Source organism: Pan troglodytes, chromosome 20, assembly GCF_028858775.2.
Source record: "Pan troglodytes isolate AG18354 chromosome 20, NHGRI_mPanTro3-v2.0_pri, whole genome shotgun sequence".
NCBI classification, from domain to species: domain Eukaryota; kingdom Metazoa; phylum Chordata; class Mammalia; order Primates; family Hominidae; genus Pan; species Pan troglodytes.
In genome coordinates this window covers 48,462,271-48,739,699 of record NC_072418.2, presented here as the reverse complement: position 1 = coordinate 48,739,699, position 277,429 = coordinate 48,462,271, and the positions used below count along the sequence as shown (strand labels likewise).

Genomic DNA, 277,429 nt, shown 5'->3' with positions numbered 1-277,429 from the left:
CTACGGGCCCGAGTGTGACTGGTGGGCGCTGGGTGTATTCGCCTATGAAATGTTCTATGGGCAGACGCCCTTCTACGCGGATTCCACGGCGGAGACCTATGGCAAGATCGTCCACTACAAGGTGAGCACGGCCCCAGGGAGACCTGGCCTCTCCCGGTAGGCGCTCCCAGGCTATCGCCTCCTCTCCCTCTGAGCAGGAGCACCTCTCTCTGCCGCTGGTGGACGAAGGGGTCCCTGAGGAGGCTCGAGACTTCATTCAGCGGTTGCTGTGTCCCCCGGAGACACGGCTGGGCCGGGGTGGAGCAGGCGACTTCCGGACACATCCCTTCTTCTTTGGCCTCGACTGGGATGGTCTCCGGGACAGCGTGCCCCCCTTTACACCGGATTTCGAAGGTGCCACCGACACATGCAACTTCGACTTGGTGGAGGACGGGCTCACTGCCATGGTGAGCGGGGGCGGGGTAGGTACCTGTGGCCCCTGCTCGGCTGCGGGAACCTCCCCATGCTCCCTCCATAAAGTTGGAGTAAGGACAGTGCCTACCTTCTGGGGTCCTGAATCACTCATTCCCCCAGAGCACCTGCTCTGTGCCCATCTAGTACTGAGGACCCAGCAGTGACCTAGACTTACAGTCCAGGGGGGGAACACAGAGCAGTCTTCAGACAGTAAGGCCCCAGAGTGATCAGGGCTGAAACAATGGAGTGCAGGGGGTGGGGGACTCCTGACTCAGCAAGGAAGGTCCTGGAGGGCTTTCTGGAGTGGGGAGCTATCTGAGCTGAGACTTGGAGGGATGAGAAGCAGGAGAGGACTCCTCCTCCCTTAGGCCGTCTCTCTTCACCGTGTAACAAGCTGTCATGGCATGCTTGCTCGGCTCTGGGTGCCCTTTTGCTGAACAATGCTGGGGATCCAGCACTGACCAGATGAGCTCTGGTCCCTGCCCTCATCCACTTGCAGTCTAGAGAATTAGAGAATTATGGAGAGTGTGGCAGGTGCCCTGAAGGGAAGCAACAGGATACAAGAAAAAATGATGGGGCCAGGCACGGTGGCTCATGCCTGTAACCCCAGCAATTTGGGAGGCCGAAGTGGGTGGATTGCTTGAGCCCAGGAGTTCGAGACCAGCCTGGGCAATGTGGTGAGACCCCCGTCTCTACAAAAATGTTTTAAAAATTGGTTGGGCGTGGTGGCCCATGCCTGTATACTCAGCTACTAGGGAGGCCGACGTGGGCTTGAGCCCAGGAGGTCAAGGCTGCAGTGAGCTGTGATTGTGCCACTGCACTCCAGCCTGGGCAACGGAGAGAGACTCTGTCTCAAAAATAAGATAAATTGAAATTAAAAAATAGGCTGGGCTGGCCGGGCGTGGTGGCTCACGCTTGTAATCTCAGCACTTTGGGAGGCCGAGGCGGGTGGATCACGAGGTCAGGAGATCGAGACCATCCTGGCTAACACGGTGAAACCCCATCTCTCCTAAAAATACAAAAAATTAGCCAGGCATGGTGGCAGGAGCCTGTAGTCCCAGCTACTCAGGAGGCTGAGGCAGGAGAATGGCGTGAACCCGGGAGGCGGAGTTTGCAGTGAGCCGAGATCGTGCCACTGCACTCCAGCCTGGGCGACAGAGCGAGACTCTGTCTCAAAAAAAAAAAAAAAAAAAATATATATATATATATATATATATAGGCTGGACCGTGGCCGGGCGCTGTGGCTCATGCCTGTAATCCCAGCACTTTGGGAGTCCAAGGCCGGTGGGTCATGAGATCAGGAGTTTTGAGACTAGCCTGGCCAACACGGTGAAACCCCGTCTCTACTAAAAATACAAGAAAATTAGCTGGGTGTGGTCGTGGGTGCCTGTAATCCCAGCTACTGGGGAAGCTGAGGCAGGAGAATTGCTTGAACCTGGGAGGCAGAGTTTGCAGTGAGCCAAGATCATGCCACTGCACTCCAGTCTGGGTGACAGAGTGAGACGCTGTCTCAAAAAAAAAAAAAAAAAAGGGTTGGGCAAGGTGGTTCACGCCTGTAATCCCAGAACTTTGGGAGGCTGAGGCAGGCAGATCACTGGAAGTCAGGAGTTCAAGACCAGCCTGGCCAACATGGTGAAACCCTGTGTCTACTAAAAATACAAAATTTAGCCAGGCTTGGTGGTGTATGCCTGTAATGCCAGCAACTCAGGAGGCTGAGGCAGGAGAATCGCTTGATTGAACCTGGGAGGCAGAGTTTGCAGTGGGCCGGGGTCGTGCCACTGCACTCTAGGCTGGGAGACAGCAAGACTCCATCTAAAAAAAAAAACAGAACTGGGCTGGGCACAGTGGCTTATATTTGTAATCCCAGCACTTTGGGAGGCTGAGGTTGGAGGACTGCTTGAGCCCAGAGTTTGGGACTATAACAGCTGAGGTAGGCGGATCACTTGAGGTCAGGAGATGGAGACCAGCCTGGCCAGCGTGGCGAAACCCCGTCTCTACCAAAAATATAAAAAATTAGCCAGGCTTGGTAGAGGGCGCCTGTAATCTCAGCTACTCAGGAGGCTGAGGCAGGAGAATCGCCTGAACCTGGGAGGCGGAGGTTGCAGTGAGCTGAGATTGCACCACTGCACTCCAGCCTGGGTAACAGAGCGAGACTCCGTATCAAAGAAAAAGAAAAAAGAAAAAATGCTGGAGGGGCCACTTTAGATAAGCCCTGAGTTGGGGCTGGTTTGGGGGGAACATGTAAGCCAAGATCAAAAAGCAGTGAGGGGCCCGCCCTGACGACTGCTGCTCACATCTGTGTGTCTTGCGCAGGAGACACTGTCGGACATTCGGGAAGGTGCGCCGCTAGGGGTCCACCTGCCTTTCGTGGGCTACTCCTACTCCTGCATGGCCCTCAGGTAAGCACTGCCCTGGACGGCCTCCAGGGGCCACGAGGCTGCTTGAGCTTCCTGGGTCCTGCTCCTTGGCAGCCAATGGAGTTGCAGGATCAGTCTTGGAACCTTACTGTTTTGGGACCAAAGACTCCTAAAAGGCCAGAGTTGGAGGACCTTAAATTTTCAGATCTATGTACTTCAAAATGTTAGATTGAATTTTAAAACCTCAGAGTCACAGACTGGGCTTCCCAGAATCTTGTAACCATTAACTTTTACTTCTGTAGTACACAGAGCCACAGGACTTCAGAACTTGGAAAATATAAAGTTTAGACTTTTACAGTCAGTTGTAAAAGAATGCAAATTCTTTGAATCAGCCATATAACAATAAGGCCATTTAAAAGTATTAATTTAGGCGGGCCGCGGTGGCTCACTCCTGTAATCCTAGCACTTTGGGAGGCCAAGGCAGGTGGATCACGAGGTCAGGAGATCGAGACCATCCTGGCTAACACGGTGAAACCCCGTCTCTACTAAAAATACAAAAAAATTAGCCGGGCGTGGTGGCGGGCGCCTGCGGTCCCAGCTACTCAGGAGGCGAGGCAGGAGAATGGCATGAACCCGGGAGGCGGAGCTTGCAGTGAGCTGAGATCATGCCACTGCACTCCAGCCTGGGCGACAGAGCAAGACTCCATCTCAAAAAAAAAAAAGTATTTATTTAGGCCGGGTGTGGTGGCTCACGCCTGTAATTCCAGTGCTTTGGGAGGATGAGGTGGGTGGATCACCTGAGGTCAGGAGTTCGAGACCAGCCTGACCAACATGGAGAAACCTCATCTCTACTAAAAAACAAAATTAGCCAGGCATGGTGGCATATACCTGTAATCCCAGCTACTCAGGAGGCTGAGGCAGGAGAATCAGAACCCAGGAGGGGGAGGTTGTGGTGAGCTGAGATCGTGCCATTGCATTCCAGCCTGGGCAACAAGAGTGAAACTTCATCTCAAAAAAAAAAAAAAAGTACTAATTTACAGGCTGGGCATGGTGGCTCACGCTTGGAATCCCAGCACTTTGGGAGGCTGAAGTGGACGGATTGCTTCAGCCCAGGAGTTCAAGACCAGCCTGGGCAACATAATGAGACCCTGTCTCTACAAAAAATTGAAAAAATTGTGCCAGGCATGGTGGTCTGTGCCTGCAGTCCTAGCTACTCAGGAGTCTGAAGTAGGAGAATCACTTGAGCCTGGAGTTTGAGGCTTCAGTGAGCCATGATAGATTCCAGCCTAGGCAACAAAGTGAGACCTGGTCTCAACAAAAGTATTAATTACACAAATAATGCATTGCTTATCACAAGTAAATTAGAAAATACAGATAAGGAAAAGGAAGTTGATATCTCGTGAGCTTACCAGATGGCAGTGGTCCCTGGCTCACACGTGTACTGACACATGTTTAAATACTGGAGAACAGGTGTTTTTTTGGTTTGTTTTTTTCCCCTTCCTCATGCTACTTTGTCTAAGAGAACAGTTGGTTTTCTAATCAGCTTTTATTACTGGACAACATTACACATACTATACCTTATCATTAATGAACTCCAGCTTGATTCTGAACTGCTGCGGGGCCTGAACGGTGGGTCAGGATTGAACCCATCCTCTATTAGAACCCAGGCGCATGTCCAGGATAGCTAGGTCCTGAGCCGTGTTCCCACAGGAGGGACTGCTGGGTTGGAGGGGACAGCCACTTCATACCCCAGGGAGGAGCTGTCCCCTTCCCACAGCTGAGTGGGGTGTGCTGACCTCAAGTTGCCATCTTGGGGTCCCATGCCCAGTCTTAGGACCACATCTGTGGAGGTGGCCAGAGCCAAGCAGTCTCCCCATCAGGTCGGCCTCCCTGTCCTGAGGCCCTGAGAAGAGGGGTCTGCAGAGGTCACATGTCAAGGGAGGAGATGAGCTGACCCTAGAACATGGGGGTCTGGACCCCAAGTCCCTGCAGAAGGTTTAGAAAGAGCAGCTCCCAGGGGCCCAAGGCCAGGAGAGGGGCAGGGCTTTTCCTAAGCAGAGGAGGGGCTATTGGCCTACCTGGGACTCTGTTGCAGAGGAGGGGCTATTGGCCTACCTGGGACTCTGTTCTCTTCGCTCTGCTGCTCCCCTTCCTCAAATCAGGAGGTCTTGGAAGCAGCTGCCCCTACCCACAGGCCAGAAGTTCTGGTTCTCCACCAGAGAATCAGCATTCTGTCTCCCTCCCCACTCCCTCCTCCTCTCCCCAGGGACAGTGAGGTCCCAGGCCCCACACCCATGGAACTGGAGGCCGAGCAGCTGCTTGAGCCACACGTGCAAGCGCCCAGCCTGGAGCCCTCGGTGTCCCCACAGGATGAAACAGTAAGTTGGTGGAGGGGAGGGGGTCCGTCAGGGACAATTGGGAGAGAAAAGGTGAGGGCTTCCCGGGTGGCGTGCACTGTAGAGCCCTCTAGGGACTTCCTGAACAGAAGCAGACAGAAACCACGGAGAGACGAGGTTACTTCAGACATGGGATGGTCTCTGTAGTTACAGTGGGGCATTAAGTAAGGGTGTGTGTGTTGCTGGGGATCTGAGAAGTTGATCTTTGAGCTGAGCGCTCGTGAAGGAGAAACCAGCCATGGAAGGAAAGGTGCCAGGTGGTCAGGCGAGAGCCTCAAGGGCAAAGGCCTTGGGCAGGTGGGAATCCTGATTTGTTCCTGAAAGGTAGTTTGGCTGAATCATTCCTGAGAAGGCTGGAGAGGCCAGCAGGAAACAAAACCCAGCAAGGCCTTTTGTCGTGAGGGCATTAGGGAGCTGGAGGGATTTTGAGCAGCAGAGGGACATAGGTTGTGTTAGTGTTTGAGCACCAGCCCTCTGGTCCCTGTGTAGATTTAGAGGACCAGACTCAGGGATGGGGCTGAGGGAGGTAGGGAAGGGAGGGGGCTTGGATCATTGCAGGAGCTATGGGGATTCCAGAAATTTTGAGGGGACGGAGGAGTAGGGGATAAACAAGGATTCCTAGCCTGGAACCAGTGCCCAAGTCCTGAGTCTTCCAGGAGCCACAGGCAGCCTTAAGCCTGGTCCCCATACACAGGCTGAAGTGGCAGTTCCAGCGGCTGTCCCTGCGGCAGAGGCTGAGGCCGAGGTGACGCTGCGGGAGCTCCAGGAAGCCCTGGAGGAGGAGGTGCTCACCCGGCAGAGCCTGAGCCGGGAGATGGAGGCCATCCGCACGGACAACCAGAACTTCGCCAGGTCGGGATCGGGGCCGGGGCCGGGGTGCGGGCCGGTGGCAACCCTTGGCAGCCCCTCTCGTCCGGCCCGGACGGACTCACCGTCCTTACCTCCCCACAGTCAACTACGCGAGGCAGAGGCTCGGAACCGGGACCTAGAGGCACACGTCCGGCAGCTGCAGGAGCGGATGGAGTTGCTGCAGGCAGAGGGAGCCACAGGTGAGTACCTCATGTGTCCCCTTCCCCGGAGGACCGGGAGGAGGTGGGCCGTCTGCTCCGCGGGGCGTGTATAGACACCTGGAGGAGGGAAGGGACCCACGCTGGGGCACGCCGCGCCACCGCCCTCCTTCGCCCCTCCACGCGCCCTATGCCTCTTTCTTCTCCTTCCAGCTGTCACGGGGGTCCCCAGTCCCCGGGCCACGGATCCACCTTCCCATGTAAGACCCCTCTCTTTCCCCTGCCTCAGACCTGCTGCCCATTCTGCAGATCCCCTCCCTGGCTCCTGGTCTCCCCGTCCAGATATAGGGCTCACCCTACGTCTTTGCGACTTTAGAGGGCAGAAGCCCTTTATTCAGCCCCAGATCTCCCTCCGTTCAGGCCTCACCAGATTCCCTCCGGGATCTCCCTAGATAACCTCCCCAACCTCGATTCCCCTCGCTGTCTCTCGCCCCACCGCTGAGGGCTGGGCTGGGCTCCGATCGGGTCACCTGTCCCTTCTCTCTCCAGCTAGATGGCCCCCCGGCCGTGGCTGTGGGCCAGTGCCCGCTGGTGGGGCCAGGCCCCATGCACCGCCGCCACCTGCTGCTCCCTGCCAGGGTACGTCCGGCTGCCCACGCCCCCCTCCGCCGTCGCGCCCCGCGCTCCACCCGCCCCGTGCCACCCGCTTAGCTGCGCATTTGCGGGGCTGGGCCCACGGCAGGAGGGCGGATCCTCGGGCAGCCAATCAACACAGGCCGCTAGGAAGCAGCCAATGACGAGTTCGGACGGGATTCGAGGCGTGCGAGTGGACTAACAACAGCTGTAGGCTGTTGGGGCGGGGGCGGGGCGCAGGGAAGAGTGCGGGCCCACCTATGGGCGTAGGCGGGGCGAGTCCCAGGAGCCAATCAGAGGCCCATGCCGGGTGTTGACCTCGCCCTCTCCCCGCAGGTCCCTAGGCCTGGCCTATCGGAGGCGCTTTCCCTGCTCCTGTTCGCCGTTGTTCTGTCTCGTGCCGCCGCCCTGGGCTGCATTGGGTTGGTGGCCCACGCCGGCCAACTCACCGCAGTCTGGCGCCGCCCAGGAGCCGCCCGCGCTCCCTGAACCCTAGAACTGTCTTCGACTCCGGGGCCCCGTTGGAAGACTGAGCGCCTGGGGCACGGCACAGAAGCCGCGCCCACCGCCTGCCAGTTCACACCGCTCCGAGCGTGGGTCTCCGCCCAGCTCCAGTCCTGTGATCCGGGCTCGCCCCCTAGCGGCCGGGGAGGGAGGGGCCGGGTCCGCGGCCGGCGAACGGGGTTCGAAGGGTCCTTGTAGCCAGGAATGCTGCTGCTGCTGCTGCTGCTGCTGCTGCTGCTGCTGGTGGGGGGATCACAGACCATTTCTTTCTTTCGGCCAGGCTGAGGCCCTGACGTGGATGGGCAAACTGCAGGCCTGAGAAGGCAGCAAGCCAGGCCGTCCGTGTTCCATCCTCCACGCACCCCCACCTATCGTTGGTTCGCAAAGTGCAAAGCTTTCTTGTGCATGACGCCCTGCTCTGGGGAGCGTCTGGCGCGATCTCTGCCTGCTTACTCGGGAAATTTGCTTTTGCCAAACCCGCTTTTTCGGGGATCCCGCGCCCCGCTCCTCACTTGCGCTGCTCTCGGAGCCCCAGCCGGCTCCGCCCGCTTCGGCGGTTTGGATATTTATTGACCTCGTCCTCCGACTCGCTGACAGGCTACAGGACCCCCAACACCCCAATCCACGTTTTGGATGCACTGAGACCCCGACATTCCTCGGTATTTATTGTCTGTCCCCACCTAGGACCCCCACCCCCGACCCTCGCGAATAAAAGGCCCTCCATCTGCCCAAAGCTCTGGACTCCACAGTGTCCGCGGTTTGCGTTGTGGGCAGGAGGCTACGCAGCGGGCCAATCCGAAGGCGAGTGGAGGCGGCCGAAGGTCTGGGAGGAGCTAGCGGGATGCGAAGCGGCCGAATCAGGGTTGGGGGAGGAAAAGCCACGGGGCGGGGCTTTGGCGTCCGGCCAATAGGAGGGCGAGCGGGCCACCCGGAGGCACCGCCCCCGCCCAGCTGTGGCCCAGCTGTGCCACCGAGCGTCGAGAAGAGGGGGGCTGGGCTGGCAGCGCGCGCGGCCATCCTCCTTCCACTGCGCCTGCGCACGCCACGCGCATCCGCTCCTGGGACGCAAGCTCGAGAAAAGTTGCTGCAAACTTTCTAGCCCGTTCCCCGCCCCTCCTCCCGGCAAGACCCGCCCCCCCTGCGGAGCCGGGAATTCCGAGGGGCGGAGCGCAGGACGAGATGGGGAATGTGGGGGCCTGCAGAGGACCCTGGAGACGGAGGCGTGCAGGAGCTCAGTCTCGGGGCGGAGGCTTCGCGCCCTTAGCCCTCCTGGACGGCCCGTTACCTTCTGCGTTGTCCCGATGGGGAAACTGAGGCCCTGAGCCAGAAGCACACGCTGGGGGGAGGCAGAAAGGGCGGCCAGAGGCGGAGGGAAAACAAAGGGAGAATCACAGACAGACGGGAGGGGGACGGACACACACAAGGGGACAGAGACCCGAGTGGAGAGCTGGATCTCGCCTTCCCGGCGTGGGGCGCAGAGTCGGCCAGAAAGAAGATCGAGAAGAGCGGGGAGTGGGGGCGAAAAGGGGGGACAGGTGGGGGAGGGGGCTGGGGAAAGCCCGAGGGAGGAAGAGAAGGAGGGAGGAACTTCCCAAAGTTGCAAAACATGGCTACCTTGCCTGCGGAGCCGAGCGCGGGGCCGGCGGCTGGGGGGGAGGCGGTGGCGGCGGCGGCGACCGAAGAGGAGGAGGAGGAAGCGCGCCAGCTCTTACAGACTTTGCAGGCGGCCGAGGGTGAGGCGGCGGCGGCGGCCGGGGCCGGGGCGGGCGCAGCGGCTGCGGGAGCTGAGGGCCCGGGATCCCCGGGCGTCCCCGGGTCGCCCCCCGAGGCCGCTTCCGAACCGCCCACGGGCCTCCGCTTCTCGCCCGAGCAGGTGGCGTGCGTCTGCGAGGCGCTGCTCCAGGCGGGCCACGCCGGCCGCTTGAGCCGCTTCCTGGGCGCACTGCCCCCGGCCGAGCGCCTACGTGGCAGCGACCCGGTGTTGCGCGCGCGGGCCCTGGTGGCCTTCCAGCGGGGCGAGTACGCCGAGCTCTACCGGCTACTCGAGAGCCGCCCCTTCCCCGCCGCCCACCACGCCTTCCTGCAGGACCTGTACCTGCGCGCGCGCTACCATGAGGCCGAGCGGGCCCGCGGCCGTGCGCTGGGCGCAGTGGACAAGTATCGACTCCGCAAGAAGTTCCCGCTGCCCAAGACCATCTGGGACGGCGAGGAGACAGTCTACTGCTTCAAGGAGCGCTCCCGCGCAGCGCTCAAGGCCTGCTACCGCGGCAACCGCTACCCCACGCCGGACGAGAAGCGCCGCCTGGCCACACTCACCGGCCTGTCGCTCACGCAGGTCAGCAACTGGTTCAAGAACCGGCGACAGCGCGACCGGACCGGGGCCGGAGGCGGCGCGCCCTGCAAGAGGTGAGGGGCCTCGGGCGGCGCAAGTCCAGCTCTCCCGGGGACATCCCGTCCACCAGCCCTCTTCCCCCGTGCCCACTGCTGGGGCCGGCGCGCCGAGGTCCTCGGACATCTCCCGGGACCAGCTCACAATCTCAGGCGCCCGCGGGGCGCGGGGACTAAGTGTGGACGGGACAGGCACCCGCCCGGGCCCTCTCCCCGCACGCGTCTCCTCTTCCAGCGGCTCCATTCCGAGCTCCTTCCCAAATCCCATCGGTGTTGGGGAATCACACTGCGGGGGGCACTAGAGGGACTGAGGAAAAAGGACAGGGCCTGTGGCCACTCCACTCCGCGTAGGGGCTGCCTCCCAGCCCCCTTTCTTCACTGACCGTTACTCTTACCCACCCGCCCCCACACTCCCTCCGGGCCCGGACGGCGTGGTCCGTCTTCTGCCTTTGTTGTGAAACGTGAACCTTTCCCAGCTCCGGTTTCCCTGTAACCCAAACCCTTCTCCTCCCACCCTGAGCGCCGGCCTCTCCCTTCTCTGACGCCCTGCGGGGAGGGCACCGGGAACTGGGCTGGCGGCTGCTGCTCCCTCTCTCCAGGCCACTCGCCCGCTTTCCGCCCAACCAAGGAATTTTTAGGGCAACCTGGGAGCTCAGCCTCTGGGGACCCGAGGCCGAGGTGGGGGAGAGCAAGGGCCTCTTCCCTCCCCAGCGCTTCTCTGCAGTGGTGTCCACGCAGGGCTTGCAAAAGGCCCTGGAGTTTGGAGTGGTCTCAGAGAGGCGTCATAACCCCTGGAATGATCCACCGAAACTTGGGCCAGGGAAAGCTGGGGGAGCAGCCGGCTGGCTATGCGGGAGGCCCCACAGGCTAAGGGACCCCAGCTGACAGCCATTTCTCCGGCCAGCGAGTCTGATGGGAATCCCACGACTGAGGACGAGTCCAGCCGAAGTCCTGAGGACCTGGAGAGAGGGGCGGCCCCAGTGTCCGCCGAGGCCGCTGCCCAGGGCTCCATGTTCCTGGCAGGGACCGGCCCTCCCGCGCCTTGCCCGGCTTCCTCCTCCATCCTGGTGAATGGGAGCTTCCTGGCAGCCAGCGGCTCCCCAGCAGTGCTCCTCAACGGGGGCCCCGTCATCATCAACGGCCTGGCCCTGGGCGAGGCCTCCAGCCTGGGCCCGCTGCTGCTCACTGGGGGCGGGGGTGCCCCTCCACCGCAGCCCAGCCCTCAGGGGGCCAGCGAGGCCAAGACCTCTCTGGTCCTGGACCCTCAGACAGGGGAGGTGCGGCTGGAGGAGGCTCAGTCGGAGGCCCCTGAGACCAAAGGGGCCCAGGTGGCTGCTCCGGGACCAGCCCTTGGAGAGGAGGTCCTGGGGCCCCTGGCCCAAGTGGTGCCTGGCCCCCCGACGGCTGCCACCTTTCCTCTGCCCCCGGGGCCAGTGCCTGCTGTGGCTGCCCCACAAGTGGTACCGCTCTCCCCACCCCCGGGGTATCCCACGGGCCTGAGCCCCACCTCCCCACTATTGAACCTGCCCCAGGTAGTACCCACCTCACAGGTGGTGACCCTGCCCCAGGCTGTGGGGCCCCTGCAGCTGTTGGCAGCCGGGCCAGGCAGCCCTGTGAAGGTGGCAGCTGCAGCAGGCCCTGCCAACGTGCACCTCATCAACTCCGGGGTGGGCGTGACTGCCCTGCAGCTGCCTTCGGCCACTGCCCCAGGTACCCCCATCTCCCTCCCTCAGGCCTAGGTGAGAGCCGGGGAGGGGTGCAGTCATCTCGGAGAGGGAGGGGGCTGTCCCTGGGCTCCTGGAGGGCATCTCATCCCTGGCAAGTCCCAGTGCCCCAAGGCCCACCGGAAGGCTCCCTCCGCCCGCCCTCCAGCTGCGCAGTCTCCACTTCTCTCTGGCTTGGCCTGCTCTCCTGGCTCTCACCTGCACTCGGTCCCTCTCTCCCCACAGGAAACTTCCTCCTGGCCAACCCTGTGTCTGGCAGCCCCATCGTGACGGGTGTGGCCGTGCAGCAGGGCAAGATCATCCTCACCGCCACCTTCCCCACCAGCATGCTCGTCTCCCAGGTCCTGCCGCCAGCCCCCGGCCTGGCCCTGCCACTGAAGCCAGAGACGGCCATCTCCGTGCCTGAGGGAGGCCTCCCGGTGGCCCCCAGCCCTGCTCTCCCAGAGGCTCACGCCCTAGGCACCCTTTCTGCGCAGCAGCCACCCCCCGCCGCTGCCACCACCTCCAGCACCAGCCTGCCCTTCTCCCCTGACTCCCCTGGCCTCCTGCCCAACTTCCCGGCGCCCCCACCAGAGGGGCTGATGTTGTCACCCGCGGCCGTGCCTGTCTGGTCAGCAGGGCTGGAACTAAGCGCAGGAACAGAGGGGCTGCTGGAAGCGGAAAAGGGGCTGGGGACACAGGCCCCCCACACCGTGCTGAGGCTGCCAGACCCCGACCCTGAGGGGCTGCTCCTGGGGGCCACCGCAGGGGGTGAGGTTGACGAGGGGTTGGAAGCTGAGGCCAAGGTTCTGACCCAGCTCCAGTCGGTGCCTGTGGAGGAGCCCTTGGAACTGTGACCCAGTGTGGCCCTGTGGCCTCTCCCGACATTGGTGCTGAAGACGCAGGGACAGCAATGGGAGGGGGGAGCCCCAGAAATGCGGTTGCTGAAGACCCCAGTCGCCACATCCTTCTGCCTGGGTGGCCTCTCCAAGCCCTGGTGGTGCTGGGGGTTGTATCCCCGGCCACCTCCTGTCCAGGTCTCCATCCCCCTCTGGATGGGAGGCCTCTCTGTTACAGCCCTCCCCATGCTGTGCCCTGCCATATACGTGGGGGACTCAGGGTCCTGACTCAGGGGCCCTGCCCCCTCCACTTGGTACTAGCTGTAAGCGGAACACCCTGCCCCAGGGCCGGACTTCCAGCCCCCAGAGCCCTCTCCCTGTCACTCCCTGAAACACTATTAATAGCTCTGCCGATAGCTGGTGTTGTCACAACTGCCTGGAATCCGAAGGTGGAGGACAGGCAGCCCCGCGCCCCTGAGACTGGAGACCCTCCCCAGTGTGGCATTTCCTGCCAGGGGCGGGGGGTGGGGCAGCTGTGGGGAGGCGGGGGTCTTCCTTCACCAGCTCCCCTGGACTCAAGCCCTTGTCCTCATATCCGGCCCAGACCAAAGATTCCCTCATCCCTGGGGGCAGCCCTGCCGCTGTGTCTCCTTTGTATCCTAAATCTTTATTTTTCTAGGACATGTTATGCCTCCATTTTCAATTAAAATAAAGTTATCGGATTACACCACCACCAGGGGTCTGGGGTGCCTTCCAGTGTCTGTCCAAAGCAGCGCTGAACACAGAGCCCACCTCGAGACCTGGCCTTCCCATTGCTGCCTCCCGAGGGGAAGAGGGGTTTGCATTCAGATGCACAGAGTGGCTGGGGAGGGGGTGGCACTGAGGCCTCTTGCAAGCCACAGGCCTCCAGATGAGGGTGGACGGAGCACCCCAGCGGGGCAGCAGGGGGACGCAGGAGGGCCTGCCCTTGTCTCTCTTGCTGGTAACAAAGGTTCCACTTGCTTTATTTTATTTAAAACAATAAATAGTCTAAAAATAGAACAGGAGAGGGAGGAGTAGGGTGAGGTGAGCATAAACAGGGTTGCAACCGAGTGGCTCTGGGGTGGGGAAGGGAAGGGGAGAAGGGTGGGTAAACTTCACCTTCCGACACCCCGCATTTCATTTTGGGTTTCCTTCCTAAGCCTGGGGGAGAATCAAGGCAGCTGTGGGTGACTCTGGTGCTCCAGGCAAATGTGCCCAGCAGTTGGGGCTAATCAGTGCCCCCCTCCCCAGTCCCATGGGACCTGCATTCTCAGGGGCTGGAGGCCCAGGAGGGATAAGTTCATCGATGGGTCCTGGCTTCCAGCAAGAGCCGCGGTTGCCATGAGGGGTGAGGGGAGCGAGGCGAGGGGCCGCCCTCTCACTGGAGGTGCGGGGGCAGCAGCAAGGCCTTCTCGGCCAGCAGCTGGTAGAAGGGCTTTGGCGTCTCCCAGTCCTCAGCCTCGCTGCTGGAGCCGTCCTGCTTCACGATGCGGTTGTGCTGGCGGCTGAACCTGCGAGCCTTGGTGCTGGGGAGACGGTGGCAGGATGGCCTGGCTTCCTCACTCGCCTCCCGGGCATCCCTGTACCACCCCCAATCCTGTGGCCCCGCAGGGGCCTGGGCCACCGTTTTAGCCTCTATTGGGCGAGCCTTGGGTCCACCACGTCCCAGTCTGTAAGATGGGACTCGGCCAAGGGCTCTGGGATGTGTTCAAAGTCAGGAGCCAGGGCAGGTGGCAGCTCCTTGAAGGTGGAGGGAACAGGATTCGGGGGAGTCGAGGTGGCCAAGCGACAGGAAAATCAGACCACGCCCCGAGAAAGTCGTGTGGCAGAGACAGCAAAAGAATTGAGGCAGGGGTCCATGTCTGGGCTCAGCTGTTCCCCAGCTTAGCTGTGGTGGGGTACCCCTACACCTGTGTCACCCCGAAGGGTTTCATAAGAAGGGGCAACACGCAAATTCCTCGGCCCAGTCTCCCATGCCATGACACCCAAGGCTCCAGAGACAGAGCAGGGTTCCGGGGTAGGGAGGCTCTTCCACCCCCCACCCACACCTCGGGGCCGGGGCCTCTCACCAGTATGGCCTCCGCTCCTGCTGGGTCATCACCCGCCACAGCTGGGCCAGCTCCTTGGTGGCAGCTGTGGAAGCGGTTCCAGGGCAGGATCTGGGACAGGAAGGAGGAGGAGGTAAGGAGAGGTCTGCAGGACACCCTGACTGAGAACTCAGACCCTTCCTAGCCTTGTGGGTCTACAAGGCCTCCAAGACCACCCTCTGGAGCTGAGGAGGCAGAGGGAGCTGGACTCAGCGGCTGTTCACAAGGGGGCACCTGGTGTCCCAGGAGAGTGCAGGGGACCTGTGGGCACCGCTCCTGGCCCCCACATCTGGATCTTCCTGTAAAGGAACTAGCTCTTTTCCACTGTGGCTTGGGGGGGGCCTCCCCATCCCCTGGCTCCAGGCCTGGCAGTGACTGGTTCAGGGTTGGCACCGGATCTACCAAAGTCAGTCCCAAGGACTTTGCTTAAAACCTTAGAGACCTCTCCTCCTCCCGGGGTCGCTTGGGTGGGGGACAGGACCCGAGCCTGTGCCTCCTGGGGTGACCCCACCTGCCAGAGAATGAAGCCAGCCCGGAAGACAGAGGAACTGAGCGAAAAGGACAAAGATTCCAGACAGCCTGTGTGAGCCCTAAAACCAGCTATGTCTCAAGTCAGTCTATACCCACCCTTGTTTTCTAGGTTATATAAGCCAATTCATTTTCTTTTTTTGCTGGGCCTGATGGCTCACACCTGTAATCCCAGCAATTTGAGAGGCCGAGGCAGGCAGATCACTTGAGGTGAGGCATTCGAGACCAGCCTGGCCAACATGGTGAAATGCTGTCTCTACTAAAAATACAAAAATTAGCTGGTGGCGCGCCTGTTATCCCAGCTACTCAGGAGGCTGAGGCAGGAGAATCTGAGAGGCAGAGGTTGCAGTGATTTGAGCCTGGGAGGCAGACGTTGCAGTGAGCTGTGATTGTGCCACTGCACTACAGCCTGGGCAATAGAGTGAGACTCTGTCTCAAAAAACAAAACAAACAAAAAAAAAAACTCCTTTTTTTCTGAAGTCTAAAGCCTGAATTGGGTTTCAGCGCTGACAATGGATGGACCCTGTCCAATACAATGGGGCCGGGTTCAGTTCTGGGGAAGAACTGTGGTCCACGAAGGGTTTGTGGGGTCTTGGAGGGGGAAAAAGTGTCAGACAGTTGTGAGGAGCGGCATGGCCAGGCTGCAGGCAGAGAACGAAGCCAGGGCCTTCCCCAGGGCCAAAGACGACCCCCTACCCACCGGATGTACTGCTTCCGGTTCATCCTGCAGAACATGATGAAGCCGTTGACACACTTCTTCTTCATCTGGGGTGGGCAGGGGCCTTTCTTCTTCTCCTTGGGCTTCACGGGGGCCCTGGCTACTTGGCCCTTCGTGGCCTTTTTCTCAGCTGCCGGCAGGGGTGAGGCCAGCCGGGTGGGGGTCCATGTGGTGTCTTCGTCCTCTTCGCTGGAGCCCGGCGTGCCCACAGGGTTGGCCTGCATATCCTGGGGGAGGGAGAGGGTGGTGAGAGAGGAAGGAGGCCCTGCTGGCCCTGGCATGTGGCCGTGTCTCTCACCTCTCGCTGCTTCCACAGGGGCTCCGAGTCGCTGTCCTCCGAGCTGGAGCTGGAGCTGGAGCTGGAGCTGGAGCTGGAGCTGGAGCTGGATGGCGCCTTGCTGTTCCCGCTCAGCGAGAGGTAGCAGTGGTCCAGCGAGACTGAGGACCGGTGCAGGCTGTGGGACTCAGGAGGGTCTTTGGAGGCCTTGGAGGCTGTGTCCTGGGGCATGATGAGGGAGAAAGATGGGAGGGGAGACAAGTGGTGCCCCTTCATCCCCCCAGTACTGCTTTTCTAGGACATAACATGAGCATTAGCAGCAGCTCAGATTGGCAGGGTGTGGTGGCTTACGCCTGTAACCCCAACACTCTGGGAGGCTGAGACAGGAGGACTGCTTGAGGCCAGGAGTTACAGACCAGCCTGGGCAACATAGAGAGACCTTGTTCTGCAAAAAAAAAAAAAAAAAAAAAAATAGGCCAGGCGCAGTGGCTCATGCCTGTAATCTCAGCACTTTCGGAGGCTGAGGCAGGAGGATCACCTGAGGTCAGGAGTTCAAAACCAGCCTGGCCAACATGGCGAAACTCTGTCTAAAAATACTAAAAAATTAGCCAGGTATGTTGGTGGGCGCCTGTAGTCCCAGCTACTCTGGAGGCTGAGGCACAAGAATCGCTTAAATCCAGGAGGCGGAGGTTGCAGTGAGCCGAGATCGTACCACTGCACTGCAGCCTGGGTGACAGAGTGAGACTCTGTCTCAAAAAAAAAAAAGAAATTGAATTAAGTTAAATTTAAAAATAATTTAAAAAACCAGCTGGGCATGGTGGTGTGGGAGGGTCATTTGAGCCCAGGAGTTCAAGGCACTGATCTATGATGGTGACACTGCACTCCAGCCTGGGCAACAAAGCAAGACCCTGTCTTTCTTTCTTTCTTCCTTTCTTTCCTTTTTTTTCTTTTCTTTCTTTTTTTTTTTTTGAGACGGAGTCTTACTCTTGTCCCTCAGGCTGGAGTGCAATGGCACCATCTCGGCTCCATTCTCCACCTCTTGGGTTCGAGTGATTCTCCTGCCTCAGACTCCTGAGTAGCTGGGGTAACAAGTGCCCACCACCACGCCCAGCTAATTTTGTATTTTTAGTAGAGAGGGGGTTTCATCATATTGGTCAAGCTAGTTTCAAACTCCTGACCTCAGGTGATCTGCCCGCCTCAGCCTCCAAAAGTGCTAGAAGTATAGGCATGAGCCACCACGCCCGGCCACACCCTGATAATTTCTTTTTCTTTTTCTTTTTTGAGACTGGGTTTCGCTCTTGTTGCCCAGGCTGCAGTCCAACGGTGCCATCTTGGCTTACTGCAACCTCCGCCTCCCAGGTTTAAGCGATTCTTCTGCCTCATCCTCCTGAGTAGCTGGGATTACAAGCATGTACCACCACACCCGGCTAATTTTGTATTTTTAGTAGAGATAGTATTTCGCCATGATGGCCAGACTGGTTGGTCTCCAACTCCTGACCTCAGGTGATCTGCCCTCCTCGGCCTCCCAAAATAGTGGGATTACAGGCGTGAGCCACCACGCCCGGACACTTTTTGTATTTTTAGTAGAAATGGGGTTTCCCCATGTTGGCCAGGCTGGTCTTGAACTCCTGATCTCAGGTGATCCGCCTACGTCAGCCTCTCAAACTGCTGAGATTACAGGTGTGAGCCACCGCGCCCAGCTTAGTCTTTTGATTTCGATTTCCTTATCTGTAAAATGGGGCCACAGGAGACCCTGCTTCGTAGAGTAGTTGTAAAATGATGTGGGAAGCTGGGCACGGTGGCTCACACCTGTAATCTCAGCACTCTAGGAGGCCAAGGTGGGCGGATCACTCGAGGTCAGGAGTTCGAGACCAGCCTGGCCAACACGGTGAACCCCCGTCTCTACTAAAAATACACAATTAGCCGGGTGTGTTGACAGGCACCTGTAATCCCAGCTACTAGGGGGGCTGAGGCAGGAGAATTGTTTGAACCCGGGAGGCGGAGGTTACAGTGAGCCGAGATCGCACCACTGCACCCCAGCCTGGGCGACAACAGGGAAACTCAGTCTAAATAAAATAAAATAAAATAAATGAATAAAATGATGTGAGTTTTCTATGGGCACCTGGCAGCTTTTATCCTTTTTTATCCATTTTGTGCAATTCGTTCCACGTGCCCAGCACAGAGCCGGCATCTGGTGGCCACCAGTGAGCGCAGAGAGGGTCGGGGGGCGGTTTTAAGGATGAGGAGACGCATGAGTGGAAGGACAGATGGGTAGATGGTGGCTGAAAGGGTGAGGGAGTGGATGAGTGAATGAAGCCATGAGTGATGTGTGTGGAAAGACGGATGGATGTGTCTGTGGACAGAGGGGCAGAGGATGTCTACCTTTTCCTGTGGAGCCTCCTGCGTGTAGGCTGAAGGTGAAGACTCCAGATCTAAGCACACTTCTTCAAAGAAAGCCTCTAGGGAGGGAGACCAGAGGGGCAGCCAGAGTAGAAATGCTTCTCCCACACCGCCCAGCTTCAGCCACACCGTCCCTGCTAGCCGGAGTCCCCGTCTCTGGCGTTCTCCTTCAGGATCTCCCACTCTAGGTCCAAATCCCGCTCACAGCCCACTCCCCTGGGTCACCTCCAACACACAGAGTGAGCTCAAGTCCTGCTATGGGCTTCTAAAGCCACCCATGCACCACACCAGCCTGTGGCTGCTCCCCCACTAGGCCGTGGGCTCCTTGAGGCAGGGCCAGGGCAGGATTCACCCCGGGCACCCAGGAAGGCCCAGCGCAGGCCTGGGCACCATATGTTTCCCGAATGAACTAAGCATCAGGGCCAGGCCTGGGCCTCACCTTGGGTCAGGTACTCCATGTCATCCTCCAAGATCTCGTCTGGCAGCAGTTTCCCTGGGGAGCTGAAAAGGCTAGGGCTGAGCCCGAGGATCTCACTTGGGTGGCCTGTTCCACTCCAGACATCAATCTGGGGAGGCCCCAGGAACAGTGGGCTCCCTGGAAAGGAAACAGCAGACTCAGGGGTGTGGCCAGAGATCACCCTCTGCCCTAGCACAGCAGCTGGCATTGAGGAGATAGTGCCTGATGCTACGGAAAGCGAATCTCAGTTTCTCATTTTGAATTCTTGATCAGAGAAATGAAGAGGCAGCCGGCTGCGATGGCTCACGCCTGTAACCCAGCACTTTGGGAGGCCAAGGTGGGCGGATCATTTGAGATCAGGAGTTCAAGACCAGCCTGGCTAACATGGTGAAACCCTGTCTCTACTAAAAAATACAAAACTTAGCTGGGGGTAGTGGCACGTGCCTGTAATCTCAGTTACTCAGGAGGCTGAGGAAGGAGAATCGCCTGAACCCAGGAGCAGAGGTTGCAGTGAGCCGAGATCGTGCCACTGCACTCCAGCCTGGGTGACAGAGTGAGACCCTGTCTCAAAATTAAAAAAAAAGAAGAAGAAGAAGAAGAAATGAAGCAAAATGATGTTTGGCATTATGTCAGGGATGGCCAAAAAAAAAAGAAAAATCAATATCATAATGTGCAAAATCCCATAGGCTGATTATAACTACCTGCAGCTCTGCAACAAGAAAGATTCTGAGGTCAGATGCAGGGGCTCACGCCTATAATCCCAGCGCTTTGGGAGGCCGAGGCAGGTGGATCACCTGAGGTCAGGAGTTCGAGACCAGCCTGGCCAACACGGTGAAACCGTGTCTCTACTAAAAATATAAAAATTTGCTAGGCGTGGTGGTGCACACCTGTAATCCCAGCTACTCAGAGGCTGACACAGAATCACCTGATCCCGGGAGGCAGAAGTTGCAGTGAACTGAGATAGTGCCACTGCACTCTAGCCTGGGAGACAAGAGTGAAACTCCGTCTCAAAAAAAAAAAAAAAAAGGATTCTGAGGTTGGGAGCAGGGGCACGTGCCTGTAATCCCAGCACTTTGAGAAGCTGAGGCAGGATGATCCCTTGAGTCCAGGAATTGGAGGCCTCAGTGAGCTGTGATTGCGCCACTGCACTCCAGCCTCAGGGCGAGAACTTGTCTCAAAAGAAAAAACAAAACAAAAACACAAAAAGAGTTCGGAGGGGTGGCTCACGCCTGTAATCCCAACACTTTGGGAGGCTGAGGCGGGCAGATCACCGTAGGTCAGAAGTTTGAGACCAGCCTGGCCAACATGGTAAAACCCCATCTCTACTAAAAATACAGAAATTAGCTGGGCATGGTGGTGGGCACCTGTAATCCCAGCTACTCAGGAGGCTGAGGCAGGAGAATCACTTGAACCCAGCAGACAGAGGTTGAAGTGAGCTGAGACTGCGCCACTGTACTCCAGCTTGGATGACAGAGTGAAACCCTATCTCAAAAAAGAAAACAAACAAACCAAAAAGACCCAGAATGATTCTGAGGCAGTGTCTGGGCTCAAGGAAAGAGTGGTGATTGATTATCAAGTCTCCATGGCAGCGGTGGTAGAGAGCTGGCAGGTGCACTGTGTGTTTGCCTTCCCTGTGCTTAGGGGATCTCCATTCCCTTTCCCGCCTCCTCTCTTCCATAGACATCCTCACACTGAAAGTATGGGAAGGCCCACACCAGCCTACAAGGAGGAGAGACAGAGTTGCAGTCACCTTGGGGGCTGTTCTCTGGGGTCCAGGCAGGGAGCCAAGGGTCAGCGTCTAGGGACCCTTTGTCCACATCCTCGCTGGAATCATAGAACACCAGCTTCTGCCTGCAAGAGGTGGAGTTTCAGAGTCAGACTCACAGACTCTGGGCTAGAAACTGCTATGGGGCCCCTTTGGCACTCTGCACTGGCCCCTGGGGGAGTGCTGGGGGTGTAAAGCTCAGTCAGTCGAGGCTCCCATCCTCAGGGAGCTTACAGTCTCATGAGGATAGCCCAGCCCGTAAGCAGTGCTGTGACCGAGGGCACTGGAGGATGATGAGCCAGTGGAGAGCAGTGGGCTCAGCCTGAGGGATGGGCAGTTTTCCAGGGGCACAGGGAAGCAGGCTATCCAGGAGGAAGTACTGGAATGTGAGAAGCTCAGAGGGGCTGGTGCAGGGCTTCTGGGGAATGGCGAATGTGTGGCGGTGTGAAGTATAAGAGTCATGGGTGAAGGGCAGGAGAGAGGGCTGACGAGGTGAGTTGGGGGCCACTGAAGGTCTCAAAGGCCAGGTGAAATATCCGGGCCGGGTGCAGTGGCCCATACCTATAATCCCAGCAACATAGGGGGACCTCATTTCTACAAAAAATAAACATAAAAAAAATTAGCTGGGTGTGGTGGTGTGCACCTGTGGTCCCAGCTACTCAGGAAGCTGAGGCAGGAGGACTGCTTGAGCCCTGAAGGTTGAGGCGGCAGTGACCTATGATTGTGCCACTGCTCTCTGGCCTGGGCGACAGAGTGAGACCCTGTCTCAAACAAACAAACAAACAAACAAAAAAATTGGACTCTATGCTGCAGGCACTGAGGAAGGGCTTTAAGCCACAAACTCCGTGGTCAAGGTCTCTGTGTTGGAAAAGCCATGTGGTCACATGAGGATGGGATGGAGGGGCAACAGGTGAGGCAAAGAGACTGGTGAGGAAGCTGTGACCACGTCTGGGAAATGGGAAGTCAGGCTTTCCTGCGAGCTCACAATGGCAGACACAAAGCTGGGCCTCCATTGGTGCTCAAGGGGCACCCGCAGAGGATGTGACTTGGCCTGTCTTCCCACTACCCCTCACCCACGCCAGACCAAACCCCTCAGCACCACTCACTCAGTGCCCTGGGGACGCCCTTACCTGGGATGGGGCTGGGTCTTGTTGAGAAAATGGATCCTCGCCACATCTTCCTGAGCCAGGAGCGCAGGGAAAGGCGCGTCATCCTGGACACTGCCCTGGCACCAGCAGCCTAAGGGGCAGATCAGGATGACCATGCCTGGGGACTGGACCAAATTCCAGGAAGCCCAGAAGCAGGGGACAAAGGGGTGCCAGCTTCTGCCACACACCCTCTCACTCCCCAATCCTAGCCCAAACCTCAGGATGCAGGGTGTCACGTCGGTGTGAGGCTGAGGGGTGCCCCAAATCACCCCTGGGTTTTTTGAATCCCACATCCCTATCAGAAGCTGTAATGGGGGCTGGGCACAGTGGCTCATACCTGTAACCCCTGCACTTTGGGAGGCTGAGGCGGTGGATCACGAGGTCAGGAGTTCAAGACCAGCCTGGCCAACACGGTGAAACCCCGTCTCTACTAAAAATACAAAAATTAGCCGGGCATGGGTGCGGGCACCTGTCCCAGCTACTCAGGAGGCTGAGGCAGAGAATTGCTTGAACCTGGGAGGTAGAGGTTGCAGTAGCCGAGATTGCACCACTGCACTCCAGCATGGGCGACAGAGCAAGACTTTGTCTCAAAACAAACAAAAAACTCTAATGGGCCCGGCACAGTGCCTCACACCTGTAATCCCAGCACTTTGGGAGGCCAAGGTGGGCGATCACCTGAGATCAGGAGTTCAAGACCAGCCTGGTCAATATGGCAAAACCCTGTTTGTACTAAAAATACAAAAATTAGCTGGGCGTGGTGGTGCGCGCCTGTAATCCCAGCTACTCGTGAGACTGAGGCAGGAGAGTCGCTTGAATCCAGGAGGCAGAGGTTGCAGTGAGCCGAGATTGTACCACTGCACTCCAGCCTGGGCGACAGAGCAAGACTCCATCTCAAAAAAAAAAAAAAAAAAGAAAAGGCTGAATGAACAAATAGAGGAACGAGATGACTTGAGGCCTCAAAGCCTCGAGCTCCGACCTCCCTCCCTCTGGCCTAGCTCTCTGCTTGAAAGCATCACCACACGTTTTCCAAACCAGTGCAGTGACTGGGGCATGGGAGAGCCAAGTGAGGCCTGAGGCGGAGGCCCTGCCCTCCTCCCTGGTTCTGTGATGGGAAGCCCACACAAGACAATGACGCTGATCTCGTCCCCCCATTACAGTCACGACACAGCCTGAGATGAAGACCACCAGAGCAAGGCCACAAGCTTGAGAAGTGAGAGGCGGTGTTTCCTATTCACTGCTGCAGCCCCCACTACGGGTACTGTGTCTGGGACACAGCAGGTGCCCCCAAAGTGGCATCTTACTGAAAGACTAAGTTCAGAGTGAGGAAAGAGACCCACTTGAGATGTCACAGTGGATGGTGTCCTCGGCCAGATCCAACAGCGTCAGCTGGGACTGTCCTCCTTTTCTGTCACCTGGAGGTGAGGATGATGCAGGCCTCGGGTGACCGCAGGAGTCAGGGCACCTTGGAGGGGTAGTGGTCCCCCCTGTGCCACTTCCTTTCTGGTCTGGGGACGGGGTCACCAGCTTCTCAGGCTTGTTCAGGGCCAGAGAGCGGCGAGGCTTCGGGGTCCGAGTCTGGCTTTCTGGGGGAGCAGAGGTTCAGGTGTCAGAGGGGCCTGGGAGTCACCTGCCTGTCACCAGAATAGGGTTCAGGTGGGAAACATCCTTGTCAGTGTCAAAGCTATGCCTGGCCTGGTATGGGAATGCCCAGATCCTCAATCACAGGCCTCTTTGTTCAACCCCTGTCCCCCTGTCAGAATCATCTTGCGACCTTTAAAAAACACTGGCCAGGCGCAGTGGCTCATGCTTGTAATCCCAGCGCTTTGAGAGGCCGAGGCAGGCAGATTACTTGAGGTCAGGAGTTCAAGACCAGCCTGGCCAACATGGCAAAACCCTGTCTCTACTAAAAATACAAAAATTAGCTGAGCATGGTGGCACATGCCTGTAATCCCAGCTACTCAGGAGGCTGAGGCAGGAGAATCGTTTCAACCTGGGAGGCAGAGCTGGCAGTGAGCTGAGATGCGTCACTGTACTCCAGCCTGGTGGACAGAGTGAGAGTCTCTCTCAAAAAAAAAAAAATACTGATGCCCAGGTTCTGCCATAGACCAGTGAACCCCAAGTTTCCGGGTGTGAGGCCTCAGTGCTAATACAAGGAGGAGCTGGGAGTTGAACCCCGGCACAGGGTGCTGAGAAGGCCCCCAGAGTAAGGACATCCCTGGAGAAGGAGCCCTGCTCCTGGGTGACCTGGGCTTCTAGTTCTGCCTCCAGTGACAGCTTGTACCTGATGCCTGGGTCAGCTTCTTCTTCCGAGGCTTCTGGCACGCCCCCTGGAGACGGGACTTCTGAGAGCTTGGGGAGCTGGAGGGGGTAGAGTGTCTCCTCCGCCTGGCTGGGCCCCAGGCTGGTTTCTGACCCAGCCCTGCAGGGATGGAGAGGGAAACAGCTCAGATCCCCCACCCCATCTGCACCCAACTGCAGTTCCTGCCTTCCAGACAATGCTCCTCAGTCCTGGGTCAGGGTGGGCCCCCAGGCTGACTTTACAGTGTGGAAACTGAGGGCTTATCCAAGGCCGCTCAGTCAGGACTGTGAAAGTAGAGGGCGAGAACTCAGGTTTCTTCAGGGCTGTTTTGGGCCTTGGCTCAGTGGGAGAACGGAATCAACACTTCCCCAGACTGGGCACCTTGAGGATGCTTCACCCTCTCCCCGCCCACACCAGTACCTCCTCCTGCCTTCCTCAACACAGTGAGGGTCTCCTAGCCGACCCCCTCAAGGTCACTGGGGCCTTTCCCTCTGGCCTCTCGATTCTTCCTCATTAACATCTTCTAGGTTTACTCACTTCTATCCACATTCTCATCTACAGCGCTAGCTTGGGCCTAATTGTCCCGTCTAGATCACTCCGAACAGTGTCTTTCCTCATCTCCCTGACTCCAGTCTCTCACTTCATGACCAGTCCTCAACACTACATGTCAGGGACAAAAATTAGCTGGGTGTGGTGGCGGGTGCCTGTAATCCCAGTTACTTGGGAGGCTGAGGCAGGAGAATCGCTTGAACCCAGGGGGTGGAGCTTGCAGTGATCCGAAATTTCGCCACTTCACTCCAGCCTGGGTGAAAAGAGCAAGACTCCGCCTCAAAAAAAAAAAAAAAGAAGAAGAAGAAACTATCTGAGTAAGAGCTTGCAGGCATGAGAAGACACACGCGGGGTGTCTGGGGACAGGCAAGTCACTGGGTGTGATTGGAGGTCTGCGTGGCATGGAGATGATGTGTGTGGGCTCTGAGCCAGGCCCTGACTCAGGCTCATCTCTGTGACCTTAACCTCTCTGGGCTTCAGTTCCATCACCTGCAAAACAGGACCACATTAGCTTTTCCCTTCGGTATTTGTCCTGACGATTAAATGTGAGTTAATACATAGAAACAAGTCAGGCTTGGTGGCCCACTCCTATAATCCCAGCACTTTGGGAGGCCAAGGCGAGAGAATTGCTTGAGCCCAGGGGTTTAAGACCAGCTTGGGCAACACAGTGAGACTCTGTCTCTACAAAAAAACAAACAAAAATATTAGCCAGAGCCAGGCACGATGGCTCACATCTGTCATCCCAGCACTTTAGGAGGCTGAGATGGGTGGATCACTTGAGGTGATACCAGCTTGGCGACCACGGCAAAATCCTGTCTCTACTAAAAATATAAAAATTAGCTGGGTGTGGTGGCGGGCGCCTGTAGTCCCAGCTACTTGGGAGGCTGAGGCAGGAGAATGGCTTGAACCTGGGAGGCAGAGCTTGCAGTGAGCTGAGATCACGCCACTGCACTCTAGTCTGGGCGACAGAGAGAAACTCCATCTCAAAAAAAAGAAAATTATCTGGATATTGGTGGCACGTGCCTGTAGTGCAAGCTGCTTAGAAGTCTGCGGCAGGAGGATTGCTTGACCCCTGGAGTTTTGAGTCCTGGGATTTTGAGGTTACAGTGAGCCATGATCATGCCACTGCATTCCAGCCTGGGTGACAGAGTGAGACCTTGTCTCAAAAAAAAAAAAAAAAAAAAAAAAAAAGGCTAGGAGCGGGGGTTCACAGCTGTAATCCCAGCACTTTGGGAGGCCAAGGTGGGTGGATCACCTGAGGTCAGGAGTTTGAGACCAGCCTGGCCAATATGGTGAAACACCGTCTCTACTAAAAATACAAAAAAATTAGCTGGGTGTGGTGGTGGGTGCCTGTAATCCTACCTACTTGGGAGGCTGAGGCAGGAGAATCACTTGAACTTGGAAGGCAGAGGTTGCGGTGAGCCAAGATCACGCCACTGCACTCCAGCCTGCGCAACAAGAGCTAAACTCTGCCTCAAAAAAAAAAAAAAGAAAGAAAGAAAGAAACATACCACAGCACCTGGAACATAGCAGTCCCCTAAGGCTAGATGTGCTGGGTGCTGTCGCTGTTACTGTAGTGTAAAATATACTGGCAGAGGCCCGGGAGGCAGAGGTCGCAGTGAGCAGAGACCTGGGTGGACTGCACTCCAGCCTGGGTGACAGAGTGATACTCCGTCTCAAAAAAAACACAAAAAACAAAAAACAAAACAAAACAAAAAGCACAAATAAATAAATAAAATACGCTGGCAGAATGGTAGGAGATGAGGCTGGGGAGGTTTGGCAGGGACTAGGAAGGCAGGGATGAGATCCCAAATGGCTTCCAGCACCTGGCTATGGAGGGAAGTGAAGAAGATGAAAATTACTGAGGGATTTTATGCCAGGGAAGGTCATGATCAGATTTATTTTATTTTATGTATATATTATTATTATTATTATTATTATTTGAGACACAGTCTTGCTCTGTTGCCCAGGCTAGGGTGCAGTGGCGTGATCTCGGCTCACAGCAACCTCCGCCTCCCAGGTTCAAGTGATTCTCCTGCCTCAACCTCCCAAGTAGCTGGGATTACAGGCGCCCGCCACCACACCAGCTAATTTTTGTATTTTTAGTAGAGACGGGGTTTTGCCATGTTGGCCAGGCTGGTCTCGAACTCCTGACCTCAAGCGATCCGCCCGCCTCGGCCTCCCAAAGTGCCGGGAGTATAGGCATCAGCCACTGTGCCCGGCCTGTTTCTTCTGCCTGGCTGGGCTTCCCTGCATCTCCTACAGTCCTGAAGGCCCAGCTCCAAGGCCCCTCTTCCCTGAGGCATCTTGCATATCTCTCTTTGTCCCCTGTACCAGGCCTTGACGGAAGGGTCACTCAGTATCCCTGATGGCTGGAACAACACTTGGAACATCACAGGCACCAGGAAACACTGGCTGAACTACTTACCCGCAAGTCCACCTTCCCCAGTGGTGATGTGGCATTTGAACAAGGCCTTGGCGGCATCGATGTTTCTCTGGAGGTACTGAATGTACTGCAGGACATGCACCAGAATCTCCTTCTGCCTCAAAAGAAAGACAGGGTTGGCCAGGCTCACGCCTGTAATCACAGCACTTTGAGAAGCCGAGGTGGGCGGATCACGAGGTCAGGAGTTCGAGACCAGCCTGGCCAGCATGGTGAAACCCCGTCTCTACTAAAAATACAAAAAATTAGCTGGGTGTGGTGGCACATGCCTGTAATGCCAGCTACTTGGGAGGCTGAGGCAGGAGAATTGCTTGAACCCGTGAGGCAGAGGTTGCAGTGAGCCAAGATCATGCCGTTGCACTCCAGCCTGGGCAACATAGCGAGACTCTGTCTCAAAAAAAAAAAAAAAAAAAGAAAAAGAAAAAGAAAGAAAGGGTTGAGCACAACAGCCAGGGCTCAAGACAATGTGGGGCTGCTGGGGACCAGAGACACAGCCAGGACCCCATTCCCCACCCACCCCAACAATTCTTCAGTTGGCAGAGACCTTCCTGTTCTGCTGTCTAGCCTTCACTGCAGCCTAGTGAGACAGGGGCTACAGCTACAGAAACGGAGGCTCAAAGTGCTAAGGGGCTTGCTACGGCTACAGAGATTGGCCGGGCACAGTGGTTCACACCCGTAATCCCGGCACTTTGGGAGGCCGAAGCAGATGGATCACTTGAAGTTAAGAGTTCAAGACCAGCCTGGCCAACATGGCAAAACCCCGTCTCTAATAAAAATACAAAAATAAGCCAGGCATGATGGTACATGCCGGTAGTCCCAGCTACTCAGGAGGCTGAAGCAGGAGAATCGCTTGAACCCAAGAGGTGGAGGTTGTAGTGAGCTGAGATCGTGCCATGGCACTCCAGCCTGGGCAACAGAGCAAGACTGTCTCAAATAAAGGCTGCAGAGATGGAGCAGCAGAGCTGGAATCTCAATCCGGGTCCGCCTGCCTCCTGGTGCAGTTTTTGGCGCACGCTTACTGGCGTCTTGCCTGGCCCCTGGCTCATGCTGTATTCTCTATCTGCAAAGCCCTCCTCTTCTCCCCATGAACTCCCTCACAGGCTTCTCCTCCTCTGAGCCTCTGCACAGTGGTCTCCTCTTCCAGAAGTGCTGCCTCTCACCCAGGCTGGGTCAGCTGTTCCCTCCTGCACTCTTTTTTTTTTTTTTTTTTTTTTGAGACAGAGGTTTGCCCTTGTCACCCAGGCTGGAGGGCAATGTGCACTCTCAGCTCACTGCAACCTCCACTTCCCGGGTTCAAGCGATTTGATTCTCCTGCCTTAGCCTCCCAAGAAGCTAGGATTACAGGCATGCACTACCATGCCCGAGTAATTTTGTATTTTTAGTAGAGATGGGGTTTCACCATGTTGGTCAGGCTGGTCTTGAACTCTTGACCTCAGAAGATCTGCCGGCCTCAGCCTCCCAAAATGCTGGGATCAGGCATGAGCCACCTCACCTGCCCCCTTCCTGCAGTCTTGTGACACCCTGGGCCTACCTCCACCAAGGCACTTGCCGCACTGTTTTATAATCATTGTTCATTCTCTGCCACTGACCATGAACTAGTTAAGGGTGAGACTGTAGCAAATTGGTTTCTCATCCCAAGCACACAGAATTGAGAGGTCACTAAGCCAGGGATTGTCAAAGGAATGAGTCTCCCCAAAGTACCAAGAAGGATGCCTCCTGCCCTGCAGGAATCATCCATGCAGCCACCAAATACCTCCTGAGTTGGTACTGGAGTCACAAAGCTGAAAGAGACTACGACTGACTAGGGGCTAGGTGTGTCAGAGTAAACAGGAGATGCTTTTGTTCAACTTCATGGAGCTTACAATCTAGTGAGAGCAACACATCTTAACTCACAAATCATCGAAAATGATCGACTGTGTGATAAGCATTATAAATAAAAGAGTATAACAAGGGGTTCCAAAATTAGCGTGTCTGAAAAGGCCTCTCTGAATAAGTAGCATTTAAACTGAGATCTGGGCCGGGTGTGGTGGCTAATGCCTGTAATCCCAGCACTTTGGGAGGCCGAGGTAGGTGGATCACTTGAGGTCAGGAGTTCAAGACCATCCCGGCCAAGATAGCAAAACCCAGTCTCTCCTAAAAATACAAAAATTAGCCAGGTGTAGTGGTGCACGCCTGTAGTCTCAGCTACCTGGGAAGCTGAGGCAAGAGAATCACCTGAACCCAGGCAGTGGAGGTTGCAGTGAGCCGAGATCATGCCACTGCACTCTAGCCTGGGTGACAGAGAGAGACTCTGTCTCAAATAAATAAATAAACTGAGATCTGAAGAGTAGAAGGAGTTATCCTGGGGAAATGGTGAGGGAAGAACACCAGGAAGTACTTTTTGAATCAAATTGGATCCCTAGAAAAATAAGACAACAGCAATAATCTTCCAAACTCCAAATCAGGAAACATGGTCTGATGAAGGGACTCATGTGAAGGTGTTGTATAAAACACAGACAGTCACTGAAATGATTCATTGTGGTCCACAGAAGGAAGCAATAGGCCGGGCGCAGTAGCTCACTCCTGTAATCCCAGCACTTTGAGAAGCCGAGGCTGGAGGATCATGAGGTCAGGAGATCAAGACCATCCTGGCTAACACGGTGAAAACCTGTCTCTACTAAAAATATAAAAAATTAGCCAGGTGTGGTGGCGGGCGCCTGTAGTCCCAGCTACTTGGGAGGCTGAGGCAGGAGAATGGTGTGAACCCAGGAGGTGGAAGTTGCAGTGAGCCGAGATCACGCCACTGCAGTCCAGCCTGGGCAACAGAGCGAGACTCTGTCTCAAAAAAAAAAAAAAGAAAGAAAAGAAGGAAGCTATAATCTAACCCTGTGATCTAAGAGACAGAGGTGACCCAGCCGAGAGGACACTGGTTTTGGAGAACCTGGGGCCAATCTGCCACTTCCTGGCTGTGTATTGGCAACGGGGCATTTTTATTTCTTTGAGCCTCGTTCTTCTCACCTGTGTGATGGGAATGAGGATATTAATTCTAGCTCAGATGATTATCATTAGAACTAAATAAATTAGGGTATGTGAAATCACCCAGCAGAGTCTGTGTGATAAGCATTATAAATAAAAGAGTATAACAAGGGATTCAAAAACGGCCTATATTGGCCAGGCACAGTGGCTCATGCCTGTAACCCCAGCACTTTGGGAGGCCAAGGCGGCCGGATCACCTGACCTGAGGTCAGGAGTTCGAGACCAGCCTGGCCAACATGGTGAAACCCCGTCTTTACTAAAATACAAAAATTAGCCGGGCGTGGTAGGGCGCACCTGTAATCCCAGCTACTCAGGAGGCTGAGGCAGGAGAATCACTAGAACCCCGGAAGCAAAGGTTGCAGTGAGCTGAGATCATGCCACTGCACTCCAGCCTGTAGCCGTAGCCCCTGTCTCACTGGTCTGCAGTGAGGGCTAGATAGCAGAACAAGAAGGTCTCTGCCGACTGAAGAATTGTTGGGGTGGGTGGGGAATGGGGTCCTTCCTGCAGCCTCTGTGTCTCTGGTCCCCAGCAGCCCCACGTTGTCTTGAGCCCTGGCTGTTGTGCTCAACCCTGTCTTTCTTTCTTTTTCTTTTTCTTTTTTTTTTTTTTTGAGACAGAGTCTCACTATGTTGCCCAGGCTGGAGTGCAATGGCACGATCTCAGCTCACTGCAACTTCTGCCTGCCAGGTTCAAGCAATTCTCCTGCCTCAGCCTCCTGAGTAGCTGGGACTAGAGGTGCGTGCCACCAGGCCCAGCTAATGTTTTGTATTTTTAGTAGAGACGGGGTTTCACCATGCTGGCTAGGCTGGTCACGAACTCCTGACCTTGTGATCTGCCTGCCTTGGTCTCCCAAAGTGCTGGGATTCCAGGTGTGAGCCACCACGCCCGGCCAATAGTCTTTTTTCGTTTTTTTTTTTTTTTGCGCTTTTTTTTTTTTTTTTTTTTTGAGACAGAATCTTGTTCTGTCGCCCAGGATGGAGTGCAGTGGCACGATCTCGGCTCACTGCAAGCTCCGCCTCCTGGGTTCATGCCATTCTCCTGCTTCAGCGAGTAGCTGGGACTGCAGGCGCCCGCCACCACGCCTCGCTAATTTTTTTGTATTTTTTAGTAGAGACGGGGTTTCACCATGTTAGCCAGAATGGTCTCAATCTCCTGACTTCATGATCCGCCCACCTCAGCCTCCCAAAATGCTGGGATTACAGGCGTGAGCCACTGCGCTCGGTCTTTTTTTTTTTTTTTTTTTTTGAGACAGGGTCTCTTGCTCTGTTGGCCAGGCTGGAGTTTAGTGGTACCATCTCAGCTCACTTCAACCTCCACCTCCTAGGCTCGAGCAATCCTCCTGTCTCAGCCCCACAAGTAGCTGGGACTACAGGCGCATGCTACCATGCCCAGCTAATTTTTTGTATTTTTTATCGAGATGAGGTTTCGCCATGTTGTTCAGGCTGGTCTCAAACTCCTGGGCTCAAGTGATCCACCCGCCTTGGCCTCCCAAAGTGCTGGGATTACAGGCATGAGCCACCACACCTGGCCTCAGTCTTTTTTTTTTTTTTTTTGAGAGGGAGTCTCGGTCTGTTGCCCAGTCTGAAGTGCAGTGGTACGATCTCAGCTCACTGCAGCCTCTGACTCCCAGGTTCAAGCGATTCTCCCACCTCAACCTCCTGAGTAGCTGGGGCTACAGGAATGTGCCACCACGCTTGGCTAATTTTTGTATTTTTAGTAGAGACAAGGTTTCACCATGTTGGCCAGGTTGGTCTCGAACTACCGACCTCAAGTGATCCACCCACCTCGGCCTCCCAAAGTGCTGGGATTACATGTGTGAGCCACTGCACCCGGCCAGCCTCAGTCTTTTTAAGCTTATTATCTCTAATACCAGGCTTGGAGCATATGGTTGGCACTCGCTAAGAAAAAGTCCTTATAAACCATGAAGTAATATATAAATGTTACTTATTATTACTAGTATAAAGGTTGTATGTAGAAAGCAATTGGGCATCATCCCAGATTTCAAGACAGATGCCTCAGTAATTGAAACTTCAGGAAGGTTAGCTTGGGGGCTACACCAGAGTCTGGACTCTCAAAGACCTTCTGAAGGTAAGATCAACAGGTCCTGTAACTGTCCCAACAAAGGGAGCTCATTCAGTCATTCAACAAACATCTATTGAACCTTGAGTGACAGAATGGTTGAAGGCAAGAGCCTTTGGAGTGAGATACATCTGACTCTATTTCTTTTAAGATGGGGTCTCATGGCCAGGCGCGGTGGCTCACGCCTGTAATCCCAGCACTTTCAGAGCCCGAGGCGGGCGGATCACGAAGTCAGGAGATCGAGGTCATCCTGGCTAACATGGTGAAACCCCGTCTCTACTAAAAATACAAAAACTAATTGGCCGGGCATGGTGGCGGGCACCTGTAGTCCCAGCCACTCGGGAGGCTGAGGCAGGAGAATGGCGTGAACCCAGGAGGCAGAGCTTGCAGTGAGCCGAGATGGTGCCACTGCACTCCAGCCTGGGGTACAGAGTGAGACTCCGTCTCAAAAAAAAAACAGAGGGTCTCACTCTGTTGCTCAGGCTGGAGTGCAGTGGTGCGATCTCGACTCATCGCAACCTCCACTTCCCAGGCTCAAGCTATCCTCCTGCTTCAGCCTCCTGGGTAGCGGGGACCATGGCTGGCTAATTTTTGTATTTTTTGTAGAGATGGACTTTCGTCACATTGCCCAGGCTGGTCTCGAACTCCTAATCTCAAGCAATCTGCCTGCTTCAGCCTCCCAAAGTGCTGGTATTACAGGTGTGAGCCACTGTGCCTGGCCACATCTGAATCCCTCCCTCTCTCTTTCTCTCTGTCTCTCTTTCTATCTCAACTCTGTGCCTGTGGGCGATGTGACCATTCTCTGCACTTCAGTTTCCTCAGACCAAAGAATGAGCATAGCCATACATCTCTCACAAGCCTTGCGGGAGAGTTAAATGAGAAAAATGTATCTAAGACACTTAGCACTCAAGGTCTGACACCTGGAACGCTCAGTAAGTTGGGAACGGTTGTTACTGCTGTCTGCTGTCTGCTCTCTGCTCTTGCTAGGCCCTGTGGGCAAGGGGGACAGAGATGTCTCCTTTATGGCTCTCGCAGAACTCCACCTGAAGGAGGTCGGAAACAAGGAAGTAATTGCAGTGATACGCTGGGGGTGTTCATGGTCAGAGGGAGAACCTACATGATCAGACGGGGCAGGGGGCAATTCACCAGCCAGAGTGGTGAGGAAGGACACTCTGAATCAAAGCTGCACCCCAAGTCTCTAACACAGGAGAGGCAATTCTCACAGCTCCCGCTATGGCGCGGAGCACTGGACTGAGCATGTCCCACGGCCCCGGGATGCGGGTTGTCTGTGGAGCAGGACCCCGTGATGCAGCTGAGGGAAGGATGAAGAGGTGGGAGAAGAGGGGTTCTGAAGACAGCAGAGGACACATGGTAAATAAGTAGGCTGAGGCCTGGGGAGAATTCCAAGAGATGTGGCCATCCGGTCATTTATGAAACATCGCCAGTCCCCTGACAAGACTGCCATTCCTCAAGGGGAGGGACTGTGTCATAGTCATCTCTGGCTCCCCAAGGGCTATTCCAGCACCTATGCATGCCAAAAACTCACATTCCTCAAATATTTTAGCACCATCGTGGACTGTATAATGCATCCCCCCAAAGTTCCAAAGATGTCCATGTCCTAGTCCCCAGAACCTATGAATATGTTGCCTTGTATGGCAGAAAGAAAGGACTTTGCAGATATGATTGAGTTAAGGATCTTTTTTTTTTTTTTCTTTTGAGACAGAGTCTTGCTCTGTTGCCTAGGCTGGGGTGCAATGGCGCGATCTCGGATCACTGCAACCTCTGCCTCCCAGGTTCAAGCAAATCTCCCGCCTCAGCCTCCTGAGTAGCTGGGATTATAGGCACGCGCCACCACTCCTGGCTAATTTGTTGTATTTTTAGTAGAGACGGGGTTTCACCATGTTGGCCAGGCTGGTCTCAAACTCCTGACCTCAGGTGATCCACCCACCTCGGCCTCCCAAACTACTGAGCCCGCTGTGTTAAGGATCTTGAGATGGCCTGATTATTCCTGTTTATCTGGGTGGGCCCAGTGTAATCACATATAATCTTACAGAGGTAGGAATGTCAAAGGCAGGGAAGGCAATGTGACAACAGAAGCGGTAGGACAGGAAAGACATTTGAAGATGCTTCCATGCTGGCTTTGAGGGACCATGATGGGTCAAGGAATGCAGGCAGCCCCCAGAAGTTGGCAAAAAGAAAGGAAACAAACTCTCTAGAGCTTCTAAGAGGAACCAACCCTGCTGACAACTTGACTTTAAACCAGTGAGACTGGCTGGGTGCAGTGGCTTATGCCTGTAATCCCCGAACTTTGGGAGGCCAAGGTGGGCGGATCACTTGAGGTCAGGAGTTTGAGACTAGCCTGGGCAACATGGTAAAACCTCGTCTCTACCAAAACTATAAAAAATTAGCCGAGTGTGGCATGAGCCTGTAGTCTCAGCTACTCGGGAGGCTGAGGTGGGAGGATTGCTTGAGCCTGGGAAGCAGAGGCTGCAGTGAGCTGAGGTCCAGCCACTACACTGTAGCCTGGGTGAGACAGCGAGATCCTGTCTCAAAAACAAAACAAAACAAAACAAAACCTAAAAACCCCAAAACAAAACCTAAAAACCCCAAAACAACCAAACAAGTGAAAAAGCCACTGAGACTGATATTGGACTTCTGAACTCCAGAACCATAAGAGAATAAATTTGGCTGGCCACAGTGGCTAACGCCTGTAATCCCAGCACTTTCGGAGGCCAAGGCGGATGGATCACCTGAGGTCAGGAATTTGAGACCGGCCTGACCAATATGGTGAAACCCTGTCTCTACTAAAAATACAAAAAAACTATTAGCTGGGTGTGGTGGCCTGTGCCTGTAGTCCCAGCTACTCAGGACTCTCAAAAACAAAAAAGAACAAAGAAAAAAAGAAAGTCTGGGTAGCCTGAGAAACTGCCCAGAGTTCTGTAGCTGTGAAGCTAGAGGGCTCAAACCCATGGCTATTTGATTCCTGGAAAAATGATCTTCGTGCTATCTCTATTTCCCCAGCCCGGTTTCTCCTCTCTCCTTTGCAAAAAAGGATCCTCCAGGCACCTAGTTATGGGATCACAGACTCCCGGAAATTCCCGTTCAGAGTAGCACCATTCCCATTTGAATGCTGCCACTGAAAGGATCTGTCCAGGTTTCCCAGGAGAGGGTGACCCATTTGCTGCTATTTAAAGACCTGCGTCCCAAATCTGGCCCCTCTCCTCTAGTCCCTGTACCTTTGTGAGCTTCTGGGTCCCCGTCTTCAGGGCTATGGGCAGCAGCAGTGCCAACTCTTGCAGCTTGCTAGTGTGGTTTTTCCTCTGCTTCTTGTTTGGGGACAGGAGCTTGTTTTGGTTCCTCTGATTCCTGTTTGGGGACAGGAGCTGGTTTTGGTTAGGACATCCAAAACTGAATTCCATATCCAACCCGCAAACCTCCTGTCTGTGTTACTCATTTTAGGGCTGCCCGCACCCCACCCTGGACACCGAGGACAGAATCCCAGGCATCACCCGTACTTGTTACTTTCCCTTAGCCCTTAATCAGTCAGTCACCAAATCTTACCCACTCCTCTTCCATGACCTTCTCTTCAACCCCACAGCCCTGCCCTAGTCCATGTGTTAACATCCTGATAGTTCACTCAACCCTGCCATTTGGCCTCTTCCATCCCTACTGTCTGCTAGAGTCAGGGTGACCTTTCTGAAACACAAATCTGACCACGTCACTCTCTTGCTTCAAACCTCTCCATGCCATCCCATTGTTAAGGATCAAGTTTAAGGTCCTAATGTGGGGTGGGTGCAGTGGCTGATGCCTGTCATCCCAGCACTTTGGGAGGCTGAGGCAGGAGAATCCCTTGAACCCGGGAGGTGGAAGTTGCAGTGAGCCAAGATTGCATCACTGCACTCCAGCCTGGGAGACAAAGTAAGACTCCGTCTCAAAATAAATAAATAAATAAATAATAAAAATACAAAAATTAGCCAGGCGTGGTGGCAGACGCCTGTAATCCCAGCTACTGGGGAGGCTGAGGCAGGAGAATCTCTTGAACCTGGGAGGTGGAGGTTGCAGTGAGCTGAGATCATGCCACTGCACTCCAGCCTGGGCGACAGAGTGAGACCCTATCTCAAAAAAGAAAAGTTCCTAATATGGCTTATCATTTGCATCCTGCCCCAGCTGACCATTCTGGTGTCCTCCCTTGCTTCTTTGTCTCTCTCCCATCAACTGATTGTCATTCCACAGGATGTGTGAAGTAGCTCTGCTAAGGCCCCCTCACCCTGGTGCTCACACACCTCTGATCACTTCACCAGGCTGTCACCTGTGTCGGGGGTACCACTGTACCCCTAGCACCTAGAACAGGGTCTGGCATATTGTGATGACTCACTGTGTATTTGCTAAGTGAATTAATAAATAAGGACATGAAATAAGTTGTCTCGGCTGGGCGCGGTGGCTCATGACTGTAATCCTAGCATTTTGGGCAGCTGAGGCGGGTGGATCACTTGAGCTCAGGAGCTCGAGACCATCCTGGCCAACATGGTAAAACCCTGTCTCTACTAAAAATACAAAAAATTACCCAGGAATGGTGGTGGGCGCCTGTAATCCCAGCAACTTGGGAGGCTGAGACAGGAGAATTGCTGGCTGGCTAATTTTTTTATTTTTTGTGGAAGTGCGCTCCACCGGCCAGGTGCGGTGACTCATGCCTGTAATCCCAGCACTTTGAGAGGCCGAGGCAGGCAGATCACAAGGTTAGGAGTTCGAGACCAGCCTGGCCAATACGGTGAAACCCCATTTCCACTAAAAATAGAAAAATTAGCCAGGCGTGGTGGCGGGCGCCTGTAGTCCCAGCTACTCGGGAGGCTGAGGCAGGAGAATAGCTTGAACCCAGGAGACGGAGATTGCAGTGAGCTGAGATCACGCCACTGCACTCCAGCCTGGGCAACAGAGCGAGACTCCGTCTCAAAAAAAAAAAGAAAAAAAAAAAAGAAGCGCACTCCACCATGCCGGTGGCGCGTGCCTATAGTCCCAGCTACTTGGGGGGCTGAGGCAGGAGGATCACTTGAGCCACGGAGGTCGAGGTTGCAGTGAGCCGTGATCACTCCATTATACTCTAGTCTGGGTGAAAGAATGAGACCCTGTCTTGAAAAATAAAACAAAAAACACCAAGAACAAATACAGCCCCTTCTTCTGGAGATTACAGTATAGTTGTGGCTAAAGTAATTAATCAAATTGTCACACAAACAAAATTGCAAGTAAGATCAGAAAAAGCTACATAATTTACTGGGTTCAGAGGCCATTGTAAATGGAAATGTGGAGCCTCTTGTTCAAAAATTGAGAATTTCAAGGTGGTGAGAGCAGGCCAGGCGTGGTGACTCATGTCTGCAATCTCAGCACTTTGGGAGGCCAAGGCAGGCAGATCACCTGGGGTCGGAAGTTCGAGACCAGCCTGACCAACATGGAAAAACCCTGTCTCTACTAAAGGTCAGGAGTTCAAGACCAGCCTGACCAACATGGAGAAACCCTGTCTCTACTAAAAATACAAAATTAGCCAGGTGTGGTGGCACATGCCTGTAATCCCAGCTACTAGGGAGGCTGAGGCAGAAGAATAGCTTGAACCTGGGAGGCAGAGGTTGCGGTGAGCCGAAATCGCGCCATTGCACTCCAGCCTGGGCAACATGAGCAAAACTCCGTCTCAAAAACAAAACAAAACAAAAAAAAGATGCTGAGAGCAGAGCATCAAACCAAGCATTGGACCATCCTAAGCACAGGGCCCTATGTGACTGCCCAGGTCATATGTCTATGAAGCTAGCCGTGATAAAGAAAAAAGTGTTGCTTGGTGTTATGGAAACTTGTAAAAGGAGGCCGGGCATGGTGACTCACACCTGTCATCCCAGCACTTTGGGAGGCTGAGGTGGGCTGATCACTTGAGGTCAGGAGTTCAAGACCAGCCTGGCCAACATGGCAAAAACCCATCTCTACTAAAAATACAAAAATTAGCTGGACATGATGCCTATAATCCCAGCTACTCAGGAGGCTGAGGCACGAGAATTGCTTGAACCTGAGAGGCGGAAGCTGCAGTGAGCTGAGATTGTGGGTGACAGAGCCAGACTGTCTCAAAAAAAAAAAAAAAAAAAGTAAAAATAAGAAGCTTGTAAAAGGAAATTGATCTAAATGCTAAGTGGCAAGTGTGGTGTCACCAATACATGAAGAGGCCATGCTTTGCTTTTGACTGAGTGTGGTGGCTCACATCTGTAATCCCAGCACTTTGGGAGGTCAGGGTGGGAGGATCACTTGAGCTCAGGAGTTCAAGACCAGCCTGAGCAAAAAAGTGAGACCTCGCCTTTATGAAAAAATAAAAAGTTGGCCGGGCATGGTGGCTCACACCTGTAATCCCAGCACTTTGGGAAGCTGAAGTGGGCAGATGACTTGGGCCCAGGAGTTCAAGGCCAGCCTGGCCAACATGGCGAAACCCTGTTCCTACTAAAAATACAAAAATCAGCCAGGTGTGGTGGCACGTGCCTGTAATCCCAGCTACTCGGGAGGCTGAGGCAGGAGAATTGCTTGAGCCTAGGAGGCACAGGTTGCAGTGAGCCAAGATCGCACCACTGCACTCCAACCTGGGCAACAGAACAAAACTCTGTCTCAAAAAAAGAAAAAAAATCACTGATGAGTCCCCAAGTTACCTCCTGGTAGAAACCATAACTTTGAGCCAAGGGGGTGCTGGGGTTCTATCCTTCGAGATAAATTGAGTAGGCTGAGCGTAAACTCCTGTCTAGCCCTGATAAATAAATAAATATATATATATCACATTATTTCCCATGTGTTCTAGAGGGGCCCTTGGCAGACCCGACAAGAAACAACTCAGGAAGCAAGGAAGAAAAAGTGTCCAGGTCTACTTATAAAGTTCAAGGTGTTATTTGACCTTGTCTCAGAGGGTTTCGTATAAACCATAGTCCCTGGGTGTTTATTCTGGGTTTTACAAAGCACCAGGTGAACCTTCTGGGTAAACACAGAGGTTAGAAAGGGAGCAACTGAGTGGATGGGAATCCCAATGTCTTGGCATCCCCAGTGTCTGGGCAGTAGTCCTGAAGAAGTACAACCTGGGCTCCGCTCTCAGGGGCCTCCAGGAGCCAGGTACCACCTCCCAGAGCTGCCTCTTTTCTTTGCTGGATGGTTCGGGTTTTAGCCAATTTCTTCCCTCACAATCTGTATATTTGCATCCACTAATCCCAGCTGTGCCCTCTGGGTTTTCAGGGAACAGGTCAGCTCCAGTCACATAGGTTTTCTTTCTGTTTCTCTAAACTGCCAATTTTATTTCTGCCTTCTCTGTTTGGAATGTTCTGTTGCCCTGGTTGTTGTTGTTGTTGTTTTGTTTTGTTTGTTTGTTTTGAGACAGAGTCTTGCTCTGTCACCCAGGCTGGAGTGCAGTGGCGCGATCTCAGCTTCTGCAAACTCCGCCTCCCGGGATTACACCTCCTCAGCCTCACCCTCACGTTCTCCTGCCTCAGTCTCCCAAGTAGCTGGGACTACAGGTGCCTGCCACCACGCCTGGCTAATTTTTTGTATTTTTAGTAGAGACGGGGTTTCACCGTGTTAGCCAGGATGGTCTCAATCTCCTGACCTCATGATCTGTCCGCCTCGGCCTCCCAAAGTGCTAGGATTACAGGCGTGAGCCACCGCGCCTGGCCTGCTTGTTTGTTTTTAAAGAGACAACGAGTTGCTCTGTCACCCAGGCTCACATGTAATAGCACAATCATAGCTCACTGTAACCTCAAACTCCTGGGCTCCAGCAATCCTTCTGCTTCAGTCTCCCGAGTAGCTGGGACTTTAGGCATGCACCACCATGCCAGGCTATTTTTAAAATTTTTTTGTAGAGACAAGGCTGGGTGCAGTGGCTCACACCTGTAATCCCAGCACTTCAGAGGCCAAGGCAGGATGGTCCCTTGACCCCAGGAGTTTAAGTCCAGCCTGGGCAACATAGTGAGACCCTGCATCTACAAAAAACTTTTAAAAATATATTTTAAGCTGGGCGTGGTGGCTCACGCCTGTAATCCCAGCACTTTGGGAGGCCAAGGCAGGTGGATCACCTGAGGTCAGGAGTTCAAGACCAGTCTGATCAACATGGTGAAATCTTGTCTCTACTAAAAATACAAAAATTAGCCAGGTGTGGTGGCAGGTGCCTGTAATCTCAGCTACTTGGGAGGCTGAGGCAGGAGAATCACTTGAACCCAGGAGGTGGAGGTTGCAGTGAGCAACCGAGATCATGCCATTGCACTCCAGCCTGGGCAACAAGAGCAAAAGCTCCGTCTCAAAAAATAAATAAATAAATAATAAATAAAATAAAATAAATTTTAAAATAAATTCTTTTTTGGAGACGGGGTCTCTCTATATTGTACAGGCTGTGAAATCTTATTTCTTTCATTAATTTATTAATTATAAATATGAACTCCATGAGGGCAAGAATTGGTTGGTTGGTTGGTTGGTTTTTGAGGCAGAGTTTTGCTCTGTTGCCCAGGCTGGAGTGCAGTGGCAGGCTCTTGGCTCACCGCAACCTCCACCTCCTGGGCTAGAGTGATTCTCCTACCTCAGCCTCTCAAGTAGCTGGGATTACAGGCACACGCCACAGGGCAAGAATTTTTGTCTTATTTATTGCTATATCCCAGGCTGATTTATCCATAAAATGCAGAAAGCACAGTGCTTGGAACCCATGATACTTTTAGGGGCTCATGAAAATATTCTAATTCCTTTTAAATTAGAACAAAAAATAAATATCACCCCATCTGTAGTATACTTGTCTTCATATCAATACTATCATAAACCACAATTGTTAATATTTTTCTTTTTTTTTTCCCCCGAGACAGAGTCTCGCTCTTGTCCAGGCTGGAGTACAGTGGTGCGATCTCGGCTCACTGAAACCTCCTCCTCCCAGATTCAAGCGATTCTTCTGCATCAGCAACCCAAGTAGCTGGGATTGCAGGTGCCCGCCACCATGCCTCCCAATTTTTGTATTTTTAGTAGAGACGGGGTTTCACCATGTTGGCCAGACTGGTCTCGAACTCCTGACCTCGTGATCTGCCCGCCTTGGCCTCCTAAAGTGCTGGGATTACAGGCGTGAGCCACCGCATCCAGCGTTAATATTTTTCTATGGAAGAAGGGGATCAAGAAGGTAAAATTGTATAGGGCCCACAGAAGCCATAATGCTGCGCTGGTTATATCCCTTAAGTCCTGGAATAATGCCTAACACTTAGTGGGTGCTCAATAAAGAATTATTGAATTAATGAATACTGAGAGGTCTTGGGATAGCTGCTCAGACTTCTAAAGTGGCATATGAACCTAATTCTCAAGTTTCCTTTTCCCTGAGCTAATCAACCTGAACATACCCTAGTTACTTTATTATCATTGTTATTATTATTATTATTATTATTATTATTATTGAGATGGAGTCCCGCCTTGTTGCCCAGGCTGGAGTACAGTGGCACGATCTCGGCTCACTGCAACCTCCGTCTCCTGGGTTCAAGCGATTCTCCTGCCTCAGCCTCCCCAGTAGCTGGGACTACAGGCACGCAACACCATGCCCAGCTAATTTTTGTATTTTTAGTAGAGACGGGGTTTCACCATGTTGGCCAGGATGGTCTCAATCTCCTGACCTCGGATCTATCCGCCTTGGCCTCCCAAAGTTTTGGGATTACAGGCGTGAGCCTCCGTGCCCGGCCTTCATTTGTTTTAATAGTGTGTAGGGATGTAAGAGTAAGAGCTGCCCCAAAGTGGGACAAAGCAGGGGACAGTCCCAGGAGGTGGCATAAAGGTTGATATATAAGCTCCAGTTTTTGAAGCAGAAAGACTGGGATTCAAATCCTAGTTCCTCCACTTGCTGTGTGACTTTGGGCAACTGCTTTCACTTCTCTGTGCCTGTTTCTTCCTCCTTTACAAAATGGAGGTGGCTAGGAAAACCTTGATCTTATCTGGAAGGTGTTTCGTATAGTGCCTGGTACATAGGGAGTGTTCATGAAATGTTAGTTCAAGAAAGCGTGTGGGGCCGGGTGCAGTGGCTCACGCCTGTATCCCAGCACCTTGGGAGGCCAAGGCAGGCAGATCACCTGCGGTCAGGAGTTCAAGACCAGCCTGACTAACATGGTGAAACCCTGTTTCTACTAAAAATACAAAAAATTAGCTGGCCGTGGTGGCACGTGCCTGTAATCCCAGCTACTCGGGAGGTTGAGGCAGGAGAATCACTTAAACCCTAGAGGCAGAGGTTACAGTGAGCCGAGATTGTGCCACTGCACTCCAGCTTGGGCAACAAGAGCAAAGCTCTGTCTCAAAAAAAAAAAAGGAAGAAAGAAAGCATGTGTGTACAGTCATTTGTCAGAATGATTTTAGGGGTAAGAGGTGTTGAACAATGGGCTATGTTTTTGCTTGGCCAACATCCAATCCCCCCTTTTCTGTTAACAGTACCTCAGTTTTCCTTTGAGCAACCATTTCTCCTCCATTCTCAGTCCATGTGGTTCGGAGGGGTTGACCTTATCTTCCCCTTCCACTAGGGAGCACAAAACCAAGGTCCTGCCAAGAATAGTCACAGTGATTGGTTCAGGGTTGGAGTGGTAATCCTAGGTTTGGCCAATCAGAGTCAATCAATCTTAGAAAGATGTTTTCTCTTCTGGGTATATGGAGTTGGCAAGATATAGACCTGGAACTGCTGGGAACCATCTTGCCCTTCCAAAGGGACAACCCGCAGCTGGGCACAATGACTCATGCCTGTAATCCCAGCACTTTGGGAGGTTGAGGCAGGCAGATCATTTGAGGTCAGGAGTTCGAGACCAGCCTGACCAACATGGTGAAACCCCGTTTTCACTAAAACTATGAGAAAATTAGCCAGGCCTGGTAGCACATGTCTGTAATCTCAGCTACTCGGGAGGCTGAGGCAGGAGAATCCCTTGAACCCAGGAGGCAGAGGTTGCGCTGAGCTATCACGCCACTGCACTCCAGTCTGGGCGACAGAGCAAGACTCCATCTCAAACAAACAAACAATAAGATAAAATATATAAATAAAGCAAAGGGAGAACCTGCTTGAGACAGAAGCCAACACAGACAATACCAGAGCCAAGAGACGCAGATTCCCGGCAACATCATTTAACCTCCATCCTGGAACCAGCCAAGGCCGACATCCCTGAATTTTTTGTTTAAATGATCCAATAAATCCCTTTTTATGCTTAAGCCAGTTTTTGCTAGGTTTCTGTTCTTCGCAACTAACAGTCTTTATCAATACAAGGACCCCCATATCTAGAAAGGGGGATGAAAGTATGAATTGTGGGCAACTCTAAAATTCCAGGAGGAATGGGCAGCAGGATAGGCATTCTTCATTTTCTTCATGGTGCTTCTTCTGAGCATAGTATCTAGGTAGAGAACCTAAACAAAGCACACAGTCCTCGTGTTACAACAGTCGGACTTAACATTTTTCGACTTTACGATGGTGTGAAAGCCATACAAATTCAGTAGAAGCCATACTTCTCTTACTGTGCTGGGCAGCAACACTGGGCCACAGCTCCCAATCAGCTATGCTTTTTTTTCTTTTTTTAGACTGAGTCTTGCTCTGTTGCTGGAGCGCAGCGGCGCGATCTTGGCTCACTGCAACCTTCGCCTCCCAGGTTCAAGTGATTCTCCTGCTTCAGCCACCTGAGTAGCTGGGATTACCGGCACACACCACCATGCCTGGCTAAATTTTGTATCTTTAGTAGAGATGGGGTTTTGCCCTGTTGGCCAGGCTGGTCTCAAACTCCTGACTTCAAGTGATCAGCCCACCTTGGCTTCGCCAAGTGTTGGGATTACAGGCCTGAGCCATCAACCATGCATTTTTGACATACAATATTTTCAGTTTATGATGGGTTTATCAGGACATAACCCCGTAGATGCTTAATTTTGGAGTTAATGAAGAGATAGTTGGATGGAAAGTCACTGGGGGAGATGGTAGGGGTTAATATGAACTTGGCCTTATTTTTTCTTTATCCAGACTTTGGAGGGAGGGAGAAATCTGATCCAACCTCCAATCTGCTGTGAAAATTCCCTCTATAAGATTCATTACACTTGGTAAGTGCTTGATGGATGAATGAATGCGTGAATAAAAGAAAGGAAGTAAAGACATGGTGGCTCACGCCTGTAATCCCAGCACTTTTGGAGGCTGAGGCAGGAAGATCACTTGAGCCTAGGAGTTTCAGACCAGTGTAGGCAGCATAGTGAGACCCTGTCCACAATTTTTTTTTTTTTTTTTTTTGAGACAGAGTTTCACTCGTTGCCCAGGCTGGAGTGCAATGGCGCGATCTCGGCTCACTGCAACCTCTGCCTCCTGGGTTCAAGCGATTCTCCTGTCTCAGCCTCCCAAGTAGCTGGGATTATATCATGCCCAGCTAATTTTTGTATTTTTAGTAGAGATGGAGTTTCACCATGTTGGCCAGGCTGGACTCAAACTCCTGACCTCAAGTGATCAACCCACCTTGGCCTCCCAAAGTGCTGAGATTATAGGTGTGAGCCACCACACCTGGCCAATTTTTTGTTTTTTAATTAGTTGGGCATAGTGGCGTGTGCCTGTGGTCCTGCATACTTGGGAGGCTGATGTGGGAGGACTGCTTCAGTTTGGGAGGTCAAAGCTGCAGTAAACTGTGATCGTGTCACTGCACTCCAGCCTGGGGAACAGAGCAAGACCCTGTCTAAAAAGAAAGAGCCAGGCCTGTAACCCCAGCACTTTGGGAGGCTCGGTGGATCACTGGATCCCAGGAGTTTGAGACCAGCCTCGGCAACATGGCAAAAACCCATTTCTACGAAAAATACAAAAATTAGCCAGGCGTGGTGGTGCACGCCTATGGTCCCAGCTACTCAGGGGGCTGAGATGGGAAGATTGTTTGAGCCCAGAAGGTCGAGGCTGCAGTCAGCTGGGATTGCACCACTGCATTCCACATTCCAGCCTAGGTGACAGAGCAAGACCTTGTTTCAAAAAAAAAAAAAAGGAAAGAGGCCAGGCTTGCTGACTCACACCTGTAATCCTAGCACTTTGGGAGGCCGAGGCGGGTGAATCACCTGAGATCAGGAGTTCGAGACCAGCCTGAACAACAGGGTGAAACCCTATCTCTACTAAAAATACAAAAATTCGCTGGGCGTGGTGGCATGCGCCTGTAGTCTCAGCTACTCGGGAGGCTGAGGCAGGAGAATCGCTTGAACCCGGGAGGCGGAGGTTGCAGAGAGCCGAGTTCATGCCATTGCACTCCAGCCTGGGCAGCAAGAGTGAAACTCCATCTCAAAAAAAAAAAAAAAAAGGCTGGGCGCAGTGGCTCACGCCTGTAATCCCAGCACTTTGGGAGGCTGAGGCGGGCGGATCACGAGGTCAGGAGATCGAGACCATCCTGGCTAACATGGTGAAACCCCATCTCTACTAAAAAATATATAAAAAATTAGCCAGGCATGGTGGCGGGCGCCTGTAGTCCCAGCTACTCAGGAGGCTGAGGCAGGAGAATTGCGTGAATCCAGGAGGTTGAGCTTGCAGTGAGCCCAGATGACGCCACTGCACTCCAGCGGGCGGATCACGAGGTCAGGAGTCCAAGACCAGCCTGGCCAACACAGTGAGACCCTGTCTCTACTAAAAATACACACAAAAAAATTAGCTGAGCATAGTGGCGGGCACCTGTAATCCCAGCTACTTGGGAGGCTGAGGCAGGAGAATCGCTTGAGCCTGGGAGGCAGAGGTTGCAGTGAACCAAGATCACGCCACTGCACTCTACAGCCTGGGCATCAGAGTTAGACTCTGTCTTAAAAAAAAGGAAAGAAAGAAAGACACTCAGAATGTCAGTTGGGCGTGGTGGCTTAGTAATTCCAGCACTTTGGGAAGATAAGACAGGAGGATCACTTGAGGCCAGAAGTTCAAGACAGGCCTATGCAACATAGCAAGACCCTGTCACTACAACAAATAGAAAAACTGGCTGGGTGTGGTGGCATGTGCCTGTAATCTTAGCTGTTCGGAAGGCTGAAACAGGAGGATCAAGCCCAGGCTCAAACCCAGGAGTCCGAGGCTATAGTGAGCTATGATGCCACCACTGCACTCTAGCGTGGGCAACAGAGTGATACCCTAACTCTGAAAACAAACAAACTCAGAATGTCACAGGCTGCAAGGACCTTAGAAGTTATCTTTGCCCTAAAAATAAAAAAAGAAATGGGCTGGGCATGGTGGCTTACACCTGTAATCCCAGCACTTTGGGAGGCTGAGACAGGTAGATCACTTGAAGCCAGGAGTTGAAGACTAGCCTGGGGAAAATGGCAAAACCCTATCTTTACAAAAAATACAAAAATTAGCCAGGCATGGAGGCATGCGCCTGTAGTCCCAGCTACTGGGGAGGCTGAGGCAGGAGAATCACTTGAGTTCAGGAGGCGGAGGTTGCAGTGAGCTGGGATCGCAACACTGCACTCCAGCCTGGGCAACAGGAGTGAAACCCTGTCTCAAAAATAAGTAAATAAATAAATAAATAAGAAATGATCTTTGCCGATCACCGCAGAGTACTCTCATCTGGAAAATGGTAGGCATCTTTGTACACAACTTCCTCATGAGATTGTTGTATGGATTAACAGTTATCATACAAACAAAAGGTTTGGCAAAGAGTCTAGCAAACGGTAAATGCTCAGCAAATGTTTTTGTTATTATTATTCAATGAGAGTGGCTGGGGCTATAAGGGAGATGGGGCAAGCCCTTACCTGTCACTGGGACCCAGTGAATTAGCTCTGGGCTGTTCAGAGGAACCCAAGTATCTGCTGGAACCAAACATCTGCAAAGAGGGAAAAAGAATGATTAGTGACCTCTGGGATTGCAGGAAGGATGGGCAGGAACCCTGATGGGCACCCTTCATCTTCCCTATCATGCTTCTTTGAGCACCCAGAGATCCCAAAATAAGAGTCCCTAGCCCCAACAAATTATGGGCCCAAAGACCCAAATTAAACAGCTAAACCTTGGCCAGAAGTGGTAGCTCACACCTGTAATCCCAGCATTCTGGGAGGCCGAGGCAGGCAAATCACTCGAGGTCAGGAGTTTGAGACCAGCCTGGCCAACATGGTGAAACCCCATCTCTACTAAAAATACAAAAATTAGCCGGGCGTGGTGGTGCACGACTGTAATCCCAGCTACTTGGGAGGCTGAGGCAGGAGAATCACTTGAACCTGGGAGGCGGAGGTTGCACTGAGCCAGGATTAAGCCACTGCACTCCAGCCTGGACAACAGAGTGAGACTGTGTCTCAAAAAACAAAAACAAAAACAAAAACAAACCCCTAAACCTCTAAAAAGGCACTAAAACTAATACTTTAGAGTCCCAAAATGAGGACCTAAATCCTCACTTTGGAGCCCTTCCAAAGCCAGGTACAGTGGCTCACGCCTGTAATCCTAGCACTTTGGGAGGCCAAGGCAGGAGGATTGCTTGATCTCAGGAGTTTGAGACCAGCCTGGCAATATGACAAAACTCCACCTCTACAAAAAAAAAAAAAAAATTACCTGGGCATAGTGGCACATGCTTGTAGTCCCAGCTACTTGGGAGGCTGAGGTGGGGGGATGGTTTGAGCCCAGGAGGTCAAGGCTGCAGTGAGCTAAAATCGCACTACTACACTCCAGCCTGGGTGACAAAGTGAGACCTTGTCTCAAAAACAAAAAAAAAGGAGCCCTCACAAACCTACAAACCCTAAATTCTAATACTGAGCTACCCCAGACCCTCAAACTGTCAACTTCTGATCTTCAAATATGATCCTAATACTAAGATTACAGACTGCAAGCTGTAACACTATGAACCTATATCCTAAGATAAGAAATCCAGGCCCCTATGAAACAAATCTCACTCCTCCAGATTGACCTCTTAGACGTCCAAACTGTCCCTCAAATTGTGGCCCCAACCCTAAAACTGAGATCTCGAATGTGGGTCCTACTCTGAAACCCCAGACCCTAAAACTGGAGCTCCCATACTCAATGTGGGCACTCCAGGCCCTAAAACGTGCTTCTAAAGACTCAAACTGCGACTCCAGATCCTAAAGCTTCATACTCTACATTGGGATTTAGGCCCTAAATCTATACTGAGGCTTCAGTTGCCCCAAATCAGGCTCCAGACTCTCAAAATGTTACATCATAACTCAGAACTAAGACTTCCAGATCCCCAAATTGGGATCTCTGGATTCCAAGGAGAAAGCTTCCAGTCACAAAACTCAAGCTCTTCAGATTCCAGAACTAGTCACCCCTAGACACAAATCCCGAGATCCCAGATCAGAACTCGAGAGCCCGGATTTCCAACACAAACAGAGTCTTCCGTTCCTCAAACTCGAACCTGGACCCCCGGCTTCAAACCCAAACTCCGTCGCCCGTGGCCCTGCACCCAGAGCATGTTCTATTCCCCTGAGCCCCCCCGAGGGAGGTTCCTGTGGGGATCCCGGGTTCCCCTAAGCCCAGCTAGTGCTGGGGGAGGCCCCCTGCCCCGCGCCCCATTCCCCTTGGCCTCCAGCACCCGCCTCAGGGCGTGCAAAATGGCGTGAGGCTGCCCCCGCCGTTCTGGTTTCTCCGGGCCCCACTCTAGGGAGCCCGATCAGACAGCGTCTCGCGCGGGTCCCGGGAAGCCGGCCGTGCGCGCGGGGATCCCAGACGGTCTCGGACACCACGTTCCCAACCAGGCTTGGGGTTGGGTGCGAATCCTCCCGGCGCGAGGATCCTGCGCGAGGCGTGAGGAGCAGAGCAAGAGTGCGTTCCTGAGGCCAGGCCACGCCCCTACCAGTTCCAGCCAAGGTGTGCTGGGCACGAGACGACGGGGTTGAAAGGGCAGGGTGCAAGTGGCCGTGCGCACGCGCGCCTTGGGAAGGGCCCTGTCGTCTTGCACAGCGTGAGCTCGGCCTCAAGCCTTCTGACAAGGCCTTGGTCGGCGTGAGCCGCTAGGTGACCAATCAGCGCCCGCTCAGCCACCCGCCTTTTTAAGCGGTCACGCCCCTGCACGACCCGCGTGGTCCAGGGCCGTTGCATCCCAAGTAGGCTGGGTTTCCTCAACTGCCAACTCTCAGGAAGAGAGAGAGAGCGAGCTCGCCTGTGTCCCTTCTGGCCCTATGATGTCCCATTTCCACCTTTTCCCTTCAGTTCGTGATTCATGAGGGCCTCCTGTGTGCCAAGCACCAGGCTAGATGGTGGGAACTTAGCCACTGTCTTCCCAGTGCAATCGAGAAGACCGTGAGAACCTCCGAGACCATGAGAATCCGGTGAGACGGGAACTCGGTTAATGCAGAGAACAATATGTTGGGAAAGGATTCAAAGAGGAGGGCCATTTGAATTGGGCCTTCTTGGGAGGACGAGGCGGGCGGATCACTTGAGGTCAGGAGTTCCAGACCAGCCTGGCCAACAATGGTGAAACCCCGTCTCGGCTAAAAATACAAAAATTAGCCGGGCATGGTGGGGCGCGCCTGTAGTCCCAACTACTCCAGAGGCTGAGGCAGGAGAATCACTTGAACCCGGGAGGTGGAGGTTGAATGAGCTGGTATCGCCACTGCACTCCAGCCTGGGCGACAGAGCAAGACTCTGTCTCAAAAAAAAAAAAAGAAAGAAAGAAAGAAAGAAAAAGAATAAAAGATTTGGGCTTTTTTTTTTTTTTTTTTTTTTTTTTTTGGTAGAGACGAGGGTCTCACTTTGCTGCCTAGTTTGGTCTTAAACTCCTGGACTAAAGCCAGTCTCCCGGCTGAGATTATAAGCATGAGCCACCGCACCCAGCCTGGAAAATACGTCTTAAGGGGAGATGATCTAACGACCTAGTCAAGAGTAGAAACCCTGAAATCCAATACATTTCAGTTCAAATCGTTTTCTTGGCTGTGTTGCCAGCGACAAGAGGCTTAATCTCTTTCTGCCTTATAAATTTGGGATTGTAATTCCTACCAGGGTTGTCTGTAGGGTGTCTGGCATATAGTTCCGATGCAATAAATATTTACTGAACACATGTTTACGCTGTTCTAGGTGCTTGAACAAGGTACACAAAGATCTCTGCCCTCGTGGAGCTTCTTCTTCTTCTTCTTCTTTTTTTTTTTTTTTGAGACGGAATCTCGCTCTGTCCCCCAGGCTGGAGTGCAGTGGCGCGATCTCGGCTCACTGCAAGCTCCGCTTCCTGGGTTCACGCCATTCTCTTGCCTTAGCCTCCCGAGTAGCTGGGACTACAGGCACCCGCCACCCAGCCCGGCTAATTTTTTGTATTTTTAGTAGAGATGGGGTTTCAGTGTGTTAACCAGGATGGTCTTGATCTCCTGACCTTGTGATCAGCCCGCCTCGGCCTCCCAAAGTGCTGTGACTACAGGCGTGAGCCACCGCGCCTGGCCTTCTTTTATTTTAAGAGGCAGCAGGGTCTCATTCTGTTGCCCAGGCTGAACTGCATGGAGGGCGGTGGTGTAACACTAGCTCACTGCCTCGAACTCCTGGGCTCGAGCGATGTGGAGCTGCTATTCTATGATGTGGACTAACTCCTAATGTATGGGACTTTCCTTCCTCCTAAGGCTTAATTTTCTCATTTGTAAATCAGGAGGTAAGAAAGGAGGGGACGGGCCGGGCGCGGTGGCTCACGCCTGTAATCCCAGCACTTTGGGAGGCCGAGGCGGGTGGATCATGAGGTCAGGAGTTCAAGACCAACCTGACCAACATGGTGAAACTCCGTTTTTACTAAAAATACAAAAATTGGCCGGGCGTGGTGGCGGACTCCTGTAATCCCAGCTACTCGGGAGGCTCAGGCAGGAGAATCGCTTGAACCCAGGAGGCGGAGGTTGCAGTGAGCCGAAATTGCGCCACTGCACTCCAGCCTGGGTGACAGAGCAAGACTCCGTCTCAAAAAAAAAAAAAAAAAGGAAGGGGATGGATGGGAAGGAGTTTGGAAAAGCACAAGGAGCTGTTAGCTATTGTGTTGATCGGCACAAATGAATCAATAAATTTGCTCTTCCCCAACTCTCCACCCCTCACCAACACCCTATTGCAATATTCTCAATTCCCTTCCCAAGGGCCTCGGGCAAAAATGGAACCCTCCTGGCTAGACTCCATCTCCCAGCGCGCCCAGCGGGGAAGCACCCTGCGCTTGCGCTGCCAAGTCCTCCCCGGCTTTGTCTCCCGGGAGTTCGAGTCGTTCTTTTCCTCCGCCCGCCTAATTTGCTTCCTACCCCACCTCCAAGCTTGACCGTGCTGCCTTCTGGGGGATGTAGTCCGTGGCTGCCCGGACTTCAATTCCCAGCGGGCTTCGGGACGAGAACCCGGAAGGGGAGGCTGGAGAGGAGCGAGTTGGGGAAACCCGCGTAGCCGAGGGAGATGCAGCGCGCGGCGATGGTGAGAGCCCAGGCGCGGGCCGGGGGCGCTGGAGAGTCGGGACGGGGGTTCGGGACCGGGTGACGAGGGGGAAGAGGCAGGGGCGAAAGAAGGGGCTGGGTGAGGGGAGATTGCCTGGGGGAGAGGACTGGGAGGAATGGGAGCCGGAGGTAGTAGTAGAAGAATGGTGGCTTGGGGAGGGGTCTTGGAGGTGGGGTGGGAGTGGAGCTTTGGAATTGATTGTAAAGGGGCTCAGAGCTGGGGAAGTGGGCCCCGAGTTGGAGACGGGGCTGGACATCCAGGTAGAGGCCCTGAAGGGGTCGATTTCGATGGGGGGTTAACCTGCGGCGAGGGTATGAGGATCAGGGTTAGGATGAGTGAGGGGGTCTGGAAGCTCCAAGGGACAGGCGAACGGTGGACGCAATGGGTTGGGGCCTCTGGATCGGATTGGGGGCAGGAAGGCAAGTTGAGGAGGTAGGAGGGAGAAATCAGTGGTAGGATAGAGTGTGGGTTTAGGCTCCAGGACCGAGGGTGGGGTAAGGAGCGTGAAATTAGGGGCCTGGATGTAGTGATAATTTCCCTAGTCCCGCCAGAGACTCCCGGTAAGCTGGACAGGCACAGAACTGTAGGATAATACGGCCAGAAAGGGCCATCGAGACAGGCTTTCGCACCCTCACTTCCCCGGTGGAATTTAGAAGAGTGTAATGGTTTATCCCTATGAGAAGTACAGCATTCACATCCCCTATTCTTCCACCCCTTTGTGCCATGGACAAATCTGTGAGCCTCAGTGCCCTTATCTGTAGTATGGGAACAGCAAGCATGCCTCTGAGAACAGGGTTAAAGGGAGTCATTAAAATCGTTACTATTAGTGGGAGAGCTGGGCTGTGAAGTTTCAGTCTCAGAGCTGTTGGTGGGAAGTTCTCCGTCCCCGGAATGTGACTGGGTTACAGGTGCTAATGGATTTCCTCCTTTCCAGTCCAGTCCCAGAGGCGTTTTCTCAAAAGCTGGCACTGATCTGGGCACACACCCCAGCTCAGAAGCATGTAGGGGCTCCCCACTGTGGATTACAGCTAACGCTTATTGTTTTACAAAATGCCTGGCCCTGTCCTTAGCTGTTTGTACACATTAACTCATTTAATTCTGATAACACCCCTGAGGGGTAGGTGCTGTTATTTTCTCCATTTTACAGAAAGGAAGCAGAAGTACAGAGAAATTAAGCAACTTTCCCAAGGCTATCCAGCATTAATTGCTAGACTCAGGATTCCGATCTTGGCAGCCTGGCTCAGAATCTGTGCTTTCAGCACTATAATTTAGTCCCCTCTCCATACTGAAATATACAATGTGATGAGTAGAGACAGCGAACAAAGCAGTCTAGAATATTAGTTCTGCCATTTACTTGCTATATGACCTTAGGCAAGTCTTTTATTTATTTTTATTTATTTATTTAGAGACAGTCTCCCTCTGTCACCCAGGCTGGAGTGCAGTGGTATGGCTAACTGTAGCCTCTGCCTCCTGGGTTCAAGCGATTCTCCTGCCTCATCCTCCTGAGTAGTTGGGATTACAAGCATGTGCCACCACGCCCTGGCTAATTTTTGTAGTTTTAGTAGAGACAGGGTTTCTGCATGTTGGTCAGGCTGGTCTTGAACTCCTGGCCTCAGGTGATCCACCCGCCTCGGCCTCCCAAAGTGTTGGGATTAACAGGCGTGAGCCATTGCGCCTGGCCCTATATTTATTTTTATGGTTTTTTGTTTTGTTTTGTTTTGTTTTTGAGGCGGAGTTTCGCTCTTGTTGCCCAGGCGGAGTGCAATGGTGCAATCTCGGCTCACCGCAACCTCCACCTCCCGGGTTCAAGCAATTCTCCGCCTCAGCCTCCCGAGTAGCTGAGATTGCAGGCATGCGCCACCACGTCTGGTTAATTTTGTATTTTTAGTAGAGACAGGTCTTGAACTCCCGACCTCAGGTGATCTGCCCGCCCCAGTGTCCCAAAGTGCTGGGATGACAGGCGTGAGCCACTGCGCGCGGCCTTTTTATTTTTTTAAAGACAGGGTCTCGCTCTGTTGCCCAGACAGGCTGGAATGCAGTGGCGCAATCATGACTCACTGCAGCCTCAACCTCCTGGGCTCAGGCGATCCTCCCACCTCAGCCTCCCAAGTAGCTGGGACTAATTTTTTATTACACACGGCTAATTTTTTATTTTTATTTTTGTAGAGACACGGGTCTTACTTTGTTGCCCAGGCTGGTCTCAAATTCCTAGGCTTAAGGGGTCTTCCTGCTTCAACCTCCAAAAGTGTTGGGATTGCAGGCATGAGCCACCACGCCTGGCCCTGGGCAAGGGTTCTTCTTTTGGGTTCTTCTCACCTATAAAATGGGATCAGTAACCCTAGGAAGGTGAGAAGTTTCGGGAAGATAATGCAGTATAGTGGAACTTACTTTATGAGCCCTTACTCCAATACTTATGGAAGGGCTCAGTACGTGTGAGTTGTTGTTTTTGAATGTCAGTGGGAAAGAGAAGGCAGTAGAGAGGAACCAAGAGGGAAGATGTCAGGCTGTCTCCTTTCTCTCTCATGTTGTCACCATGTCCCTGCCCTCCACCTCTGAGCTCCTAAATCCAATTACGACTTCTGGAGAGTGTGCTTACAAACTCAATCTGTGGGCTGGGCATGGTGGCTCATGCCTGTAATCCCAACACTTTGGGAGGCCATTGCGGGCAGATTGCCCGAGGCCAAGAGTTTGATCAAGACCAGCCTGGCCAACATGGCAAAACCCCATCTCTATTAGCTGGGCATGGTGGCGGGCGCCTGTAGTCCCAGCTACTCAGGAGGCTGAGGCAGGAGAATCTCTTGAACCCAGGAGGTGGAGGTTGCAGTGAGCCAAGATTGTGCCACTACACTCCAGCCTGGGCGACAGAGTGAGACTGTCTCAAAAAAAAAGAACAAGGAAACTCAGTGTGTCCCCATTCCCATTCCTGTCCCTGCCAAATACCCACTCTGGCCTTACTCCAGGTGTTTCAGTGAAGAGAAAATATTTCTAACTAGGTTTTTCTTGTTGTTGTTGTTAGTTTGCTTTTGTTCGTTTAACTTTTGGGTCATTAAGGCCTCATTGGGCAGTTTGACAACTTTGTAAATTCACCTTGAAACAGTTTGGTTTATTGTGAGCTTTCTGGGCTTAATTCATTGGCTGTGATAGTAAGCTTATGGTTGAAAACACTGGCTTCAGAGAGGCCCAGGGTCAAAACCCTGCTTCTGTTGCTGTGTAACCTTGGCCAAGCTGCATTCCCACTCTGGGCCTCAGTTTTCTTTTCCCTTTTTTTTTTTTTTTTTGAGACAGAGTCTCACTCTTGTCCAGGCTGGAGGCCAGTGGTGTGATCTTGGCTCACTGCAATCTCCGCCTCCCAGGTTCAAATGATGTCTTCTGCCTCAGCCTCCTGCGTAGCTGAGATTACAGGCTTGTGTCACCACGCCCAGCTAATTTTTGTATTTTTAGTAGAGATGAGGTTTCACCATCTTGGCCAGGCTGGTCTCGAACTCCTGACCTCAGGTGATGCACCCTCCTTGACTTCCCTAAGTGTTGGGATTACAGGCGTGAGCCACTTCTCCGACCTCTTTTTTTTTTTCCTTTTTTTTGTTTTGAACCAGGGTCTCACTTTGTTGCCCTGGCTGGCATGCAGGGGCATCATCTTGGCTCACTGCAACTTCCACCTCCCAGGATCAAGGGATCCTCCCACGTCAGCCTCCTGAGTAGCTGGGACTACAAGCGTGTGTCACCACACCTGCCTAATTTTTGTAGAGTCAGTGTTTCACCACGTTGCCCAGGCTGATCTTGAACTCCTGACCTCAAGTGATCCACCCGCCTAGGCCTCCCAAAGTGCTGGAGTTACAGGCATGAGCCCCAGTGCCCAGCCAGCCTCAGTATTCTCATGTAAAAATGGGACCACATTTAAACTCTAAGCTTCTCGTAAGGAGTTGACGTGGTAACTGATGAGGTGGCATATATAAAATGCCTGGGGTGTATTATGTTCTCAATAAGTGTGAGGTCTTTCTATGATTTTTATTCTTTCAAGAAAAGGTACTGAGGCTGGGCAAGGTGGCTCATGCTTATAATCTTAGCACTTTGGGAGGCCAAGGTGGGAGGCTGGGATTAACAGGGTGGCAGGATCAGTGGAACTCAGGAGTTTGAAATCAGCCTGGGCAACACACGGAAAATTCATCTCTACAAACAATTTTTTTTTTTTTAGACAGTCTCGTTTTGTTGCCCAGGCTGGAGTGCAGTGGCATGATCTTGGCTCACTGCAACCTCCGCCTCTTGGGTTCAAGCAATTCTCCTGCCTCAGCCTCCCAAGTAGCTGGGATTACAGGTGTACACCTCTATGCCCTGCTAATTTTTATATTTTTAGTAGAGACGAGATTTCGTTGTGTTGGCCAGGCTGGTGCCAAACTCCTGGCCTCAAGTGATCCACCCGCCTCAACCTTCCAAAGTGCCAGAATTACAGGTGTGAGCCACCGTGCCCAGCCATTTTTTTTGTTGTTGTTGTTAGATGGAGTCTTGCTCTGTCTCCTAGGCTGGAGTGCAGTGGTGCGATCTCAGCTCACTGCAGCCTCAACTTCCCGGGCTCAAGTGATCCTCTCACCTCAGCCTCCTGAGTATAGCTGGGACTACAGTTGCATGCCACTACACACAGCTAATTTTTGTATCTTTTTTGTAGAGATGGGTTCTCACTATGTTGCCCAGGCTGGTCTTGAACTCCTATGCTCAAATGATCCGCCCGTCTTGGCCTTCCAAAGTGTTGAAATTACAGGCATGAGCCACTGCACCCAGCCTCAAATAAATTTTTTAAAAAATTAGTCAGGCTTGGTGGCATGAGCCTATAGTCCCAGCACCTCTGGAGGTAGAGGCGGGAGGATCACTTGGGCCCAGGAGGTGGAAGCTGCAGTGAGCTCTGATTGCCCCATTGCACTATAGCCTGGGTGATAGAGCGAGACCATCTCAAACAAACAAACAAAAAAATCAAAGCAACAACAAAACAAAAAGAAAACAGAGAGAAAAATGCACTCTGGAGTCAGAGTGCCCAACTTTGAATCTGGAAAATGGGGTTCATTCCTTAAGTAGTCCATGTGTTTGTTTATTTATTCATTTTTATTTAAATTTTTGAGACAAAGTCTGGCTCTATTGCCCAGGTTGGAGTGCAGTGGTACAGTCTCGGCTCCCTTCAACCTCTACCTCCCGGGCTCAAGCCATCCTCCCACCTCAGCCTTCCAAGTAGCTGGGACTGCAGGCACACACCACCATGCCCGGCTAATTTTTAAAAAAATTTTTGTAGAGACAGGGTTTTGCCATGTTGCCTAGGCTAGTCCTGAACAATGAGACTCAAGCTGTCGACCTGCCCAAACTGCTGGGATTACAGGCGTGAGCCACCGCACCTGGCCCACAAGTGTTTTAGTTATTTATTTATTTGTTCATTTATTTTTTGAGACAGGGTCTGGCTCTGTTGCCCGGGCTGGAATGCAGTGGCACTGTCTTGGCTCACTGTGACTTCCACCTCCTGATCTTACGCCATCCTCTCACCTCAGCCTCCAAAATAGCTGGGACTACAGGGGCATGCCACCACACCTGGCTAATTTTTGTAATTTTTGTAGAGATGAATAATACATGCTGCCAAGGCTGGTCTCGATCTCCTGAGCTCAAGTGATCTACCCACTTCAGCCTTCCAAAGTGCTAGAATTACAGGGTTGAGCCACCACAGCCTATTTATTTATTTAGAGACAGGGCCTGTCTCTGTTGCCCAGGCTGGAGTACAGTGGTGCAGTCACAGCTTACTGCAGCCTCAACCTCCTGGCCTCAAGTGATCCTCCTGCTTCAGCCTCCAGAGTATCTGGGACTGCAGGTGCTTGCCACCATGCCCAGCTAATTAAAAAAAAATTTTTGTTGTTGATGGGGCACAGTGGCCTCATGCCTGTAATCCCAGCACTTTGGGAGGCCTACATGGGCAGATCTCTTGAGGTCAGGAGCTTGTGACCAGCCTGGCCAACACGGTGAAACCCCATCTCTACTAAAAATACAAATTAGCCAGGCGTGGTGGCGTGTGCTTGTAGTCCCAGCTACTCGGGAGGCTGAGGCACAAGAATCACTTGAACCCCAGGAGGCGGAGGTTGCAGTGAGCTGAGATTGCACCACTGCACTCCAGCCTGGGTAACGAGCAAGCCTCCGTCTCGAACAGAAAAAATAAGAAATTTTTTTTTGTAGAGACAGGGTCTTGATATATTGCCCAGGCTGCTCTCAAACTGCTGGACTCAAGTGATCCTCCCACTTCGGCCTCCCAAAGTGCTGGGATTACAGGCATGAGCCACAGAGCCCAGCCCACAAGTGTTAATAGAGCACTTACCACGTGCCAGCGCCTGTATTGGGTGCAGACTCGACCCTGCCATTGGGGAACTTGCTGTTGTCATAATGGTAGGGCAGTTCTGCAAGTATGCGAGCATTTGTGCTCATTTTCAAGTTTGGGTTTCTCTATTCCCAATTCATTTTCAGCCCCTTATGCCAGCTTGGCCTGCTTGTCACTGCTTTCATGGATTTTTTAACATTCTGTCTCCAGCCCTCATTGAATTATCTGAAAACCTATTGGTTTGGGGAAAAGTTGCCAGTCTCTCACTTGTCCCTGATCCTATGTGTCACATCTGGCCACCCTGGGGTGATCTGACACTTTTTTGTTTTCCGTTGCCTTCATTTATTTGTCTTAGAGCATTTGTCTGCTTTCCAAGTTATTTTGCCTTTTCTTGAAATCTTAAATTTGTTTTCAGCCTGTGCTTGTCTGAAGCTTACTCATACAAAGTGGTATTTTTACCATCTTTATTTCAAAACCTGTGACATGTACTAGGAAACGAAGAAAAAAATTGTATTTTTTACCACGTTTAATGATGTATTTCTAACTGCTATGGTAAAGCTGTCTTACTCCTAAAAGCACAAGTTTTCTTTTTTTTTCTTGAACTCCTGAGATCAGAAGTTCAAGACCAGCCTGGCCAACATGGTGAAACCCTGTCTCTACTAAAAATACAAAAATTAGCTGGGCGTGGTGGCGCACGCCTGTAGTCCCAGCTACTCGGGAGGCTGAAGCAGAAGAATTGCTTGAACCTGGGAGGCAGAGGTTGCAGTGAGCTGAGATCATGCCACTGCACTCTAGCCTGGGTGACAGAGTGAGACTGCGTCTAAGAAAAAAAAAGAAGAATTAGTTGGGCTTGGCGGCCAAGGAGGTTGAAGCTACATTGAGCTGTGACAGAACCACTGCACTCCAGCCTGGGTGACAGCGTGAGATCATCTCAAACAAAAAGCAAAACAAAACAAAAATAAAATGAAAAAGCCAGAGTGCCCAGCTTTGAGTCCTGGCTTCATCTCTCATCAGCTGTGTGACCTAGGGTAAGTCATTTGATCCCGTTGGACGTCAGTTTCCTCCTCTGGAAAATTAGCGTTCATTCCCTAAGTAATCCACAAGTGTTTCATTCATTTATTTACTTAGAGACAGGGCCCACCTCTGTTGCCCAGGCTGGAGTGCAGTGGCATGATCATAGCTCACTGCAGCCTCACACTCCTGGGCCCAGCGGATTCTCCTGTCTCAGCCTCCCCGAGTAGCTGGAACTACAGGCTCATGCCACCATGCTCAGCCAATTTAAAAAATTATTTTAGAGATGTGGTCTCACTTTGTTTCCCAGGCTGGTCTTGATCTCCAAGGCTCAAGCGATCCTTCTGCCCTGGCCCCACAAAGTGCTGGGATTAAGGCATGAGTCACCACCCACAGCCTTCACTTTCAATTTTTATGTTTAATTATTTATTTTTTTGAGATGGAGTCTCCCTCTGTAGCCCAGTCTAGAGTGCAGTGGCACAATCTCAGCTCACTGCAACCTCCACCTCCCAGGTTCAAGCGATTCTCCTGCCTTTGCCTCCCGAGTAGCAGGGATTATAGGCGCCTGTCACTATGCCCAACTAATTTTTTGTATTTTTAGTAGAGACAAGGTGTCACTATGTTGGCCAGGCTGGTCTCATCCTGACCTCAAGTGCCCGCTTCAGCCTCCCAAGGTGCTGGGATTACAAGCATGAGTCATCACACCCAGCCCACTTTTTTTTTTTTTTTGACACGGAGTCTGGCTCTGTCGCCCAGGCTGGAGTGCAGTGGCGCAATCTCGGCCCACTGCAAGCTCCGCCTCCCGGGTTCACGCCATTCTCCTGCCTCAGCCTCCTGAGTAGCTGGGACTACAGGCACCCGCCACCACACCCAGCTAATTTTTTGTATTTTTAGTAGAAACAGGGTTTCACCGTGTTAGCCAGGATGGTCTCGATCTCCTGACCTTGTGATCCGTCTGCCTGGGCCTCCCAAAGTGCTGGGATTACAGGTGTGAGCTACGCCTCAGTGCCAAACTGGTACCAGGTGCTCTGCTGGGTTTGTTTCAGCGGATGGTCAGCCAGCCCATGGGTGGATGCTGTCATTATTGCCATTTTACAGTGGGGGAAACTGAGGCATATGGGGCTGAAAAACCTGCCTGAGGTCATACTGCCAGAGGTGGGAAAGCTGGGATCCAGCAGGCCCTGTCTGGTTCCTGTCTGCTTCCAGGATCTCAGGGCTTGGATGATTCCTGCCTTCAGGGAGCATTAGTCAGAAAGGAAAACTTAAAAGGGAGGGGACCCAGTGGACTCTAAGGCCAAAAAGCCATGGGTGAGGTATGGATGAGTCAGGATTCTGGAAAAAGGAGCAGCAGGGTAGGGCATAGAAGGAACAGGGACCGGGCGCGGTGCATCATGCCTGTAATCCCAGCACTACGGGAAGTGGGTGGATCATCTGAGATCAGGAGTTCAAGACCAGCCTGGCCAACATGGTGAAACCCTGTCTCTACTAAAAATACGAAAATTAGCCGGGCATGGTGGCAGGTGCCTATAATCCCAGCTACTCAGGAGGCTGAGGCAGGGGAGGTGGAGGTTACAGTGAGACGAGATCGTGTTACTGCACTCCAGCTTGGGCAACAGCATGACTCCATCTCAAAAAAAGAAAAAAAAAGGGTGGGGTGGTGCCGGGCGTGGTGGCTCACGCCTATAATCCCAGCACTTTGGGTGGATCACGAGGTCAGGAGACCGAGACCATCCTGGCTAACATGGTGAAACTCTACTAAAAATATAAATAATTAGCCAGGTGTGGTGGCGGGCACCTGTAGTCCCAGCTACTTGGGAGGCTGAGGCAGGAGAATTGCTTGAACCCACGAGGCAGAGGTTCGAGTGAGCCGAGATCGTGCCACTGCACTCCAGCCTGGGTGACAGAACAAGACCCTGTCAAAAAAAAAAAAAAGGAACAGGACCAGGAATGAAACCCTGGTGTCCTGCCACCAATTCCCATGTAACTGGGCAAGTGCCTTGTGCTGGGTGTGACCCTGGCCCTGTGATGGGGAGCGGGGTCATCTGACTAGGGGTGGGGATGGGGAAGTGGGGTGGGGTCAGACATCTACGCTTTACCATTTATCATTATTTTTCCATTCTTTCTTTCTGTTTTGGTGTTTTTGAGCCAGGGTCTCGCTTTGTCACCCAGGCTGGAGTGCAGTGGCACAATCTCAGCTCACTGCACCCTCCACTTCCGGGCTCAAGCGATCCTCCCACTTCAGCCTCCCGAGTAGCTGTGACTGCAGGCATATGCTGGCTAATTTTTGTATTTTTAGTAGAGACAGGGTTTTGCCATGTTGCCCAGGCTGGTCTCAAATTCATTGGCTTAAGCGATCTGTCTGCCTCGGCTTCCCAAAGTGCTGGGATTACAGGCGCGAGCCACCACACCTGGCCTATTTTTCCTTATTTGTTTGGTTTATTCTGTTGTTTTTTTCCCCCCTTCACTTCTTTTTTTTTTTTTTTTTGGCTGAGAGTCTTGCTCAGTCACCCAGGCTGGAGTGCAGTGGTGCAATCTCGGCTCATTGCAGCCACGCCTCCTGGGTTCAAGCAATTCTCCGGTTCTCCTGCCTCAAGCTCCTGAGCAGCTGGCATTACAGGAGCCTGCCACCACATTACAGGTGTGAGCCACTGCGCCCAGCCAGGATGATGTTTATATTGTAGTTTAGACCTTGAGCTCTGGAGTCAGCTGATCTTTGATTCTAAGTTCTGACTTGGTGTGGTTGCTCCTGCCTGTAGTCTGAGCACTTGGGGAGGCCAAGGTGGAGGATTGCTTGAGTTCAAGAGTTCAAGACTGGCCTAGGCAACATAGTGAGACCTCATCAGTACAAAAAAATGTAAAAATTAGCTGGGCGTGGTGGTATACACCTGTGGTTTCAGCTCCTCAAAAGGCTGGGATAGGCTGGGCGCAATGGCTCACACCTGTAATCCTAGCACTTTGGGAGGCTGAGGCGGGTGGATCACTTGAGGTAAGGAGTTCAAGACCAGCCTGATCAACATGGTGAAACCCTGTCTCTACTAAAAATACAAATATTAGGCCAGGTGCAGTGGCTCACCCCTGTAATCTCAACACTTTGGGAGGCCAAGGTGGGGTGGATCACCTGAGGTCAGGAGTTCGAGATCAGTCTGGCCAACATGGTGAAACTCCATCTCTACTAAAAATGAAAAAATTATCTGGACATGGTGGCGCACACCTGTAGTCCCAGCTACTTGGGAGGCTTAGGCAAGCAAATCGCTTGAACTGGGAGGCAGAGGTTGCAGTGATTGCAGTGAGCCGAGATCCCACCATTACACTCCAGCCTGGGCAACAGAGCAAGACTCCGTCTTAAAAAAAAAAAAAAAAAAAGGCAGCTGAGATGGGAGGATCACTTGAGCCCAGGAGATTGAGGCTGCGTTGAGGCAAGATTGCACTCCAGCCTGGGTGACAGTGAGACCATCTCAGAAAACAACAAAAAACAAAACACACACTCACAAAAACAGAGTTCTGCCACAAAGCTATAAATGAGGGCAATTACTTAGCCATTCTCTGCCTCAGTTTCCTTATCTTCAACACGAAATTAAAAATAGGAGATAGAAGAATCAAACAAGTTCATATTTGTAGAGTGCTCGAGTATTGACTGCTGTTGTGATTATCATTTTCTAATATATTCATGTTGGTTCTGACTGTTTGTTTGGATGTCTGACCCATTTCCCATGAGCCATTCCTGGGGAGCTCAGTGTCACCCGTGTGTTCCAGCACCCAACAATGGCCAGCATGCAGGACCACAGTGAATGTCAGAGACAAGTTTTTGCAAATGCACCATGTATGTATGCTAGGGATGTAAATATGTGGATTATTTAATTGTTGGGGGCATTCAACCAAGGGTGTAGATTGCGTGGTTCAGGTCCTTACTAATTTTCCCAAGCAGTCTTTTCTTAGAAATATGTTAAGTTTTCCCATATCAATTGTGGATTTAACAAACTTTCCCTTGTCATTTGTAAGTTTATGGCTGTCATGTGTAGAGATGGTCGTTTTTTGCTTTATCTATTTGGAAGTCATAGTATTTGGATCATGTATGTTGAGAACTTTTGTGTATAATGGGTCACTTCCACCTCCCTCCCCCAGCCCTAGGGACTCATGTAGAGAAGTAAATAATTGGTCATTTTGTTTTGTCATCATCCATTGCTTTTGTCAGTTTATTTATTTTTTATTTATTTAATTAATTTATTTTTAATTTAATTTAAGACAGTCTCGTGCTGTCACCCAGAGTGGAGTGCAGTGGCCCGATCTGAGCTCACTGCAGCCTCTGCCTCCTGGGCTCAAGCAATCCTCCCACCTCAGCCTCCTGAGTACTTGGGACTATAGGCACGTGCCACCACACCCTGCTAATTTGTGTATTTTTTGTAGCGATGGGGTTTCACCATGTTGCCCAGGCTGGTCGCAGACTCCTGAGCTCAAGGGATCTTCCCCCCTCTGCCTCCCAAAGTGCTGGGATTACAGGTGTGAGCCACCGTGCCTGGCCAAGTTGTTGTTGTTTTTTTTTTTTTAAGGGGTAATGTTACTTCTCTACTTGTCTCTTGGTTCGTGTTTTCCCAGCCAGTTTTTTGCCATCTTTTGATTTTCCATATTTTTGGTTCCCAATGTTTTACAATGAATAGATTTTCATGGAGTAGTTGCTGAAGGCTGACCTAGTGTAGGGCCTTATGCTGGGCTCAGTGTGGGGGAGTTAGAAGATCCTGTCTCAGGCCTGGAGAGAGACCCACCCCAGACAATGATGACCCAGAGTAGGCAGGGAAGAGGGAACCCAGAGGTCCCCTCTGGGCAGGTGGGTGATTTCCAGGAAGGGAGTTGGAGAAGGCCTCTCTAATAAAACTGCATTTGAACACAGACCTGAATGAAGTAAGGAATTGAGCCTTGCAGAGGGGGAATGTATTGCAGTTGGTGGGAACAGCAAATGCAGAGACCAGGGAAGGCAAGAGCCCGGTAACTTTGAGGAATAGATAGCAATGAGCCCACCGCATGGACGCCCTGGGTGAAGCCTGACCTGGCCTAGGGGGATTGGGGGTGTCAGCTTCTTAGAGGAGGGGTGGTCGAGCTGAAACCCCAGGGAATATATAGTGAAACAGTAGGGCACAGTGACTAGGAAATCAGATTCCCTGGCTTCATATCCCTGCTCCAGCTCACACTCCAGCTCTGTGTGACCTTGTGGTCAGGAGACCTGCCCTGCGTCAGTTTCTTCATCCATACCGTGGAGACGATCACTCCTACCGGGGATCAGATGGGTCCTGAGTATTCTATGTATGCCAGATCAGGTGCCCACCAGGGTGCACTGGGGTATTGCCTGCGGGGCGGAGGAGTGGGGAGGGATGCGACTGGACAGGTGGGGTACCTGGGTGTTTTCCAGAGGGCACTGGGGAGCCATGGCAGGTTCTCACCAGGATAGGGACGGGTTCAGGTTTATAGGACTGTGCTTTAACAGGACTTTTCTGGCTGCTCTTTTGTACAGAGGCAGGTATGGGGCGCCTGTTTGGAAAGGCTGAACTGGCAGCTCCGAATGGCTACACGGCTTGAGCCTTGAACGCCAGGCCTAGAGGCTTGTTTTCAGTTGCCGTGGGAACCTTCGTAGGGTTCTGTCCATTTGTTTTTCAGGGTGGGGTTATCCCGATGCCCAATTCCCCCCGCGGGAATCCTCAGCGCGCCCCCCGCCCCCATAGTTCCCAACCAAAGCTGGATACTCTGATCTCTCCGCCTGCTTCCTTCCGCCTTGGTGTTCTTAATCCCCGGGCTGCCTGGCCCTTTAAGTCTCAAGCGTCAATCAGGGCTTCTGTTCGAGGGAACGTGGTGTAATAAGCCTCCCCTGGAGTGTCGTGGCCTTTGCCCTGACCTTGTTCCGTTTAGCTGGACGTTGGGAGTTGTTCCACGCTCCCTTGCATCCGGCTGTGTCTACCCCACCACCCACTCCCGTCACCTATCGCCTACTCCTCCCTATTTCGAAGTTGGGCCCCTTCGCCAAGGCCTGCCTTATATGGGCACGGCCCCGAATGGCGGCCGCTCATTGGCTGAGAGCGTCACGCGCGCGTCTGTCAACAAAGGGGCGGAGGGAAGCTAGTTGCTAGTCTGCCCGCGCGGTGGCCGGAGGGAAGGAGCGAGGGGGCGGGCCCTTTTACCTTTCGTGCGCATGCGTGTGGGCTGCAGCCTCCTCCCGCCGCCTGGGGGGGCTGCGGGTGAGGGCTCTTTGGGGGCGTGTGTAGGTTTCGAGGGTCACCTAAGGGGTTTGGAAGGTTTCTTTGGGGGGCGGTTACAAGTTTTGGGGGTTCCTTTTCCATTTGCAAAATGTTCTGGGGCTTGGGGAAGTTTTAACGTGGGTTTAGGGGATACTTTTGGGGTTCTCTTGCGCTTAAGGGGCACCTTGGAGTTTGGGTTCGTTTGTAATGCGGAAGGTTCGGTTGTGTTTTCGGGATCCGGTTCCCTTTGTGTTTTGGAGTGTTTGTTGGGCATAGGATTTGGGGAGCTCCCGGAGAGACAGAAGCAAAGAGCCCGAGAGTACCAGTCCTGGAGCTGGAATGTCTGGGCTCGCGTCTTGACTTCCTACCTGTCTTAACCCGGACAGGAGATTTCACCTGTGTCTCATCGGGAACTAGGCATTAATAACACTACCTGCTTCCTAGGGACCGAGGAGGATTAGGAATTGTTAGCGCAGTACCTAGTAAGCTCGCAGCGAGCGTGCAGTAAGCACATGTCTGCTATTGTAACATTTGTGAGGTTTCTTTGGTTTTTTTTTTTTTTTTTTTTTTTTTTTTTTGGCTTTGTGAAACATTTTTATGGTTTAAGATTCATCTTAAAGTGTTAGGGAGCTTTTGTGTTTTCAAAGAGTTCGTCTGCTGTTGGAGGCTTCTAGTGGAATTGGGAGATAATGGAGGAGGGTTGGGGGGAGTATAGGATTCCGGGAGAGTGGTTGTTTATGACATAGTTTGGGGAATTGCGTGTTGGGATCTGTGAGAGATTGACTGAGATTCGGCCCTTCAGTGCTGGAGAGGATATTTTTAGGTTCGGTGGTTTAAAGTAGTATTTGAAAGCTTTTCGATATTTGGGGGAGGACATTGAGATGCTGGGGGTAAGGTTGGAACTGATTAGGGGACTTGAGGGGGTGGCCAGATTGTAGCAGGATGGCATCTGTAGAGACTGGCTTTTGCTGTGTTAGTCTGCCTCCCTGGGCAGTTGGTTATACAGGTCAAGTATCCCTTACCCGAAAATTTTGGGACCAAAAGTGTTTCGGATTTTGGATTTCTTCGGATTTTGAGTATTTGCATTATACTTATCAGTTGAGTATGCCAAGTCTGAAAAATCTGAAATGCTCTAATGAGCATATCCTATCAGTGTCATCTTGGCACTCAAAAAGTTCTGAATTTGGGAGCATTTTGGATTTTCAGATTTGAGATACTCAACATGTATGTGAATTGGTGGTTGGTAAACAGCCATCTATAGGTTTTGGAGGCTGTGGAGTGATATTTTTAACGCTGAGCTGAGATTACAGCAGGGACTGTAAGTATTTGAGGGGTAGGTGGGATTGGGGATTATGGAGTGGAGATAAAGATTTCTTGACATGGGGATTCTCTGTGTTTACTGGTACCTGTGAGTGCTTGGAGGCTGTCTGGATTTTGTTTTGTTTTCCTTTTTTTTTTTTTTTTTTTGAGATGGAGTTTAGCTCTTGTCGCCCAGGCTGGAGTGCAATGGCAAGATCTCAGTTCACTGCAACCTCCACCTCCCGGTTCAAGCTATTCTCCTGCCTCAGCCTCCTGAGTAGATGGGACTACAGGCGCGCACCACCACGCCTGGCTAATTTTTGTATTTTTAGTAGAGACAGGGTTTTGCCATGTTAGCCAGGCTGATCTCGAATTCCTGACATCAGATGATCCGCCTGCCTCGGCCTCCCAAAGTGCTGGGATTACAGGTGTGAGCCACTGCGCCAGGCCTGGAATTGCTTGAATTTAGAGGGATGGTCTGTACTGCAGGAGTTGGCAAACTTTTTCCATAAAGAGCCAGATAATGGGTATTTTAAGCTTTGCAGGCCATGTGGTCTTTGTTCTGCTATTCAAGATGTTGAATCTGCTGTTGAAGATGAAAGCATCCATAAAACAAATGAGCATGTTTCAATAAAACTTTATTTACAAAGACAGCGAGCTGGATTAGGCTTCTGGGCCATAGTTTGCTGACCTCTCTGGCCTGTAGGCATTTGGAAGTTTCAAGGTTTAAAGGGTCATTTTGGTTTTGAGCTGTCTGGAGGGAGATGAGCCAGAGAAAGATTGAGGCATATATTACTTAGTAGGTTCAAACTGCAGTGAAAGTGATCATATCGGACTCATGTGCAAGATTGCCTCCAGATTAGGTCATTCACATCAAGTCATTCCAAAATAAAATAGTCATTAACAGAGCCCTAAATTGAAGAGTCCAGAAATCAAGTTGAGAGCCTCTTTTTGCTCCGGACCCGCTGTAATCTTAGCTATGTCACCCTTCCCCACTCTGAGCCTCTGTTTATCTGTGTGCAGCTTGAGGAGAAAGCTAGGCTAGAACAAGCCCCCTCGTGTTTTCTTTCTTTTTTTTTTCCCAACATGGGTTCTCTCTCAGTTACCCAGGCTGGAGTGCAGTGGTATGATCACAGCATCACAGCTCACTGCAGCCTCCACCTCCTGGGCTCAAGCGATACTCCCACCTCAGCCTCCCAAGTAGCTGGGACTACAGGTGCGCCCCACCCCACTCGGCTAATTTTTGTATCTTTTTTCGTAGAGATGGATTTTGCCCAGGCTGGTCTCAAACTCCTGGGCTCAAGCAATCTGCCCACCTCAGCCTCCCAAAGTGCTAAGATTACAGGCACAAGCCACCACACCCGGCTTTGTTCTCTGTTTTTTAGAGGGTCTCACTCTGTCACCCGGGTTGGAGTGCAGTGGTGCCATCATTGCTCCCTGCAGCCTGGAACTCCTCCTAGGCTCTAGAACAGGCCCTCTTACTCCGCGGGTCCACGGCTGTGCTTTAGGGAATCCCCTGTACTGTCTTTGCAAGGGTGTGCATTTTTCTGACTGAGGACACACAGCTTTAATAAATTCTCATTAAGCCCCACGACCTGAAAAAAAAAGAAAAGCCGATTTCTTAAGTGCTTGTCTGAATCTGACCTCAGATTTTCATCCCCATCCCAGCGCATTTCGTTCCTCTCTCTGTGGGTTTAAGCAGCCATAGCTGTGGGTGGGGCTGGGAATTTCTGTCTTTTCAGGAACGAGCTACTGAGTGAGCAAATAGAAAAAGGACCTTGTCTGTCAGTGGTCCTTTCACTTAAGTGTAAAAGTTATGGCAGTTTAAAGGCCTCTGGATTGTGGGCAAAGGCAGTTGGACAGTGGGGTAGGATCTATGGGGTTGGAGCATGCTGCCAGTTAGGGTCCCACTCTGCAAGTTAAGAGGGCATCTCTCATCCCCTCTGCAACCTCTGTCTGCTCACCTGAGCATGGCAGTGGGAATAGAGTTCTTTTTTTTTTTTTTTTTTTTTTGAGACGGAGTTTCGCTCTTGTCGCCCAGGCTGGAGTGTAATGGTGCCATCTAGTCTCGCTGCAACCTCCACCTCCCAGGTTCAAGCGATTCTCGTGCCTCAGCCTCCCAAGTAGCTTGGATTACAGGCGTGGACCATCATGCCCAGCACATTTTTGTATTTTTAGTAGAGATGGGGTTTCACCATGTTGGCCAGGCTGGTCTCAAACTCCTGACCTCAGGTGATCTGCCCACCTCAGCCTCCCAAAGTGCTGGGATTACAGGCGTGAGCCACCGCACCCAGCCAGGAATAGAGTTCTTGATGGTCTGGTTTGGTCTAAGGAGAGGTGGAGGTTGGGGTGGTCCTGGGAAGAAAGGCTGTCCCCCTAGCTCCCCAACCTCCTCTTCCTATCTCCAGGTGGCATGTGGAGCCTCCCACCACCACCTAGGTCCTGAGATGCAGTGAAGCCCAGCCTGTCTGCCATCATCCCCCAGCATGGACCGCGGGAGCCTCCTGCCCTTCCAGCTATGGTGCCCCCGGCCCTTTGGCACCTACTCACAGAACCAGCCACGCCCGCCTTCTGCGGCCCTCAAGCCATCAGCCTGCCCTGAGCCTGGTGGCGGGGCCGAGCCAGACCATGGGCCTGCCCACTCAGAGAACACACCACCTGCCTTGGCCACTGAGGTCCCTGCCTCCCAGCCGGCTCCGCTCCTCTCAGCAGCAGCTGCTGGTGATGAGGGTCGAGTCCTCCTGGACACGTGGTATGTCATCAAGCCCGGGAATACAAAGGAGAAGGTGGCCTTCTTTGTGGCCCACCAGTGTGGTGGGGGCAGCCGGGCCAGCTCCATGAAGGTCAAGGGGCACTGGGGCAGCGATAGCTCCAAGGCCAAGCGGCGGAGGCGCTGTCTTGACCCCACCAAGGCTCCTCCTGACCCAGGGGGCCGGGAGGGCCCCCCTGCTGCTGAGGAGGGCCCCGCCTCAGCCGGTGAGGACGTGGACCTGCTCTCTGTGGCCGAGATGGTGGCCCTGGTGGAACAGCGGGCAGCCCTGGCCCTGCAGAGCTACCCACGACCGACCACCCCAGCGCCTGTAGTCTTTGTGTCCGCCGAGCAAGGTGGACCGGCCAAGGGGGTGGGATCTGAACGGCGGTCCGGTGGTGGGGACTGCAGCCGTGTAGCCGAGGCCGTGGCCCACTTTGAAGCGCAGAGGGACAGCCCTCCCACCAAGGGCCTCCGCAAGGAAGAGCGGCCCGGGCCAGGCCCTGGGGAGGTGCGCATCGCCTTCCGCATCTCCAACGGCCGGGAGCCCCGTGCACCAGACAGCGGCCTGCCCAGTGGGGGCGGGGGCAGGCCTGGTTGTGCCTACCCTGGCAGCCCAGGTCCTGGGGCCCGAGCCAAGGACAAGATCACATGTGACTTATACCAGCTCATCAGCCCCTCGCGGGATGCCCTCCCCAGCAACGTGGAGTTCCTGCTGGCCAGGGCGGATGAGGCCAGTGAGGGTGACAGCCCGGCACCCGCCAGGCCTGAGGACACTCCCCCGGCGCCCCCTCCGCCCCCTGCCCGAGACTGCGGAGCGTCAGGCTTCCACGTGGACGTGGTGGTGACGGGCGTGGTAGATGAGTGCATCTTCTTTGGCAAGGACGGCACCAAGAACGTGAAGGAGGAGACTGTGTGCCTGACGGTCAGCCCGGAGGAACCGCCGCCTCCGGGCCAGCTCTTCTTTCTCCAGAACCGCGGGCAGGACGGGCCCCCAGAGCCACCCCCGGCCGACTCCCCGGCCACTGCGCCCGGCCCAGACGATGCCGAGGGCACGGCGGACACCTCCCTGTGCCGCTTGTACCGGCACGTGTCGCACGACTTCCTAGAGATCCGCTTCAAGATTCAGCGGCTGCTGGAGCCGCGACAGTACATGCTGCTGCTGCCCGAGCACGTGCTGGTCAAGATCTTCAGCTTCCTGCCCACGCGCGCGCTGGCCGCCCTCAAGTGCACCTGCCACCACTTCAAGGGCATCATCGAGGCGTTTGGCGTGCGGGCCACAGACTCGCGCTGGAGCCGAGACCCGCTCTACCGCGATGATCCGTGCAAACAGTGCCGCAAGAGATACGAGAAGGGAGACGTGTCGCTCTGCCGCTGGCACCCCAAGCCCTACCACCATGACCTGCCTTACGGACGTTCCTACTGGATGTGCTGCCGCCGAGCCGACCGCGAGACTCCCGGCTGCCGCCTGGGCCTCCACGATAACAACTGGGTGCTGCCCTGCAATGGGCCAGGCGGGGGCCGGGCCGGCCGGGAGGAGGGGAGGTGAAGCCGGGGGAGGGGAGGGGAGAGCCCACCACGCCCACCCCTCCCCTCTCCCCCGGGAGCCGAGGGTCCGGACTGGGCCGCCTGCCCATTCCCCTACTCCAGGCAGCATTGATCCCTCACCGGAACTGAGCTGGGGTTCAGCAGGGGTGACCCAGGAAAGCACTCTGCTTGATCCTGTTGATTTTCTACTCTTCAGAACCAGGGCCGTGGACCCTCTGAGAAGGGTGTTTTTTTTTTTTTTTTTTTTATCAGCATCTCACTTTCTTCTCCATTCAGCCCCAACCCCCTCCCTGCCATGCTTTCCACCCCAAGGACCCACCAGCAGGGAGCAGACGGCAGCTAATTTTGGTACCACTTAAGGGTCCCCCCATTGTGGCCCCCATCCTCTCCCTTGCCCCAATTCTTTCTCGCTGGAGCTGTTATTTCCCAAGAAGCCACATCGCCCAAGGTTGGCACCTCTCCTAACCTGCCACACCACAGCTCTCACCTCTCTAGGAATTGGGGGCTGTCAGGTCACAGGTGGGATCTGGCATTTTTTTTATGACAGTCCATTTCTAGATGGTTTGCCTATTAAAGAAGTGGGGGGGAAATACTATTTTCTCCTTAACCTCAAGCTACCAGTCTCTCCTCTTCCACGTGGAGGAAGAGGGGGGCAGAAAAAAAAAGCTGAAGTATAAAAATCCTCCTCCTCCCGTTATTATTTAAGCTACTGCCATCAACCCCACCCCCATAAAGCTGTGAAGCCCTTTGCCTCGCTTTTGACAGCGTGGGGGGGCCCCGTGGGCAGGGACTTCGGATTTGCATTTCTGGGTTGTTTTTCCTTCCACTCTGGGCTCTTGTTCAGGCATTGGGGTCTCCTCACCCCAGCCACATGTTTCTTTAAGAATCCTTTGGTCAACCAGGACCTTGATTTTTCAGGCATTTTGGTCTGGGGTATTTTTGTTTGTTCTCTCTGTTTTTTGTTTTCCTTTTTTTCTTTCCATCATTGTGGTTCTGGAAGCTTCTAGCGTGTGGCATCTGACCAATTTTGAATTGGTCCTTTCTATAAAATCAATATTTATAAGGCTGTGTGCAGACTGGTTTGTGTGTTGTGAAGGGAGGGTTTGGGAAGAGAGGGGAGTTGTAGGCCTGTGCATGGGGGATGGAAAAAGTGGAAAGAGAAGGGATCCCTAGCCAAGTCCCTTAGCCTGAGATTATTTTTTACTCTTCTCATCTGTGTCAATTTGGATTTGAAAAATCTCAAAATAGTAGTAGCTTGAACAAGATTTTTTTTTTTTTTTTTTTTTTTTCCCTTAGAGACAGGGTCTCTCTCTGTCACCCAGGCTGGAGTGCAGTGGTATGATCACAGCTCACTGCAGCAACCTCCTGGGCTCAAGGAAACCTCCCACCTCAACCTGCCAAGCAGCTGGGTTTTCTACAGGTGTACGCCACATACCCAGCTAATTTTTAAATTTTTTTGGTACAGATGGGGTCACTGAGTTGCCCAGGTTGGTCTCAAACTCCTGGGCTCAAGCAGTCGTCCTTCCTCAGCCTCCCAAAGTGCTGGGATTACAGGAGTGAGCCACCGTGCCCAGCCAAGATTATATTGCTTTTACTATCACCATTTTGCCGGAAGGGAGGCCCCCTTCCTCCCAGAAGCACTCACTATGCTTCTATATACATCTCACCCGTCAGACTTAGCCACAGAAGGGCTGCATGAGAGTCTAGGAAATGCAGTCTTTTAGCTGGGTGCAATATGCCCAACAAAACACTCTTTACTAAAAATCCCTGTAATTAAAGTTTTTAAATAGCCACTTATTTATTTATTTATTTATTTGAGACAGTCTCGATCTGTTGCCCAGGCTGGGGTGCAGTAGTGTGATCTCGGCTCACTGCAACCTCTGCCTCCCGGGCTCAAATGATTCTCCTGCCTCAGCCTCCTGAGTAGCTGGGATTACAGGTACTCGCCACCACAGCTGGCTAATTTTTGTATTTTAGTAGAGACGGGGTTTCACCACGTTGTCTAGGCTGCTGTCAAACTCCTGGCCTCCAGTAATCCACCCACCTCAGTTTCCCAAAGCGCTGGGATTACAGGGGTGAGCCACCACGCCCAGCTGGATATCTTAAATTTTCAGTTTAAAGGAAGGGAAAAATGGATATTGAGAGGCAGCTAAGTCTCTGACATTCTTCTCCGGAAATCAGAATTTCCAGAGGACTAGGATACATTATGTGATTCAATGCTTAGATTTTAGAATCAAAAAGACCTGGGTTTGAATCTTGTGGGGAGGGTGAGTTAGATTATTCGGACCTTCCTGTTGAGAACAACTGAAAAAAAAATGCCCTTCAAAGGATCAAATAGCCAATAAAATACAGTAAAGACCCACCACGCCAAATAGTTAAGAGAATGATATGTGGGAGCCGGGCGCGGTGGCTCACTCCTGTAATCTCAAGCACTTTGGGAGGCCAAGGCGGGCGGTTCGAGATCATCCTGGCTAACACAGTGAAACCCCATCTCTACTAAAAATACAAAAAATCAGCCGGGTGTTGTGGTGGGTGCCTGTAGTCCCAGCTACTCGGGAGGCTGAGGCAGGGGAATGGCGTGAACCTGGGGAGCAGAGCTTACAGTGAGCCGAGATTGCGCCACTGCACTCCAGCCTGGGAGACAGAGCAAGAATCCGCCTCAAAAAAAAAAAAAAAAAAGAATGATATGTGGGGCTCTGAAGCCACATTTGCTCTCAGGGTGTTTGCTGATGTGGACACACTGGGGTTTCCTACTTGGCAGCCTTACTGGAAGGAGCAGGCAAAAGTCAAGTCCAAAGCCAGCCCACAGTGAGCAACTGCAGGAACTGGGATTCCAGAGAGCTACAAGCTCAGGTAAGGATGACCCGGAAGACTGAAGAGGTATTCAAGAGGCAGAAATCAAATGAAAAAAAAAGAAAGATTCTGATAATCTGTGGTCACAGACTGGCCCTTGGCACAGGTTCGCAGCCAGATTCACGTCCTCTGTGTGATACAGGGTACTTCTAGCTGACATGTCTGGCAAAAACAAACACAAGTCCACCTGTGGAAGGAACTGTCATCTAGAAGCCCCACAAATATTTTTGTTTGTTTGTTTTGAGATGCAGTTTCGCTCTTGTTGCCCAGGCTGGAGCGCAGTGCCGCGATCTCAGCACACTGCAACCTCCGCTTCCTGGGTTCAAGTGATTCTCCTGCCTCACCTGCCAAGTAGCTGGAACTACAGGTGCGCGCCACCACACCCGGCTAATTTTTTGTATTTTTAGTAGAGACAAGGTTTCACCATGTTGGCCAGTCTGGTCTTGAACTCCTGACCCACCTTGGCCTCCCAAAGTGCTGGGATTACAGGTGTGAGCCACCACGCCTGGCTTTTTTTTTTTTTTTTTTTTGGATATGGAGTCTCACTGTTGCCTAGGCTACGGTGCAGTGGCACAATCTCGGCTCACTGCAACCTCCGCCTCCCCGGTTCAAGCGATTCTACTGCCTAGGTTTCCCAAGTAGCTGGGATTACAGGGACCCACCACCACGCCCAGCAATTTTTTTTTTTTTTTTTTTGGTAGAGATGGGGTTTCACCATGTTGGCCAGGCTGGTCTTGAACTCTTGACCTCAAGCAGTCTGCCCGCCTTGGTCTCCCAAAGTGTTGGGATTACAGGTGTGAGCCACCGCACCCAGCCCACCACAAATAATTTTTCAGGTAATGAGTAGTACACAAATAACCAAACAAATGGAAATAATATGAACAAGAACCAGCAGAAACAACAAAAACACCCACATAGGCTTCACATGATGAAACTGTCAATCACAGATTATAATACAAAATTTATTTTAAACTGTTTAAAAATTTTAAAAGCTTGGAATTATCAGCAAGGAAGCCAAAACTAAAAAAAAAAAAAAAAAAAAAAAAATCAAAATGGCCTAGTAGGTAGGAAAGGGAAAAAAAACCCACTGACATAACTTTTACAAATGAAAAATGCAAGGCCGGGCACAGTGGCTCACGCCTGTAATCTCAGCACTTCGGGAGGCCGAGGCAGTGGATTGTGACATCAGAAATTTGAGACCAGCCTGGCCAATACGGTGAAACCCTGTCTCTACTAAAAATACAAAAATCAGCCGGGCGTGGTGGCGTGTGGCTGTAGTCCCAGCTACTCGGGAGGCTGAGGCAGAAGAATTGCTTGAGCCCGGGAGCCGGAGGTTGCACTGAACTGAGGTCGTGCCACTGCACTCCAGCCTGAGCGACAGAGCGAGACTCTGTCTAGAAAAAAAAAAAAAAAAGATAAAAGGGTTTGCTGGCTGTGGGAACTTGCCAGGCACCAGCAGCCTCATCTGTACAACAGGGCTAACAGTTCTTACCCCAGATTCAAGCCAAAAATCTGCATAAAGCAGATTAAAGTTAAAATTCTCTGGATACTTTTTCTTAACAAATTTCATCTGGCACAAGTGTATTTTTTTTTTTTTTGGTAGTGGTGGGGGTGGATTTGGGGTATTTTTATTTTTATTTTTTTGAGACAGGGTCTCATTCTGTCACCCAGGCCGGAGTGCAGTGACACAATCATAGCTGACTGTAACCTCAAACTCCTGGCTCGGGAGATCCTCCTGCCTCAGCCTCCCAAGTAGCTGGGACCACAGGCACCATACTAGCTAATTTTAATTTTTTTTGTAGAGACAGGGTCTTTGTTGCCCAGGCTGGTCGGGAACTTCTGGGCTCAAACAGTCCTCCTGCCTCAACCTTCCAAAGGACTGGGATTACAGGGGTGAGTGACCGCACCCAGCCACAGGTACTTTTTGGAAGGGAGATAGGACATGGGGGTTGCGAGCACAGCTGTGAGTGAAAATTTGCACACCATACACAACTGGTTTGCAATTCTCAGTCTCAGCCACCTCACCTGCAAAATGAGAACTGAAATTGTACCTATTTCAGGATTTGTAGTCAGGGAGACTACATAGTTTGGTATATGTAAAAAAAAAAGTTCTCATGGGCTGGGCACGGTGGCTCACACCTGTAATCTCAGCACTTTGGGAGGCCAAGGCGGGTGGACACCTGAGGTCAGGAGTTCAAGACCAGCCTGGCCAACATGGCAAAACTCATCTCTACTAAATATGCAAAAATTGGCCAGGCATGGTGGCTCAATGCCTGTAATCTCAGCACTGTGGGAGGCCGAGGCAGGTGGATCACCTGAGGTTAGGAGTTCAAGACCAACCTGATCAACATGGTCCCATCTCTACTAAAAAATACAAAAATTAGCAGGGCATGGTGGCAGGTGCCTGTATTCCCAGCTACTTGGGAGATTGAGGCAGGAGAATCGCTTGAACCCAGGAGGTGGAGTTTGTAGTGAGCTGAGATCTCGCCATTGTACTCCAGCCTGGGCGACAGAGTAAGACTCTCTCCCCCAAACCAAGAAAATACAAAAATTAGCTGGGCATGGTGGCACATGCCTGTAATCAGCTACTCCAGAGGCTGATGAAGAAGAATCGCTTGAACCCAGGAGGTGGAGGTTGCAGTGAGCCGAGATTGTGCCACTGCAACTCCAGCCTGGGTGACAAGAGCGAAACTCCATCTTAAAAAAAAAAAAAGTTCTCATGATGCCTGGCACATAGTAGATGCTCAATAAATGTCAGCGAATGTGGAAGAACCTAAATTGAGGACCTATGTTTATCCTCTCATTTGATACCCCGAGTTTCAGCCCTGGAGTTGATTTGGAGGGCAGATGCTCACCTACACAGCGTAGGACTGCTTCCGGGTGCCATCTATCTCAGGTTTTTCTTTTGAGTCGGTTTGCTGAGCAGCTGTGTATGCACCAAAGTGTCTCCTTAAGGACAGCATGGGCCAGGCACGGTGGCTCACGCCTGTAATCCCAGCATTTTGGGAGGCCGAGACAGGCGGATCACGAGGTCAGGAGATCGAGACCATCTTGGCTAACACGGTGAAACCCTGTCTCTACTAAAAATACAAACATTAGCCAGGCGTGGTGGCACGCACCTGTAGTCCTAGCTATTTGGGAGACTGAGGCGGGAGAATCGCTCGTACCCGGGAGGCGGAGGTTGCAGTGAGCCAACATCGCACCACTGCGCTCCAGCCTGGGTGACAGAGTGAGACTCCGCCTCAAAAAGAAAAACCTCCTGGGCTCAAGTGATCCTCCCACTTCAACCTCTCAAAGTGCTGAGATTGCAGCCATGAGCCACCGCACCCAGTCTGCATTTTTTAATGAGCACCCCAGCTGAGTCTGAAAATTAGGTAGGGTTGGGAAATACTTGCTCATTGGAGTTTGCAGTTACACTGCCATCTCACAGTGCTGTACCAACAGCTGAAGGGGAAAGACAGTGTGCCCTAACTACTCTGCGGTAAATCTAGATCTGTCTTACCCATTTCTCTCATAGATGCTCTCAGACTTTCAAAACCCCATGTTTTCCAAAGTACCTTCTGAGGTATCCTAGTTCTTTTTGTTGTTGTTGTATTTTGTTTGTTTGTTGAGACAGCCTCGCTCTATTGCCCAGGCTGGAGTGCAGTGGCGTGATTTTGGCTCACTGTAGCCTCTGCCACCAGGTTCCAACAATTCTCCTGTTTCAGCCTCCCAAGTAGCTGGGATTACAGGCTCATGCCACCACACCTGGCTAATTTTTGTATTTTTAGTAGAGATGGGGTTTCATCATGTTGTCCAGGCTGCTCTCGAACTCCTGAGCTCAGCTGAACTGCTGGCCTCAGCCTCCCAAAGTGCTTGGATTTCAGGTGTGACCCACCATGCCCGGCCGAAGTATCCTAGTTCTATGAAGTGCTTCCCAATAAAAAGTGTTCCATAGTGAAATACTTTGGGAGCCTCTGGGTTCTGTCTTAAAAATTCACATGATGCAGTGAGGAAACTCATGTTGTCTCACCCTCTTCTTTGATTTCAGATCCCCCTTGTCATGCAATGTCTGTTTACACGAGTTCTACAGAATGTTTGGCCTTTTTTGTTGTTGTTGTTGGTGGTGGTGTTTGTTTTGAGACAGGGTGTCACTGTGTTGCCCAGGCTGGTCTTGAACTCTTGGGTTCATGGGATTCTCTCACCTCAGCCTCCTGAATAGCTGAGACTACAGGGTGTGCACCACCACACCTGGCTTATGCAGGTGGTGTTTTGCAGAAACATTGGTTACGCTTTCTTTTTTTTTCTTTTTTCTGGAGAATGGGGTCACGCTCTACTGCCCAGGCTGGTCTCAAACTCCTGAGCTCAAGCTATCCCTCTGCCTCTGCCTCCCAAAGAGCTGGGATTACAGGTGTGAACCACCATGCCCAGCCAGAAACAATGGCTTATTACCCACTGGGTCTGGAAGAATCTGGACTTCCAAAATATGAGCTTCTGTCTCCTCTGTGCCTGGTTATGAGGACATCCTCTGTGTGCCCCGTGTGGGAGTTAGGTTAGGACTGGTGCAGTAGCAAGGCTGCTGTTCTGGAGAATGAACTGACACAACACAAACCACAGAGAATTCATCCAGCTGGGTGGCATCACTGGGCCAGACCAGTAATAGTCTTTTAGTCTTTTACTCTTTTTAAAAAATATTTATTTATTTATTGAGATGGAGTCTCACTCTGTTGCCCAGGCTGGAGTGCAGTGGTGTGATCTCGGCTCACTGCAACCTCCGCCTCCCGGGTACAAGTGATTCTCCTGCCTCAGCCTCCCAAGCAGCTGAGATTACAGGCGCCCACCACCATGCCCAGCTAATTATTGTATTTTTAGTAGAGACAGGGTTTCGCCATGTTGACCAGGCTGGTCTCAAACTCCTGACCTCGGGTGATCCTTCCCCCTCAGCCTCTCAAAGTGTTGGGATTACAGGTGTGAGCCACCACACCCAGCAGTCTTTTACTTTTTCAGTTTGCTGACTTAAAAACAGCATTTTGCCAGGTGCGGTGGCTCACGCCTGTAATCCCAGCACTTTGGGAGGCCGAGGCTGGCGGATTACAAGGTCAGGAGATCGAGACCATCCTGGCTAACACGGTGAAACCCCGTCTCTACTAAAAATACAAAAAATTAGCCAGCGTGGTGGCGGGCACCTGTAGTCCCAGCTACTTGGGAGGCTGAGGCAGGAGAATGGCGTGAACCCAGGAGGCGGAGTTTGCAGTGAGCTGAGATCGCGCCACTGCACTCCAGCCTGGGCAACACAGTGAGACTCTGTCTCAAAAAAAAAAAGAACAGCATTTGGTCCCTGCAAACCTTTGGACCAAGTGTTTACCTCTGGGGAGGGAGCAAGTTCTTATTCCTCTGGCTGTCATCCCACAGTGGTCTCTTCCCTGTCCTTGAAGGGTGGCAGCTTGAGACAATCAAAAGAAAGAAGGTCTTCCAATTGTAGCACAATTAGGAGACAAAGGTATGAAAAGGACAAACCAGCACACCCTAGGCAGATCCTGCCTGAGCTTCACTGGCCCCCGCTGGGACCTTCTCTCTCACAGTCCTCTCCACAGTCATTGGCCAAGCACGCTAGAGCCCCAGGTATTCAGCCAGGAACACAGCGAGAATGCGGCACAAGTTGTGTACCGTGGGTGGGTGGAGATTGGCCTCGGTGTCCGCAGGGGTGTGCCACACAGCAGGGAAGGGCGTGGAGATGAGATGGAGCACGGGGACCCCTGAAGTGACAGAGGAGACTTTGTCAGGTCCACTGCAGCCCACCACGACCCAGAAGCCCAAGCCCAACCTCTAGGTAACCTTGCCTTGCCACCACACACTGGTGAAAGATACTATGTTCTGGCACTTTTTTTTTTTTTTGAGACGGAGTCTCACTCTGTCGCCCAGGCTGGAGTGCAGTGGCGTGATCTCGGCTCACTGCAGCCTCTGCCTCCCGGGTTCCAGCGATTCTACCGTCTTAGCCTCCCGGGTAGCTGGGATTATAGGCAGGCACCACGACACCTGTCTAATTTTTGTATTTTTAGTAGAGATGGGGTTTCATCATGTTGGCCAGGCTGGTCTCAAACTCCTGACCTCAGGTGATCTGCCCGCCTCAGCCTCCCAAAGTGCTAGGATTACAGGTGTGAGCCACCACGCCCAGCCTGGCACTTTTTTTTTTTTTGAGATATCATCACCCTCTGTTGTCCAGGCTAGAGTGCAGTGGCTCAATCAAGGCTTACTGCAGCCTGGACTTCCCAGGCCCAAGTGCTCCTCCCACTTCAGCCTCTCGAGTAGCTGGGACTATAGGTGTGAACCACCATGCCCGGCTAATTTTTTTCTATTTTTAGTAAAGACAAGATTTATGCCATGTTGCCCAGGCCGGTTTCAAACTCCTGGGCTCAAGGATCCTCCCCCTGCCCCCCCCCCCCCCCCCCCCCCCCCCGCTTAGCCTCCCAAAGTGCTGGGATTACAGGTGTGAACCACCGTGCCCAGCTGCAAACATTTCTGGAATGCTTGCTATGTGCTGGTCCAAGTAAGGTCTTTACCGGTGTTAGCATGTTCAATCCCCTCAACAATACTCTAAGATAGGGAGTATTATCCCCATTTTACAGATGAATAAATCAAAGCGCAAAGAGGTTAAGGCCACTTAGCACCATTCCCCAGCCCTGGGAAGGGGACTTGGCCAGTTCCAATTTGTGGCTTCCTTGGACACCCACCCTCCATCCCTCCCTGCAGCTGGTACCTCTGCGGAGGAAGGGGATGTGGTCATCTTCCACAGAGCCAAAGGGCTCCCCGGGTTGGAAGTACATCACTTCCTGGGAATGAGACTGCAGCAGGTTCAAACGGTGCAGACGCTTCTCTGGAGGTGGGGGCGATTAGAGAGGAAGAGTTAGTCCTTAGTAGTCGAAGGTCCCCAGTCCACAAATCAGAGGAAGGCAGAGCACCCAGAGACAAAGCCCTGGTCATCCCAACAAGAATGAATGCCAGTTACTCCTTCCTGTGGGCTCACTATGTTCCTGGTCTCATTCAATCCCTCCGAGTCTAAGACATAGACATTCTTTTTTTTTGAGACATAATCTTGTGGCCTGGTGCAGTGGCTCATGCCTGTAATCCCAGCACTTAGGGAGACCAAGGCAGGTGGATCACCTGAGGTCAGGAGTTCGAAACCAGCTTGGCCAACATGGTGAAACCCTGTCTCTACTAAAAATACAAAAATTAGCTGGGTGTGGTGGTGGGCGCCTGTAATCCCAGCTACTTGGGAGGCTGAGGCAGGAGAATTGCTTGAACCTGGGAGGTGGAGGTTGCAGTGAGCTGAGATTGCACCACTGCACTCCAGCCTGGGTGACAGAGTAAGATTCTGTCTCCAAAAAAAAAAAAAAAAAGATCTTGCTCTCTCACCCACACTGGAGTGCAGTGGGACAATCCCAGCTCAGTACAGCCTTAATCTCGCTGGCCTAAGTGATCCTTCAGTCTCAGCCTCCCAAATAGCTAGGACTTCAGGCGCATGCCCCCATGCCTGGGTAATTGTGTGTGTGTGTGCGTGTGTGTGTAGAAATGGGATCTTCCTATGTTGCCCGGGCTGGCCTCAAACTTCTGGGTTCATGTGATCTTCCTGCCTTGGTCACTCAAATTTCTGGGACTACAGGCATGAGCCACTATGTCTGGGCCCTCCGGCCTTTTTTTTTTTTTTTTTTTTGAGACAGAGTCTTGCTCTGTCGCCAGGCTGGAGTGCAATAGCACAATCTCGGCTCTCTGCAACCTCCGCCTCCCGGGTTCAAGCAATTCTCCTGCCTCAGCCTCCTGAGTAGCTGGGAGTATAGGCACTTGCCACCACACCCAGCTAATTTGTGTATTATTAGTAGAGATGGGGTTTCACCATATTGGCCAAGCTGGTCTCGAACTGCTGACCTTGTGATTCGCCCACCTCGGCCTCCCAAAGTGCTGGGATTACAGGCATGAGCCACCAGGCCCGGCCCCCACTGGCCGTTTTACAGATAGGAAACTGAGGCTCAAAGAAATGAAGCCACTTGTCCAAGTTCATCCAGCTGGTAAGATTGGAAACCACGGCTGTCTCACCTTAGAGCCCCTGTCTGGTAATCACTATTACTAATCTCTAGTTCCTTAGAAAGACTAGGGAGGTAGAGGAAAGGCTGGATGAGCCTTTATTTTATTTTCTTATTTATTTATTTGTTTATTTATTTATTTATTTAGTGACAGAGTCTCGCTCTGTCACCCAGGCTAGAGTGCAGTGGCACAATTTCAGCTCACTGCAACCTGTGCTCCCAGGTACAAGCGATTCTTCTGCCTGAGCCTCCGGAGTAGCTAGGACTACAGGCACACGCTACCACACCCAGCTAATTTTTGTATTTTTAGTAGAGATAGGGTTTTACCATATTCGCCAGGCTGGTCTCAAACTCCTGACCTTGTGATCCACCTACCTTAGCCTCCCAAAGTATTGGGATTACAGGCGTGAACCATTGCGCCCAGCCAAGCCTTTATTTTTAAAAACAATTTTTAATTTTTTTAATTTTAATTTTTATTATTACTTTTTTTTTGAGACAGAGTCTCACTCTATCCCCAGGCTGGAGTGCAGTGGTGTGATCACAGCTTACTGCAGCCTCGACCTCCCAGACTCAAGTGATCCTACCACTTCAGCCTCCCAAGTCACTGGGACTGCAGGCAGGTGCCACCATGCCTGGCTAATTTTTTTTTTTTTTTTTTTTGAGATGGAGTCTCGCTCTGTTGCCCAGGCTGGAGTGCAGTGGCGTGATCTCGGCTCACTGCAACCTCCGCCTCCCAGGTTCAAGCCATTCTCCTGCCTCAGCCTCCCGAATAGCTAGGATTACAGGCACATGTCACCACGCCCAGCTAACTTTTTGTATTTTTAGTAGAGATGGGGTTTCACCCTGTTGGCCAGGCTGGTCTCAAACTCCTAACCTCAGGTGATCCACCCGCTTTGGCCTCCCAAAGTGCTGGGATTACAGGCGTGAGCCATCGCGCCTGGCCTAATGTTTGTTTTTATTTTGTAGAGACAGGGTTTCGCCATATTGCCCAGGCTGGTCTGAAACTCCTGAGCTCAAGTGATCCACCCGCCTCTCAAAGTGCTGGGATTACAGGTGTGAGCCACCAAGCCCAGCCTTTATTTTATTTTTATTTTTTATTTTTTTGAGACAGGATCTCATTCTGTTGCCCAGGCTGGAGTGCAGTGGTGCAATCTTGGCTCACTACAGCCTTGACCTCCCAGGCTCTAAGGATACTCCCCAGTAGCTGGGATGACAGGTGCATGCCACTGCACCCAGCTAATTTTTTTTTAAGAGATGGGGTCACCAGGCACGGTGGCTCATGCCTGTAATCCCAGCACTTTGGGAGGCTGAGGTGGATGGATCACGAGGTCAGGAGTTCAAGACCAGCTTGGCCAACATAGTGAAACTCTGTCTCTACTAAAATACAAAAATTAGCCGGGCATGGTGGCATGCGCCTGTAGTCCCAGCTACTCGGGAGGCTGAGGCAGGAGAATGGCTTGAGCCTGGGAGGTGGAGGTTGCAGTGAGCCAAGATCATGCCACTGCACTCCAGTCTCGGTAACAGAGCGAGACTCCATCTCAAAAAAAAAAAAAAAAAAAAAAAAGATGGGGTCTCCCTATGTGGCCTAGACTGGTGGATGAGCCTTTAGAGTGTAGGTGCCTGTCCTACCCCAGCCCGCCGCCCTGTACCCCATACCCCAGGTGGGCTGGGGCCCACCTCCGCATTCACCCTTACCAATGCTCCTCAGCCGATGGAACCAGCGGACCGTGCGAGGGAAGTGGCTGTAGAAGGTGGGATTGGGGGCTCCCAGGAGATCAAGAAGCATAAAGAGCTCCTAAGGAGAAAGGCTAGGACTGGAGGGGCCCGTGCAGGATGACGCCAGCCCCGCTTAACCTTCTCCCTCCCTCGCCAGAAGCCAGGGGACCCTGGTCTTACAATAGCCTGGATCCTGGTGGGGCCGGGGCTGTGAGGTATAGACTCCATGAGCTGGGCCAGGTGCCGGGAACCGTAAAGGGAGTCCTTGGGTCCCCACTCCTTCAGCGCCTCTTCACCATCCAAGAAGAGCAGTTGCAGGGTCACCGGGGCTGCCTGTGGGAGCAGCAGGGGGGTGGCCAGAGCCAGCTCAGGACTAGCCCTCAGCCTCAACACACCCACACTTCTTGCCCGCTTGCATGCTTAATAGAACACATAAGGTGTCCTCACTCATAGAACGTGGTAGCCAAGAGCACAGATTCTTAGTCAGTTGTCTGGGATCAAATCCGTACTTGGCTGCTTCATAACAAAGCAGGCATGGGGAAGTTACTAACTTCTGGAAGGATCAGTTTCTTCATCTATAAATGGGGTTAATAAGAGTTTTTTTTTTTTTTTTTTTTTTTTTTTAGAATAAGTCTTGCTCTGTCACCCAGGCTGGAGTGGAATGATGCAATCTTGACTCACTGCAACCTCCACCCTCTACCTCCCAGGTTCAAGAGATTCTCCTGCCTCAGCCTCCCATACAGCTGTGACCACAGGTTCCCGCTATCATGCCTGGCTAATTTTTGTATTTTTAGTAGAGACAAGCTTTCACCATGTTGGCCAGGCTGGTCTCGAACTCCTGACCTCAAATGATCCACCTACCTCAGCCTCCCAAAGTGCTGGGATTACAGACTTGAGCCACCGCGCCCGGCAATAACAGTTCTTTTCAAAGGGTAAGGTTTGAATCCGGGTCTTAGAACAGTGCCTGGCATATAACTAAATAAGGGTTATCTCTGATTATTATTCCTCAAGCTCAGTTTGGTGAAACAGATAGATCCACAAATGAATAATTATACAAACAGTGAAATGCAGTTGAGACAAATGCTTCTAAGAACTATAGAGTCCTGAGAGGGCATAGGAAGGAGGCTGGGGGATGACCTGGCCTGGAGAGGGCGTTGGGTCTTTTGGGAAGGGATGTTTGCCATGAGAGTGGGTAGGAACTGGCCTGGCAAAATGGAGCAGGAGGAAGAGTATTCCCAGCCAAGGGAGCAACACAGGGCAAGGCTATGGCCAGGGAAGGGGTCCCAGAGGTTTGAGAGGAGTCCGGAAGGTTTAGCAAGGGCCAAGGAGTGTGGGCTTTGTTATAGGGACACTGGGGAGGCACAGAGAGGGGTTGAGCAGGGCAGGAGCATGATTAAATCTGTGTTTTTCTTTTCTTTTCTTTTTTTCTTTCTTTTTTTTTTTTTTTTTGAGACGGAGTCTCGCTGTATCGCCCAGGCTGGCGTACAGTGGCGCGATCTCGGCTCACTGCAAACTCTGCCTCCCGAGTTCACGCCATTCTCCTGCCTCAGCCTCCCGAGTAGCTGGGACTACAGGCGCCCGCCACCACGCCCAGCTAACTTTTTGTATTTTTAGTAGAGACGGGGTTTCACTGTGTTAGCCAGGATGGTCTCAATCTCCTGACCTCATGATCCACCTGCCTCGGCCTCCCAAAGTGCTGGGATTACAGGTGTGAGCCACCGCACCCGGCCTGTGTTTTTCTTTTCTGTTTGTTTTGAGACAGAATCTTGCTCTGTCATCCAGGCTGGAGTGCAGTGGTGCGATCTCGGCTCACTGCAACCTCCGCCTCTCGGTTTCAAGTGATCCTCCTGTCTCAACCTCCCAAGTAGTAGGATTACAGGTATGTACCACCATACCCAGCTAATTTTTGTATTTTTAGTAGAGATGGGGTTTCCCTGTTGGACAAGCTGGGCTCGAACTTCTGACCTCAAATGATCTGCCTGCCTCGGCCTCCCAAAGTGCTGGGATTACAGGTGTGAGTTACCACGCCCGGCCGGGAAGGCCTCTTTGAAGGGGTGATATTGGAGTGGACACCTGAGTGAAGAGTGGGAGCCAGCCAGGAAGATATCTATGAAAAGCATATTCTTTTTTTTTTTTTTTTTTTAAGAGACAAGGTCTCTGTCACCCAGGCTAGAATACAGTGGCACGATCATGGCTCACTGCAGTCTCAAACTCCTAGACTCAAGCCATCCTCCCCTCTCAGCCTCCCAAGTAGCATGCCACTACTCCCAGATAATTTTTTTTTTTTTTGAGATGGAGTCTCGCTCTGTTGCCCAGGCTGGAGTGCAGTGGTGCAACTTTGGCTCACTGCAACCTCCGCCTCCCGGGTTCAAGCAATTCTCTGCTTCAGCCTCCCGAGTAGCTGGGGTTACAGGTGTGCACCACCAAGCCTGGCTAATTTTTGTATTTTTGGTAGAGATGGGGTTTCATCATGTTGGCCAGGCTGGTCTTGAACTCCTGACCTTGTGATCCACCCACCTCAACCTCCCAAAGTGCTGGGATTCCAAGTGTGAGCCACGGAGCCTGGCCAGAAAAGCACATTCTATCCAAAGCAAACAGCAAGTGCAGATGCCCTGAGGCGGGAGCAAGCTCTGCGGGTTTGAGGAACCCAGAGGAGGTGGGGGTGGCTACAGCAGAGTGAGCAAGAAAGAGGTGAGGGGTGGGAGATGAGGCTGGAGAGGTAACAGGGCACAGCTCGTGGGCCAATATAAGGACTCTGGATTATGGCTGGAATGAGGCGGGAGCCCTGGGAGGGTTTGGGGGAGAGGAAAGAGAATCTGACATCTAGAAAGTAAAAAGATCCCTGTGATGACCAGGCGCGGTGGCTCACGCCTGTAATCCCAGCACTTTGGGAGGCCGAGGTGGGCAGATCACCTGAGGTTGGAAGGAGAATTGCTTGAACCCAGTAGGCAGAGGTTGCGGGGAGCCAAGATCTCGCCATGTGCACTCCATCCTGGGGAACAAGAGCGAAACTCCGTCTCAAAAAAAAAAAAAAGATCCCTGTGGCTCTGTGCGTGGAGTAGAGTGGGAAGACGAGAGGGATGACAAATGTCCAGGCAAGGGAGGGTGGGGGCTTGGGAAAAGGTGGAGGTAGCCCACTACCCTCCCCAACTCCTGCTCCTCACCTGTTTTTTGGCCCTGCTCAGCTCCAGGTCAAGTGCTTGGGCCAGCTCCAGCAGCAGGGCACAGGGCACAGCCGAATCCGTGGCCCCTACAAAGGGGGTCGATCCGGGTGGGAAGAGCTTCGAGTCATAATGGCAGGCAAGGGTGAGGTGACGGGCAGCCCTCGGGTCCAGTGTGGCCACCACATTGCCAAAGTCCACTGGCCCCAGGGGTGTTGAGGCTGTGAAGGGATCCAGCTCCACGTGCCAACCTGCTGTCAGGGACCGCAGCGTGGCCTCCAGGAACTAGCGGCAAGAGAGAGGTTCGGGAGGGTGGACGGGGACTGGGGAGGAGGTGGGGAGAAGGGCCACGTGACCTGAACCATGCAGAACAGATGGGTTGACTCTAAAGCCCCACTCTGATTTAATGGATTTCTTTCTTTCTTTTTTTTTTTGAGATGGAGTCTTCCTCTGTCACCCAGGCTGGAGTGCAGTGGCTTGATCTTGGCTCACTGCAACCTCCGCCTCCTGGCTTCAAGTGATTCTCCTGACTCAGCCTCCTGAGTAGCTGGGGTTACAGGCGCCCCCTACAACGCCTGGCCATTTTTTGTATTTTTAGTAGAGATGGGGTTTCACAATGTTGGCCAGCCTGGTATTCGAACTCCTGACCTCAAGTGATCTGCCTGCTTCAGCATCCCAAAGTGTTGGGATTACAGATGTGAGCCACTGTGCCCAGCCCCCTACTCTGATTAAAATCATTCCCTTGACAGTCCTGGTGAGTACCTACTGGGTGCCAGATGTTGGGGAGACCCCACGTCTTGAAGCCAACAAGACTCATCACAGCTTACCCTTAAATAGCTCTCACTGTGTGCTAAGCCCTCTTCTAGGAACCATTTAGGGGAGGGACTGCCAATACATGACCCCATTTTACAGATGAGGAAATGGGCTCAGAGAGGTTAAGAAACTAGTCCAGGCCGGGCGCGGTGGCTCACGCCTGTAATCCCAGCACTTTGGGAGGCTGAGGTGGGCGGATCATAAGGTCAGGAGTTTGAGACCAGCCTGGCCAATATGGTGAAACCCCATTTCACTAAAAATACAAAAAATTAGCCAGGCATGGTGGTGCACACCTGTAATCCCAGCTACTCAGGAGGCTGAGGCATGAGATTTGCTTGAACCTGGGAGGTGGAGGTTGCAGTGAGCCGAGATCGCGCCACTGCACTCCAACCCAGGCGATAGTGTGAGACTCCATCTCAAAATAAAATAAAATAAAATAAAAAAGAAACAAGTCCAAGGTCACAATCTAAGTGGATGAGGTAGCATTGGGACTCAGGCAGTATTTAAGTGACTTTTTTTTTTGAGATGGAGTCTCGCTCTGTCACCCATGCTGGGGTGCAGTGGCGCAATCTCAGCTCACTGCAGTCTCCGCCTCCTGGGTTCAAGTGATTCTCGTGCCTCAGCCTCCCAAGTAGCTGGGACTACGGGTACCCACCACCACGCCCGGCTAATTTTGTATTTTTAGTAGAGATGAGGTTTCACCATGTTGGCCAGGCTGGTCTCAAACTCCTGATCTCAAGGGATCTGCCTGTCTCGGCCTCCCAAAGTGCTGGGATTAGAGGTGTGAGCCACTGCACCTGGCCTTTAAATGACTCTTCATGCTTTCTGGAAGACAACAGATACATTACAGCACCAGCTCGGAGCCAACCTGTTTGGGTTCAACTCTAGGTCTATGATTTTCTAAACATTGGGTCTCACTAGGTTGACTAGGCTAGTCTCAAACTTCTCAGGTGATTCTTCCACCTTGGCTTCCCAAAGTGCTGGGATTACAGGCATGAGCCACTGCACCCGGCTAAGGTCTACTACTTATTATCTGTAGGATTTGTGCAATGTGTATAACCTCTCTGAGCCTCAGTTTCCCCATCTGCATAATGAAGATCATATTGGTACCCACCTTATAGGGCTGTCTGTTGCCTATGCCTAGCACACAGTAAGCTTTTGGTGGGGGCATTAAGGGGGGCAGTACAGCCTGGTGGTTTGTTACCAGCATGGAGTCTAGAGTCCGATTAACTCCAGTCAGAGCCCCAGTTCCTCCTCTTAGCTTCTTTGGGATCTTGAACAGGATTCTTATTTCCCATTCCCTGGAGGGCTAGGGGGTCAGGGACTGGAGGTGGGTCCCTTTACCTTTCTGACTTGGAGATTTCCCGGGCTGCCCGGGGTTCGCACTACCAGCAGGGGGCGCAGATAAGTGCTCCAGAGACGCTGTGGATCCAGTTGTCCCACCACCCTCCGCAGCCGGGCTTCGGGGAGGCTTCCGATCAACGGGACCTTGGGAAGGAGGTGGGATAGGGAAGGGAAGAATGAGAGCAACCCCCCATTTCAACCCTACCCCGGGCGCCGTCACCCGCGAGGAGCCCCGGGTCCTCTTCCTAATCTGCCGCCTCCAGCATCGGAGACTTCTAGGATAAATCCAAGGCTCAGGAAAAGTCCTCCCAAGACCATCCGGTCCAGCCTACCTCAAACTTGATGGGGAAATCGAGGCCCAGTGAGAGAGAGGGGAGATGGAGGAAGGGACTCTTCCAAATAGTTGACTAAAGGCGTAGAACCCTGAACCCCCCCGTCTTACTATTTCAGACCTTTCCTCTTAAAAGGAAGCTACTGTTGCAGAACCAGCCCGAAGCCTTATTCCTTTGGTAAGGGTCATGCGCTCAGATGACGAAGACGGTGGCATCTGCGGTTAGGGCCGTACGCTAAAGCCACGTCAACCCTGGGTAACAGCGGGGAGGGAATGAGGGTCCCCGCGGTGCCCGGGTCCCCGCCCAGCCTCACCCGCAGCTCCCGGCCCAGCGGCAGCTCCTCAGTCCTGCGGTGCCAGCCGCTCCAAATGGTGTAGAACGCCGAGCCCACGGCCAGCGCCAGCAACAGAGGCAAGAGCCGAACCCGCGGTAGCAGGCGGCGCTTCGGCGGCAAGAGTGGTTCCATGAGGCCACGTTCCCCCAGCCGCAGGCGGGGCCGCCCGCGGCCCCCGGAACGCATGGCTGCTTTGCCCTGAAACCTGTACCAGACCACGGATTGAGTTTAGGCCCAGCCAAGTTCCACCCCATGGAACCGGTGGGCCAATAAGCAACAGCTGCGGCTGCACCAGCCCACCCCACAGCGAGCAGCGAAACCAATAAGAACTACGGTCCTGAGGACACGCCTCCCAGCCTCCCTTAGGTATTGGGGTTGGTTCCCCTGAGAATGGCACGACCCAAATGGGAGCGCAAGAGAAGTAGGCTCCGCCTTAGCGGAGGAGGGAAAGCCAATGAGCAGCGTTTGATCATGGAAAATATTCGATCTCCCGGGCGCAGGTCCATGCCCCTTCCGGATGTAGGCAGGGGATTGGTGGCGCAGGGTCGGAAAGATCAGTAGATACGTCAGTAACGCGTCCCAGAGGGAAGAGGGGCGGTGCCTGTCTCCGAAGCGAGGAGCGGATTGGCTTCACGGAGGCCGCGCCCCCGAAGTCACGGCCGGCGGGCATTTGGAAATAGCTTGTCATTTCCCTCCTTCAACCTGTACCATTCTTCAAGAAACGGTTTGAATCAGACCGCCTTTCCTTTTGTCTTCATTGTCATAAACATCTGCCCCCGTGTGGTTCTGACTGGCCTCGAACCCCTACCCGAGGCTTTTATTCCATCATTGTGCACCGTTGGTGGGGAATGCTATGGCAACAGGCCACGCCTCCACTTACTGGTTGGCTTTGCGCAGGCGCCAACGGAAGTGGGTCGCAGGAAGAGGAAGTCCCGCCTCTCTCTCCTCAGGCAGCAGCAACGCGGAGGAAACGGGAGTGAACGGAGAGCGTAGTGACCATCATGTGAGGCCGGGCTAGGCTTAGGCGGCGGGAATGAGGTTGAGGGTGGATATTTGACCGATTGAGTGTGGGAAGGGTTGAGCAGAGCGGGGGTGGCAGGGGCAGATGTTTTAGGGATGCAGCGTCCTGCTTTTCTCCTGATGAGTTTGAGAACGGGCGTGGGGCCTTTGACGCATCGTGACTTCGGGAGAGGGGACAGCTTTATCAGATAACGCCCTGGGCTGGGCGCGGGGGCTCATGCCTGTGATCCCAGCACTTTAGTAGGCCAAGGCGGAGCATCGCTGGAACACAGGAGTTCGAGACTAGCCTAGGCAACATAGCGAGACCCCCGTCTCTACAGAAAAAAAACCAATTTAATTATGAAAAACATGTTTTAAACGATAACGGGAGTGGTCCTAGATAATTAGTCCTATTGAAATGAATGTTAAGGGGCAGCGATTTTACGAATACTGGGGGAGGCCGAGCGCGGTGGCTCAGCTTTGTAAATCCCAGCACTTTGGGAGGCCGAGGCGGGCGGATCACCTGAGGTCAGGAGTTTGAGACCAGCCTGGCCATTGTGGTGAAACCCCGTCTCTACCAAAAATACAAAAATTAGCCGGCCGTAGTGGCGGGCGCCTGTAATTGCAGCTATTCAGGAGGCTGAGGCCGGAGAATCGCTTGAACCCGGGAGGCGGAGGTTGCAGTGAGCCGAGATTGCGCCACTGCACTTCCAGCCTGAGCGACAGAGTAAGAGTCCATCTCAAAACGAAACAAAAGAAATAAAACGAATAATGGGGGAGGGAAGTTAGGACTTTTAGAAATAATTATTTGAAATAAGGGACTTATCTTGATCATTTGAGGTGGAGACGGGTGCGTTTTCGACTTGATTCACAACTTACACGGATAACGAACGAGTCATTGACATGATTTTGCGCATTTATTAGTGCAGCAAATATTACATTGAATGCTTATGTATCAGACACTGCTTAAGCTACATAGGATACATCAGTGAATGAAACCTCTAGTCCCCAGGGGAAAAGAAAAATCTTTTTCTCTTTTTCTTTTTCTTTTTTTTTTGAGACGGAGCCTTGCTCTGTTGCTCAGGCTGTAGTGCAATGGTGCGATCTCAGCTCACTGCAACCTCCGCCGCCTGAGTTGAAGCGATTCTCCTGCCTCAGCCTCCCGAGTAGCTAGGATTACAGGCACCCACCACCATGCCCAGCTAACTTTCGTATTTTTAGTAGAGACCAGGTTTCACCATGTTGGCCAAGCTGGTCTCAAACTCCTGACCTCAAATGATCCACCCGCCTCGACCTTCCAAAGTGCTGGGATTACAGGTGTGAGCCACCGTGTCTGGTCGGGGTTTTACTTTCTACACTGAGATGGGGGGAGGATGGGAGGGTTTTCTTTTGTTTTGTTTGTTTGAGATGGAGTCTCGCTCTGTCACCCAGATTGGAGTGTAGTAGCACGATCTCTGTCTCCTGGGTTCAAGCGATCTTCCTGCCTCAGCCTTCAAAGTAGCTAGGATTACAAGCATGCGCCACCATGCCCAGCTAATTTTTTTTTTGAGATGGAGTCTCACTCTGTAGCCCAAGCTGGAGTGCAGTGGCGCGATCTTGGCTCACTGCAACCTTCGCTGCTGGGGCTCAAGCGTTTCTGCTGCCTCAGCCTCCCAAGTAGCTGGGACTAGAGGGATGTGCCACCACACCTGGTTAATTTGTTTGCATTTTTAGAAGAGACAGGGTTTCACCGTCTTGCCCTGGGTGGTCTCGAACTCCTGAGCTCAGGCGATCCACCTCGCGTCGGCCTCCCAAAGTGCTGGGATTACAGGCGTGAGCCATCGCATCCGGCCTAATTTTTGTATTTTCTAATTTGTATTTATTTATTTTTTGAGACAAGAGTCTCGCTCTGTCACCCAGGCTGGAGTGCAGTGGCATGATCTCACTTCACTGCAACCTCCGACTCCTGAGTTCAAGCAATTCTTCTACCTTAACCTCCCGAGTAGCTGAGATTACAGGCGTGCACCACCACGCCTGGCTAATTTTCTGTTGGTTGTTTTTTTTATTGTTGTTTTGTTTTGTTTTGTTTTGTATTTTTAGTAGAGATGGGGTTTCACCATGTTGGCCAGGCTGGTCTCGAACTCCTCACGTCAAGTGATCAATCCATCTTGACCTCCTAAAGTGCTAGGATTACAGGCATGAGCCACTGTACCCATACCCTGGGAGGGTTTTGAAGAGTGACATGTTATGATTTAGGTTTTAGCACAACCCCCTCAGACCACTCTGTGGAGAACAGACTGTCAGGGAACGTGGGTGGAGGCAGAGAGACCAGAAAGATTCCAGGACAGAGAAGACAGAGGCTTAGGCCATGGTAAGAAACGGCCATTTCCTACATATTTCATGTAGGATGTGAGGGAAAAAGAGGAATCAAGTTGACAAAGAGTTTTTGCCCAGAGAACTAGAAGGATGGAGTTACCATCAAAGCAGATGGGGAACGCTGTAGATAGGGTAGGCTTGGGTGGTTGGGTGATCTGGATCCCGACCTGAGACATGCAGAGTTGAAAATGTCTGGCTGGGCACGGTGGCTCACGCCTATAATCTCAGCACTTTGGGAGGTCGAGGCGGGTGGATCACAAGGTCAAGAAATCAAGACCATCCTGGCCAACATGGTGAAACCCCCTGTTTACTAAAAATACAAAAATTAGCTGGGCGTGGAGGTGGTGCATGCCTGTAGTCCCAGCTCCTCAGGAGGCTGAGGCAGGAGAATCGCTTGAACCCAGGAGGCAGAGGTTGCAGTGAGCCGAGATCACACCACTGCGCTCCAGCCTGGGCAACAGAGCAAGACTCCGTCTCAAAAAAAAAAAAAAAGTCTGTTAGGCATCTAGCTGATGATACTCAGAAGGCTGAACAGGAGGACAGATGTGGTGGGACAAGGTTGGGGAGACACTGAAGCCAAGGCCCTGATCACCCATCCTCACAGCTCCAGCCTCTCAACTCCAGCCTCTCTCACTTATTGGTTCCATGGTTGTCCATGCAGGAGCCTCCTCAACAAGCCCAAGAGTGAGATGACCCCAGAGGAGCTGCAGAAACGAGAGGAGGAGGAATTTAACACCGGTCCACTCTCTGTGCTCACACAGTCAGTCAAGAACAATACCCAAGTGCTCATCAACTGCCGCAACAATAAGAAACTCCTGGGCCGCGTGAAGGCCTTCGATAGGTGAGTGCTGGGTCCTGGGAGGTGTTCTCCGCAGGCCTGGAGAGGCTGCTCCAGCTCCAGTCTGAAGAGCTCAAAGACAGCTGTCTCAGAAGCCTGGGGTGTATGGCCAGGCGTGGTGGCTCATGCCTGTAATCCCAGCACTTTGGGAAGGCAAGGCGGGTAGATCACCTGAGGTCAGGAGTTCAAGACCAGCCTAGCTAAAATGGCGAAACCCCATCTCTACTAAAAATATAAAAGCCAGGCGTGGTGGTGCACGCCTGTATTCACAGCTACTCAGGTGGCCGAGGCACAAGAATAGCCTGAACCCAGGAGGCGGAGGTTGTGGTGAGCTGAAATCGCACCACTGCATTGCAGCCTAGGCAACAGAGTGAGATTCTGTCTCAAAAAAGAAAATGATAATTTTCAACGGCCCTGTGAGGAAGGTAACGTGATTATCTTCCCTCTTAAAAAGGAGCAAACTGGCACAGAGAGGTGCAGTCCTTTGCCTCAGCCTCAACCTAAGGACTGGCAGAGTTGCTTTGGCAGCTTGGTCATCCTGGCCTAGCACCTGCACCCTTCCCCAAGCCATGCTGCTGGAGGGGGGGAGCAGCAGGCAGTAGGGGGCACTGTCAGAGGCACGCCCCTCACGCCCAGTGCCTCCCCTCCCTGTTCCCCACCAGGCACTGCAACATGGTGCTGGAGAACGTGAAGGAGATGTGGACTGAGGTACCCAAGAGCGGCAAGGGCAAGAAGAAGTCCAAGCCAGTCAACAAAGACCGCTACATCTCCAAGATGTTCCTGCGCGGGGACTCGGTCATCGTGGTCCTGCGGAACCCGCTCATCGCCGGCAAGTAGGGGCCGCCTGTCTGTTGACAGAACTCACTCCTCTGTCCTATGAAGACCGCTGCGATTGGTGTTGAGAATAATAAAGCTCTGTGTTTTTTTCTAGTGGTATCTGTTTCCAGAGCCTTGCGAGTGGGGTGGATTCAGGAGGGCTTGGGGGAGGCAGCTGGTATCGGACTGAATGGTGGGAGCAGGACCCCTGAGCAAGTGGAGAGGCCCTGGCTCTGCCCCATCGAGGCCTCACTTTCCCCATCTGCAAAGCAAACAGTTTGCATGGAAATGAGCGCCCAGTTGTGGCACTGGAGAACATTTTAGCTCTCCTGCTTTAATCTTCCTGAGCTTCTCCTTGTCACTCTGTTGCTCTCTTCTCTACCTCTTATAATGAATTGGCCTCGCTTGACCAAAATATCTTTTGGGGCCAGGCATGGTGGCTCACGCCTGTAATCCCAGTACTTTGGGAGGTGGAGGCGGGCAGATCACCTGAGGTCAGGAATTCGAGACCAGCCTGGCCAACATGGTAAAACGCTGTCTCTACTAAAAATACAAAAATTGGCCGGGCGTGGTGTCTCACACCTGTAATCCCAACACTTTGGGAGGCCAAGGTGGGTGGATCACCTGAGGTCAGGAGTTTGAGATCAGCCTGGCCAACATGGTGAAACCCCGTCTCTACTAAAAATACAAAAATTAACAGGGCATGGTGGCAGGCACCTGTAATCCCAGCTACTCAGGAGGCTGGGGCAGGAGAATTGCTTGAACCCCGGAGATGGAGGTTGCAGTGAGCTGAGATGGCCCCACTGTACTGTAGCCTGGGTGACAGAGTGAGACTCCATCTCAAAAATTATATATGTGTATCTTTCAGCCTTTCTTTACATTTGTTCCTTCAGCAAACATCCCCCAAATGCCCCCTGTGTGTCCAGCCCTGTGTTGCAGTGCAGGGGCACCAGGCACCCAGGAGCCTCTGATCTGCCCTGAAAGACGGGAGGATTAGACAGGTGACGAACGCAGTCAGTGCCACCAGCACAGCGGCTGAGGTGAGAGCATTGCTTAAGCCCAGAAGTTTGGGACTAGCCTGGGAGAATGGTTGTGAGTTTTATAGACAGTGTGATACTATCTCTAAACTAAATAGATAAGAAACAGAAAAAAGGGCCGGGTGCAGTGGCTCACACCTGTAATCCCAGCACTTTGGGAGGCCGAGGTGGGTGGATCACCTGAGCTCAGGAGTTTGAGACCAGCCTGGCCAACGTGGTGAAACCCTGTCTCTACTAAAAATACAAAATTAGCCAGGCATGGTGGTGCACGCCTGCAGTCCCAGCTACTTGGGAGGCTGAAGCAGGAGAATAGCTTGAACCAAGAGATGGATGTTGCACTGAGCTGAGATCGCGCCTCTGCACTCCAGCCTGGGCAACAGATTCTAAGACTACCTCTCAAAAAAAAAAAAAAAGAAAGAAAGAAAAGAAAAGAAAGCAGTCAGTAGCTAAATATTACTGCTAGTGATCCTGGCTAACACTTGCTGAGCTGTTTAGGTGCCAGGCCAGGCTCAGCGCTTTTCAAACATCCAACAGCTCTGGCGCGGGCCTGTTAATTTATTATCCCCCTTTTCCAGAAGAAGGAACTGAGACACAGAGAGGCAATGTCACTTTGCGGGGACAACCAGCCAGGAAGTGGTGGTGCTGTGATTTAAACTCACCTCCAGAGCCTGTGTTTTCACCCCTGAGCTCTGCTGCCCCTCAAATTCAACTGCATTACCCTTCAGAGGAATTCTCTGACAAATGTGGGGAGATAGATGGAGGTGGGAAAGGGAGGTGGTATATATTGGGGGGGGATTAAGGAAATTCCCTGTGTTGCTGTGACACACACATCGTGTGCTCCCCATATCTTTGTTTTTTGTTGTTTTTTTTTTTTTGAGACAGGGTCTCATTCTGTCTGCCAAGCTGGAGTGCAGCAGCACCATCATGGCTCACTGTAGCCTTGACTGCCCAGGCTCAAGTGATCCTCCTGCCAGCTTTTTGTAGAGATGGGATTTCACTGTGTTACCCAGGCTGATCTTGAACTCCTGGGCTCAAGTGATCCTCCTGCCTCGGCCTCCAAAAATGCTGGAATTACAGGCATGAGCCACTGTGCAGGGCCCTCCCCCCATATCTTTGTCTCTGCCTATGTCTCTGTCCTCTGGATATAGGCAAACACCTGAAAGGTGCAAGAGTTTGCAGGCCTGAGGTCAGTGCACACTCAGTGAGATGTGTGCCCTGCTCTGAGCTGTGAAAGGCACAGCCTGGGGCCGGGCGCGGTGACTCACGCCCTGTAATCCCAACACTTTGGGAGGCCAAGACAGGCGGATCACGAGATCAAGAGATCAAGACCATCCTGGCTAACATGGTGAAACCGTGTCTCTACTAAAAATACAAACATTAGCTGGGTGTGGTGGTGCACGCCTGTAGTCACAGCTACTCGGAAGGCTGAGGCAGGAGAATCGCTTGAACCTGGGAGGTGAAGGTTGCAGTGAGCCGAGATCGCACCACTGCACTCCAGCCTGGCAACAGAGTGAGACTCCATCTCAAAAAAAAAAAAAAAAAGAAAAAGAAAACAAAAAAAAGAAAGGCACAGCCTGAGATACACTGTGAGCATTGTGGCAGAGCTGGGACCCTGCATCAGAGAGAGGCCTGATACACAGAAGGCAATGGGTTATGGGGTTATAAAGGCGTGCATTTACTACATCTAATTGGAAACAACCATCTGTGGGGTGGATACTAGAGCTATTTTTTTTTTTTTTTTGAGGAGTCTCACCCTGTTGCCCACAGGCTGGAGTGCAGTGGCACCATCTCTGCTCACTGCAACCTCCACCTCCCGGGTTCAAACAATTCTTCCTCAGCCTCCCAAGTAGCTGGGATTACAGGCGCCCGCCACCACGCCCAGCTAATTTTTGTATTTTTAGTAGAGACAGGATTTCACCATGTTGGCCAGGCTAGTCTCAAACTCCTGATCTTGTGATCCACCCACCTCGGCCTCCCAAAGTGCTGGGATTACAGGCGTGAGCCACCACGCCCGACCTAAGTGATCCCATTTTATAGATGAGATCGTTGAAGCCAAGAGAGGGTAAGCAACTTGCTTGGGGTCACCCAGTTAGGAAACAATGGTACTATTTCCAAACCCGGGGAGCCAGGTCCTCCAGAAAAAGTCTTAACTCTTGGGTAGCAAGATGGAGCTGCAGTGTCCTAATCTATAAAGTTGGGACAAGGGGCATGCAACAGGATGTCACCCGGGGTTTGGTTCTGATACAGGAAGCAACACAGCCCTGGAGTCAGTCTGGGTTCCATTCCTGCCTGCCTTCTCGGGTGTGGTATCGACCTGTACTTACTGGGAAATGGAAATCAGTTTCCCCACCTTGCGGGTTGGCACCCAAGATTCCAGTCCTGGCTGCTCTGCTCAGCTTGTCTGAATTTCCTTCCTCACCTCCTGCCCCACATGCTTTCCAATGCGTCCGCCTCCAGAGGGTGAAATAAAAGTAGAGGTGGCAGGCATAGCCCTGGGCAAACTGGCCCAGCATTGTCCACACACCAGCACCAGGCACGGTCCTAAGCGTCACTCATGGGCATGCCAGGCGACCCTAGGATGCAGGTAACATCTGATCGTATATGTCACAGATCACATGTAACATGGCCACTTGGGGACTCTCTTAGGAGGGACAGTGGCAGCAGGTGTCCTGTTTTCTTGTAGCAACACATGGATAAATTTGAGTAAAGCCACCACGGGCCCCCACTCCACCAGGCAGACTGCCTCGGTCATTTCCCTTTGTGACACTGCCAAGAAGATGCTTCTACCCAAGAAAGAAAAAAAGCAACTGTTTCTTATACTTTATTTACAAGAGCCTTGCCCTAAGGCCCCCACCCCGCGAGAACCCACAAGGCAGGGTGTAGGGGAATTGGGCAGCAGGGCCGCAAGCTTGAAAAGGCTGAGTTCAGCTTTGGGGCATGTCGGTCCAGGGAGCCACAGACCCCAGGGAAAACGCTTGACAACACCCATACGGTAACTTAAGTGTGCATATGTGTAGGGGGAGGATTTAGGGGTGAGGGTCTTGTGGGTGTATGTACAGGTGGTCCAGCCACAGTGAGACTGTCAGCATGCCCCCTCATTCTCCCAGGTCCCAGGGGCCACCCATCTAAGGACAGTGGGGATATGCGTCCTCACTCCGCAGCCAGCAGTGGCCCTGGCTGCTCTGGATATAAAGTTTCAGCTGCGAGGCCTGCCTTGCCTCACCTGTGCTCCGGTCCACACCAAATCACCCTCTCAGGACCCAGTGCCTCTCACATTACTATCTCCAGCTCGCCCCTCTCCTGAGAGCTCCAGACCCTTACACTCAATGTCCTGTCATGTCCTACAAACACTGCCAGCCTAACCTTTCCAAAGAGCACACGTGGTTCTCCCCCTGCCCGAACCCAATCTCTCTATCTTTCGTCTCTCCACCATCCAAAGCCAAGGAGTCCTCTCTGCTGCTGTGTCCTCATGTGCTCCTTCATGAAATCCTCTCACCTCCACCTTTTAAACAGCTTCAAATCTGACTGCTTCATACCCCTCAGTGGCCTCCATCCTGGTCCAGCCACCATCACTTCCCACCTGCAGTCCCCTCCCTTCTGGGCTCCAGCTTCCACCCCTGCCCCTGATAATTTGTCCTCCTACAGGGCAGACAAGAAGGATCTGTTTAAAACATTAGCCCATTTGGGCCGGGCATGGTGGCTCATGCCTGTAATCCCAGCACTTTGGGAGGCTGAGGTGGGTGGATCACTTGAGGTCAGGAGTTCGAGACCAGCCTGGCCAACATGGGGAAACCCTATCTCTACTGAAAATACAAAAATTAGCCGGGCGTGGTGGCGGTGCCTGTAATCCCAGCTACCCGGGAGGCTTGAACTCGGGAGGTGGAGGGTGCAGTGAGCTGAAATTGCACCACTGCACTCCAGCCTGGGTGACAGAGTGAGACTCCGTTTAAGAAAACAAAAAAAAAGCCGGGTGCAGTGGCTCACGCCTGTAATCCCAGCACTTTGAGAGACCCGTGGTGGGAGGATTGCTTGAGCCCAGGAGTTCAAGACCAACCTGAGTAAGAGTGACATCCTATCTTATTTTTTTAAAAATAAAATATTACCCCCAAGAGACACTCCTAAGAATCCAATGCACCTGAAATGAAATCCCAACTTGGGTGCCCCTACCCACTTCTCTGTCTCTCCTCACCTGTTGGCTCTGACTTAATTCTACTCCAGCCAAGGCTGAGCGCCTTCCTGCCCAAGGGCCTTTTGCCTATGCTATCGCTTCCGCCTAGAATCCTGTTCTCCAGCTCTCCCCAAAGTGATCTCTCTCACCTCTTTCGGGGATGGCTTAAGTGTCACCTCCTTGGAGACGCCTCCCAGACCACCCTAGGCCCCCTTCTCACTTCCCTTCATAACCATTCCATAGCGTGTGTGGAACTTGATGTTTTGTGTTCACGGTCTGTTTTCCCCACTCAGTTGTCATCTCCAGAAGAGCAGGGACCTTTTTTCTGTTTCCTTCACCATTTCCCCAGCGTCCTCCATACTGGGCCTGGCACGCAGTTGGCACTCAATAAATCCATGCTAACTGAACAGACACGGGGATCCCGCCCCCTAGCAGTAACTTTCCAACTCCCGGCTGGCCTCATTCCCAGGCCCTGGGAGGGTCCCCGAGGACAAGCCGCGGCTGGTGGGGACCTCGCCCGGGCCGGAGCCGGAGGGCAGGGCCCGGAAGGCGCGCTCCGGGAGCTGGCGTTGCTCCTCGCCCAGGCTGCGGCGCAGGCGGCAGTGGTGCCAGCCACGGCGGATCTCCGACTGCACCTGTGACACGATGGCGCTCAGAGGCGGCGCCGTACCCCGCGCTGCCGCCAGAGGGCGGGGGCGGCGGCCGGGGCTCTGCCTACCTCCTTGTTGATGAAGCAGTAGAGGACGCTGACCAGGAAGCCCTGCCCAGAGGAGGCGCGGAGGTTACATCGCTGGTGGGGGCAGGACTGTAACCGCCTCCGCGCCTCCCTCCCCGTTTTTGGTTTGTTTGTTTGTTTGTTTGTTTTTAAGAGTCGGAATATTGCTCTTGTTGCCCAGGCGGGAGTGCAGTGGCACGATCTCGGCAAACGGCAACCTCTACCTCCCGGGTTCAAGTGATTATCCTGTTTCAGCCTCCTGAGTAGCTGGGATTACAGGCGCCCTCAACCACGCCCAGCTAATTTTCGTATTTTTAGTAGAGACGGGGTTTCATCCTGTTGTCTAGACTGGTCTCGAACTCCTGACCTCTGGAGATCCACCCATCTCAGCCTCTCAAAGTGCTGAGATTACAGGCATGAGCCACCGCGCCTAGCCTTTGTAACTGTTCTCTTAATAAGCTCGAGCCCTTGCCAGGCCCTGAAGCACCTCAGCTACCGCCACCGTGGTCCTAAACTATTAGGGTCATCTTTTCACTGGTTCCTGGCTTCCCCCACACCAACCCCACTGCTTGCTCCAGAAGGTTAGCTGAGCACTGCTGGCTGGCGGTTAAGAACTGTGGACCCTGGAGGTGGGCTCCCTGGACTCAAAAACCACCTTTCCACTTTCTTTCCCATTTGGGCAAGCTGCTTAACCACACTGTGCCTCAGTTTCTTCATCTGGAAAATGGAGCAGTAATATAGTAGTAGTTGTGAAAATTTAGGGTGATTGTGTTGCCGTTTTGGTTTTTGCTTTTTTTTTTTTTTTTTTTTTGGAGACAGGGAGACAGAGTCTTGCTCTGTCGCCCAGGCTGGAGTGCAGTGGCGCGATCTCAGCTCACTGCAAACTTGGCCTCCCAGGTTCAAGCGATTCTCCTGAATCAGCCTCCCAAGTACCTGGGATTACAGGCATGCGCCACCACGCCTAGCTAATTTTTTGTATTTTTAGTAGAGACAGAATTTTTGCCATGTTGCCCAGGCTGTCTCAAACTCCTGAGCTCAGGCAATACGCCCGCCTCAGCCTCCCAAAGTGCTAGGATTACAGACGTGAGCCAACGCACCCAGCCTGTTTTTGTTTTTTGAGACAGGGTCTGGCTCTGTCACCCAGGCTGGAGTGCAGTGGAGTGATCATGGCTCACTTCATCACTTCAACCTCAACTCCTGAGCTAGAGGGATCCTCCCACTTCAGCCTCCAGAGTGGCTAAGACTACAGGCATGCACCACCACACCAAGTTAATTTTTTGTTTGTTTTTGAGACAGGGCCTTGTTCTGTTTCCCAGGCTGGAGTGCAGTGGCACAATCTCAGCTCAGTGCAACCTCTGCCTCCCAGGTTCAAGCGATGTTCCTGCCTCAGCCTCCTGAATAGCTGGGATTACAGGCACATGCCACCTAGCCTGGCTAATTTTTGTATTTTAAGTAGAGACAGGGTTTCTCCATGTTGGTCACGCTGGACTGGCCTCCTTGGCCTCCGAAGTGCTGAGATTACAGACATGAGGCACCGCGCCCGGCAGCTAATTTTTTATTTTTGGTAGAGATGGGGATCTCGGCCGGGTGTGGTGGCTCACACCTGTAATCCCGGCACTTTGGGAGGCTGAAGCGGGCGGATCACCTGAGGTCAGGGGTTCGAGACCAGTCTGGCCAACATGGTGAAACCCCATCTCTACTAAAAATACAAAACTTAGCCAGGCGTGGTAGTGGGCACCTGTAATCCCAGCTACTTGGGAGGCTGAGGCAAGAGAATCGCTCGAATCTGGGAAGTAGAGGTTTCAGTGAGCTGAGATGGCACCATTGCACTGCAGCCTGGGCAACAAGAGTGAAACTCTGTCTCAAAAAAAAAAAAAAAAAAAAAAAAGTCAGGTGTGATGGCTTGCTCCTGTGCTCCCAGCCACTTAGGAGGCTGAAGCAGGAGGATTGCTTTGGACCAGGAGTCCAAGGCTGCAGTGAGCTAGGATCACACGCCTGCACTGGATCCAGCCTGGACAACAGAGGGAGACCTCATCTCTAAAAAAATAAAAATAAATGAAACCCCATCCCTCAGTGGACACTCCTCATCTCTTTTCTTGCTTTATTCTCCCTCTAGGCACATCTCACCATCTGACATTCTATATGCTTTCCTTTTTTTTTTTCTTGAGACATGATCTCCCTCTGTGGCCAGGCTGGAGTGCAGTGGCGTGATCTCAGCTCACTGCAACCTCCACCTCCCGGGTTCAATTGATTCTCCCACCTCAGCCTCCTGAGTAGCTGGGATTACAGGCGGCCGCCACCACATCCAGCTAATTTTTCTATTTTTTTAGTAGAGACAGGGTTTCACCATATCGGTCAGGCTGGTCTTGAACTCTTGACCTCAGGTGATCCGCCTGCCTCGGCCTCCCAAAATGCTGGGATTACAGGTGTGAGCCACTGCGCCCAGCTGTATGCCTTACTTCTATAGTGTGTTTAGTGTGTCTTTCCCACTGGAGGGTAGGGACCATTTGGTTCTTGGCTGTATTCCTGTGATAAGCCTGGAGGAGTGCTTAGCATATACACATGCTCAGTAATTTTTTGCTGAATTTAATGAATGAACAGCCTTGTCCACTGAGACTGGTATTTTCCCCACTTTAGAGATGAGAAAACAGGCCGAATGAGGTGAAGCAGGTTGGGGACTCAGGTAAACCAAGCAAGTGTAAGGTGGGCCTTCAATTTTGGAATGAATCTTTCCTTAGATTCTACACGTTGGCACCTCACTTACCTCTCCCTACCCTCAACCCTGAGGTGAAGGCCACACAGCTGGCAAACAGCCAGAAAGTGACAGAACCTGAATTTGGCCTCAGCTGTGTCCAGCTTCGAAGCCCTCACTCTTCACTAGCAGGCAGCACTGCTGGGGCCGCCAATCTCCTGTCCTGGTCCCTGCTGCTCCCCACAGCCCAGGACAGTCCTAGCTCAGTATTTTGTATGGAATGAATGAACGGGCTGGGCGCCATGGCTCACGCCTGTAATCCCAGCACTTTGGGAGGCCGAGGCGGGTGGACTACCCGAGGTTAGGAGTTGGAGACCAGCCTGGCCAACATGGTGAAACCCCGTCTCTACTAAAAATACAAAATCAGCCAGGTGTTGTCGCACATTCCTGTAATCCCAGCTACTCTAGAGGCTGAGGCAGGAGAATCGCTTGAACCCAGGAGTCAGAGGCTGCAATGAACCGAGATTGCGCCACTGTACTCCAGCCTGGGCGACAGGGCGAGAATCCGTCGCAAAAAAAAAAAAAAAAAAAAAAAAAATGAATGAATGAATTAATGAACGAACTAAATCCCATCTTCCCACCCCATTCAGTGGCTGCAACAGAGAACGACTGTAGCTTTCGTGCCCCTCTGGGGAGGAGGCCCTGGGTGGAAGGATGGAGCCCCTGCACCCTGCCTGAGCACCTGGAAGGAGCTGAGGAAGATCTCAAAGCCGAGCTTGGCGAAGCGCAGGGCGCCCCGGGCCTGTTCCTCTGTCACGGGAGCAAACACCACCTCGTGGACACCCAGCAGGGGCACCAGCGTCAGCGTGGAGCGAGCCAGCCTGGGGAGAGAGGGCGGCAGCAGTGATCCCGCAGCCCTGGTTCCCCATCTCGCACCCGGCCCCTTCCCCTCGGTCCCCAACGCATGCCCTCACCTCAGCCGGTAATCCCGGCAGCGCATTTGCCGTGTCCTCAGCTTGGACAGGAGAATGCCAAGAATGCGGATAAAAATGAGGAAATTAATCTGTGGGGACAGATAAGGGCTGAGCCAGCCGCGATCCCATTCTGAAGGGGCAGGAGGAGGTGGCACCCCACTTCCCAGAATGGGAAATCCCTGAGGGCGGCCTGGTGGAGGCGGGACCGATCCTACCAAGATGGTCATGAGGATGGGGGTCCGTATAATCCACCAAATGGCCTTGACTTCGTTGCGCTCCCAGCACCTGGGGAAGGCGGAGTAGAGCTAAGAGATAGAAAAACTCTAGACTCACCGATCACCAAGCTCATTTGCTCGCTAGGCCCCGCCCACCGCACTTGAGACCACACACATTCTCTAAGGTCCCGCCCATTACGATCCAGGCCCCACCCCCTCCCCTTGCCGATTGCCCTGGAACACAACCTTTCCTAGCTCCCCATTACTTCGGATCCCGCCCACGTATGCCCAGCACCGAATAGCCTTCCTACCCTGCCCACGTGTCCATCACAACCCGCCACAGTCCCTCAAAGCCCCGCCCACCTCCCACGCCCCGCCCCAGACCCTGCAACTCACTGCGTGTTCTCGTACAGGTACCTGACGATCACCCAGGGAATGACGAAAAGCGCGGGGGCCCCTGTGCAGACCCCGACCCCGCCCCCCCACCCCGCCGCAGCTGTCAGCGCGCTCACGGGCCCCGCCAGGCCCAAGACCCGCGGAATTCCTCTGTCGGGGTGGGGAAGGCAGAAGCCTAGAGACGGGAGGAGACCCGCAGAGGCCAACCAGCAGGGCAGTTGGGGGAGCCGAGGAGAGGTGCGCTGGGTTGGGCGGGGGACGGGATCGGAGCTCACCCCAGCCGAGGAGCAGGTAGTAGCGGAAGTGGCCCTCCTCGGAGCCTCCCACGAGCACCAGGAGACTGTGCAGGTAAACGCCCTCCACCAGCAGCCACGTGTAGTTGGCACCCACGCAGTACTGGGTCACGATCTGGGCCGTGCGGCAGGCAGCGAGGGCCTAGGGAGGAGCCAGACCGGTAGAGGGGTAGTCAGCGCTGCCCGGGTGTCTCCCAGCCTCCCCCAGCTTTGATCGCCCTTCCACCCCGTCTCTTGCCATCAAAGGTTCTTCCACTCTGTGTCCCCAGTGAATGGTATCTGTGATTGGTTTCTCTCACCCTATTCCCTTTCCCTGTATGGACTCTCCCACTCTGAACCCCTTAAGAATTGGTATCTGGTTGGGCGCGGTGGCTCACGCCTGTAATCCCAGCACTTTAGGAGGCCGAGGTGGGCGGATCACCTGAAGTCAGGAGTTGGTGACCAGCCTGGCCAACATGGTGAAACCCTGTCTCTGCTAAAAATACAAAAATTAGCCAGGTGTGGTGGCAGGCGCCTGTAATCCCAGCTACTCGGGAAGCTGATGCAGGAGAATCGCTTGAACCCAGGAGGTGGAGGTTGCGGTGAGCCGAGATTGCGCCACTGCACACCAGCCTGGGCGACAGAGGGAGACTCCGTCTCAAAAAAAAAAAAAAAAAAAAAAGAATCAGCTTCTTTTTTGAGACTCCGTCTCAAAGAAACAAAGCAAACAAAAACAAAACAAAAAATAATTGGTATCTTCCATCATTGCCGTCAGTTCCCCCTAGATCCCCAAAATGTGACCTCTGTCACTGGTCACCCCAGCTCCTTCTAAGAACTGAACTCCCTGCCAGTACCCACATTATGGACTCTCCTGCCCTATGGCTTCCTCTTTTTTTTTTTTTTTTTTTTTAGATGGAGCCTTGCTCTGTCGCCCAGGCTGGAGCGCAATGGCACGATCTCGGCTCACTGCAATCTCTGCCTCCCAGGTTCAAGTGATTCTCCTACCTCAGCCTCCTGAGTAGCTGGGACTACAGGCATGTGCCCCATGCCCAGCTAATTTTTGTATTTTTAGTAGAGACGGGGTTTCACTATGTTGGTCAGGCTGGTCTCGAACTCCTGACCTTGGGTCCTGCCTGCCTCGTCCTCCCAAAGTGCTTGGATTACAGGCATGAGCCACCGTGCCTGGCCCCTCTTATTTTATTTTATTTCATTTTATTTTTTTGAAACAGGGTCTCAATCTTTCGCCAGATTGCACTGGCGCTATGACAGCATCACAGCTCACTGCAGCCTCGACCTGATGGACTCAAGTGATCCTACCATCTCAGCCTCCCAAGTAGCTGGGAGTACAGGCGAGGGCCGCCATGCCTGGCTAATTTTTGTATGTTTTTGTAGAGGTGGGGTTTTGCTATGTTACCCAGGCTGGTCTTGAACTCCTGGGCAAAAAGCGATCTGCCCACCTCAGCCTCCCAAAGTGCTGGGATTACAGGCATGAGCCACTGCCGGGCCACGCTATGGCCTTTTTTTTTTTTTTTTTTTTTGCGATGGAGTCTTGCTCTGTCACCCAGGCTGGAGTGCAGTGGCGCAATCTCAGCTCACTGCAACCTCTGTCTCCTGGGTTCAAGCAATTCTTCTGCCTCAGCCTCCTGAGTAGCTGGGATTACAGGCGTCCGCCACCACACCCAGCTAATTTTTGTATTTTTAGTAGAGACGGGGTTTCACCATATTGGCCAGGCTGATCTTGAACTCCTGGCCTCATGATCTGCCCGTCTTGGCCTCCCAAAGTGCTGGGATTACAGATGTGAGCCACTGTGCCTGGGTGCGTGCAGCTTCTTAACAATTGGTATGGTCCAACTTTCAACAAGTTAGTTCTTACCACGTCTGCTCCCAGACTCTAGTCTCTCCCACCCTGTCTCCTAGTAACAAACTGGCACCTGCCACATCCCCACCCCCACTTACTTTCTCGTATCCTGCCATGCCTCACCGCCAGCAGGTGGATTCTCTCATTGGCGAAAAAGTTCAATGATGGGTGAAATAATGAGGGAGAGGAACGGAAAATTCCAGTATGGGAGTGATAGGCTGGGAGAGTTAAATGATGGCAGAGGCCGAGTTGGGAGGTTCCCTCTCCAAATGTGTCTTGATCCCCCACCCCAAGACACATTTGGAGAGGGACCCTCCCAACTCAGATAAACTGTGGAGAGTGTAGGAGATAGGAAATGGACTGAGAACTTCCTGGTCCCACCAGAGAAGCAAGATTCCCATTTGGAGGAACGGAAGGAGGATGCCCACCTGGTTCCACAGCGCAGGGGCCTGGTCCCCAAGGTAGGGGCCAGGTTGAGGTAGCAGACGGTCTCGGCTGAGAATGGCCGCGGCTCGCAGCATGAAAGACGTGAACAGGTTGATGTGGATATAGTTTCTAGTGCAATGTAGCCGCCTAGGGGAATTTGGAAGGCAGTGTGGGGGCCCCTGGAGAGCTGTCCTCAGCCACACAGAGTTCTATTTTTTTTTTTTTTAAACAGGGTCTCACTCTGTCACCCAGGCTAGAATGCAGTGACACAATCAGGGCTCACTGCAGCCTCAACCTCCTGAGCTCAAGCAATCCTCCTGTCTCAGCGCCCCCCTATAGCTGGTACCACAGGTGCACCACCAGTATGCCTAGCTAATTTTATTTGTCGTAGAGACAAGGTTTCACTATATTGCCCAGCCTGATCTCAAACTCCTGGGCTCAAGCGATCCTCCTGCCTTGGCATCCCAAAGAGCTGGGATTACAGGCATCAGCCACCGCTCCCGGCCACACAGAGCTCCTTTAACCACCCCCACTGCTCCCCATAGAACCACCAGTGGATAGCTGGACCTGGTGGAAACAGACCACCCCATCTTACTGGACAAACTGAGGCCGAGCTCACATCTCTGCCGCCACCACTCAGGGTTAAGGTCCCACCTGAACAAACTCAAGATGAGCAGGGCTAGCAGCAGTGTGGCGAGAGACAGGGAGTAGCCGACAGTGTACATGACCTGCAACCGCTCCAAGATGAGCCTTTGGTCCTGGTCGGGGCAAGAAGGGGAAGGGAACAAGGCTTGGCTCGAAGCCCCAGGCCCAGAGAGAGACTGGAAGGACCTCTGCTCTTTGTTTCTGTCCAAATACCCTATTTTATCTTGGGGAACTGCTTACCCTTATTTGAGAAGGGCTGACTCCACCCTTCAGCTCCAGGGCACGAGGCATGTGACCAGCCAACCAGAGATTTTTTTTTTTTTGAGACATGGTCTTGCTTTGTTGCCCAGGCTGGAGTGCTCTGGCAGGATCATGGTTCCCTGCAGCCTCGCCCCCCAGGGCCCAAGCGATCCTCCCACCCCAGCCTCCAGAGTAGCTGGAACTACAGGTGCACGCCACCATGCCCAGCTAATTTTTGTATTTTTAGTAGAGACGGGGTTTCACCGTGTTGGCCAGAATGGTCTCAATCTCTTGACCTCGTGATCCGCCCGCCTTGGCCTCCCAAAGTGCTGGGATTACAGGCATGAGCCACCACTCCTGGCCAAATTTTTATATTTTTTGTAGAGATGGAGTTTCACTATGTTACCCAGGCTGGTCTCAAAATCCTGCGTTCAAGCAATCATCTTCTCAAAGTGTTGGAATTATAGGCATGAGCCATTGAGCTTGGCCCAACTACAGCATTCTTTTTTTTTTTTTTTTTTTTTTTTTTTTTGAGATGGAGTCTCGCTCTGTTACTCAGGCTGGAGTGCAGTGGCACGATCTTGGCTCACTGCAACCTCTGCCTCCTGGGTTCAAGCAATTCTCATGTCTCAGCCCCCTGAGTAGCTGGGACTACAGGTGCATACCACCATGCCCAGCTAATTTTTGTATTTTTAGTAAAGACGGGGTTTTGACATGTTGGCCAGGCTGGTCTCAAACTCCTGACCTCAAGTGATCCACCCTCCTTGGCCTCCCAAAGTGCTGGGATTACAGGCGTGAGCCACAGCACCCAGCCATCTTATTCTTTTCCATCACAGAAGGCAGTACATCTTTCTCTCTTTGAAGCAAGTCTGAATTGAGTTTCTCTCACTTACAACCCAGAGGTCTGAACAGTCCAAGGGGTTTCAGGCCCTGCCTGAATCTACTGCCTTTCCATCTCTCCCTGGACTCCTAACCTGAAGCCCTCACCTCTTCTTACCAGAAAGGCCTCATTCTTCTCTGGGTTCTCACATTGTGTATGGTCTCTCCAAAGTCCCCATTGGCCATCACTGCCACACTGGCGGAGGACGAAACCTGCAGCCACTGTGGGGAAAGAAGAGAGGGAATTAAGGCACACAGAGAAAGAGATAAATACAAAAAGACAAACTGTGAGACAATAACAGAGAGGGAGAGAGCCGAAGTGGTGATGATGATGATGATGATGATGATGATGATAAACCCTTATATGGCATGTTATTTGTATTAATTTAATATTCATACTAGCCCATGGAATTCGTAATATCCTTAACCTAGTTCTACATATGGGAAAATTGAGGTACAAAATGTTAAGGCTGGGCGTGGTGGCTCACACCTGTAATCCCAGCACTTTGGGAGGCCAAGACAGGTGGATCACAAGGTCAAGAGATTGAGACCATCCTGGCCAACATGGTGAAACCCTGTCTCTACTAAAAATACAAAAATTAGCTGGGTGTGGTGGCGTGCGCCTGTAGTCCCAGCTACTCAGGAGGCTGAGGCAGGAGAATCGCTTGAACCCGGGAGGTGAGGTTACAGTGAGCCGAGATCACGCCACTGCATTCCAGCCTTGCAACAAAGCGAGACTCTGTCTCAACAACAACAAAAACAACAAAAGTTAAATAGGCCTGTAATCCCAGCGCTTTGGGAGGCTGAGGTGAGAGGATCCCTTGAGGCCAGGAGTTTAAGACCAGCCTGGGTAACATGGCAAGACTCCGTCACTGCCAATTTTTTAAAAAAAATTAGCTGGGTGTGTTAGCGTGCGCCTGTAGTCCCTGCTATTTGGGAGGCTGAGGCGGGAGGATCGCTTGAACCCAGGAGTTCCCAGGCTGCAGTGAACTATGATGCTGCCACCACATGGGTGACAGAGCCAGACTCTGTCTCAAAAAGAAAAAAATAGGTTAAATAAACAAAGTGTCTGAAGCGACATAGCTAGTTAGGTTAAGATGCCCAGAGACTGACAGACTCAGGAAAAGGAGACAAAATAAGAATCCTGTGGTGGCCGGGCGCGGTGGCTCATGCCTGTAATCCCAGAACTTTGGGAAGCCAAGGCCGGCGGATCACTTGAGGTTAGGAGTTCGAGACCAGCCTGGCCAACATGGTGAAACCCTGTCTGTACTAAAAATTAAAAAAAAAAAAAAAAAAGCCAGGTGTGGTGGCGCGCGCCTGTAATCCCGGCTTCTGTAATCCCGGCTTCTCGGGAGGCTGAGGCTGGAGAATCGCTTGAACCCGGGAGGCGGAAGTTGCAGTGAGCCGAGTTCATCCCACTGCACTCCAGCCTGGGCGATAGAGCGAGACTCCGTCTCCAAATAAATAAATAGAAAGAGATACGGAGACAGAGAAGCTGCGTTATGTGAGATAGGCAGGGTTGGACAGACAGGAGAAACCCAGCCTGCCGGAAAGGAGTAGGGGGCAAAGAGGAGCAGGAGAGGGGTGCAGGTGAGCTGTGGGACTCGGATGTAGGTGTCTGGGGGCAAAGGTTAGCAGTTGTTTGTGTCTGGGGAGGGCTCCGGGCCCAGGGAGCACCTCACCATGGTGGTGCCAGGGCAGGTACCAGGGGCAGGACGCACGGGCAGTGGCATTGGGTGCAGCATAGTCCCAGCAGACGTACATATCGAAGGATCCGTTACAGGCGAGGCCTGGGGGTGGGCACGGGGGCCAGGTGCCCAGTGGACCTACTGCGCAGTGGGCCAAGTGCTACTGCGCAGTGGGCCAAGTGCTTCTCCGTCGGCCACACCAAGCCCGGCTCTAGCCCCGCCCACTCGGAGGGCGTTCCGTCCCGGCTCGGCCACAAGCTCCTCCCACCAGTCTCAAAGCTCCGCCCCTCCTCACGGCCCCACTCTGGGCTCCTCCCACCAAACAAGTCCCCGCCCCAGATCGTCCCACCCGGAAGGGCCCTTCCCAGTCTCCATCCCAAACCCCGCCCCCTTCAAGGTTTATTTCTGTGCAGGCCCCGCCCAAGGCTCCTCCCATTTCAAGCTTCCTCCCAGGCCTCCCCCAGGAACCGTGGTCCCGCCCCAGTTCCCACCATGCTCAGGTCAGTCCCCGGGCCTCTCCAGCCCACAGCGCCCCGAGATTTCTTCCCCGCCCGTCAGCCCAAGGCCCACCCCAAGCCCACCCCTCTCAGCCTCAGGTCCTCCCCGCGTCCCCAGCCCTCCTGGTCACACCTGAAGGCGGTTCCGCGGCTGCCAAGGTCTCCTGGCACTCCCTGCGGTACCGTTCCCAGCGCTGGTACAGCTCCCCCGCCGTCTGCCCCTTAGAGCCTGTCTAGGAAAAGAAAGAAGGGAGGACCCCCCCAGACCGACCCCCGCTCCCAGGCTGCTAGGTCCATGTGGCCCAGAAGCGCCCCAGAGAGACTTCGAGGGTCTGTTGCGTGTTGTTCGGGAGTCTTGGGTAGCTTGGAAACCACTTCCAAGTCTTGGGGTGGGGTGCCTGGAAGCCACACACTGGAGTTGCTATGGGAGACTGAAAACCTTCAAGAAAATTGGGGAGGGGGTGGCTGGAAATTATCAGGAGGACTTGTTGGGGGAAGAAAAGGGAGTGGAAACGATAATCAAAACTCGAATCTGGGCCCGGGCGCGGTGGCTCACGCCTGTAATCCCAGCACTTTGGGAGGCCGAAGCGGGTGGATCACTAGAGGCCAGGAGTTCGAGACCAGCCTGACCAACATGGTGAAATCCCCGTCTCTACTAAAAATCCAAAAATTAGCCAGGCATGGTGGAGTGCGCCTGTAGTCCCAGCTACTCGAGAGGCTGAGGCGGGAGAATCGCTTGAACCCGGGAGACGGAGGTTGTAGTGAGCCGAGATCATGCCACTGCATCTCAGCCTGGGTGACAGAGTGAGACTCCGTCTCGAAACAAACAAACAAACAAACAAACCACCACCCAACAACTTGAATCTGGGCAAGCGGGACAGTCTTGAAACTCTCTTTGCGCTGAGGGAAGCCTTCCCCCCCCCCCCCGAGACAGAGTCTCACTCTGTCACCCAAGTTAGAGTGCGGTGGCGCGATCTCGGCTCACCGCAACCTCTGCCTCCCGGGCTCAAGCGATTCTCCTGCCTCAGCCTTCCGAGTAGCTGGGATTACAGGCGGCCGCCACCACGCCCGGCTAATTTTTGTATTTTTTTAGTAGAGAGGGAGTTTCACCATGTTGGCCAGGCTGGTCTCGAACTCCTGGCCTCAAGGGATCCACCCGCTTCGGCCTCCCAAAGTGCTGGGATTACAGGCGTGAGCGACAGCGCCCTGACGACGGAAGCCCTAAAACCGTCCCCATACCTCCCTCCAAGCCTGGAGCTCCTCTGGCTACTCGCTTCCTCACCTCCGCCCTCTGGAGCAGCAGCCCGCACAGTGAGAGCCGCAGCAGCCGCTGCAGGATCGGAGAGGTAGTCATCGTGAGGGCGGCGAAGGGTCTGGTTCGTGCAGGGGCGATCAGGCCTGGAGGGTCCCAGGGCAAGGTCAGCACCTCTGCCCTCCTACTCCAACCCCAGCGTCACCCCGCCTCAGGGATTCACACACAGGGGCAGACGGCTGGGGAGCCGTATACACGCGGGACTCCGAGGCAGCGCACCCGCTCCCGCGACTCCCAGGCGTGATGATCTGGGGGGAGGGAGAGGCACGCGGAGTGGGTGGAACTCCGGTGATGGGCGGGGCCCCTTAAGTGATTCCCCGGCCGCCCCTGACTGTTGTTGGGGCAGCAAAGGTGGAAGGGGGGTGTTTGCTGAGCGGGCGGTTGCCCTAGAGCTACGCTGGGCGGAAGTGTCAGTGTCACCGCAAGTCTGGACCTACAGACTCCTGGGAACCCGGGGACCGCCTTGGAGAGGAGGGGGTAGAAACCGTCAGCCTAGACCCCTTTTCTATGGGGAACTGAAAAACTTGAAGGTTTTCAGTACCCCCTAGTGGGGTACTTGAAACGCCCATCTGAGTTCCCACAGCCTGGTGGAGAACTTGAAACGCCCATCCGAGCTCCCACTCTCCAAGCCCAAAGGGTTTTCTAGCACACATAGGAACCTGACCTTACAAAACTTTCCCCGCTGGGGGTAGATAAAGCCCAGAGTAAGTGGAACAACCCTTTCCCAGCATCCAAATACTTAGGGACTAGAGAAGCGACAGATCCGGGGTTAGATGTGTAGATGCCTGGAAATCGGTCTAACGCCCGACACCCACTCACTCACCCGCGCCCCCGCGGCTCCACGTAGAGAAAGACGGAAGCAGAGAGGATCTCAGGTCGAGCCTCAGAAGGACAGACAACGGCGTCACAGACACAAGAGACAGAAATGTAAAGACTGAGAGGCGCAGAGACGGAGGGACAGAATGAGACCCCCAGCCAGAGACCAGAGAAAAACAAACAGAGAAAGAGACGCAGATGTGGGCTAGGAGACAAAGAAGAGGCAGAGACGTGGAGGGAGACAGAGCAGGGGAAAGAGAAGTTATCTAGCAGCTAACCAGAGATGGAAACACGCAGAGAGAGAGATGAGCAGAGATGGTGGTGGGCACAGAGACAGAGAGACAAAGGCAGGGCAGAGAAGCAGAGAGGGAGAGTGCCAGAGACTTGAGGGGTCAAGGGGGGGCAGGGAGAATGGGCTGGGATTGGGGAGCCCTCACCTGTCCCCAGTCCTGCTCCTGGTCACTTGCTCCTGCAGCCCCTGCCACCGCTGCCTCCACTGCCTTGTCTCGGCTCTGGGAGAGGTGACAGGCGCTGGCAGCCCGGGGTGGTGGGAGGGGGCGGGGCCAAGGCAGGACAGGGAACGGAAGCGGGGAGCTCTGGGGCAGAGAGCCGAGCAGGGGGCAGTCATCAAGGTCATGAGGGAGGGCAGTTACTGAATTGTCCTTATCGTCCTGAGGACCCCTGCACCAAGTGTGTACAATCTCTCATGCTGTCCCACCCACAGGTACCCGCCCCCACCGCCACTCATTCCCAGAGCCTCAGTCACTCAATCAAACATGCAGTGTCACACACAATCCCATAGGCTGAGCCATGGAAAGGCACAGTCACAGAACCTCACAAGCTGTTACTCACACAGTCACACATTCAGTCACACCCATACAGTCCCACGGTCACACCCAGACAGCCACAGTCTCTCACTCACAGGTGGACAGTCATCCACTGTGACACACAGTCATGTACCCAGGGCTATGGACTCCTGCACACACACAGTAACGCTCATAGTGTCTCACAGTTCCAACAACACTGTCAATCACCCACACATTCACGCAATCACCGGGTTTCATCACAAACACTGTTGCCCTGCTAGCCTGTGTGGCCCGGGAGGGTAGAGCCAGGACATCTGGGTCACCACTGGGTCCCCAAAATCATTAAGAGCAGGGGTTCAAGGAAGGATTGTCATGAAATAAATATATGCAGTATGCAGTTGTGTGGTTACTCGCAGACATACAATTTTTTTTTTTTTTGAGACAGTCTTCCTCTGTTGCTGAGGCTGGAGTACAGTAGCATGATCTCAGCTCACTGCAACCTCCGCCTCCTGGGTTCAAGCAATTCTCCCACTGCAGCCTCCCAAGTAGCTGGGATTCCAGGCACACACTACCACAACCGACTAATTTTTGTATTTTTAGTAGAGACGGTGTTTCACCATGTTGCCCAGGCTGGTCTCAAACTCCTGACCTCAGGTGATCCACATGTCTTGGCCTTCCAAAGTGGTGGGATTACAGGCGACAGCCACCACACCTGGCCCATACAATCCTTTTTACATTTTATTTATTTATTTATTTATGAGAGTGGAGTGCACTGGAACAATTATAGCTCACTGCAGCCTCCACTTCCTGGGCTCAAGGGATCCTCTTAACTCAGCCTCTTGACTAGCTGGGACTATGGGCATGAGCCACCATGCCCCACCATTTTATTAAAAAATAATTTCAACTTTTTTTTTTTTGAGACGGTCTCACTCTGTCACCCAGGATGGAGTGCAGTGGCGCCATCTTGGCTCACTTCAACCTCCGCCTCCAGGGTTCAGGAGATTCTCCTGCCTCAGCCTCCCGAGTAGCTGGGACTACAGGTGTATGCCACCACACCCAGCTAAAATTTTTGTATTTTTAGTAGAGATGGGGTTTCACCATGTTGGCCATGCTGGTCTCCAACTCTTGGCCTCAAGTAATCCTCCTGCCTCGGCCTCCCAAAGTGCTGGGACTACAGGGATGTGCCATCACACCCAGCCTCAACTTTTATTTATTTATTTATTCATTTATTTTAATTCATTTTATTTATTTTTTCTAGACAGGGTCTCACTCTGTCACCCAGGCTGGAGTGCAGTGGCGCCAACTTGGCAACCTCTGCCTCTTGGGTTCAGGCGATTCTCATGCCTCAACCACCAGAGTAGCTGGGACTACAGGTGTATGCCACCACGCCTGGCTAATTTTTATATTTTTAGTAGAGATGAGGTTTCACCATGTTGGCCATATTGTTCTCCAACTCCTGGCCTCAAGTGATCCTCCCACCTTGGCCTCCCAAAGTGCTGGGATTACAGGTATGAACCACCGCGCCTGGCCTTAACTTTTATTTTAGATTCAGGGGGCACATGTGCAGGTTTGTCACGGGGGTGTATTGCACGATGCTGAGGTTGGGGGTATAAATGATCCCATCATCCAGGTAGTGAGCATGGCACCCAACGGGTAGTTTTTTAGCCCTTGTCTCCTTCCCTGCCCCCTCTAGGAGTCCCCAGTGTCCGTTGTTCGCATGTTGGTGTCCATGTGTACCCAGTGCTCAGCTCCCACTTATAAGTAAGAGCATCTGGTGTTTGGATTTCTGTTCCTTTGTTAATTCACTTAGGATACTGGCCTCCAGCTGCATCTGTGTTGCTGCAAAGGACTTTCCTTTCCTTTCCCTCTCCCCTCTCCCCTCTCCCCTCTCCCCTCTCCCCTCCCCCCTCCCTTCCTCCCTTCCTCCCTTCCTCTCTTCCTCCCTTTCTCTCTTTCTTTCTTGGGATGGAGTCTCACTCTGTCGCCCAGGCTGGAGTGCAGTGGCATGATCTCAGCTCACTGGAACCTCTGCTTCCCAGGTTCAAGCAATTCTCCTGTCTTAGCCTCCCAAGTAGCTGGGATTACAGGCGCCCGCAACCATGCCCGGCTAATAATTTTTTTTTTTTTTTTTTTTGGCCGAGTCTCCCTCTGTAGCCCAGGCTGGAGTACAGTGGCGTGATCTTGGCTCACTGCAATCTCCACCTCCTGGGTCCTGGTTCAAGCAATTATCCTGCCTCAGCCCCCCGGGTAGCTGGGATTACAGGCACGCGCCACCATGCCCACCTAATTTTTGTATTTTTAGTAGAGACAAGTTTTCACCATGTTGGCCAGGCTGGTCTTGAACTCCTGACCTCGTGATCCTCTCGCCTCAGTCTCCCAAAGTGCTGGGATTACAGGCGTGAGCCACTGTGGCTGGCTTTTTTTTTTTTTTTTTTTTTTTTAGAAGAGATGGGGTTTCACTATGTTGGCCAGGCTGGTCTCAAATTCCTGACTTCAGGTGATCTGCCTGCCTCAGCCTCCCAAAGTGCTGGAATCACAGGCATGAGCCACTGTGCCCGACTCTTTTTTTTTTTTTTGAGACAGAGTCTTGCTGTGTCACTCAGGCTGGAGTGCAGTGGCGTGATCTCAGCTCACTGCAAGCCTCGCCTCCCAGGTTCACGCCATTCTCCTGCTTCAGCCTCCCAAGTAGCTGGGAGTACAGGTGCCCGCCACTATGCCCGGCTAATTTTTTGTATTTTTAGTAGAGACGGGGTTTCACCGTGTTAGCCAGGATGGTCTCGATCTCCTGATCTCGTGATCCACCCGCCTCGGCCTCCCAAAGTGCTGGGATTACAGGCATAAGCCACCGCGCCTGGCCTTTTTTTTTTTTATGTCTTATTATACAGTCTTTTTATGACACAAGCTGAAAGTCACACATAATGTCATGCAACCACACCCATTAACACCGTCACACACTCACACACTTCACAGTCACCCACAGAGTCCTCAGTCACATTCCAACAACACACATTCCCCAACTGTCATGAGGCAAACACTCTCACACCGTCACCCTCACCCCCACGGTCACACTGAGTGACATGGTCATACAGACTCACAACTCTCCCTTAGTCTCACCCACATTCACAAGTCACATACAGTCATATACATGTCACACACACAACCTCACTGTCCCATAGCTGTGCACGTCACAGTGACTTGTCACACCCTGCAATCCCACCTACCACAGTCACGCACAGTCACACAGGTGCACACAGGGTCACACACACCGTGTCACAATTGCACACTAACCCATAGCCTCACATGGTCTCATCATGACAGTCGCCAGTGAATCACACACATTCTCTGCTGTCTCTACTTCCAGTCTGTTCCTTTGCCCTAAATATGGGGAACATCTGTACGTGACTGGGGGTGGGGGACAGGCTCAGAGCCCAGTCCCAGCTCCCAGCTCTCATCTCCTGTTAATACAAACTACCAATTCCTGCACATTAATCATACAATGGACATTTGTGAGCATGCACTCCCCTGGGACTCTAAGTGGGACAGAGGCGAGTCTGCCCATTTTGTAGAGGAGAAATTAAGGCCCAGAGGCCCCAGGAGGGACAGCGAGTAAGGGGTGGCATGAGGTCTGCACCAGAGGCTGGAAGGAGACAAGTCTCGGGGGAGGCGAGGGTTCTCGCTTCCTGGACTTAGGCTGCCTCCCCGCTCTCTGCCCCACATTCCTGGTGCCCTCTGGGTCCTGGGAAAGGCTCCTGTCCTGGAGTGGAGAGGGAAGGGGTCTGAGATTGCCCAGCACCTTGGGAGAAGTTGAGGTTGGAAGGGAGTCTCTCCTTGGCCCCAGTGAGGGCCTGAGGTCACTCCACAGAGGAAGGCAGTGAGGGGTGGGGAGGCTGTAGAGGGGGAAGGGAGAGGCTGGCAGGGAGGGGGAAGCAGTGGAGAGGAAATGAGATGGTGGTGTGAAACAGGAAAAGGAGCTAAGAGCCTAGTGTGGTGGCTCACACCTGTAATCCCAGCACTTTGGGAGGCCAACATGGGAGGATCACTTAAGCCCAGGAGTTGGAGACCAGCCTGGGCAACATAGCCAGATCCCGTCTCTAAAAAAAAAAAAATTTTTTTTTTTCAGTTTTCCAATTAAAAAAAAAAATTTACCTTAAGTTCTGGGATACATGTGCTGAACGTACAGGTTTGTTACATAGGTATGCATATGCCATGGTGGTTTGCTGCACCTATCAACACGTCATCTAGAATTAAAAACAAAAATTTTTTTTTTTTTTTGAGACAGAGTTTCACTCTGTCGCCCAGGCTAGGGCAGAGATTGCAGTGAGCCAGGTTCAAGTGATTCTCCTGCCTCAGCCTCCCGAGCGGCTGGGATTACAGGCACCTGCCACCATGCCTGGCTATTTTTTTTTTTTGTACTTTTAGCAGAGTTGGGTTTTCACCAAATTGGTCAGGCTGGTCTTGAACTCCTGACTTCAGGTGATTGGCCTGCCTCAGCCTCCCACAGTGCTGGGATTATAGGCATGAGCCACTGCGCCTGGCCAATTTTTTTTTTTTTTTTTTTTGAGATGGAGTTTTGCTCTTGTTGCCCAAGCTGGAGTGCAATGGCACGATCTCGGCTCACGGCAACATCTGCCTCCTGGGTTCAAGTGATTCTCCTGCCTCCGCCTCCCAAGTAGCTGGGATTACAGGCGCGCACCACCATGCCCAGCTAAGTTTTTGTATTCTTAGTAGAAATGGGGTTTCACCATGTTAGCCATGGCTGGTTTCGAACTCCTGACTGCAGGTGATCCGCCCATCTCGGCTTTCCAAAGTGCTGGGATTACAGGCGTGAGCCACCGCGCCCGGCCTCTCAAAAATTTTTTTTTAAATTAGCCAGGCATGGTGGTGGTGCGCCTGTGGTCCCAGCTACTTGGATGGCTGAGGCAGGAGGATTTGCTTGAGCTCAGGAAATTGAGGCTGCAGTGAGCTGTGATGATCGTGTAACTGCACTCCAGCCTGGGTGACAGAGTGAGATCCTGTCTCAAAAAAAAAAAAAAAAGAAATCAAGGACCAAGAAAGATCTAGAGTGGGAGGCAGATAAAGACAAGAAGAGAGGCCAGACACAGTGGCTCATGCCTGTAATCCCAACACTTTGGGAGGCCGAGGCGGGCGGATCACCTGAGGTCAAGAGTTTGAGACCAGCCTGGACAACATAGTGAAACCATGTCTCTACTAAAATACAAAAATTAACTGGGTGTGGTGGTGCACACCTGTAATCCCAGCTGTTGGGGAGACTGAGGCAGGATAATTGCTTGAACCTAGGAGGCGGAGGTTGCAGTGAACTGAGATTGTGCCACTAAACTCCAGCCTGGGCGACAGAGCAAGACTCTGTCTCAAAAAAAAAAAAAAAAAAAAAAAAAGCAAGAAGAGAAAGACCAAGAGAGAGAGACTACAAGAGAGAGACTAGAAGAAACAGAGAGAGAGAGAGAGAGGGAGAGAGAGACAGAGAGAGAAAGCGACAGAGAGAAACACACACAGAGACAAACAGACAACACAGACACAGATAAGAGGGGGTGGGGGAGAGAAGCCAAGAAAGAGAAAACAGAGACTAAGAGCCGGAGAGAGACAGAGAGGCACGGTGGGTCACACCTGTAATTCCAGAGTCCTGGGAGGCCAAGGTGGGTGGATCACCTGAGGTCACAAGCTGGAGACCAGCCTGGCCAACATGACAAAACCCCGGTTCTACTAAAAATACAAAAATTAGCCGGGCGTGGTGGTGGGCGCCTGTAGTCCTAGCTACTTGGGAGGCTGAGGCAGGAGAATCGCTTGAACCCGGGAGGCAGAGGTAGCAGTGAGCTGAGATCGTGCCTCTGCACTCCAGCCTGGGCAACAGAGCCAGACTCTGTCTCAAAAAAATAACCAGGGCCGGGCGCGGTGGCTCACGCCTGTAATCCCAGCACTTTGGGAGGCCGAGGCGGGTGGATCATGAGGTCAGGAGATCGAGACAATCCTGGCTAACACGATGAAACCCCGTCTCTACTAAAAATACAAAAAATTAGCCAGGCATGGTGGTGGGCGCCTGTAGTCCCAGCTACTTGGGAGGCAGAGGCAGGAGAATAGCATGAACCCGGGAGGCAGAGCTTGCAGTGAGCCGAGATCGCGCCACTGCACTCCAGCCTGGGCAACAGAGCGAGACTCCGTCTCAAAAAAAAAAAATAAATAAATAACCAGAAAAGGCCTGGTGCGGTAGCTCACGCCTGTAATCCCAGCATTTTGGGAGGCCGAGGCGGGTGGATCACGAGGTCAGGAGATCGAGACCATCCTAGCTAACACGGTGAAACCCCGTCTCTACTAAAAAACAAAAAATTATCTGGGTGTGATGGCGGGCGCCCGTAGTCCCAGCTACTCAGGAGGCTGAGGCAGGAGAATGGCGTGAACCCGGGAGGTGGAGCTTGCAGTGAGCTGAGATCGCGCCAGTGCACTCCAGGCTGGGCGACAGAGCAAGACTCCATTTAAAAAAAAAAAAAAAAAAAAGTCCAGAAAAGAAACTGCGAGATGGAAAGACTGAGTGAAAATTGCTTGAGCCCGGGGAGGGGGTTGAGGCTGCAGTGAGCTGTGATCATGCCACTATACTCCAGCCTGGGCAACAGAGGGAGACCCTGTCTCAAAAGAAAAGAAGGGCAGGGGAGGGGAGGGGAGGGAAGGGAAAAGAAAAGAGGAGAGGCTAGGTGCAGTGGCTCACGCCTGTAATCCCAGCACTTTGGGAGACCGAGGTCAGGAGTTCGAGACCAGCCTGACCAACATGGTGAAACTCCATCTCTACTAAAATACAAAAGTTAGCTGGGTGTAGTGGCTCGTGCCTGTAATCCCAGCTGCTCCGGAGATTGAGGTGGGAGAATCACTTGAACCTGGGAGGCAGAGATTGCAGTGAGCTGAGACTGCACGACAGCACTGGGCATCAGAGTGAGACTTCTGAAGACAGGATGAGGAGTCAGGGGTGGGTAGATGCCTGGTCTTCTGCCCACCTCAGCCCTCCTGGGGTCCTCTGTTGTCTCCCAGGGTCTGCAAAGGGGCTGGCTGCACAGGCTCCCTCCAGCTGCGTTGCTCATGGCTTCTGAAAACTTCAGGCTGAGAAACAGCATGCACCATCCCAACTCAGCCCCTCCCAGACAGCTGAGTTCCACGCCCCACTCCCGCAACAGGGGACTCAGAACCAGAGGAGCCTCATTCCCCAGCCTTTCCGCACCCACCCCGATGGATCTCCATTTTCCTTCTCTAGTCTTGTCTCCATGTTTAGCAAACCCTTTCCTACAACCCCTCTGCCTCTCCCATCTCTCTCCCACCTTCCTTGACCCAATGTCTCTCTCTGTCCATCCTACCTTGTTTCTCTCTTTCATCCAAATATCTCCTCACTCCTCTTCTTTTCTTTTGAGACAGGGTCTCCCTCTGTTGCCTAGGCTGGAGCGCAGTAGAGTGATCACAGCTTAACGCAGCCTCGACCCCCTACCTGGGTTCAAGCAATCCTCCCACCTCAGCCTCCTGAGTAGTTGGGACCACAGACGCATGCCACCATACCTGCCTAATTTTTGTTGTTGTTGTTGTTTGAGACGGAGTCTCACACTGTCGCCCGGGCTGGAGTTCCCTGGTGCGATCTCAGCTCACTGCAACCTCCGCCTCCCAGGTTCAAGCGATTCTCCTGCCTCAGCCTCCCAAGTAGCTGGGATTACAGGCGCCTGCCACCATGCCTAGCTAATTCTTTGTATTCTTTTTAGTAGAGACGGCGTTTCACTGTGTTGGCCAGGCTGGTCTCAAACTCCTGACCTCATGATCAGCCCGCCTCGGCTTCCCAAAGTGCTGGGATTACGTGTCCAGCCTTTTTGTTTGTTTGTTTTTGTTTTTTTGAGATGGAGTTTGTCTCTGTCACCCAGGCTGGAGTGTAGTGGTGCCATCTCGGCTCACTGCAACCTCCACTTCCCAGGTTCAAGAGATTCTCGTGCCTCAGCCTCCCAGGTATCTGGGATTACAGCATGTGCCTACCATGCCCAACTAATTTTGTATTTTTCATAGAGATGGGATTTCACCATGTTGGCCAGGCTGGTCTCGAACTCCTGGCCTCAGGTGATTCACCTGCCTTGGCCTCTCAAAGTGCTGGGATTACAGGTGTGAACCATGGTGCCCAGCCAATTTTTGTACTTTTTGTAGAGGTGGTGTCTCGCTATGTTGTCCAGGCTGGTCTTGAGCTTCCGGGCTCAAGTGATTCATCTGCCTCAGCCTCCCAAAGTGCTGGGATTACAGGTGTGCACCACTGTGCCCTGCCTCTTTACTCCTTTTCTCTGAGCCCACACTCAGTTTGCCTCTGTCTTCCTCTCCTGTCTGTTGGGAAGGCTTTTCTCTTCTCTTTTTCCATGTTTCATTCTGCCTCTCTGCTGGGTTCTTTCACTCTCTCTCTCTCCCTCTGGATTAGCCTCATTTTGCCAGTCTTTAAAGTTTCTCCTTTCTCTTCCCCTTTTTCCATCTCCTCTCTGGGATTGCGTCTGTTTCTATCCATTGCCCCTGGTCCCTGGTCTCCTGGCTCTGGTCTCCTGCACTCCTGCCTCCCCCGGCCCTCCAGCAATGACCAGGCAGTGCCCCTGTCCAGGATGCAAGGGTGGGGTGGAAGCTGCAAGGCCTGTGTCTCCCCACATGGGGCTGCCTGGCTAAGCAGACCCTGCGGGGAGCAGGCGGGGGCCTGGGGTGCTGGCAGATGGTGCCGGAGAAATGAGGCAGAGAGAGATGGGGAGAGGGGGCACCCCGTGGGGACAGAGACCAGGAATGGGAAGCTGTGACAGCCCCCTCTCCATCTCGGAGATTCAGGACTGCAGAGAGATGAGGCCTGAATAACAGATACGCAGACACACACACATACACAGAAAGAGAAGAGATACAGAGAGTGAGAGAGACAGCAGAGCTGAGACAGAGACCTGGCGAGAGATGTGGGTCCAGGCACACACAGACAAACGGATGTGAACCAGAGAGAGGGGAGTCCAGAGATGGGAAGAGACAGAGATCCCGAGACAGAGGCCTGGAGAAACAAACAAAAAATATAGAGACCCAAAGAGAGACACAGACATGAAACCCAGGGAGAGACAGAGACATGGAGAGACAGAAACACAGAGATGGGGACCCAGAGAAAGAGGGACAGAGAGGACACCCGGAGAGATAAGACCTAAGAAACAAGGCTGGGCGTGGTGGCTCACACCTGTAATACCAGCACTTTGGGAGGCCGAGGCAGGTGGATCACCTGAGGTCAGGAGTTCGAGACCAGCCTGGCCAACATGGTGAAACCTTGTCTCTACTAAAAATTAAAAAATTAGCCGGGTGTGGTGGCGGGCACCTGTAATCCCAGCTACTCGGGAGGCTGAGACAGGAGAATCACTTGAACCCGGGAGGCGGAGGTTGCACTGATCCGAGATCGCAGGATGAGGCAGACAGATCGCTTGAGCTCAGGAGTTAGAGACCAGCCTGAACAATGTGGCAAAACTGCATCTCTACAAAAAAATATTAGCTGGGCATGGTGGCACGCACCTGTGGTCCCAGCTGCTGGGGAGGCTGAGGTGGGAGGATGGCTTGAGCCCGGGAGGCGGAGGTCACTCCACTACACTCCAGCCTGGGTGACAGAGTGAGACCCTATCTCAAAAAAAAAAAAAAAAAAAAAAAAGGAGAGAGAGACAGGGAGAGGGAAGGGGAGGAGAGGGGAAGGAAAGGGAAAGGAGGGGAACAGAGAGGGACGAAAACAGAGAGAGGGACTTATATCCCAGAAGAGAACAGGGATTAAGTCAGACTCCGTGAGACAGAGACGCATGGCTCCCCTCGGCGTCTTCCAGCCTAGTCTGGGAGGGCACATCTCCATAGCGACCTCCCCAGATCCTGAGGGCAAATATTGTCCTGGCCAGAAGAGTCTGGGCTATGTTGACATAATCTCATGCGGGAGGGGGAGGTGGGGGCTCCAGGGCCTCAGAGGCCAGCAGAGGGGCTCTCAGCTGGGGCCCTAGAGACGGCTCCAAAACCCAGTGTAAACCGCCAGCCCTGGGAAGGATCAATTGAAAGATTCAAACTTGTAGGGGTCCCTGATTGCTCCCTGGTAGTGCTCAGCAAGCCCCTAAGCCCCTTTTCAAGCCTCAGGGAGAGCAGGCAAACCTAGGCCTTTCCCTCTAGCCTTTTTTTTTTTTTTTTTTTCGAGCAGCATCTTGCTCTGTCATCCAGACTGGTGTGGAGTGATACAATCACGGCTCACTGCAGCTTTGACCTCCTGGGCTCAATGATCCTCCCACCTCAGCCTCCCCAGTAGCTAGGACTACAGGCACAGGCCACAAAGTGCGGCTAATTTATTTATTTGTTTGTTTAATTATTATGATTTTTTGAGATGGGATTTTGCTCTGTCACCCAGGCTAGAGTGCACGATCTCGGCTTACTGCAACCTCTGCTTCCTGGGTTCACGCGATTCTCATGCCTCAGCCTGCTGAGTGGCTGGGTTTACAGGTGGCCTCCACCACGCTCGGCTATATTTTTATTTTTTTTTTAGAGATGGGGTCTCACTCTGTTGCCCAGGCTGGTCTTGAACTCCTGTCCTAAAGAAAGCCTCTTGGCTAGGAGTTGTAGCTCACAGCTGTAATCCCAGCACTTTGGGAGGCCAAGGTGGGTGGATTGCTTGAGCCCAGGAGTTGGAGACCAGCCTGGGCAACATCGTGAAACCCTATCTCTACAAAAAATACGAAAAATTAATGGCGTGGTGGTGCACGCCTGTAGTCCCAGCTAGTTGGGAGGCTGAGATGGGAGGATTGCTTGAGCCCTGGAGGTCCAGGCTACAGTGAGCCAAGATGATGCCACTGCACTCCAGCCTGGGTGACAGTGAGACCCTGTCTCAAAACAAAACAAAACAAAACATAAAAAAGAGATCCAGTTGGCTGGGCGCAGTGGCTGACGCCTGTAATCCCAGCACTTTGGGAGGCCGAGGTGGGCGGATCACGAGGTCAGGAGATTGAGACCATCCTGGCTAACACAGTGAAACCCTGTCTCTACTAAAAATACGAAAAAATTAGCCAGGCATGGTGGCGGGTGCCTGTAGTCCCACCTGCTGGGGAGGCTGAGAAAGGAGAATGGCATGAACCCAGGAGGCAGAGCTTGCAGTGAGCCGAGATCGCACCACTGCCCTCCAGCCTGGGCGATAGTGCAAGACTCTATCTCAAAAAAAAAAAAAAAAGACATCCAGTCCGGGTGCAGTGGCTCACACCTGTAATCCTAGCGCTTTGGGAGGCTGAGGTGGGTGGATCACCTGAGATCAGGAGTTCGAGACCAGCCTGGCCAAGATGATGAAACCCTGTCTCTACTAAAAATACAAAAAATTAGCTGGGTGTGGTGGCGTGCGCCTACAATCCCAGCTACTCAGGAGGCTGAGACAGGAGAATCGCTTGAACCCAGGAGGCGGAGGTTGTGGTGAGCCGAGATCGCGCCACTGCACTCCAGCCTGGGCAACAAGAGCAAAACTCCATCTTAAAAAAAAAAAAAAAGAGATCCACCGCCTCAGTTTCCCAAAGTGCTGGGATTATAGGCGTGAGCCACCGTGCCCAGCACTATGTGCCCTATGAGGGCAGGACTGGGGCTGTCTCAGTCACTGCTGTGTCTCCAGCATTGCCCAACATTGGTTCAGCAGAGGTCAGAGTTCAATGCATTTTACTGGACGTTTGTTACATGCCAGGCTATGAGCTTGGCAATGCTGGGGACCCTGGTGACTGGGACAGCTCTTGCTCTGGCTTTGTGAAGCTCCCGGCTCAAACATAAACCCAAGTAGGGGGACGAGCTGACAGAATGAGACGTAGAGAGAGAAACACAAAGAAAGTGGCCAGGCATGGTGGCTCACACCTGTAATCCCAGCACTTTGGGAGGCTGGTATGGGAGGATCGCTTGAGCCCTGGAGTTCGAGACCAGCCTGGGCAACATAGTGAGACCCTGTCTCTACAAAAAAATTTTTTTTAAATTAGGAAGGCACGGCTGCTCGTTTGTGTAGTCCCAGATACTCAGAAGAGTGAGGCAGGAGGATCACTTGAGCCTAAGAGGTTGAGGCTGCTGTGGGCCATGATTGCACCACTGCACTTCAACCTGGGCAATAGAGCGAGATTCTGTCTCAAAAAACAAACAAACAAAAACAAACAAACAAAAAATGAAAGAATGATAGAAAGTGGCCAGGTGCGGTGGCTCACACCTGTAATCCCAACACTTTGGGAGGCCGAGGCTGGTGGATCATGAGGTCAGGAGTTTAAGACCAGCCTGGCCAAGATGGTAAAACCCTGTCTCTACTAAAAATACAAAAAATTAGCCGGACGTGGTGGTGGGCTTGTAATCCCAGGTTCTGGGAAGCCTGAGGCCGGAGAATTGCTCGAACCTGGGAGGCAGAGTTTGTAGTGAGCCGAGATCACACCACTGCACTCCAGCCTGGACGACAGAGTGAGACTCCATCTCAAAATAAATAAATAAATAAATAAATGTAAAAAAGAGATGCTGAGAGAAAAACAGAGTCTGAGATTAGTATCAGTAATAATAATAATAATGGCCACCATATTGGATATTTTACACATCTATATCTCCCTTCTCATAACAGACTTATAGCAGAGGTGTTATATTATCCCCATTTTCTGGATAGGGAAACTGAGGCCCAGAGAAGGGAAGTAATTGCTCAGGGTGACATGTCTCATAGGTGTTGAAATCAGGATCCAGGTTGTCTTTTGAGAAGGAGTCTCATTCTATTGGTCCGGCTGGAGTGCATCAGCACGATCTTGGCTCACTGAATGCAGTGGTGCAATCCTGGCTTACTACAACCTCCACCTCCTGGGTTCAAGCAATTCTCTTGCCTCATCCTCCCCAGTAGCAAGGATTACAGGTGCCCACCACCACACCAGGCTAATTTTTGTATTTTTAGTAGAGATGGGGTTTCACCATGTTGGCCAGGCTGGTCTCAAACTCCTGACCTCAGGTGATCTGCCTGCCTCGGCCTCCCAAAGTGCTGGGATTACAGGCATGAGCCACCACACTTGGCCAGTTAACTTTGAAATCCAATTTCTTTTTCTTTTCTTTTTTTTTTTTTTTTTTTTTGAGACAGAGTCTCTCTCTTGTTGTCCAGGCTGGAGTGCAATGGTGCGATCTCAGCTCACCATCCGCCTCCTGGGTTCAAGAAATTCTCCTGCTTCAGCCTCCCAAGTAGCTGGGATTACAGGCATGCGCCACCAGGCCCAGCTAATTTCTTTTTTTCTTTTTCTTTTCTTTTTTTTTTTTTTTGAGACAGGGTCTCGCTCTGTCTCCTGAGTGCAGTGGCGCAATCTCGGCTCACTGCAAGCTCCGCCTTCCGGGTTCATGCCATTCTCCTGCCTCAGCCTCCCCAGTAGCTGGGACTATAGGTGCCCTCCACCACACCCAGCTAATTTTTTGTATTTTTAATAGAGACAGTGTTTCACCGTGTTAGCCAGGATGGTCTTGATCTCCTGACCTTGTGATCCGCCCGCCTTGGCCTCCAAAAGTGCTGGGATTCCAGGCTTGAGCCACCACGCCCAGCAATTTTGTATTTTTAGTAGAGACGGGGTTTCTGCATGTTGATAAGGCTGGTCTCGAACTCCTGACCTCAGGTGATCCGCCTGCCTCGGCCTCCCAAAGTACTAGGATGAAATCCAATTTCTATACAGAAACATGAAGAAAAACAGAGATAGAGATGAGAGCGAAAAGCCTTAGGGAGAAGGAAACCTGGAGGCAGAAAGACAGAGACTGTGAGCCCTGCCTGCCCGCACCCCCTCCTCAGACAGAGCCGCCCTCTCCCCACGCCTATCTCCCACATCCTTGACACCTCCCTGCGAAAGCACTTGTCATCAAACCAGCTCCGTTACCTGTACCCCCAAACCACTGTGCTGGGCACTTCATCAGCATGAGCCCATTCAACCTGCTCTGCTCCCCTGGGAAGTGGGGGCTGGGATGACTCCCGTTTTGCAGAGGAGGAAAAACCAAGCCAAGATCACTTAGCTCGCATGGACCCTGACAGTGGTCCCTGCACTGAGGCTGGGAGCCCCTCAAGGGCAAGGACTGGGTCTGACTCATCTTTGTGTGTCATCTCCCACCTCCCATAACTCATCAAGCTAAATCCCTGTGCCTGGCTCTCCTCCCTTCTCCTCCCGCACCATATGGAGCCCATGGATCTGAACTCCCCTGGGCCTCCGCGGTCCTCTCGGGACACCCCAGTAACAGCCCTTAACACTTTGCAGCCTGCTTCAGAATTCTGTATCTGGGTGTCTGACTTCCCCTCTCCTAGAATCTGAGCTCAAGAGGATTGGCGGGTGGGAGAAGCGTGATTTGGGCGGCAGAAAACCTCCTGCGTTGTTTCTACCAGTAACACAATTAGCGGTGATCGTGGGAGGATAAGGACCCACGGCTATTTTGGTCATCACTTTGAACCCATCATTGATTTTTTATTTGTTTATTTATTTTATGTATATATGTATGTATTTATTTATTTATTTGAGACAGAGTCTCGCTGTATCGCCCAGGCTGGAGTGCAGTAGCGCAATCTCGGCTCACCGCAAGCTCCGCCTCCTGGGTTCACGCCATTCTCCTGCCTCAGCCTCCCGAATAGCTGGGACTACAGGGCCCGCCACCACACCCGGCTAATTTTTTGTATTTTTTTTTTTTTTTTTTTTAGTAAAGACGGGGTTTCACCGTGTTAGCCAGGATAGTCTCAATCTCCTGACCTCGTGATCCGCCCGCCTCGGCCTCCCAAAGTGCTGGGATTACAGGCGTGAGCCACCGCACCCGGCCTATTTATTTATTAATTTTTAAGAGATGGGGGTCTCACGGCCGGGCGCTGGGGCTCACGCCTGTAATCCCAGCACTTTGGGAGGCCGAGGCGGGTGGATCACGAGGTCAGGAAATCGAGACCATCCTGGTTAACACGGCGAAACCCTGTCTCTACTAAAAAATACAAAAAACAAATTAGCCGGGCGTGGTGGCGGTCACCTGTAGTCCCAGCTACTCGAGAGGCTGAGGCAGGAGAATGGCGGGAACCCGGGAGGCGGAGCTTGTAGTGAGCCGAGATCGCGCCACTGCACTCCAGCCTCGGAGACAGAGCGAGACTCCGTCTCAAAAAAAAAAAAAAAAAAAAAAAAGAGATGAGGTTTCACTATGCCACCCAGACTGGAGTGCAGTGGTGCCATCCTAGCTCACAACAGCCTCGAACTCCTGGGCTCAAGTGATCCTCCGGCCTCAGCCTCCCAAGTAGCTGGAGCTACATGCATGAGCTACCATGCCTGCCTATTTTTCTTTTTTTAGACCTGTTCAACAAGAAGTAAGCCCAACTGGCCAGGCACGGTGGCTCACGCTTATAATCCCAGCACTTTGAGAGGCCAAGGTGGGTGGACCACCTGAGGTAAGCAGTTGGAGAGCAGCCTGGCCAACATAGTAAAACCCCCGTCTCTACTAAAAATACAAAAATTAGCCAAGCATGGTTGCACGTGCCTGTAATCCCAGCTACTTGGGAGGCTGAGGCAGGTGAATCGCTTGATCCCAGGAGGTGGAGATTGCAGTGAGCAGAGATTGCACCATTGCACTCCAGCCTGGGCAACAAGAGCAAAACTCCATCTCAAAAAAAAAAAAAAAAAAAAAAGTAAGCCCAGCTAATTTTTAAATATTTTGTAGAGAGGAGCTCTCGCTATATTGCCTAGGCTGGTCTCAAATTCCTGGCCTCAAGTGATCCTTCTGGGCTTGGGCCTCCCAAAGTGCTGAAAGTATAGATGTGAGCCACCATACCCAGTCCTATTTATTACTTTTTTTTTTTTTTTTTTTTTAGATGATGTCTTGCTCTGTCGCCCAGGCTGGAGTGCAGTGGTGCAATCTCCACTCACTGCAACCTCCACCTCCCCGGTTCAAGCGATTCTTCTGCCTCTGCCTCCTGAGTAGCTGGGATTACAGGCACATACCACCACGTCCTGCTAATTTTTTGTATTTTTAGCACGGGTTTTCACTATGTTGGCCAGGCTGGTCTTGATCTCCTGACCTCGTGATCCACCTGCCTCAGCCTCCCAAAGTGTTGGGATTACAGGCATGAGCCACTGCACCCAGCCCCTGTTTTTTACTTTTTATGAGATAGGTTCTCGCCATGTTGCCCAGACTGGAGTGCAGTGGCTATTCACAGGCGGGATCCCGCTACTGATCAGCATGGGAGTTTTGCCCTATTCCCTTTCTGACCTGGGCCAGTTCACCCCTCCTTAAGCAACTGGTGGTCCCCCACTCCAAGGAGGTAGCTGTATTAATGCTGAACTGAGTGCAGACACCTAATTGCCATAGTGGACTACAGCCCAAACTCGTGAGCTCAACAGATCCTCCCACCTTAGCCTCTCGAGTAGCTGGGACTATAAACACATGACACTGTGCCCGGCCCATCATTGATGCCTCATTGTGTGCTCGGCATTGTACTCACGTATAATTTTTTTTCTTTTTTGAGACAGAGTGTTGCTCTATCGCCCAGGCTGGAGTCCAGGGGCACCATCTTGGCTCAGTGCAACCTCTGCCTCCAGGGTTCAAGCAATTCTCCTGTCTCAGCCTTCTGAATAGCTGGGATTACAGGCATGCTCCACTATGCCTGGCTAATTTTTGTATTTTTAGTAGAGATAGGGTTTCGCCATATTGGCCAGGCTGGTCTGGAACTCCTGACCTCAAGTGATCCACCCACCTCGGCCTCCCAAAATGCTGGGATTACAGGCGTGGCCTGGCCACTCATATATAATTTATATCTGTGACCTCACTGTGGCTTGTGGAGGATACAGTGACAAACTGCCAAAGTCTTCCCCCAGCCTTTGAGGCCCTGCAAGATATGGAAGGCCCATAGCCTCCCTGGCCTCACATCCCCCCCTTCCCATCTCTCTCCACAGCTTCATCGTCATCAACCTTCTGGTTGCCCCAGGAATATGCTAAACTCAAACCAACCTTGGGACTTTTGCACTTGCTGTTTCCTCTGCCTAGAAATCCCCTGCCTCCCAACTCCAGGCATAACTGCTTCCTTCTTGTTTTTCTTTTTCTTTCTTTCTTTCTTTTTTTTTTTTTTGTTCTTTCTTTTTTTGTGAGATGGAGTCTCATTCTGTCACCCAGGCTGGAGTGCAATGGTGTGGTCTCTGCTCACTGCAACCTTCACCTCCCTGGTTCAAGCAATTCTCCTGCCACAGCCTCCCGAGTAGCTGGGATTACAGGTGCATGCCACTATGCCTAGCTAATTTTTGTATTTTTAGTAGAAACAAGGTTTCACCGTGTTGGCCAGGCTGGTCTGGAACTCCTGACCTCAGGTGATCTGCCTGCCTTGGCCTCCCAAACTGCTGGGATTACAGGCATGAGCCACCGTGCCCAACCCTTCTTGTTTTTCACATGTCAGCTCAAATGTCATTTCCTCAGAGGTAACTGCCCTGGATCTAGGGTCTCTAAATGAGCCTCCTGCTCCCTTTTTTTATTATATTATCCTGTCTGTACACCTTGCTCTGTTGCCCAGGCTGGAGTGCAGTGGCACGATCATAGCTTGCTGCAGTCTCGACCTCCTGGGTTCAAGTGATCCTCCCACCTCAGCCTTCCAAGTAGCTGGAACTACAGGCGTGCACCACCATGCAAGGAGGATGAAAAATTTTGTTTTGGCCGGGTGCGATGGCCCACACCTGTAATCCCAGCACTTTGGGAGGCCGGCGTGGGCAGATCATGAGGTCAGGAGTTCCAGACCAGCGTGGCTAACATAGTGAACCCTCGTCTCTACTAAAAATACAAAAATTAGCCAGGCATTGTGGCGTGAGCCTGTAGTCCCAGCTACTTGGGAGGCTGAGGCAGGAGAATTGCTTGAGCCCGGGAGGCGGAGGTTGTCGTGAGTTGAGATCATGCCACTGCACTCCAGCCTGGGCAACAGAGTGAGACTTCATCTCAAAAATAAATAAATAAAAATAAAAATACAAAAAAATTAGCCGGGCGTGGTGGTGGGTGCCTGTAATCACAGCTACATGGAAGACTAAGGCTGGAGAATTGCTTGAACCTGGGAAGCGGAGGTTGCAGTGAGCCAAGATCGTGCCATTGCACTCCAGCCTGGGCGACAAGAGCAAGACTCTATCTCAAAAGAAAAAAAAAAAAAAAAGAAAGAAATTTTGTTTTGTAGCCACAGGGTCTTGCTTTGTTGCCCAGGCTGATCTCGCACCCCTACAATCCCCCTTCTTTGGCCTTTGAAAGTGCTGGGGATTAACAGGTTGAGTCACTGCCACACTGTTTCTGTATCATCATCTCTAAATTGGTGATTAAAATGGAACTTTTGCTGGGTGTGGTTGGCTCACACCTGTAATCCTAACATTTTGGGAGGCTGAGGCGGGAGGATCACTTTAGGTCAGGAGTTAGAGACCAGCTTGGCCAGTATGGTGAAACCCTGTGTCTACTAAAAATACAAAAATTAGCCAGGCATGGTGGTGCACACTTGTAATCCCAGCTGCTGGGGAGGCTGAGGCACGAGAATCGCTTGAATCTGGGAGGTGGAGGTTGCAGTGAGCCAAGATCATGCCACTGCATTACAGCCAGGGCAAGAGTGAGTGAGACACATCTATTATTCCAGCACTTTGACAGGCCCAGGCCGAAGGATCACTTGAGGCCAGGAGTTTGAGACCAGCTTTGGCAATTTAGCAAGAGCTCCTCTGTACAAAATATTTTTAAAATATAAAAAAATAGGCCGGGTGCGGTGGCTTACGCCTGTAATCCCAGCACTTTGGGAAGACGAGGCGGGAGGATCACGAGGTCAAGAGATCGAGACCATCCTGGCCAACATGGTGAAACCCCATCTCTACTAAAAATAAAAAAATTAGCTGGGCGTGGTGGTGTGCGCCTGTAGTCCCAGCTACTCCGAAGGCTGAGGCAGGAGAATCGCTTGAACCCAGGAGGCGGAGGTTGCAATGAGTTGAGATTGTGCCACTGTACTACATCCTGGGCGACAGAGAGAGACTCCGTCTCGAAAACAAACAAACAAGCAAACAACAACAACAAAATAGGGCTTTTGGTGAGGATAACTGAGTGCTTTGCCCATAGTGACTGCTGATTAAACGTTAGGTATTGTTACTTATTTTGTGTATGATTGTTTACCTCTTCCATTAAATGAACAATACATGAGAGGAAACAGGTTCACTTGGTTACTCCGGAAACTTCAGCACCTAGAACAGAGCCTGGCCCATTAGGCAGTCAGTAAACATTTTTGAATGAATGAATGAGGCAGGAGCGATTATGAGCCCCCACTTTCCAGATGCGGAAGTGGAGCTTTAGGGTCACGAAACCAGAAAGTGGAGGAGTCAGGATTCAAACCCAGGTCAGTCTGCTTCCAAAGCTTCTACTTTTCATCTCTGTGTCCAGAGGGAATTCTTTTTCGGCTCCGGACTTCACTTCTCCTGCCTATACTCTAGGTGTTTACCCTCGTTGGAGACTTGAGGAAGGCGGTCCAATATTCTTGAAATCCATTGTCGGGTTTTCTACCCTCCCCTTTTCCCCCACAACTTTCGAGCCATCTCTGCCTGACATGCGGGCTAGTCCAAGCCTCACAACTGGGCCTGTGCCAAAGCCCGGACTGGATAATGCGGTTGTGGGAGGCCAGGGCTCTAAGGGCGGAGCTAAGGGCCTGGGGCCGCAGACAGAGCGGTGGGGAAAGTTAGGGAGGGACGGCCGGGCGCGGTGGCTCACGCCTGTAATCCCAGCACTTTGGGAGGCCGAGGCGGGCGGGTCACGAGGTCAGGAGATCGAGACCATCCTGGCTAACACGGTGAAACCCCGTCTCTACTAAAAATACAAAAAATTAGCCGGGCGTGGTAGCGGGCGCCTGTAGTCCCAGCTACTCGGGAGGCTGAGGCAGGAGAATGGCGTGAACCCGGGAGGCGGAGCTTGCAGTGAGCCGAGATCGCGCCACTGCACTCCAGCCTGGGCGACAGAGCGAGACTCCGTCCCCCCCCAAAAAAAAAAAAAAGTTAGGGAGGGACTACCAGACCGCGGGAGGAGGGATTTAAATTCCGAGGCCAGAGCTAATCCTATAAGAAGGTCCTGTCCAGAGCTTTGGAGAAGTACTATACTATAAACCCTTGGCGGTTCAGGGGGCGGTGCTAATGATTCCGTGGGTAGGAATAAAACTTTAGCACCCGCAAGATTCTGGGGGTGGGGCTAAGAGCCTGGGGGTGGGCCTAGATGTAATAAACAAGAGCTCCCTGGGCGGGTTTGGGGCTCTAAGGTCGGGCCCTGGCCTTACGGAGGGGGCTTTTGGAAAATCCAATGAAAGTCCGAGGAGGTTTTGGGGATAGTGGAGTGTCTTCCTCCACACCATCCTCCTCCCGGAGCTCGGGGCTGCGCTTCAGGCTGAAAGCAGGAAAGGCCCTGCCCCTTCCAATCCCTCTGCATCCCTATTGGTGAAGGGCCCTGCGCGACAGGCTCTCATTGGTTCTGAACGGGCGAGGAGGGGGGTCTAGAGAGACTACACTCCGGTTGTGGGCGGGACCAGACGGTACCTAGGGGGATCCGGGAGCAGCCAATCCTGGCCCGAGGATTGTGTTGGGGAGCTTGGCAGGGGGTGTCCCGACCCCCCTCTCTGGGCATCCTGGGGATGACCCCAGCGCCGGGCCCGGCGCCGGCCGCCTGATGCCAGGCGAGCTGAGCTGGGGATGCTGGAACGAAGGGCGTTGCTATGGCAACGGGAGGCAGGGCCTGGTGGGGGGGACCGGGCCCGGGCTGGGACCGGGGGGGCCGGCGGTGGCTGTGGTGGGGCGATGGCGGAGCGCGGCCCGGCCTTCTGCGGCCTGTACGACACGTCCTCGCTGCTGCAATACTGCAACGGTGAGACCCCTCCTCAGTTCCGACCTTGGCCCCGCCCAAGGCTGGACCCATCTCTTCTTGCCCCAGCCTCCTCCTTCCAAGTCCCCATCCCCCTCCCTTGCTGAAGATCCCCCTTTTCTCTCCCTCAGCAGGACCCTGACCCAAGAGCAAGGTCCCTGGTCCCCAAAACCTAGATCCCAGCCCCCCATCCACTTGGATCCTCCTGTACTCCCGAGGTGGCTAGACGGAGAGGAGAGAAGGGGGCAGAAGCCGAAGGAACCCGGGATTGGAAGGGGGAACGGCCTGGGGGTCGATTGGGCCTGGAACTCTGCCCTTTCTCTCTCCCCTCAAGCTTCTGGAATGCTCCCCTATCTCCATAGCAGGGGGACAGACAGAGGGGGTGGGGGTGGATTTGGTGTTGAGTTGAGGGCAGAGTGTGGGACTGGAAAGGGACGGCCAGAGGACTTTGCTTCTAGGATACCTCCCGAATCCTCTGGCCCTGGCCCTCCCATGCATTAGCACCATCCCTTCTCCCTAGACAAATGGGTGTGATACCAGAAGGGCCACTGTGGGTGTCGGGCTCAGGTGAGGGGAGACAGGAGAAGAGGGGAGTTGGGAGGGAAAAGTGGGAAGTGAGGCCTGGTCTCTCGGAAAAGGCTGAGGATGGGGGGATGGTCAGGAGGGAGCGGAGGGCTTGAGTCACAGGGATGGGGATGGCGGAGGTGTGGGGGTTGGTAGGATGGGCTGGCCAAGGCCTGACAGTGCAGCTGGCCGCTCTGGGTGGGGCAGAAGGGTCAAGATGAAAGCACCTCTATTAACTCAGTTTGGAGGTTCAGTCCTCTGGGCACACACCCTAGTGCCAGGGACCACTGGAATTGGCAGGGGACCCAGAATGCTTATTTTGTCCTCCTCTGTCCCTCTAAGAGCCAGAATGACAGGGTGGCCATTCCTGTTGAGTATGGGTTCTTCCATTGAACGGCTGTGTGTCCATGTAACAAGTAACGTCACCTTTCTGGGCTTCAGTAACCTTCCTCCTCCTCTCCTCCTAAAATGGATTATGCTACTACAACTACTAGAGTTGCCAAAAGCATTAGGTATCATAAAAATAGTTAATCCTATTCTGGATTTATCGAGCATCAACATGAGCCAGGAACGTGCTAAGTGTTTTGCGTGAGCAGTGCCTGGCACATGTAAGCTCACAGTAACAGATGCCATTTTTCTGGTCGTATAATTAATGGTAGGTAGGACCAGGCTGAGCACAGGAGGTGATTGGGTCCCCCGCCCCCACCTACGGGCTGAGTGATCTTTGGCGTGTCTCTGCACACTCCTACTGGCCTCCTTCCTTAGTTTCCCGTCTGCAAAACGTGATGCCAACAAGACCCCCAGAGGTTTCCCCCTGTTACGAGTTCTAAGTCCTGACGGCTCACTCCTTCTGACCTCAGGAGGCTCCCACCTCCCTCTGCAGGTCCAGGCACCGGACCTGGGAGGCGCTGAGTGGGGGGCAGGGCGGGCAAGCCTCGGCAGGCGATTGGGCTAGGAAGGGAAGGAGGGAGGAGCGGCGGCTGCACTGCGGAGCCCAGAGGGCCAGCTGCGCGGCCTGTGGACGCGGGATGGCAGGGGCGAGCTCCACGCCCTGTCCCCGTCTAAGCTACCACCTTTACTTCCACCAGGCTGGGAACCAGGGCTTCCTTGGTTGTGGTCAGCAATGAGTCTGGGTATGAGTATTCTGGGGGAAAATGGGGAGAGGGGCCATTTGGGTCTCCGCCCCTCCCACTGGGAAAATGAGCGGGGTTCGGGGGGCGACTCGGGGAGTCATTTTGGCTGCACCCATAGGCTGGAGAGCCAAATCTGGGGCGCGGGGTACAGAGGCGAAATAAAGAAGGGGAACAGAAAAGAGGAATGCCTGCTGGGGAAGAGTTTGGTTGTCAGTCCGGTCTGCATCTCCCTTGGGTCTTCTGGGTCTGCGATGCGCTGCCTGCAACCCCCAAGTCCGCCGCCAGGGGCCGCCGAAGCTCTGTCCTTGCAGCTGGCTCTAGGGTCGAACCCCAGGGTGAGGAGAGGAGGGGAAACGGGGAGGCTAGGCATGACCTTTTGGCTTGGAAAGTCTTAGAAACAGTGAAGAGACGTTGGTATTCATAACAGAATCTTCGTCGGAGGATGTTGGGGATCAATTCTAGAACTTTAGTGTCATTAGGAGTAGGTTGGTGTCATTTTGCAAATGCTCTTATCACTCATAGATACTTAACGTCTTAGTCATAAAATCAAAGAATCTTTTTTTCTTTTTCTTTTTTCTTTTCTTTTTTCTTTTTTTTTTTTTTTTTGAGACGGAGTCTCGCTCTGTGGCCAGGCTGGAGTGCAGTGGCGCGATCTTGGCTCACAGCAACCTCCCACCCCCCGGGTTCAAGCGATTCCCCTGTCTCAGCCTCCGGAGTAGCTGGGACTACAGGCACGCGCCACCACGCCCGGCTTTTTTTTTTTTTAATTTAATTTAATTTTATTTTATTTTAGTAGAGACGGGGTTTCACCATGTTGGCCAGGATGGTCTCGATCTCCTGACCTCGTGATACGCCCGCCTCGGCCTCCCAAAGTGCTGGGGTTACAGGCGTGAGCCACTGCGCCTGGTCACGTCTTAGTCATAGAATCTTAAAGCCAGAGCGAGAGGCTCCTGGGTTCACAGACTCTTAGAAAATAAGCGGGAAGGGACTTCCCCAAGGTCACACGGCCAGCGCGCTGTGGCAGAGAGCAGTGTGCGGATGGGTTGGAGAGCTGCGGGGATTTCCTTCCCCCTTCAGAGTCCTCTTCCTTGGCCCATGTCCAAGTGTCCCAGCCCCAGGTAGCGGGACAGGAAAGGGGCGTGGCTGGCCCCCCGCTTAGACCCAGGAAGGCGGGAGGGACCCCTTGGGCACTGGAGCTCCTGGGTGGCCCTGCAGCCGGCACTCCCCCGTCTTCCAGATGACAATTTGTCGGGCACGAGCGGTATGGAAGTGGACGACCGCGTGTCGGCGCTGGAGCAGCGGCTGCAGTTACAGGAAGACGAGCTGGCGGTCCTAAAGGCGGCGCTGGCGGATGCTCTGCGTCGCCTGCGGGCATGCGAAGAACAGGGAGCGGCGCTACGCGCGCGGGGCACCCCCAAGGGCCGGGCGCCTCCGCGCTTAGGCACCACTGCCTCGGGTATCCCCGTTAGACTGGAGGGGTGGGATGGGGAGGACCGGGGCCTGGTCCTCATACTCACCCTCTTCTGTCCCCTAACCCCATCCCTCCAGTGTGTCAGCTCTTGAAAGGCCTTCCCACCAGGACGCCCCTTAATGGCTCGGGACCCCCGCGGCGCGTGGGTGGCTATGCCACGTCCCCATCCTCTCCCAAGAAGGAGGCGACCTCCGGGCGCAGGTAAGGCACAAGGCCGGGACCCCCAGCCTCTTCCAAGACCTCGTGGGAGACAGAGGTGGTTTGTTTGCCTGAGCTCCAGCAGCAGAGGGTGCAGGGAGAATCTCGCTTGCTCACGGCACTCGCCTGCTGGCCTAGAAGGCTCTGCCCCCAACTGTGTGCTCTCTTTTAGCAGTGTCCGCCGCTACTTGTCACCAGAGCGCCTCGCCTCGGTGCGCCGTGAGGACCCCCGCAGCCGGACCACATCCTCCAGCAGCAACTGTAGCGCCAAAAAGGAAGGGTAAGGACTGGGGCGGCGTCAAGCCGCAGAAAGAGATAGGGAGGAAATGGTCGAGAAATGTAGTCATGCCCCAGGCCACGAGGTCGTAACCTAGAGTGGGGCCAGCTAGTTCAAAAGCGGGGACGGTGCCAGAGCCTTGGAGGGACCAATCTTGAGGTGGCACGGTAACAGTGGAAGGTCTGGGAGGGCGGGGTCAATATTGAGGGGCGTGGCCAGAGTTTTTAGAAGCTGGACGGTCAGGTCTACTGGGTGAGGAAGTCAGGGAGGAGCTTGGCTTATGGGCGTGGTTATTAAGGTACAGGAGAGGCCCCATTGAGTTTCAGGGATGAAGTCAAGGCAGCAGCCACAGAGTTTCTGCAAGGAAAGAGGGAGTCTGAGGAATTTAAGGGTGCAGCCACAGTGTTCGCCTGGGCGAAATTAAAATCTGGGGTACGGAGTAACAGAGGCTGAGACCAGGTGGAGGCATTCCAGATTCCAGAAGCTTTGACATCAAAATCGGGGGCACTGCCAGGTTGAAAAGGGCGTGGCTTAAAGGTTGGGCGGGGCCGTAGGGGCGTGGTCAAATGCCAAGAGGTGGAGCCAACTTGGAGGCCTCGAAGGTACTCACATAAGGAATACGTGAAAATGGACGTAATCAGAATGCCTGGCGGGCCGGAGAAGGAGCGTTGGCGGGAGGTAGCAGTCAATTCTCAAGCAACTGAGTCAACTCAGGGACAGGGTTAGAAGGGAGGCTCAGAATGACAGGCGTGCTCCAGAGGCGGGGCCATACTGAAGATCTGGACAGAGTCAAAACCTAAGGCTATATAATTCTAGCAGTTTGGGAGGCGGAGGCGGGAATCATCGCTTGAGCTCAGGAGTTCGAGACCAGGCTGGGCAAAATAGCGAGCCCTCGTCTTTACTAAAAATGAAAATAAATTAGGCCTGGCGCGGTGGCTCACGCCTGTAATCCCAGCACTTCGGGAGGCCTAGGCGGGTGGATCACAAGGTCAAGAGATCGAGACCATCCTGGCCAACATGGTGAAACCCCCTGTCTATTAATAATACAAAAATTAGCTGGGCGTGGTGGCGCGTGCCTGTAGTCCCAGCTACTCGGGAGGCTGAGGCAGGAGAATCACTTCAACCCGGGAGGCGGAGGTTGCAGTGAGCTGAGATCGCGCCACTGCACTCCAGCCTGCTGACAGAGCAAGACTCCGTTAAACAAACAAACAAACAAAAAAAAAAAAAAAAGAGAGAGAGAAAGAAAATAGCCGGGCGTGCTGGCCTTCGCTTGTAGACCCAGCTACTTGGGAGGCTGCGGCAGGAGGCTCACTTAAGCCTAGGAAATTCGAGGTTTCAGTGAGCCATGATCACGCCATTGCACTCCAGTTTGGTCGACAGAGCCACACCCTGTATCAAAAACAAAACAAAACAAAAATCACCCTAAGGCTGGAGTTATGGTGCAGTGGGCGTGGTCAGCGCTAGGAGGCCACGCAAGGGCAAGACCAAGGTCAAAAGCTGCAAATTTCAACTCTGCTCAAACATAGCAAACACAAATACAGCGTTGTGTATACTCCAGGCACTTCCCAATAATTAACCAATTTCACCCTCGCAACTATCCCCGGGAGGTGAGGGTACTCTTATTTATTTATTTATTTATTTATTTTGAGACGGAGTCTTGTTCTCGTTGCCCAGGCTGGAGTGCAATGACACAATCTCAGCTCACTGTAACCTCTGCCTCCCGAGTTCGAATGATTTTCCTGCCTCAGCCTCCCAAGTAGCTGGGATTACAGGCGCCAGCCACCACGCCAGGCTAAGTTTTGTATTTTTAGTAGAGACGAGGTTTCACCACGTTGGCCAGGCTGGTCTTGAACTCCTGACCTCAGGTGATCTGCCCGCCTCGGCCTCCCAAAGTGCTGGGATTACAGGCATGAGCCACCGCGCCCGGCCGGGTACTCTTATTATCCCCATTTTTTAAATGAGGAAACCGAGGCAGAGGTTGGACGACCTGTGTACACTGCTAGGAATTAGCAGAACTGGGGTTTTAACTCGAGCAGGCGCGCTCCCGAGTCCATGTTCTCAACCACTCTCCCCCACCCACCCCGAAAGAACCTGGGATCGGGAGTCCACAGCCCGGGATGTGTGACCCGGTGGGACCCTCCGGCTCCAGGGGTGGCTGTGGAGGGCGGGGCAGGGGCGCGGCGGCCCGAGCGCCTCCCAGGGCCGGAAGCGGCAGAGCCGGTCCCGGCTCCACCCCCGGCCCCGAAGCTCCGCCACCCGCCGCCATGAGTAGCTTTGGAGCTGGGTGAGACCCTTTCGCAGACCACCCCCCATCTCCTCTCCGCGCTCCCGGGGCTTAGATCTCAGGTTTCACCCAACCCCTGGGACCCAGACCGGCGTGGGGACACGCCCCTTCCCTTAAACTCTCCCCGTTTCTCCCGCTGCTTGACGTTTGGGGTGCTGGGGGAACTGCGGGTGGGGGGCGCTGGGGAGCACCTTGCTGATTAGGAGGGAAGGGTCCTTGGTGACTCCCTTCTTCCAGGATCGCGTCCCTGCCACTTCGTGCTGTGTGATCTTTGGCGATCACTGCCTCTCTGGGCCTGTGTCTTAGGCTCTGCAAGATCAACCGAGCAAAGCACACGGCCTGCAGAGAGGCAGCGCTCTGCCCCTTACTCGGCCCCGTTTTCATCGGAGACCTCCGGGGAGCGGTGGGGGTGGAGGAATGGTTTCTCCCCTTTTCTGAACTGAATACTAAGACCTTTTTTTTTCTTTGTCCTTTCCCGACAGCAAAACCAAAGAAGTTATCTTCAGTGTGGGTGAGTGGGGAGATGGGGAAGGGCCCGGTGGAAGCTTGCTTGTTGGGGTGACAGGCTGGAGCCAGAGGTCAGGAGTCTTGGCTACTGGGTCTTTGCTTCTCTGGCCTCAGTTTCCCTGCCTTTAAAAAAAAAATAAATAAAGCTGGAAGAGGAGAGGGAATAGGAATGGGGCTGGTGTCAGTGCCTGACCTCTGGGGGTGTCCTGGCAGAGGATGGCTCCGTGAAAATGTTCCTGAGGGGCCGCCCTGTGCCCATGATGATCCCAGACGAGCTGGCACCCACCTACAGCCTGGACACACGCTCGGAGCTGCCTTCTTGCCGGCTCAAGCTGGACTGGGTGTATCCTTTTGCTGGAATCTTCTTGGTGCTCCTATCCCCTCAGGAGGAAATAGAAAGGCGGTCAAGGCAGCTCAGGCCTGTAATCCCAGCACTTTGGGAGGATCGTTTGAGGCCAAGAGTTTGAGACCTGCCTGGGCAACACACAAAACAAGCACAGCACGTTCAAGGGCTATGTGGCCAGAGTGGGATTGGTGCATTTGAGCAAAAAGAGTTGGGAATGGCTGGGAGCCCGGGCTCTGGAGTCTGACAGAGATGGGTTCAAACCCCAGTCCAGCCCGTAGCTGGCTGTGTGACCCTGGAAAAGTCGCCTTGACTCTGAAAAAGGAATTTTATGATCTCAGGTCCATAGACCTGTGAAATAATGTGTAAAGGTACTGAGCTCATAGTATGCGCCCCAGGCACAGGGACTGAAAAATACTAACTCAGCACGTTGGGAGGCCGAGGTGGGTGGATCACTTGAAGCCAGGAGTTTGAAACCAGCCTGAGCAACATAGCAAGACCTCGTCTTTACAGGAAATAAAATAGCAGGCCGGGCACGGTGGCTCATGCCTGTAATCTGAGCACTTTGGGAGGCCGAGGTAGGCAGATCACCTGAGGTCAGGAGTTTGAGACCAGCCTGACCAATATGATGAAATCCTGTCTCTACTAAAAATACAAAAATTAGCCGAGTGTAGTGGCATGTGCCTGTAAACCTAGCTACTCGGGAGACTGAGACAGGAGAATCGCTTGAACCCAGGAGGCAGAGGCTGCAGTGAGCTGAGATTGCCCCACTGCTTTCCGGCCTGGGCAACAAGAGTGAAACTCTGTCTCAAAAAAAAAAAAAAGAAAAGAAAAGAAAAAGAAAAAAAATAGCCAGCCATGGTGGCATGCTCCTGTGGTTCCCAGCTACTCTGGAGGCTGAGGTGGGAGCATCACTTGAGCCTGGGAGGTTGAGGTTGCAGTGAGCCATGATTGTGCTATTGCACTCCAGCATGGACAACAGAGTGAGACCCTGTCTCAAAAACAAAACAAAACAAAACAAAAAATCCAAAATAATAACTCAAGCACTTACTATCTGACAGACACTGTTGTAAGTTATTCCAGGTATGAATTTGTTTTTTTACAACTAGTGGCCTCCAAGAGCTCTGAGGCCTACAGTTTGGAAATTATTATACCTCCTTTCCAGATAAGGAAACTGAGGTTATAGATAGGAGACAACAATCCTGATTCTGGGACCCAAACTTTTTCCTAAAAGCCTATTGAGCTTGGAGTCCACACCCCAGGAACCCGGTCCTTGTCTGCTTCTCTCTGGGCCTTGGTTTCCTCTTTGGAGGAGCCAGGGTGGTTGATGAAATGGCCTGGCCTTCTGGGTGCCCAGAGCCTTCTCGAGGTAGCTGGAAATATCCCCTGGAATCTGTCCCAAATGTCCTGCCAGTGGGGCTTGATAAGCATCTGATGAGAGGTGGCTGAGACTGCAAAAGTGAGGACCTCAGATTGCTCCCCTTTGCAGTAACTGCAGGTCAGAGCAGTTTCATGGGGTCAGGATATATGTATATTGACAATCATTCAGATATTTTCTTGTTTTTGAGACACCCAGGCTAGAGTGCAGTGGGACGATCTTGGCTCACTGCAACCTCCACCTCTTGGGTTCAAGCCATTCTTCTGCCTCAGCCACTCGAGTAGCTGGGTGGCATGGGCCACCATGCCCGGCTAATTTTTTTGTGTGCTTTTTGGTAGAGACAAGGTTTCACCATGTTGGCCAGGCTGGTCTTGGACTCCTGACCTCAAGTGATCCACCTGCCTCGGCCTCCCAAAGTGCTGAGATTACAGGCGTGAGCCACTGTGCTTGGCCCATTCAGATATTTTCTGAACATCTGAGACAGGGCTGGGGACACAGTGCTGACCATGACAGCATCTGCCTGCCCTCCTGGGGCATACAGTCTAGCATGGGAACAAACTCATTGAGAGTGACAACCCAGAGTGTGCAAGACTGGGATAGGGAATCCACAGGGACAGGGCTGACCCAGCCTGGAGTCATGGAGGGCTTCCTGGAGGAGATACAGAAATGAAAAAAAAAAAAAAAAAAAACAGCCCAATCTCAGCCACCATGGAACTCACAGTCTTATTGGGGAATATGAGCAGTTAACAAATAAACCAGATAACTATCAGCTTGGGCAACAAAGCGAGATCCCATCTCTACAAAAAATTTCTTTTTAATTAGCCAGGCAGGCTGGGTGCATTGGCTCATGCCTGTAATCCCAGCACTTTAGGAGGCCAAGACAAGTGCACTGCTTTAGCCCAGGAATTTGAGACCAGCCTGGGCAGCATGGCGAGGCTGCATCTTTACCAAAAATATACAAAAAATTTGCTGGGCATGGCGGTGCATGCCTGTAGTCTCAGCTATTTGGGAAGCGGAGGCAGGAGGATCACTTAAGCCCAGGAGATTGAGGCTGCCTCTTCTGTCATTTATAAGGACACTTGTGATCGGATTTAGGGGCCACTCTGATAATCCAGGATGATCTTATCTTGAGATCTATAATTATATCTGCAAAGACCCATTTTCCTTGTAAGGTCACATTTGCAAGTTGTGGGGATTAAGAAACAGACATAGCCCGGGCGCGGTGGCTCATGCCTATAATCCCAGCACTTTGGGAGGCCGAGGCGGGCAGATCACCTGAGGTTGGGAGTTCAAGACCAGCGTGACCAACATGGAGAAACCCAGTCTCTACTAAAAATACAAAATTAGCCAGGCATGGTGGCGCATGCCTATAATCCCAGCTACTCAGGAGGCTGAGGCAGAAGAATCCCTTGAACCCGGGAGGTGGAGGTTGCCGTGAGCTGAGATCACACCATTGCACTCCAGCCTGGGCAACAAGAGCGAAACTCCATCTCAAAAAAAAAAAAAAAAAAAAAAGGAAACAGACATTCATTTTCTTTTGGAGTGGGAGGGGACCATCAGCCCACTACAGGGGTGAGAGTGGAAACAGAAAAACCTCATTCCAATGACCTTGTTGAGTCTGGTCCTCAGCCAGTGTGTGTGATGCAAAATACATTCCTTGGCTGGGCACCAGTGGCTCAAGCCTCTAATCCCAGCACTTTGGGAGACCAAGGTGGGTGGATCACCTGAGGTCAGGAGTTGGAGACCACCCTGACCAATATGGTGAAACCCCATCTCTACTAAAAATACAAAAATTAGCCTGGCATGATGGCATCCGCCTGTAGTCCCAGCTACTTGGGAGGCTGAGACAGGAAAATGGCTTGAACCCAGGAGGCGGAGGTTGCAGTGAGCTGGGATCATGCCACTGCACTCCAGCCTGGGCGACAGACTCTGTCTTAAAAAAACAAAAACAGGCCGGGCGCGGTGGCTCACGCCTGTAATCCCAGCACTTTGGGAGGCTGAGGCGGGCGGATCATGAGGTCAGGAGATTGAGACCATCCTGGCCAACATGGTGAAACCCTATCTCTATTAAAAATACAAAAATTAGCTGGGTGTGGTGGCGTGTGTCTGTAATCCCAGATACTCAGGAGGCTGAGGCAGGAGAATCGTTTGAACCAGGGAGTCGGAGGTTGCAGTGAGCTGAGATTGTGCCACTGCACTGCTGCCTGGAGACAGAGCGAGACTGCGTCTCAAAAAAAAAGAAAAAATAAATAGGCTGGGCGCCGTGGCTCCCAGCACTTTGGGAGGGCGAGGCGGGTGGATCACAAGGTCAGGAGATCGAGACCATCCTGGCTAACATGATGATACCCCGTCTCTACTAAAAATACAAAAAATAAGCCGGGCATGGTGGCGGGCGCCTTGTGGTCCCAGCTACTCAGGAGGCTGAGGCAGGAGAATGGCGTGAACCCAGGAGGCGGAGCTTGCAGTGAGCTGAGATCACGCCACTGCACTACAGCCTGGGCGACAGAGTGAGACTCCATCTCAAAAAAAAATAATAATAATTAATTAAAAATAAATAAATAAATAAAAACAAAACAAACAAACAACAACAACAAAACACATTCCTTAACCGGCCCCTGGGTGGCTCCAGCTATGGCTACCGTGGCCGAGACTGCCGGGCCAACCTTTATTTGCTGCCCACCGGGGAGATAGTGTACTTTGTGGCCTCCGTAGCCGTGCTATACAGCGTGGAGGAGCAGAGGCAGCGACACTACCTGGGACACAACGATGACATCAAATGGTGAGATGTGGGACAGAGGGGACGGGAGGGAGCTGTGGCCGGAGATGGAGCTCCAGCCCCTGCCCCTCTATGCCTCTTTTCACATTGCTGCCCTGTGGGGTTTGGGGCAAGGCTAAGCCTTTGCTCCCTCTCCAAAGCCACCAGCTGCCCTCAGGCTGAATTTAGTGGGAAAATGTGGATTGAGTATCAATATTTCAATATTTCAGGTGTTTTAGTTGGGTGTGGTGGTAAGCCCCTATGGTCCCAGCTACTCAGGAGGTTGAGGCGAGAGGATCACTTGAACCCAGGAGGTCGAGGCTGCAGTGATTGAGCCACCACACTCCAGCCTGGGTGAAAGAGCAAGCTCTGTCTCAAAAAAAAATCAGACAGTGAATTCACGCAATGCCTGGATCTTTTTCTTCTTTTGAAAATCTGGGCAGCGAGGTGGCTCACGCCTGTGAAAGCAGCACTTTGGGAGGCCAAGGCGGAAGGATCGCTGAAGTCCAGGAGTTGGAGGCTGCAGTCAGCTATGATCCTGCCACTGCACTCTAGCCTGGGGGACAGAGCGGGACTCCATCTCTTTTTTTTTTCTTTTTCTTTTTTTGAGAACTAGTCACTCTGTCGCCCAGGCTGGAGTCCAGTGGCACGATCTCGACTCACTGCAACCTCCGCTCCTGGGTTCAAGCGATTCTCCTGCCTCAGCCTCCCGAGTAGCTGGAACTACAGGTGCCCGCCACCACGCCCAGCTAATTTTTGTACTTTTACTAGAGACAGGGTTTCCCCATGTTGGCCAGGCAGGTGTCAAACTCCTGACCTCAGGTGATCCGCCCGCCTCGGCCTCCCAAAGTGCTGGGAGACTCCGCCTCTTAAAAAAAAAAAAAAAAAAAACTGAATAGGCACTCCAGACAATTCCTGGTGGCTGGAGCAGGGTGGTGTCAGCCCCCTTAAATAAGTGTGCTCTCCTGGCCACTACGTGAGGTACAGACGTGCGTCCTGCTGGCGTTTGAGTTAGAGGCCCCAGGCCTAAGTCTTGCTTCTGATCCAGCGCACCCGGAGGGCATCCGCTCACTGCTATTAATGGACTAAATACACGTTTATTGACTAAACTCAACCAGCCAATTTGTGGAATGAATGTCCTGGGTCTCTGTGAGCCTCTTCTCTCCCACTGAGCCCTGGTCTCTCTGTCCCTTCTTTCCGCAGCTTGGCCATCCACCCAGATATGGTCACCATCGCCACGGGACAGGTGGCGGGCACCACTAAGGAAGGGAAGGTAATGGAAGGGAGGGGAAAGCAGAAAAGAGTGCAGGACGCAGTTGTGGGGGACAAGCAGCTGGCACCCCCAAGGTAACAAGCCTCTCTTCCCTGCAGCCGCTGCCGCCCCACGTGCGCATCTGGGACTCAGTTTCCCTCTCCACCTTACACGTGCTGGGCTTGGGGGTGTTTGACAGAGCCGTGTGCTGTGTGGGCTTCTCCAAATCTGTAAGTCCTTCGCCCACCCTAACCCCGCCCCTTCGCCCCGAAAAGGAGGGCAAGTGCCCTCACCTTTTCACCCGCCCCTTGGGTTGAGGGCCGGGAATCCTGCTGGAGGCGTGGCCCGCCTCTGTGACGTCATAATGAGGGCGTGGCCTCACCCTAAGGGGCGGGTGAGTCACCGTGCCCGCCCAGCCCTCTCAGACATTTTAAACCCAGTGCCTAGGGCCCAGCTGCTCCTTGCCCATTTGCAGGCGGGTTTTGGCATGTCCAGGCAGAGATAAGTACAGAAAGCGAGAGTAAGCCTTTAGGAATTTGGAGAGCAGTTTGACAGCACCACAACATCCAAGTGTGTGATTGTGGGCCTTTTTTTAAAAAAAAATCCTATTTTGGCTGGGCGTGGTGGCTTGTGCCTGTAATTCCAGCACTTTGGGGGGCTGAGGTGGGAGGATCATTTGAAGTCAGGAGTTTGAGACCAGCCTAGCCAACGTAGTGAAACCCGTCTCTACCAAAAAAAGTACAAAAATTAGTCTGACGTGGTGGCGGGCGCCTGCAGTCCCAGCTACTCGGGAGGCTGAGGCAGGAGAATCGCTTGAACCCGGGAGGGGGAGTTTGCAGTGAGTCGAGATCGCGCCACAGCACTCCAGCCTGGGCGACAGAGCGAGACTCGTACTCAAAAAAAAAAAAAAGGCCAGGTGCAGTGGCTCTCGCCTGTAATCCTAGCACTTTAGGAGGCTGAGGCGGGCGGATCACAAGGTCAGGAGTTTGAGACCAGCCTGGCCAACATGGTGAAACCCCGTCTCTACTGAAAATACAAAAATTAGTTGGGCATGGCGGAGGGTGCCTGTAATCCCAGCTACTCGGGAGGCTGAGGCAAGAGAGTCGCTTGAACCTGGGAGGCGGAGTTTGCAGTTAGCCGCCGAGATCGCGCCATTGCACTGCAGCCTGGGCGACAGGGCGAGACTCCAACTAAAAAAAAAAAAAAAAAAAAAAAAAAAAAAAAAATCTAATTAGCTGGGTGTACTAGTGTGGGCCTGGGCCTGTACTCCCAGGTACTTGGGAGGTTGAGGTGGGAGGATTGAATGAGCCTAGGAGATCGAGGCTGCAGTGAACTGTGATCATGCCACTACACTCCAACTTGGGCGATATGGCAGGACCCTGACTTTAAAAAGTAAAAAATAAATAAAAATTGGTCAGATGCGGTTCATGCCTGTAATCCCAGCACTTTGGGAGGCCAAGATGGGTGGATCATTTGAGGTCAGGAGTTCGAGACCAGCCTGGCCAACATGGTGAAACCCCATCTCTACTAAAAATATACAAAAATTAGCTGGGTGTGGTAATCCCAGCTACTCAGGAAGCAGAGGCAGGAGAATCACTTGAACCTGGGAACCCCATCTCTACTAAAAATATACAAAAATTAGCTGGGTGTGGTAATCCCAGCTACTCAGGAAGCAGAGGCAGGAGAATCACTTGAACCTGGGAGGCGGAGGTAGCGGTGAGCTCAGATCCCACCACTGCACTCCAGACTAGGGGACCGAGTGAGACTCTGTCTCAAAAATATATATATATATAGATAAAAATCATATTTTACATTTTTATCATATTTGATTAAAATATTAGTCTTCAATGGATTAGGGAGTAAAAAACAGCCAGTCTCCTGCACAGATAGCTTAAGAGGCACTGGATTGGACCCTCACCGGTTTTCTGAGGCCTAAAGAAACATTTAAGAGCTTGGGGTGGGGGTAAGCCATATTGTTACCAAAGGTGTGGAGAAGAAAATAAAACCTTGCCAAATCAAAATTAACCTGTATTTAATGAAAGGTATAAAAGCCCAACATTGGCCAGGCGAGGTGGCTCATGACTATAATCCCAGCACTTTGGAAGGTGGAAGCGGGTGTATCACCAGAGGTTAGGAGTTCAAGACCAGCTTGGCCAACATAGTGAAACCCTGTCTCTACTAAAAATACAAAAATTAGGAGGGCATGTGGTGGCATGTGCCAGCTACTTGAGAGGCAGAGACAGGAGAATCGCTTGAACCTGGGAGGTGGAGGTTGCAGTGAGCCAAGATCACGCAACTGCATTCCAGCCTGGGCAATAGAATGAGACTCAGTCTCAAAAAATAAAATAAAATAAAAAACAAACAAAAACCCAACATAATATCAACTTTGTTAACTGCTGAATTTCACCTACATCAGTCATTCTATATATATGTAAATGCAAATGAGATGATGTCAGCAAGAATTCCTGCCTAGGGGTGCTGGCTGCAGAGAAACAATAGCTGAGGGCAAATGAAATGAATTTATTAGGGATGAGTCATTTCAAAGCATAGTATGAAACCATTTCAGATGTCTTCACAGCTTCTAATGGAGGGTGTATTTTAATGTGTTTCCTGCAAAATGGCCAGGGCCTTTGAAGGTCTTTTTTTTTTTTTTTTTTTTTTTGAGACAGAGTCTCTCACTGTCGCCCAGGCTGGAGTGCAATGGCGCAATCTTGGCTCACTGCATCCTCTGCCTCCCAGTTCAAGCGATTCTCCTGCCTCAGCCTCCCGAGTAGCTGGGATTACAGGCACCTGCCACCACGCCTGGCTAATTTTTTGTATTTTTAGTAGAGACAGGGTTTCACTATGTTGGCAAGGCTGGCCTCGAACTCCTGACCTCGTGATCCACCTGCCTCGGCCTCCCAAAGTGCTGGGATTACAGGTGTGAGCCACCACGCCTGGCTTTTTATTTTTTTTTAATATTTAAATTTGTTTTGTTTAAGAGACAGGGTCTCCCTGTATTGCCTAGGCTGGCCTCAAACTCCTAGACTCAAGCGATCCTCCCACCTACTGTGCCCAGCCTGAAGGTTTTAAAACAGGCCTGTGTGGTGAATGCCTTGGTGGGCATGGGGGGAGGATGGGCCCTGACTCCCCTTGCCTCTGTCCCCCTCCTCTCTCCTCCTCTTTAGAATGGAGGCAACCTGCTGTGTGCAGTGGATGAATCCAATGATCACATGCTCTCGGTGTGGGACTGGGCCAAGGAGACCAAGGTGGTGGATGTCAAGGTGAGGTGACTTTTCTCATCCCCTCCCGCTGGGTGCCACTGTGGGACTTGCCCAATCTCAGTGGTTAGGAGTCTGCAATCAGATAGACCTGTGTTTAAGCCCTGGCTTTACTCCTTGCTGGCTGTGCGACTTGAGCAAGCCGCTTGCCACCTCAGAGCCTTGGTGGTCTCATCTATAATATGGGGATAATAGGCTGGGCAAGGTGGCTCACACCTGTAATCCTAGCACCTTGGGAGGCCGACATGAGAGGATTGCTTGAGCTCAGAAGTTTGAGATCAGCCTGGGCAACATAAGGAGACCTATCTCTACTTAAAAAAAAAAAAAAAAAAGGCCGGGCACGGTGGCTCACGCCTGTAATCCCAGCACTTTGGGAGGCCGAGGCAGGCAGATCACCTGAGGTCAGGAGTTCGAGACCAGCCTGACCAACATGGAGAAACCCTGTCTCTACTAAAAATACAAAATTAGCTGGGCATGGTGGCACATGCCTGTAATCCCAGCTACTCGGGAGGCTGAGGCAGGAGAATCTCTTGAACCCAGAGGTGGAGGTTGCGGTGAGCCAAGATCACACCATTGCACTCCAGCCTGGGCAACAAGAGCTAAACTCCGTCTCAAAAACAAAAAACAAAACAAACAAAAAATCTGGCACTTAAAAAAAAAATTAACTGGGTGTGGCGTGCACCCGTAGTCCCAGCTACTTGGGAGGCTAAGGTAGGAGGATCGCTTGAACCTGGTAGGTTGAGGCTGCAGTGAGCCATGATTGCACCATTACACTCCAGCCTGGGCAACAGAGTGAGACCCTGCCTCAAAAAAATAAATAGATAAAATAAAATGGGGATAATGGTAGCATCTTCCTTGTAGGGCCTTGGTGAGGATATGGAGATATGGGGTACGGTGGACCAGGCCCAACAGAAGGGTGGGTTTGAGGTGGCTGCTTGCTGACTCTGCAGTCCTCTGGTGTCTCGATTTCCCTCTCTGAGAGGTGGCCTATTTTAAGGATGAGGCATGGTGAAGGGAAGAGATACTTGCCTCAGGTTGCACACCTGTCCTTGGCTGAGGGAAAGAAACCTGGGTTTTGTTTTATTTATTTATTTATTTATTTATTTACTTACTTACTTACTTACTTACTTTGAGATGGAGTTTCGTTCTTGTCACCTAGGCTGGAGTGCAATGGCATAATCTTGGCTCACTGCAACCTCCACCTCCCAGGTTCAAGTGATTCTCCTGACTCAGCCTCCTGAGTAGCTGAGACTACAGGTGTGTGCCACCATGCCCGGCTAATTTTTGTATTTTTAGTAGAGACAGGGTTTCACCATGTTGGCCAGGCTGGTCTCGAACTCCTGACCTCAGGTGATCCATCTGCCTCTGCCTCCCAAAGTGCTGGGATCACAAGCGTGAGCCACTGGTGGAAACCTGGGTTTTGAATCAAGGCCCACTGTTTGGGGAAACAGAAATGGTGCGGAGGCTGTGCTCTGGAATTAGGGCTAGGTGAGCTGGGTTCCATACACAACTCTTGCCTAGCTGTGTGGCCTTAGGCAAATGGTTTACCCTCTCTGAGCCTCACTTTTTGTTTTTTCTATTTGAGATGGAGTCTCGCCCTGTCACCCAGGCTGGAGTGTAATGGCATGATCTCGGCTCACTGCAAACTCCACCACCTGGGTTCAAGTGATTCTCCTGCCTCAGCCTCCCAAGTAGTTGGGATTACAGGTGCGCACCACCACGCCTGACTAATTTTTTTGTATCTTTAGTAGAGATGAGGTTTCGCCACGTTGACCAGGCCAGTCTCGAACTCCTGACCTCGTGATCCGCCTGCCTCGGCCTCCCAAAGTGCTGGGATTACAGGTGTGAGCCACTACACCTGGCCCTCTCTGAGCCTCACTTTTTTTGTGAGACGGATTTTTCCTCTTGTTGCCCAGGCTGGAGTGCATTGACACGATCTCGGCTCACTGCAACCTCCGCCTCCCGGGTTCAAGCAAGCAATTCTCCTGCCTCAGCCTCCTGAGTAGCTGGGATTACAGGCATGCACCACCACGACCAGCTAATTTTGTATTTTTAGTAGAGACGGAGTTTCTCCATGTTGGTTAGGCTGGCCTCGAACTCCCGACCTCAGGTGATCCACCCGCCTCGGCCTCCCAAAGGGCTGGGATTACAGGCGTGAACCACCACGCCCAGCCTGAGCCTCACTTTTTAATTTGCAATGAGGTGGGCATAATGGTCTTGACCTCACAGGGAGATGGAGAATTAAAGGAGCTAATGATTGTAAAATGTTGAGCACAGTGCTTAGGGCAGAGGAGAGGAGCTCCAAATGTCTGCTGTTTTGTTAATGATGAAGAAGATGATAATGCTTCGCTGGCTTGTCCTGCTTCCTGTACTTTAATTTACCGTATAGGAAAGGTACTGGCCAGGCGTGGTGGCTCACGCCTGTAATCCCAGCACTTTAGGAGGCTGAGGTGGGAAGATCACTTGAGGTCAGGAGTTTGAGACCAGCCTGGCCAACATGGTGAAACCCCATCTCTACTAAAAATACAAAAATTAGCCAGGTGTGGTGGCACGTCCCTGTAAATCTAGCTATTTGGGAGGCTGAGGCAGGAGAATCGCTTGAACCTGGGAGGCAGAGGTTGCAGGAGCCGAGATTGTGCTACCGCACTCCAGCCTGGGCAACAGAGCGAGACTCATATTCAAAAAAAAAAAAAGGCCGGGCGCAGTGGCTCACGCCTGTAATCCCTGCACTTTAGGAGGCTGAGGCGGGTGGATCATGAGGTAAAGAGTTCGAGATGAGCCGGGAAACATGGTGAAATCCTGTCTCTACTAAGAATACAAAAATTAGCTGGGTGTGGTGGCACCTGCCTGTAATCCCAGCTATTCGGGAGGCTGAGGCAAGAGAATCACTTGAACCCAGGAGGTGGAGGTTGCAGTGAGCCGAGATTGCACCACTGCACTCCAGTCTGGGTGACAGGGCGAGACTCTGCCCTGAAAAAAAAAAAAGAAAAGAAAAGTTCAGGTGTGCAGCATACAACCCAAACAGCCGTTTAGGGCAGTCCTGTGAGGGGCGGGTATAGTAGCCTTGGGGACTTTGAGGTCCTCATTCAGAATCTCCCCCACCCCTCAAAGTGCTCCAATGAGGCTGTATTGGTGGCCACCTTCCACCCCACGGACCCCACTGTGCTTATCACCTGCGGGAAATCTCACATCTACTTCTGGACCTTGGAGGGGGGCAGCTTGAGCAAGCGGCAAGGCCTCTTTGAGGTGAGTGCCAGGGGTTTGGGGGACAGGCTGGCCCTGAGAGAGGTAGTTAGGGACAGGCAGGGAGGTAGCAAGATCCCCCAGAGGGTGGCAGGGGTTTGGGATTACAGGGACGCTGAGATGTTGCCTGCTGGGGCCTCAGTTTCTTTCTCCATACCACGGTGATGATCCACCTTAACTCTGGAGTTAAGAGGGTGACCGGGCACCATGAGGTGGAAGAATCACCTGAGGTCATGGCTGCAGTGAGCCGTGATCAAATGATCACTCCAGCCTGGGTGATAGAACGAGACCCTATCTCAGAAAAAAAAAAAAAAAAAAAAAGTTGTGAGGATTCAAAGGGATGAAGAGTACAGCAGTCCCTAGCAGATAGTAAATGGTCAATAAATGGGTACTGTGGCAAGGTGGCTCTCGCCTGTAATCCCAGCATTTTGGGAGGCTGAGGGGGGAGGATCCCTTGAGCCCAGGAGTTCGAGACCAGCCTGGGGAACATGGTGAGACCTCATATCTACAAAAAATACAAAAATTAGCTGGGCATGGTGGTGCGCACCTGTAATCCCAGCTACCTGGGAGGCTGAAGTGGGAGGATCGCTTGAGCCCAGGAGGTTGACTGCAATGAGCCATGATGGTACCACTGCACTCCAGCCTGGGTGACAGAGTGAGATCCTGTCTCAAAAAACAAAAACAAAAACAAAAACAAAAAACAGGGGTGCTGCGGTTGTCGATATGATGGATAATCAGAGAACTCAGAGGCTGCCTGGCTGAGAGAGCCACAAGCTGAGTGGGAAGCAGAGGGTGGGAAGACACAGGGCTTCCTCCCATAGGGCTCATTGCCTTTGGTGAGAGATGGGGCTTCCACCCCAAAAGAGAAGCCCAGAGAGCAATGGGCACGGAGATGAAACAGAGACACTGAGAAGGTGGAGTGAGGCAGGGAATGGGACCTAGAGAGACAGACTGGAGATGAGGAGGGAGGAGGAGAGACAGGATGAATGAGGCGCCGACAGGAGGGGAGAAGTCAGGGGGACCAGGCTGGGTGCGGTGGCTTACGCCTGTAATCCCAGCACTTTGGGAGGCCGAGGCGGGTGGATCACTTGAGGCCAGGAGTTCAGACCCGCCTGGCCAACATGGCAAAACCCCATCTCTACTAAAAAAATATGAAAATTAGCCAGGCGTGATGGTGGGCGCCTGTAATCCCAGCTACTTGGGAGGCTGCAGCGGGAGAATCGCTTGAACCCGGGAGGTGGAGGTTGCAGTGAGCCGAGATCACGCCACTGCACTCCAGCCTGGTGACAGAGCGAGACTCCGTCTGAAAAACAAAAACAAAAACAAAACAAAATTAGCCGGCCATGATGGCGCAGGCCTGTAATCCCAGCTACTTGGGAGGCTGAGGCAGGAGAATCGTTTGAACCCGGGAGGGGGAGGTTGCTGTGAGCCGAGACATGCCACTGCACTCCGGTCTAGATGACAGGTGAGACTGTATCTCAAAAGAAAGAGTCAGGGGGACCAGAGAGAGGGCAGGAAGTGGGCCCAGGGGTAGGAAAGCGAGACAATTGTGGTCAGAACCTCTAGGCCACCGAAGCACTGCAGGCCGGATGGAGGCAGGTGGGAGAAGGGATGCTCCACGCAGAGCCTTACCCCAAACGCATAGATAGAGGGGATTGCCTGGCCACGGTCCTGGGTGACAGATGACCTCTGGGAGGCTACCTGCTTCAGGGACGCTCTGACACCTTCCTTTCCTCCCCCACCTTAGAAACATGAGAAACCGAAGTATGTGCTGTGTGTGACCTTTTTGGAAGGTGGCGACGTGGTCACGGGGGACTCTGGGGGGAACCTCTATGTTTGGGGCAAAGGTCAGTGTCACCCCATCTGTTTGGTCCCCAATCCAGTCTTCCGAAACACTCCTGGCTCTGCCTCCCTTCGTGGAATGCTGCTTGTGTGGAATGAGTGTAAATGGATGTCCGATTCCAACACCCTCGTCAAGGTTCAGCTCAAGTATCCCTATCTCCAGGAAGTCTTTATTGACTCCCCCCTGCCTTGCTCTCTGGAAATCCCTTGTTAGGGATCAAGTCCAGATTATCAATGAATGGGTTAGCTCAGTTGTGGTTAGATGATGAATGGATGGATGGGTGGATGGAAGGAAGGACGGATGGTAGATGAATGGATACATGGACAAGTGCTTTGTCCCAGCGTGTGGATCAATGAATAAGGGAATGAAGGAATGAATGAAGGTGTGATCCTAGGAAATGGATGGAAGAATAAGTAAATGAATGTGTCATCCTCCTTAAAGGGAGAGTGACTGGGTAAAGGAACAAATGAGTGGTTGTTACCACTAATGGCTAACTATGTTAGTGAATAGGTTTTGTCTCAGGCAGTGGATCTATACAGCAATGAATGAATGAGTGAATGAGTGAGTGAATGAATGAATGGTTGTTTCAGCCAACAGATTAATGTGTTATGAAGAACAGATTGTTCCAAGAAGTTAATCAGTGATTGGATGAATAAATGACTTGTCTTAGCCAATGGTTGGGTGAAGAAATACTTGCTCCAACCAATGGATGACATTATTAACAAACTAATGGGTTGAGGCTGGGACAGTGGCTCATGCCTGTAATGCTAGTACTTTGGGAGGCCAAGGCAGGAAGATTGCTTGAGCCCAGGAGTTCTAGACCAGCCTAGGCAACATAGTGAGACCCCATATCTACAAAAAATTAAAAAAAATAATAACAACAACATGCTGGGCGCAGTGGCTCACACCTGTAATCCCAACATTTTGGGAGGCCAAGGCGGGTGGATCACCTGAGGTCAGGAGTTCGAGACCAGCTTGGCCAACATGGTGAAATCCTCTCTCTACTAAAAATACAAAATAATTACCCAGGTGTGGTGGCATGCACCTGTAATCCCAGCTACTTGGGAGGCTGAGGCATGAGAATTGCTTGAACCCGGGAGGTGGAGGTTGTAGTGAGCCAAGACTGCACCACTGTACTCCAGCCTGGGTGACAGAGCAAGACTCTGTCTAAAAAAAAAAAAATTAGCTGGACATGGTGGTGGGCGTCTGTAATCCTAGCTACACGGGGCGGGGGGGGGCGGTGTTGAAGCAGGACAATCGCTTGAACCCTGGGCAGAGGTTGCAGTGAGCCAAAACGGTGCCACTGCACTCCAGCCTGGGCAACAGAGCAAGACTCCATCTCAAAAAAATAAAAAATAAAAATAAAAAAGAGAGCCCAGCTCACCTGGAGGAAGTGATACCACATTTGAGTCTTGAAGGATGGGAATTAAAGAGAATTATTGTTTCTTCCTCTCCTACCTTGGTCTCCTCCCTGACCTCACAGCCTTCAGCCTCACCACCTTCAATTTGGTTTGTTCCCAGAAGCAAATGTAAATCTGACCCAGTCCCTCCCCTTCCACTGCTCCCAGGTTCCCTTGTGACAAGTCCATGCTCCTTACTGAGGCCTCCAGGACCCTGCCTGGTCAGGCCCTGCTGTCTCCTGCCTTGACGTGCATGCCCTTGTACGTTACACTTAATCACACCACATCCCTATGAGTTCCCTCAATTATCCATGTTCTCGCCTACTCTCTGCTTTTTGCAACAGAAACTTGTTCCTTCCACTTGGAACATTTTCCCGCCCTCTCTTGTCCCAGCTGACTCCTACCCCACCTTCAGATCCTTGCTCAGCCATCTCCTCCTCCAGGAAGCCCTCCCTGACTCACCTGGCTGAGTGGAGCCCTCTATGGGATCTTAGTCTCCTGGGTGTGTGCCTGAGTCTTTTGGGCCTGAACACCTGGGGTTGGCGCTGACTTGTAGTGAGCCCTGCAAGGATAGGGTGTGAGGTTGCCTTGGTCACCACTGTGTCCCCATATGAGCCTGGGCCCAGAGCAAATACTTGTTAAAAAATTATTGATTGTGGCTGGGCACGGTGGCTCACGCCTGTAATCCCAGCACTTTGGGAGGCCGAGGCGGGTGGATCATGAGGTAAGGAGATTGAGACCATCCTGGTTAAAATAGTGAAACCCCGTCTCTACTAAAAATACAAAAAATTAGGTGGACGTGGTGGCGGGCACCTGTAGTCCCAGCTACTCGGGAGGCTGAGGCAAGAGAATGGCGTGAACCTGGGAGGCGGAGCTTGCAGTGAGCCGAGATTGCACCACTGCACTCTAGCCTGGGCGACACAGTGAGACTCCGTCTCAAAAAAAAAAAAAAAAAAAAAAGAATTATTGATTGAGTAGGTTAATGGATGAAAGAATGGATAGGTAGATTGCCAGATGGGTAGATAGACGGGTGAATGGTGAATGGGTAGATAGATTGGAAAATAGAAAATGGGTGGATGTTTGTTTTTTGGGTTTTTTTGTTGTTGTTGTTGTTTGTTTGCTTGTTTTGAGATGGAGTCTTACTCTGTTGCGCAGGCTGGAATGCAGTGGCGCGATCTCGGCTCACTGTAATCTCCGCCTCCCGGATTCAAGTGATTCTCCTGCCTCAACCTCCCAAGTAGCTGGGACTATAAGGGCATGCCACCAAACCCAACTAATTTTTGTGTTTTTAGTAGAGACGGGGTTTTACCATGTTGCTCAGGCTGGTCTTGAACTCTGACCTCAAGTGATCCACCCACCTCGGCCTCCCAAAGTGCTGGGATTACAGGTGTGAGCCACCGCGCCTTGCCAAAAATGGGTGGATGGAAGGATGGATTAACTGGTGAATGGTAGTTGAATGAAAGAGAGGATGGGCTGGTTGAGGTGGCTAGCACCTGTAATCCTAGCACTTTGAGGGGCTGAGGCAGGAGGACTGGTTGAGCCCAGGAGTTTGAGACCAGCCAGGGCAACATAGTGAGACCTCATCTTTACTTTTAAAAGTTTTTAGGCTGGGTGCGGTGGCTCACGCCTGTAATCCCAGCACTTTGGGAAGCCGAGGCAGGCAGATCACATGAGGTCAGGAGTTTAAGACCAGCCTGGCCAACACAGCAAAACCCCATCTCTACTAAAAATACAAAAATTAGCCTGGCATGGTGGCGAGCACCTGTAATCCCAGCTAGTCGGGAGGCTGAGGTGGGAGAATCACTTGAACCCTGGAGGTGCGGGTTGCAGTGGCCAGAGATGGCACCACTGCACTCCAGCCTAGGGGACAGAGCAAGACTCTGTCTCCAAAAAAAAAAATTTTTTTTTTTAATAAAGAATATTTTTTTAAGACAGGGTCTCACTCTAGCGCCCAGGCTGGAGTGCAGTGGTTGCCATCACAGCTCACTGCAACCTCTGCCTCCCAGTATCAAGTGATCCTCCTGCCTCCCAAGTACCTGGGACTACAGGTGCCCACCACCAGGCCCAGGTAATTTGTGTATTTGTTGTAGAGATGAGGTCTCGCTATGTTGCCCAGGCTGCCCTCGAACACTTGAGCTCAAGTGATCTCGGCTCACTGCAAGCTCTGCCTCCTGGGTTCATGCCATTCTCCTGCCTCAGTCTCCCAAGTAGCTGGGACTACAGGTGCCCGCCACCACACCTGGCTAATTTTTTGTATTTTTAGTAGAGACGGGGTTTCACCGTGTTAGCCAGGATGGTCTCCATCTCCTGACCTCGTGATCCGCCCACCTCGGCCTCCCAAAGTGCTGCGATTATCGGCATCAGCCACCGCACTCGGCCAGCCTGCGCTCTCTCTCTTTTTTTTTTTTTTTTGAGACGGAGTCTCGCTCTGTCGCCCAGGCTGGAGTGCAGTGGCGCAATCTCAGCTCACTGCAAGTTCCGCCTCCCAGGTTCACCATTCTCTTGCCTCAGCCTCCCAAGTAGCTGGGACTACAGGTGCCCACTACCACGCCCAGCTAATTTTTTGTATTTTTTTAGTAGAGATGGGGTTTCACCATGTTAGCCAGGATGGTCTCGATCTCCTGACCTCGTGATCCGCCCCCCTCGGCCTCCCAAAGTGCTGGGATTACAGGCATGAGCCACTGAACCCGGCCGCCTGCCCTCTCTTTTTAAAAAATTGTCTTTATTAGGTTGGGTGCCATGGCTCACGCCTGTAATCTTGGCACTTTGGGAGGCTGAAGCAGGCAGATCACTTGAGTCAAAGAGTTCGAGACCAGCCCGGCCAACATAGTGAAACCCTGTCTCTACTAAAAATACAAAAATTAGCCGGGTGTGGTGGCACATGCCTGTAATCCCAGCTACTCCAGAGGCTGAGACATGAGAATCGCTTAAACCCAGGAGGCAGAGGTTGCAGTGAGCCAAGATCAAGCCACTGCACTCCAGCCTGGTCGACAGAGGAAGACTTTGTCTCAAAAACAGAAAACAAAACAAAACAAAACAAAGCAAAACAAAACGAGAGAGGGCAAATGAATGGATGAGAGGTGGGTTGATGGATGGATGGCAGGGTGGCTGACTGGATGGATCAGTAGAGAGATGGGTGGATGAATGGCTAGGGTGATGGATGGATAGATAGTCTGGTGGATGGATGGGTGATGAATGGATGAGTCGATAGTGTTCATCTAACAGACCAGTAGATAAGTGAGTGGATGGATGGTTGGGTGGGTGTATGGGTCAAAGGGTAGATGGGTGGATGGGTAGATGTTAGTTCAGATGGTTTAATGAATAGATGATAAGGTATTGTATTTGAGTGGGTAGGTGGCAGGTGCTTGGGTGGTTGGGTGGGTGGAAGAGCAGATAGAAAGGTCGAAAGGTGGGGCCGGGCACGGTGGCTCATGCCTGTAATCCCAGCACTTAGGGAGGCCAAGGCGGGTGGATCACTTGAGGTCAGGAGTTCGAGACCAGCCTGGCCAACATGGTGAAACCCGTCTCTACTAGAAACAAAAAATTAGCCGGGCATGGTGGTGGGCGCCTGTAATCCCAGCTACTTGGGAGGCTGAGGCAGGAGAGTCACTTGAACCCAAGAGGCAGAGGTTGAAGTGGGCCGAGATAGCACCAGTGCACTCCAGCCTGGGCAACAGAGAGACTCCGTCTCAAAAAAAAAAAAAAAAGGTGGAAAAGTGGGTGAGAATGGATGGACATAGGCTTGAAAGTTCAAGATGCTTTCAGGGGTCAGCATAGGGGTGGCTTCTCCCTGTTGACCCTGCCCCTGGCCACCCTGCAGGTGGGAACCGTATCACACAGGCGGTGCTGGGCGCCCACGACGGCGGCGTGTTTGGGCTCTGCGCCCTGCGGGACGGGACGCTGGTGTCTGGAGGGGGCCGTGATCGGCGGGTGGTCCTCTGGGGTTCTGACTACAGCAAGCTGCAGGAAGTGGAGGTGAGGAGGGGCAGTGGGCTCAGATGGGGGTAGAGAGGCCCCCCCGATCTCACCAGGGCTCCCAACGCCAGACCCTCCTCCCCACAGTATGTCACCCCACACCCACCCGTGTGCCTCCTACTCATCTTCCCTCTTATCTGTCCACCCAGGTCCCTGAGGACTTTGGCCCCGTGCGCACCGTGGCAGAGGGCCACGGAGACACACTGTACGTGGGGACCACCCGCAATTCCATTCTGCAGGGCTCCGTGCACACAGGCTTCTCACTGCTGGTCCAGGTGCGCCTCTCTCCTCTGCACCCCTCCCCTCTTCCCAGCTCTTTCCCTGGCCTTCCCTGCATCATCCACTCCCCCTCCCCACTCCCAGTTCTCCTCACCTCCCTGCTCTGTCCCTTCTCTGACCTGGCCCTGACCCAGGACCCCTTCCCAGGATCCAGCAACCAAGAGTTTAACTCCAAGCACAGCAGAGGGGCCCCAGGCCCCTGCTCCAACTGTGCTGCCTCCTGCCACTCTGATTGGGGGTGGCACCCTTCAGGTTGGTGAGTGTCCCTACAGGTTGTCCCACAGCTGCAGACACCCTGGCCACACACCTCTCAGACTCCAGCTCCACGGATTGGGGAAGGTCCTGCTGGAGTCTGCTTGCATTTCTTCTCGAAGCTCAAACGCCTGCTCCTCCCTTCCTGGCCTCCTCCCTCCCTTCCTTACCCCTGACCCAATTAAAGAACTCACCTACCGGGAAGCACTATATTTATACATTTTTTTTTTTCATTTGTGAGACAGAGTCTCGCTCTGTTGCCTAGGCTGCAGCGCAGTGGCTCAATCTCGGCTCATTGCAAACTCTGCCTCCCGCTTCAAGTGATTCTCCTGCCTCAGCCTCCCGAGTAGCTGGAATTATAGGCATGTACCACTACGCCCAGCTAATTTTTGTATTTTTAGTAGAAATGGGTTTTCACCATTTTGGTCAGGCTGGTCTCAAACTCCTGACCTCAAGTGATCCACCCACCTCAGCCTCCCAAAATGTGGGGATTACAGGCATGAACCACTGCACCCAGCCCATACTATTATATTGGCTATTATAATTATTAATCATAATATTAATATTACTTTGGGAGGCCAAGGCAGGCAGATCACTTGACATCAGGAGTCAAGACCAGCCTGGGCAACATGGTGAAACACCATCTGTACTAAAAATACAAAACATTAGCTGGGCATGGTGGCGTGTGCCTGTAATCCCAGTTACTCAAAAGGCTGAGGCAGGAGAATTGCTTGAACCTGGGAGGCAGAGGTTGCAGTGAGCTGAGATCCTACCACTGCACTCCAGCCTGGATGACAGAGTGAGATTCCGTCTAAAAAAAATTTTTGTTATAAATATTAATAGTTAGACATTTCCATTTTGTGACCACATTCTCTGAATTATCCTCATGTTTAGCATTTTATTTATTTATTATATCACCCAGCCTGGAATGCAGTGATGCCATTTCGGCTCACTGCAACCTCCGTCTCCTGGGCTCAAGGGATCCTCCTGCCTCAGCCTCCCAAGTAGCTGGGGCTACAAGTGTGCACCACCACAACTGGCAAATTTTTGTATTTTTTGTAGAGATGGGGTTTTGCCATGTTTCCCAGGCTGGTCTCGGACTCCTGAGCTCAATCTTCCTACCTCAGCCTCCCAAAGTGTCGGGATTACTGGCGTGAGCCACCGCACCTGGCCAGCATTTTCCATCCATGATTTGAGTGAGCACAGGAATGCTATGAGGCACACATACCAATTGGCCCCATTTTACAGGCGATCAAACTGAGGTCCCAAGGAGATGTCACCTGCCTAGATGACTGCGCTCGGTCAGTAATAGAAAGCCGAAGGTCAGAGCCATCAGGTTTAGTGCCCTCCATGAGGTCCCTCAGACTTCTGGGCTCTGTCTGGATGCAGGCAGACTCCAGAAGCACCTTCCCAGATCCTTGGAGCTGGAGACCTGGGAGGTGTGTGGCCAGGGTGCAGCCTGTCTGACCCCTGAGATCAAGGTCTGAGCCACCATGCCCTCCTGCCTCCCACTGTGCAAAGAAGAAAGCAGAGGTCCCTGGAGAAGGGGCAGGATTTGCCTTGAGTCACACACCAGGGCATGGGTTCAGATGCCCAATTGAGGCCCCCTTCAGACATACTGGGAAAGGTCTTCCCTGGGTCCCGCTGGGGCAGGGTGAGTTGCTGGGGATCATCTAGCATTTGTCTGGCATTAGTGTTGAGTGGGAAAAGGCCAGGGCTGCTGTCTCCATCCTGCTGTCCTCCCTTTCCACCAGGGCCATGTGGAAGAGCTGTGGGGCCTGGCCACACACCCCAGTCGGGCCCAGTTTGTGACCTGCGGGCAGGATAAGCTGGTGCATCTATGGAGCTCAGATTCCCACCAGCCCCTGTGGAGCAGGATCATCGAGGTAAGGGGCCTGGGGACTGGAAAAGCACCATTCTAACAGAACTACCTTTCCCCCTGTGTCAGGGCTCAGCACATTGGACTGAAACCAAACAAGGTCTTTTTTTTTTTTTCTTCGAGGTGGAATCTCGCTCTGTCACCCAGGCTGGAGGGCAATGGCACGATCTCGGCTCACTGCAACCTCCGCCTCCCGGGTTCAAGTGATTCTTCTGCCTCAGCCTCCCGAGTAGCTGGGATTACAGGTGCACACCACCATGCCCAGCTAATTTATGTATCTTTAATAGAGACAGGGTTTCACCATGTTGGTCAGGCTGGTCTCGAACTCCTGACCTCGTGATCCGCCTGCCTCGGCCTCTCAAAGTGCTGGGATTACAGACGCCAGCCACCAAGCCTGGCCCAAACAAGGTCTTTTTAAGCAGGGTGGGGGTTTCATCTAGGGAACTGGGTGCTTAGAAGCTCTCTCAGAAGGGTTGGAGGAGTAGGTTCTTGACTGGAAGGGAGCCCAGGACGACACCGAACCATCCTGTCAGGGGTGCCGCCATGAGGAGGGGGGAGTCAGGAGCCGCTGAGTTCAAGGAAGGTGTGACTGCTGCAACAGTCAAGTGTAGAGCTACACTGTCCCATAGGGTAACCACTGGCCACACATGGCTATTCACAATTAATTAAAATGTAAACAGAATAAAAATTTCAGCTGGGTGTGGTGGCTGACACCTGTAATCCCAGCACTTTGGGAGGCCGAGGCAGGTAGATTGTGTGAATCCAGGAGTTTGAGACCAGCCTGGGCAACATGGCAAAACCCCATCTTTACAAAAAATGAAAAAAAAAAGCAAACAAAAATTAGCCGGGCGTGGTGGTGGGCACCTGTAATGTCAGCTACTTGGGAGGCTGAGACAGGAGAATCGCTTGAACCCAGGAGGCGGAGGTTGTAGTGAGCTGAGACCGTGCCACTGCACTCCAGCCTGGGCAACAGAGTGAAACTCCATCTCAAAAAAATAAATAAAAATTAAAAAAATAAAAAACAAAAATAAAGAGTCTTAAAATTCTAGATGCCCTTTGTCCCAGCATTCCCACATCTAGGAAATTATCTAAAGAAGTCGTCTTGGATGAATAAAGCTGTGGGAATTTAGAAGAGGAGTAAGGAGGGATCCCGGGACAGGAGTGACAGGAGGAATGTTTTCTGTTCAGGCTAACATGCTACAGAAATGTAAAGAGGAATGGCTGCCATGGTGTCTGGGGTGGGGGTGTCCCAAAGGACAGCAGAGGGAGGGGAGAGCCCTCATGCAAAGATTAGACTTGGCCCTGAGGCAGGAGAATGTCCAGATGGACATGGGACCCCAGCTCTGAGCCCTGCCTCTTCTCTCTCCCTTCTCAGGACCCTGCCCGCTCAGCCGGCTTCCACCCCAGTGGCTCTGTCCTGGCTGTGGGTACAGTGACTGGCAGGTAAAGCTGAGGAGAGCATTTCGGGAGGCCTTCTCTGCTCCCTGGGGAACTGGCCCTTCTTCCCTCTTTCCTACTTTCCCAAATCCCACTATTTACCGAGCCCTGATCCCTCATTATTCCTCTGGCTCACTGCAGCCTCTGCCTCCCAGGTTCAAGTGATTCTCCTGCCTCAGCCTCCCGAGTAGCTGGGATTACAGGCGCCCGCCACTATGCCTGGCTAATTTTTTTTTATTTTTAGTAGAGACGGGGTTTCACCATGTTGGCCAGGCTGGTCTCGAACTCCTGACCTCAAGTGATTCGCCTGCCTCAGCCTCCCAAAGTGCTAGGATTACAGGCGTGAGCCACCGCCACTGTACCTGGCCTTGTTTTGTTTTGTTTTTTGAGGGGACAGAGTCTTGCTCTGTCGCCCAGGCTGGAGTCCGGTGGCGCGATCTCAGCTCACTGCAACCTCTGCCTCCCGGGTTCAAGCAATTCTCGTGCCTCAGCCTCCCAAGTAGCTGGGATTACAGGCACGTGCCACCACGCCTGGCTAATTTTTGTATTTTTAGTAGAGACGGGGTTTTGCTATGTTGACCAGGCTGATTTCGAACTCTTGACTTCAAGTGATCCACCTGCCTCGGCCTCCCAACGTGCTGGGATTATAGGCCTGAGCCACCGTGCCCAGCCCAGGTCACTTCTGGGGTCCCTCTGATCCCTCCCTTAGACCCCACAGATTGCGGCCCCTCTCTGTCAGATCAGCTCACCCCTCCTCCCCCCACCACGCCCTCTCCTTCAAGATGGCTGCTGCTGGACACGGAGACCCATGACCTGGTGGCTATCCACACAGATGGCAATGAACAGATCTCAGTGGTCAGCTTCTCCCCAGGTAAGCGGCAGGCCTGGGACACCCAAGCGGCAGGGCCAGGGGACAGAGGCTCAGAGCTCTTGGCAGGGGGAGGGGTGGAGCCTGCGAAGCGAGGCCTAGGAGGGATGCAGTGGGGATGGAGCTGGGGACTGTCGAGGGGGCTGAGTCTGGGCGAGGAGGGGGTGGAGCCTGGGTGCCTCCTCATAGCCCCCCTCCCCCTCCCCCAGACGGGGCGTACCTGGCCGTGGGCTCCCACGACAACTTGGTGTACGTGTACACGGTGGACCAGGGCGGCCGCAAGGTCAGCCGCCTGGGCAAGTGCTCGGTGAGTGGGCAGTGGACCCCAGCCCGCGCCGCCACCCCGCCCAGGGGGTGCAAAATTAACCAATTTTCTACCTCAAGGGAGCGCAGCTTCAACACTCAACTGATTCTGCCCTGATCAGAGCAAGGAGTCTTGGCCCCGTCCACACATTCACCACCTCGTGTGTTCTAAGCCCGCCCCTTTGTGTAGCCCCGCCCCCACGTGCTAAGCCCACCATCTGTGTAGCCCCGCCCCTCACGTTCCGAGACCGCCCCTCTGTGTAGCCCCGCCCCTCAACATTCAAAGCCAGCTCCTCCGTGTCTAGCCCTGCCCACCTGTTCTAAACTCCCATTGTGTTCTAAGTGCTTTTTGTCTAGCCCTGCCCATCACAGTCTGGCCCCGCCCACAGTATTCTGGCCCTGCCCCCATACTCCAAAGGCCTGTGTATCCTTCCTTTAGTCCCCTTGTGTTCTCGCCCTACCTCTGTATTTGACCTTCCACTTTCCTGATTTAATCCTGTCCCCCTCTCCTTGGTTCCGCCTCTGCAGCTCTAAAACCATCCCTTCCCTCCCCCGCAGGGCCATTCCAGTTTTATCACCCACCTGGATTGGGCCCAGGACAGCAGCTGCTTTGTCACCAACTCCGGGGACTATGAGATTCTGTACTGTGAGTTCTCCGGGACCCAGAGACATTACTTCCTCCGTCTCATTTGCAGACTTCCCTGAGTTCTGGGAGGGCAGGGAGGAGCTTCAAGCCTCGCTCCCTTGGTATTCAAGGCTGTTTCTGATTTGGAATTTAGGGACCACTGGCTTCTCATTTTCTCCCTGGTGTACCCCACTTTTAGTCAACTCCTCCCCTTTCTGGTCGGATGGGTAGGATGCAGGTTTCTTTTTTTACATTTTTAATGTTTGATGATGATTATTATTATTTTTATTTTTTTGAGACGGAGTCTTGCTCTGTCCCCTAGGCTGGAGTGCAGTGGCGCGATCTCGGCTCACTGCAAGCTCCACCTCCCAGGTTCAAGTGATTCTCCTGCCTCAGCCTCCTGAGTAGCTGGGATTACAGGAGCACACCACCATGCCCGGCTAATATTTGTATTTGTTTTTTTTTTTTTTTTTTGAGATGGGAGTTTCCCTCTTGTCTCCTAGGCTGGAGTGCAATGGCACGATGTCGGCTCACTGCAGCCTCCGCCTCCCGGGTTCAAGCAATTCTCTTGCCTCAGGCTCCTGAATAGCTGGGATTCCAGGTGTCCACCACCACGCCCAGCTAATTTTTAAAATATTGTTAGTAGAGACAGGGTTTCGCCATGTTGACCAGGTTGGTCTTAAACTCCTGACCTCAGGTGATCCGCCTGCCTCGGCTTCCCAAAATGCTGGGATTACAGGCATGAGCCACCACACCTGGTCTAATTTTTGTATTTTTAGTAGAGATGGGGTTTCACCATCTTGGCCAGGCTGGTCTCGAACTCCTGACCTCAGGTGATCCAGCCAGATGCTGTGGCTCATGCTGCCTCCTGGGATTACAGACGTGAGCCACCACGCCCAGCCAGATGCGGGTTTAAAAGCAGATGCTCCTGCTTACGCTGCGGGCTGTGAACACCCAGCATGTGATGCCTTCTCAGCCAGTCCTGACAGGTAGAATGAGCCCTGGGACCTTAGCCTCCTCTGTCTTGGACCTCAGCTCCGATTGTCTAAAAAAGGGATGGGTTTACTGGGTACTTCTTCCAACTCTGAATGTCTCCTCCCATTTTCTGCCCCAGGGGACCCGGCTACCTGTAAGCAGATCACCAGTGCGGATGCTGTGAGGAACATGGAATGGGCCACAGCTACTTGTGTCCTAGGGTTTGGGGTGTTTGGTGAGTTCTGGAATGAGAGAGGTCTCACTGAGGACAGTAGTTCTGAGAGACATCCCCGCTGGTGGTTTCCAGAGTCTTACTGCTTACCTTCAGTGTGGGAAGCTCACTGCTTTACTGCATGTGGGCTGTATTTGTGTAAGAGGAAAGGGTAGGGTGAGATGACTCATTAGAGCTGTAATGAAATGAAACCAAACGGGCGTGGTAACTGGCCAGGAGAGATCCACACTGCCGGTGCCCTAGCCACCCATTCATTCAGGCACGAATGAAGCAAACACATATTCCCTGAGCAGTTCTGTGCCTGCCGTGGGCTTGGCAGTGACCATGACTGAGGGCCCTGCTCTCCTGGGGCTCTCAGTCCAGTGGGGGAGGCAGACTTGTCCCCAGACAGTGATGACCCAGAGTGAGCAGGTCTGAGACAGGGAAACCCAGGGTGGGGCATCTGGCCTACTCTTGGAGGGAATCAGGGAGGGCTTCCTGGAGGAAGAGACATCTGAGCTAGGACCTGGAGGATGAGGAGTTACTTTCCAGGGCAGTGAAGAAGGAAAGCAGTCTCTTGGCAAAGGGAATAGTACATACAAAAGCCCAGGCGTGACACAGAACTTGGCATTTGGAGAAATGCAGGGAGGCAGGGTGGCCAAATCATTACAGAGTTTAACAGGAGCACTGATGAGGGATGAGGCTGGAGCAGTGCATGGGGCCTGCTGAGCCTTAGAACCACAGGCTTTCTTCTAAGATCACCAGGGAGCCATGGAAGGGTTTTAAGCAGAGCAGGGGCAGGCTTGGATTCACATTTTAAGGTCATTCTGACTCATATCCTCGGATAGATACAGGCTAGGTCGGAACAAATTAAGGTGGCTGGAGTGGCTATCTGCTCCTCTTGGCGGTCCCTGGCTCCAGCTGACATCTTACCACTTCCCTCCATCTTGCCCACAGGGATCTGGTCTGAGGGGGCGGACGGCACTGATATCAACGCTGTGGCCCGCTCCCATGATGGAAAGTTGCTGGCTTCAGCTGATGACTTTGGCAAAGTTCACCTGTTTAGCTACCCCTGCTGTCAGCCTCGAGTGAGTCCCTTGGGGAGATGGGGATGGACAGGGGTAGCAAGCAGGGGTGGGGACAAGATTCAGGCAGCTCTGGTCCAACCCCACCCCTTCTCTGAGCCTCGGTTTCCCCATTTGTACAAGGAGGACAGTAGTCTTGATCCCAAGGGCCTTTCTTAACCCAAAGGTGGATGAATTTCAGTGTGTCATGGTGAAGACCTGGTTCTCTGAAGTTCTGAGCAACTGCAATTCTGAGCTCTTTGGTTCTTTTATCCTTGTTAACTCAGTAAATATTTATTGAGCACCTACTATGTACCTAGGCATAGGATATACAACCAGATCTTACGAGTTTTTAAGGGAGGCCAAGACCAGTTGCAGTGGCTCACACCTGTAATCACAACACTTTGCAAAGCTGAGGCAGGAGGATTGCTTGAGGCCAGGAGTTCAAGACCAGCCTGGGCAACAAAGTGAGACCCCATCTCTACAAAAAACACACAAAATTAGCTGGGCATGGTGGTGCACGCCTGTAGTTCCAGCTACAAGGAAGTCTGAGGTGGGAGGATTGCTTGAGCCCAGGAGGTTGAGGCTGCAGTGAGCCATGATTGCACCACTGTACTCTAGCCTGGGCGACAGAGCAAGACTTGGTCTCAAAACAAAGACAAAAACAAAAAAAAAAGCTGGACGTTAATTTTACCATTCTCTGGTTCTAACAGAAGAGGGATTGTTTCAGCATTTTCCTAGGAAATTTTCATGCATAAAGGCAGAAAGACTAGTACAGGACTCCTCCTGTACCTGTTACCCATGTTCAACTATTACCAGATTTGGTATATTTATTTCATTTGTTTCTTCTTTCTCCTTTCTCTTCTTTTTTTATTTTTTATTTTTGAGACAGGGTCTCACTCTGTTGCCCAGGCTGGAGTGCAGTGGCATGGCACAATCTCGGCTCACTGCAGCCTTGACCTCCTGGACTCAAGCGGTCCACCCACCTCAGCCTTCTGAGTAGCTGGGACTACAGGCGTGCACCACCACACCTGGCCAATTGTTGTATTTTTCATAGAGATAGGTTCTCTGTTGCCCAGGCTGGTCTTGATCTCCTGGGCTTGAGCAATCCTCTCCACCTTAGTTTTCCAAAGTGCTGGGATTACAAGGCGTGAGCCACAGCACCTGTCCTGGTCTGTAGTTTTAAGAAACTGCATATGTGGCCGGGTGCAGTGGCTCATGCCTGTAATCCCAGCATTTTGGGAGACCAAGGTGATGGATCACCTGAGGTCAGGAGTTTGAGATCAGCCTGACCAACATGGTGAAACCCTGACTCTACTAAAAATACAAAAGTTAGCCAGGCGTAGTGGCAGGCGCCTGTAATCCCAGCTACACAGGAGGCTGAGGCAGGAGAATTGCTTGAACCCGAGAAGTAGAGGTTGCAGTGAGCCAAGATCATGCCACTGCACTCCACTAAGCAACAATGCACTGAGCGATAGAGTGAGACTTTGTCTCAAAAAAAAAAAAGAATACAAAAATACAAAAATTAGCCAAGCCTGGTGGTGCACGCCTGTAATCCCAGCTACTGGGGAAGGTGAGGCGGGAGAATTGCCTGAACCCGGGAGGCAGAGGCTGTAGTGAGCCGAGATCGTGCCACTTTACTCCAGCCTGAGTGACAGCAAGGCTCCGTCATAAAACAAAAACAAAAACAAAAACAAAAACAAAAACAAAAAAACCCCACACACACGAAAACGCATAGGTTATCTTTTAGCCCTCTAAATTGAGCATTCATGCCTAAAAAAATAAGGATAATTCTGGCCAGGCCCGGTGGCTCACGCCTGTAATCCCAGCACTTTGGGAGGCCGAGGCAGGCGGATCACCTGAGGTCAACAGTTCGAGACTAGCCTGGCCAACATGGTGAAACCCCGTCTTTACTAAAAATGCAAAAAAATTAGTCATGGGTGGTGGCGGGCACCTGTGATCCCAGCTACTCAGGAGGCTGAGGCAGGAGGATCACTTGAACTTGGGAGGCGGAGGTTGCAGTGAGTTGAGATTGCACCACTGCACTCCAGCCTGGGCAAAAGAGCGAGACTGTCTCAAAATAAGAAGAAGAAGAAGAATTCTTACATATCCACAACCTCTGACCACTCCTAATTAACATTAATTTCTTCTTCTTTTTTTTTTTTTTTTTTTTTTTTGAGACAGAGTTTCACTCTTGTTGCCCAGGCTGCAGTGCAATGGCGCGATCTTGGCTCACTGCAACCTCCGCCTCCTGGGTTCAAGCGATTCTCCTGCCTCAGCCTCCTGAGTAGCTGGGATTGCAGGCATGCACCACCATGCCTGGCTAATTTTTTATTTTTCAAATAGAGATAGGGTTTCTCCATATTGGTCAGGCTGATCTTGAACCCCCAACCTCAGGCGATCTGCCTGCCTCGGCCTCCCAAAGTGCTGGGATTATAGGCGTGAGCCACCACGCCCAGCAACATTAATTTCTTACATGCCTCATCCCTAGGAAGGCAAAAACAAAACATTAATTCCTAAATATGATCTCATAGCCAGTACATAATCATATTTCCCTGATGTGCCCCAGACTGGCCTTCTATGGTTGGTTTGTTTGAACCAGGGTCCAAACCACATTTGCTTATGTCTCAAATCTCAGCATGTAGAATAGCCTTCCCCACGTGCATGCTATTTCTTCTATTTATGCCATTAACTTGCTGAATAAACCAATTCAGTTGCCCTGCTGGGTTTTTTGTTTGTTTGTTTTTGTTTTTTTTGACAGAGTCTCCCTCTGTCGCCCGGGCTGGAGTGCAGTGGCACGATCTCGGCTCACTGCAACCTCCACTGCCTGGGTTCAAGTGATTCTCATGCCTCAGCCTCCCAAATAGCTGGGACTACAGGCGTGTGCCACCACGCCCGGCTAATTTTTTTGTATTTTTAGTAGAGACAGGGTTTCACCACGTTGGCCAGGCTGGTCTTGAACTCCTGACCTCAAGTGATCTCCCCATCTTGGCCTCCCAAAGTGCTGGGATTATAAGCGTGAGCCACCACGCCAGGCCTAATTTTGTATTTTTAGTAGAGACGGGGTTTCACCACGTTGGCCAGGCTGGTCTTGAACTCCTGACCTCAAGTGATCCACCCCCACCTCAGCCTCCCAAAGTGCTGGGATTACAGGCGTGAGCCACCATGCCCAGCTGTTCTGTTGGTTCTTTTTTGTTTGAGACAGAGTCTCACTCTGTCACCAGGCTGGAGTGCAGTGGCACAATCTCGGCTCACTGCAACCTCCGACTCCCTGGTTCAAGTGATTCTCCTGCCTCAGCCTCCAAAGTAGCTCGGATTACAGGCATGCGCCACCACGCCCAGCTAATTTTTATATTTTTAGTAGAGAACGGGGTTTCACCATATTGGCCAGGATGGTCTTGATCTCCTGACCTTGTGATCCACCTGCCTTGGCCTCCCAAAGTGCTGGGATTACAGGCGTGAGCCACCACGCCTGGCCTCTGTTGGTTCTTAAACAAAGGGCTTATTAGCCCTGGTAACACTGGGACACCCCATCGCTATAAAAGTAAAAAAAATTAGCCAGGTGTGGTGGCACATATCTGTGATCCCAGCTACTTCTTGGGAGACTGAGGTGGGAGGATCCCTTCAGCCCAGGAGGTCAAGGCTGCATTGAAGCTGTGCTCATGCCTAAGTGACTTCACTCTAAGTGATTAAAAAAAAAAAGAGGAAGAGCAGAGAAGAACCGGGTCAAGACAAGAGGACCATGATGGGGTGGCATTGTCCCCACTGACCTTTCTTCACTTACTTCTTTCCTTATAACAGGCCCTCAGCCACAAGTACGGTGGACACAGCAGCCATGTGACAAATGTGGCCTTCTTGTGGGATGACAGCATGGCCCTGACCACAGGGGGCAAGGACACCAGTGTTCTACAGTGGCGGGTGGTCTGATGCGTCCAGGGAAGAGTCAGGTGTCAGGGCAGGAATTCTATTTTCGGGAGATGTCTATTGCCGAGTAGAGTAATATATACCCAGAGTATGTCTATAGCAGAGGGGGTTATGGGGGCGGGAGGGTAGACTGACAGACAGAAGTCTCTATTTATCCGGGTGGGAAGAGGGAGTCACATCGCTTTGGGGATCCATCGGTGTTTGGTTTGGGGTGTTTTTTAAGTTTTTTCTTTTATATCATCCAGAAATAAAGACACGTACACTAAGGTGTGTCAGGGTCTATGTATTTGTACGGTATGTGCCTACACAGTTGTGTATGTGTATGGATGTGTGTGTGTGTATTAGTGTATTAGCCCGTTTTCATGCTGCTGATAAAGACATACCTGAGACTGGGCAATTTACAAAAAAAAAGAGGTCTATTGGACTTATAGTTCCATGTGGCTGGGGAGGCCTCACAATCATGGTGGACAATGAAAGGCACATCTTACATGGCGGCAAACAAGAGAAGAGAGCTTGTGCAGAGAAATGCCACTTTTGAAAACCATCAGATCTTGTGAGACTCATTCGCTATCAAGAACAGCATGGGAAAGACCTGCCCCATGATTTAATTACCTCCCACCAGTTCCCTCCCACAATGCCTGGGAATTCAAGATGAGATTTGGGTGGGGACCCAGCCAAACCAGATCAGTGTGTTACAGTGCTTATGATGAGGGACCATTGTTACTTAGGTCTTCATTGGATGCAAGCAATAGAAACCATCTTGCTCTAACTTGGATTAAAATAAAACTTTCTGGCTGGGTGCGGTGGCTCACATCTGTAATCCTAGCACTCTGGGAAGCCGATGCAGGTTGATCACCTGAAGTTAGGAGTTCAAGACCAGCCTGGCCAACATGGTGAAACCCTGTCCCTACTAAAAAAATACAAAAAAAATTATCCAGGTGTGGTGGCGGGCACCTGTAATCCCAGCTACTCAGGAGGCTGAGGCAGGAGAATTGCTTGAACCTGGGAGGCAGAGGTTGCAGTGAGCCGAGATCGCACCACTGCACTCCAGTCAGGGTGACAGAGTGAGACTCTGTCTCAAAAAAATTAAAATAAAAAAAATTTTTTTTTATTTGAGATGGTGTCTCGCTCTGTCGCCCAGGCTGGGTGCAGTGCCATGATCTTGGTTCACTGCCACCTCTGCCTCCCGGATTTAAGCGATTCTCCTGCCTCAGCCTCCTGAGTAGCTGGGAATACAGGTGCATGCCACAACACCTGGCTACTTTTTGTATTTTTTTTCTTTTTTCTTTTTTAGACGGAGTCTCACTCTGCCGCCCAGGCTGGAGTGCACTGGTGCGATCTTGGCTCACTGAAAGGTCCGCCTCCTGGGTTCATGCCATTCTCCTGCCTCAGCCTCCCGAGTAGCTCAGGCTACAGGCACCTGCCACCATGCCCGGCTAATTTTTTTGGTATTTTTAGATGCGGTTTCACTGTGTTAGGTAGGATGGTCTCAGTCTCCTGACCTCGTGATCCGCCCGCCTCAGCCTCCCAAAGTGTTGGGATTACAAGCGTGACCCACTGCACCCAGCCTGTATTTTTTAATAAAGAGTTTTCACCATGTTGGCCAGGTTGGTCTCGAACTCCTGACCTCAGGTGATCTGCCTGCCTCAGTGTCCCAGAGTGCTGGGAATACAGGCATGAGCCACCACACCGGGGCTGATCCTTCACTTTTTTAAAAGCCAGCACCCTCTACAGTCACATCGTCTTAGGTGCCAGCCATTTGAACCCTCCCTTTCTGAACTTGTCCACTCGCGAACTCCTCATCAGCCAGCAGTGACCAGACCTATGCTGGAGATAGGAGACCAGTGAGACCCAAGCCATCACCACCCTTAGGGCAGAAGGGACAGGGAGGGAATTTGTTACCCGTCTCCAGGGACAGGCAGAGTTCCCAGAGGAGCTGTGGTTCAGAGGAGGGGGCCACGGCCACTGTGGGACTAAGGGAAGCAGAAAGGGGCCCAGGAAGTGAGTGTACGCTGACCTCTCTCCACCGACCCTGTGGATGGAGTTTGCACTAGGCCTATCCTATCACCCTTAGGTCTAGAAGACAGTTTTCTGCCGCTCTTGGGTCAAAGCCTCCTCTCCTCCTCCCCTCACTTCCCACCTTTTGTCCCTTCCCCATTGCCCAGGTTCTGGGAAAGTGGCCCAGCGCTGCGGAAGCGGCCTTTTCATCGGGCATCCGGGTGCTCTTTCGACCCCTCGTGGCCAGTCTTGGACCTGCATGGAAAAATGCGCCAAGAAAGTTCTGCTAGAAAAGTGCTGGTGATTCTCCACGTGACCTTCCTCCGCGCCCCCAGGGTCACTCTCAGCCTTCCTTCCCCAACTCGGGGCCCTGGGAGACCGCCGTGTGCAAATTCTATCCGCAGGGTCGGTGGAGAGAGGTCAGGGTATTTGCTTCCTGGGCCCCTCCCTGCATCCCGCACTCACAGTGGCTGTGGTTCCCCTCCTCTGAGCCGCAGTTCCTCTGGGAACTCGAGCTGTCCCTGGAGACAGGTAACAGACTCCCTCCCTGTCCCTTCTGCCCTAGGCTGGCGATGGCTTCGTGCCCACTTCGGATGGTCCCTTGGGGCCGCCCCATCCTTTGTGGCTTTCTCCACTCTGCCCATCCCTCTATAAACTGCCCATAAATGCTCCCAGTTAAACTCGGAGTGGCCACTTGCTTCCCTCCAGGACCCTGATCGAGTCTCAGCATAAATTTAGGATGAGCCAGAGAGAGAAGGGGACCCTAAGCCCACCAATGAGCATTCAGAATTTATCTTTTTATTATTATTAGTTTTTGAGTCAGTCTCATTCTGTTGCCCAGGCTGGAGTGCAGTGGCACAATCCCAGCTCACTGCAACCTCTGCCTGCCAGGCTCAAGCGATTCTCATGTCTTAGCCTCTCGAGTAGCTAGGGCTACAGGTGTGCGCTACCATGCCCAGCTAATTTTTGTATTTTTAGTAGAGATGGGGTTTTGCCATGTTGGCCAGGCTGGTCTTGAACTCCTGGCCTCAAGCAATCCACCTGCCTTGGCCTCCCAAAGTGCTGGGATTACAGGCGTGAGCCACCGTGCCCGGCCTGAAGGAAAAAAACATTTATTCCTGGACTGGCGTGGTGGCTCACGCCTGTAATCCCAGCCCTTTGGGAGGCCGAGGAGAGCGGATTACGAGGTCAGGAGATCTAGAACACAGTGAAACCCTGTCTCTACTAAAAAATACAAAAAATTAGCTGGGCGCGGTGGCGGGCGCCTGTAGTCCCAGCTACTCGGGAGGCTGAGGCAGGAGAATGGTGTGAACCTGGGAGGCGGAGCTTGCAGTGAGCCAAGATCGCACCATTGCACTCCAGCCAGGGCGACAGAGCGAGACTCCGTCTCAAAAAAAAAAACAAACAAAAAAATTTATTCCTATGAGTGTTGTTGGTCTCTTGGATCTTCGTTAACCTGCTCACTTTGGCTGGGTTTGGTGGCTCTGGTAATCTCAGTGCTTTGGGAGGCTGAGGCGGGAGGATTGCTTGAGCCCCAGAGGTAGAGGCTGCAGTGAGTTATGATGGAGCTACTGTACTCCAGCCTGGACAAAAGAGTGAGACCCCATCTCTTAAAAGAAAAATCCCTGAGAGGAAGGGGGTAATGTGGTTCACAGAGGTAAAGTCACCTGTCCAAAGCCACACAAGATTATAAGAATAGCTATGTTTTTGTTTGTTTTATTAATTAATTAATTAATTAATTAATTTTTGAGACAGAGTTTCGCTCTTGTTGCCCAGGCTAGAGTGCAACAGCACGATCTTGGGTCACTGCAACCTCCACCTCCTGGGTTCAAGTGATTCTTCTGCCTCAGCCTCCCGGGTAGCTGTGTTTACAGGCATGTGTCACCACGCCCGGCTAATTTTGTATTTTTAGTAGAGACAGGGTTTCTTCATGTTGGTCAGGCTAGTCTTGAACTCTTGACCTCAGGTGATCCGCCTGCCTTGGCCTCCCAAAGTGTTGGGATTACAGGCATGATCCAGTGCACCTGCACTATTTATTTATTTTTTGAGATGGAGTCTTGCTCTGTCACCCAGGCTAGAGTGCAATGGCGCAATCTCGGCTCACTGCAACCTCCACCTCCTGGGTTCAAGCAATTATCCTGCCTCAGCCTTCCGAGTAGCTGGGATTACAGACATCCACCACCACACCCAACTAATTTTTGTATTTTTAGTAGAGACGGGATTTCGCCATGTTGGCCAGTCTGGTCTTGAACTCCTCACCTCAAGTGATCTGCCCACCTCAGCCTCCCAAAGTGCTGGGATTACAGGTGTGAGACACCGCACCTGGCCGATATCCTGAGTCTTGATTTGGGTGTTTAATTACATGGTGTATCCAATTTTCAGGATTCCTTATATTCTTCCCTTAAGATCTGAACATTTTAATCAAATTTTTTGAGACTAATTGTTAATTAAATGTAATTTTTAATTACATTTATTTTTTAATCACGGCTAATTTTTATTTTTTATTTTTTTTTGTAGAGATGGGGGTCTCACTTTTTTGTCCAGGCTGGTCTCAAACTCCTGGGCTCGAGTGATCCTCCCGCCTCAGCCTCCCAAAGTGCTGGGATTACGGGCATGAGCCACAGAGCTTAGCTGCCCTTTTTTCCCCCTCTGTTTCCCAGGCTGTAGTGCAGTGGTGCGATCTTGGCGCACTGCAACCTCCGCCTCCTGGGTTCAGGTGATCCTCCCACCTTGGCCTGCGCAGTAGCTGGGACCACAGGCACGCACCACCCAGCTGGCTAGTTAAAAGAAATTTTTTTTTTGTAGAGACAGAGTCTTGCTATGTTGCCCAGGTTGATCTCAAACTCCTGGCTTCAATTGATCAGCCTGCCTTGGCCTCCTAAAGTGATGGGATTACAGGCATGAACCACCATGCCTGGCCTACATTTTAATTTAATTTAAAAATAAACACAAAAGAGCTGGGCGCGATGGCTCATGCCTATAATCCCAGCACTTTGGGAGACCGAGGCAGGCTGATCACTTGAGGTCAGGAGTTCGAGACCAGCCTGGCCAACATGGTGAAAACCTGTCTCTACTAAAAACACAAAAAGTAGCCGGGTGTGGTGGCGTTCACCTGTAGTCCCAGCTACTCGGGAGGCTGAGGCAGGATAATCACTTGAACCTGGGAGGTGGAGGTTGCAGTGAACTGAGATGGCACAATGGCACTCCAGCCTGGGGGACAGAGCAAGACTCTGTCTCAAAAAAACAAAAAACAAGCCAGGTGCCGTGGCTCATGCCTGTAATCCCAGCACTTTGGGAGGCTGTGGCAGGCAGATGACCTGAGGTCAGGAGTTCGAGACCAGCCTGGCCAACATGGCGAAACCCTGTCTCTACTAAAAACAAAAAAATTAGCTGGGTGTGGTGGTGCATGCCTGTATACCCAGCTACCAGAGGCTGAGACAGGAGAATTGCTTGTACCCGGCAGGAGGAGGTTGCATTGAGCTGAGATCATGTCCCTGCAATCCAGCCTGGGCACAGCAAGACTCTGTCTCAAAAAAAAAAAAAAAAAAAAAAAAAAAAAAAGAAACCTGACAGCTATCATTTTTTAGTGTTATATGCCACATCTATCTGAAGTCCCTTGACCAATAATGAATTCTCATGATTAGTTTATGAAAGATGTGATGTTAATAATAGAAATAAGCTAATGTTTTAGGAGCACTTATCATTCATTTGTTCACTCCCTGAAAACAATGTTTTTTGTTTTTTGTTTTTTGTTTTGAGACGGAGTCTTGCTCTGTCACCCAGGCTGGAGTGCAGTGGCGCGGTCTTGGCTCACTGCAAGCTCCGCCTCCCGGGTTCATGCCATTCTCCTGCCTCAGCCTCCTGAGTAGCTGGGACAACAGGCGCCCACCATCACATCTGGCTAATTTTTTTTGTATTTTTCGTAGAGATGGGGTTTCACTGTGTTAGCCAGGATGGTCTCCATCTCCTGACCTCGTGATCCGCCTGCCTCAGCCTCCCAAAGTGCTGGGATTACAGGCGTGAGCCACCACACTCGGCCAGAAAACAATGTGTTTCACACCTATCACCTGCCCAGCAGTCTTCTAGGCAACAGACATGCAACAGTAAACAAGCCAGACACAAAAATGACACTCTTCCCAGTAGGAAGGCAGACAACTAGAAAAAAATAAGGGAAACAGAGAATGTTGCCTTCCCCAAAGGGTAGGGGAAAAGTGAGGCAGAGAAAGATGGGGAGTGTTGGGGTCTGGTTGGCATATTTTACAGACTTGATAGCATTGACACCATTAAATGAGACCGCCAGGAGAAAAGGACCATGATGGCCAGCCTCGGTGGCTCAGGCTTATAATCCCAGCACTTTGGGAGGCCAAAGCAGAAGGATGGCTTGAGCCCAGGAGTTTGAGAGCAGCCTAGACAACATAGTGAGACCCCTGTCTATAGAAAAAAAAATTTTTTTTAATTGGCCAGGTGTGGTGGCACACGCCTGTAGTCCCAGCAACTCAGGAGGCTGAGGTGGGAGGATCACTTGAGCCTGGAAGGTTGAGGCCGCAGGGAGCCATTATCGTGCCACTGAACTCCAGACTGGGCAAGAGAGTGAAACCCTGTCTCAAAAAAAGAAAAAAGGTGGGGCACGGTGGCTCACGCCTGTAATCCCAACACTTTTTGGAGGCCGAGGTGGGCAGATAGCTTGAGCTTAGGAGTTCGAGACCAGCCTGGCCAACTTGGTGAAACCCCGTCTCTATTAAAATTAGCCGGGCGTGGTGGTGCGTGCCTGTAATCCCAGCTACTCGGGAGGCTGAGGCAGGAGAATCGCTTGAACCTGGAAGGCGGAGATTGCAGTGAGCCAAGATTGTGCCACTGCACTCCAGTCTGGGCAACAGAGCATGACTCTGTCTCGAAAGAAAAGAAAGAAAAAAGCAAAGCAAAGCAAAGTAAAGAAAAGAAGGAAGCAAGCAGGCACCATGAGTGACCACCTTGATTCAAAGAGGAAACTGAGGCACGGAGATGTCACTAGCCTAAGGTCTGACCAAGAGTCAGGCTGGAAATGCAACCCCAGAGCTCCTTCTAGGGGTGGCCCTGACTTTGGAGTTGGGGACCTAACAGAACCCTTTAGTCTCTCCGTTGTTGGGGAGGAAGATGCAGAAGGTTAATGACCAGAAGATGAATGACTGAGGCCTGGGGTCTCTAAGGGAGGAAATGGCTCAACCCAGGGAAGGTCAGTAGCGGGGGCCTCCTCTTCCCATAGCTGAGGGCCTGATAAATTTCGGGGTGTGTGGTTGGAGAGAGGGGACCTTCCAGCTGGGGACTTGGAAGGATTGGGGGGTGTTCCAGTAGCAGATGAGCCTCACCCGTGGCTGGAGGCGTTTAATGGGGTGAAGCCTGAAAGGGGTTAAGGGGCAGCGGCAAAGGTGGGGTTAATGGGGGCGGGCCTGGCCAGGGCGGGGCCTCGGCTGGCGGCTCTGGCCCGGGGGCCGGGAGGAGTAGCCGCTGTTCTGCCCCGCGGGGGCATCCGCTGGGTCCCCGCGCCGTTGGCAAGACCGGGGACCTGGACGCAGCGGAGAGAGGTACCGCCGCCCGCCTCGTCCAGTCGCCGCGCGCAGGTAAGTGCCGGGTCCTCCCCGGCTGCCCGCGATGCTGCGGGGTCTCACTAGGTTGCCCTGCTCCTGGCGAGACCGCTCCTCCCCGCCCCCTCGGGGGCTGCCTCAGTCTCCCGCGCCGTCTCGGTGCCCGCCCCCTCTGTTGCTCTCCCTGGCTCTGCGTCTGTCTCCAACTCCCGCCTGATGTCTCTGTGTCTGTGGTCCCTCTGCCTCTGGACGTGTCTTTCCTTCTGTGTCTCTGGATGTCTCTGTCTTTTTCTTGATCTCTGCCTCTGTCTCCGTCTGTCTGTCTCTGTCTCTCTGTTTCTGGGTCCCATCTCCCTCTGCCCCTGCCTCTGCCTCACCCCCCTCTGTTGTGGGACCTCTGCGGATGTCTCTGCCTCTATCTCCATCTCTCCCTGTCTCTGCGTATCTCTTTGCTCTCTCCCTTCCTGTCTCTTCATCTCTATTGCCCTGTCTCTTTCTCTCCGTCTCTTATAACACTGTTTTGGCACCTTCAGCTCTGTCTTCTCTCCTTCCAAATCCTCCGCATCCCGGAACTTTCCTCTGGGCTGGGATCCTGCTTGGGAGTGGGGTAGGGGGCAGGAGGCTTGTGACCTGGGGCAGGCGGACTCTAAGTGACACCATGATCCCAGCACCCCCTTCACGGAGCCACCCCACTGCCCCTCAGGTCGCACCCAGCCCGCCCGCCAATTTCAGGAATTCCTGCCTGGGGGGTGGACTTCCTCCCCTACTTCCTCTCTTCCAGGATTTGGCTGGGTCACCATTAACTCTTTCCTGCTTCCGCCTCACTCTCCCCCCTGGAACTGGACAACCCCTCCTCCCGAACCAGGCTGAGGAATAGCTCTAGGATATCTGTGAGGCATCGGTTGTGGGATGTGTGTGTGTGCGTACTCAGGCTGGATATGCATTGGGGAATTTGTTTGGCGCAGAAGTGGAGAGGATGGGGCCACACCCCCCAGTTCCCCCTCCAGAGCCCACCATCAGCCCCCCTCCTCCTGAGCCCACCAAGGGGGTATCCGCCCCCAGCTCTGTCTTTGTGGATGAACTTGACTTCAGGTTTGGGGTGAGGATGAGGAGGTTTTCTTTTCTGGGGGACTCCCAGCTGAAGAGGATGAAAGACCCATAGGGGCTCCTGGAACCCTGGGAATCCTATGATCAAGTACCTTGAATGTGAACATCTTTGAATGGAAGGGCCCAGATGGAAGAAGCATTGGAGGGGAGGCCTGGGAATTCCAGATCTTTCCAGTCAAAGGTCCTGGGGATGCTGGAGTCCTTCAATCCAAAAAGAGGAGTGTTGAAATCTTGGCACGTTTCAGTGATGGCAGCTGAGAGCTGGAAAGGGTTTGCGGAGCCACCTAGGCCAACTCCCCCTGCCCCATTTTATAGATGGAGAAACTGAGGTCCAAAAGCAGAAGTCCCCACAGTGAGTCAGTGCCAGGCTGGAGGGTTGGGACCCCAGTTTTCAACTGAAGCCCAAATCCACAGAGCTGGCTTCTTCTGCTACCACTAAGTCGGATTAATTTGGGGAAAGAGGTCTTCTCAATGAGGAGGGAGAGATGCCAGGGTGAGTAGAAATGGCTGGAATCCAGAAGGGAGGGTTTTAGAAGCAGAGGAGAGAAAATATTTCTAAAACCATGGTGGTGGGGAGGGAGAGGGGCAAGAGTTGGTTTGGGTGGAAGGGGTGGAGTTTCGGGAAGAGAGGGAGGGAGGTGGAGGGGAACCGGGATTAACTCCAGCTTCAGTCTCCTGACCCTCCGCCTGGAGCCCACCGTTCCCTCGGGGACAGGGCCTATAATTTGGTTTGTGTCTAGACAAATAATAACTCAGCTGGTGTGAGCAGGGAGGGCTGAGGCTAGGCCCACTAGCGAAAGGGTAGAGAGGCGGCCTGGATATAGCATGTCACCCCCAGGTGGTGAGAATTTAGGGGCCAGGTGGAGGTGGTGACTAACACACCCCTCTCTTCCCTCCATGAAGCCATAATTTCTTAGAATTCTGCACAATCTTAGAAATCAGCCTGCTGGAATGTTCAAAAGCAGGCGAGAGAAGGGGGGAAAGAAAAGGAAGTGGGGCTCACCGTATTTAGTGTATGTTCCCATTTCTGTAAAAGAGAAAAGGGAAATACATATTCCTGTTTGCTGGGGAAAGATAAAAATCACTGAGCGTTTAATAATAGATTATGAAAGTCATAGAATGCTTAAAAAAAATCATAGCGTGTTCTAACAATAGAACTTTCGAATCTTGGAATGTGACACTCCTAGAATATTGGAAACTTAGGGTAGGTACTTACAAAGCCACGATGTAATAAATAGAATGAAAGAAGAGTAACGCTCTAGAATGTTATAATAGAACATTCAACTGCGAAGTGAACTAAGGATAGAACCTGAAGACTGCAGAACCATAGGGACCTAGAACGTCAGAGAGGCCATCTAAGGACTGGTATCCCTAGTAGGCAGTGTGGGCGTTGGGGGCACAGAGACCCTCTCGGTTGAAACAGGGATACTGAGGTGCAGTGGGGCCGTTAGGGTAGCCCGATTGCCCCCTGGTTTCCGCCGGCCGCCAGGGCACCAGGTGGGGAGCGAGGACCGGTGATCACATTTCGTCCCTAATGAGCAGACCGGAGCTGGCTGGTCCCTTGGGGCTGCAGGGAGAAGGCGGGGGGGGGGGGGGGCGGTGGGAGCAGGAGCCCACAGAGGAGGAAAAGGGGGAGGTGAGATAGCCTGGTGGCATCGGGGACAAGGCTGGTGAGTGAGCCCAGGGGTGCTGGGGGATGCGGGGGGCTGTAGCACTTCTCCCTCTTGTCCTCAAAATCCTCCAAGTTTTTCAGCTTTGCTGGGTTTTGGGGTGGCTGGCAGGATGCGGCAGCCGAGGCTGCTAAAGTTGGGGGGGCCAGGTCTTCCTAGTCTTTCCTGTCCCCCCACTATCGCTCCATCCTTGGGTATATTTCTCTTCCCCCCGACTCTCTGGAAGGGGCCAGCAGGGACCCAAGAAGTGGGGGCCTGTGGGACAGACAGGGGGAGCTTCTTGTGGATGTGAGATTTGGGGGTTTACCCCCTCAACGGAGCCTAAGGGGCAGAACTTAGATCCCAACCAGAGAGGGTCCTGGAAGGGGAACGGGGTTATGGGGATCAGGTGATGGAAGGTCGCTTGCTTTCTTTGTGGGGAGAAGGTCGTATCTTCTAGTAGGTTCTCAGAGGGGCCAGAGACGCTCAGAAAGACTTGAGAAAAATTACAGAAGTTCAGAGAGTGAAGAGAAAAACCTCAGGGGAAGGGAAGCTGTTTAGTTAACAGCGACAGGAGGTTTGCCCAGTCTTGAGACATCAAGTGACTTAGACAACGGCCTTGCTGCTGCGGGCCTCGGTTTCCCCATCTGTACCAGGAAGGGGTCAGAAATAGCCTCACACTCCCAGCTGTCACACATACGTCGGCTGCACTGTGGCGTTCTAAGAGTCTGACGTTCCATGCTGACTTTTGGGGTTTCCACGTTGGGCAGATCTCACGTGGGGAAGAAGAGAGGGCTGTCTGGGCACCCCTCCCCCCCATGTCCAGCATCCGCAAGATGCCAGCAGGTTGGGGAGGAGGGGTGGGAGGAAGGAGGGGTGAGAGCTGGACCGGTTCCCCCTTGAGGAAATTAGCAATGGGAAGTGTATTTCCTCCTCTGGCTGCCGGAAGTGTCTCCTGCCCGGGTACCCGAGTTAGGTCAGCAGAGCCCTGGGGGTCGATAGAAAGTGGGGCAAAGGGGACTTCTAGCCCTCGGTGGGTGTCTCCTGCCATGAAGAACTGGTTTATTTCTTGTCTCAGCCCCCTAGTCCCCGTGGAATAATAATAATCGTTCAAATACTGCATGTTATGGAGCTGATATCGCATTCTAGCAAGGACGTTCTGGTCTGTGATGTGATGAATATAAAGCCTGTGCCCCCTTTTACAGAAGGGAGAAACTGAGGCTCCTGGAGACCTAATTCTCTAAATGTCACAGGAGGAAGGGAGAGACTAGGGGCAGAGAGATGGGGAGAGAGAGGGCAGAGGAGAGGGGAGGGAGGTTATTTTGAGTGACTTGGTCTGGGTGGGAGGTTTCAAGTGGAAGGGAGGGACTGGATCACACTGTTCCAGCCTGGAGTACGCCCCGACCCATCCCATCTCCACAGGACCCACAAGCTTCTGCCCAAGAGTCTGGGGTGGGGGAGGCAGCTCTGCCGCTGAGGACCCCACAGGGGGCAGGACTTACTGAGCACGACTCAGCCCTGACCTTTCAAAGTCAATTAAGAAGCGGATAGATCCTGCCCTTTCCAGCTCTCCCCTGACCACCTCTTCCCCTGGGAATGGACTCCTCTCCCTCCCTTCCCCCTCCTCCCCCATGCCCTTGTTTGAGCCTGGGGTGGGGTGGGGCAGCCTCATGGGCAGAGACTATGTTTTTACTCCATGCCTCTGGCCTCTGCAAAGCTTCTGGAATGGTTTTTGCCATTGGCAAATGGCTCTGTGCTCCCTGACCATGACCTTGGTAATTTATTGAGCACCTACTGTATGCTGGGCCTGTCCTGGATGCTGGGGATACAGCAGTCAACAAGGCACACAAAGTCTCTGCCCTCCTGGACAACCTATTCTAGACAGACAGACAGACACAAAACACAGGGTGCTGTGAGGAGAGGGTCCTGGGGCAGGGGAGAGTCGGGGACTGAATGGAGAGGGACTCCCGAGGAAGTGAAGGAGGGAACGGAGCTACTCAGACTATCTGAAGGAAGAGCAGTGGCTCACATCTGTAATCCCAGCACTTTGAGAGGCCAAGGTGGGTGGATCACTGGAGAACAGGAGTTCGAGACCAACCTGGCCAACATGGTAAAACCCCATCTCTACTAAAATTACAAAAATTAGCTGGGCATGGTGGTGCACACCTGTAATCCCAACTACTCAGGAGGCCAAGGCAGGAGACTCACTTGAGCCCAGGTGGCGGAGGTTTCAGTGAGCCGAGATCGTGCCACTGCACTCCAGCCTGGGCGACAGAGTAAGATTCTGTCTCCAAAAAAAAAAAAAGAGCATTCCAGACTGAGAGTATGGTAAGTGTGCAAAGGTTTGAGGCTGGAAAGAAGGTCACTCACTGGCCTTGAGACTGCTGAGGCAGGAAGGAGAGGTAAGTGAGATTGGCTAGGCTGCCCCAGCAGGTCAGACAGAACCTTGTGACTCTGGATGAGGAGTCTGGATTTTACCGCAAGTCCATTCAGAAGCCATTGGAGGGTTTCAAGCAGGGAAGTAACAAGAACTAGGCTGCATGTGGTGGCTCATGCCTGTAATCCCAGCACTTTGGGAGGCCAAGGCAGGAAGATCTTTTGAGCCCAGGAGTTGGAGACCGGCCTGGGCAACATGGGGAAACCCCATCTCCACAAAAAATAGAACGATTAGCCAGGTGTGGTGGCACACACCTGTAGTCCCAGCCACTTACGAGGCTGAGGTGGGAGGATCGCTTGAGCCCATGAGGTCAAGACTGCAGTGAGTCAAGATTGCACTACTGCATGACAGAGTGAGACCCTGTCTCAAAAAAAAAGAAAGAAAGAAAGAAAAGAAAAGAAGAAAAGAAAGAGCTGATTTTTGTGTTAGAAAGATCTTGCCCGGGTGGGGTGGCTCACGCCTGTAATCCCAGCACTTTGGGAGGCCAAGGCGGGTGGATCACCTGAGGTCAGGAGTTCGAGACCAGCCTCACCAACATGGAGAAACCCTGTCTCTACTAAAAATACAAAATTAGCTGAGCGTGGTGACGCATGCCTGTAATCCCAGCTACTCCGGAGGAAGAGGCAGGAGAATCACTTGAACCTGGGAGGCAGAGGTTGTGGTGAGCCAAGATTGGGACATTGCACTCCAGCCTAGGTGACAAGAGTGAAACTCTCCGTCTCAAAAAAAAAAAAAAAAGAAGAAAAGAAAAGAAAGATCTTTCTGGCTGCCATATGGGAAGTGATTTGAAGGAAGCCACAGTAGCCCAGAAAAGCAATGGTGATGCTACTGCAATGATCCCAGCGAGTGATGACGCTGATGCTGACGCAGAGTGGACAGTGGCAGGCATTTGAGAGAGACGCACACAGATTCAGGAAGCACTGGGGAGGTGGAGCCCAGAGGACTTTCCCATGGAAAGATGCTCTGGCATCTGGGAGGCTCCCATGGACCTCCTTCCGTCCCCTCTCTGGGGATTGGTTTCCTCATTTGTCAATAGACTCCACCTTAAACTCCACTTTTAACATGTTTTAAAAGTGCATCCTGGGGATTCTTCAGAGGTGGCCTCTCCACCCCCACCTTGTTTCACCAGAGCAGCTAGCAGCTCACCCTTTTCACTGTTTTAGATTGGTTTCTGGTTAAGATCTTGTTGGGGGGAAAAAAAAAAAAAAAAGCCAGGTTTCACATCCAAAAGAACTAAACCAAAAGACCCCTGGATGGAATGGCTCCTGAAGCTGCCTGTGACTCTGGACTTGGTTCTGCTTCTCTGCGGGGTTGATGACAGTCAGGGGCTTGGTCCATGAATATCCTTTGCCCTGTGTATGCAGATCTTCCCAGAACAAAGTGGGTGACAGGCTCAAGGTTCTCACTCAGGAAAATTGGGGGGGAAAGGGCAGAGACAGTGAAGAGAGTGGTCCCTGAGGGAGGAGACTGCTGGCGCTAACCCCAGGGCTTCCCCATGCTCCCTGATCTTGATCTTGACCTTGACTGTTCCCAGCAGCTCCTGGCTCTCCCCTTTCCCTTACTCCTCTGCAGCTTTGGTTCCCAGTCCCCACTGGCAGCCCAGGGCCCTTTTCTGTCCAGTTATTTTTTATTTATTTATTTATTTATTTATTTTGAGATGGAGTTCGCTCTTATTGCCCAGGCTGTAGTGCAATGGCACCATCTCAGCTCACTGCAACCTCTGCCTCCCGGGTTCAAGCAATTCTCCCACCTCAGCCTCCCAAGTAGCTGGGATTACAGGCATGTGCCGCCACACCTAGCTTATTTTGTATTTTTAGTAGAGACAGGGCTTCTCCATGTTGGTGAGGCTGGTCTCGAACTCCTGACCTCAGGTGATCCTCCCGCCTTGGCCTCCCAAAGTGCTGGGATTACAGGCGTGAGCCACCGTGCCTGGACTTCTTTTTTTTGAGATGGAGTACCTCTCTTGTCTCCCAGGCTGGAGTGCAGTGATGCTATCTCAGCTCACTGCAACCTCTGCCTCCTGGGCTCAAGCAATCCTCTCGCCTCAGCATCCCGAGTAGCTGGGATTACAGGTATGTGCCACCACACCCAGCTAATTTTTGTATTTTTAGTAGAGACAGGGTTTCACCATGTTGGCCAGGCTGATCTTGAACTCCTGACCTCAGGCGATCCTCCCGCCTTGGCCTCCCAAAGTGCTGGGATTACAGGCATGAGCCACTGTGCCTGGCCTGTCCAGTTATTCTCGGGTGGAAACTGAAGCACAGGCTGGAGATGAGGACTGAGAGCAGAGATGGCTGCACTCTAGACATCAGGACCTTGGACAGGTCTTGGAACAGCTCTGTGCCTCAGTTTGTCAAAGAGAAAGAACAACTACTTTCCTCATAGGAGTCTTGAAAATTTCAAAGAAGTAATATCCATAAATTGGCCGGGCATGGTGGCTCACTCCTATAATCCTAGCATTTTGGGAGGCCAAGGTGGGAGGATCTCTTTTTTTTTTTTTTTTTTTTTTTGAGACGGAGTCTGGCTCTGTCACCCCGGCTGGAGTGCAATGGCGTGAACTCAGCTCACTGCAACCTTCGCCTCCCAGGTTCAAGCGATTATCCTGCCTCAGCCTCCTGAGTAGCTGGGACTACAGGTGTGCGCCACCATGCCCAGCTAATTTTTGTATTTTTAGTAGAGACAGGGTTTCACCATTTTGGCCAGGATGGTTTTGATCTCTTGACCTCATGATCTGCCCGCCTCAGCCTCCCAAAGTGCTGCGATTACAGGGAAGGATCTCTTGAGCTCAGGAGTTCAAGAGACCAGCCTGGGCAACACAGGAAGACCTGCATCTACTATATATATATATATATATATATATATATATATATATATATATATATATATTTTTTTTTTTTTTTTTTTTTTTAAGCCAGGCATGGTGGTGCATGCCTGTGTTCCCAGCTACTTGGGAGGCTGAGGCAGGAGGATCACTGGAAGCCCAGGAGGTTGAGGCTGCTGTGAGCTGTGATCGTGCTACTGCATTCTAGTCTGGACAAAAGAGCAAGACCCTGTCTCAAAAAATAAATAAATAAAAAGAAATAATATGCATAAAAATGCCTGGAATGGGATCTGCTATGTAGTAGGGCTCAATTAACGTTTGCTGTTATTATCCTGGTTGACAAGAATGGGATTCTTGGGTAAGGGGTGGGAGGCTGGCCCCAGCCCTGGCCCTATTGCTGCCATGCTGTGCATCCTTAGGGAGGTGACTCAGCCTCTCTGGGCCCCTTCTCCCTGTCTGTGACATGATAGAGTTAGACTAGTCTGGCATTTTCTGAAGCATTATATGATACCTGTGCCAGTTTTACAGGAATTCTGCAGGAAAATGCTAAAATCTGAGTTGGGTCATTTTTTTCCCTTTTTCTCTTTCTTTCTTTCCTTTTTTTTTTCTTTTTTTTCTTTTTTTTTTTTTTTGAGACAGAGTTTTACTCTTTTGCCCAGGCTGGAGTGCAGTGGTGCGATCTCAGCTCACTGCAACCTCCGCCTTTTGGTTTCAAGCAATTCTCCTGCCTCATCCTCCTGTGTAGCTGGGATTACAGGCACGTGCCACCACATCCAGCTAATTTTTGTATTTTTAGTAGAGATGGGGTTTCACCATGTTGGCCAGGCTGTTCTTGAACTCCTGACCTCGTGATCTGCCTGCCTCGGCCTCCCAAAGTTCTGGGATTACAGGTGTGAGCCACCGCACCCAACCTTTTTTTTTTTTTTTTTTTTGAGACAGGGTCTCACTCTGTTGCCCAAGCTGGAGTGCCGTGGTGCGATTATAGCTCACTACAGCCTGAATCCCCTGGGATCAAGTGATCCTCCTACCTCAGCCTCCCCAGTAGCTGGGACTACAGGTGTGTACCACCACACCTGGCTAATATTTTTATTTTTATTTTTTGTAGAGAGTGGGTCTCACTGCATTGCCCAGGCTGGTCTTGAACTCCTAGGCTCAAGCGAACCTCCCACCTCGGCCTCCCAAAGTGTTGAGATTACAGGCATGAGCCACTGCACCCGGCCTGAGTTGGGTCTTTATTCTAATATCTGTCAGGGGAAAAATATGCCTGACACCTCAAATCTGTGTTTTCAGAGAGTGGTTGCTTAGGATGGGGCTGAAGTAGGCATTGTTGGGATGTCCAGTCTCTGCAGTTCACAGCAATTATGGTGAGGAGTGTGGGGAGAAGAAGGTTGGAGTGTCCATGACTCCCTCACTGCTGTCCTCTCTCCCAACAGGCACTGCAGTCAGCGGTGAACTGACTTCATCCCAATCCCTCAGGCCCCACCAGGACCAGTCTGGAGTCCCTCCCCTGCCCCCATTGAAATTTCCCTTCCGTCCCCAAACTTACCTCTGATCTAGACCTTACTCACCTCCTTCCTGTTTCCTAAGACTCCTTCCTGCAGTCCACAGACCGAGCCTTTTATCTTTGTCCACCCTGTGCCAGACACCTCCTTTTCCAGAACCTTCTCCTTACTGGTGACCTTACTTATCTCTGTTGCTTTCTGGGGTCCTAGGAAATGCCAGCACTCCCACCCACATTGCCTGAACTTTCCAACACTCCCTAACTGCGCTGTGTCCTATCTCAACACTTTCTCATGTATTTCCTGTGTCTTCTAGAACATTCCCCCACCATTATTACTTCAATATGGCTACACATACTTCCTAACTGCCCCGCAAACCATCTCCTTCTCACCATTGCCCAGCGATGCTTTCGTCTCCTCCATAAACACTCCCGGAGACCAATTTTTGTGTCACCCCCATACTCCCTCGTTGACACACTGATTGACTCCATACATAACCTCCTTGAAAAACCTCTTTATTAATCTCACCATCCTCCAGACTTCCCTCCTGTCATAATTCCATCCCTCCTCCAACTTTTCCCTCTCAAGCTCTGCCCTTCCCAGCCCAGCCCAGCCTACCCAACCTCATCTCTTCCCTGTAGACCACATCCCACCATGTTCCCCTGAGCCTCCAAGGAAGGGGCTCAGGGGGCCCCATGGCCTCCCGCTCCCTGTGGCCCCACAGCCCCCGTGGGCCAGGGGAAGCGCCCCAGAAGCCGAAGTGCCCACCATGGGCAACCACACGTGGGAGGGCTGCCACGTGGACTCGCGCGTGGACCACCTCTTTCCGCCATCCCTCTACATCTTTGTCATCGGCGTGGGGCTGCCCACCAACTGCCTGGCTCTGTGGGCGGCCTACCGCCAGGTGCAACAGCGCAACGAGCTGGGCGTCTACCTGATGAACCTCAGCATCGCCGACCTGCTGTACATCTGCACGCTGCCGCTGTGGGTGGACTACTTCCTGCACCACGACAACTGGATCCACGGCCCCGGGTCCTGCAAGCTCTTTGGGTTCATCTTCTACACCAATATCTACATCAGCATCGCCTTCCTGTGCTGCATCTCGGTGGACCGCTACCTGGCTGTGGCCCACCCACTCCGCTTCGCCCGCCTGCGCCGCGTCAAGACCGCCGTGGCCGTGAGCTCCGTGGTCTGGGCCACGGAGCTGGGCGCCAACTCGGCGCCCCTGTTCCATGACGAGCTCTTCCGAGACCGCTACAACCACACCTTCTGCTTTGAGAAGTTCCCCATGGAAGGCTGGGTGGCCTGGATGAACCTCTATCGGGTGTTCGTGGGCTTCCTCTTCCCGTGGGCGCTCATGCTGCTGTCGTACCGGGGCATCCTGCGGGCCGTGCGGGGCAGCGTGTCCACCGAGCGCCAGGAGAAGGCCAAGATCAAGCGGCTGGCCCTCAGCCTCATCGCCATCGTGCTGGTCTGCTTTGCGCCCTATCACGTGCTCTTGCTGTCCCGCAGCGCCATCTACCTGGGCCGCCCCTGGGACTGCGGCTTCGAGGAGCGCGTCTTTTCTGCATACCACAGCTCACTGGCTTTCACCAGCCTCAACTGTGTGGCGGACCCCATCCTCTACTGCCTGGTCAACGAGGGCGCCCGCAGCGATGTGGCCAAGGCCCTGCACAACCTGCTCCGCTTTCTGGCCAGCGACAAGCCCCAGGAGATGGCCAATGCCTCGCTCACCCTGGAGACCCCACTCACCTCCAAGAGGAACAGCACAGCCAAAGCCATGACTGGCAGCTGGGCGGCCACTCCGCCCTCCCAGGGGGACCAGGTGCAGCTGAAGATGCTGCCGCCAGCACAATGAACCCGGAGTGGCACAGAATCCCCAGTTTTCCCCTCTCATCCCACGGTCCCTTCTCTCCTGGTCTGGTGTATGCAAATTGTATGGAAAAAGGGCTGTGTTAATATTCATAAGAATACAAGAACTTAGGAAGAGTGAGGTTGGTGTGTCACTGGTCAACCTTTGTGCTCCCAGATCCCATCACAGTTTGGCGATTGTGGAGGGCCTCCTGAAGGAGGAGATGAGTAAATATATTTTTTTGGAGACAGGGTCTCACTTCGCCCAGGCTGGAGTGCAGTAGTGCAGTCGTGGCTCACTGCAGCCTCCACCTCCTGGGCTCTCCAGCGATCTTCCCACATCAGCCTCCCGAGTAGCTGGGACCACAAATGTGAGCCACCATGCCTGGCTAATTTTTGTACTTTTTGTAGAAACGGAGTCTCACCATGTTTCCCAGGCTGATCTTGAACTCCTGGGCTCAAGAGATCCTCCTGCCTCGGCCTCCCAAAGTGCTCAGATTAGAGATGTGAGCCGCCATGTCTGGCCAGATAAATGAAGTCAAACATGTGGTTTCCAGAAAATAAAGACAAATAGAGAAGGTTAGATTTTTTTTTTTTTCCAACAAGTAGATAAAAGTCTGTGACTCGGGGGAAAGTGGAAGGAGAAATGCAGCCGATATAGACTCATTATGTTTGCAAAGCCCCTGGTCATACAGGCCAGGGAACATAAGACCGCAATTCTAAGTTTCTAGATAAACAGCGATCTCCAAGTCAAGACTGAGGATGAAGAGGGAGAATGTCAGAACTCAAGTGAAGGGCAATCAGGGCAGACTGCCTGGAGGAGTGATGCGGAAAGGTTTGGGAAGAAGGTGCGGGACAAGAAGAAAGGGTATTTAATCATTAATTCAACAGAGGTTTATGTAGGGCACTGTGCTGGGTGGGGCTGGGGACACAGCAATGACTGAGGCAGCCTGGCCTTGCCTTCACAGGGCTCACCATACACAAGTAAATAAAAAATATGTAATGTTTGGAATTGCTAAATGGGAAGGGGACATTTTTCTATGTAAAGCCAGTTGACGGGACAGAGGATGACTTGGAGTCTGATCTGGAGGAGGGCAGAGAAGGGCTTGCTGAGGTGGCTTTCCAGCAAAGACTTGAAGCATGGGCGGCACTCAGCCTTGTGGCTGTTGTGGGAAGAGCATTTCAGGCAGAGGGAACTGCAGGTGCAAGGGCTCTGGGGTTAGACAGTGTCTGAATTTTGGGCCGGGCGCAGTGGCTCACGCCTGTAATCCCAGCACTTTGGGAGGCCAAGGCGGGCGGATCACCTGAGGTCAGGAGTTCGAGACCAGCCTGGCCAACATGGTGAAACCCCGTCTCTACTAAAATACAAAAAAAAGTAGCTGAGCGTGGTGGTGGGTGCCTGTAATCCCAGCTAGTTGGGAGGCTGAGGCAGGAGAATCGCTCGAACCCGGGAGGCAGAGGTTGCAGTGAGCTGAGATTGTGCCACTGCACTCCAGCCTGGGTGACAAGAGCGAAACTCCATCTCAAATAATAATAATAGAGTGTCTGAATTTTGAAAGATAGCAGGTATGGCAGTGTGGCTGGAGAGGAGGTAGAGAGGACAAGAGGAAAGGGGAAATGAGACAAGAGAGGGGACAGCAGGTCGTGTGGGGCCATGTAAATCCTAGTGAGGACTCTGCCTTTTAATCTGAGATAAATGGGAGCTATGAGGCGGTTCTCAGTAGAGGATGAAGGTGATTTGACTTAAGTATTAACAGTATCCCACGGGCTGTTGAGTGGGGAGTAGAATATGGGAGATTGGCTGGGCACAGTGGCTCAAGCCTGTAATCCCAGCACTTTGGGAGGCTGAGGCAGGAGGACTGCTTGAGGCCAGGAGTTTGGGACCAGCCTAGGCAACATAGGGAGACCCAGTTTCTACAAAAATTTTAAAAATTAGCCGGGCATGGTGGTGTGTGTCTGTAGTCCCAGCCACTTGGTAGGCTGAGACCGGAGGATCACTTGAGCCAGGAGGTGGAAGCTGCGATGAGCAGTGATTGCACCACTGCACTCCAGCCTGGGCGACAGAGCGAGACCCTGTCTCAAAATAAAAAAGGAATATGGGAGACAAGGATAGAAGTCAGGAGCCCAGTGAGGAGGTGACTGCAGGAGTCCAAGAGGGAGGTGCTGTCAGTTGGGCCGGGTGGGTGGTGGTTGTGGATTTAACAAGGAGCAGTGATCAGCTTTTGGAGTTTTATTTTTGTTTGTTTATTTATTTATTTTGAGACAGAATCTCGCTCTGTTGCCCAAGCTGGAGTACAGTGTCAGGATCTCGGCTCACTGCAACCTCCGCCTCCTGGGATCAGGCAACTCTTGTGCCTCAGCTTCCTGAGTAGCTGGGATTACAGGCATGCACCACCACGCCTGGCTAATTTTTGTATTTTTAGTAGAGACGGGGTTTCTCCATGTTGGCCAGGCTGGTCTTGAAATCCTGGCCTCAAGTGATCCTCCCACCTCAGCCTCTCAAAGTGCTGGGATTACAGGCTTGAGCCACCGTGCCCAGCCTTGGATTTATTTTAATGGAAGAAGCACAGGGGCCAGAGGGATTATGAAACACGAGTACCTCACTCATTCCAGGAAAAGGGTGACTAGGGGGTGTGAGCAGAAAAAACTTCCAGGAAGGATCCCAGGCCCTAGTCTAGGGCGGTCACCAGAGAGGCCAGGCGACCAGTCCAAGGTCCCATGGCTGGTGAGTCAGCGCTGGAGCCATCTTGGGTTCCCTCTCCCCTCCCCATCTCTGCTTGTGTTCCCACGCCCCAGGGTGGCCAAGGCTGCCCTCCCTCCCCTGGTCTCAGGGGTCACCAGGAATGGCCACTGTTCCATGACCAGGCTGGAGAGCAGGAAGAAGCACCCAGCTCTGAAAAGGCCTCACCCTTCAGAGAAGGTCTCCTCTCCTCTTCCTCCTTACGGTGTGTAAACAGACTCCTGAGGTGTGACGATTCACTCACAACCCTTCTACCACCCCCGCTCCCGCCGGCCCTCCTCTCCCTTCACAGAGGTTCCCAGAAGACTTTCCCGGGAACCCTTCTCAGAGAAAGGAAGAAGGAGGAGAGGAATAGGGGGAAAAAATGCACTCAATGATTTTTCTGGGGTGGAGGGTGGAGGGAGCACAGAGATGGCGGAAATCAGGGCTTTGGTGTTGGTGGGCTGGAGGGCTGGAGAAGAGAGGGAGGCCTGGGATCTGGGAGGCCTAGTAGTCTTCCCACCCCATCCCACTGCTGTAAAGCTATGGGAATGGAGATGATGGGGCCAGAATTTTTCTTTTTCTTTCTTTTTTTTTTTTTTGAGACTGAGTTTCGCTCTTGTTGCCCAGGCTGGAGTGCAATGGCGCGATCTCGGCTCACCGCAACTTCCGCCTCCTGGGTTCAAGCAATTCTCCTGCCTCAGCCTCCCGAGTAGCTGGAATTACAGGCATGTGCCACCATGCTCTGTTAATTTTGTATTTTTAGTAGAGACGGGGTTTCTCCATGTTGGCCAGACTGGTCTCAAACTCCTGACCTCAGGTGATCCACCCGCCTCGGCCTCCCAAAGTGCTGGGATTACAGGCGTGAGCCACCATGCCTGGCCAATTTTTTTTTTTTTTGAGATGGAGTCTCACTCTGTTGCCCAGGCTGGAGTGCAGTGGCGTGATCTCGGCTCACTGCAAGCTCCGCCTCCTGGGTTCACACCATTCTCCTGCCTCAGCCTCCCGAGTAGCTGGGACTACAGGCGCCTGCCACCACGCCCGGTTAATTTTTTGTATTTTTTTAGTAGAGACGGGGTTTCACCATGTTAGCCAGGATGGTCTCGATCTCCTGACCTCATGATCTGCCCACCTCAGCCTCCCAAAGTGCTGGGATTACAGGCGTCAGCCACCGCGCCCGGCCAATTTTTTTTGTTGTGTTTTGAAACAGAGCCTCGCTCTGTCACCCAGGCTGGAGTTCATTGGCACGATCTCGGCTCACTACAACCTCCGCCTCCCGAGATCAAGTGATTCTCCTGTCTCAGCCTCTGGAGTAGCTGGGATTACAGGTGAGCGCCACCACGCCCAGCTAATTTTTTGTATTTTTAGTAGAGATGGGGTTTCATCGTGTTGGCCAGGCTTGTCTCGAACTCCTGACCTCACATGATCCGCCTACCTGTGCCTCCCAAAGTGCTGGGATTACAGGCGTGAGCCACTGCGCCCGGCCTGGGGACAGAAATTTTATGTTTTTTGAGACAGGGTCTTGTTGTGTTGCCTAGGCTGGAGTGCAGCGGAGCTCATGGCTCACCACAGCTTCAACCTCCCAGGCTCAAACGATCTGTAAAATGGGAAGGGGGCTGGTCCCAAGTGGATGATGGACCTTAGGTAGTCCCAAGTTTCTGCATACCTTCAGTGTGGAAGGGACCCTGGAAAAGGTTGTTTTTATGGAATCCTGGCATTCTTAGTAATTCAGAATATCAGGGTTCACACACACACCAGCACCATCAGTAGAGATGAGGAAACGCAGGTCCCTCAGTGCCAGGAGCTTGACAAAGGACACTCAGAGAGTCAGACTGGATACCAAAGAAGTCCAGAGCCCCCTGATTCTGTGTCCTGAATGTATGTTTCCTCCTACACACCACTTCTCTGTTCCTGTTTTCTTTTCTTTTCTTTTCTTTTTTTTTTTTTTGAGACGGAGTCTCGCTCTGTCGCCAAGACTGGAGTGCAGCGGCGTGATCTCGGCTCACTGCAACCTCTACCTCCCAGGTTCAAGCGATTCTCCTGCCTCAGCCTCCAGAGTACCTGGGATTACAGGTGCCCGCCACCATGCCCGGCTAAATTTTTTTTTTTTTTTTTTTTTAGTGGAGATGGGATTTCACCATGTTAGCCAGGTTGTTCTCAAACTCCTGACCTCAGGTGATCCACCCTCCTCAGCCTCCCAAAGTGCTGGGATTACAGTCGTGAGCCATGGCGGCCAGTCCTCTGTTCCTGTTTTCTTCTGTCCCTCTGCCTCCGAGAATCTCTCAATTACCCATCAGCACTCCATCATCCAGGAATTTCTCTCAACCCCTTCCTGACATTGTTTATATGATTTTACTCCCTGCTGGGTAAGAAAGGACAGTCTGGGACATGTCCTTAAATTTATTTCTGAACTAGCTCCCTGGGGACCCTACCTCCTAATGAAGGAAGTTGGGTTGCTTGAGAACGGGTATGGTTTTATTGGCCAAGATGCCAGGCTATCAACCTCTGCAGGAACCTTGTGCCACCCCCTGCCCCGCTCTGGGCCTCAGTTTCCTTGTCAGTTACTTGGGAAGGGGTTGGATTCGCTGCTTCTGGGGGTGAAATGCACCCTCAGGCTGGAGTTAGCAATAATAATGCAATCATGACCTGTATAGTAAGAAGGGCTATTTACTGAGCGCTTAACTATATGAATGGCACCATTCTAACCACTTCCCATGGTCCACTGTTTTACACTCAAGATTAGCATAGAAGCCTCACAACAACCCAAAGAGGCAACTGCTATTAGGATTCCCATTTGGTAGACGGTAATACTGAAGTCCAGAGAGGTTATGCCACTCATCTAATATTACACAGCGAGGAAATGGCAGAGCTGGGATCCCAACCAAAGTCTGTATGACCGCGCGGCTTCCTCTTAATCCCAATGAGAGCCCTAGCTTGCAGAGGAAGGTGTATTTGGGGCTCATAGGACTAATTAGGACTAATTAAGAGCCTCCTTTGGGTGGGGACGCCAACTCGGAACGTGACATCACGAAGGAGTACAGTGACGTTGGCCAAGGCGGGCGTGGGAATCCACACGCCTTCCAGCATCCGTTTAACGGCACCGCCCCCTGACCCGCCTCACTTCCGTGTATATTTGCATATTCAGCGAACGGACGTCGGTACGCCAGCGTCGACGGGGTGACGTCAGGATGCGCCTCTGAAGTTTCCCTCGAGCGTACGTACATACGTACTGACGCACGCATGGCCACGAGAGGGCGGGGGAGGAGTGAAGAGGTTGAGGCGCCCCGCCCAGTCAGCAAGGTTGCGCGTGCCCTGTGAAACCGCCAAGATGGTGGTGGGCGCGTTCCCTATGGCGAAGCTGCTATACTTGGGCATCCGGCAGGTCAGCAAGCCGCTTGCCAACCGTATTAAGGAGGCCGCCCGCCGAAGCGAGTTCTTCAAGACCTATATCTGTCTCCCGCCGGCTCAACGTGAGTCTGACCCGAATTCCCTCCAACCTTTTTCCTTTCTCCAACGCCTGTCAGGTGGTTGCTTAGGGGATGGACTTCTGTCTACGACCAATCACAGCCCGAACCGGCAAAGTCCAGTGGCCAATAGTGGGGGGTATCTGATAGAGGGGTGTACGGGTGGCCCAATAGTGAGGGCGGGGCGGGGCGTAAGGGGCGGGTCAAGGCGCCACCACGCGAGTAGGAAATGCCAGCCGATAAAGGAAGAGAGCGCTTGGAGACTGATGCCCTGTTAAACCAATAGTGTGAGAGATGGGAGAAATTTGGACGGGGCTTTCCAGGATAGAGGAGCTAGGGGAGGGGCTGAGGAGAAACCGGACGGGGTCCTTTGCCCGGCCGTCCTTGGGCAACTTCATTTCAAAAGCGGCACCGTGTGCCTCAGTTTCCCCACTGATCTAGGAGGTGCTTGTATATCCTCCGTTTAGGACGTCGACGTGCCTCAGTTTTACTGTAGTCAATAAGTCTGGATTAGGGGCATGGTTCGGGGGTGAAGTCTGGGTTCTGGAGACATGGCCTGGGAATCCGGAAAAGGACTTTGAGCCAGAGAGGACATTCATCTGTGTACTCATTAATGCGCTCATACGCCGTCCTTTCATTCGGTTGACAGACTATGCGGCCTTTTTGCTCAGCACTGGGAGATATACTCCTGATCCATCACTGTCAACCCAGAGTGGTCGGGAAAGTGGGAGCCCCGGAGCTCAGAGGAACTGGGTGACCCAGGGACCTGAGGCCAGCAGGGCTGCCTAGAGGGGGCCGCCCGAGCTCAGATCTAAAGGGCATAGTAAGGTCCGGCGCGGTGGCTCACACCTGTAATACCAGCACTTTGGGAGGCCGAGGCGGGCGGATCACATGAGGCCAGGAGTTCGAGACCAGCCTGGCCAACATAGTGAAACCCGGTCTGTACTAAAAATACAAAAATTAGCTGGGTGTGGTGGCGCACACCTGTAATCCCAGCTACTTGGGAGGCTGAGGCAGGGGAATCGCTTGAACCTGGTAGGTGGAGGCTGCAGTGAGCCTAGATTGTGCCATTGCACTCCAGCCTGGGCGACACAGCAAGACTGTCTCAAAAAATAATAAATAGAAATAAAGGGCATAGTAAACACCCAAAATATAAACTACTTTAAAAAGGTGATCTTGCCGGGCGCGGTGGCTCACGCCTGTAATCCCAGCACTTTGGGAGGCCGAGGTGGGCAGATCACGAGGTCAGAAGATGGAGACCATCCTGGCTAACACGGTGAAACCCCATCTCTACTAAAAATACAAAAAATTAGCCGGGCGTGGTGGCGGGCGCCTGTGGTCCCAGCTACTCAGGAGGCTGAGGCAGGAGAATGGCGTGAACCCGGAAGGCGGAGCTTGCAGTGAGCCGAGATCGTAACACTGTACTCCAGCCTGGGTGACAGAGCAAGACTCCGTCTCCAAAAAAAAAAAAAAAAGGTGATCTGTGTTGTGCTACGTGGGACATAAAATAAGGGAATTTAGCATCATTGGCTGGGTCAGAGAACCACTGAAACCGCCTTTGCAAAATTATGACTGACACAGCGAAAGAGATCTAAGTTAACTTACTCCATCTTGCTTCTAACCTCCAAGCTATCCTTGTTCATTCGTGGGCAAAGGCTGAACTAACTTTGGGAGAGATTTAGTTTGTAGTTTATAGTTTAAACAAACATGGTAACAGCCCTTTCCCAAAGCAGACCTCCTTCTTGTCTGGCGACTAGATTGCCTTTGTAGGACTAACATTAGCCACAAGATTAGAAATTATGGTTTAGGAGTCATGCAGCTGGAGGATACAAGATTCTGACCCTCCCTAAACTGCTCCTAAGATCAGTGCTTGAGATATTTCACAGACCCTGCACTTGATGGATCAGCTGGCCTTACTCAGATCAATAAACTGGCCCATCTGATCTTGTGGCCCCCCAACCCAGGAACTGACTGAGCGCAAGAAGACAGCTCCGACTCCCTATGATTTCATCTCTGACCAATCAGCACTCCTGGCTCACTGGCTTCCCCTCACCCATCAAGTTATCCTTAAAAACTCTGCTCCACCGAGATCGCACCACTACACTCCAGCCTGGGCGACAGAGCGAGACTCCGTCTCAAAACAAAAACAAAAAACAAGAAAACTCTGCCCCAGTTGGGCCCATTGGCTCGCGCCTGTAATCCTAGCACTTTGGAAGGCTGAGGGGGGTGGAGCACCTGAGGTCAGGAGTTTGCAACCAGCCTGGCCAGCATGGTGAAACCCCGTCTCTACTAAAAATACAAAAGTTAGGCGGGCTTGGTGGCGGGCGCCTACAATCCCAGCTACTCGGGAGGCTGGAGCATGAGAATCGCTTGAACCCGGGGATGGAGGTTGCAGTGAGCCAAGATCGCGTCACTTCACTCCAGCCCAGGCGAAAGAGTGAAAATCCATCTCAAAAAAATAAAATAAATAAAATAAAATAAAAATAAAATCTCCCTGAATGCTCAGGGAGACTGATTTGAGTAATAGTAAGACTCCTGGCTGGGGCGCGGTGGCTCACGTCTGTAATTCCAGCACTTTGGGAGGCCGAGGTGGGTGGATCATGAGGTCAGGAGTTCGAGACCAGCCTGACCAACATGGTGAAAACCCGTGTCTACTGAAAATACAAAAATTAGCTGGGTGTGGTGGCGTACATCTGTAATCTCATCTACTCAGGAGGCTGAGGCAGGAGAATTGCTTGAACCTAGGAGGTAGAGGTTGCAGTGATCCGAGATTGCACCACTGCCCTCCAGTCTGGGCAACAGAACAAGACTGTCTCAATCTCAAACAAACAAACAAAAAACCCTCCCGCACAGCCAACTCTGCGTGAATTACTCTTTGTCTTGCAGTTCTCCTCTCTTGATGAATCAGCTCTGTCTAGGCAGCGGGCAAGGTGAACCCCTTGGGCGGTTACACACCATTCATCCCTCCATCCATTCATTACTTCCTTTAGCTGGTATTTTGTGAGCCTCTGCCCTGTGCCAGGCCTTGTGCTGGCAATGCTGGCGAAACAGCAGGGACCAAACCAGCACCAATCTGTGCCCTCAAGGAATTCCTAGTCCTGCGGGGGACAGACGTATCCCACAACAGTGGGCAGAGCTGAGATGGGGGAGCCCACTGGGCACCTGACATGGCATGGGGTTCAGGAAGGGCTTCCTGGCAGAGGAGACATCTGAATTGGGACCTGAAGGGTGAGGACAACACCAGGACAAGGAGTAAGGAAAGCACTGGGGCAGAGGGAGGAGCACACACAAAGCCCACATGGTTAAGGGAGTGCACTTTTTTTCCCCCTCTGTAAGTTTGGATGCTTAAAATTTGCTTTCCAGGGCCCGGAATTCTTGGTTGTTCGGTGTTTGGTGGGGTCTTTGTTGGGGCTGCAGCTCTTAGAATGGGAAAGTATTAGATTTCACAGTTACCAAAGTGCTTTCCTGTTAGCCATCTCATTTGACCCCCACAACTGTTTTGTCCCCATGTCCGGAAAGAGGAATGACTTCCTCTGGTTTATAGAAGGGAAAATGGAGGCGTTGAGGGCAGCAGTTAATTGCTCAGGTCATACGCAGAGATTTGTGCCAGAGGCGAAACTGTGGACACTGAATTCCTAGACCCAGTTTGTTTCCCGTCTCTGCCTGTCTTCCAAACACTGTGACATTCTTAGCATTGTGGTTTAGAAAATGGCTTCTGGAGCTGGGCGCAGTGGCTCATGCCTGTAATCCCAGCACTTTGGAAGGCGGAGGTGGGTGGATCATGAGGTCAGGAGTTCAAGACCAGCCTGGCCAACATGGTGAAACCCTGTCTCTACTCAAAATACAAGATTAGGCAGGTGTGGTGGCACACACCTGTAGTCCCAGCTACTTGGGAGGCTGAGGCAGGAGAATTGCCTGAACCTGGGAGGCAGAGGTTGCAGTGAGCCAAGATCACACCACTGCACTCCAGCTTGGGCGACAGAGCGAGACTCTGTCTCAATAAATAAATAAATAAATAAATAAATAGGCTTCTGTGCCAGGCACGGTGCCTCCCACCTATAATCCCAGCACTTTGGGAGGCCGAGGCAGGTGGATCACCTGAGGTCGGGAATTAGAGACCAGCCTGACCAACATGGAGAAACCCCGTCTCTACTAAAAATACAAAATTAGCCAGACGTGGTGGCGCATGCCTGTAATCCCAGCTACTCGGGAGGCTGAGGCAGGAGAATCGCTTGAACCCAGGAGGTGGAGGTTGCAGTGAGCCGAGATCACGCCATTGCACTCCAGCCTGGGCAACAAGAGTGAAACTCTGTCTCAAAAAAAAAAAAAAGGCCGGGTGCAGTGGCTCGCGCCTGTAATCCCAGCACTTTGGGAGGCCAAGGTGGGCAGATCACGAAGTCAAATTTCAAGACCTGCCTGACCAACATGGTGAAACCCCTTCTCTACTAAAAATACAAAAATTAGCTGGGCATGGTGGCGCGCGCCTGTAATCCCAGCTACTCGGGAGGCTGAGGCAGAAGAATCACTTGAACATGGGAGGCGGAGGTTGCAGTGAGCCGAGATCGTGCCACTACACTCCAGCCTGGGTGACAGAGCGAGACTCCATATCAAGAAAAAAAAAAAAAAAAGAAAGAAAGAAAATGGCTTCTGGAGTCAGACTGACATAGGTTTGAATCCCTACCCAGACTGGTGACTTTGGGTACGTCATTTAGCCCCTCTTAGCTTCAATTCCCGATTCTGTACATTGGGTATTATGTAATGGTCACATTAACTGGGCTTGTACTTTGTGCCACGGCTTGTCTGCAGCACCTTCCAGCCTCTGGCACTGGGTCCTCACCAATTATGATGAGGTAGATACTATTATTATTATTATTTTGTGTATATACTATGTATGCATTATGCTGTAAATAATATTTATTGTGTTGTGGTGAGGATTAAGTAAATGGATATAAAATGTTAAGTCAGTGCCTGGCATAGGGTCATGGCTGTCATGTAGATGTTATAGATACAACAGGCAGGAAAAAGCAAAACATCTTGCCCTCAGGTACCTTACATTCTTGTGGAGGAAGCCAGACAATAAATGAAATAAATAGTTGGCTGGGCCCAGTGGCTCATGCCTGTAATCCCAGCACTTTGGGAGGCTGAGGCTGGTGCATCACTTGAGGTCAGGAGTTTGAGACCAGCCTGGGCAACATGGTGAAACCCCATCTCTACTAAAAATACAAAAATTAGCCAGGTGTGGTGGCAGGCACCTGTAATCCCAGTTACTTAGGAGGCTTAGGCAGGAGAATCACTTGAACCCAAGAGGCAGAGGTTGCAGTAAGCCAAGATTGCACCACTGCACTCCAGCCTGGGTGACAGAGTGAGATTCCATCTGAAAAAATAGTTAAAAGATGAAGTATATTAGATAGCAATAATTGCTCTAGGAAAAAAATCAGGGTTGTAGAACAAGGAATATGTAAAGGAAGGCTATAAGCCTAGATAGGATTATCAGGGAGAACTCACTGAAAATATGCAAAGGAGGGAGGGAACGAGCAGCATTGCTATCTGGGGGAAGAAACGTTCCAGCCCAGAGGATCCCGCTTGCACACAGGACCTGAGGCATGAGCGTGCCTGGCACACAGGACAGAGGAAACTGATGACGGGAAAGGGGGACAGTTTGTATGGGGCCTGTGGGTCACTGCAAATGCCTTGGCTTTACTCTGAGTGGAACAGGACTTACTGGAGGGTTCTGTGCAGCAGAGGGACAATATCAGAGTTCTGTTTTATTTTATTTTATTTTATTTTTTTGAGACAGAGTCGCACTCCGATACCCAGGCTGGAGTGCAATGGTGTAATCTTGGCTCACCACAACTTCCGCCTCCCGGGCTCAAGTGATTCTCCTGCCTCAGCCTCCCGAGTAGCTGGGATTACAGGCATGCGCCACCACGCCCGGCTAATTTTGTATTTTAAGTAGAGATGGGGTTTCTCCATGTTGATCAGGCTGGTCTCTAACTCCCAACGTCAGGAGATCTGCCCGCCTTGGCCTCCCAAAGTGCTGGGATTACAGGCATGAGCCACCACGCCTGGCCGGGGAGCAGAGTTTTTAAGGATAACTTGGTGGGTGAGGGGAAGCCAGTGAGCCAGGAGTGCTGATTGGTCAGAGATGAAATCATAGGGAGTCAGAGATGTCTTGTGCTCGGTTAGTTCCTGGGTGGCGGTGGGGGAGGGGGAGGGCGGGCACAAGATCAGATGAGCCAATTTATTGATCTGGGTGGGGCCAGCTGATCCATCAAGTGCAGGGTCTGTGAAATATCTCAAGCACTGATCTTAGGAGCAGTTTAGGGAGGGTCAGAATCTTGTATCCTCCAGCTGCATGACTCCTAAACCATAATTTCTAATCTTGTGGCTAATGTTAGTCCTACAAAGGCAATCTAGTCACCAGGCAAGAAGGAGGTCTGCTTTGGGAAAGGGCTGTTACCATGTTTGTTTAAACTATAAACTAAGTTTCTCCCAAAGTTAGTTCAGCCTTCACTCAGGAATGAACAAGGACAGCTTGGAGGTTGGAAGATGGAGTCAGTCAAGTTAGATCTCTTTCACTGTGTCAGTCATAATTTTGCAAAGGCAGTTTCAGGATTACAGGCGTGAGCCACCACACCTGGCCTCAAAATCTAAAATATTTACTCTCTGCCCCTTTACAGGAAGAGTTTTCTGACCCTGCTCTAGAATAGTATCCCTGCCCTTGTTTTTTGACATTGACATGGAGCCAGTCCTCTGATTGATAGTGTGTCCCGATGTCTGGAGTCTCCTGATTGCTTCCCCTGATTGGATTCATGTTGAACATGTTTGGCGGGAACACCACAGACTCGAGGTGCCTCCTAAGGACATCCCTTCAGGGGACCCCTGAGGTCTATTTGTTCTGTCATTTGTGATGGTAATTTGGATCGCTTGGTTAAGGTGTAACCATGTCAAGAACCTTTCCTTTTCCTCTTAGTAATGAATAACCAGTAGATTTGTTTACAAGGTAGAGCCAGCAGGATTTCCCATGGATTGGGTGTGAGACAGCCGACTGGAGGAGGGGCAGGTTGGACAGAAAGACCTGGAGCTCAGTTAGGGACAGGTCGAGTTGGAGATGCTACCAGATATTGCAATGTACTGGCTTCTTACATTTACACCTTTTAATTACATCATTAGTGTCTTCACACTGCTAATTGCCCTTTGCTGTGGCCCCCAGCCATGGTGATTGGAATTTCCCAGGGTGCACTGGCGGCCCTGCTTTCTCTCAGGTCAGGCGTCCTGAGCTGACCAACAAATCCAGTATCTGTACCTTTGGCTGAGATACTTTTGACTCAGCAGGCTGCGCCCAGCTGTCTCACAGGAGAGCCTGGAGCAGTAGCTGTGGCTGCCTGAGGAAAGAACAGTACATGCTAGAAGCATAAATCATCGATGATGCACCCTGCTGGGGAGGCAAAGATCTTTTTAAACACAGAATTCCTTTGTTTAAATTATTTTAACCCAAAAGTAAAGGAGGTTGGTGATGTTAGGCAGGTTGAGGCCATGCCTGCAAAGTGCACTTTTGGTGCTCCCAGGGAGGCTGTGAGATATCTCTGGGCAGTGGGAAGATTCCAGCTCATCTGTGTTTATTCCTTTGGAGTGCACTGGTCCTTTTTCTGGTTTATCACACACAGTAGGCAGTAGAGTGACTGGTCCCCCAAAGATGTCCACATCCTTATCCCAAGAACCTGTTGAATATGTTACCATGCACAGCAAAGGTGACTTTGCAAATGTGATCAAATGAAGGATTTGGGGATGGGGAGATGATCCTGAATTATGCAGGTCAGGTCAGTGTGATCACAGGGGTCCTTATAAGGGAAAGAGGGAGGCAAGAGAGGGAATGATTTGAGGGATGCTGCCCCGCTGGCCTTGAAGATGGCGGAAGGGAGGCATGAGCCAAGGAATGCGGGCAGCCTCTGGAAGCTGGAAAAGCCGAGGAGATGGATTCTCCACTGGAGACTTCAGAAAGGAACACAGCCCTGCGGACACCTTGAGATTAGCCTAGTGAAAGCCATTTTGGAATTTTTTTGGGGTGGGGGGTGATGGAGTTTCATTCTTGTTGCCCAGATTGCAGTGCAGTGGCACGATCTCAACTCACTGCAATCTCTGCCTCCTGGATTCAAGCGATTCTCCTGCCTCAGTCCCCTGAGTAGCACCCACCACCACACCTGGCACCCACCACCACACCTGGCACCCACCACCAGGCACCCACCACCACACCTGGCTAATTTTTTGTATTTTTAGTAGAGATAGGGTTTCACCATGTTGGCTAGGCTGGTCTTGAACTCCTGACCTCAGGTGATCCACCTGCCTTGGCCTCCCAAAGTGCTGGGATTACAGGCGTGAGCCACTGTGCCCAGTTTTTTGTTTTGTTTTGTTTTGTTTTTTGAGAGGGGGTCTCACATGGTCACCCAGGCTGGATTACAGTGGCATGATCTCAGCTCCCTGCAACCTCTGCATCCCGGTTTCAAGCGATTCTCCTGCCTTGGCCTCCTGAATAGCTGGGATTACAGGCGCATGCCCTAATTTTTGTATTATCAGTAGAGACGGGGGTTTCACCATGTTGGCCAGCTGGTCTTCAACTCCTGACCTCAGGTGATCCACCTGCCTTGGCCTCCCAAAGTGCTGGGATTACAGGCGTGAGCCACCACAACTGGCCCCCATTTCAGACTTCTGACTTCTGGAACTGTAAAATAATAAATTTAGGGCAGGTGCGGTGGTTCATGCCTGTTATCCCAGCACTTTAGAAGGTCAAGGCAGGAGGATCACTTGAACCCAGGGGTTCAAGACCAGCCTGGGCAGCAAAGCGAGACCTTGTCTCTACTAAAAATAAAAAACAATTAGTGGGGCATGGTGATGCATGCCTATAGTTTTAGCCACTCAGGAGGCTGCGGCAGGATTGCTTGAGCCCAGGAGAATGAGGCTGCAGTGAGCTGTGACCGCACCCCTGCACTCCAGCCTGGGTGACAGAGCAAGACCCTGTCTCAAATAATAATAATAATAATAAATTTGTGCTGTTTTAAGCCACTGCATTTGTGGTAGTTTGTTATAGTGGCCATGGGAAACGGATACACCACGATCATTCATTCAGGTTGCTGAGGTCATTTTTTCAGAAGTGCTCAGCTCTGTGGCCATTCTTATGAATTTAGGCCATGGACTTGGTTTCAGTTTTCTTTTTCTACATAGCCATCTGATCCAAAGCTTGGTGGCTTACCGTAGTAACTCTTAGCCAGGTGCAGTGGCTCATGCCTGTAATCTCAGCACTTTGGGAGGTTGAGGTGGGTGGATCACTTCAGGCCAGGAGTTCGCGACTAGCCTGGGCAACATGGCAAAACCCTTTCTTTACTAAAAATACAAAAATTTAGCGGGTACCTGTGGTCCCAGCTTCTCGGGAGGCTGAGGCAGGAGAATCGCTTGAACCTGAGAGAGGTGGAGGCTGCAGTGAACCGAGATCGTGCCACAGCACTCCAGCCTGGGCAACAGAGCAAGACCCTATCTCAAAAAGGCAAACAAACAAAAAACCCAGTCAGTCTTAGTTTCTGTTACCTTTGTGGCTTGCCTGGGCTCAGCCGGACAGTTCTTTTGCTGGTTGCTGCTTGGCGGGCTCTCATCCAGGTGCAGGCGGAGGTGGCTGGGCTGGAGTCATCTGGAACTGGCACTGGGACTGGGGAGTTGGTTCCCTCTCAGTGTAGCCTCTGGGCCTCTCTTCTCCACGTGGTCTGTCCTGCAGGGTAGCTGAATATCTCACATGGCTGCTCAGGACTCCCCAACAGCCAGATTTTCATGAGGGAAGAAGCAGAAGCTGCAGGTTATTTAAGGGCAAGGCCTGGAATCTTCCAGCGTCATTTCCACCACACTATTGGTCAAAGCAGCTCCAGGCACAGACCACAGTGAGTGTGGGAAAGAACTGCACAGGGTGTGATACGAAGGGGTCCCTGATGGCACAGTCTGCCACAGAGTAGGCACTCTTGGCTTCGGATCTTGGCACTGCCGCTTATTAGCCATGTGACTTTGAGCAGGCAGCTTGACCTCTGTGAGCCTCCATTTCCATATTTATCAACTGGGATACTAATAGAACTTATCTCCCAGGATTCTTGTGAGGATGCAGCAGGATAGTGGATAGGTGAGCCCTGGCCCGAGACATGCCCATCTGGTTGCTACTACAGGCTACAGGGGGTATACATGGAATCCGTTTGTTTTTTTTTTTGAGACAGAGTCTTGCTCTGTCGCCCAGGCTGGAGTGCAGTGGCACGATTTTGGCTCATTGCAAGCTCCGCCTCCCGGGTTCACGCCATTCTCCTGCCTCTCAGCCTCCCGAGTAGCTGGGACTACAGGCGCCCGCCACCACGCCCGGCTAATATTTTTTGTATCTTTAGTAGAGACGGGGTTTCACCATGTTAGCCAGGATGGTCTCGATCTCCTGACCTCGTGATCCGCCCGCCTCAGCCTCCCAAAGTGCTGGGATTACAGGCGTGAGCCACTGCGCCCGGCCCCCTTTGTTTTTTTTGAGATGGAGTCTAACTTTGTTGCCCAGGCTTTTGCCTTCCTGAGTAGCTGGGATTACAGGTGCCCGCCACCACGCCCAGCTAATTTTTGTATTTTTAGTAGAGACGGGGTTTCACCATGTTGGTCAGGCTGGTCTCCAACTCCTGACCTCAAGTGATCCGCCCGCTGTGGCCTCCCAAAGTGCTGGGATTACAGGCGTGAGCCACCGCACCCAGCCGGAATCCCTTCTTGTCATTACTGCCCAAGTGCCAAAACCTCTGCTTCTAGATAAAGACTTCGTGCACTCAGATCCTTGCCCTGCTGTTTACGTGGTGTGTGTCCTGCATGAGTCCCTCTGCCTTTCTGTACCGAATAGCACTTAACCTCATAGTTCTGATGTTCCCTCAGCACCATTCAGTAAACAGTGTTTACTGTTTACTGTTTGCAGCGTGGCCTCGAACCAGGCTGCCTGCTTATCTGTCCCCGCTCTGCCACTTTCTGCCTGACCCCAGGGAGAGTTATTTAACCTCTCTGGGCCTCAGTTTTATGCTTGTAATTGGGTTGTTATGTGGATATTAAGATCCATAAAACATAGAACTGTACCTGGCCCTCAAGTACTCTGTACATGTTTATTTACTTATTTATTCATTTTATTTGTTTATTTTTTGAGACAGAGTTTCGCTCTTGTTGCCCAGGCCGGAGTGCAATGGCGTGATCTCAGCTCACCGCAACCTCCACCTCCTGGGTTCAAGTGATTCTCCTGTCTCAGCCTCCCGAGTAGCTGAGATTACAGGCATGTGCCACCATGCCCAGCTAATTTTTTGTATTTTTAGTGAGACGTGTGAATATAAGATGAGATTTGGGTGGGGACACAGCCACACCGTATCACTTGGCCTGGGGGATGGGGACTATGCTGTGGGGGAATTGGGCAGGCAACAGCCTTGTGTAGAACCAGATCTCTGGCAAGGTACCTGGTGAACTAGAAAAAAACCTCCTTCTGAAGGCACACAAGCTTTGCCCTAGGTAGAGACTGATACATTCTCCTCTGAGAATTTGTAGCCACTGACTGTCCCTCATGTGGGCTTGGGGCCTCTTTGAAAGGTCCTGGAAGTTGCAGGCTGAGAATGAACCCCTAGGGGTACCTAATTGTGTCTAAGCACCTGGCAAGGGCAAACATAAACTCTTCCTGCCTGTGCTCTCTCTGCCCAGGCCTTGGAGAAATCCTTCAGATAGAGTTCCAGCACATACAAGCTCACAGTAAAAAAAAAAAAAATATATATATATATATATCTCTCGATATATATCTATATATATAGTATGATATATATAGATATATATCTATATATATCATATATAGTATGATATATAGATATATATCTCATATAGATATATATGATATATATTGATATATATATTTATGATATATATGATATATATCGTATATTTATATACATATATCATGATATATATCCATATATGATATATATATCATATGATATATATCTCATATCTCGTATATGATATATATCATATATCTCGATATATGTGATTATTATATGATATATAAGATATATATCATATATCGATATACATATATCATGATATATATCGATATATATCGATAATCTCATATATGTTGATATATATGAGATATATATTGATATATATCTCATATATGTCGATATATATGAGATATATATCAATATATATACTATATATTTTTTTATTTTTTATTTATATGAGATATATAATCATATATATCGATATATATGAGATATATATACATATATGTATATATGTGTATATATATATACATATATCGATATATATGAGAGAGATATATATCTCTCATATATATATCAGACCAACCTGACCAACATGGAGAAACCCCGTCTCTACTAAAAATACAAAATATATATATATATCAATATATATTGGTATATATATATATATACACCACATGAAAAAAGCAGCCACCATGAGCGAGAGCCAGCAGAAAAACATGGCAGGTCACAGCCTGCAAACGTGGAATTATCAGATGTGGATATAAAATACCTAAGCTTATCTGTTAAGAGGATAAAAGAGAAGGATATTAAAACACAAGTAAAATGAAAAATTGCCAGGAAGCTGGAAAAAGAATTAAACAAAACTTCTAGAAAGGACAGCTACAACAGTTGGTGTTCAGCTCTCAATAGAAGGGCTAACTAACCACCAGGTTAAACACAACTGCCAAGAGGATTGGGGAGCTGAAAGGTGCACAATATGGAGGAAAACTAGTGAGCTTTCTGGGGCGCTTCCAGTAGATGCCCAGGAGTGCTACCTGCAGGTCCTGATTTGGTGGACGTAGGGAAGGGGTGGACGTGTTTATTTTTAGCAGTCTCTAGAGTACATTCTCACACGCACCAGTGTTTGAAAATCACTTTGCTGGAGTTTATTTATAATCACCAGAGCGTCACATCAGTTATATTATATGGCAGCCAGGCTGCTGCTGGTGACCTCCAAACATTTATTATTATGTTCTCCTATCAAGGAAACACTTCTGAGTTTCCTTCCCTAGCATATATGTATGCACATGTGTACACGTATGTAAAATTATTTAGCAGTCAGCCAGGCACGGTGGCTCATGCCTGTAATCCCAGCACTTTGCGAGTCCAAGGCGGGTGGATCCCCTGAGGTGGGGAGTTCAAGACCAACCTGAACAACATGGAGAAACCCCGTCTCTACTAAAAATACAAAAAATTAGCTGGGCATGGTGGCGCATGCCTGTAATCTCAGCTACTTGGGAGACTGAGGCAAGAGTATCGCTTGAACCCGGGAGGTGGAGGTTGCGGTGTGCCAAGATCGCACCATTGCACTCCAGCCTGGGCGACAGAGCAAGACCCTGTCTCAAAAAAATAAAATAAAATAAGTAAATAAATAAATAAATGAAAGTATTTAGCAGTCATGTATAGCGCTAACATATAATAGTATGGTTATATTATATGCATTTAAAAACATACACAAAAATTAGAGGGATGAAACGAACATAAAAATTTTTAAAATAAACTTATTTATTCATGCCCCCCCCAAATAGTTTTGCTCTCACTGAAAACATTTTCCTATGCAGACATTTTTAAGTAAATTTGGAAACTCTTGGTGAAACCCTCTGTGAGAGTCTGGCTTTGAATTTTTTTTTTTTTTGAGACAGAGTCTCGCTCTGTCGCCCAGGCTGGAGAGTAGTGGCACAATCTCGGCTCGCTACAACCTCCACCTCCCAGGTTCAAGTGATTATCCTGCCTCAGCCTCCCGAGCAGCTGGGATTACAGGCTTCTGCCACCACACCCGGCTAATTTTGTTTTGTTTTTGTTTTTTTCCCCAAGATGGAGTCTCACTCTGTCGCCCAGGCTGTAGTGCAGTGGTTCAATCTCAGCTTACTGCAGCCTCTACCTCCCAGGTTCAAGCAATTCTCCTGCCTCAGCCTCCCAAGTAGCTGGGATTACAGGGGTGTGCCATTATGCCCAGCTAATTTTTTTTTGTATTATTAGTGGAGAGAGGGTTTCACCATATTGGCCAGGCTGGTCTCGAACTCCTGACCTCAGGTGATCTGCCCACCTCAGCCTCCCAAAGTGCTGGGATTACAGGCATGAGCCACCGCTCCCAGCCAGCTTTGACATTCTTTGTTTGTGGCTGTCACAGCTGGCAAAGACCTAACTAAGGCACATAGTCTCAGGTGGAAGAAGTGTGTCATTGGCTGCGTTTAATCTCGCTGCTCCTTTTTTAGTCCCACCCTTCATTATGCAGAGGCATTTGCTGGAATTTGCTCATGTACTCATGGCTAAATCTTCTGGCCGATTTCTGAACAGGGATCTTTTTCAGAAGCCCCTGTGTAGAGGGCTGGCTGATTTGCAACCTGAGTGCATCCCAGGGAATCTACTTGCGCTGGCTGCAAGCAATATGCCAAGTGGACAGGAGAGGGCGCCCGTGTCAGCCTGGGGATGGCGCCTGCCTGAGAAAGCACCAGAGGCCATCTCGGTCATTGACCCCGGTGTATCTCTGTATTAGTTTGTGCTCATCTGTAATTAATTGAAAACCCAGCCAGTAAATGTCAATCAAACCTTAAATCAAAAGGGTGTTTTTTGCTGGCTTTTCAGTAAGCCCTGAGGAAGGCCTGTTCGTGGTTGGTTTGGTGGCTCAGTGGTGTCATTGGGAACCTGAGGACTCCATCTCTGCTGTGTTGGTGCTCAGGCAGTCCTCATGGCCTCAGTAGGGCTGCTGCGGCTCCAGGCATTGTGCCTTTATGTTTCATAAGGGAGGAAGTCTGTGCGTGTGTGTATGGAGGGGCGGGTGGTCAGGTAAGTGAGGGTAACGCCTCAAGGAGGAAAATCCTTTTCCAGAAGCCCCCAGGAAACTCCCCTCACTGCCAGCTTACCACAACCGGGTCACCTCCCACCCCTTGGTGTATGGGAGGTTGCAGTGGTGAGTATCGGCTTCTAAACTCTAATGGAGGTGGGGAGGATGGAATTACTAAGACAGTAGAGAATAATATAAAGTAGCACTGGTAATCAGAAGCACTGAAGTTGTTCTGAAATCTTTTTTGTTTATTTTGAGACAGAGTCTTGCTCTGTCGCCCAGGCTGGAGTGCAGTGGCGCGATCTCGGCTCACTACGACCTCTGCCTCCTGGGTTCAAGTGATTCTTCTGCTTCAGCCTCCTGAATAGCTGTGACTACAGGTGCCCGCCACCACGCCCAGCTAATTTTTGTATTTTTAGTAAAGATGGTGTTTCACCATGTTGGCCAGGGAGGTCTTGAACTCCTGACCTCAAGTAATCTGTCTGCCTTGGCCTTCCAAAGTGCTGGGATTACAGGCGTGAGCCACCGCGCTCGGCCCTAGCCTCTCTGTTAATTGCTTCCTCTGAGCCTTAGAAACCCCTGAGTGTCCTCTATACCAAGTTGAGTTGGTCTCTCCAGGCCTGGGAGGAGAGTAGAGGTGGGGATCATTTTCTGGGGTGTGGCTATGCTTCAGTCCATTAGGAGGCTAAGTAATTCATTCACTCAACAAATCTTTATTTAGTGCCTGCTGTGTGCCAGGAACTGTTCTAAGAGGCATGACTCAGTAGTCAACAGAACAAAGATCCTTGCTCTCATGGGGCACATTTGAGGGTATTAGTTACCTGCCTAGTGACCCCAGGGCACAGAGGGGTGCTTCATCCCGGATTTCCTGCCAAATTCCCAGGCTGAATCCAGTGGTCCACCCTGCGTCGCATCCCCATCCCAGCACCGTCTCTGTGGCCCAGGGAAAGCAGTGCCCTAATTGGCCAGGCTCAGGAGTGGGGTTACCTCCTCCTGAATCCCTTGAACCAAAAGTTGGGGAGATAGGATCCCCCAAGATGCTGGGCAGATGGAACCAGTCATGCCCCTCTGGTAACTGGAGCATTGTGTGTTACTGCAGTCTCGGGTTGCTGTAATGGAAAGATCAAGCCAGGTCTGTGGGAGGAAGCACTGCCTATTGCGGCCTGCACAATTCTGTTAATACTTGGAGCACTGTTAGGGCAAGCTTAAAACTGGCTGGATTGGGCGGGGGCACAGTGGCTCACACCTGTAATCCTAGCAATTTGGGAGGCCGAGGTGGGCGGATCACCTGAGGTCAGGAGTTCGAGACCAGCCTGGCCAACATGGTGAAACCCCATCTCTACTAAAAATACAAAAATTAGCCAGATGTGGTGGGGCATGCCTGTAATCCCAGCTACTCGGGAGGCTGAGGCAGGAGGATGGCTTGAAACCGGGAGGCGGAGGTTGCAGTGAGCCGAGATTGTGTCACTGCTCTTCAGCCTAGGTGGCAGAGCAAGACTCTGTCTCAAAAAATAAATAAATAACAAAATAAATAAATAAACTGACTGGATTGCCAGGTGGGGTGGCCAACACCCGTAATACCAGTATTTTGGGAGGCTAAAACTGGAGAATCACTTGACCTTTGGAGGCTCAGGTTGTAGTGAGCTGAGATCGTACCAGTGCACTCCAGCTTGTGTGATAGAGTGAGACTGTGTCTCAAAATAACAGTAATAATCATTGTCATCATCATCATCATCTGACTGGATCACATCTGGGGAAGGGCAACCAGGGCAGAGACTGGCTTGAAGCTACGTTTACCCTGAATAATAATTTATTGACTGATAATAACAGCTTTTATTTAATATGCTTTCCATTATCTCAGCAAATGATCTTAACCACCTTATTTAGGGAGTTTATGACCATCCTGGTTTTATGAGTGAGGAAATCTCTCAAAGCGAGAGAAACAGGTTCCCTGAGGCAGTACAGGATAAGAAGTCATATCCCACTGGCTCCCAAACTCCTCCTCTTATGTTTAATTATTGGCACTTGTTTTTTTGGTATATTCTTTGTTGAGATATAGAATCTATACAATGCAAGGTGCAGATCTAAAGGCTACAGTTCAATGAGTATTGGTACATGCATATACCCATGTAACTAGTACCCAAGATATAAAACATCGTCATTACTCTAGAAAGGTCCCTCCTCCCCTGCTCTGTCTCCTTATCTGACTTCTCTCCTTATTGATTAGTTCTGCTTGTTGTTCAACTTGATATAAATGGAATCATACACTATGAAATTTATGTTTAGCTTTTGTTCATTTGATACTTTTGAGATACTTCTTGCTGAATGTATCAATAGTTCATTTCTTCTTCTTCTTTTTTTTTTTTTTTTTTTTTGACACAGGGTCTCCCCCTGTCACCCAGGCTGGAGGGCAGTGGCACAAACACGGCTCACTGCAGCCTCAACCTCCTGGGATCAAGCGATCCTCCTGCCTCAGCCTCCTGAGTAGCTGGGACCACAGGCACATGCCACCATGCCCAGCTAATTTATTTTATTTTTTGTAGAGATGGATCTCACTAAGTTGCCGATAGTGGTCTTGAACTCATGGGCCCAGGTGATCCTCACCGCTTGGCCTCCCAAAGTGCTGGAGTACAAGTGTGAGCCACCATGCCTGTCCAGTTTATTTTGTTATTTTGTTTATTACTCTTAATAAAAGTGTATTCTTTTCTTTTATTCCAATATATGAATATGCCATGCTTTGTTTAATAACTGTCCTAGTGATGGGCATTTGGGTTGTTTCCAAGTTATTGCAAGTAAAGGTGCTATGAACATTTGTGTACAAGCCTTTATATGGATGTTTTCATTTCTCTTGGTAGAAATGAAATTCTCCCAGTAATTATCTAGGAGTAAAATTTCTGGATTATATGGTAAGGTTATATTTAATTTTATAAGCAACTGGCTGAGCCAGGTGCGGTGGCTCACGCCTGTAATCCCAGCACTTTGGGAGGCTAAGGCGGGCGGATCACAAGGTCAGGAGATTGAGACCAGCCTGGCCAACATGGTGAAACCCTGTCTCTACTAAAAATACAAAAAAAAAAATTAGCTGGGCATGGTGGCACGTGCCTGTAGTCCCAGCTATTTGGGAAGCTGAGGCAGGAGAATCACTCGAACCTGGGAGGCAGAGGTTGCAGTGAGTCGAGATTATCCACTGCACTCCAGCCTGGGCGACAGAGCGAGACTCCGTCTCAAAAAAAAAAAAAAAAGAAAAATCAGGCGGGTGGATCATCTAAGGGAGTGGTAACTCACTCCTGTAATCCCAGCACATTGGGACTCCAAGGCGGGTATTATCATCTGAGGTCAGGAGTTAGAGACCAGCCTGGCCAACATGGCAGAGCCCTAACTCTACTAAAAATACAAAAATTAGCAGGGTACAGTGGTCTGCGCCTGTAATCCCAGATACTTGGGAGGCTGAGGCGGGAGAATCACTTGAACCCTGGCAGCAGAGGTTGCAGTGAGCTGAGATTGCACCTTTGCACTCCAGCCTGGGCGACAGATCAAGACTCCATCTCAAAAAACAATAATAATAATAAAAAAAAGAATATTAAACCAATCTTATATTCCTGCAGAAATCCCACTTGATTATGCTATATTATCTTTTTTATATATTGCTGGCTTTCGTTTGCTAATATTTTCCTAAAGATTTCATCTGTGGTCATCAGTGACATATTCTATAATTTTATTTTCTTGTATGTCTTTCTCAGATTTGATTGATTGATTGATTTGATTAAGACCAAGTGTCACTCTGTCACCCAGGCTGCAGTACAGTGGCAGGATCATGGCTCACTGCAGCCTTGAACCTGGGGGCTCAAGTGATCCTCCTTTCTGAGCCTTCTGAGTAGCTGGGGCCACAGGCATGCACCACCATGTACAGCTAATTTAAAAATCTTTTTGTGGCCGCGCGCGGTGGCTCATGGCTATAATCCCAGCCTCTGGGAGGCTGAGGCAGGTGGATCACTTAAGATCAGGAGTTCAAGACCAGCCTTACCAATATGGTGAAACCCTGTCTCTACTAGAATTACAAAAATTAGCCGTAATTAGACTAAATACAAAAGTTAGTCTCACTCTGTCGCCCGGGTTGGAGTGCAATGGCATGATCTCAGCTCACCACAACCTCCGCCTCCCAGGTTCAAGCGATTCTCCTGCGTCAGCCTCCCGAGTAGCTGGGATTACAGGGTCATGCCACCATGCCCGGCTAATTTTTGTATTTTTACTAGAGACGGGGTTTTACCATGTTGGCCAGGCTGGTCTCGAACTCCTGACCTCAGGTGATCCACCCGCCTCGACCTCCCAAAGCGCTGGGATTACAGGCGTGAGCCACCACGCCCAGCCACTAGACATCAAATTATGTAATGTGTGCAGTTTCGATCAGTGGTATACTAATAGAAATTGCATGATAATGCAATCCAAGAGAAAAGATTGTTTTGTTGTTTTTTGTTTTGTTTTTTGAGACGGAGTCTTGCTCTATCACCAGGCTGGAGTGCAGTGGCACCATCTCGGCTCACTGCAACCTCCGCCTCCCAGGTTCAAGCAATTCTCCTACCTCAGCCTCCGAAGTAGCTGGGACTACAGGCGTGCGCCACCACGCCCAGCTAATTTTTTTTTTCTTTATTTTTAGTAGAGATGGGGTTTCACCATGTTGGCCAGGATGGTCTCGATCTCTTGACCTCGTGATCCGCCCACCTCGGTCTCCCAAAGTGCTGGGATTACAGGCGTGAGCCACCACGCCCGGCCGAGAAAAGTTTTAACTAAAATCACAAAGAATGAAATTTTTGATTTTAATTTATAGATACATTTTTGTTTCAGAGACTTATGATAGGACATTTGAGCATAAAAAAGTCACATTAGGATAAAACTTTATAGAGAAAGTAAAATGTAGGTGGAACTTCAAAGATAGCAGGGAACAATGCAAACTCTTAAAAAAGAGCTAGTTGGTGTATTTTTAAATGGCTTTGGAGGGAGACAGAGAAGCAGGGGTCTGGGAGCCACTGGGATGTCTTTGACCCAGATCCTTCCCATCCTCATCACCTCATGGCCGGGCTCACAGCTAAGCAGAGCCCCTATCTGGACCTCAGTGGCAGGTGTGGTTTTGTCCCCAGCAACACCAGGCAGGGTTACTAGAGTTCAAGGCCAAGGCTGAGTGAGCTCTTGATGTCTGCATTGCCCACCAGCCCCATGCCAGAGGAACAGGCTTGTTTTCAGTGTGGCACTTGCCCCCTGGGCTGTTCCCAGAGTCCTCCTGGTTTACCCCCAGTCAAGGAGGGATCCTGGGCTTAACCCCACCCTCAGTCACTTTGCATGTGTGGTCCTAGTGTCCAGTTCCTTCTGCTTCTTGTCACTGCCCTTTCCCCCTCTCCCCTTCCTCCCTCTACCTGCCCCCTTCCAGGGTGCCTAGGTCTCAGCAGCCTCCGTGCTGGCTCAGTTACCTCTCAGCCATCTACTCCCGCCTCAAGGCTTGCATTGATTCCCTCCCCTTCCGCCTAGTCGCATACCCTCCCAACCGCCCCACCCCCACCCTGATGCTTCTCTTTGTTCTTGTGGCTTCTGCTGTCTTTCCTTCCAGGACTGCTATTTTATTGGGTCTTGAGGAGGGAGCAGAGGTGCAGAGGTATAGGCTTAACCTGTGGAATCCTGGGGGCCAAGGTGGCTTGTTTGATTTTTTTGAAAAAAGTTTTAATTATCTGTTTTGGTCAGGCACAGTGGTGCACACCGGTAATCCCGGCACTTTGGGAGGCCAAGACAGGCCGATTGCTTGAGCTCAGGAGTTCAAGACCAGCCTGGGCAACATGACAAAATCTCATCTGTATTTAAAAAAAAAAAAAAAAAAAGGCCGGGCACAGTGGCTCACACCTGTAATCCCAGCACTTTGGGAGGCCGAGGCAGGTGGATCATGAGGTCAGAAGTTTGAGACCAGCCTGGCCAACATGGTGAAACCCCATCTCTACTAAAAGTACAAAAATTAGCAGGGCATGGTGGCGTGCGCCTGTAGTCCCAGCTACTTGGGAGGCTGAGGTGGGAGGACTGTTTGATCGCTGGGATTCCAGGCCACAGTAAGCCATGATCCTGCTACTGTACTTCAGTCTGGGTGACAGAGTGAAACCCTGTCTCAAAACAAAAACAAAAAACAAAACTTCCTTACTCTATTTCAGCTGCTGACAGAAATGCTGGAATTTGTGAGATTATAGTGTCAGAGGGTCTCTCTTGGCTTTTTAATTGTTATCATAGGCTGGGCACAGTGACTCACACCTGTAATCCCAGCACTTTGGGAGGCTGAGGCGGGTGGATCACAAGGTCAGGAGATCGAGACCATCCTGGCTAACACGGTGAAACCCCGTCTCTACTAAAAATACAAAAATTAGCTGGGCATGGTGGCGGGCGCCTGTAGTCCCAGCTACTCAGGAGGCTGAGGCAGGAGAACGGTGTGAACCTGGGAGGCGGAGCTTGCAGTGAGCCAAGATCGAGCCACTGCACTCCAGCCTGGGCGACAGAGTGAGACTCCGACTCTAAAACAAACAAAAAAATTGTTATCATACACTATGCTGCAGGATTAAGGAGCCCAGCAAGGCCTTTCCCACCTGGACGGGTGAACCTGACATAAATGCCCAGAAGTAGAATGACTGACTCCAGGGTGTGCACGGATTTACACTTACACCAGCAAATGGGTGAGAAGGTCCATTTCCTCACAGTCGAGCCACCTGGGGGCTGTTTCTGTTTTCGTTTTTCTACTTTGAACTAATTTTAGACCCACAGAAGAGTTACAATAAAAGTACAGAGAGTTCCCACATACCTTTCACCCAGAGTCTCCGGATGATAACATTTTACATAACCACAATGCAATGAGGCGACCCAGGAAATGAACACTGGTATAAAGCCTGCAGGCCTCATTCCTATCTCAGCAGTGTTTCCACTGGTGTCCTTTTCTGCCTGTTCCAGGATCTTCTCCAGAAACGCACGTTCATTTAGGTGTCATTTCTTTTATTTATTTATATATTTTTTGAGACTGAGTCTCGCTGTGTCGCCCAGGCTGGGCAGTGGCGCGATCTCAGCTCACTGCAACCTCTGCCTCCCGGGTTCAAGAGATTCTCCTGCCTCAGCCTCCTGAGTAGCTGAGATTACAGGCGTGCACCATCACACCCAGCTAATTTTTTTTTTTTTTTGTCTTTAGTAGAGACAGGGTTTCATCATGTTGGCCAGACTGGTCTTGAACTCCTGACCTCATGATCCACCTGCTTTGGCCTCCCAAAGTGCTGGGATTTCAGGTGTGAGCCACCGCCCCCGGCCTATCATGTTTCTTAATAAGGGAATTTCTTTTTCCTTTTTCTTTTCTTTTCTTTTTTTTTTTTTTTTGAGATGGAGTCTCACTGTATCACCCAAGCTGGAGTGCAGCACCATCTCAGCTCACTGCAGCCTCTGCCTCCTGGATTCAAGCGATTCTCCTGCCTCAGCCTCCCAAGTAACTGGGATTACAGGTGTGCATCACCACTCCCGGCTAATTTTTTATTTTTAGTAGAGATGGGGTTTCGCCATGTTGGCCAGGCTGGTCTTGAACTCCTGACTTCAAATGATCCACTGCCTCGGCCTCTTAAGTGCTGGGATTATTATAGGCGTGAGCCATCATGCCTGGCCCTAATAAGAGAATTTCTAAACATTCCTCATTTGGACATTTTTTTCTCATCTTTTATTATTTCTTCCCCATCTTTCATTTTTTTATTTTTATTTTATTTTATTATTTATTTATTTATTTTTGAGACGGAGTGTCGCTCTGTTGCCCAGGCTGGAGTGCACTGACTGGCATGGTCTCGGCTCACTGCAGCCTCTGCCTCCCGGGTTCAAGCGATTCTCTTGCCTCAGCCTCCCGGGTAGCTGGGATTACAGATGCCTGCCACCACGCCCAGCTAATTTTTGTATTTTTAGTAGAGACAGGGTTTCACCATATTGGTCAGGCTGGTTGCGAATTCCTGACCTCAGTGATCCGCCCGCCTCGGCCTCCCAAAGTGCTGGGATCTTCCCCATCTTTTATTATCAGCCAACTTCCTTGTATGAAAGATAAGGATTTGATGTTTTTCCTTTCCCTCTCCCATATTAAATAACCTCTCCCTCCTCCCTAGTATACAGTTCCGGTTACCGGTTCCACGGGATTTAGCCTCTCAGTAGCCAGCATGTTCGTCATGGCCCTCTTGCCATCGTGGGCTCTAGCAGCCACTACTGTGTCCTTATGACGACCCTTCACCATCGAGTAGTGGACCCTATGAGGAATACCTTCCCTTCATTTTACGAGGAAGCAGCCATCGTATGCAGGCGTGTTCCCAATAGTGGGGAAGAGGTGCTTTGTTCTTTTTTTCTTTCTTTCTTTTTTGAGATGGAGTTTTGCTCTTGTTGCCCAGGCTGGAGTGCAATGGCATGATCTCGGCTCACCGCAACCTCCACCTCCCAGGTTCAAGCGATTCTCCTGCCCCAGCCTCCCGAGTAGCTGGGATTACAGGCATGCGCCACCATGCCTGGCTAATTTTGTATTTTTAGTAGAGACAGGGTTTCTCCATGTTGGTCAGGCTGGTCTCGAACTCCCGACCTCAGGTGATCCACCCACCTCGGCCTCCCAAAGTGCTGGGATTACAGGCGTGAGCCACCGCGCCCGGCCTGTCCTATTTGTGCATAAGCTCCCGAGCCCCGGTCCCCCACCACGGAGGGAGCTGTTTGGTCTTAGCAGCACATTTCCTGAGGAAAGGGTTGCATTCCAGCCACCTGCAGTTTCATGCTCAGAAAAATCTTGAACAATAGTTAACTGTGGCCAAGTACGTCACTTTACTTGCCTCCGTGGGTTAACATATCCCTCCTTTCCCCGGGAAATCTCTCTGGGCTTGGTCAGCCACTGTGTTGTGACCTAGAGTGTCTGAAGTGCCTGTGGCCTGGAGCTCTGGGGCTGAGAGAGATCTGAGCATAGGAGTTTGGGTCCTGAAGTTCTGAGTGGCCCCTGGAAGTAGATGTGACAGTCGAGTGAGAAAAGGGCTTAGGAAATGGTGCCCTGAGAAATGACAGCCACTGAGGCCGAGGAAAGGGTCTATATCAGAGACAGATGGGTAGAGGGGGCCTGGAGCCAATCCAGGAAATCCAGGAGGAGGGGCAATGCACGGTGCCACATTCTCGAGGGGACAGATAACACCAAAAGCATCAGGAGAGAGAGAAGGGAGATGGGGGAGCCAGAGACGGGAGCCATACCCATTGTCCATGGTCACCTCCTGGGCACCTCCACAGATCAGCTTTTTCATTAAGTGCCTGCTCTGTGCCTATCTGGGGCTGGGGACAGTGCAGTGACCGAGTTAGCCTCAGGTCCTGCCTGCATCGGCCTCACAGTCCAGTTGGAGAGACAGACTTGTCACCATGCAGTGAGGACCCAGAGCAGTCAGAGCTCAGATAGAGGATCCCAGGGGTCTGGAGGTCAGGGAAGGCTTCCTGGAGGAGGGGACATCTGAGTTGGGATTCTCCGGTATGGAAGACAGATGAAAGGGAGTGAGTCTGGAGGGAGAGAGTTCAGGGAGGAGACGGAAAACAATTCTATGTAACCCAAGAGTAGATTCACACCAGTGGGTAGGATGTACTTCCAGGAATAAAATTCCTAACAGAAGTCAGGAAGAGGATATTAGGTTAACATTTACAAACTGAGCATTTTCTCCCTTACTCTGTCATTGCCATTCTCCCAATCCTGTCAGTTGAGTATTTTGACCCCCAGTTTTGATAAGGAAACACCAAGGCTCAGCTTGCGTATCCAGAAAGTGACAGAACCAGGATTTGAGTCCAGGTCTGTGTGACTCCAAAGGTCTTGCTGCCATTTATTAAGGCCGGCCTCGTGTTAAGCCCAGGGAGCTTTGAGAACCTTGAGAATGTGTCTGACCCAGCCTATGGTTCAGGGAGGGCTTCCTGGAGGAAGGGACAGTCCAGCTGAGATCTAAAAGAAGAATTGGGAAAAGACAGGAAGAGAGAAATGGAGGGGGCCAGGTGCGGTGGCTCACACCTGTAATCCCAGCACTTTGGGAGGCTGAGGCGGGTGGATCACGTGAGGTCAGGAGTTCGAGACCAGCCTGGTCAACATGGTGAAACCCTGTCTCTACCAAAATATACAAAAATTAGCCAGGTGTGGTGGTATGTGCCTGTAGTCCCAGCTACATGGGAGGCTGAGGTGAGAGAATCACTTGAACCTGGGAAGTGGAGGTTGCAGTGAGCTGAGATTGTGCCACTACAGTCCACCTGGGACAGCATGGCGAGACTCCATCTCAAAAAAAAAAAAAAAAGAAAAAGAGGGAAAGAAAGAAGAGAGAGAAGAGAAAGAAAAGAAAAGAAAGAAAGAAAGACCATTGTCCATATTCTTTTAAGTAATAGAGAAAGTAGGAATACTGACGTACTCATTTTATGAGTCCAATAGAATACTGATATCAAAGCCTGATAAAGTCATTACAGAAAAGGAAAATTATAGGTTAAGATCTCTCATGAAGTTGGAGTTAGGCCAGACACGGTGGCTCACACCTGTAGTCCCAGTACTTTGGGAGGCCAAGGTGGATGGATCACTTGAGGTCAGGAGTTTGAGACCAGCCTGGCCAACATGGTGAAATCCCGTCTCTACTAAAAATACAAAAATTAGTCGGACATGGTGGTGGGCACCTGTAATCCCAGCTACTTGGGAGGCTCAGGCAGGAGAATCACTCGAACCCGGGAGGCAGAGGTTGCAGTGAGCCAAGATCGAGCCACTGCACTCCAGCCTAGGCAACAAGAGCAAGACTCTGTATCAAAAAAAAAAGCACCAAAGTCTCATGAAGCAGCACTCAGAGGGTCTCCTCTCTGCCTTAGTCACACCACACTGGAGAGTGTTTCCATGGCCACTGCATTGCAGAGCGGAGATCATGCCACTGCACTCCAGCCTTGGGGACAAAGCGAGACTCCGTCTAAAAAAAATAAAAAAAAAAAAAACAACAGAACATAGAATAATAAAAACTGCATACAAATCCCCTGTAGAAATGGGGGAGCGGAGAAAGGGCAGGCCACATGGGGGCAGAGTGCTCACCTTTCATAGTGGGGCTGGATTATGAGTAGGTAACGATGGTGTAGATCTGAACAAACCTCCAGTTGAAGAGCTCAGAAATGAGTGAGGTATGCTTACTACGGGCTGTCCAGGAGATGGCGCTAGGGGAAAACAGGCTGGCGACCGCAGTAGTTGAGGGTTCCTCTGAGGAGGGGACTTTGACTTTACATTTTATAGTTTGAGTACTTTGTTTTCTTGCAATGTGTTACTTTTATTTGCGGCAGGAATTGGGGGTGGGGCGACGGGGAATGGTAGGTTTGTTCTTTTCTTTTCTTTTTTTGAGACAGTCTTGCTCTTGTTGCCCAGGCTGGAGTGCAGTGGCGTGGTCTTGGCTCACGGCAACCTCCGCCTCCTGGGTTCAAGCGATTCTCCTGTCTCAGCCTCCCGAGTAGGTGGGATTACAGGGGGCTCCCACCATGCCCCGCTAATTTTTTGTATTTTTATTGGAGATGGGTTTCACCATGTTGGCCAGGCTGGTCTTGAACTCCTTACCTCATGATCCGCCTGTCTCAGCCTCCCAAAGCGCTGGGATTAAAGGCCTGAGCTACCGCGCCCAGCCAGTTCTTTTCTTCTCACCAATTCCTTCTGATTGCTGTGTGGGGGACAATTGCAGAGGGTGAGGCTGGGGCCGGCAGGTGGGAAGGAGGCTGGAGGCGGGACTCACTTATGTGTTAAGCTTAGATCTAATGAGCATCATGCGTGTGCCTGGCCTGGCACTGGGCAGTGCTGGGGACACAGCAGTGACTGTGACAGCCCTGGGCCCCACCCTTGTGAGGCTTACAGGACAGTGGGGAGACTGATTGCAGACAAGTAACTGGATAGCCACTATTCCTGGTTGTGATAGGCACTCAGAAGGGGATAGACAGGCTGTATTCCTCCTATTCAGGAGGTCAGGGAGGGGAACGTTGGTCAGAGCTGGGATGGATCCTGGACCAGGACAGCAGAAGGGAATCCACTGGGAGAGATGTTCAAGATGCAGAATGGACCCGACGCGCAGCTGAGAGGCTGTGGGAGAAGGGGAACAGCTGGGATGAGGCCCCCGTCTCTAGCCAGGGGACAGGTGTGGGGCCAGGTGCTGGGTTCAGGTTTGGATGTGCTGAGTGTGAGAGGTCTAGGAGACATCTGGAGCGTGTTGACCCCCGCAAGTCTGGTGAGTCCTCCAGCTTAGCCTGTCCCGGCCCCTCACAGCTATCCCTTCTAGAATCACAGCCCTGTGATTCATCCCCACCTGGGCCTTGTTTCCTGAACCCCACATCTGACCGCTGGCCCGAGGGAGAATGCCGTCGGCCCCTGCTCTGAAAGCCCTGCAAGCCCATGCCTGCGTGCACACACACGTGCGCACACACACACACACACCCTCTTGATTTGATTTCCTGTGGCCTGGGTATGTGCCCACTCCCATTGGCACACCTAGACCCACCTGCTGGCCCAGATCCCCATGCTTGGTCTGCACTGAGACACTTGCATTTCCACGCTGGGAACCTCACCCAGGAAGGCTAGAGGAGCTGGAACCCTCACCCCTCACCACTCTCTGGCCGCTGTGCTAGGTGTCCCTGACATGAAGGAGGCAGTGACAGTTACGGGCCCAGCTCTGGGCCACCACCAGGTCTGGCGAGTGTCATTGTCAGGATGATGCTGTCCTTCCTGTGTTACAGAGGGGCCTTGGGGCAGGCTGTCATTGCCCAGGCAGCAGGTGGCGGAGCCCCGTGGGGACCCCAGATCAGCCTGACCCTAAGACCTCAGTGTGGGAGGGGTCTCCACAGCCTGGACCCCAGGAACCCACAAGCCCAGGGCCTAAGTCACAGTCAGCTGTAACAGTAATTGCAGCAGCTGACAGTGACAGTGACTTCTCGGGCCCTAAGCTTGCGCCTCAGGTCTTCCCTCTAGCTCCAGCAGAGCTCCCCAAGCCTTCCTGCCACCCCACCCCTTTGAAGATGAAAAATGTGTAGTGTCTGGGCACAGTGGCTCTCTCCTGTCATCCCAGTACTTTGGGAGGCTGAGGCAGGATGATTGCTTGAGCCCAGGAGTTCAAGACCTGCTTTGGCAACATAGCAAGACCCAGTCTCTACCAAAAAACAATTTAAAAACAGCCAGGCATGGTGGGGCACCTGTAGTTCTAGCGGCTCCAGAGACTGAGGCGGGAGAATTGCTTGAGTCTAGGTGTTCGAGGTTGCAGTGAACTGTGATGGAGCCGCTGCCTTCCATCCTGGACCACAGAGTGAGAGCCCATCTGTTAAATAAATAAATAAATAAGATGGAATATGGCAAGACCCCATCTCTACCCAAAAAAAATAAAATTAGCCAGGCATGGTGGCATGCACCTGTTGTCCCAGCTACTCAGGAGGCTGAGGTGGGAAGATGACTCGAGCCTGGGAGGCGGAGGTTGCAGTGAGCTGAGATTGTTCCACGGCACTCCAGCCTGTGCGACAGAACGAGATCCTGTCTCAGAAAAAGAAAAAAAAAATTGTATGCCCTCCAGTGCATTTTCAAGTTGACAAGTAAAACTTTTCTTCATAACCTTAAGTAGTTGTGAAGGATGGAATTTCAGGTTCTGGTGTGTTATGATACTGATATGTTCAAACAACTTTGGGAGGCCGAGGCAGCTAGATCACTTGAGCCCAGGAGTTCAAGACCAGCCTAGGCAACATACTGATAAACCCCATCTCTATTTTTAAAAAAATACAAAAATGACTAGGCACGGTGGCTCACGCCTGTAATCCCAACACTTTGGGAGGCCGAGGTGGGTGGATCACGAGGTCAGGAGATCAAGACCATCCTGGCTAACACGGTGAAACCCCATCTCTACTAAAAATACAAAAAAATTAGCTGGGTGTGGTAGCGGGCGCCTGTAGTCCCAGCTACTCAGGAGGCTGAGGCAGGAGAATGGTGTGAACCCGGGTGGCGGAGCTTGCAGTGAGCCGAGATTGTGCCACTGCACTCCAGCCTGGGCGACAGAGTGCGACTCCGTCTCAAAAAAAAAAAAAAAAAAAAAATTAGCCAGGCATACCTGTAGTCCCAGCTACTCAAGGGATTGAGGTGGGAGGATCATTTGAGCCTGGAAGGTCGAGGCTGCAGTGAGCCATGATTGCGCCACTACACTCCAGCCTGGGTGACAAAGCAAGACCCCGTCTCAAAAATAATACAAATAAAAACAAGCTCTTCTTTTTCAGTCAGAAATTTCACATGGTTTCTTTTTGTTCATGTACTTTTGTATTTACAGTCCACATACCCACAGAATTCCATCTAGTGATTTATACGTCGGCAACCAAAATACATACAGAAATTTACATGTTAATTTCCTGTGACCATAAGGTTCTAAATGCTAAGTTATTTTCTTCTGGATTGAGTTAATTTTGAAATTATTAGTGCACAGTTACTTTAAAATGTTCATCTTTTGGATGGACATGGTGGCTCATGGCTGTAATCCCAGCAGTTTGAGAGGCCAACGCAGGTGGATCACGAGGTCAGACGATCGAGACCAGCCTGGCCAACGTGGTGAAACCCCTTCTCTACTAAAAATACGAAAAATTAGACGGGCATGGTGGCGCGTGCCTGTAGTCCCAGCTACTCAGGAGACTGAGGCAGGGGAATTGCTTGAACCTGGGAGGAGGAGGTTGCAGTGAACCAAGACTGTGCCACTGCACTCCAGCCTGGCAACAGAGCGAGACTCCGTCTCTAAAACAACAACAACAAAAAGTTCATCTTTTATACATTTTCATGAATAATTACTAAACCTTAAAAGTAAAAGGAGATGTTGCAAATGAGTCTGCAAAGGCACCACACAAGGGTTCCCTCTGTGGTTTCATGTGCCCTTGGATGAATATTAATTGTTGCAGGAGTGAGTCAGGATGCAGCATCAATTCTGCATTGGTTTTAAAGACTCAAGTGCTGAGAACCTTCCTTCATAAAGAAGCAGCTAGGCAAGGAAGGAGTTTTTGTTCCAGCAGCACCACTCACCTCTTGAGCTCCCACCAAGGTATGTGCCCAAAACCTCACCGTGAAGAGCTCGCAGCTCTTAGCTGCACCTTCAGGGCTGATGAAATTCTAGGATTGGAGCCATCAGATTTGCAAAAATGATTGATTATTACAAGTGTATCTAAGTGTTCAGAGGCACTTAGCATCGACTGCCACCTTAAGCTGCCCTTTGGAGCCAGGAGCCCCCCTCCCCCCCATCTGTAGCCCCAACTTTGCACTTTGGGAAAATAAGGCAAGAAAGGAGGTTGGTCGGCCGGGCGCGGTGGCTCACGCCTGTAATCCCAGCACTTTGGGAGGCAGAGGCGGGCGGATCATGAGGTCAGGAGATCGAGACCATCCTGGCTAACACGGTGAAACCCCGCCTCTACTAAAAATACAAAAAATTAGCCGGGCGTGGTGGCGGGCGCCTGTAGTCCCAGCTACTCAGGAGGCTGAGGCAGGAGAATGGCGTGAACCCGGGAGGCAGAGCTTGCAGTGAGCCGAGATCGCGCCACTGCACTCCAGCCTGGGCGACAGAGCGAAACTCCGTCTCAAAAAGAAAAAAAAAAAAAAAAAGAAAGGAGGTTGGTCTTTCTCCTGGGAAGTGGGTGGGGCGACAGTGCCAGGGCAGGACAGCCAGGATGGCAGTGGCTTAAGGGAGGAACACAGGGAACTAAGCATCTGGCAACTGGACCTTTACACCGTCCATGAACTTGGCGCTGTGGAAGCTCCTGGTGTCCCTCTTGGGGCGCGGCCGCTCAAGTCCGAGGACCTCCCTTCTGGGGCAGTGTTTCTTATTCCTGGCTGCTCGCTAGAATCATCTGGTCTTTTAAAAGACCCCTGGGTTACCCAGGCTAGGTGACTGCATTCCCTGGGTGAGAGGGGTGGGGCTTGCAGGGGGCTCCCAGAGCGCAGCCTGACCCCTCTCTTCCCCCGCAGTGTACCACTGGGTGGAGATGCGGACCAAGATGCGCATCATGGGCTTCCGGGGCACGGTCATCAAGCCGCTGAACGAGGAGGCGGCAGCCGAGCTGGGCGCAGAGCTGCTGGGCGAAGCCACCATCTTCATCGTGGGCGGCGGCTGCCTAGTGCTGGAGTACTGGCGCCACCAGGCGCAGCAGCGCCACAAGGAGGAGGAGCAGCGTGCTGCCTGGAACGCGCTGCGGGACGAGGTGGGCCACCTGGCGCTGGCGCTGGAAGCGCTGCAGGCGCAGGTGCAGGCGGCGCCGCCACAGGGCGCCCTGGAGGAACTGCGCACAGAGCTGCAAGAGGTGCGCGCCCAGCTCTGCAATCCCGGCCGGTCCGCGTCCCAGGCAGTGCCTGCGTCCAAGAAATAGGAGCTTGCTGGATGGAACCTGAATTTGGACATGGCCTATGTACCTAACGTGGCCTTCTTCCCGCACCACCCTTGCCTGCGCTGGCCCAGTGGAAACCACCAGGATCTTGATGCAACTTGGCATTTGGTTACCCCTGCTGATGAGAGCAGCCGTTACCTGCCACTGGGACCAGCAGGTGAAGCGTTGCAACATAGCCCCCTCCATCATCCTTCACCTCCTATCCCCCACTCCAAACCAGGACGACCTGCAAGGTCCCAGCCAGCAGGACACCATGGGCACTCTGGCAAATGAAAAAATGGAACCTGGTCTTGAGCTGAATCAATGTGTTATTGTTACCCCCACCCCCGGTTTACCTGATCAGTGTTAACCTTTACTGGGACACTCATCTGTTACACTGGAACACCCTCTTCTTTTTGTCAATGGGCACAGACCACTGTAAGGAAATGCAGTGTGTTGCAGTGGCCTTTTCTCCCCCTCACCGTCTAAGGTCAGCTCTAGCTGAGCATCAGTGCTCTCTTAAGGAGGAAAAAAACGGTGCGGCTGGGAGCGGTGGCTCACGCCTGTAATCCTAGCACCTTGGGAGGCTGAGGCGGGCGGATCACTTGAGGTCAGGAGTTCCAGACCAGCCTGGCCAACATGGTGAAACTCCGTCTCTACTAAAAATACAAAAATTAGCCGGGTGTGATGGGGTGCGCTTGTAATCCCAGCTACTCGGGAGGCTGAGGCAGGAGAATTGCTTGAACCCATGAGGTGGAGGTTGCAGTGAGCCAAGATGGCACCATTGCACTCTAGCCTGGGCAACAGAGCAAGACACCGTCTTAAAACCAAAAGTTAACCGGGCGTGGTGGTGGGTGCCTGTAATCCTAGCTACTTGGGAGGCTGAGGCAGGAGAATTGCTTGAACTTGGGAGGTGGAGGCCGAGATTGTACCACTGTATTCCAGCCTGGGTGACAAAGCAAGACTGTGTCTCAAAAAAAAAAAAAAAAAAAAAAAAATCCTGGCTGGGCACGGTGGCTCACACCTGCAATCCTAGCACTTTGGAAGGTCGAGGTGGGCGGGTCACTTGAAGTCGGGAGGTCGGGAGATCGGGAGCTCGAGACCAGCCTGACCAATATGATGAAACCCCGTCTCTACTAAAAATACAGAAATTAGTTGGGCATGGTGGCATGTACCTGTAATCCCAGCTACTTGGGAGGCTGAGACAGGAGAATTGCTTGAACCCGGGAGGCGGAGGTTGCAGTGAGCCGAGATTGCGCAATTGCATGCCAGCCTGGGCAACGAGCGAAACTCCATCTTTAAAAAACCCACAAAAGGTCCTGGCCTGCAGTCAATCCCTGGAATCATTGTACCTTCCCTTGAGACCCAAGTGGACTATTCCAACAGAACCCCCTCATCCTTGAGTCTATGGCACAACCCACTGGAATGGCACTACAGGATCTTTTCTGTGAGTGTCCTCCAACCCCCTTTCCATGGTGGGAAATTTGATCCTAACCAGGGCTAATCCAGCCTGTCCTTCAGCCTCAGCCCCCTATTTTCCTGTCCTCAGAGTCCCTGGAGCTTGTACTGTGTGGCATGTCCTTTCTTGCCTTCCCCACCTTGCTCAGTAGCATTTCTCAGGGCCCCAGTCGAATCCAAGCCCATGGATTCAATTGTCACATCCTTCATCTTCCATCCACGTCTCCTAATCTGTGTGCTCTTGCTTTCTTTCCTCGGAGCTCTGGACTGACCCAACAGCCCGTCTTCATGTAGCGGTACCCTCCTGCCTCCATAGCCCCCGGTCCCACCCCCATCCTACCAATTAGGCCACCAGTTGGTCTTAACTGCTTGATTAATTTCCTTGGGCTGCCATAACAGATCACCATTGGGTGGTGAACTTGATGGCTTAAGTCCAACAGGAATTTAATTCACACAGTTCTGGAGTCCAGAAGTCTGAAACCAAGGTGCTGACAGGGACACGCTCCCTCTTCCAGCTCCTGGTGATTCCAGGCCTTCCTTGGCTCTGCCTGCAGCTTCACATGGCCTTTTCCCTCTTCTATTTTGTCTCTTACAAGAACACCTGTCATTGCATTTAGGGCCCATCTTAAGTTCAGGATGATCCCACCTCAAGACCCTTAATTACATCTGAAAAAACACCTTTTCCAAATAAACTGTCATAAGCACAGGTCCTGGGGGTTAGTATGTGGACTTGTCTGTTGGGGGCACACCATTCAAGCCATTCAGCCCACTATTCCTCCTCACCCCAAGAGTACACTGGCGTCCAGGTGCAGTGGCTCACACCTGTAATCCCAGCACTTTGAGAGACCAGGGCAGGAGGGATCTCTTTGAGCCCAGGAGCTGAAGACCAGCCTGGGCAACATAGTGAGACCCCATCTCTACAAAAGTAAAATAAAAAATTAGCCAGGTGCGGTGATGCATGCCTGTAGTCCCAGCTACTTGGGAGGCTGAGGCAGCAGAATCACCTGAGCCCTGGAGGTCGAGGCTGCAGCGAGCCGTGATCGCGCCACTACACTCCAGCCTGGATGACAGAGTGAGACCCTTTCTCAGAAAAAAAGTACCCTGGGAAGCCACCAGAAAAAAAAAAGCCACCCACGCCTGGCTAATTTTTGTATTTTAGTGGAGACGGGGTTTCTCCAAGTTGCCCAGGCTGGTCTTGAACTCCTGACCTCAGATAATCCGCCCGCCTCGGCCTCCCAAAGTGCTGGGATTACAGGTGTGAGCCACCGCGCCTGGCCTGAAACAGCATTTCAGTTCCTTCTGGAAGAGGGGGAGAAGCTGGAGCAGAAGGAACTGACTGAGTGGGTCCTGAGTGGGCTGTGTTTAAAACTGGGAGTGACCCAGGCCAGCTCACGCCTGTCATCCCAGCACTTTGAGAGGCCAAGGTGGACTGATCACATGATGTTAGGAGATCGAGACCAGCCTGGCCAACATGGCAAAACCCCGTCTCTACTAAAAATACAAAAATTAGCCGGGCATGGTGGCACATTCCTGAATCCCAGCTACTCGGGAGGCTGAGGCACGAGAATTGCTTGAACCCAGGAGGTGGAGGTTGCAGTGAGCTGAGATCACACCACTGCACTCCAGCCTGGGTGACAGAGTGAGACTCAACTCAGAAAAAAAAAAAACAGGTGGGAATGTGAACACAGGCAGGAGCTCCAATTCCTGACCCCAGCGCTGTCCTGACCCAGATGGAGTGCTGCTCTCACATCTCAGAGACTTCGCACTCAGCCCTGCCCTGCCCTGACAGGCAGCCAGTCCTCGTGGGCAGCAGGGCCATCTACTTCCCCCACTGCGGTGTCAGGGGTGGCCAGGGTATGTGGAAATGGAAAGAACGTCCTCTCAAAATGCAAGAGGCCAGAGGATGGTTCACTGCTCGTGTGTTCTGCTAGCTAAAATTCTGTGTACCTTGCAATTTGGGGAGAGGGGTTAGAATAAATTTGTAAATGAAGCTGATTATCTTCAAGTTGATGCATTCTTTTTTCATATTTAAAAAGTCCTTGGGACTGGGCGCAGTGGCTCACACCTGTAATCCTAGCACTTTGGGAGGCCAGGGTGGGTGGATCACCTGAGGTCAGGAGTTCAAGACCAACCTGATCAACATGGTGAAACCTCGTCTCTACCAAAAATACAAAAGTTAGCTGGGCATGGTGGTTGTGCACCTGTAATCCCACCTACTCGGGAGGCTGAGGCAGGAGAATCTCTTGGACCCGGGAGGCGGAGGTTGCAGTGAGCCGAGATCATGCCATTATACTCCAGCCTGGGTGACAGAGCAGACTTCGTCTCTAAATAAATAAATAAATAGATAAGGTCCATGTCAAGCTTAGGAAAAATATCCTTTATTTATTCTTTCACTCAAAAAACTCACTGAGGTGGTCCCGCACCGGTACATGGACCCAGTGTCCTTGCTGGGGCGTCTCCCGCAAAAGAAAAACAAAACACAAAACTCACTGAGTTACCCACTCTCTTCCCCACCCTATGCTGGGGTCACAGCGGTGACAGAGACAGCCCCAGCCCTGCTGTCACCGGGTCTTACAGATGCTCACACGTACATTTCTTTTCCAGTGTTCCCTGCCCCACCCCATAGTTGTTTAGGAAGCAGGGGCTGGGCTGAATCCAGAATCCTCCCTCTGGAGTGACTCAGGACTATAAACCCATTCATCCCAGCTCACAAAACCCTGGGAGGTGCCCTGAGGGCTGTGCCCCTCCCATCTCCTGGCAGGCCCTGCTGTCCCTCTTGTTGGTTTCTCTGTAGGGCAGGCCATTGCCTGGAGGGAGGCAAAATGGCTGAGAGCCACCCCAGGAGAAAATGGGCTTTACATAAGCCCCAACCTGATCTATTGGCTCACGGAGCTACTCCTGGGCCGGTCGCTGTGTTGCTGAGTGGCAGGCTTGGGTCCCCCAGTGGCAATGGCTTGTAGCTGGAGTGGGTGTGGACAGAGAGAGGAGAAGCATGGCAACTCTGAGTGTACTGAGGATCAACTGCACCAGGCTCCATTCTAGTAGTTGGGAGCAAGCAGAGGCCCTCACTGGAGCTGACATTCTAGTGCCAGAGACCGGCAATAAAGAAGGAAAGAGTGGCCAGGCGCGGTGGCTCACACCTGTAATCTCAGCACTTTGGGAGGCCGAGGCGGGCCGATCCCCTGAGGTCGGGAGTTCGAGACCAGCCTGACCAACATGGAGAAACCCCATCTCTACTAAAAATACAAAATTAGCAGGGCATGGTGGTGCATGCCTGTAATCCCAGCCACTCAGGAGGCTGTGGCAGGAGAATCGCTTGAACCCGGGAGGCGTTGGTTGCAGTGAGCCAATATTGCACCATTGCACTCCAGCCTGGGCAACAAGAACGAGACTCCATCTCAAAAAAAAAGGAAAAAGCTAATCCAGCATAGGGTGATGAGGACTGAGAGGAATGGAGGCAGGGTAGGAGTTCCGGACTTACGGGCACCGCTGATCTAGACGGGTGGGCAGGGAGGAGGCAGCGCTTCAGATGGAGGGAGATAGAAAGAGGGCTGTGAGTATCTGTGAAAGTCCTAGGACAGATGTGGCGTTGGCCTGTTCCTGGAACAGCAAGAGTTTCTGGCTGTCAGAATAGAGCAGAGGCTCGCTGACCAAGGCCTTTGGGCCAAATCAAGGGGACCCTTGCTTCCTGTCTTTGTAAATAAAGACTTATTGGAACCCAGGCGCTCATTCGTTTGCATATTTTCCACAGTTGCTTTTGCAGTATAGTGACAGAGCTGAGTATTTGCACAGAGATCCTAGGGCTCTCGTACTCTCTGGCCCTTTACAGAAAAAGTTTACCATCCCCTGGAATAGAGTAAGCGAGGGGAGAAGTTAGGTGAGGGGGCCAGGCAAGCAAAGGCTGCCCCTTGCCTTGATTGGCACAACTGTGGAGGTCATCCCAGCTCTGGAGCCCCAACAGGATCACTCAGGCCTCTGCTTCCACCGCATCTGGCTTCAGCTTCCCCCTCTGCGGAGTCCTCCCTCCCTCCCTCCTTCCCCACAGGAAATATCCCCAGTGCTCAGCAGTAACCCCCACTGCGCGCAGATCTCAGAACCTCCACCTCAATCTACAGCCACGTGCCACAATAAGAAGCAGAGTTTTAGGCCAGGCACGGTGGCTCACGCCTGTAATCTCAGTACTTTGGAAGACCAAGGTGGGAGGATCACTTGAAGTCAGGAGTTCGAGACCAGCCTGCCCAACATGGTGAAGCCCCGTCTCTAATAAAAAGAATATAAAAATTAGCCAGGTGTGGTGGTGCACATCTGTAATCCCAGCTACTTGAGAGGCTGACATAGGAGAATTGCTTGAGCCCAGGAGGTGGACGTTGCAGTGAGCCAAGATTGCACCACTGCACTCCAGCCTAGGTGCCAGAGTGAGACTTGGTCTCAAAACAAAACAAAACAAAAAATTAGCCAGGCATGGTGGCACACACCTGTAGTCCCAGCTACTTGGGGGGCTGAGGCAGGAGGATCACTTGAACCCAGGTGGTTGAGGCTGCAGTGAACTGAGATTAGGCCACAGCACCTCAACCTGGGGGACAAAGTGAGACCCTGTCTCAAAAAAAAAAAAAAGAAGCAGAGTTTATGTAATCCATCGTGTGCATATTTATACAATAATTTACAATTCTATGTATTTTAAAAGTGTATAATTCATATATTATGTGACACAATATATAATGGAATATAAAATATATATTTTATGTCATGTGTAACATAACATCATCTATTATATGTAGTGTATGTGCTTATGTACATATCATTGGAATGAAAGTTTCATTAAATAATTACCCTTAATATTTGCAGTCCAGTTTAATATTTCCTATTTTATTGTATTCTATTTCATGAAGAATAACTACAGATATATATGCATTCTATATACTTAATATATATTATAAACATATGAAACCTATTAAATGTGTTCCATAACACATTGGATGATATGTTAATATCATACATTATGTATTATATGTCTTGTTAGAACAAGTTTCTCTGAATAATAATTGTTCTTATGTGTGATGGGCAACTTTGGTACTTTTTATTCTCCTTTATTTTATTTCTTAAAGAAAAGCATGGCCTGTCACACCTGTAATCCCAGCACTTAGGGAGGCCGAGGTGGGAGGATTGCTTAATCTCAGGAGTTCAAGACCAGCCTGGGCAACATGGTGAAACCCCGTCTCTACTAAAAATACAAAAAATTAGCTGGGCATGGTGGCACACACCAGTAGTCCCAGCTACTTGGGAGGCTGAGGCAGAAGAATTACTTGAACCCAGGAGACGGAGGTTGCAGTGAGCCAAGATCACACCACTGCACTCCAGCCTGGGCAACAGAGTGAGACTCCATCTCAAAAAAAAAAAAAAAAAAAAAGAAAAGCATGTACATATGATGTATGTATTATACAAACCTGTATAATGTGGGCTGCCTTGGGCCAGCATGAAGACTAACTTTTACTCTGGGAAGAGATTTTTAAGCTGGGATTACAGGTGTGAGCCACTGTGCTCAGCCTCCGGTTGTTGTTGTTGTTTTTTCCATTTGTTTGTTTCATTTTGGACAGGGTCTTGCTCTGTCACCCAGGCTGGAGTGCGGTGGTGCAATCACGGCTCACTGCAGCCTCAGCCTCCCAGGCTCAAGCAATCCTCCCATGTCAGCCTCCAGAGTAGCTGGGAATAGAGATGTGCCACCACTACACTCAGCTAATTTCTTAATTTTTTGTAGAGATGGGGGTCTCTTTATGTTGCCCAGGCTGGTCAGGAACTCCTGGGCTCATGCCATCCACTCGCCTCAGCTCCCAAAGTGCTAGGATTACAGGTGTGAGCCACCACATCCAGCCCCTTTTTTCTCTGTTTTGAAGTAGAGGCCTATCCTGCCTTGTCTTGATTTCCTTTTTTTTGTTTTTGGTTTTTTTTTGTGAGACGGTGTCTTGCTCTGTCGCCCAGGCTGGAGTGCAGTGGCGCCATTTCGGCTCCCTACAACCTCTGCCTCCCGGGTTCAAGTGATTCCCCTGCCTCAGCCTCCTGAGTAGCTGGAATTCCAGGCGCCTGCCACCATGCCTGGCTAATTTTTGTTTTTTGTTTTTGTTTTTGTTTTTTTGAGACGGAATTTTCCTCTTGTTGCCCAGGCTGGAGTGCAATGACACGATCTCGGCTCACCACAACCTCCGCCTCCTGGCTTCAAGCGATTCTCCTGCCTCAGCCTCCCAAGTAGCTGGGATTACAGGCATGGGCCACCATGCCCGGTTAATTTCCTATTTATTTATTTATTTATTTATTTATTTATTTATTTATTTATTTATTTTGAGATGGAGTTTCGCTCTTGTTGCCCAGGCTGGAGTGCAATGGCATGATCTCGGCTCACTGCAACTTCCACCTCCCGGGTTCAAGTGATTCTCCTGCCTCAGCCTCCCGAGTAGCTGGGATCACAGGTGTGTGCCACCACGCCCGGCTAATTTTGTGTTTTTGGTGGAGACAAGGTTTCTCCATGTTGGTCAGGCTGGTCTCGAACTCCCGACCTCAGGTGATCCACCTGCCTCGGCCTCCCAAAGTGCTGGGATTACAGGCGTGAGCCACTGTGCCCAGCCGAATTTTGTATTTTTAGTAGAGATGGGGTTTCATCGTGTTGGCCAGGCTGGTCTCGAACTCCCGACCTCAGGTGATCTGCCTGCCTTGCCCTCCCAAAGTGCTGGGATTACAGGCGTGAGCCACCGTGCCCCGCCCCCATCATCCCTTTTTATGGCTGAATAATAGTCCATTGTGAGGCTAGACCACAATTTGTTTATTCATACATCTGTTGAACGTTGGGGTTGTTTCCTCCGCGTGGTGGCTATGAATAGGGCTGCTATGAATGTGCATGTAGCTTGCAGTCTTTTTAGGCTTAGATCATTTGTCTCGAGAGTAGTGAAGCATCATGGGAAGGGCATGGGCTCAGATCCCAAAATGCCTGGAGTCAATCCCTAGCTCTGCCTCATACCAGTTGGATGAGCTTGGGCAAGTCACTGGGTATCTTGTGCCTGATAACAGAACTTCCTTTGTAAGTTTATTATGAAAGTGAATCAATTAATACATGCAAAACACTTAGGAAGTTGCTTAGCACAGAGTGAACAGTTGCAAAATGACTCTGCATTGCCAGCAACAGGAACCTTCCTGGGCTAACTGAAGCAGAAAAAGAACTTACTGGAAGGATATCAGGTAGCTCACTGGAGGCTAAGAAAACCAGCAGGAACCTTGAGAGAGGTTTACAGTTAGAGATGCCGATGCTGTAACAGAGACCCCATATGTGTAATGATATTGAGTGAACGAGTTTACTTCTTGCTCCTAAAATAGTAACGTTGGCCAGTTGCAGTGTTCACGCCTGTAATCCCAGCACTTTGGGAGGCTGAGGCGGGAGGATTGCTTGAGCTCAGGAGTTAGAGAACAGCCTGGGCAACATAGCAAGACTCCTCTTCTACAAATAAAAATAAATTATAAAAATTAAAATACAGCTGGGCGCAGTGGCTCATGCCTGTAATCCCAGTACTTTGGGAGGCCAAGGTGGGCAGATCACTTGAGGTCAGGAGTTCGAGACTAGCCTGACCAACGTGGTGAAACTCCATCTCTACTAAAAATGCAAAAATTAGGTGTGGTGGCGTGTGCCTGTAATCTCAGGTACTCCGGGGGCTGAGGCAGGAGAATCACTTAAACCCAGGAGTTGGAGGCTACAGTGAGCCGAGATCGCATCACTGCACTCCAGCCTGGGCAACAGAGCGAGACTCTGTCTCAAAAAAAAAAAATTAAAAATAAAAATAGGCCAGTCGTGGTGGCTCATGCCTGTAATCCCAGCACTTAGGGACGCCAAAGCTGGAGGATCACGTGAGCCCAGGAGTTTGAGACCAGCCCCTGGGCAATATACAGAGACGCTATTTCTTCAAAAATACAAAAGTTAGTCAGGCGTGGTGGCATGCTCCTGTAGTCCCAGCTACGAGGGAGGCTGAGGTGGGTGGGTTGCTTGAGCTGGAGAGTTGGAGGTTGCAGTGAGCCGAGATCATGCCACTGCACTCCAGCCTGGGCGACAGAGTGAGACCCTGTCTCAAAAATAAATAAATAAATAAATAAATAAACAAAATAAGACAAAACAGTGAAGTCACGCGCTGGGCGTGATAGCTCACACCTGTAATCCCAGCACTTTGAGAAACCAAGGTGGGCAGATTGTGAGGTCAGGAGATCGAGACCATCCTGGCCACCATGGTGAAACCTGTCTCTACTAAAAGTACTAAAATTAGCCAGGCGTGGTGGCAGGTGCCTGTAGTCCCAGCTACTCTGGAGGCTGAGGCAGGAGAATCGCTTGAACCAGGGAGTTGGAGGCTGCAGTGAGCCAGGATCGCACCACTGCCTGCCCTCTAGCCTGGCGACAGAGCGAGACTCCGTCTCAAAAAAAAAAAAAAAAAAACACAAAAAAGCAGTGAAGTAATGTACCACATAATGAGGTTTCTGTCCACAACAAACCGCATATACAACAGTGGTCTCGTAAAATGATACCACCGTATTTTTACTGTACCGTTTCTATGTTTGGATGTGTCTAGACACGCAAGTACTTACCATTGTGTTACAACTCCCTGCAATTTTCAGTACAGTCACATGCTGTTTAGGTTTATAGCCTAGGAGCAGAAAGCTCTACCACATAGCCTAGGTGTGTAGCAGGCCACACTATCTAGGTTCGTGTAAGCCCACTCTGTGATGTTTGCACAATGACAAAATCACCAAACAATGCATTTCTCAGAATGTGTCCCTGTCATTAAGCAATGCACGGCTGTACTAGCCGGGAACAGGTTGGCAGGGCAGCCCTCCTCCTCCACACAGTCATTCAGGGACTCAGGCTGTTGCAGCTCTGCCATCTTCAGTGTGTTTATTTCAAGGTCACCCTGGGGTGGTCTTCATGAGGACCACAGCATGGCTCATATGGACCAGGGCTGGAAGTAGCCCGCTTCACTTGGCTGGCTTATTTTTCCTAGAACTCGGTGCCCTGACCACACCTAACTGCACCTAATTATAGTCCCTGGCTGGGCAGCCACTTCCCAGCAAGGAGCCTGTCTGTTGGGTTGCAGCGAGCATGAAGCACTCAGGGACTCCAAGGTCAGAGGGCTGTCAGCACCATGGGTACCACCCCCTACCACTGCCGTGGACCTACTCCACACCCTAACATGGATCCTAGAGGTCTCTTCGTATCCTTGAAGCCTTCCCCAAGATTTCAGGTTCAGGCTGGGTGTGGTGGCTCACACCTGTAATATCAGCACTTTGGGAGGCCGAGGTGGGAGGATCGCTTGAGCCCAGGAGTTCAAGACCAGCCTGGGAAACATAGTGAGACCCTGTTTCTATAAAATGTTTTAAAATGCGCCAGGTGTGGTGGGTGTGCCTATAGTCCCAGCTACTCAGGAGGCTGAGGCAGGAGGTTTGCTTGAGCCCAGGAGGTTGAGGCTGCAATGAGCCATCATTGCACCACTGCACTCCAGCCTGGCTAACAGACTGAGACTCTTTCTCCAAAAAAAATTTCTCTTATTTATTTTGTTTTATTTTTTAGTAGAGACCAGGTCTCCCTGTGTTGCCCAGGCTAGTCTCAAACTTCTGGACTTAGATGATCCTCCTGCCTCAGCCTCCCGAAGTGCTGGGATTACAAGCCTGAGCCGCTACACCAGGCCCCAATTAAATGAGGGGTGACTCTGTATCCAGTCAAGAACAATGGACCTCCCAGGCCCCCCTATAGTACAGGATGGCTATGTGGCATGGGGGCTCTGTAAAATCTAGTGGCTTTTCCATAAAAAGTGACAGATTAGACACACACTTCCTCTGACACCCCCTGCCCTCACCTCCTGTGTAGAAGGAGGCTGTGATGCCGAGGGGCAGCAGGCATCTTTTGGGCATGTGGCTAAAAGCCCCATAATGAGGAGGGTAGGGATTGAACGAGAAGGAGCCTGGGTTCCCAGTGACATCGTATGGCAGCCTTCTGGTTGTGGGAGAACAGTCTCCATATGGGGAAGCCATGGGTTTCTCCAGTTTCTGTTGCAGGCTGTTCCTGACTCAGACTAACAGCAATGGCGCTTCCCCAATGCAACAGAGGGGTTTAGATGCTGGAAAATAAAAAACCTCAGAAGTACAGACATTCATTCCTGAGGTCCTGAGTTTGGTGGGATCCACTTGGGCCCAGCATAGAGACTGTGAACCCCCACCCACCCCGCCTATGATTCATGACAGCATTTGCCAATTCCAGTGAGAGAGGTCCTGGACCCCGGTGTTCTGGCTTTTTTGCTTGTTTTTTTTTTTTGAGACAGAGTCTCTCTCTCTCACCCAGGCTGGAGTGCAGTGGTGCCATCTTGGCTCACTGCATTCTCCGCCTCCCAGGTTCAAGTGATTCTCCTGCCTCAGCCTCCCAAGTAGCTAGGATTGCAGGCGCCTGTCACCACGCCCACCTGACTTCAGGTGATCCGCCCGCCCCAGCCTCCCAAAGTGCTGGGATTAGTATGAGCCACCGTGCCTGGCCCCCTTTTTTTTTTTTTTTTTTTCTTTCTGAGACAGGGTCTTACTCAGTCACCCAGGCTGCAGTGCAGTGGTGCAGTCACAGCTCACTGCAGCCTCAACCTCCCAGGCTCAAGCGATCTTCCCACTTCAACCCCCCAAGTAGCTGGGGCTACAGGTATGAGCCACCGTGTCCTGGCCTGGTTTGTTTGTTTAAACAGCAAGGCATAATCTACACACCATGAAACTCACCCTTTGTTTTATTTTTTATTTTTTATTTTTTATTTTTTTTGAGATAGAGTCTCGCTCTGGCACCCAGGCTGGAGCACAGTGGTGCGATCTTGACTCACTGCAATTTCTGCCTCCTGGGTTCAAGCGATTCTCCTGCCTCAGCCTCCCAAGTAGCTGGGACTACAGGTGCACGCCACCACACCCAGCTAATTTTTGTATTTTTAGTAGAGACGGGGTTTCACCATGTTGGCCACGATGCTCTCAATCTCCTGAGCTCATGATCCACCTGCCTCGGCCTCCCAAAGTGCTGGGATTACAGGCATGAGCCACTGTGCCTGGCCGAAACTCACCCATTTTAAGAGTACGATTTGATGATTTTCAGTAAACTGACATGGTTATGCAACCATCTCCACATTCCAATTTCAGAACATTTCCATCATCTCCAAAAGATCCCTCACGTTCATTTGCAGTGACTCTCCATTCTCCTTCCTTCAGCCCCTAAAAATCACTGATCTACTTTCTGCCTCAATAGATTGCATTATTTGGGACATTTAATGTAAATGGAGTCATACAATGCATGGTCCATTTTATTGCATGAATATCTCATTCCTTTTTTTTTTTTTTTGAGACAAGGTCTGGCTCTGTCGCCCAGGCTGGAGTGCAGTGACGCGCTGTCTGCTCACTGTAACCTCAGCCCCACCCCCGCCCAGTAGCTGGGACTACAGACATGCACCGCCACGCCCGGCTAATTTTTGTGTTTTTTGGCTGGGTGCAGTGTTCATGCCTGTAATCCCAGCACTTTGGGAGACAGAAGTGGGTGGATAGCTTGAGGTCAGGAGTTTGAGACCAGCCTGGGCAACATAGTGAGACCTCATCTTTACAAAACATACAGAAATTAGCCGAGCGTGGTAGAAAAAATAAAAATATTAAAACTTTTTTGTGATGTTTTTGTAGAGAAGGGGTTTCGCCATGTTGCCCAGGTTGGTTTTGAACTCCTGGGTTCAAGCGATGAGTAGCCTCCCAGAGTGCTGGGAATACAGGTGTGTAAGCCACTGCACCTGGCCTATGTTTAACTTTTTAAGAAACTGCCAAACTACTTTCCAAAGTGGCTGCACCATTTTACATTTCCGCCAGTGACATGCGAGAGTTTTGTTACCCTACAACTGATATAGTTTGGCTCTGTGTCCCAACCCAAATCTCATCTCGAGTTGTCATCCTCATGTGTTGAGGGAGGGAAGTGATCATGGGGGTGGTTTCCCTTATGCTGTTCTCCTGATAATGAGTGAATTCTCATGAGATCTAATGAATTTTAAAGTGGCAGTTTTTTCCTGCCCTTTCACTTCTCCCTCCTGCTGCCTTTTGAGGAGGTGCCTGCTTCCCCTTTGCCTTCTGCCATGATTGTAAGTTTCCTGAGGCCTCCCCAGCCATTCAGAACTGTAAGTCAACTAAACCTCTTTCCTTTATAATTACCCATTCTCAGGAATTTCTTTATAGCTGTGTGAAAACTGACTAATACAGAAACTTTGGAAGCATTAGTGGTTGTTCACTGTTTTGACTATAGCCATTCCAGTGGCTGGGAAATGGCATCTCATTGTGAATTTGACTTGTATTGCTCTACTAACTAATGTGTTGAGCATCTTTTCTTTTTTCTTTTTTTTTTTTTTTTGAGACGGAGTCTCACTTTTTTGCCCAGCCTGGAGTGCAATGGCACAATTTTGGCTCACTGCAACCTCCGCCTCCCAGGTTCAAGGAATTCTCTTGCCTCAGCCTCCCAAGTAACTGGAATTACAGGCACACGCCACCACACCTGGCTAATTTTTGTATTTTCAGTAGAGACAGGTAGTTTCACCATGTTGGCCAGCCTGGTCTCGAACTTCTGACCTCAAGTGATCTGCCCGCCTCGGCCTCCCACAAATGCTGGGATTACAAGTGTAAGACACCGTGCCTGGCCTCACTTTCTTTTTTCTTGAGATAGGGACTCACTCTTTTGCCCAGGATGTAGTGCAGTAGTGCAATCACAGCTCACTGCAGTTTTGATCTTCCAGGCTCAAGCAATCCTCCCCCCTCAGCCTCCTGATGAGCTGGGACCACAGGCATACATCACCACACCCAGCTATTTTGTGTGCGTGTGTGAAGATGGGGTTTCACTATGTTGCCCTCAAATTCCTGGTCTCAAGCAATCCTCCTACCTTGATCTCCCAAAGTGCTGGGATTACAGGTGTGAGACTCCATAGCTAGCTAGAATCTTTTTTTTTTTTTTTCAGGTGGCATTTTTTTTTTTTTTTTTTGATATGGAGCCTAGCTCTGTCCTCCAGGCTGGAGTGCAGTGGTACCATCTCAGCTCACTGCAACCTGCAACCTGCACCTCCTGAATTCAGGCAGTCCTCCCGCCTCAGCCTCCTGAGTAGCTGGGACTACAGGCACGCACCACCACACCCAGCTAATTTTTATTGAAAACATATATATTATGAAATATTGCAGACATACAGAAAACAATATAATGAATAACCTTGTACCCACCACTTAGAATTAATAGAAATGAACATTTTGTCCTCTTTGCTTTGGTTTTTAAAGAGAGAAAGCTGAAGCTACAGTTTAGCCTCATCATTCTCCCTCCCTGCTCTGGCACTCGGGAGGCTGAGGCAGGAGAATCGCTTGAAACCGGAGGGCAGAGGTTGCAGTGAGCCGAGATTGCGCCACTGCACTCCAGCCTGGGCAACAAGAGCGAAACTCCATCTCAAAAAAAGAAAAGAAAAGAAAAGAAAAAGATACCATCCTCTTTTGTGAGTCAAGTCCTTCTCCACGGGGTTCTCTACCCTTCCCCTTTTGATTGGCAGGAGGTCTCTGTATGTCCTAAATTTGAGTTATTTGTCAGATTGATGTATTGCAAATGGCTTCTTCCAGTCTATGATTTGCCTTTTCCCTCTCTTGCTGGTGTCTTTTGAAGAATGAAAGTTCTTTTCTTGTTTTTTTTTTTTTTCTTGGTTTTTTTTTTTTTTTTTTTGAGACAGAGTCTTGCTCTGTCGTCCAGGCTGGAGTGCAGTGGCACCATCACAACTCACTACAGCCTTCAACTCTCGGGCTTAAGTGATCCTCCTCGCTCAGCCTGCTGAGTAGCTGGGAGGCAGAGGTTGCAGTGAGCTGAGGTTGCGCCATTGCACTCCAGCCTGGGCGACAGAGCGAGACTCCGTTTCAAAAAACAAACAAACAAAAAACAAGTTCAAGACAAGCCTGACCAACATGGTGAAACCCCATCTCTACTAAAAAGTTTTTTAAAAATTAGCCTGGCATGGTGGCAGGTGCACCAGCATACCGGGCTAATTTTTTATTTTTTGTAGAGATGGGGTTTCACCATGTTGCCCAGTATGGTCTTGAACCCCTTCTCTGAAGCAATCCTCCCACCTTGGCCTTCCAAAGCACAGTTTATAGGCATGAGCCAGTACACCCAGCCTCCTACTTTTTTTTTCTAAAAGTGTTATTTTTGTGTCTATCATATTTTGATCTACAATCCCTGTGGAATTAATTTTTGTGTATTATGTGAGGTAGATGTTAAGGTTTATTTTTTTCTCTGTGAATATTCAGGTGATCCAACGTGTCTTAAAAAGTCCATTCTTTTCCCACTGCACCACAGTGTCACTTTCGTCACAAGTCATATGACTGTGCATGTGTGAATATTTCTGGATTCTCTACGCTTTACCACTGGCCTGTCTATTCATGTGGAAATGCCACCCTGTTTTGATGATTATAGCTTTATGATAGCTTTATATCTGGTAGTGTAAGGTCTCCAGTTTTTCTCTTCAGTATTACTATTCTTGGCCCTTTGTGTTTCCATACACTTTTTTTTTTTTTTTTGAGACAGAGTTTCACTCTTGTCGCCAAGAGTGGAGTGCAGTGGCACGATCTTGACTTACTGCAACCTCTGCCTCCAAAGTTCAAGCAATTCTCCTGCCTCAGCCTCCCTAGTAGCTGGGATTATAGGCGCCCGTCACCATGCCTGGCTAATTTTTTGTTGTATTTTTAGTAGAGACGGGGTTTTGCCATGTTGGCCAGGCTGGTCTCAAACTCCTGACCTCATGTGATCCGCCTGCCTCAGCCTCCCAAAGTGCTGGGATTACAGGCATGAGCCACCGTGCCCGGCCCACATTTTTTTTTTTAATTTTTTTTTTTTTTTTGAGATAGAGTCTCGCTGTGTCATCCAGCTGGAGTGCAGTGGTGTGATCTCGGCTCACTGCAACCTCCACCTCCTGGGTTCATGCAATTCTCCTTCCTAAGCCTCCTGAGTAGCTGAGATTACAGGTGCATGCCACCACACCTGGCTAATTTTTTAATTTTTTCAGTAGAGACAGGGTTTCACCATGTTGGCCAGGCTGGTCTCGAACTCCTGACCTCAGGTGATCCGCCTACCTTGGCCTCTCAACGTACTGGGGTTGCAGGCATGAGCCATCACACCCGGCAAGAAAACCAGTTTCTAGCAGGGTGTGGCAGCAGGCACCTTTAGTCCCAGCTACTCAGGAGGCTGAGGTAGGAGAATCTCTTGAGCTCAGGAGATCAAGGCTATAGTGAGCTATAATTGTGCTATTGCACTCCAGCCTGGGTGACAGGGTGAGATCTCAACTCTTAAAAAAAAAAAAAAGAAAGAAAGAAAAGAAAAAAACAGTTATTATGTTCAAACAATTAAAGTGTATATGTACAATTAAAATAATTTATAAACAAATTATATGACTAAGAAGAATAAGAACTAATTAGGCTGGGCATGGCGGTTCATGCCTGTAATCCCAGCACTTTGGGAGGTCAAGGCAGGTGGATCGCTTGAGCCCAGGAGTTCGAGACCAGCCTGAACAACATGGCGAAACCCTGTCTTTACAGAAAATTACAAAAATTAGCCAGGCATGGTGTTGTGTCCCTGCAGTCCCAGCTACTCAGGAGGCTGAAGTAGGTAGATCACTTGAGGCTGCAGTAAGCTGTGATTGTACCACTGCACTCCAGCCTGGGTGACAGAATGAGACCTTATCTCAAAAAAAAAAAAAAAAAAGTAATAATTTATCAAGATCACTGCATATAAGGTACAGAAATCAGTTTATTCCTGTCATCAGTACCAGCAACAAACAAATAGAAAATGAAATTTGAAATGTTGCCATCAAAATAGTATCAAAATATCTAATACATAGGAATAAACTGAATTGATATGCAAGATATCTATTCTGTAAACTACAAAACATTATTGAGATAAATTTCTTAAAGACCTAAATGAAGAGAATACCATGTTCATGGATTGCATTGACAGGAAAATCTTTTCCTCTACCAATCTAGATCCCTGTTGTTGGGAACCTGCAAATTAATTAACAATAGACAGATCAACACGTGGAAGGAAAAATTTTATTTACACATTAGGCAAGGGAACTCTGTAATGAGTAACTCATTGAATAGCTGGAAGTAAAGGTTTATTTACCAACTTAAGAAAAAGGAGTTCAGGCTGGATGCAGTGGCTCACACCTGTAATCCCAGCATTTTGGAAGGCCGAGGCTGGGGGATCACGAGGTCAGGAGTTCAAGACCAGCCTGACCAACATAGTGAAACCCCGTCTCTACTAAAAATACAAAAATTAGCCAGGCATGGTGGCGCGTGCCTGTAGTCCCAGCTACTCGGGAGGCTGAGGCAGGAGAATCGCTTGAACCTGGGAGGCGGAGGTTGTGGTGAGCTGAGATCACGCCACTGCACTCCAGCCTGGGCATCAGAGCAAGATTCCATCTCAAAAAAAAGAAAAAGAAAAAGGGGTTCAGTGGAAAAGTATGGATAGTTCCATTGTTTTCTTTACTTGACTTTTTTTTTTTTTTTTTTTTGAGACAGAGTTTTGCTCTTGTCACCAGGCTGGAGTGTGATGGCATGATCTTGGCTCACTACAACCTCCACTTCCCAGGTTCAAGCGATTCTCCTGCTTCAGCCTCGCAAGTACTGGGATTACAGGCACCCACCACCATGCCTGGCTAAGTTTTGTATTTTTAGTGGAGATGGGGTTTAATTAGGTTGGCCAGGCTGGTCTGGAACTCCTGACCTCAGGTCATCCACCCACCTCAGCCTCCCAAAGTGCTGGGATTACAGGCATGAGCCACAGCGCCTGGCCTCTATTGCTTTCCTGTGTGATTTTTAACACTAAAAGAGATGGACAGTCTGTCTCCTTCCTGGAATTCGCAGAAAACTCCCTTGGAGGGGGTTAATGGCAGTTGTATTTTCAGGAGGCTCTCCTTTAGTCCAATAAGAGAAGTGTAGATAACATTACAAGTGTTTTCACTGTAAAATAATCTTTGTGCCAAAGCTGTGGATTCCTTCAATTGGAAGGTTCAATATTGTAAAGATATCATCTTATAAACTGATTTATAGATTCAAGTCAATCCCAATTCTGTGCCAAAAGGTGTGTGTTTGTATATTTGTCCATGTGCATGTGCGTGCAAACTGACAAACTGATTCTAGAATTCACATGGACTGAGCTGACTTGTCTCCAGGCCAGAGTCAGAGGCAACAACCTGCCCACTGCTTAACGGTGGCTATGGTGCCTTCTTTCGGGGAGAAGCATGGAGCTTGCCCAGGACGGAGCCGCTTGTTCAACCTTGTGAAACCAATCCCTGGGTTTTCACCTTGACCCTGCCCATCCAGGGCCACCAAGAGGGCCCCTCCCACGGGAGACTGAAGTGAATTCACACACCTCACCATGCTTTGCATTCAACCAACAGAAGCTTGGCCTGGCCTGGCCTGGCCTGCCCTGGAGTACGGACTTCCTGGTGAACTGACCTCTCCTGGATTGGGATCCGGCTGATGTTTAAGTACCGGCCTCAAGGGTATAGGGTAAAAGGAAACAGCGTACATCTGTAGCACAAGGTGTCTCCTGATTATTTAAAAATTAGCTACATTCAGCCGGGCGCGGTGGCTCACGCATGTAATCCCAGCACTCTGGGAGGCCAAGGCGGACAGATCACAAGGTCAGGAAATCGAGACCATTCTGGCTAACACGGTGAAACTGCATCTCTACTAAAAATACAAAAATTATCCAGGCATGGTGGTGCACACCTGTAATCCCAGCTACTTGGGAGGCTGAGGCAGGAGAATCGCTTGAGCCTGGGAGGCGGAGGTTGCAGTGAGCCGAGATGGTGTCATTGCACTCCAGCCTGGGGGAGAAGAGCAAAACTCCATCTCAAAAAAAATTTAAAAAATAAAAATCATCCTAGGGCTGGGCACAGTGGCTCATACCTGCAATCAGCACTTTAGGAGACTGAGGTGGGAGGATTGCTTGAGGCTGGGAGTTTGAGACAAGGCTGGACAACATAGTGAGACCCCATCTCTATTAAAAAATAAAATAAAATAAAATGAAATAATTTTAAAACCGAATGGACACTAAACTTCCCTGTGTGTTTGGATATTTTATAATCAAATTTTAAATAAAGACTGAAAATTAGGGGGGAAAAAATAAGTTCTGAAAGTCAACAAAACCTCCCAGTGGTGTAACAAAAAGGAGCAATGAAAAAAACAGGAAGGGAAAGTGAGGAGATCAGTGCAGGGTGGCATTCCAGACTGGGAAGGGGTAGGAGAAGGGTAGGAGAAAATGGAGAGGAGGCAACAGATAAGACACACATTTAGGGGGTCACCAAGACCACCCTCACTTCTGTCATTGACTGCAAGCTCAGGAGTCTCTAAGATCACCATCAGTTTCAGTAATTTGCTAGAAAGATTCACAGAACTCACTAGGATCAGTTATTCTCATGGTTGTGGCTCATTACAGTGAAAAGAATCAGATTAAAATCAGCCCAGGGAAGAGCTCCATGGGTCCAGGAGAGTTCCAAGTGCCAATTTAATACCTGGTACAGTTGTGGACAGCACTAACTTCTCCCAGCAATGATAAGTGACATGATGTCACCCACCAGGGAAGCCTACCTGAGCCTTGGTGTCCAGGGTTTTTAATAGGGATCAGCATGTGGATAAGGCTGACCACTTGTGTGGCTCCCCTTAGATTCTAGCCCCTCCAGAGGTTAAGCTGATATCACATGGCCCAAAGCCCCCACCATAAATCACCACTGTTAGCACAAACCATATGGTGTGGCCCAAGGCCCCATGTAAACTCAGGCTGGACATTCCAAGAACTAAAAAATTACCTCCCAGGAGTAAAAGGCAAAGGTCAGACCTCTATTTGGATGAAGTTAATCCTTTACTGAGCAGACAAGAAAAATTCGAAGGGCTAAAGAGAGAAACGGGATTTGGATAGAAGATAGAAGAGTTTAAGGGGAATAAGAAAAACATTCATCTTGGTGCAATGTCAGTGCCACAGGGATGACAACAAGCCCCTCTGCCTTTACACATCGTGGAACCAGGCCACCAAACTGCTGAGGAATAGGATTTCGAACTAGTCATTCTGGGGCTAGAATTTATCATCTCATCTAATGTGAAGGTGGAAAAAGATATTTCAGATATTCAAGGATTCAAAACACTGAGATACCAAGCACCCTTTCTGCAAAAGGTATCTAGGGATATACTCCAGGAAAACTAGAATGAAATTCAACAAAGAGAATGCAAGTTCCTCAAAAGAGGAGGAGCAGTGTGAAGGAGGACAGTCCTGCAGCAACCCAGAGAACAGCCAGTGTGTCCACGACTGTTTATTTAATAAACAGAATAGGAGCAAACATCTGGATGATCTTGGTCCCATGGTAAATTTTTGTGGGTCACATAGTTTGAGAATCATCATTCTAGGAAAAACTAAAACCTTCATACAGTAACGTCAAAGTTGAAATAAAAGAAAACAAAAATGTGGCACGATACGAAGCAGTGAGTCCAGCTGGCATTTAATGATAATGCTTCACACACCACTGGTTTAGTGAAATAAAAATACATCTTCATTATGGATCTACAGGATTAATATTTCCATAACCTCCATATTTTACATGGTCTATATTTTCAATTTCAGGCAGCACAAAGCATTGCACAAAACAATTACACAGGTTACCAATAAACAGTAAAAAAAAAAAAAAAAAAAAGGCTGGATGTGGTAGCTCATGCCTGTAATCCCAGCACTTTGGGAGGCTGAGGCAGGTGGATCACTTGAGGCCAGGAGTTCGAGACCAGCCTGACCAACGTAGTGAAACCCTGTCTCTACTAAAATGCAAAAAAAAAAAAAGTAGGTGACATGGTGGCACACACCATTGAACCAAGCTACTTGGGAGGCTAAGGCACCAGAATGGCTTGAATCTGGGAGGCAGAGGCTGCAGCGAGCCAAGATCACACCACTGCACTCCAGCCTGGGGGACAGACCAAGACTGTCTCAAAAATAAATAAATAAATAAAGGCTGGGCATGGTGGCTCATGCTTGTAATCCTAGCACTTTGGGAGGCCGAAGCAGGCGGATCACTTGAGGTCAGGAGTTTGAGACCAGCCTGGCCAAGATGATGAAAACCCGTCTCTAGTAAAAATACAAAAATTAGTTGGAAATCACTTGAACCTGGGAGGTGGAGGTTGCAGTGAGCTGAGATGGTATCACTGCACTACAGCCTGGGCAACAGAGCAAGACCCCGTCTCAATAAAAAAAAACCATACATACATACATAAAAATAAACAGTAAAAAAAAAAAATAAAAACCACTTGTAAAAATTGAGAGGGGAGAGGGAAGGAGATAGAATGTGATGAATTCCATATAGTTCATGGGGTTAAGGGGGAGTGCAGTGAAAAATCAAGTTACAATTTTATTATTATTTTTTTTTTGAGATGGAGTCTCGCTCTGTCTCCCAGGCTGGAGTACAGTGGCATGATCTCGGCTCACTGCAGCCTCCGCCTCCCTGTTTCAAGCGATTCTCCTGCTTCAACCTCCAGAGTAGCTGGTATTAGAGGCACGCGCCATCACGCCCGGCTAATTTTTGTATTTTTAGTAGAGACGGGGTTTCACCGTCTTGGCCAGGCTGGTCTCAAACTCCTGACCTCAACTGAGCCACCCGCCTTGGCCTCTCAAAGTGCTGGGATTACAGGCGTGAGCCACCGCGCCCAGCGAAGTATGAATTATTGATGGAATTAAGAGTTAGCCTCAGGGCCGGGCACCGTGGCTCACACCTGTAGTCCCAGCACTTTGGGAGGCTTTGGCAGGAGGATCACTTGAGCCCAGGAGTTCGAGACCAACCTGGGCAACGCAAGGAGCCCCCATTTCTACAAAAAATTTAAAAATTAGCCAGGCATGATGGCGCGCACACGTTGTCCCAGCTACTCTGGAGGCTGAGGCGGGAGGAGGATCGCTTGAGCCCAGGAATTCGAGGCTGCAGTAAGCCGTGATCTCGGCACTGCACTCCAGCCTGGACGACAGAGCGAAACCCTGGCTCAAAAAAAGAGAAATTAAAGAAAAAAAAAGCATCAGCATCTTCTGTGTTTATAACGATGCAAAAGCTGACACTCCACCTTCACATGAGTAAGTCATTAGTTAAGGAAGTTTTCCCTAGAGGATTCTGGGTGTGAGGCCTGCGCTTGTCTTCGTTAAGGCGTCCCCGCCAGCACGCGTCCGATTGTGGTGACCACATCCCCATTGCTACAACGGGGACATCGAAGCACAGAGGGTCGGGGCTTATAGGAGGCTGCCCTGCAAAAGACCCCTGACTCCTGTCTTTTCCTGCAGTGTACCACTGGCTGGAGATGCGGACCAAAATGCGCATCATGGGTTTCAATGCCGCTGCCATCAAGCCGCTGAACGAGGGTGCAGCCGCCGAGCTGGGCGCGGAGCTGCTGGGCGAGGGCATCATCTTCATCACCGCCTGCAGCTGCCTGATGCTGGAGTACTGGCGCCACCAGTTGCAGCAGCGCCGCAAGGAAAAGGAGCGACGCGTTGCCAGGGAGGCGCTGCGGGGCGAGGTGGGCCACTTGGGGCTGGCGCTCGAGGAGTTGCAGGCGCAGGTGCAGGCGACGTCGACGCAGCTCGCCCTGGAGGAGCTGCGCGCTCAGCTGCAGGAGGTGCGAGCCCACCTCTGCCTCCGAGACCCGCCGCCTGCACCCCCAGTTGCGCCGGCGTCGGAGAAATAGGAGGTCTCGGGGCCCTGGTCTTGGAGGTGACTGCTGTCTGGACTGCGAAGTCTCTGTCTTGGCCTATTCTCCGCACTGTCCCATCCTGGACCGGCCCAGCTGACACCACCCAGTCCTTCGAGGGCGCCGGAGAGATCCTGGGCTGGAGCTGATCCAACCTCCCTACTAACCTGCCCAGTGGTACCTTCCACTGGGACTCTCCGCCTCCTGCAGGTGGAACGTTCCAAGAAGGACCCCGCCCTATCCCACCCCGCCCCTGCCAGCGCATTTGTTGAGCACTTTGGAAAGACAGCGTCTTTTATCAGACCCCACCTCCCTACCGCTAGGTAGGCCAGCGGGACGTCCACCTCTTTTGGCAAAACAAAATTCTGCACCTGGATTTAGCCACCTCTCATTCTGTCACCCGCACCCTCACTCACCTGAGTGGACCCTTCCCCTAGGACGCTCATCCTTTGCACCGAACACCACCTACCTCCTCCTCATTGGTACAGACCATTGTAAAGCTGCACAAAGTTCCTACGGACTTCCCGACCCGCCCCCTTCCATCTACCTCAGTCTTAGGGGGAAAGGTGGGGGTGAATCCTGGACTGCGTTAGCTCCAATGAGTCACCACCCTGCGGCTCCTGACCTTAATCCATCTTAGTACCTGTCATTGACATCCTCCCCTCCCTGAGTGGATCGATCCAACAGAACCCCCCTCTTCTTCCGCCTATGGCGAACCCCACTGGCATGGCTGTGCTGGGTCTTCCAGGGAAACGCCTCCCAGCCCGGCATTCTGTGGTCTGTTCCAGCAGAACGTGGCCTTTTGGGAGGAAAAACCGGTCTTGACCAGGGCTAGTCCATTCTGGCTTTCAGGCTCAGTCACTTGGTCACCAGTCCCCAGTCCTGGACCTACTGCTACTGTCCTTTTATCCGGTCCTCCCTCGCTGTCCTCTTCAGTTGCCTTTGCTAGGGACCGGCCTGTCCCTTTACTACCTAAGTCATCGTCAGTTCGCCCAACTTCCCTCCAAATCTGCCCCTCACGGTACTCAGGGATCGCCCTTCCTTCCTGCCTTTGGACTGGTCCAGGTCCTCCTCCGCCCTCCTTCACGCAAAGGCCTCCTCCAGGGGGACTACCTGTCCCTCAGCCCAGAGGTCCCCCTGTCCAAGCGGGGTATTCCACCAGGCCATATGACCTACCCACCCGACAACTGAAGGGGGCATGGATGAGCTCTGTGACTCTGAATGCTACTTTATAAATTGACTGTCAGCGTTTTCTAATTAAAGGAGCTCTGGGGTAAAAATCTTAAGAACGTGTCTGAGAACCATAATGTGCGTCTGCAAAATGTCATTGAAATTAGGAAAGAAGGCCGGACACAGTGGCTCACGCCTGTAATTCCAGCACTTTAAGAGGCCAAAGCAGGAGGACTGCTCGAGGCCAGGAGTTAGAGACCAGCCTGGGCAACACAGCAAGACCGCATCTCTACGAAAAATGAAAATATTAGCTAGGCGTCATACCAAACGCCTGTAGTTCCAGCCACTTGGGAGGCTGAGGCAGGAGGATCCCTTGAGCCCAGGAGTTCAAGGCTGCAGTGAGCTGTGATCCTGCCACTACACTCCAGCCTGGGTAAAAGAGCAAGACCCCAACTCATTAAAAAAAAAAAAAAAAAAAAGAGGAAAGAAGCTGGGAGAGTGGTAGAGTGGGGGCAGAGAATCATCTTATGAGCCCTTTCCCAAATCAGAAACTGAGGCCTGAGGTAAGCAAATGGACTTGCCCAAGGCTACACAAAGTGAGGCTGCTTCTGGCCTCCCCTAGGGTGGTGAAGGGCAGGGTGGGATGGGGAGGAAGTGGCCTCCTAAGGGGCATGGGGAGGGAGGCTGGAGGGGGCAGAGATCATCCTGGCTGCGGGCCTGAGGATGAGTGAGCAGGCGCAATATGCAGGGTGGGAAGGAAGATGAAGGGAAGGTGGATTCCTGGGAGGAGGCACGGGTTCTCAGCAGAGGATCAAATCTTCCTGGAGGGGCACCGGGGGCCGAGCACACCTCCATCCCCATCAGAACAGGCCTTCAAATCACTCCAGAGATCTTAGCATTTATAAAAACTGGCAGATTTATTCTGCAGGGGCCCATTTTCAAGAAGCTAAAGGTGAAGGTGGGAGGGGAGAAGTTTCCTCCCCTTTTCCTTTCTCCCTCATCTTATTTCCTCCAAGGGGTAAAAAAAATGGCCTGGACCCCAAAACCTACCCAAATAAAAAATAAAAAAACTGAGGTTCCAAAAAGTTACAGCATCTTATTTCCTCATAGAAAAGGGGAAGGAGCCAGAGGGAAGGGGAGTCCCTGGGGTGGGGGGATGTCTCACCCCCAGCCCAGTGAGACACCCCCTCCCCTTAAATAGCTGCCCCAAATGGGGCAAGCCCAGGGCTATAGCATTTAAAAACTCCCACATCCCATTTTATCAAAACCAAAGAGAAAAAAAAATTTCCCTTTTCTCCCAAAACCCAAATATATATATATTTTTTTCTTAAAAAAACAAAACTTTGAAGGCATTAAGCGTTAAAGTGAATCTAGAACAAGGGAATGTGAAATTCCCTCCTTCCTTCCCCCTTCCTGTGGGGTTCATTGGTGCATCCCCAGCAGAGGGACCGGCCCCAAGGGGATGGCAGAGGGGAAGGACCAAAGGGAGAAAAGGGCGGGGGCCTCCCCAGCCAATCAGCAGCCAGTGTGGGTGTGAGCAGGGAAGCCACACCCCCTTGGAGTTTTCCAAGTGGGATGGGGAGTGGGAACGATGCATTCCTGTGTAGTCTTCAGCCAATTCCAAGTCAAGTAGAGGCAGGGAAAGCAGGGTGACAGGCGGGGTGTGCGGAAAGGAGAAGCGGGTCTTCTGGGTCCCTGTGGTCAGGGAGAACCCCGCTTCCTCAGCTCCTGGACGAAGGCTGGAAGGAAACAAGGAGCAGAGGTCAGGGGCAGAGTCTCTGCCTCCTCCCTTCCAAAACAGGGCTCTTGCCCAGGGACATGATGACTCCAAAATAAGTAAATGCTTAAGAACAAAACCAAACCAAACCACCTCACCTTCAATGATTTCCTCTTTCACTTTCTGCAATTCCTTCTTCACCTCTTCCAGAAGCTCCTAAAATTAATGGGGTAAAACTAATCAGGAGGGGGTACCGGGACTTGCAGGAATGAATCCCCCTTCTTTTATTTTTTGAGAAGGGACCTTGCTCTGTTGCCCAGGCTAGGGTGCAATGGCACGTTCACAGCTCATTGCAGCCTCAACTTCCCAGGCTCAGGTAATCCTCCTGCCTTAGCCTCCCAAGTAGCTGGGACCACAGGCACCTGCCACCACAATCAGGTAACTTTTTCTTTTTCTTTTTTTTTTTTTTTTGAAACAGAGTCTCCCTGTCGCCCAGACTGGAGTGCAGTGGCCCAATCTCGGCTGACTGCAATCTCTGGCTCCCGGGTTCAAGCGAGTCTCCTGCCTCAGCCGCCCAAATAACTGGATTACAGGCGCCCCCCACAAGGCCCAGCTAATTTTTGTATTTTTAGTAGAGACAGGGTTTCGCCATGTTGGCCAGGCTGGTCTCGAACTTTTGACTTCACGTGATCCGTCCCCATCAGCCTTCCAAACTGCTGGGATTATGGCTGTGAGCCACCATTCCCGGCCTAATTTTTGTATTTTTAGTAGCGATGGGTTTCACCATGTTGGCCAGGCTGGTCTTGAACCCCTGACCTCAGGTGATCCACCCACCTCGGCCTCCCAAAGTGCTGGGATTACAGGCATGAGCCACCGCACCTGGCCTTCTCAGGTAACTTTTAAAAGTTATTTTTAGAGATGGGGTCTCCCGATGTTGCCCCAGGCTGGTCTCAAACTCCTGGCCTCAAGCAATGCTCCCACCTCAGCCTCGCAATGTGCTGAAATTACACACATGAGCCACCGTGCCCTGCCAGAGTCCCCTCTTTCTTGTCGATGGAAAAGCCAGGGGGAGTAGGTTTGAGACCTACCCCTACCTCGACACCATGACATCGCTGTCAAGGTCGCAGAGTGACTGGAGGATTCTAGGGAAGAATTCTGGATCCTTGGAGCCGGAAAAGTACTGGAGAACATCCAGTACCAAGGTTGGCAAGCGCGTTCCAGCCTCCTGCCAACTCCAATTGGTGATGGACAGCTGGGTCAATGTGCGGAAAGAATTCAAGGCACTCATCGGGAATGAGCCCGGTGATAGATTAATAATGTCTGTCACAGGTGCCAGAAAAGGGGGTGTGGAGTCTCGGTCATCCTTGACCCAATCCAGTTTCTCCATTTGTCAGATTGGAAACCTGAGGTTTCTGAGATGTTATCTAGGATCATACGGCATGCCAGTGGCCGGGGCCAGACCTAGATCTCTCTTGCTGTGGTCCCCAACCTCCCCCCGAAGTTACCTGTTTCACCCTCTGTAGGTCCGAGTAATCACTGGAGCTGGGCGTGCAGGGTTGGGTCTCGGAAGTGGTCACCGAAGAAGACGACTTCATCCTGGGGGAGTTGGTGTGGTTTGGGACAGCAATGAGATTAGAGAGAGGACCTGCTTCCCCGCCTCCTATTCCAGGGATCACATTGAGCTCTGCCTTATAAATTGGGCAAGTCCAAGTATTTTTGGGGCCCCAGTTTTTTTTTTTTTTTTTTTTTTTTTTGGTTTTGGTTTGTTTTGTTTTGTTTTGAGACAGTCACATTCTATTTCCCAGGCTGGAGTGCAGGCACGATGATGGCTTGCTGAGGCCTCAACTTCCTGGGCTCAAGTAATCCTCCCACCTCAGCCTCCCGAGTAGCTGGGACCACAGGTAAGTGCCACCACGCCTGGCTAATTTTTGTAGAGATGGGGTGTCACCATGTTGCCCAGGCTGGTCTTGACCTCCTGGGCTCAAGCAATCTGCCCGCCTTGACCTCCCCAAGGGCCCCAGGACCGATGGCCTACCTTGGCAAGGTTGTGCTGTTCTTTTCCCAGGGTCTCCGCACAGATTCTGGGGATAGGCAAGAAATCAGAAAGATCAGGGACAAAAGACTGCCCCCCAGTCAATCTTACTCCCCCAACCTCATCAGCCCCTGATCAAAGCCCCATCTCAGGAGACTACAATCCCCAGCACCATTCGCCCTGACTCTCCTATAAGGGTGCTTAACATGTGAGAACAGGGTATTCTGGGATTTGTAGTTCCTGTGGCTGGACTGGGCACTCACTCACCACTCTGGGCCGGGACTCTGGCCTCTGGCTCCTCCTGCTGGTAGGAAATAAAACTGCCATGAGCCAGCCCCTGCCACACACACCTCTGCCCATTTCCTCTTTCAGGTTCAAACCCTACACATCCCACTATCCCTACCCTCATGGTACGGCCTAAGAGATGTAGGGCAAGAAGAGTCCCTGACTTACATTGGCAGATTCATCCTTGGGGGTTTTCTCCCCAACCTGCGTGGCTTTCCTTCTGCAGGAGAGAAAAGCAAAAACATGTGCTTCTGTCACCCAACCCATCCCCTTCTGAGGGGAGTTCTAGAAATGTAGATCCTAGTGCATAGAATTCTGGAACTCCGAAAACCTAAGGAAACTCTAGTTTTAGAAATTCAAGAGATTGTGCTGGGCGCAGTGGCCTGTAATGCCAGCACTTTGAGAGGCTGAAGCAGGTGGATCTCTTGAGGTCAAGAGTTCAAGACCAGCCTGGCCGACATGGTGAAATCCTGTGTCTACTAAAAATACAAAAATTAGCTGGGTGTGGTGACTCATTCCTGTAATCCCGGCTACTTAGGAGGCTGAGGCAGAAGAACTGCCTGAACCCAGGAGGCGGAGGTTGCAGTGGACCGAGATCGTACCACTGCACTCCAGCCTGGGTCACAGAGCAAGACTCCATCTCAAAAAAAAAAAAAAAAACTCAAGAGATTGTGGTTCTAGAATCAGGGTGGAGGAGGTTCTATGATTCTTATATTAGGGAACAGTAAGATTCCGAGGGTGGAGCGGTGCTGTGTTGGAACACTGAGATTGCAGGAACCTGAGTTCCCAAAATTCTGAGGCAGGATCTCCTACGGTTCTAGAATTCTGGGTTTTAGAACATTCTACAGGCTACCTAGGTGGTTGCAAGCCTCAGCCATTTCATGACAAACCCCACCATTATATCCCAAACCTGGTTATCAAAGGGGGAACATTCACCAAAAGAAACAAACTAAACAGGAATTGGAGCCCTCCCCTGACTGGGCCCTACTGAACTGGAACTCCAGGTGACTTGGGGGTCCAGGCTCAGGCTCACCTCCGGGCCAGCATGGCGTTCATCTCTTCCATGAGTCCCCCACCTCCGCTTCGACCACTCTCAGCTTTGGGGGCTGTGGGCCCCCCTGAGGCCTCCTCCTGCTGGAGAAATTTAAAAGGGGCAGGAGCTTTAGGGGCAGGCCTTTTGGCCTTCCAGCCCAATGACACCGCCGGCAGCCCTGGCCTTATCCCCCATAAAAGCCCTGTTGCCCCCTGCCCACCTCTCCCGGCCCCTCACCTTGCTGACTTTCCTGAGTTTGGCTCCAGCAATAGCTGCGGCCAGGCCTGGGGCTCCAGCTCCCCCACCACCAAGGCCCTGTGCTGCCGGGAGAGGGGGTGCAGGGGGTGGTCCTCCCCCTGCTCCATGCGCTGCAGCTGGGACCCCCGAGGGGGGCAAACCTGGGGGTGGGGGCGGACCTGGAGGAGGGGGAGGTCCTGGTGGTGGGGGTGGACCCCCAGCGGGGGGAGCAGGTGGGCCTCCTGAAACAAACACAGAAAAGGGGGCAGCTGAGAGAGAGAAGCCTCATTCTTCACTGTCCAGCTGGCTGGCCACTTCCTCCAGGGAGGCCCCCTCCCAACTCCCGAAGCTATCTGAACATCACCTGCATTGGAGACCCGGCGCTCTATGTGCTCCGACGGGCCGGGCTGCTGCCTGTGGGGGGAGGCGAGGGAGCTGCCGTCAATCAGGGCCCTAAGGATGGCCAGCGAAGGGGCCAGCGACCTCCGTCCTCTCTCTCAGAGGTCTCCGGGGAGGCTGGCTCCTAATCCTCACCCAAGCCTTCCTCCCCTAGGGAACCAAGAAGGGGGCTGGGTGAGAGTAGAGGGAATGGAGGGCAGGGCAGCGACAGGGAGAGATCAGGATGCGAGATCCCAGTCACTAAACTGTCAGGAACACCGAATTACAAAATGCCCAAGATTCTTTCTTTTCTTTTTTTTTTTTGAGACTCTGTCACCTAGGCTGGAGTGCAGTGGCTCGATCTTGGCTCACTGCAACCTCTGCCTCCCGGGTTCAAGCGATTCTCCTGCCTCAGCCTGCCGAGCTGGGATTACAGGCACGGGCGCCACCATGCCCGGCTAATTTTTGTTATCTTCAGTAGAGACGGGATTTCGCCATGTTGGCCAGGCTGGTCTCAAACTCCTGACCTCAGGCGATCTGCCCGCCTCGGCCTCCCAGAGTGCTGGGATTACAGGCGTGAGCCACCACGCCCAGCCACAAGATTCTTTCAACCACCATATTCTGATTTCCAGGAATCTGCAGGGGCCAGGAGGTTCTGCAACTCTGAGTGTCAGAAGTTTCTTGAACATTCTGAAAACTGCAAGTTGGCTGGGTTCTGAACTCTAGGAGTCAAGGGTTCCAGAACATATGGAACTCTGGCAGCGGCTAAGGTTCCCCACCCAGGGCCCAGCCCCACCTTTTCTGCTGCTCCACCTCCTCCGGGGAGGGGCCGTTCGGGACCGACCAGGTGGGAAGTGCTGGGGGTGGAGGGGGCCCACCTCCTGGAAGGTGAGAGAGAAAGGGCCATGAGTCAGTCCCGGAACTCTGCTCAGCTCTTGGCGCTTCCCTTGCTCTCCCAGGCCTCCCAGGAATCCTGCCCAGAGGCGCTCACTTCCTCCTTCCAGAGGCCCTGAGGCTCCAGGCCCAGGAGGACGCACATTGGGAGGTGAGGCAGCACCAACTTCCCTGGCCTGAGTTGCCCTAAGGTAGGTGCTGTTGTGATGTCCCAGTGACAGGAGAAGCTAAGGCCCGGGGAACAGTCACTTGCCCCAAATTTCTCCAGGGTGGAATGTGCAGGAACAAGACTTGAATTCAGGCTGATTCCAGCAGCCAGGCTCTTAACCACTGTTGGTTTGTTTCGAGACAGAGTCTCACTCTGTCACCCAGGCTGGAGTGCAGCGGTGCAATCACGGCTCACCACAGCCTCCGCCTCCCGGGTTCAAGAGATTCTCCTGCCTCAGCCTCCTGAGTAGCTGGGATTACAGGCGCCTGCCACCATGCCTGGCTAATTTTTGTATTTTTAATAGAGACGGGATTTCACCATGTTGGCTAGGCTGGTCTCGAACTCCTGACCTCAAGTGATCCACTCGCCTCAGCCTCCCAAAGTGCTGAGATTACAGGCGTGAGCCACCGCACCTGGCCCCTGGCTAGCTCTTAACCACTGTTACAGCCACTTGGACCTTACCTAAGAACCTGGAAAGGTAAAGAGCTTCTTCCTCACCTACCTCCAGGCCTCTGGCCCTAGCACCTGAATTGAATTGGCTACGAATTAACAATGAATTAGCCCCAATTTACAGATGACTAAACTGAAGCCCACTGTATTTTTCTGTGTGCCCCAGAGGAGCAAGCCCCTTCCGCATTAGCACAGAAGTTGTCCCACGAAGCAAACACCCCTGCATTTGGTGACTTTCAGTTCTACAGCAGTGATTCCAGGCCAGATGCACGGCAGTCACCTAAAACCTCACTACTCAGTCACGTCCGCAGACCAGCAGCCTGGGTATCACCAGGGCACTTGTGAGAATGTGGAGTCTCAGTCCGCCCAGCCCACCTGCACCACAGCCTGCACTTTAACCAGATCCCCAGGTGATTCATGTGCACGTTAAGGTTTAAGAAATAGCAACTGGGCTGGGCGCGTGACTCGCGCCTGTAATCTCAGCACTCTGGGAGGCCGAGGCGAGTGGATCACCTGAGGTCAGGAGTTCGAGACCAGCCTGGCCAACATTGCGAAACCCCGTCTCTACTAAAACTACAAAAATTAGACAGGCATGTTGGTGCGCACCTATAGTTCCATCTACTGGGGAGGCTGAGGCAGAATTGCTTAAACCCAGGAGGCGGAGGTTGCAGTGAACTGAGATCACACCACTGCACTCCAACCTGAGAGACAGAGTGAGACTCCATATTAAAAAAAAAAAAAAAAAAGAGGCCGGGCGCAGTGGCTCACGCCTGTAATCCCAGCACTTTCGGAGGCCGAGGCGGGCGGATCACGAGGTCAGGAGATCGAGACCATCCTGGCTAACACGGTGAAACCCCGTCTCTACTAAAAATACAAAAAATTAGCTGGATGTGGTGGCGGGTGCCTGTAGTCCCAGCTACTCAGGAGGCTGAGGCAGGAGAATGGAATTTACCTGGGAGGCAGAGCTTGCAGTGAGCGGAGATCGCGCCACTGCACTCCAACCTGGGGACAGAGCGAGACTCCGTCTCCAAAAAAAAAAAAAAAAAAAGCAACTGGGCTGGGTGTAGTGGCTCATGCCTGTAATCCCAGCACTCTGGGAGGCCTAGGCGGGCGGATCACAAGGTCAGGAGATAGAGACCATCCTGGCTAACACGGTGAAACCTTGTCTCTACTAAAGATACAAAAAATTACCCGGGCGTGGTGGCTCACGCCTATAGTCCCAGCTACTCGGGAGGCTAGGGCAGGAGAATCGCTTGAACCCGGGAGGCGGAGGTTGCAGTGAGGCAATATCGTGCCACTGTACTCCAGCCTGGGTGACAGAGTGAGACTCTGTCTCAAAAAAAATAAAAATAAAAACAAAATACAAAAAAATAGCTTGGGCATGGTGGCACATGCCTGTAATCCCAGCTACTCAGGAGGCTGAGGCAGGAGAATCACGCGAACCCGGGAGGTGGAGGTTGCAGTGAGCTGAGGTTGCACCACTGCACTCCAGCCTGGGTGACAGAGCAAGACTCTGTCTCAAAAAACAAAACAAAAAAAGAGCCGAGTATGGTGGTGCACACCTGTATTCCCAGCTACTTAGGAGGCTGAGGCAAGAGGATCACTTGAGCCCAGGAGGTGAAGGCTGCAGAGAGCCATGATTGTGCCAGTGCACACCAGCCTGGGCAACAGAGCGAGATCCTGTTTCTGGGGCGGGACCTACCTATGTCTTGATCTGGGAGGTGGTTTCCCGGGAGTGTGCCTGTGTAAAGTTCATGGAGTACTGATCCCTGAGTAATCGTGCATTTTTTTTGTGTTTGTTTTCTTTCTGAGACGGAATCTTGCTCTGTCGCCAGGCTGAAGTGCAGTGGCCTGATCTCGGCTCCCTGCAACCTACACCTCCTGGGTTCAAACACTTCTCGTCCCTCAGCATCCCGAATAGCTGGGATTACAGGCGCGCACCACCACGCCCAGCTAATTTTTGAATTTTAATACAGACGCAATTTCACCATGTTGGGCACGGTGAAACTCCTGACCTCAGGTAATCCGCGTGCCTCGGCCTCCCAAAGTGCTGAGATTACAGGCATGAGCCACGGCGCCGGGCCAATGGTGCATTTTATACATAGGCGCACACGGTCACACTGGAATGCACAAAATCCTAGTGATAATTTTCCATGATAACAATGAATTCGCTCCATTTTACCGACGAGTAAACCAAGTCCCAGCAGGGTAAAGCGGCAGCCCCAGGCCACACAGCCGCATTCACTGGTCCCCTTTGCCCGCCGCCATTTCTGACCTTCCAACGCCTCTAGGGCACTGGCCATGCCGGCGGCAAACTGGGCCGCATCCTCCTTGCTGCCGAAGTTGAGGCCCCAGACCTGGCGAGCGTCGCGCCACTGATGGAAGTTGGGGGTGGCCTGGTTATACCTGACACCCCGGACGATGGCACAGTTGATGACCACCTGGTGGGAGGGGAAAGGGGGGTGAGGGGCGGCGGGCGCAGGGGTGGGGCTGGTAGGGGTTCAGCCCGCAGAGGGGGCCGGCGGGAAGCTGCACCTGCTGGTCGGGCTGCATCTTCCGGCCCACGACGCGAAAGGAATTGGCCGTGGGGTTGTGGTAGATCTGGACGCGGCTGAAGGCCTGGGGACCCGTGCCAGCAGGGAGCCATCGCTTGTTGCCATCATCATAAAGCATCACAGTGGCCCGGCTGGAACAGATGACCGTCTCGCTGCAGGCGGGAGGAAAAGGGAGAGGGGCCAGTCACCTTTTTATATGGGTCTCTCCTGGGAGATTCCAAGGGACAAAGACAGAGTGTGGAAGGAAGAGAGTGACACAGAGGGAGGCAGGAGCCACGTGGACAGAAAGAGACGGGGGAGACAGATCAGGAGAGAAAATCAGATCAGGAGAGACAGGCAAACACACAAACGAGATGCAAGAGACAGACAGGCAGACACGGGGAGGGAGAAACTGGAAGTGGAAGAGACAGACGCAGAGAGAGGTGGGAAAGGGAGAGTTGGGTTGACAAAGAGGAGAGAGACAGACTGAAAGGCAGACAGACAGACAGACAGACAGATGAACAGATGGGGGAGGGGTGGGGAAAAAGGATGGGCAGACAGGGGACCTGGAGGAAGAGGCAGACACAGAAAGAGATAAAGATGGTCTTGGCGCGGTGTCTCACACCTGTAATCCCAGCACTTTGGAGGTTGAGGCAGGAGGATCACTTGAGCCCAAGCATTTCAGACCAGCCTGGGCAACATAGTGAGACCCCATCTCTAATAATAATAATAATTATTATTATTTTTGTTTTTGAGACAGAGTCTTGCTCTCTGTCACCCAGGTTGGAATGTGGCCTCGACCTCCTGAGCTCAAGCGATCCTCCCACTTCAGCCTCCCAAGTAGCTGGGACTACAAGCATGCACCACCACACCCGACTAATGTTTTTTTTTTTTTTTTTTTTTTTGAGACAGAGTCTCACTCTGTCACCCGGGCTGTAATGCAGTGGCATGACCTCGGCTCACCGGCAACCTCTGCCTCCCAGGTTCAAGCCATTCTCCTGCCTCAGCCTCCTGAGTAGCTGGAATCACAGGCATGCACCACCAAGCCCAGCTAATTTTTTGTATTTTTAGTAGAGACGAGGTTTCACCATGTTGGTCAGACTGGTCTCGAACTCCTGGGCTCAAGTGATCCATTTGCCTCAGCCCCACAAAGTGCTGGGATTACAGGGGTGAGCCACCACACCCAGTCCACAAAAAAACTTTTTTAATGAAAAATAAAAAACAACACAACAAAACTAATAAGAAGGAAAAGATAAAGATGGAGAGACAGGCTGAGGGGTGTAAGAGGCCGAGGCCAACGCCAGTCGGGGGGATGCAGGTTAGCAGAGCAGAGGGCAGGAGGGAAGACAGAGGGGACAGGAGGAGGCCAAGAGCCCAGAGCTGCACTAGGGACCAGCCCCTGCCTGACCTCAGTTTCCCTATCTCTACGCACCCCCCCCCCCCCCCCCCACTGCCTGCTCAGGAAGAAGCTGAGGCTTGGGAGGGGAAGTGTGAGGCCTGCAGCAGGTTGGGGACCCATCCCAGACCTCTGAGCTCTTCCTCCAAAGGGACTTCCCGCTGCCCACCCATCGCCTGGCTCCCCAGGGCACTAGCGGCCATTCCCCAGATACTCCCTGCTCTGTGTCTGGCCTGTATTGGGTGGGGCTGGGAATGAAGACACAGCAGTGACCCAGACAGCCCCGGCACCACCCTCCTGGGGCTCACAGTCCAGTGTGGGAGACACAGCTGTCCCCAGACAGTACCAACCCAGGGACAGGACCAAGGAGCCCAGGGTCTGGGGGTGCCCTGAAGGAACGCCTGCCCCAGCCTGGAGAGTCAGGCAGGACTTCCTGGAAAAGGCAACATCTGACTTAGCCTGGGTGGGAGGTGTCAGTAAACTGGTGCAGAGTTCAGGAGCTGATATCCCCAGACCTGGGTTCAAATCCCCACTGAGCCACCTACTTCATGTGACTCAGGCACATGACCTTCCCACTCAAGACCTCTTCTTGCCTGTGAACTGGGAAAATGACAGTCCCCACCTCCAGGGCAGTGGGGGAGGGGCACATGAATCTGGGCACCTAAAGGGCTTGGTACAGCCGGGAGTGGTGGCTCACGCCTGTAATTACAGCACGTTGGGAAGCTGAGGTGAATGGATCGCTTGAACTCAGGTGTTCGAGACCAGCCTGGGCAACATGGTGAAATCCCATCTCTACAAAAACGTACAAAGATTAGCTGGGCGTGGTGGTGTGCACCTGTAGTCTGAGCTACTCAGGAGGCTGACGCAGGAGAATCGCTTGAACCCAGGAGGTGGAGGCTGCAGTGAGCTGAGATCATGCCATTGCACTCCAGCCTGGGCAACAGAGCGAAACTCTGTTTCAAAAAAAAAGAAAAAAAGTTAAGTGCTTGGTACAGCGTCCAGCACACGCCGAGAGCTCAGTAACTGTCAACATCCGTCTCGTGGGCACCACTGGGGCCCGGGACAGCTACAACCCTCGGGACCCTCCCACCAGCCCCTCTGGGAGGTTCAATCCCCTCTCCCCCAGTGAGGAAACTCAGGCCTAGACAGGAACTCAAACAGGAAGTGACTTGCCCAAGGTCACACAGGGGAAGGGGAAGCACTGGTCTCCTCCCCACCCCACCCACACCAGGCTTTTTCCTGAAATGGGGAAGTTGGTGGTCAGAGGTTTCCGGGGACAGAAATTAGACACCCCCCGCAAAGCCTCTGTCTCTAGGAGGGCTGGGGGCTGAGTGTGACACTGACGCTGGGAAGTCAGGGCAGGGAAAGTCCCTAGGCAGACTCAGCTGTGGGTAGGGACCTGGGGTAGGGACCCTCAAATTTACCTAATTGTGCCATCTCCCTCTTACTAGGCATTTCAGGTGGATCAGGGGCCTTAAGCCCCTCCCCCAAAGTCACTCATTTTATTCTCACTGCAGCTTATCCAGAGAGCCACTCAACCTAATTTTGCAGGTGAGAACTAGAGGCCCAGAGAGGTTGAGTGACTTGCCCACAGTCACACAGCTAGTGAGGAATAGAGTGAAGATGTGAATTCAGGCTCCCAAGCCTTAACCACCGGGAACTGTGTGGGCCCCACCCAAACACCAGGTGCCCTTTCCAGACAAGCACAGCCTCGGGGGCTGTTTCTGGCTCCTGCTGCCCCTGGCAAGGCAGGGTTAAGGCCTCGGCCTCACCCACACCTGCCACCCACACCCAGGGCCGACTCTGGCCAGGAGCCCGGGGCTGCTGCTGCCCCGCCCTGGCTGCACTTTGCTCTCCCAGGCAGCCCTGCCCTACTGAGGCTGTGGACTGGCCGGAGAACAGGGCGCCTGCTGGGTGACCAAGGGGTGGTCTTGCCCCTCTCCAGGGAACACTATACCCATTGTAACAGAAGGATCCTGTTAAAACACAAGGTGGGGCGGGGAACGGTGGCTCATGCCTGTAATCCCAGCACTTTGAGAGGCCGAGGCAGGAGGATTGCTTGAGTCCAGAAGTTCAAGACCAGCCTGGGCAACACAGTGAGACCCCCCATCTCTAAAAAACAAAACAAACTAACAAAAACCTACAAGGTGGGATGTCTCTTCTTCTTCTTGAAGGCTCCAGGCTCCTACGGAATCAATGCCAAGTTCTCTCCAGGGCCTCCGTGATCTGTGTGTCCTCAGATCTCATTTCTTCCCGCTCCACTGTCCCCTGGGGACTCTGTTCCAGACCCTAGGCCTCCTACCCCCATGCTGCTCTTCCCGCAGGCCAGACACATTCCTGCCTCGGGCCTGTGTGCTGCTTCTTCCTCAGGCCTAGCCTCTCCCCACTTTCAGGTCTCTCCTTAGATGTCACCCCTTCCAAGAAGCCGTCCCTCCCTCCCTTAGCTGGAAACGCTTCTCTCCTTTTCATCCCCTGCTGCACATTTCATAGCAGTGACCCCTGCCCAACACTATATTTGTCTGTCTCCGCTGCCAAAAAGGCAGAAATTTGTGTCCCAATTGTTCACTGCTGTGTCCCCAGAACCTAGAATGGTGTCCAACACATAGTAGGGACTCAATAGTTACGAAACATCTGTAAAAAAAGGCAAACTTTGGCCAGGGGAGGTGGCTCACGCCTGTAATCCCAGCACTTTGGGAGGCTGAGGCAGGAGGATCACTTGAGCCCAAGAGTTTGAGATTGGCTTGGGAAGGCTGGGTGTGGTGGCTTATGCCTGTAATCCCAGCACTTTGGGAGGCTGAGGCAGGAGGATCACTTGAGCCCAAGAGTTTGAGATTGGCTTGGGAAGGCTGGGTGTGGTGGCTTATGCCTGTAACCCCAGAACTTTGGGCGGCCAAAGCAGGTGGATCTCTTGAGGTCAAGAGTTCGAGACTAGCCTGGCCAACATGGTGAAACCCTATGCCTACTAAAAATACAAAAATTAGCCAGGCGTGGTGGCTCATGCCTGTAATCCCAGCTACCCAGGAGGCTGAGGCAGGGGAATCACTGAACCCAGGAGGTGGTTGCAGTGAGCCGATCTCAGGCCACTGCACTCCAGCCTGGGAGACAGAGCGAGACTCTGTCTCAAAAAAAAAAAAAAAAAAAAAAAAAAAAAAGGAGAGAGACTGGCTTGGGCAAGATGGTGACCTCCGTCTGTACAAAAAATTTTAAAATTAGCTGGGTGTGGCGGCGCTTGCCTGTAGTCCCAGCTATTCAGGAGGGTGAGGCAGGAGGATCACTTGAGTTCAAGAGGATGAGGCTGCAGTGAGCCACGTTCAGGTCACTTGCACTCCAGCCTAGGCGACAGAGCAAGACTCCCTCTCAAAAAAAGGCAAACTTTTACCAAGGGCACCTAACATTTCTCAGTCAGCCTGGGTCCCAGACACTCTTCTTGGTGCTTGACACCAATTTCCCTGCTGCATGACTCTACAACCTCATGGGATAGGCTCTGACGCTCACCCTTTTGACAAGGGGGAATTGCAGGCACAGAGGAGTGAAGGCACTTGCCCCAGATCACACAGCAAGTAAGCAGAGGGGCTCATAGTTGAAACGAAGTTCCCACAAGTTCTTAACTTCATTTAAAGATGAAGAAGCAGAGCTAAATTGAAATTTTTAAAAGCCAAAGTACAAGGTAGTGTTGATCAGAGGCTTTACAAAAAAAGAAAAGGTCGGGTGCGGTGGCTCATGCCTGTAATCCCAGCACTTTGGGAGGCCAAGTCGGGCGGATCACAAGGTCAGGAGTTTGAGACCAGTCTGGGCAACATAGCGAAACCCCGTCTCTACTAAAAATACAAAAAATTAGCCAGGCGTGGTGGCGGGCGCCTGTAATCCCAGCTACTTGGGAGGCTGAGGCAGGAGAATCACGTGAACCCGGGAGGCGGAGGTTGCAGTGAGCCAAGATCACGCCACTGCACCCCAGCCTGGGGGACAGAGGAAGACTCCGTCTCAAAAACAAAAACAAACAAACAAAAAAGGTAGGCTAGGCGCAGTGGCTCAAGCCTGTAATCCCAGCACTTTGGGAGGCCGAAGCAGGCGGACCTCTTGATGTCAGGAGTTTGAGACCAGCCTGACCAACATGGTGAAACCCTGTCTCTACTAAAAATAGAAAAATTTGCTGGGCGTGGTGGCGCGTGCCTGTAATTCCAGCTACTCAGGAGGTGAGGCAGGAGAATCGCTTGAACCTGGGAGGTGGAGGTTGCAGTGAGCTGAGATCGCGCCACTGCACTCCAGCCTGGGCGACAGAGCGAGACTCCATCTCAAAAAAAAAAAAACAGTGAGGAGCATATATAAATATATCTGCACTCAGAGTGGTGATATATGCAGAGACTGTTTCCCAAGACACTAACTGTGGCTGCCTCCATTGAGGGGAACTCAGGAACTGGGGAGGGAAGAAACAAATATTTTGTACCATTTATCTTTTGAGACAGAGTCTCTCACTCTGCACCCAGGCTGGCAGTGGTGTAATCTCAGCTTACTGCAGCCTCCACCTCCCAGGTTCAAGCAATTCTCCTGCCTCAGCCTCCCAGCCTCCACTTCCCGAGTTCAAGCGATTCTCCTGCCTCAGCCTCCTGAGTGTCTGGGATTACAAACGTGTGCCACCACGCCAGGCTAATGTTTCTATTTTTAGTAGAGACGGGGTTTGGGCGTTTGCCACATTGGCCAGGCTGGCCTCAAACTCCTGACCTCAGGTGATCTGCCTGCCTCGACCTCCCAAAGTGCTGGGATTACAGGCATGAGCCACCAGGCCCAGCCACCATTTCAATAATTTCAATAAGTATTTCAAACTGCTTATTATTTATTTTCTTATCATGGGTTGAAATTACCTATAAAAACCTAACTCACTACTTAAGTTCAATAAATAAAACTGTAAACTACACAAAAGCCAGAATGAAAATCCCATAGCCATAAAACGGGGATGCGGGGGCTGTGAGATGGAAAGGAGTTCTGCCCATTTCCAGTGTGTTCTCCCGAAGTCTAGAACCTTCCATTGGACATGAGAACACTTTAATTTTCCAGCCAGCCCAGGACCCACTCCTCCCTGCAAGTCCCCACATTTTGGAAAACTCTAGCACATGGCGGATGAAAAGACGGTTCAAGTTGCCTCCTTGTTGTGTGGCTTTGCCTCTCTGAAACTCAGTTTCCAGCCCTGGAAACAATAACTCACTGGGTTCATTGTAAGGATTAAAAGAGATAATGGACAAAAAGCCCTAAACGCAGCAACTGTAACTTGGTACACGCTCCACAGGAAGGAGAGAGCTTCCCATCACCAGAGGTAATCAAGCATGGTGAATCCGGTTTTCACAAAACTTCCAGACTACAGTCACCCTTCCCTTCACTGTCCCCTGAACCCAAGACTTAGCCCATACCCTCCTTATACCATAAAACCTATGATACACCACCCTTCCAAAGGACAAATCTTCTTTTGTCAGGGATGGGGCTACTCTAGTCCCTTCCTCCTGGTGGGCCTCAGTTTCCCATAAGTGAATAGGAAGATAAATGTTGCAGCTTCGGTTTCATTTGGCTTATCTGAATTATCTTAAGTGTTTTCACAGTGAAAGCATGTTCCTTTTTTTTTTCTTTTTCTTCATTAAGAACACGGAAAGCATGTTATCTCTATTTTATTTTATTTTTTTTGAGACAGGGTCTCACTTTGTCACCCAGGCTGGAGTGCAGTGGCAAGAATATGACTCATTGCGGCCTCAACCTCCCCAGCTCAAACGATCCTCTCGCCTCAGCCTCCAGAGTAGCTGGAACTACAGGCGCATGCCACCACACCCAGCTAATTTTTGTATATTTTGTAGAGATGGGGTTACACCATATTGCCCAGGCTGTTCTCAAACTCCTGGGCTCAAGCGATCCTTCTGCCTTGGCCTCCCAAAGTGTTAGGATTACAGGCATGAGCCCCGGTGCCTGGCCCTGTTTGACTTTAATAGGCACCTTGCCTAACTTTCCTGTGCCTCAGTTTCCCCATCTATAAACTGAGTACCGGGGTGGGGAGGCCACAAGGTTGTAATAGTATCATTGTTCGAACTGCCATGAGGGGCCAGGTGTGGTGGCTGACGTCTGTAATAATAACACTTTAGGAGGTACAGGCAGGCGGATCACCTGAGGTTAAGAGTTCGAGACCAGCCTGGCCATCACGGTGAAACCCTATCTCTACTAAAAATATAAAAATTAGCCGGGCGTGGTGGCAGGCACCTGTAGTCCCAGCTACTCGGAAGGTTGAGGCAGGAGAATCGCTTGAACCCAGGAGACGGAGGTTGCAGTGAGCCGAGATCATGCCATTTCACTCCAGCCTGGGCAACAAGAGCAAAATTTCCGTCTCAAAAACAAAACAAAACAAAACAAAACAGCCAGAATTGCTGTCAGGCACAAAAATGCCCCACATAAAATAGATGATTGATCAAATGGTCTCTTATTTTTTAAAAATAAAAATAGCTATTATTGGAAGAAGAAAGAAATGGACCCCAGTTCTCCCCAAGTCCCTTCTGCCCTGAGATTCTAGACCTCTGCCTCGCTTCTGTCTTCCCAGCACCCCAGCTCCAGTCCCGGACACAGCCAACACTCAACAAATATTTGTCAAACTGGGAGAAAAAGAACTATATCTTGTAATTTTCCATCTTAACATCCTCTCTTCCAACTGCCCCCAGGACTGTCCCCAGCCAAACCAGCCAGAAATCAGAGGATCCTAGGCTCCTCCACCCCTCCAACGTTGCCTAGGAATTTCTGAGGGATCTTGGCCATGTCTTTTTCTCTTTGAGCCTCAGTTTCCCCAGCTGGGTAATAGGGGCATGGGTTTTGAATCCTGGCTGTCCTTGTAGAAGAGGCACAGCCCAGGAAGTCGGGTGTGACCACCTGCAGGGGAGACCCCCTGGAAAGGTGGGAGTGGCCTTTTGGTGGGACAGGCATCTGGTCATTTCTGCACCGCACCCCACCCCAGCACCCCCACAAGACGGGATGCTTGGCCACCACCACAGCAAGAGGTGGGCCTTGTGGGAGGGCCAGGGCTTCCAGGGCTGGTGGTGGTGGTGGGGGTGGGGGTGGTGGGGAGGACAGGGGGCCGGCCCAGACACCGCTCCTGCCCTTTTACGGTTGCAGTGAGTGAGGCAGCACTAACTCGGACATCCGCCATCCGCCTTCCACCGAGCCTGGGACCGGAAACGCGAGGGGGGGTGGAGGGGCGGGGCTGGGGGGCAAGGGGAGAGAAGAGTCCCGGAGGAAGAGGGCGAAGGAAGAGAGCGACGCTCCCTAAACTGACCCCTCTCCAGGGCGGACTTGGAAGGGATGTTGCTATAATGGGGAGCGGATAGGCAGGAAGTCTTGAGGGTATCTGTGGGTGTCCTCCTTGCTCCAAATTTTCCAGCCATGCCTTTCACATCAGAAGGAACAAACGCGGGAGGGGGATTCTCTAGTGGTCATAAAAAGGAATGCCACGCCACTCCGATGTCAAAGGGCAGGGGTTCAGGAAATGCGGGGGATGTGGGCACCACGGGGTTAATCCCCAGCCGTCCCCAGGGGCCTCCCTGCTCAGGCTGGGGGCTTTGGGGCAGGAAGTCCCAGAGAGAGTAGAGGAAGGGAGATAGTATTGTCAGGCTCTGGCCCCATGGGAGAGATTATGGGGGGCCAGGGGAGGGAAGAATAGGGGGGATGGTTGGGCCCCCCTGCCCACACTGGCCCCGCCCTCAGGTGAGCCCAGGAGTTCGGGGGAGGCCCCGGCCAGACCAAATCCCTGGGTCCCTTAGGCCGCCACCCCCAGGATTAAATTCCTGGGAAGATAGCTGGAATTATCTGGGAAGCCTGGGTCCCTAGGGAAGAGGGCTATGACCTTGAAGCTTTCCAGCTCCCCCTCCTCCAACCCCAAGGCTCCGGGTGGATAGGGGGGCGGTGAGCAAAGGGGGACGGGCCGTGGTGGGGAAGGCAGCCGGCCTACAGCGCTCGGTGCCCGCCCCCCACACCAGCTGTCTCGACAGGTGAGTCAGGAAGACAAAGGCCCCCTTCCCCCAGCTGCCGCGCCCCCTCCCTCCCCAGGGCCGCGCAGGTGGGGGAGCCGGGCCGCCCTTATGGCCCGAGGCGGGGAGCCGCCCTCTGCTCCGAGCGCCCGCTCGGTCCTAGGCACGGCCAGTTAAGCAGATTGTGTGCGGAGCGACGGGGAAGAGGGGGGTCCCACCAGACTCCGGAGGCTGCGTCCGGGTCCCTGGATCGGTTCACACCAGCCTCCTCCACAGGAAGACCTAAGTGACCCCCAAAATCCAGGGGATTAAGAAGTACCCCCGAAGTTAAGGAGCGCGGTCCCACTTGGGGAGACTTTTTCCAGCACCACGTAAACGGGGGACCTGCACACCCAGGGTCTGAGTCTCAGTCTCTCTTCCAAGTCCCAGGGTCTCCCAAATCTGTCCCCCACAATCCTTCCCGGACCTCGAGCTGAAGTTTGGGGGGAGGGGGAGGAGAGTCTGAGCCCTGCCTCAATCCTGGCATCCCTGCGGGGAGTCGCTGCCAACTTTGAGGTCCTCTAAAAAGAGTCTTAACAATTCGGGAGTCCTCCGAGCGCCCCCAAATCTTGAGGGCTCCCAGGAGAACCTCACCGCCACCACCCCCCGAGCTTGGGAAGTCAGTCGTGGAGAAGTGATCGACGGTTTTGGGGCGCGTCCAAGGGGATTCAGCTCAAATCCGAGGCTCCCAAGGATCTGTCCCCAAATTCCAGCCCGGAGCTAGCTGGGGGGGAGGGGGACAAAGGCGGGGCGCGGAGCCCGCCCGGGCGGGGACGGGTCGGGGGGCAGGTCCGGCTCACCTCATGGCTGCTCGGCGGGCGGGCGGCTCGCCCACGGGCTGGCTGCTCCCGGGGCGCCCCCGGCTGGAGGTTCAGGGGTTCGGGGCTGGCTCCGGGCTCGGCTCAGGCTCCCCCAGGGTCCCGCCCCATAGAGTCCGGCTTCCTGGGGAGAATGTGGACCGGGCCGGAACGGGTCTCCGGGCGCCGCTTCCCTCAGGCGGTCTGATGAGAGGTTCCTGCGGCAGAAAGGGGATGCAGCGTCCGCTCCCCGGCGCGCACCCCTTGCCGGTGGCGGCTACAGTGTTACTCTTACTACTGTACTTCTCTTCGTTACATTTCGTTCCAAAATTCCACTCCCCGCACCCACAATGCCCCGCGCCTTAAAGGGGCCGCGTGCGCCTCCAGGCGAGGGGGTGGAGGGCGCTTAAAAGGGCAACTCTGCACCCTTGGCTTCCGCGATCTCGCTCCTCTCCCCAACGTTGTAGCCCAGGGGTGCACCCTGGGAGTCACCCCCACCTGGAAGGGCAAGCTCGGTGAAGAGGAAGGGGACCTCCCTTGCTTCCTAGTTCGCTCCCACTGTGGGAATTCTGAGGAGGGTCTCGGAAGGGGCGCGATTTCTTTCCCCATCGACTTCTCCATCTCGTACTCCGCTCAATTTTGGGGGTCGAGGAGGACCCTCAAGTTAAGCAAGTGGTCTCAGATTTTCTCCCTGAAATCCCATCTTTGGGACACCGCCCCTCCCCAGCGTTTCTCTTCTGTCAATTTCGGAGAGGTTACTAAGGGGCGAGCCACCCACCCGCACGGGAGTGGAAGTCGGGGGAGTAGGGCCCAACCCCTCTCACCCAACCCCGCCCGCCCCGGGAAGGTGAGGAGGAAGTGGGCCAAGGGGGCGCGGTCGGTCGCTGACTCACAGCCGCAGGGTCGGGGGTGGGGTGGGGTGGGGTGGGGTGGAGGTGGGGACTGGCGAGGAGTGCGGGAGTGGGGGGCCTGGCATTCGCCCAGGGTGGGCAGGAGGCGCCGGCTTCTTTGGTGTGTAAAGCCTCCGGCCCACGCACGCCCCGCTCTGACTCAGTTTCGCCTGCGGAGGACAGCAGGATCATCCCAGCCCTCAGGAGGGCCCGGAGGTGAGGAGACCCTCCCGGGAGCCCCCGCCCCCACACGCCGGCTCCGGGCTGAGTCCAGACACCCTCTGAGGCTTCCGCAGCGTGTCTTGCCGGCCCCGCCCCGAGTGACGTCACTGATTTGGTCGCGCCCCTTGGGTAGAGCGCCACCTGGTTCGGGTGAGGCGCCCGAGCCCTGGGAAATCAGTTAGTTCCATATTTACACACGGGTAAACTGAGGCCTGGAGACAGGGAATGAATCTGGCCTATGGCCCTCTTGCCTGAGCCCCCAGAACCCGGAAAGCCACCAAGGTCTGAGTGTAAAACCAACAATTCTCAGGGCCAGCTGACTATGTGAGAGAATCCACTTTTCCAGCCTATGTCCAAGCCGAGTCCCATGTCCGGATGTTGATGTTGTCCTGACCTCCTTTACCTGGGGAGCACGTCATTCTTCCAGGCCAAGCTTTGACATTAATTCCCCTCCCCTTCTCCACCCCACTCTGGGAGACCTTGAACCCTGTTCCTCGGAGGTTATCATTGTTTCTCAATGTGTTTCCTCAGGCTGAGTTGTCTGGGAGAATGGGTAGACTAAATTTCTTTTTTTCTTTTTTTTGAGATGTAGTCTGTCGCTGTCACCCAGGCTGGAGGGCGCTGGCTCGATCCCCGCTTACTGCAACCTCCCCCTCCTGGGTTCAAGCAATTCTCCTGCCTCAGCCTCCTAAGTAGCTGGGATTACAGGCACGGGCCACCAAGCCCAACTAATTTTTGTATTTTTAGTAGAGATGGGATTTCACCATGTTGGCCAGGCTGGTCTCAAACTTATGACCTCAGGTGATCTGCCTGCCTCAGTCTCCCAAAGTGCTAGGATTACAGGCATGAGCCACTGCACCCAGTTGACTTAATCAATTTCTGGACCTCACTCACCCCAGCCAGGCTCGGCTCAGCAGCTCAACAAACTTACCTAGTTGAATGAGTTACCAGTTCAGTGTGACCTTGGGTAACTGTGTTCTCCTCTCTGGGTCTCAGCTTTCCCATCTGTGACATAGGAGGGGTGGCATTTCTGGGTGCCACCTACACTACAACAACAGCAAACATGGTTTTTTGTTTGTTTGTTTGTTTGTTTGTTGGAGACAGGGTCTTTGTTGCCCATGCCGGAGTGCAGTAGCATAACCAGGGCTCATTCGATCCTCTAACCTCAGCCCACTGAGTAGCTGGGACTGTAGGTCCACACCACCATGCCGGGCTAATTTTTTGTAGAGACAGGGTTTAGCTGTGTTGCCCAGGCTGGTCTCAAACTCCTGGACTAAAGTGATCCGCCTGGCTCAGCCTCCCAAACTGCTGAGATTGGAGGTGTGAGTCACCAAGCCCAGCCGGCAAACATTTTCTGTAAAAGTTCAAATAGGAAATATTTTAGATATGCTAGACATAGGGTCTGGTTTACACACTCTTCAGTTTTTCTTTTTTCTTACAATGCTTAAAAACTGTAAAAAAACTCTTCTTAGCTTAAGTGCTGTACAAAACAGGTAGCAAGACCCCTGCGTAAGAGAACGCTTGCATATGTACATAACGATCTTTACGGTAGCAGTGATGTGAGAGCAAGAAATTGGAAATAGCTTAAATGTTCATCAAGAGGACAGGGGAGGCTGGGCACAGTGGCTCACGCCTGTAATCCCAGCACTTTGGGAGGCCGAGGCGGGTGGATCACTTGAGGTCAGGAGTTCAAGACCAGCCTGGCCAACGCGGTGAAACCCCATTTCTACTAAAAACAAAAAATTAACCAGGCATGGTGGCACACACCTGTAATCCCAGCTACTTGGGTGGCTGAGGGGCTGAGGTGGGAGGATCACTTGAACCCTGGAGGCGGAGGTTGCAGTGAGCCAAGATCGTGACACTACACTCCAGCCTGGGAGACAGAGCAAGCCTCCTCAAAAAAAATTAAACAAAACAAAACAAAAAAAAAGATGAGGGCAGGGAATAGTGAAACCCTTGGACATACTTTTCTGAAGCACGGAGTGAGCAGCAACTTAAGGAAGTGTGGACTGGGCAAGGTGTGTCATGCCTGTAATCCCAGTGCTTTGGTGCTTTGAGAAGCCAAGGCAGGAGGATCACTTGAGGTCAGGGAGTTTGAGACCAGCCTGGACAACATAGTGAGGCCCCATTTCTCTCTTTTTTTTTTTTTTGAGACAGAATTTCATTCTTGTTTCCCAGGCTAGAGTTCAATGGCGCAATCTCGGCTCACTGCAACCTCCACCTCCTGGGTTCAAGCGATTCTCCTGCCTCAGCCTCCCAAGTAGCTGGGATTACAGGCATGCACCACCACGCCCAGCTAATTTTTGCATTTTTTAGTAGAGATGGGGTTTCTCCATGTTGGTCAGGCTGGTCTCGAACTCCTGACCTCAGATGATCTGCCTACCTCGGCCTCCCAAAGTGCTGGGATTACACGTGTGAGCCACTGCGCCTGGCCGAGACCCCATCTCTAAAACAAAAAAAAAATTAACTGGGTGTGGTATCATCCATCTGTGGTCCCAGCTACTTGGGAAGATGAGGTAGGAGGATTGCTTGAGCCCAGGAGTTCGAGGCTGTGGTGAGCGATGATTGCGCCATTATACTCCAGCTTGGGATACAGACTTAGACCTTGTCTCTTAAAAAAAACGGGTGGCATGAAGTGTGTAAATGACATGGGTGACATAGAATGAAAACATCCATTAAGTGGATAAAAAGTTGCCAGAGATACAAAGGGAATGAAAAAAATCAAGGAAACACCCAAAATACCGTATATTAATACATGTAAAAAGTCCACTTTAAACTCATTGCAAGGATTACCAGTGAGATAGAGAGTGTGGGGTTAATTTGGTGGTCACAGAGATCTTTTTTTTTTTTTTTTTGTAGAGACAAGGTTTTGCTATGTTGCCCATGCTGGTCTCGAATTCCTGGAATCAAGCTGCCTCGGCCTCCCAAAGTGCTGGGATTACAAGTGTGAGCCACCGCACTTGGGAGGTCTCAAGTCTGTCTTGAAAATGCCAAATTTGGCCGGACCTGGTGGCTCATGCCTGTAATCCCAACATTTTGGGAGGCCGAGTTGGGTGGATCACCTAAGGTCAGGAGTTCGAGACCAGCCTGACTAACATGGTGAAACCCTGTCTGTAGTAAATACAAAAAGTTAGCCGGGTGTGGTGGCACGTGCCTGTAATCCCAGCTACTTGGGAGGCTGAGGCA

At 51.9% G+C, this 277,429-nt stretch overlaps 11 protein-coding genes and 2 non-coding genes across 79 annotated transcripts in view; 8 read left to right on the top strand and 5 right to left on the bottom strand.

The window, feature by feature from the left end:
• Positions 1-8,083, top strand: part of DMPK (DM1 protein kinase) — a 13,477-nt gene extending 5,394 nt beyond the window's left edge. For 5 of the 21 annotated variants that reach the window (XM_009435843.5, XM_016936244.4, XM_016936238.4 and 2 more), the window contains 9 exons: positions 1-121; positions 198-461; positions 2,767-2,852; positions 5,077-5,188; positions 5,901-6,058; positions 6,158-6,255; positions 6,427-6,473; positions 6,767-6,852; positions 7,183-8,083. The exon at positions 1-121 is cut by the window's left edge and continues 86 nt beyond it. In XM_009435843.5, coding sequence (XP_009434118.3) covers positions 1-121; positions 198-461; positions 2,767-2,852; positions 5,077-5,188; positions 5,901-6,058; positions 6,158-6,255; positions 6,427-6,473; positions 6,767-6,852; positions 7,183-7,342 — 1,132 coding nt within the window. In that variant the 3' untranslated portion in view covers positions 7,343-8,083. Of the gene's footprint in view, positions 122-197; positions 462-2,766; positions 2,853-5,076; positions 5,189-5,862; positions 6,059-6,157; positions 6,256-6,426; positions 6,474-6,762; positions 6,853-7,182 lie in introns of all 21 variants that reach the window. The other 16 variants (XM_009435844.5, XM_003953529.6, XM_016936242.4 and 13 more) reach the window with 10 other exon arrangements.
• Positions 8,084-8,548: 465 nt separating this feature from the next.
• Positions 8,549-13,013, top strand: SIX5 (SIX homeobox 5). Its single transcript, XM_009435924.3, has 3 exons — positions 8,549-9,756; positions 10,643-11,448; positions 11,688-13,013. Exons 1-3 carry the CDS (start codon positions 8,957-8,959, stop codon positions 12,296-12,298), a joined length of 2,217 nt encoding a protein of 738 aa, XP_009434199.2. The 5' UTR covers positions 8,549-8,956; the 3' UTR covers positions 12,299-13,013.
• A 254-nt stretch (positions 13,014-13,267) lies between these two features.
• MEIOSIN (meiosis initiator) lies at positions 13,268-48,958 on the bottom strand. Of its 6 annotated transcripts, none has more exons than XM_054673972.2 (15): positions 48,564-48,958; positions 46,783-46,853; positions 42,508-42,612; positions 35,304-35,433; positions 26,958-27,069; positions 23,963-24,100; positions 23,019-23,264; positions 21,664-21,772; positions 20,519-20,619; positions 18,751-18,906; positions 18,294-18,370; positions 15,933-16,133; positions 15,617-15,861; positions 14,371-14,460; positions 13,268-13,827 (listed from the first exon to the last, which is right to left on the bottom strand). In XM_054673972.2, exons 2-15 carry the CDS (start codon positions 46,851-46,853, stop codon positions 13,680-13,682), a joined length of 1,929 nt encoding a protein of 642 aa, XP_054529947.1. In that variant the 5' UTR covers positions 48,564-48,958; the 3' UTR covers positions 13,268-13,679. The 6 variants fall into 6 exon arrangements, with proteins under 6 accessions (XP_054529947.1, XP_054529948.1, XP_054529945.1 ...); XM_054673973.1 differs by having other exon boundaries at positions 48,604-48,956; XM_054673970.2 differs by having other exon boundaries at positions 47,570-48,625.
• Positions 48,959-49,056: 98 nt separating this feature from the next.
• FBXO46 (F-box protein 46) lies at positions 49,057-71,637 on the top strand. 4 transcript variants are annotated; one of them, XM_054673976.2, is made up of 3 exons: positions 51,317-51,388; positions 58,362-58,774; positions 68,686-71,637. In XM_054673976.2, exon 3 carries the CDS (start codon positions 68,764-68,766, stop codon positions 70,573-70,575), a length of 1,812 nt encoding a protein of 603 aa, XP_054529951.1. In that variant the 5' UTR covers positions 51,317-51,388; positions 58,362-58,774; positions 68,686-68,763; the 3' UTR covers positions 70,576-71,637. The 4 variants fall into 4 exon arrangements, with proteins under 4 accessions (XP_054529952.1, XP_054529949.1, XP_054529951.1 ...); XM_054673977.2 differs by lacking the exons at positions 51,317-51,388; positions 58,362-58,774 and adding an exon at positions 49,057-49,299; XM_054673974.2 differs by lacking the exon at positions 58,362-58,774 and having other exon boundaries at positions 51,305-51,388.
• Positions 71,638-78,861: 7,224 nt separating this feature from the next.
• QPCTL (glutaminyl-peptide cyclotransferase like) lies at positions 78,862-89,370 on the bottom strand. The gene is made up of 7 exons (XM_054673978.2): positions 89,164-89,370; positions 88,519-88,662; positions 86,365-86,646; positions 83,381-83,533; positions 83,180-83,279; positions 80,164-80,280; positions 78,862-79,162 (listed from the first exon to the last, which is right to left on the bottom strand). Exons 1-7 carry the CDS (start codon positions 89,368-89,370, stop codon positions 79,017-79,019), a joined length of 1,149 nt encoding a protein of 382 aa, XP_054529953.1. The 3' UTR covers positions 78,862-79,016.
• Positions 89,371-89,459: 89 nt separating this feature from the next.
• SNRPD2 (small nuclear ribonucleoprotein D2 polypeptide) lies at positions 89,460-94,306 on the top strand. Of its 3 annotated transcripts, none has more exons than XM_054673980.1 (4): positions 89,460-89,550; positions 90,082-90,187; positions 93,200-93,379; positions 94,039-94,306. In XM_054673980.1, coding segments are annotated over exons 2-4 (357 nt in total). In that variant the 5' UTR covers positions 89,460-89,550; positions 90,082-90,185; the 3' UTR covers positions 94,214-94,306. The 3 variants fall into 3 exon arrangements, with proteins under 3 accessions (XP_054529955.1, XP_009434113.1, XP_063658001.1); XM_009435838.2 differs by lacking the exon at positions 89,460-89,550 and adding an exon at positions 89,783-89,908; XM_063801931.1 differs by lacking the exon at positions 89,460-89,550 and adding an exon at positions 92,419-92,533.
• A 3,731-nt stretch (positions 94,307-98,037) lies between these two features.
• Positions 98,038-113,748, bottom strand: GIPR (gastric inhibitory polypeptide receptor). Of its 10 annotated transcripts, XM_063801929.1 has the most exons (15): positions 113,460-113,541; positions 112,374-112,454; positions 112,177-112,292; positions 111,028-111,333; positions 110,392-110,499; positions 108,828-108,931; positions 107,600-107,703; positions 106,948-107,092; positions 104,665-104,824; positions 104,390-104,450; positions 103,994-104,063; positions 103,779-103,867; positions 103,547-103,685; positions 100,116-100,157; positions 98,038-100,032 (listed from the first exon to the last, which is right to left on the bottom strand). In XM_063801929.1, exons 5-15 carry the CDS (start codon positions 110,471-110,473, stop codon positions 99,826-99,828), a joined length of 1,203 nt encoding a protein of 400 aa, XP_063657999.1. In that variant the 5' UTR covers positions 110,474-110,499; positions 111,028-111,333; positions 112,177-112,292; positions 112,374-112,454; positions 113,460-113,541; the 3' UTR covers positions 98,038-99,825. The 10 variants fall into 10 exon arrangements, 9 of the variants coding, with proteins under 9 accessions (XP_063657999.1, XP_063657995.1, XP_063658000.1 ...); XR_010153898.1 differs by lacking the exon at positions 104,390-104,450 and having other exon boundaries at positions 111,028-111,123; positions 113,460-113,748; XM_063801925.1 differs by lacking the exon at positions 112,374-112,454 and having other exon boundaries at positions 111,028-111,127; positions 113,460-113,592.
• Positions 106,750-106,845, bottom strand: MIR642 (microRNA mir-642). The gene has a single exon (NR_035963.1). It is a non-coding gene; the product is annotated as a microRNA mir-642 (primary transcript).
• Positions 113,749-134,329: 20,581 nt separating the features above from the next.
• On the top strand, positions 134,330-172,647 carry EML2 (EMAP like 2). Of its 16 annotated transcripts, none has more exons than XM_016936227.4 (22): positions 134,330-134,684; positions 137,616-137,834; positions 137,927-138,050; positions 138,223-138,327; positions 141,091-141,119; positions 141,329-141,458; positions 145,466-145,615; positions 146,795-146,864; positions 146,963-147,073; positions 150,011-150,106; positions 153,215-153,349; positions 155,094-155,193; positions 160,410-160,564; positions 160,714-160,839; positions 162,850-162,981; positions 164,350-164,417; positions 165,194-165,282; positions 165,489-165,586; positions 166,141-166,228; positions 167,322-167,417; positions 168,351-168,481; positions 172,259-172,647. In XM_016936227.4, the coding sequence occupies exons 1-22, from the start codon at positions 134,513-134,515 to the stop codon at positions 172,382-172,384; spliced, it is 2,550 nt and encodes an 849-aa protein (XP_016791716.3). In that variant the 5' UTR covers positions 134,330-134,512; the 3' UTR covers positions 172,385-172,647. The 16 variants fall into 16 exon arrangements, 14 of the variants coding, with proteins under 14 accessions (XP_016791716.3, XP_016791715.3, XP_063657980.1 ...); XM_016936226.4 differs by having other exon boundaries at positions 134,355-134,684; positions 138,220-138,327; XM_016936228.2 differs by lacking the exon at positions 134,330-134,684 and adding an exon at positions 136,227-136,378 and having other exon boundaries at positions 138,220-138,327.
• MIR330 (microRNA mir-330) lies at positions 140,878-140,970 on the top strand. The gene has a single exon (NR_035753.1). It is a non-coding gene; the product is annotated as a microRNA mir-330 (primary transcript).
• Positions 172,648-179,874: 7,227 nt separating the features above from the next.
• Positions 179,875-192,324, top strand: GPR4 (G protein-coupled receptor 4). Of its 2 annotated transcripts, none has more exon segments than NM_001242410.1 (2): positions 179,875-179,976; positions 189,388-192,324. In NM_001242410.1, a coding segment is annotated over 1 exon segment (1,089 nt). In that variant the 5' UTR covers positions 179,875-179,976; positions 189,388-190,222; the 3' UTR covers positions 191,312-192,324.
• Positions 192,325-197,264: 4,940 nt separating this feature from the next.
• On the top strand, positions 197,265-253,262 carry OPA3 (outer mitochondrial membrane lipid metabolism regulator OPA3). Of its 2 annotated transcripts, none has more exon segments than NM_001361685.1 (2): positions 197,265-197,493; positions 251,573-253,262. In NM_001361685.1, coding segments are annotated over 2 exon segments (543 nt in total). In that variant the 5' UTR covers positions 197,265-197,351; the 3' UTR covers positions 251,974-253,262.
• A 782-nt stretch (positions 253,263-254,044) lies between these two features.
• On the bottom strand, positions 254,045-274,304 carry VASP (vasodilator stimulated phosphoprotein). Of its 11 annotated transcripts, none has more exons than XM_016936219.4 (13): positions 273,135-274,304; positions 262,916-263,087; positions 262,656-262,821; positions 259,625-259,709; positions 258,815-258,864; positions 258,451-258,692; positions 258,214-258,314; positions 257,349-257,400; positions 257,163-257,199; positions 256,899-256,944; positions 256,369-256,459; positions 255,022-255,079; positions 254,045-254,885 (listed from the first exon to the last, which is right to left on the bottom strand). In XM_016936219.4, the coding sequence occupies exons 1-13, from the start codon at positions 273,137-273,139 to the stop codon at positions 254,848-254,850; spliced, it is 1,143 nt and encodes a 380-aa protein (XP_016791708.2). In that variant the 5' UTR covers positions 273,140-274,304; the 3' UTR covers positions 254,045-254,847. The 11 variants fall into 11 exon arrangements, 7 of the variants coding, with proteins under 7 accessions (XP_016791708.2, XP_016791710.2, XP_016791709.2 ...); XM_016936221.4 differs by having other exon boundaries at positions 257,163-257,196; positions 273,135-274,293; XM_016936220.4 differs by having other exon boundaries at positions 258,214-258,311; positions 273,135-273,928.
• Between the last annotated feature and the right edge of the window lie 3,125 nt (positions 274,305-277,429).

Coding starts and splice junctions, on each gene's coding strand:
- SIX5 (XM_009435924.3), top strand. CDS start 8,957: ATGGCTACCTTGCCTGCGGAGCCGAGCGCGGGGCCGGCGGCTGGGGGG. Junction 9,757..10,642: donor GGCGGCGCGCCCTGCAAGAG/GTGAGGGGCCTC, acceptor TTCTCCGGCCAG/CGAGTCTGATGGGAATCCCA. Junction 11,449..11,687: donor GCCTTCGGCCACTGCCCCAG/GTACCCCCATCT, acceptor CTCTCCCCACAG/GAAACTTCCTCCTGGCCAAC.
- MEIOSIN (XM_054673970.2), bottom strand. Junction 18,371..18,750: donor CATGGAGTACCTGACCCAAG/GTGAGGCCCAGG, acceptor CTCCCTCCCTAG/AGGCTTTCTTTGAAGAAGTG. Junction 16,134..18,293: donor AGGAGGCTCCACAGGAAAAG/GTAGACATCCTC, acceptor ATCATGCCCCAG/GACACAGCCTCCAAGGCCTC.
- FBXO46 (XM_054673977.2), top strand. CDS start 68,764: ATGGACCGCGGGAGCCTCCTGCCCTTCCAGCTATGGTGCCCCCGGCCC.
- QPCTL (XM_054673978.2), bottom strand. CDS start 89,370: ATGCGTTCCGGGGGCCGCGGGCGGCCCCGCCTGCGGCTGGGGGAACGT. Junction 83,534..86,364: donor TGAGCAGGGCCAAAAAACAG/GTGAGGAGCAGG, acceptor CTGCTCCCACAG/GCAGCCCCGGTGACCCTGCA. Junction 79,163..80,163: donor CATCCCCTTCCTCCGCAGAG/GTACCAGCTGCA, acceptor CTGTCACTTCAG/GGGTCCCCGTGCTCCATCTC.
- SNRPD2 (XM_054673980.1), top strand. Junction 93,380..94,038: donor CGCGTGAAGGCCTTCGATAG/GTGAGTGCTGGG, acceptor GTTCCCCACCAG/GCACTGCAACATGGTGCTGG.
- GIPR (XM_063801922.1), bottom strand. CDS start 112,248: ATGACTACCTCTCCGATCCTGCAGCGGCTGCTGCGGCTCTCACTGTGC. Junction 111,128..112,176: donor TGCTGCTCCAGAGGGCGGAG/GTGAGGAAGCGA, acceptor TTCTTTTCCTAG/ACAGGCTCTAAGGGGCAGAC. Junction 104,825..106,947: donor CCCCTGCGCTGTGGAACCAG/GTGGGCATCCTC, acceptor GCTCCTCCCTAG/GCCCTCGCTGCCTGCCGCAC.
- EML2 (XM_016936226.4), top strand. CDS start 134,513: ATGCTGGAACGAAGGGCGTTGCTATGGCAACGGGAGGCAGGGCCTGGT. Junction 145,616..146,794: donor CACAACGATGACATCAAATG/GTGAGATGTGGG, acceptor TTCTTTCCGCAG/CTTGGCCATCCACCCAGATA. Junction 155,194..160,409: donor CCTCTATGTTTGGGGCAAAG/GTCAGTGTCACC, acceptor GCCACCCTGCAG/GTGGGAACCGTATCACACAG.
- GPR4 (XM_063800316.1), top strand. CDS start 190,223: ATGGGCAACCACACGTGGGAGGGCTGCCACGTGGACTCGCGCGTGGAC.
- VASP (XM_016936219.4), bottom strand. Junction 258,865..259,624: donor GAGGTGGAGCAGCAGAAAAG/GTGGGGCTGGGC, acceptor CTCCCCCCACAG/GCAGCAGCCCGGCCCGTCGG. Junction 254,886..255,021: donor GAAAGAGGAAATCATTGAAG/GTGAGGTGGTTT, acceptor GTTTCCTTCCAG/CCTTCGTCCAGGAGCTGAGG.